Genomic DNA, 229,749 nt, shown 5'->3' with positions numbered 1-229,749 from the left:
CCTCCGATCTCCCTCCCCCTCAGCCTCCGATCTCCCTTCCCCCTCAGCCTCCGATCTCCCTTCCCCCTCAGCCTCCGATCTCCCTCCCCCTCAGCCTCCGATCTCCCTCCCCCTCAGCCTCCGATCTCTCTCCCCCTCAGCCTCCGATCTCTACCGCCCCCAGCCTCCAATCACCCTCAACAGCCTCTGATCCTCACTAACCTGAGGGGCCGCTGCGACGCTTTCAATGGCCTGATCGTCGATCACTCTTCGTCGGTGGGCTCTTCGCACCACGCCGGCCTCATGAAAAAGAATCAGACCTGAGGCCCAATATTGAGTGTAGCTCGGGCCTCACCGTTCAGGGAAAGTATCCCCGCGCCCCCAAAAATAGGCACACGCGAATTTCTGCCCCCAAATGTCCAATGGGAAGACACTTCCTTTCAACAAGATGCCAGTGCAGATGAGTTTGAACCTGAAGGGATTGTTAATAATCGATGGCTGTTCAGTTTAACCTTTGCAGACTTTGACGAAAATGGCCAGAGTTGTGTCAGGACAATGAGGAGAACGCTCGTCACTGCCAGTTTCAGTTTGTGAACTGTGCGGTGCCTCCTCACTGCCTCTATCACAAGGATACCCTCAGCCACACAAACATCCTCAGTAAAAACTGAGCCCAGCACAACACTAAAGACTGGCAAATACCTGTGGCCATATTAAGAGGCAAATGCTTAATGTGTTCATATTACATTCCTCTTGTGATGAAATATGTCATTCATCAGACTCTGTATTTAACTACATATATTGTATTGCCTGCTCCTGTGTTTGTATTGCCTGCTCCTGTGTTTTTACCTTGTATTGTATATAGTGCACCGCCCCCTTTCTCCCCATTGGGTGTGTCGGCTCCGTCCATCCCTGGCCCTACTTAAGACAAGCCCAGGCTTGTCTTGCAGCAGAACAGCAGAATGCTAGGTGAAGACACAGGCATCTTTCTTTGCTAATAAAAGCCTTGTTTTATCCAGTTAACTTTGAGCCTTGAAGTTATTGAGGCGCATCACCTCTGCTGTCTTAATGGAGGAGTTAATCCATTTAAAATGGTGGGCAGAGGGACTTTAGAGAAATGTGTTCAGCGTAGGGTGGCCAACTCTGGTTGGACATATTCCTGGAGTTTTCATCTCCTGACCTCCAACTGCCCCGCCCAGTCAAAAACAGCCTTTCTTCCCCCATCTCCAATATTGTTATAACTAAAAAGTGTTCAAAGAAATAGTAAAAAGAACAGACAATTTTCATTAATGCCACCCCCGCCCCTGTAACATTTGCATATCGAATTGTCATTGGCCCGCAAGCATCTGTAAGGAATGCCTATTATATTCACGTGATCACATGCTGAGTTGTCATTGGCCTGCAGGCATCTGTAAGGACTGCTATTGTTTTGGAGGACCCAGGGGCCCTGACTCCATCTTGTCCACACGGTGCTGTACTGCTGTGAGTCAGATTAGACCTGATGCTTCATTAAAATAGTTTAAACTGTAATACTCCATTGTCCTGCAATTTATTATTTTTGTTCAAAGTGTGCAAAACAAGACATGGTCTCAGAAGTGGGATTTGAAATGGACATCGTTGGAGTTCCCTTGCCTCGAATGAATTGGGAATCTTTGAACTTACCTAGAGAATGGTGCAAGTTCAAGCAACACGTGGAGTTGATGTTCTCGGGTCCACTGAAAAGCAAAGGGGAGGAAGAAAGATGCAGCTACCTACTCCTGTGGATCGAAGAAAAAGGAAGAGACATTTTTAATACATGGTCTCTCACCGCGGATGAAGCAAAGGTACTGAAAAGTTATTTTGACCGTTTTGAAGCATATGTGATGCCCAAGACAAATACGATATTCGCTAGGTACAAGTTTCAGGAGAAAGTACAAGGAGCTAGTGAGTCGTTTGAACAGTTTGTGACTGAGTTAAAACTACTGGTAAAAGACTGTGAATATGCCGATAAAGATGAGATGGTCAGAGACCGCATCGTGTTTGGAATACATTCAGCTAAAGTGAGAGAGAAACTTTTAAATGTTGGGTCCAGGCTAACGCTGGACAAAGCTATAGACATAGCTAGATCGCACGAGATAGCCCAAGCACAGTTGAAAACCATAACCGGCGCCACGAGCAGCTCGAGTGAACAGGTAGTGCACGCACCAAAGAACACTGCCCAGAGAGCGTGTTTCAGAACAAAAAGAACAGCGAGAGTTCTAAAAATGGGCGACACAGACATAAAATGCTTCAAAAACTGTGGATATTGTGGAAACAACTGGCGTGGAGAAAAGGAGTACTGCCCTGCCAAAGGAAGGCAATGTACTAAATGTGGTAAATGGAACCACTTTGCTAAAGTTTGCAGGACTGTTTTCGGAAAAACAGTACACACAGTGAGTGACAGCCAAATGCCAGATAGAGAGCCAAATGTAGAGGAACTGTTTATTGATCCTGTGTCACAGAAAAAACAGATTTCAGAGACTGAGCAAGCTTTTGCCGATATTGAGATAGGAAAACAGGGCAAAGAGCTTAAGTTTAAACTAGACACTGGATCTCAGGTTAATGTAATTCCTCTGAGTGAGTATCACAGCTTGAAGGATGAGTGTGAGCTACAGCTCACCTCATGCAGACTGACCGGCTATGGGGGTGAGCAGCTCATTGTAAAAGGCACATGTGTGATGAAATGCAAGTACAAAGAAAGCGACATGATGTCGGACTTTTACATAATTGACACTCAAGCACCTCCAGTGCTAGGTCTAAAGGCATGTTTAGACATGGACCTCGTCAATCATTGACATCACCAGTTGATAAGCAGACAGTCATGGAAGAGTTTGCTGACGTTTTCAAAGGAATCGGACTATTCCCAGGTGAATGCACTATTCACCTTGACCCAGCAGCAACCCCTGTGGTTTGCCCACCAAGAAGGATACCCCTTGCTCTACGTAGTCGCCTGAAGGAGGAGCTGCAGAGCATGGAGAATACAGAAATCATCGTCCGGGAAACAGAACTGACAGAGTGGGTCAACGCGTTAGTAGTGGTTGAGAAACCACGTACAGGCAAGCTCAGAGTCTGTCTCGACCCCAGAGATTTGAACAAGGCTATCAAACACCCTCATTACCCTCTACGAACGCTAGATGACATCACACCCAAGCTAGTGGGAGCACGTTACTTCAGTGTAATGGACGCACGATCAGGATACTGGACTATCAAGCTCACGGAAGAGTCATCTAAGCTAACAACGTTCAACACACCATTTGGACGCTACCGATTTCTGCGTTTACCATTTGGTCTTATCTCAGCTCAGGATGAATTCCAGCGGAAGATCGACGAAACCTATGAAGGCCTCGACGGAGTAGTCGCAATCGTAGACAACATCCTCATCTATGGCAGGAATAGAGAGGAACATGACATGAACCTCCGTACGATGCTGCAAAGATCACGGGAGAAAGGTATCTGGCTCAACCCTGAGAAAAGCATAATCAGATCCACCGAGATCAGTTATTTCGGGCATCGCCTCTCAACTGATGGCATTAAGCCGGATCCAGAGAAAATCTCCGCCATCAAGAAGATGGAGCCGCCGAAGAACCGCGCAGAGCTAGAGACAGTACTAGGCAGATTTTTTGAATTGGACAAGCTTTACAGCACCACATCTGCAGCTGTGATCCACAAGCTAAAGGCAGCCTTTGCCAGGCATTGCATGGTAGAGACTTTAGTCTCAGACAATGGCCCCCAATACAAATCAAAAGAGTTCAAGTCGTTTGCCAAGGCATGGGATTTCACACATGTCACATCAAGCCCACATTACCCTCAAAGTAATGGCCTTGCTGAAAAAACTGTCCAGATTGCAAAAACACTCATGGACAAAGCCAAAGCGGACAAAAGAGACCCCAAACATCAGTCTCCTTGAGTACCGCAACACTCCGGTTGACAACTTCAAGTCACCAGCACAGCTGTTGATGAGCCGCAGACTTCGCTCAATCCTTCCAAGCACCAACCAGCAGCTGCAGCCAGAGGTCGTCAGCTGCAAGCAAGTGCATGCAAAACATGTACAGAGACAGCAACACCAAAAGAGATACTGTGACAGGTCAGCTAGACTACTGCCGCCGCTGCACAATGGAGAATCCGTCAGAATCCAGGAGCATGACTACTGGAAGCCAGCAGTCGTCATCCAGCCAGCTGACACTGAGCGATCGTATCACGTCCGCACCCCAGAAGGACAGGTGCACCGCCGCAATCGCAGGCACCTCCTGAACACCAAGGAACAACACCGTCATTCTGATGAGAGGATCAGTTCAACAGAGTGTGATGAACAGAGCAATACACAAAACACATCATACTTACCTGAACCTAAACCTGAACCTGATTTGTTGACCGATTCAGGAGCATGCTCAATTCCATACCACACAAGGTCGGGATGAGAGGTCAAGCCTAGAGTTATCCTTGACTTGTGAACTGTCAAAGGGTGTAGGCGGATCGCTGCCCTAAAAAAAATAACTGTACATCGTTATTGAAACGTTGAGATGTTTTCAGTGCTAGTTAAATGTTGAGTTTACTTATGTTGATGCTACTGAGAACATTATGTAGAAGGTTCAAAAGTAATGCATAACATTTTTCTTTTAAAAGAAAGGGGATGTAACATTTGCATATCGAATTGTCATTGGCCCGCAGGCATCTGTAAGGAATACCTATTATATTCACAGCTGAGTTGTCATTGGCCTGCAGGCAGCTGTAAGGATTGCTATTGTTTTGGAGGACCCAGGGGCCCTGACTCCATCTTGTCCACACGGTGCTGTACTGCTGTGAGTCAGATCAGACCTGATGCTTCATTAAAAGAGTTTAAACTGTAATACTCCGTTGTCCTGCAATTTATTATTTTTGTATAAAGTGTGCAAAACAAGACAGCCCCCCCACGAATTTTCTCCCAGGGTTGCTCATAGCCATGTCCAGGAGATTTGTTTGTCATCTGTGACTCAGTGGGCAGCACCCTTGCCTCTTGTATCATGAAGGTTGTGGGTTCAAGGTCCCACTCCAAAGTCGTGAGCACATAATTAAAGCTGACACTCCCCAGTGCAGCGCTGAGGGAGTGCTGCACTGTCGGAGGTGCCGTCTTTGGGATGGGACGTTAAACCGAAGCCCCGTCTGCTCTCTCAGGTGAATGTAAAAGATCCCACGGCACTATATCGAAGAAAAGCAGGGGAGTTATCCCCGGTGTCCTGAGCCAATATTTATTCCTCAACTGACACATAAAAAGAGATTATCTGGTCATTATCACGTTGCTGTTTGTGGGAGCTTGCTGTGCGCAAGTTGGCTGCTGCGTTTCCTACATTACAACAATGACTGCACTTCAAAAGTACTTCATTGGCTGTAAAGTACTTTGGGACGTCCTGAGGTCGGGGAAGGCGCTATAGAAATGCAAGTTCTTTCTTTATGAAAACTTTAATTACTGGAGATTCCAGGATAATCGTGAAGGTTGGCAACCTTCCTTCAGCATTCAGCCACTGATAACACTGACAATAATTCCGAGTCTCCCCGCCTTTCTCGGGTACGAGGGAGAAATCTGGCCGGATCAGCCCTCTGAGGCACTGGGTGATTGTACTGGAACAACAGTGTGAGGCCTGTGGAAAAAAAAAAGTTAATACAGCCGGTATCATTAATGATAATGGATTTATTTAAAAGTAATTTTAAATAATATTCAGTCTTTTTATCGAGACATTCCCATCATTGCTGTTCCCAGTTACATAGCATATGGATAGACAATTTAAAAAAACTTGACAAATAGTAGAAAACGGTTAAAAGGAAAATACTATTTTTTTTGGTGTGTTTTTTTTTAATAAAGGCAGGTGTGTTTATGGAGGTAGCTTTCAGCAGAGGTTCAGAGGTGAAAGGTTAAAAGGTTCTTAGTTCTTTTTGTGCTTCTAGAATTTCATAGTTCTGTCGTGAGGATATAAGTCTCTGCATGTGCTTACGTAGAAGGATACTGAGGTATAAAGCATGCAGCAAGGTTATATAGTCTCTTCTTCATCCATTTTTTAAATGTATCTCTCTCTCTCTCATCTCGTTGTCAAACAAGGAGTCCTAAAGTGGCGGTGGTGCTGCGCAGGCTCCTCTCGCTCTTGTAGGCCCCAAATGGTGACCTTTGCTCCTTTCTGATGTTTACGCGCCACGTCCAAAGATCACCTTAAACGAAGATCAGCGACTGCGGGGAACAGCGGCAGTTTCTGCGCAGAGATTCGCGTACCCATGATCCTTGGCAGCCCGGGATGGAGGCAGCTGTCCAGAACGTTCTAGAGAGGAGAGGGAAGAAGGAAAAAAAAAACACACACACAGGAACAACTTTAGGAAACCAGGGACGCAAACCTGAAGTTATTTTTTTTAAGGGTTTCATTATTTTTTCTTAACTCATTCTCCGGATGTGGGCAAGGCTGGCATTCATTGCCCTAAAATAGGACACTTCAGAGGGCAGTTAAAGAGTCAACCTCATTGGTTTTGTGACTGAAGTCACATATAAGTCAGACCAGGTGAGGACAGCAGGTTCTTGTGTCAAAGGACATGAGTGATCCGGTTGAGCTTTTACGACAATGCGACTTTTACAAATATATATTAAAAAACTGAATTCAAATTCGCAAACTGCCATGGTGGGATTTGAGCTCACGGTCTCTGCATTATTAATCCAGACCTCTGGATTGCCTGTCCAGTAACATAGCCAGTACACTACCATACCTGCGCAGGTTACAAAGCAACTGCAGCACTGATGTGCAACAGTTTAGCTTTAGTGTAAATGCAGCCTAAATCTACAATCAGGACCCAACCTGGGACTGGGACTCAATGCTCGGTCTCTGGAGCAATCCTTTCTTTGCTGCTGTCTCTCCCTCTGCTAGCGGTTTCAGTGAAATATCCCAGACCCCTATGCTCACTGACCTACATCGGCTCCCGGTTAAGCAACGCATCGATTTTAAAATTCTCATCCTTGTTTTCAAATCCCTCCGTGGCCTTGCTCCCTTCTTATCTCTGTAATCTCCTCCAGCCCTATAATCCCCCTAGACCTCTGCACTCCGCCTATTCTGGCCTTCTAAACATCCCCGATTTTAACCGTTCCACCACTGGTGGCCGTGCCTTCAGCTGCCTGGGTCCTAAGCTCTGGAATTCCCTCCCTAAACCTCTCCACTTCTCTTTCCTCCTTTAAGACGCTCCTTCAAAACCTGCCTCTTTGACCAAGCTTTTGGTCACCTGCCCTAACATCTCCTTATGTGGCTCGGTGTCAAATTTTGTTTTGTTTTGATAAACGCTCCTGTGAAGCACCTTGGGACGTTTTATTGCATTAAAGGCGCTATATAAATATATAAGGTGCTGTTGTTGTATTGTGTCCTGTAGACCGCTGTTTACCTTATATTCCCACTGTTTAACCCCCTTCTTCCATCTCCTGACTTTGCATTTATCGCTGTCAAGTGACGTCTGTCACTCATCAACCCAACTTCCATCTATATTTGACCCACTCGTTCCATGTTATTTGCGACCTGTCTAGCTCGGTATCATCAGTCACACTGAACCAAACATACATCTATCAGCTAAGGTAGTAATCATTGAACGCGGAAACAAAGAGCGGGATAAAATTACCTGGCAACCACCTTCCGAATCCTTGATATGGATCACTAATCAACGGCACCCATTCTATACTGAGCACGTTGTGCCCCAAGTGGAATTACTGATTGTGACTGAATAGGAATTGTTATCTGTACCCGAGGCAGACATGGCCAGACGGCAGCAGGGCTTGATCAGTGGCTGCAGTCCCTACTGCCCCTTTCTTTGATCAACCTTATGTTTTGCTCCCCCGGTAACTTGACAACTGAGTAAATAATATAGTTGATGGTGGAAAAGAGCCCTTGTTTAAACCACGAGGAAGCAGGAGAGAGCCCCTTCACCACTCATGGCCATTAGAATCAGAGAATGAAACAGCACAGGAGGAGGCCATTCGGCCCAACTGGTCCATGCCGATGTTGATGTCCCACTCCAGCCTCTTCCCATCTTACTTCACCTAACCCTATCAACATAATCTTCATCGAATCATAGAATGATAAAGCACAGAATGAGGCCATTCAGCCCATCATGCCTGTGCTGGCTCATTGGTAGAGCTCTCCAATTAGTCTCACTCCCCCTGCCCTTTCCCCATTGCCCTGCAAACTTTTTTCCCTTCAAGTATTTATCCAATTCAATTTTGAAAGTTACTGTTGAATCTGCTTCCACCGCCCTTTCAGGCAGCGGATTCCAGATCACAACAACTTGCTGTGTTTTTTTCCCTCCTGTCACCTCTGGCTCTTTTGCCAATTACCTTAAATTTGTGTCCTCTGGTTATCGATCCTTCCGCCACAGGAAACAGTTTCTCTTTATTCACTCTATCAAAACCCTTCCTGATTTTAAACCCCTCTATCAAATCTCCCCTTAAGCCTTCTCTGCTCCAAGGAGAACAACGCCGGTTTCTCTAGTCTCTCCACCTAACCGAAGTCTTTAACCCCTGGTGCTATTGTGACAGGCGGGTTGTGAATATGGGCTGTGTTGAGTTACACATTTTTTTTAATCCCCTGGCTATGCAACCAGGGATTGGTTTGTCATCGATTGCGATGTATTCACTTTGCTTTTTGCACAGAGAATGAGTTCAGAAAGGCACCTTTCTTCTCTTCCATTGTTGGGAATTATTTCACACACCCTTCCCAAAGACCTCATTTAAATTTGCTCTTATTCACAATTATGTCAAGTGGCAAAAACAAGGGTCTCAGTGAAGCCTCCGCAATCCTATACGTTTATGGAATGGTTTCGCTGCCGCTGAGCGGTCTGGGTGAGGTCTGCCTCCATTAGAGTGAGACTGACTCAACCTTTAAGAACGTAAGAAATGGGAGCAGGAGTCGGCCATTCGGCCCCTCGAGCCTGCCCCGCCATTCAATAAGATCATGGCTGACCTGATCTTGGCCTCAACTCCACTTCCCTGCCCGCTCCCCATAACCCTCGACTCCCCTGTAGCTCAAATATCTGTCAATCTCCGCCTTGAATATATTCAATGACTCCGCCTCCACAGCTCTCTGGGGAAGAGAACTCCAAAGATTCACGACCCTCTGAGAGAAGAAATTCCTCCTCATCTCCGTCTTAAATGGGTGACCCCTTATTCTGAAACTATGGCCCCTAGTTCTAGATTCCCCCACGAGGGGAAACATCCTCTCAGCATCCACCCTGTTAAGCCCCCTCAGAATCTTCTATGTTTCAATAAGATCACCTCTCATTCTTCTAAACTCCAATGAGTATAGGCCCAACCTGCTCAACCTTTCCTCATACGTCAACCACTTCAACTCAGGAATTTAATGGTAGCATGGTGGAGATAGATATAATTACTGGTCCCGATTTTAACTCCGGGTGGATTCCCCGCTCAGGCCTGAGTTAAAATTACAGTCGGGTCTCGATGTCATCGGGCTGCAACATGTATAAGTAAAGAAGGACCCCGTTGGCTCCGGGTGGGTGTCCTTGCCGCCCACTCAGGAGAGCAGGTTAAAATTGCAGATGTTGCGATCGTGGCGGCTTTCGGACAGGCGCGAGCCGGTGTGATTTTAACTGCCCCGCCCACCAGGTTTCTGCTGAGCGAGAAGGGTGGAAGTGGCTGGGGATGGCAGACAACAAAAACAGCACAGTTGAATCCCCTTGACAGTGGGGACAATCCAAAATCAGAATGGTCCTTGGCATATTTGGGCTAGTGACAGAAATGTGTTTTCCTGCACGCAGCATTCAGTAGACAGGCTATATTATTTTGGATTCATACCCCAATGGTAGAAGGGTTCATTATTCATTGCCTGTGGCAATGCTCTCCCAGATATTTTGTGAAGAAGGCCACGCTTCAGATGATAGAAAGTTGTCTATGAAAGCTGAATTTTGCATTACGCACAAATGGAAATTATTGGGAAGAAGTCCAATTTGTAACAGGCTTTCTGTGGTGCAAAACAAAGAAGGCTGAGGGGTGACCTAATAGAGGTCTTTAAAATTATGAAAGGTTTTGATAGAGTGGATACAGAGAGAATGTTTCCACTCGTGGGGAAGAGCATAACTAGAGACCATCAATATAAGAGAGTCAGCAAGAAATCCAATAGGGAATTCAGAAGAAACTTCTATACCCAGAGAGTGGTGAGAATGTGGAACTCACTGCCACAGGGAGTGGTTGAAGCAAATAGTATAGATGTATTTAAGAGGAGGTTGGATAAGCATATGAGGGAGAAGGAAATAGAGGGTGATGCTGATAGATTTAGATGAGGAAAGACGGGGGGAGGCTCGAGTGGAGTATAAACGCCGGCATGGACTGGTTGGGCCGATTGGCCTGTTTCTGTGCTGTATATCCGGTGTAATGTATGATATGCTGTTACAGCCGTGATTGAAACTAGGCTTCAGCCTGGGCCGGGCTGGGAGCTAACATATTCAGGAGAGACAGAGGAGGATAGAAACGGAGGAGGGGTGCCTTTGTTAATGAATGATTACAGCTGTCGGAAGCAGTTTGTAGCAATGGCGCTGCACAGGCAGAGTCTGTCTGGGTTGAGTTAAGAAACAATAAAAGATAAAAGATAGACAACCATATAATTGGGACGAAATTGAGGACGAGATTTGTAAGAGATTGGGGCAGAGGTTTGCAGTCGTAATCGAGTCCTAATAATGGGACTTAAACGATCTTAAGGTGGACCGGGAAAAGACAACCGTCTCAGACTGCATCCAGGACTCTTTCCGCAATCAGTGCCTGATCCTCTCCTAGGGAACAAAGCTGGATGAGTAAGTGACCTAAAGGTAAGAGAACATGTGGAAAGTTCTGACCACAATCTAACTGTTTCGCAATATATTTTTTTAAATGAAAGGAAGAATCCAAGATAAAGGTGTTAGACAGGAAAGGAGCTCCTGTCTGTGGAATGAAATGAGATCCAGTCCCGATTAACTGGTTGGAAAATCGGCAAACAGTGGGCAGTGGGAGATACTTAAATATGAGATAGATAGGTACAGATTAAAAACATCCCGATTAAGGGTAAATGTGGTTGGGTTACCATGGTTAAATACAGAATTTAGAGCAAAAACTAAGGTTTTAAGACGAGGCCTATGTTAAATATGGGAGACAATATAGAAGAAAACTATGAGAAATATAAACAGGTTATAGAGGGAAGCAAAAAGGGAGATTAGGAATATTAAGTGGGAGTACAAAAATGACTGGCAATCAAAGAAAAATAGCAAGGCCTTTTATAAGCATATAGAAGTATAAGGATAGTGAAAGAAGGGGTCAGACTGCTGAGAGATAAAGGGGCAACTTGTAATGGAGAGCGAAGGAATGACAGGGATACTTAATAAATACTACACCTCAGTATTGACAGAGCAAAATGGGATTGCAGGAGTCCCTGAGGATAATGTGGAAGAGCTAATACGGAAGGCAAAAGGCCAAAAATGCACTGTTAAAATACTGATAAAATAAAGGCAACAATATCAGAAATTGCCGAATGACGTGTGCAATCATCAGTTTGATGAAAAATCCTCAATTAAAACCCGTACGTTGTTAGTTTATAGGAAGCCAGTGCAGACTGCCCTCTCGTTAATGATGAACATCAGACAGGTTTCCTACCTGGTTCCTTCCATTCCATCGCCTTCGCACCGATCTCTGCTCCCCATGGCTTCTCCTTGGCACTCAATGCACACGTATTTCTCCCTGAACAGGTGACCGGTCCAGAGCCCAAGGCGGCAGGAAACACTCACCTCCTTCATTCGGAAATAAGCACAGTAACTGTCGGGGAAGAGGGGGCGGGGGAAGAAAAGAAAGGGAATGGGTGTGTGTTAGTGCAGGATCTTTCACCAGAAGTGCAGCAATCATTCAGGGGGCCAGGGGAGGGGGATAAATAAGAAAACAGGGTGGGCTGAGAGTGCACAGAGGTCCATCAGCATATGAGATAGAAGACAGGCTAAGTTCAGGGTAGGGACCCTGCATCTGTTCTGACAAATCACTAGGCTAGCTTTTCTCTTTTCTGATACAACGGAGGAGGGAGATGGACTGAACGTGTGCTTCTCTGATCCCCGGAGGACCTGGCCAAATATACTGTCCCCGCAAGACTTTGCTTGGCTTGGAAAGAATTTAACAAACTGCGTGGCAGAGTGGAAAGCACCAATGTGACCTTCTTCCTACTGCGGCCCCCTAGCCCGAAACGCAGAGGCTCCTGACTGGAACGTTATGAAAATTCCAGTGTAGTTGGAGAGTGGGCATCTTCGCCTGATGGCGTTTCAAACTGGCCAGGTGCCATCAGAGCCCTAGCCATTTAGGCTGACTACGAGACGAGGCACAGATTGAGGAGAGAAGGGCACAGGCAGCAATAGGCCTTTGTCACCACAGGGGACCCCGGAGGCTAAGGTAGAGCAGCTCTTTGCTCCAGGTTGGCTTCTTAGGTAGGTTGTACTGAATGAGTCAGTTACAGTTTCTGTACAGAGGGACAAGAAGCTAATAAAACCCGAAGAGATAATTGGTGCGTTGGGGTAGACATGTCTCAGTTAGTGCTGTTTAAGTAGATCATACACATCTGCCAGCTTCATCAAAACAAGTGCGGAAGACAGCTTTTTGTCTCAGCTACCAGCAGGTGACTGTCAGTGGTGGCTCGGTGGCTGGCACACTTGCCTGTGAGTCAGAAGGTTGTGGGTTCAAGTCTCCCACTAGAGACTTGAGCACAAAATCTAGGCTGACACTCCAGTGCAGCACCGAGGGAGTGCTGCACTATCAGAGGTGCTGTCTTTTGGATGAGATGTTAAACTGTCTGCCCTCTCAGGTGGACGTAAAAGATCCCCCGCCACTATCTCCTCGGTGCCCTGGGCCAATATTTATCTCTCAATCAACATCACTAAAAACAGATTATCTTTTCATTTTCACATTGCTGTTTGTGGGAGCTTGCTGTGCGCAAATTGGCAGCCGCGTTTCCTACATTACAACAGTGACTACACTTCAAAAGTACTTCATTGGCTGTAAAGCGCTTCGGGACGTCCGGAGGTGGTGAAAGGCGTGATATCAAGACAAACCTTTCTTTTGTTTTTACTATTCCTGGGCTACGGCAGGGGCGCAGGGTTTGAGATTTTACTCAGCTGAGAATGAAAAGGTGCTGTAACGCTTTCTGATGTAGCCGAGGGGCTGGTGGCAAAACAGTGGCACTGCAGAGAGGGCTGGAAGCACAGGGGTCGTGGCAGGGTCAGCAGAAGGGAGGTTGGAGAAGGCCAGATGTGACACTGGACTGGTGGTCGGCAAGGGTGAGCCTGTGGATGTGGCAATGGGATTCCCTCCTAATCCTGTTATACACGGACACGTATCAAAACTGCATGGCTTTGGGTAGCGGCCAGATAAATACCTGGGAAGTTATAAAGACTTCCATCTGTTGATAGTTTAGCCAAACACCGTAATGACATACAGAACCGTAACCGCAATACGAGTCACGCCCTCCAGGATCGGAGGAATAAGGACAGAAACCTGGATGGAAAGTTGGAGGGCTGGAAAAAAAACCTCAGTCACGGCTGAAGGTTTTGCTAATACACACACACACCTCCAGGGGGGCAGAGCTTGTGAAACTGGGAGCAATGGAGGGTGACTCATGGAATTCCTTATTACATTCAAAGATATGAGGCGAAGAAATGGTGGTTAAAAAAAAAGCACCAGCGTTGGAAATGTGAATAAAAAAATAAACACAGAAAGCGCTGAAATAACAGCACAGGTCAGTCAGTTTCTGAAAGAGGAAAGATAGGTTAACATTTCCAATGGGATCGTTTGTCAGAACTCACAGGGGGGTCATTTTAGCTTTGGGCGATACTGTAAAACGGGCGCTATCACGGATTGGCCATGCGTTATACACCCCGCCCGATTTACCTTTCAATTGAAATCAGTGGAAGGAAATGCTGGGCGTGATGTATAAGGAGCGGCCAATTCAATACCATCGGCCAGAATTAGAATTACCCCCAATGGCCCCGATTTTAACTCCGGGTGGATTCCCCGCAGAGTTAAAATTGCAGTCGGGTCTCAATGATGTCATCAGGCCGCCACATGCATATGTGAAGAAGGACCCCGTTGGCTCCGGGCGCCTGTCCTCACCGCCTGCTCAGGAAGAGCAGGTTAAAATTGCAGACGTTGTGATCGTGGCGGCTTTCGGACAGGTGAGAGCCGGGGGGGGGGGGGGGGGGAGGCGATTTTAACTGCCCCGCCCGCCAGGTTTCTGCTGAGCGAGTCGGGCTTAAAATGGCCTTGGTTTCTGGTGAAAGGTCACAACTGGCCAGAGAGCACGGTGGCATAGTGGTTAGCACTGTTTGCCTCACAGCGCCAGGGACCCGGGTTCGAATCCGGCCTTGGGTGACTGTCTGTGTGGAGTTTGCACATTCTCCCCGTGTTTGCGTGGGTTTCCTCCGGGTGCTCCGGTTTCCTCCCACAGTCCAAAGATGTGCGGGTTAGGATGATTGGCTATGATAAATTGACCCTTAGTGTTAGGGGGGATTAAATACGTGGGGTTACAGGGATCGGGTGGGATATGTGTCGGTGCAGGCTCGATGGGCCGAAATGGCCTCTATCTGCACTGTGGGGTTTCTGTGATTTCTGTGATACAGCGATGGAAATCAAATCCCAAATGAAGAAGCGCACTGAACATTACACCACACGTGAAGCTGCTTAAAACAGAGACGTACCCATGAGTAGGCTGGTAGTTATGTGGTATCTTGCAGATTTTTTCCACACATGTGTTGCAATAGCCAAACCTTTCTAACACTTGAGGAATTAAAAAAACAAATCATCCAGAACATCACAGCGGGGAAAAGACACCTTCAGACAAGAACAACAACAACTTACATTTATATAGCGCCTTTAATGTAGTGAAATGCTGGTGATTGAAGCAGGTCAACATTTAAGAATAGGTTAGAATTCATAGAAGTTAACGGCGCAGAAGGAGGCCATTCGGCCCATCGTGTCTGTGCCGGCTGAAAAAGAGCCCTCCAGCCCAATCCCACTTTCCAGCTCGGTAGGTGATTGAAGGAAAGGGTATAAAAGGATATGGCCACAGGGCGGGTAAGTGTGATTAAGACTTGGAGGGGAATGCCACCAGCTCCAAGTTCCCTTCCAAGTCACACACCATCCTGACTTAGAAGTATATCGGCCGATCCTTCATCGTCGCTGGGTCAAAATCCTGGAACTCCCTCCCTAACAGCACTGTGGGAGTACCTTCACCACACATAGAAACATAGATAGAAGATAGGAGCAGGAGTAGGCCATTCGGCCCCTCTAGCCTGCTCCGCCATTCAATGCGATCATGGCTGATCATCCAAATTCAGTACCCGGTCCCTGCTTTCTCCCCATACCCCTTGATCCCTTTAGCCTTAAGAAATATATCCAACTACTTCTTGAATATATTTAATGAATTGGCCTCTACTGCCTTCTGTGGTAGAAAATTCCACAGATTCACCACTCTCTGGGTGAAGAAATTCCTCCTCATTTCTGTCCTAAAAGGCCTACCCCTTATCCTTAGACTGTGACCCCTGGTTCTGGATTCCCCGACCATCGGGAACATCCTCCCTGCATCTAGTCTGTCCAGTCCTGCCAGAATTTTATAAGTTTCAATGAGATCCCCTCTCATTCTTCTAAACTTCAGCGAGTGCAAGCCCAATTGACCCAATCTCTCCTCATACGTCATTCCTGCCATCCTAGGTATCAGCCTGGTGAATCTTCGCTGAACTCCTTCCATGGCAAGAATATCCTTCCTCAGATAAGGTGACCAAAACTGCACACAATACTCAAGATGTGGTCTCACCAAGGCCCTGTACAACTGCAGCAAGACATCCTTGTTCTTGTACTCAAACCCTCTCGCTATGAAGGCCAACATACCATTTGCCTTCTTAACCACCTGCTGCACCTGCAATTCAATTCAATTCAATTCAATTCAATTTTATTTGTCATATATGCAGCAGACGTGTGTACTGCACAATGAAATGTTGATTTTTACGAGTCTCCCAACATTGGAATAAATATGGCATAACAATGATAAAAATACTAATAGAAATACAGTAATAATAAATAAAACAACAGTAATAAATAATAATAAATTATACGTTCATGAGTCTTATGGCCTGGGGGTAGAAGCTGTTTCGAAACCTGCTGGTACGAGACCGTATGCTTCGGTATCTCTTACCGGACGGGAGCAGGGCGAAGAGGTTGTGGCTGGGGTGGCTCGCGTCTTTAATGATTCTCAGGGCCTTCCCCCGGCACCTCTCGGGGTAGATATCCTGCACAGCAGGTAGTTTAATTCCTATAGTATGTTGTGCAGCTTTCACCACCATCTGTAGAGCCTTGCAGTCTGTGGCGGTGCAGTTGCCATACCAGGTAGTGATGCAGCCGGACAGGATACTCTCGATGGTGCACCGGTAGAAGTTGGTGAGAATCTGGGGGGCCATTCCAAATTTCTTCAGTCTCCTGAGGAAGAACAGGCGTTGGCATGCCTTCTTCGTTACGATGTCAATGTGATGTGACCACGTTAAGTCCTCCGTAATGAATACACCCAGGAATTTGAAGCTGCTGACCCTCTCCACCTCAGCCCCTTCGATGTAGATTGGGGTGTGTCCCTCCCCCTGCCGCTTCCTGTAGTCCACGATCATCTCCTTTGTTTTGCTGATGTTGAGGGAGAGGTTGTTGTACTTGCACCATTCTGCTAGAGCTCTTACCTCCTCCCTGTAGCCTGTTTCATCGCCATCTGTGATCAGGCCTACAACGGTAGTGTCATCAGCAAACTTGATGATGGAGTTGGATTTGTGCGTGGCCACGCAATCGTGAGTAAACAGGGAGTACAGAAGGGGGTTGAGCATGCTTACCTTCAGCAACTGCAAGCACACGGACTGCGGCGGTTCAAGAAGGCGGTTCACCACCACCTTCTCGAGGGCAATTAGGGATGGGCAATAAATGCCGGGCCTTGCCAGCGACGCCCACATCCTATAAATGAATTTTTTTTAAATGGTGCTAGTGTGGACGGTAAATACCAACACGGGCCGATGGGCCGAATGGCCTGTTTCCCTGTTCTATGTATAAGCTGCTGTGTTTAAGGTTGGTTCAGAAACCGTACCACCAACATCAAAGGGTGAGTTTGGATCTGAGGATTATCCTTTCAGAGCACAGACCAGGGTACGTTAGCAATGCTTAAACCTGTGATTCTGCAAACTCCCCCTGTGCACTAGGAGAGGCTGCACTCAGCATGTTCCTCCACTGCATTGTTTAGAAACTGCTCCCAGCCCGAATCCCCAGCAATGAACTCGATAGCACTGGGAGCAAGCACATCATTCATTCTGTTATCAGGGTGGGTCATCTGATTTCCTGTTTACAATTTATTCCAGTTTTATGACGAAAAATAACGTGAAACCTGGACGTTCTGATCCCAAAATATGTGAGGGGACTGGGCAGGGTTACGGTAAGGTTACATTTCCCAAAACACAAACAGAATGGAGTTACGTGCAGTGTATGTGACCTTGGTCACAGAGCCAGGCAACACCTAGTGTGTCCCAACATTCCCTAGAGCAGCCATCACTGTCTGGAGCGATTCTCTCGGAATAGGGCTGTGACAATATGGGAGTGGGGGCTGCATTACACCCCTGTTACATTGTTATAGTATCACATCGTTAAATGGAACTACTTTGGTATGGAACTACTTTGGTATGGTGTAGTTATATTGCTATGTGGCACACTGTGCACAGGCAGTGCACAGTGCAGCGTCGGACATCTTGTATCACTCCGCACCATGCGGCAGCACTGTAACAAAAGCAAGAATACAGCTAAGTAAAAGCACTAACTAAAATGAACTAAAAGTGTCTGTAATATATATATAGTATAAGAACACAAGAAGTACAGTACATCCACCGGTTCCCCTTTATCCACAGCACATGTTACTTCCTCAAAGAACTCCAATAAATTGGTTAAACATGATTTCCCTTGCACAAAACCATGTTGACTCTGCCTGATTACTTTGAACTTTTCTAAGTGCCCTGCTATAACATCTTTAATAATAGCTTCTAACATCTTCCCTACGACAGATGTTAAGCTAACTGGCCTGTAGTTTCCTGCTTTCTGTCTCCCTCCCTTTTTGAATAAAGGAGTTACATTTGCTATTTTCCAATCTAATGGAACCTTCCCTGAATCTAGGGAATTTTGGAAAATTAAAACCAACGCATCAACTATCTCACTAGCCACTTCTTTTAAGACTCTAGGATGAAGTCCATCAGGACCCGGGGACTTGTCAGCCCGCAGCTCCAACAATTTGCTCAGTACCACTTCCCTGGTGATAGTAATTTTCTTGAGTTCCTCCCGCCCTTCCATTTCCTGATTTACAGCTATTTCTGGGATGTTACTTGTATCCTCCATAGTGAAGACCGATGCAAAATACCTGTTCAATTCAACTGCCATCTCCTTATTTTCCATTATTAATTCCCCAGACTCACTTTTTATAGGACCAACGCTCACTTTAACTCTTTCCTTTTTTAAATACCTATAGAAACTCTTACTATCTGTTTTTATATTTCTAGCTAGCTTTCTCTCGTACTCTAATTTTTCTCTCCTTATTAATCTTTTAGTCAGTCTTTGCTGTTTTTTATATTTTGTCCAATCTTCTGACCTGCCACCCATCTTTGCGCAATGATATGCTTTTTCTTTAAGTTTAATACTATCTTTAACTTTATTGGTTAACCACGGATGGTGGATCCTTCCCTTGGAATGTTTCTTTCTCGTTGGAATGTATATATTCTGTGTATTTTCAAATATCCCCTTAAATGTCTGCCACTGCAACTCTATTGACCTATCCCTTAACCTAATTTGCCAGTTCACTTTAGCTAGCTCTGCTTTCATGCCCTTATAATTGCCCTTATTTAAGTTTAAAATACTAGTCTTGGACCCAAACTCAATGTAAAATTCAATCATATTATGATCGCTGCTGCCTAGGGGCACCTTCATTATGAGGTCATTAATTAATCCTATCTCATTGCACAATACCAGGTCCAGTATGGCCTGCTCTCTGGTTGGCTCCAGAACGTGCTGTTGAAGAAATTATCCCGAAAACATTCCATGAACTCCTCATCTAGGCTACCTTTGCCCATCTGATTTTTCTAGTCTATATGCAGATTAAAATCCCCCATGATTATTGCTGTACCCTTCTGACAAGCTCCCATTATTTTTTCCTTTATACTCCATCCTACCATGTGGTTACTGTTAGGGGGCCTGTACACCACTCCCACAAGTAACTTCTTGCCTTTATTATTTCTCATCTCTACCCAAACCGCTTCTACATCCTGGTTTCCTGAACTTAGGTCATCCCTCTCTATTGTGCTAATACCATCATTAATTAACAGAGCCACCCCTCCACCTTTTCCCACCTTCCTGTCCTTCCTAAATGTCATGTACCTTTCAATATTCAGGTCCCAATCTATGTCATCCTGTAGCCATGTTTCTGTAATGGCTATCAGATCATATTTATTTATTTCTATTTGCGCTATCAGTTCATCTGTTTTGTTTCGAATGCTATTTGCATTCAGATGCAGAGCCTTTAGTTTTGTCCTTTTATTATTTTTGTAACCTCTAGCCTTATCTGTTGATTTACTCTTAGATTTGTACTCTCTATCCCTTCCTGTCACGGTCTGTTTATCATTTCCCATATTAATACCTTTCTCCATTGCCTTGTCTCTAATCTTTGAATTACCACATCTTCCCAAATTTGATCCCATGCCCCCAATATTTAGTTTAAAGCCCTCTCTACCACCCTAGTTATACGACTTGCCAGAACACTGGTCCCAGCACGGTTCAGGTGAAGACCGTCCCAACGATACAGATCCCACTATTCTGAGACTATGACCCCTGGTTCTAGACTCTCCAGCCAGGAGAGACAGCCTCTCAGCCTCTACCCTGTCAATCACCCCTCAGAATCTTATATGTCACATGATATGACGACAATGGAGTTGTTGACCAATCACAGCGATCAATCTCTATCAATGAGTCTACAACAGACCCAGACACTAGGTGAGGAAAACCCCCAGTGGTGGAGAGCTTTGGGAACCAGAGGTCCAAAGTCGCCTGTTCCCCCGAGCTCGCTACACTCCCCACACGTCACGTCTCACATTACTCATAGACTGGATCCCAAACTGTGATTGCCTGAAAAAAATTAATCTAATTTGCATTTGCTGGGGAGCTTGTTCCATAGATTGACCACTCGCTCACTGAAATAATCTTTCCGCGGATTAGTTTTGAATTTACCTTGCGTCCAGCGCAGGCCGTGTCCTCTGATTCTACTGTCTGGACAAGGTGGAACAGTTTGATATGGTCTACATTATCTGCAGCGGTTCAAAAAGAAGGCGGCTCACCACCACCTTCTCAAGGGCAACTAGGGATGGGCAATAAATGCCGGCCTCGCCAGCCACACCCACATCCCAAGCATGAATTAAGAAACATATAAGATTCTGAGGGGGCTAGACAGGGTAGATGCTGAGAGGTTGTTTCCCCTGGCTGGAGAGTCTAGAACTAGGGGGCACAGTCTCAGGATAAGGGGTCGGTCATTTAAGACTGAGATGAGGAGGAATTTCTTCACTCAGAGGGTTGTGAATCTTTGGAATTCTCTGCCCCAGAGGGCTGTGGATGCTGATTCTTTGAGTATATTCAAGGCTGAGATCGATAGATTTTTGGACTCTAGGGGAATCAAGGGATGTGGGGATCAGGCGGGAAGGTGGAAATCACAGAATCACAGAAACCCCACAGTGCAGATAGAGGCCATTTCGGCCCATCGAGCCTGCACCGACACATATCCCACCCGATCCCCGTAACCCCTACACCAACACATATCCCACCCTATCTCTCGACCAATGAGGTCAAAGATCAGCCATGATCTTATTGAATGGCGGAGCAGGCTCGAGGGGCCGAATGGCTGACTCCTGCTCCTATTTCTTATGTTCTTAAAAGTCCCTTTACAATCCTAAAAACAGCAATCATTGCATCGAGCAATTCATGACATGAAATTAATTTTGTGCGTAAAGCTCAACTCTGAACTAAAGCTTCATTAAACACACCGCTGTTTCTTATCTATAATATATTACATTTCCGATCTACGCTGCACACTTCTTATTTGTGGATCACCGTGCCACTAGGTGGCGGCTTGATAGGACTTCTTTCCCATTATAAAGTTGCCTGGCTCGGTCACGTCTGGAGCTGCACACCTCCACCACTAGATGGAGCATCACAAGCTCCAGAAGCTGCAGGTCCCCAGACCTATACCTACAGCATCAAGAACGCTCTGTCTTGGCTCCCGGTGGGCAAAGTCAGGGGAGATCTGCTGGTTCTACATAATACGTTCAATAATTCACTTTAAACTTCTCTGTTCAAGTGTGAGCCGTGACTCAAGGGGGTAGCACTCTCACCTCTGAGTCAGAAGGTTGTGGGTTTAAAGAAGGATATACTTGCCATAGAGGGAGTGCAACGAAAGTTCACCGGACTGGTTCCTGGGATGGGCGGGGATTGTCCTATGAGGAGAGATTGAGTAGACAAGGCCTATATTCTTCAGAGTTTAGAAGAATGAGAGGTGATCTCATTGAAACATACAAAATTCTTACAGGGCTTGACAGGGTAGAGGCTGAGAGGCTGTCTCTCCTGGCTGAGGAGTCTAGAACTAGGGGTCACGGTCTCAGAATAAGGGGACGGCCATTTAGGACTGAGATGAGGAGGAATTTCTTCACTCAGAGGGTGGTGAATCTTTGGAATTCTCTACCCCAGAGGGCTGTGGAGGATCAGTCGTTGAGTATATTCAAGACAGAGATCGATAGATTTTTGGATATTAAGGGATTCAAGGGATATGGGGATAGTGCAGGAAAGTGGAGATGAGGTAGAAGATCAGCCATGACCTTATTGAATGGCGGAGCAGGCTCGAGGGGCCGAATGGCCGACTCCTGCTCCTATTTCTTATGTTCTTATTATGGTTCAAGTCCCATTCCAGAGACTTGAGCACAAAAATCTAAGCTGACACTCTAGTGCAGTGCCGAGGCAGTGCTGTGCTGTCGGAGGTACCGTCTTTCAGATGAGACATTAAACCAAGGCCCCGTCTGCTCCCTCAGGTGGACGTATAAGATCCAATGGCACTATTTTGAAGAAGAGCAGGGGAGTTCTCCCCGGTGTCCTTGCCAATATTTATCCCTTAATCAACATCTCTAAAGAAAACAGATTATCTGGTTATCACATTGCTGTTTGTGGGAGCTTGTTGTGTGCAAATTGGCTGCCGCGTTTCATATGTTACAACAGTGACTACACTTCATTGGCTGTAAAGCACTTTGGGATGTCCTGAGGGTGTGAAACATGCTATATAAAAGCAAGGCTTTCCTTTCTTCCAATTATACAGGGGGTCCCTTACCACAATAAAGATGGTGTGATATGAAAGTTATAAAGGGGATTGTGGGACAACATTACCTGTGGATATCACTGTTTCAACGGTTAATGCGTTTGTTTGAAATTCCTTTGTCTGTTATTTTAACACAGCATTAACCTGGTTATGGTTCACCAACACACTGGGCTGGATTTTCATTGAGGAGGCGTGTAGGAGGCGGGACTACAACTTTCGGGGTTGTAGTCCCGCCTCCATCGAGTTGTGGCCAACCCACGCGATTTTCATTTGATTGACCTTGTTGAGCCCGCCCAGTGGGCTCAGCAGGCCAATTATGGGCCACCCGGCAACAGATGACGTCACAGATTGACATTTCATCTGTCAAGAGCTTTTGACAGATGAAATATCAGCGTTTGACAGCTGTTTGAAGTGTCAAACACTGACAATCTGTACCCCCCAATTTTGAGATTTTAACCCCCCACACGCTTCCAATCCCGCCTCCACGGCCCAATGGAAATCCTGCCCACTGAGTCTGCACAGGAGCATAGGAACAGGCTGATTTAGAGATCTCTCCGGAACAGAAAGCTGAATGCTGCAACTTTTGACAGCTCGCGGCCATTCTGCTTTCTGTGCCGGTGAGATGAGGGACTCCCGAGACCTGAAGGAAGGAAGGCTGTAAAGGTAAGTAAATATAAGTAAAACTTCTTTAAACACTTTACACACACCAAACACACTTACCTCTGCACTCATGCACCCATCACTCACCTGAACACGACATCTCGAACCCTCCAAGCCCTTCAGCCCGACGGCCCGCTTCACTAACTTGGCGTGGTTTGGAGCCGTCGGGAATCCCACACTTCAGCAATAAAAATAGGGATTAGGCTAAAAACTGCCTGTTAACTACCTGTTAACAGGCAGTTAATTGGCACTAATCCCCTTCCCGCCTCGGGGAGGCGGGTCCCAGCACGGGTCGGGTATCCGCCTCCTTTGAAACTGGCATGGAGGTGGGTTGGGGGCGGGATGGGTTTGTGCCCCCCGATTTCGAGATTTTAACCCCCCACATGCCTCCAATCCTGCCTCCATGGCCCAATGAAAATCCTGCCCACTGAGTCTGCACAGGAGCATAGGAACAGGAGGAGGCCATTCAGCCCCTTGAGGCTGTCCCACCATTCAATTATATCATGGCTGATCTGTATCTTAACTCCATCCACCTGCCTTGGTTCCGTTACCCTTAATATTCTGGCCTAACAAAAATCTACCAATCTCAGTTTTGGAATTTTCAATTGACCCTCAACCTCAACAGCTTTTTGGGGGAGTGAGTTCCAGATTTCCACCACCCTTTCTGTGAAGAAGTGAATCCTGACATCACCCCTGAACGGCCTGGCTCTAATTTTAAGGTTCTGCCGCCTTGTTCTGGACTCCCACCACCAGAGGAAATAGTTTCACTCTATCTACCCTATCGCATCCTTTAACCATCTTAAACACCTCAATTAGGCCAATGTTTGCACCGATTAATTTCACAGCCGTGACGCGGGTGGATATGTACAAGGCCGGGAGGAGCAGAGAGCGGCGGTCCAGTGAGTACTTAAACTCACTTTCGCGGGCTTTTTTACAGAGGCTTACCAATCTCACAGACCGGCGGCGGCATTCCGGAGCCACGTCACGATTCAAAAAGTGATGTGGGCAAGAGGAAGCAGCTGATTGGGTGATTACGGCCAGGTGAGTATTTATACTACTCTATAGTTTGACAGTTAAGATTAATAGTTTATAAAAGTTAGAAGGTCTTAATTTTTGTGGTTATAGTTTCTAAGGTCTCTGCTGTGTATCAGGGAGTGCTAGTAACAAGGGCCCTTGAGTATATCATTTAATTGTAGTGTAATTAGTGGTATTGATTTGATTTAATTTAATTTAAATTAATTAAAGGGTAAGTCATGGCAGGACAGCTCGGCCCCGTGGCATGCTCCTCCTGCGCTATGTGGGAAATCAGGGACACTTCCTGTGTCCCTGACGACCATGTGTGCGGGAAGTGTATCCAGCTGCAGCTACTGACAGACCGCATTGTGGTGCTGGAACTGCGAATGGATACATACTGGAGCATTCGCGATGCAGAGGACATAGTGGATAGCACGTTTAGGGAGTTGGTCACACCGCAGGTAAAGGCTGCACAGGCAGGAAGGGAATGGGTGACCACCAGGCAGAGTAGTAGGTGCAGGCAGGTAGTGCAGGGGTCCCCTGTGGCCACCCCCCTCTCATACAGATATACCACTTTGGATATTGTTGAGGGAGGTGGCTTATCGGGGGAAGGCAGCAGCAGCCAACTTCCTGGAACCATGGGTGGTTCTGCTGCACAGGGCGGGAGGAAAAAGTGTGGGAGAGCTATAGTGATAGGGGATTCTACTGTAAGGGGAATAGATAGGCGTTTCTACGGCCGCAAACGAGACTCCAGGATGGTGTGTTGCCTCCCTGCTACAAGGGTCAAGGATGTCTTGGGGCGGCTGCAGGGCATTCTGGAGGGGAAGGGTGAACAACCAGTTGTCGTGGTGCATATAGGTACCAACAATGTAGGTAAAAACTGGGATGAGGTCCTAAAAGATGAATATAGGGAGTTAGGAGGTAAATTAAAAAATAGGACCTCAAAGGTAGTAATCTCAGGATTGCTACCAGAGCCACATGCTAGTCAGAGTAGAAATAGGAGGATATTTCAGATGAATATGTGGCTAGAGGAATGGTGCAAGGGGGAGGGATTCAAATTCCTGGGACATTGGAACCGGTTCTGGGGGAGGTGGGACCAGTACAAACTGGACGGTTTGTACCTGGGTGGGACCGGGACCGGGACCGATGTCCGAGGAGGAGTGTTTGCTAGTGCTGTTGGGGAGAATTTAAACTAAAATGGCAGGGGGTTGGGAACCTGTGCAGGGAGACAGAGGAAAGGGAAGCAATGATAGAAACAAAAGACAGGAAGGAGAAAAGCAAAAGTGGAATGCAGAGAAATCAAGGGTGTAAATCAAACAGGGCTACAGTATATAATAATTCTAAAAGGACTAAGAGTGTTAAAGAAACAAGCCTGAAGGCTTTGTGTCTTAATGCGAGGAGCATTCGTAATAAGGTGGATGAATTAGCTGCGCAAATAGATGTAAACGGATATGAAGTAATTGGAATTACAGAGACATGGCTCCAGGGTGACCAAGGCTGGGAATTCAACATCCAGGGGTATTCAATATTCAGGAAGGACAGGCAAAAAGGAAAAGGAGGTGGGGCAGTATTGCTGGTTAAAGAGGAGATTAACACAATAGTAAGGAAGGATATTAGCTCTGATGATGTGGAATCTGTATGGGTAGAGCTGAGAAATACCAAGGGGCAGAAAACGTTAGTGGGAGTTGTATACAGACCCCCAAACAGTAATGCTGAAGTTGGGGATGGCATTAAATGGGAAATTAGAGACACATGCAATAAGGGCACAGCAGTTATCATGGGTGACTTTAATCTACATATAGATTGGGCTAACCAAATTAGTAACAATACTGTAGAGGAGGAATTCTTAGAGTGTATACGGGATGGTTTCCTGGACCAATATGTCAAGGAACCAACTAGAGATCGGGCCATCTTAGACTGGATATTGTGTAATGAGAAAGGATTAATTAGCAATGTTGTTGTGCAAGGTCCCTTGGGGAGGAGCGATCATAATATGGTAGAATTCTTCATTAAGATGGAGAGTGAAGTAGTTGACTAAGAGAGTGGGGTCCAGAATTTAAATAAAGGAAACTACGATGGTATGAGGCGCGAGTTGGCTAGGATGGATTGGGGAATGTTACTTAAAGGGTTGACGGTGGATAGGCAATGGCAAACATTTAAAGATCGCATGGGTGAACTACAGAATTTGTTCATCCTTGTTTGGCATAAAAATAAAACAAAAAAGGTGACTCAACCGTGGCTAACAAGGGAAATTAGGGATAGCATAAGATCCAAGGAGAAGACATATAAATTGGCCAGAAAAAGCAGCAAACCTGAGGATTGGGAGCAGTTTAGGAGTCAGCAAAGGAGGACAAAGGGATTAATTAAGAGGGGGAAAATAGAATATGAGAGTAAGCTTGGAGGGAACATAAAAACTGACTGTAAAAGCTTCTATAGATATGTGAAGAGAAAAAGATTGGTGAAGTCAAGTGTAGATCCCTTGCAGTCAGAATCAGGGGAATTTATGATGGGGAACAAAGAAATGGCAGACCAATTAAATAGATACTTTGGTTCTGTCTTCACAAAGGAGGACACAAATAAACTCCCAGAGATGTCGGGGAACATAGGGTCTAATGAGAGGGAGGAATTGAATGAAATCAGTATTTGTAGGGAAATGGTGTTAGGGAAATTGAAGGGATTGAAGGCCAATAAATCCCCAGGGCCTAATAATCTACATCCTAGGGTACTTAAGGAAGTGACCCTAGAAATAGTAGATGCATTGCTGGTCATCTTCCAAAATTCTATAGACTCTGGAATAGTTCCCATGGATTGGAGGGTAACGAATGTAATCCCACTATTTAAAAAAGGTGGTAGAGAGAAAACGGGGAATTATAGACCGGTAAGCCTGACATTGGTAGTGGGGAAAATGCTAGAGTCCATTATAAAAGATGTAATAGCAGAGCACTTGGAAAACAGTGACAGGATTGGACAAAGTCAACATGGATTTACAAAAGGTAAATCATGCTTGACTAATCTACTGGAATTTTTTGAGGATGTAACTGGTAGAATAGATAAGGGAGAACCAGTGGATGTGGTGTATTTGGACTTTCAGAAGGCTTTTGATAAGGTCCCGCATAAGAGATTGGCGTTCAAAGTTAAAGCACATGGGATTGGGGGTAAGGTACTGACTTGGATAGAGAACTGGTTGGCAGACAGGAAGCAAAGAGTTGGAATAAACGGGTCTTTTTCCGAGTGGCAGGGAGTGACTAGTGGGGTACCGCAGGGATCAGTGCTACGACCCCAGCTATTCACAATATATATTAATGATCTAGATGAGGGAACTAGATGTAATGTCTCCAAGTTTGCAGACGACACAAAGCTGGGTGGGCGTGTGTGCTGTGAGGAGAAACTCCAGTATGATTTGGACAGGTTGGGTGATTGGGCAGATGCATGGCAGATGCAATATAATGTGGATAAATGCAAGGCTATCCACTTTGGTGGCAAAAACAGGAAGACAGATTATTATCTGAATGGCAATAGATTGGGAAAAGGGGAAGTGCAACGAGACCTGGGTGTCCTTGTGCACCAGTCACTGAAGGTAAGCATGCAGGTGCAGCAGGAGGTTAAGAAGGCAAATGCTATGCTGGCCTTCGTAGCGAGAGGATTCGAGTACAGGAACAAGGATGTCTTGCTGCAGTTGTACAGGGCCTTGGTGAGACCACACCTTGAGTATTGTGTGCAGTTTTGGTCGCCTTATCTGAGGAAGGATGTTCTTGCCATGGAGGGAGTGCAGCGAAGTTTCACTAGACTGATACCTGGGATGGCAGGAATGACATATGAAGAGAAATTGGGTCGATTGGGCTTATATTCACTAGAGTTTAGAAGAATGAGAGGGGATTGTCATAAATCTCATCATCGAGAATCTACCTATGAAATAACACTGGACGGCCAGCCAGTGGCGCTGTCCAAGGAGTATAAATACTCGGGCGTTGGCCCCAGCTTGCCAGGGGCATTTTGTAAAGACAAGGGGCTAGTGAAGTACAACTAGACCTCCATGTTCTGAAATAAGTTGATTAAAGCCTTGCTTTATACTCAAACCAAGTGCGTAGTGAGTTTTATTATGTCAGAGATCTCATTGAAACTTATAAAATTCTAACCGGACTAGACAGACTGGATGCAGGAAGGATGTTCCCGATGGCGGGGGAGTCCAGAACCAGGGGTCACAGTCTAAAGATAAGGGGTAAGCCATTTAGGACAGAGATGAGGAGGAATTTCTTCACCCAGAGAGTGGTGAACCTGTGGAATTCTCTACCACAGAAGGCAGTTGAGGCCAATTCATTAAATATATTCAAGAAGGAGTTAGATATATTTCTTAAGGCTAAAGGGATCAAGGGATATGGGGAGAAAGCAGGGACCGGGTACTGAGTTTGGATGATCAGCCATGATCTAACTGAATGGCGGAGCAGGCTCGAGGGGCCGAATGGCCTACTCCTGCTCCTATTCTTTTATGTTTCTATGTTTCTAAGGCATCGGCAATGACTGATGGCTGCAGCAAGTGAATCACATTGTATATAGGCGGCCCTGGGTCACTGTACCGGTCTGCGCTCCTGCCAACAGAGTGCCCACATTTTGCCATCCATCCAGACCGCTGAGGGCCAGCCCTATAATCAGCACTTTTCCACACAATCTTCCAACTGCGATAAGCTGGGGGGGGGGGGGGTGGGTGGCGGGGGGGAAGCTGTGCCCACCAGCCCCGCGTATCGGGGGAACCCCAGGCACTGCGCACTCAGCAAATCTGTAATGTGCGCTCATGGATAATGGGACTCAGGACCAGATGTTGGGCACATGTGGAAAAGTACAGCAATTTATCAGAGCAGCAAATCACTGGGATTTAACTAAACTATTGCACCTTCAAAAGAATAGATTAATTTCCTGCCCCCTCCCCGGCTCTGTATTTGCTTAAACGCTGTTCATCACTAACATTTCTATCCCAAAAAGCTAAGTCAATTGAAAATTTTAAAACTGAGATTGATAGATGCCCTGGCCTTGTACTTGCTTAAACACTGTTAAATCTCTAACTTCTTCGAGCTCTGATGAAAAGTCATTGACCTGAAACATTGGGCTGGATTTTACCGACATTGGTGGGTCCGTGGCGGGCGACGTCGGTGGCGGGTCCTGGCCCCACGGCCGGCTCCAGCCCGCTGTGTAGAATGAATTTACTGTGACTGAGCTTGTTAAGCCCGCCCAGCGAGTTTCCCGGCCAATTGAAGGAAGCAGGTCTGATGACGTCACTTAAAGGGACCCTGGCCAACTTTATTTTGACAGTTGTGCTGTCAGTGTTCTACAGCATTGAGGTGCTGCAAACATTGACAAGCACTGCACAGAGGTGCATGGCTGTACCCAGGCTCTCCCATGGGTACAGCCATGCCCAGGGAGGTTCTCTTCCCTTCCCATGGGTGGGAGAGACCTCTCTAGGATATCAACACAGCCTGGTTGCACAGGAGGGCACAAGCAGGGATGTGTTCAGGAGGACCTGGGTGCAGTGCCGCAAACTCAGTAGATCACGAAAACGTTAGTACAAAGCCACACTCAACCTCATCCTGCTGTGCCTCTCATCACATCCCCATCACACTGCCTTCCCTACCCTACTCCTGCACATTCTTACTCACACCAATTTACCTTGCACCTCCACCCATCCCTCTCTATCTACATTATCATTTCCCCATCTCACTAACCACCCCTCACACTCGCCCTCATCCTAATGCAATTATACCAACTAACAACACACAAGGGTAGGCACTTGTGTGTTTTAACCAATGTTCATGTAAAGTTTCAGCTAATGTGCTGTCAAACATTGAAACCTTGGACAGATTTGTGTGCACCTTTGGAAGTGGCTTAGTGAGTTGCAGTGAATGGTGAGACATAACAGTACCCCCCGCAATGGTGATGAGTGTGAAAGGAATGGCTTGGGCATTGTAGGGATGCTTTATTCTGTTGGTGTGGGGTGGTGCCAACCTGGCGCATCATGCGGCAGCCTTGGTGTACAGCATCAAGTGAAGTAAATCTGGCTATGGTGAGGCCATCCCTGGCCTCCCGAGCAGCAATGTGGTCCGGTGCTGATGCCCTCTGTCCTGTGCAGCATCAATTGATTGCGGAGAAGGTTGGTGTTGTTGTTGGTGCTGCTGGTGTGCCTGGTGATGCTGGTGTTGTGGCTGATTATGGTGGGATTCTGAGGACCAAAGTGAGAGAGTATAAAGTGCACCAATGTGTTGTGTCGGTACCTTTCTACCTAGACACAATTAGAACTCAGAACCCAGAGATTCAAACATGAAGTGCTTTATTCAGGAAGGAAAGTTTTGGAGAGTTCCAAACAAAGAGAGCTAAACTTAACCAAGAGAACACCCAACCATGTATCTGCTGTGACAGCGCCACCACAGGTGGGAGGAGAACACACAACACATAACATATTCCTCCCCTCTTAAATGAAAGGTCCACATTATTCCTCAACAGGTAAGTTACTTTCAATGCACTCAACTAACCAAGGGTAGAGGTAGACTGCCTCAAACCCTGACTTTACCCTGGGGTTTATTCTGCCCCAGTCTTGTGGGTAAGTCACTAAGCCTACAGATCCAAGCGTCTTGGAGGCCGCCGCTATCTGACAGGATACCGGCGGTCATCGCTGGCTTCCACAGCAGTAGGCATTGACACAGGCCTAGATAGAGAAGGTGCCTGTGTCAGTCGAAAGTCAGGAGTTTGCACAGGTGGAACAGTCTCTATGACTTCCTGTGTTGGAGAAGAGCACTGTGGCAAAGGATGCTGGTTTGCGGTATCACCCGGAAACAGTTCAGGCCAACCAGCCGTTGGAGCCTCTGTGGCTGTCTCTGCTCCTAGCAACAGTTGATCTGTGTTCTCCAGACGACGTCCTCAGCAGTCTCAACCGTGTAAGACACAGGGCCCGTCTGCGCGATCACCGTAGCAGGAACCCATTTCGGTCCATTGTTGTAGTTTCGAGCTAGGACGTGCTCTCCCGGGTGAAACGGTCTCTCCTTGGCTCTTTTCTCTCTCTTTTCAACTTGAGCTTGTTGTTGACAATGGACAACCTGTTCTGCCCTTGGAGGTTTGAGTAAGTCAAAACGTGTCCACAACTGCCTCTCCATCATGAGCGATGCGGGGGAAGTTTTGGTTGTGGCATGCGGCTCGTTCCTGTAGGACAACAGGAAGCTGCTCAGACGTTGGTGGATTGAGCCCTGACCTTGCGATGCCTTCAAGGCGTGCTTCAAAGTTTGCATGAACCTTTCTGCCAGGCCATTAGTAGAGGGATGATAGGGCGCAGACCTGATGTGTTGGACACCATTCACATGCAGGAAGGTTGCAAACTCCTGTGATACAAATTGTGGACCGTTGTCACTTACGAGTTGTTCCGGTGAGCCATAATGGCTGAACATCTCACCAAGTTTCTCAATTGTTTTCTCTGCCGTGGTAGACCTCATCACAGCGACCACCGGCCACTTGCTACGAGCCTCCACAACCACCATAAACATCTTCTCTTCGAAAGGACCGGCGAAGTCCACATGTACTCGCTGCCACACTTCTGCAGGCCAATCCCAGGGGTGTAGGGTTGCCAGCTGTGGAACATTCCGGACCCTTTGACATGGGGAACATGTTTTGGCTTTCTCCTCAATATTTCCATCGAGACCTGGCCACCAGAAGTAGCTTCTTGCCATTTCCTTCATCTGAACCATCCCACTGTGGCCTGTATGAAGTTGTTGCAGTATAGGTTCCCTCAGAGGTGGCGGAATGATGACACGGCGTTCCCAAAGAAGACAACCTGCCTGGATGGAGAGCTCATTTCTTTTTGAAACGTAAGGTTTCAAACTAGGAGAATCTCCTATAGCTCTCCCTCGAATGACATCGTCCATTACCTCAGACAGGACTGGATCGTTGCGGGTGTACCTTCGCACCTGAGCTGCCGTGACAGGTGCTCCCTCCACTTGTCTAAAGTAGAAGATGTCTATCTGACGAGGCTCTGGGGGAGTAACAGGCAAGGTTGGCCTCGAGAGACCGTCTGCGTTGCCATGCAAGTCTGATTTGCGATATTTGATGTCGTATGTGTGTCCTGACAACAGTAAAGCCCACCTTTGCATCCCGCTTGCAGCAAGAGACGGAATTCCGGTGTGGGGCCCGAAGATTGAAGTCAATGGACGGTGGTCCGTTAGGAGATGAACCTTCTCCCAAACAGGTACTGATGAAATTTTCGAATTCCAAAAACGATTCCCAAGGCCTCGCGCTCAATCTGTGCATAGTTACTCTCGGCCTTGTTCAAGGTGCGTGATGCAAAGGCGATAGGTTTCTCTTCACCAGAAGGCATGATGTGGGATATGACTGCTCCCACATCATATGATGACGCATCACATGCTAGCTGCATGGGTAGCTTTAGGTCGAAGTGTGTTAGGACCTCCGATTTCAGCAATGCTTTCTTTGCTTGGGCGAAAGCTTCGTTGCACAGTTCAGTCCATTTCCATGTTTTGCCTTGACATAGCAACTGATGTAACGGCTTCAGCAATGTTGCTAAGTCTTGAATAAACTTCCCATAGTAGTTAAGTAGCCCCAGAAATGAACGTAACTGGCTCACATTCTGGGGTGCTGGGGCCTCCACGATCGCCTTGACCTTTGACGGCGCCTTATGCAGGCCAATAGCGTCAATCACATGCCCCAGGTACTCAACTGAAGACTGAAAGAATTCACATTTGTCCTTACGAACTCTGAGTCCGTACTCTTTCAGTCATTGTAGTGTCGCATCCAAGTTCAGAAGATGATCCTCCTCATTTGTCCCAGTGACAAGGATGTCATCCAGGTAGCACTGGACTCCTGGCAGTCCACTCAAAATCTGATCCATTGCCCTTTGGAATAGAGCAGGGGCCGACGTAATTCCAAACGGAAGGCGGCAGTACCTGTATAGCCCCTTGTGTGTCACAATTGTCAGCAGCTACTTTGATTTGTCATTGACATGCATTTGTAGATAAGCCTGGCATAAGTCTATTTTGCTGAACTTTTGCCCTCCGGCCAGGCCCGTAAAAAGATCATCAATGAGGGGAAGAGGGTACTGTTCCGCAGACAGCACCGGGTTAATAGTCACTTTAAAATCCCCGCAGATTCGAACAGATCCATCCTTTTTCAGGACAGGAACAATGGGTGTGGCCCATTTGCTCACGCTCACAGGCTCCAGGACTCCATTCTCGACTAAGGCCTCCAAGTTAGCCTCAACTTTTGACCTAATTGCATAGGGTACAGGTCGGGCTTTGTGAAACTTCGGCTTGCTGTCAGGTTTAATGTCCAGTCTCACGCTGATCTTTTTCATGCTCCCAAGTTCCCCATTGAAGAGTTCTGCATGTTTGTTTAACACTGCAGTCAGACCTGACTCCCCTTTTGACATCATGCGGACTGCAGGCCAGTCCAGCGTGATTTTCTCTAGCCACGCACGTCCCAGTAGCGATGGGTAATTTCCCTTTACCACATATAGTGGCAGTTTTGCAGTCTGTCCGTTCAATTTAACTGTCACCTCAATGGCGCCTCTCATGGCCACAGGTTCGCCGGTATACGTCTTTAGCACAATGTTTGTTGGCTGAAGGGTAAGATGCTTTAGCATTTTGTTGTAGACAGTGTCTGAAACAAGGGACACAGCCGCGCCTGTGTCCACCTCCATCCGCACTGATTGTCCCTCCACCAGTGGTAACACCCAGTAGCCATTTGAACCACCTGCAACCGTCAGTATGTGCACCTCTTCCTCCTCAGAGGTGTCGCTCCCCTCTGTTTTGCTTGTTCCATCATACTGCACTGAATGAACACTCTTTTTCCTCTCTTGTCCAAATACAGACATTTTGCTTTCATGCTTCCCAGCTCGCTCTGTTCTTTCTTTACCTCTACAGGCGCGTTCAATGTGACCCTTTTTGCCACAATTTCGGCATTCCAGCTCCGTACACCAGCAGTCATTAGCGTGATGGCCCGTTTTCCCACAACGGTAACATGTGCCGTTCTGCACACCTTTAGGCTCAGACGACACCTTGTGAACTCTCCCTGTTGAGCTCAACTGGTGAGCCTCCTTTTCCGCCATCTCCATGGAGACACTAACCTCAATGGCCTTTTCAAGAGTAAGGTTGTCCTCAGTAAGAAGGCGCTTCTGTGTGGCTGCACTTAGCAGACCACACACAAGTCTGTCTCTAATGGTATCATTCAGCACCTCCTTGAACTCGCAGTGTTCTGACAACCTTTTTAAAGCAGCAATAAACATCGTCACTGATTCCCCCTCCTCTTGATTCCGTTTGTGAAATCTAAATCTCTCAGCAATAACCAGAGGTTTTGGTGAAAAATGTGCTCCAAGAATTTCAACTAGTTGCTTATATGTTTTAGTTCCTGGCTTATCTGGCTGCACAAGGCTGTGAAGTAAATTGAATGTCTTCGGCCCCATTACACTCAAAAAGGCAGGCATGACCTTTTCGTTTGCCACCGCATTCGCCAATACAAAATAGTCAAAACGTTCCGTATAAGCGCTCCATTGCTCCACATTTTCATCAAAATCACCGATGTTTCCTAATATAGTAGCTATCTCACGTTTCAAATTAAAATTTCTGTTTCCTCACTGCACCCGTAACGTTAATGTGATGCTGCAATCTCTGTTCCGAGTGTTTTGTAGTCGAAAAAAAGAAAGTTCCCACAACGCAGATTCATCCGATCCTCGTCGCCACTTTGTTGTGTCGGTACCTTTCTACCTAGACACAATTAGAACTCAGAACCCAGAGATTCAAACATGAAGTGCTTTATTCAGGAAGGAAAGGAAAGTTCTGGAGAGTTCCGAACAAAGAGAGCTAAACTCAACCAAGAGAACACCCAACCATGTATCTGCTGTGACAGCGCCACCACAGGTGGGAGGAGAACACACAATACATAACACAATGCTGATGGTATAGATGACAGGTGAAGTAGAGATGACAGAAGCGATCTGTCAATGGTGGGAGAGGTAATGAGGTCAGATTGGATGGAGACTAGTGATTAAGGGAACATTTCTCAATCAGCTGGGAGCTTTGACTTGACATTTGACATTTGAAGCTGTCAACTCATCAGCTGATTCAATGGCCAATGACCTCCATCCTCAGCTTCACAGAGGAGGTCTAGGCACAGTGGGAAACCGGTGGGCGACCTGTCAAATCCAAAACGCTGGGGAAAAAAGCATTGTTAAGTGGCTGTAAGCAAGCCACTAATGATTTTAATTGCCTCCCCTGTCGTTGCGTGTCGGGTCTGCTCAGCGCTGACAGACCCGACAGTTGGTATAGTCATGTGGCGGCGGGTTGACAGTGGGGTCCCGACTCGCTGGGGAAAAACAAACACTTTCCCACCCGATTGAGCCCGCTGACCGCCCCCCACCCCCGCAGAATTCCCCCCGTTAACTCTGTTTCTCTCTCCACAGAGGCTGAGTATTTCCAGCATTTTCTTTTTTATTTCAGACTTCCAGCATCCGCAGTATTTTTGCTATTGACAGAGTTTTGTTAGGCAAGAGTATTAAAGGTTGCGGAACCAAGGAGTTAAGATGCAGATCAGGCATGATCTCGCTGAAGGGTGGAACAGGCTCGAGGGGCTGAATGGCCTCCTCCTGTTCCTAATGCTCCTATCTTCAAGTTCTGATGTCGGATCACCGACCTGAAACGTTAACTCTTGATTCTCCCTCCACAGACGCTGCCTGACCTGCGGAGTCTTTCTCCGGCATTTTTTTATTGCAGACTTTCAGCGTCCGCGGTGTTTCGCCTTTTGATTAATTTGGATAGTTTCAGGGTGGGGGGGGGGGAACCTGCTGTTGAAGTGACAGGGGCCAAAGTTGTCGCCCTTTGCTGGGACTGCTTGGGAACAGGTGTACCGACAGAGTCAATAGAACTTGTTTTCTTTCAACAACCAAAAAAGGCTCTCGCTGTCACGGAGCTAGCAGGGAATGCCTCAGCAGGATGGATGTAACATAATAGGATAAACTCTTTGGCATATGCCGTGAAACATGTTGTACATTTCCGGCGCTCAACAAACCTCGGGGAAAGTTAAGCTTTCATCTGTTTCGCACTGTTTCCTTTTCCCCCTCAATCTCAGGAGCCCAGTAAGAGGGCGAAGCTTTTAATGCAGATTGACTGACAAACTTGGCTACGATTACAGGTTTTGATGACTTTGAAGGATCTGCTCACAGTGAGTGGCTCAGCAGCTCAGCCCGGCCCTTGTATTTTCCAGAGTCAAGGACCAGAAACATTACAGAGTCGATGTTATCGAAATCTGAGCTTCCGCTGAGGATCTTTATCCACTGGGAAAGCAGATTGGGAATTCGAGGCGCTGGGATCAACTGGTCCCCAAAGGATATTTCTATACTTTTAAAAATTCATTCCCGGGATGTGGGCGTCGCTGGCAAGGCCAGTATTTATTGCCCATCCCTAATTGCCCTCGAGAAGGTGCTGGTGAGCTGCCTTCTTGAACCGCTGCAGTCCGTGTGGTGAAGGTACTCCCACAGTGCTGTTAGGGAGGAAGTTCCAGGATTTTGACCCAGCGACGATGAAGGAACGGCCGATATATTTCCAAGTCAGGATGGTGTGTGACTTGGAGGGGAATTTGGAGGTGATGGTGTTCCCATGCGCCTGCTGCCCTTGTCCTTCTAGGTGGAAGAGGTCGCGGGTTGCTGCGGTGCATCTTGTAGATGGTACTTTAATGAACGGAAAATCCTACAAGGCTCATTGACCTTTGCACCCAAATTCCCGATACACAACACTCGACAGATAAAGATTCCCACCGGAAGCATGAATTCATGCAATCTGCCCTTGCGCATACTTTATATTGTCTACCATGTGATAAAGAAAGCACGGTTTGCTGGCACACTCCATCTACAGGCCAGGAGGTGCCAGGGTTGGATCCTCAGTCAGTTAATCCTAGCTAGGGGCTGTAGTTGAGGACGCTAAAATTGGTCTCAGCACCCCTGCACTAGGAAAGGGGGGTGGGGGTGGGTGAGGAAATCAGCCAAGATTCCTGCTATCCAGTGACCCGTGCTGGAAAGTGCGAATGTGTAGATTTTGGGCCTTTGTTGCGATGCCCACACAATTGAATAGTCTGCCAGCACTCAATGAGTTAGAAGGTTGTGGGTTCGAGTCCCACTCCAGAGACTTGAGCACAAAAATCTAGGCTGACACTCCAGTGCAGTGCTGAGGGAGTGCTGCACTGTCGGAGGTGACGTTTTTCAGATGAGATGTTAAACCGAGGCCCCATCTGCTCTCAGGTGGATGTAAAATATCCCATGGCACTATTTCGAAGAAGAGCAGGGGAGTTATCTCCGGTGTTCTGGGGCCAATATTTATTCCTCAATCAACACCTAAAACAGATTATCTGGTCATTATCACATTGCTGTTTGAGGGAGCTTCCAATCTGAATGTTTACATGGGAAGTTTCAGTGTAAAATTTTGACATAAAAGCGTGATCAAAAGTCATGATCAGAAAGAAAGACTTGCATTTCTATAGCACCTTTCACAACCACCGGACGTCCCAAAGCGCTTTACAGCCAATGAAGTACTTTTGAAGTGTAGTCACTGTTGTAATGTAGGAAACGTGGCAGCCAACTGCGCACAGCAAGCTCCCACAAACAGCAATGTGATAATGACCAGATAATCTGTTTTAGTGATGTTGATTGAGGGATAAATATTGGCCAGGACTCAGGGATATCTCCCCTGTTCTTCTTCAAAATAGTGCTGTGGAATCTTTTACATCTACCTGAGAGAGCAGACGGGGCCTCAGTTTAATCGGAAAGACGGCACCTCCGACAGTGCAGCACTCCCTCACCACTGCACTGGAGTGTCAGCCTAGATTATGTGCTCAAGTCTCTGGAGTGGGCCTTAAACCTTCTGACTCAGAGGCAAAGGGTGCTACCCACTGAGCCACGGCTAATAGTAATTTGGACAGGAAGTGTGCACTTTAATAAGATTTTTAATTTTTTTTGTATATACTTATTATATAAAGAGTGAGAAAGAAATATATGGAGAGAGAGACAAATAGAGAGTGAGAGGAAAAGAGAGAGGGAGAGATATAGAGAGAGAAATCAGCTGCTCGTTACTCTTAAGAAGAGTTTGATTGTGGTCTACCAGAAATAGAGTAACATGCCTTTGACGTAGCTTTGAAGACATATCAACAATGGGTAGATGAGCAACTACTCTCCTCTGAACACAGCCTTCTGTCCAGTTGTGCAAAGGACCAGAACGAACAGCAGCACAATTGGGACAACGTAATCAGCAAAGCCTCCTGGACTGACGACGTTAGTTTATCACCACACTGCAGGACAAGGCAACTCCTACAAACCAAGGCCCCTGATGACACCATCGTCTGAACGGTAATATTATTCTTTTTTTCTTTAAAAACAAAACGAAAGCTAAAGAGTTTTTTCCCCCCCCCCCAACAATTTAACAGACAAATGTGAAGGTGCAATTGCTGCCGGTAGTCAGGAAAGACCCCAGTTAGTTGTCTCTTCAACAGCCAGAGCAGAACAGCAAAATATTAAAAGCTTTATTACCTTGGCTTCTGCTTCTTTGCCATCATATGAGGCCTCTTCCACGGATCTTTGAAGTTCCTTTTGTACGAGTCCGGCAAAATCTTAGCCACCTCTGTAAAGAGATTTAAGTTCAGAATGTGCCAGGTGTTTGTTGCACCTCACTTTAAACCTGTTATAGGAAACTTTCGATTTACCAGCACCTAAATAACCGGAAATCTCAGTTAACCGGCAAAATTCAGGAGTAGGTTCAGGTAAGTTTTATTACTTGCCTTCCTCGATCTGTTGCTGTGCAAGGGTGTGGCTGCAGCTGTTGCTAAGCTACAGAGACACTTGGAACTTGTGGCCATTGTTCTGAACCTGTTGCTAAGCAACAGGGTTTGTTGCTTTATACGGAGCTCTCAGCTCCGTATCTTTTACTATAGCTTTCGGTTATCCAGAATTTTTGATGAACCGGCACCACGTCGGTCCCGTCGGTGCCGGATAAAAAAAAGTTTCCTGTAGTCACCTTCAATGATTCTAAAGAACAGAACTTCTCTATCACTCTGAAAACCAAGGTACGCAAACCTTGCCATGGAGGGAGTGCAGCGAAGATTCACCAGACTGATACCTGGGATGGCAGGAATGACGTATGAGGAGGGATTGGGTCGATTGGGCTTATATTCGCTAGAGTTTAGAAGAATGAGAGGGGATCTCATTGAAACTTATAACATTCTAACAGGGCTAGACAGACTAGATGCAGGAAGGATGTTCCCGATGGCGGGGGAGTCCAGAACCAGGGGTCACAGTCTAAAGATAAGGGGTAAGCCATTTAGGACTGAGATGAGGAGGAATTTCTTCACCCAGAGAGTGGTGAACCGGTGGAATTCTCTACCACAGAAGGCAGTTGAGGCCAATTCATTAAATATATTCAAGAAGGAGTTAGATATATTTCTTAAGGCTAAAGGGATCAAGGGATATGGGGAGAAAGCAGGGACAGGGTACTGAATTTGGATGATCAGCCATGATATTAAATGGCGGAGCAGGCTCGAGGGGCCGAATGGCCTACTCCTGCACCTGTCTTCTATGTTTCTATGTTTCAGAAACCTCAGGACATCCCAAAGCGCTTCACAGCCCATGAATTACTTTTTGAAGCGGAGTCACTGTTGTGAGGTAGGAAACGCGGCAGACAATTTGCGCACAGCAAGCTCCCACAAACAGCAACGAGATGAATGGCCAAGTAATCTGTGTTGGTTGAGGAATAAATATCGGCCAGGACACTGGGGAGAAATCCCCAGCTCTTCTTCGAAATAGTGTCGTGGGATCTTTTACATCCACGCACTGCTATTCACATGGGTTTTGTCGTTAATGTGCGTAGGACAAACCCCCCGCCTTCTATTCACTTCTGGAACGATTAGTAGGGTGAGATTATGAGGACAGGTTACATAGACTAGGTTCGTAATCCCTCGAGTATAGAAGATTAAGGGGTGATCTAATCGAGGTGTTGAAGATGATTAAAGGAGTTGATAGGGTAGACAGAGAAAAACAATTTCCTCTGGTGGGGGGATGTCCAGAACAAGGGGGCAGAACCTTAAAATTAGAGCCAGGCCGTTCAGGGGTGATGTCAGGAAACACGTCTTCACACAAAGGGTGGTGGAAATCTGGAACTCTCTCCCCCAAAAAGCTGTTGAGGTTGGGGGTCAATTGATAGATTGTTGTTGGGTAAGGGTATTAAGGGTTAGGGAACCAAGGCGGGGAGATGAAGTTAAGCTACAGATCAGCCGTGATCTCATTGAATGGCGGTACAGGCTCGAGGGGCTGAATGGCCTCCTCCTGTTCCTCTGTTCTTATGTTTCCAACTGTGGCTCAGAGGAGGATCTGCTCCCAGGCCTCCTTCAGTGCCACCCTGAACCAGCCACTAGAGTTTAGTAGCTACTCCAGGACCCGGAGAGCTTTCTTTGGGGTTAAAGAATGTCTGCTTATTCGGGACACTGGAGCGGGGGCAGTAGAACTCCTTCATCAGTGAGTCAGCAGCCTGGAATTCCCTAATCTAACACCACTGTGGGAGCAGCATTCCCCACAGGGCCTGCAGCGGTTCAGGGAGAAGGCCCACCACTACCATCTTCTGAGGGGCAACTAGGGATGGGCAATAAATGCTGGACCTTTCCAGCTGCTCCCATTTGCCAAAAACAGGCAGCGGTGATAGTATCAAGCAGTTCTAGGTCAATGATACTGGGTGGCCTGCTAGTGGTGGTGTCCAGGGAGAGTAGAAATACTCGGGCACGGGCCCAGCTTGTGCAGGTCATTCTTTAACAGGAACTAGTGAAGGACACAACTAGATCTCCATGTTGAAAAACAGTTGATTAAAGCCTTGTTTAATACTCCGGCCAAGTGCCTAGTAGTTTTCTTACGTCAAGGGTAGTCCTCCTAACAGGCGAGGGGCCTCGCTCCCTGCCAGCGGGCATTGGAGAAGCCGAGAGCTCATCCATTGATCTCCCGACGTGTGCTTGCGGCTGTGAGGTACCTCTCTGCGTGCAAGGACACAGACTCAGTGCCTCCTCTGGGAGTGTTTTGTGGCGGGGGGGTTCACGTCAGTAGGGGGTCTGGCTGGAATTGTCCAAACGAATTTCACTTTCTTTCATCAGCCCTGGCTGCATCTGTAGACAGGTCCAGAAACCCAAGTCCCTCCCAGACCCCAATGTATGGGGTTAATAGGGCGGTCTCCATGAGGTGAATAAGCTGGTCTCTATGGGGTTAACATGTTCTCTTTATGCGGGCAGACTTTAGACAGGATCGCTGGGGTACATTTCTAATCTCGTGTACATCTGTTAATCGGTATCACAAACTCTGCCAGTGAGCTGAAAGCAGTGCTCACTACATTAAAGGTCTAGTACGATAGCAAAATACTGCGGATGCTGGAAATCCGAAATAACAACAGAAGACGCTGGAAAAACTCAGCAGGCCAGGCAACATCCGTGGAGAGAGAAACAGAGTTAACGTTTCAGGTCGAAACAATCTGAAGAAGGGTTTCAACCCGAAACGTTGACTCTATTTCTCTCTCCACGGATGTTGCCTGGCCTGCTGAGTTTTTCCAGCGCCTTCTGTTGTTATTAAAGGTCTAACGTTGGGCAGAATACAGTACTGTACCTTTAACCGAGTGACATCGGTCAGGGTGGTGTCCATAGCAACCCCGTCGTTGCTTCAAATCGGGACACGGTGTTCCTCCATTTCTGGGTGGGATGGTGACGACCCGGCCCCTGTCTCGGCTCCCTATGCCACACCGTGAGCTGCATTCAGTCCAGTGGCCCCAGGGACCCACTGTGCAGTCGATAGCTAGGGTAGGTAAAAAGAAAGACCAGCATTTATATAGCGCCTTTCATGACCACCGGACGTCCCAACGCGCTTTACAGCCAATGAAGTACTTTTTTTTGAAGTGGAGTCCCTGTCATAATGTGGGGAAACACGACAGCCAATTTGCGCACAGCAAGCTCCCACAAACAGCAATGTGATAATGAGCATATAATCTGTTTTTAGTTATGTTGGTTGAGGGATAAATATTGACCAGGTAGGTAGGAAAAAGGCAGCGATCAGGTCATTGGTCTTACAGTAAACAGTCTTCATTTTTTTGACGGTACTTTCTCCCCTTCCTTGTGTCTCCCACACTCCGCTCCCCCCCAGTTACGAGAGCAGGTGGGAAGGGGCAATCCGTCCACAGGCTGCAACGCACAGGAGACTGGGCCACCCTCCCTCCTCATTCTCCTCCACTTCCCCTTCTCGCTGCGCTGGGCACCTTTCCATAACTGTACGGCTGGATTCAATAACCTAACATATCAGTCATCTCAAGTGGAGCTCCCCATGTGCGGCCGTTGACTGTTGCTGGTCAGTCAACAACAACATCTTGCATTTATATAGCGCCTTTAACGTAGTAAAACGTCCCAAGGCGCTTCACAGGGGCATTATCGGCCAACATTTTGACATCAATCCCCACATAAAGATGTGCGGGTTAGGTTGATTGGCCATGATAAAAATTGACCCTTAGTGTTAGGGGGGATTAAATACGTGGGGTTACGGGGTTACGGGGATAGGGCTTGGGTGGGATGGCTGTCGGTGTAGGGACCGGGTGCTAGGGTTTGGATGATCAGCCATGATCTCGTTGAATGGCGGAGCAGGCTCGAAGGGCTGAATGGCCTACTCCTGCTCCTATCTTCTATGTTTCTATAAGGAGATATTAGGACAGGTGACCAAAAGCTTGGTCAGAGAGGTCGGTTTTAAGGAGCGTGTTAAAGGAGGAACGAGAGGCAGAGATGCGGACAGGTTAAGGCAGGGCCGAGACAGCTGAAGGCACGGCCACCAATGGTGAAGCGATGATAATCGGGGATGCACTAGAGCCCAGAATTGGAGGAGCGCAGAGATCTTGGAGAGTTGTAGGGCTGGAGGAGGTTACAGAGATAGGGAGGGGCGAGGCCATGGAGCGAATTGAAAAGAAGGATGTGACTTTTAAAATCGAGGTGTTGCTGGACCGGGAGCCAATGTAGCTCTAAGAGGAGAGGGGGATGATGGGTTTGGAAATTTGTAACACTCTCCCCCAAAAGGCTATGGATGCTGGGAGACAATTGGAGCTTTCAAGACTGAGATGGATAGATTTTTGTTGGGGAAGGGTATCAAGGGATATGGAGCAAAGGCGGGCAAATGGAGTCGAGGTACAGATCAGCCATGATCTAATTGAATTGTGGAGCAGGTTCAAGGGGCTGAATGGCCTCCTCCTGTTCCTAATGTTGCTGTGAATGAGCTGAACTCAGTTGGGTCGATGGTTGGAGTGGTACAACTGGCCTCAACGCTCCTGAGCTAATGCAGGGGTTGGGGGCAGGGGGGTTCTGGGAAAAAAAAAACAAATCCACCAGGGCCTCTGCTCCCGACTGCTGTCCCAGTGAGTCCTGTGTGTGCAGATATCCGGCGAGCAAGGCATTCCACGGTTGAATAGCCCGCTGACACCAGGCTAGCACAGGAAGAATGGTCTCTTGGGCGGGGTGTTGGAGGGCCAGGGCAACGCCTGTAGAACTGCACCCAGGTATCAGCCAGCGACTGCAAGGGACAAGGGCAGGGAACAGGAGGAGGCAAAAAAAAATCAGAAAGAACCCAGAGACAACATTTTTTTAAACACTGATTTGTTGTGATCTGGAATGCACGGCCTGAAAGAATGATGGAAGCAGATTCAATCACAGCATTCAAAAGGGAATCGGATAACTACTTGAAGGGAAAAATTAACAGGTCTATGGGGAACGAGCAGGGGAGTGGGACTACAGGAAACTCTTTTTTACCCGGCACCGACGGGACCGGCGTGGTGCCGGTTTATCAAAAAGTCCGGATTACAGAGAGGTATAGTAAAAGGTACGAGAGCCCCGTACACGGCCACAGATCCAGGCGTCCCTGTTGCATAGCAACAGTTGCAGGAACCCCAGCCACAGACCAAGCATCCCTGTTGCATAGCAACAGGTGCAGGAACCCCGGTTACACGGCCAGAGATCCAGGAACGGCCACTAATATGAAGTAAAACTTATCTGAACCTACTCCTGAATTTTGCCGGTTAACAGAGATTTCTGGTTATTTAGGTGCCGGTAAATCGAGTTTCCTGTAATTGGATAGCTCTACCAATGAGCCGGCACAGGCATGATGGGCCGAATGGAGTTTAGAAGAATGAGAGGCGATTTCATTGAAACATACAAGATTCTGAGGGGGATTGACAGGGTAGATGCTGAGAGGTTGTTTCCCCCTGGCTGGAGAGTCTAGAATCAGGGGTCACAGTCTCAGGATAAGGGGTCGGCCATTTAGGACTGAGATGAGGAAGAATTTCTTCACTCAGAGGGTTGTGAATCTTTGGAATTCTCTGCCCCAGAGGGCTGTGGATGATGAATCGTTGAGTATATTCAAGGCTGAGATCGATAGACTTTTGGACTCTAGGGGAATCAAAGGATATGGAGATCAGGCAGGAAAGTGGAGTTGACGTCGATGATCAGCCGTGATCTCATTGAATGGCGGAGCAGGCTCGAGGGGCCGTATGGCCAACTCCTGCTCTTACTTCTTATGTTCTTATGTATCATTCTGTGATTCTAAAAGAAAAGGAGAGAGGAGCAATAAACCAAAGGGTTTATAATAAACCTTAGTTGCTCAAGCCAATGGCTGGGCAGAGGGCAGCGTTGGTGGAGGCTTGGAAACAAGCTTATTCTATTGGTCAGGGGGTGGAGTGCAGCTCAGGAAATGGTGCTGTGCAGTGCAGCCGCCCACTGGGGGAGAAATTGGGCGGAGCCGCAAACGGGGCGCCAAGCTCGCCTGGGCGCCGGATTTAGCGCTGCGATCGGAGCAGTAGCGACCACCGGAAATTCAGCTTGAGCGCCCCAAGAGGGACACTGGGCGAGGCTTGAGGCGCTCCACGTCCCTCTTAGGGCGCTGAAACTGAATATTGCAGCGCAACGTGCCGCAGCGCCACACGCTGCGGCACGGCGCGCTGCGGTACGGCAGGCCTTCCTCCCATTCTTAAGGGGGAGGGGCCTGCACCAGCGCGATGAGCGATCGCGAGTGCCGGCAAAAGAGCCCGGCACCAAGGAGAAGTGCCGGGCTCTCGGAAAACAGCCGGCAATGCCGCGGGGGGAGAACAGGAGGCCGGGGACGGAGGTGCTGGCAGGCGGCCGCCGAAAAAAACGACCGCCCCGCACCTCCACCTTAATTTGCGCCACTGCGCCACAGGTAGGCCCCGTGAACCGGGCGCGATTAGCGAGCGGCGCTACAGAGGCGGTCGCTGCCAAATATTGCGATCGGGCCAGTAGCGGGGCGCTGCGCACACCGATGACGTCATCGGTGGCGGCGCAGCGCAGCGCAACAGGCTAACGCTGCCATTAGCGCCCCAGCTAAATATCGCGGGAGGCGTGGCCAGTGGCGCTAAAGCCACTGAGTGCCCTCTTTAGGCGCTAACTGGTGGCGCAGCCCACCGAATTTCTCCCCCACTGACACTAACAGCCAACACGCAGTTAGAACAAAACAACTTTCATTCCCACTTTGTGGCCTGCGGAATGAAGCCAAAGCGTCCCGCACTTGGCTCCAATCCCGCGGGAACTGGGCGGCGAACCCGTTAATCTCCAGGAAAAAAAAACCCAGCAAAACCTGGTGGTTGGGAAAAAGCGTAAAATAATGACGGTTACATCCCTAACAGGCATCCCCTTGTGACATTCCATTCCCAGGGTCGAGGAGCTTGTAACAGTATCCCACCCTCTCAGTAAGGACCCAGCTGTGGATCAGTGTTAACTGTGGGACAGTGCTCAAAGCCTCCAAGGCACGAAATAATCGTTCAATAGTTTCAGCTTGCTGGGGGATCTCTTCATTAACTTCAGCAACGCTCATACCGTGGTTACAGTAGTAAAAAGCTAGTTAGGAAACTCTCGATTTACCGGCACCTAAATAACCGGAAATCTCTATTAACCGGCAAAATTCAGGAGTAGGTTCAGGTAAGTTTTACTTCATATTAGTGGCCGTTCCTGGCTCTGTGGCCGTGTAACCAGGGTTCCTGCACCTGTTGCTATGCAACAGGGACGCCTGGATCTGTGGCCGTGTACGGGGCTCTTGTACCTTTTACTATACCTCTCTGTAATCCGGACTTTTTGATAAACCGGCACCACGCCGGTCCCGGATAAAAAAGAGTTTCCTGTAGTTTTAAAGCAGACTAACTTGAGCTAGTGACTGATCGATGTTTTGGTACAGCGATGAGAACCACGTTTTTTTAAATTTTAGACAACGATTGCCTCACTTCAGGACTATCACTGTGACTATACCGAGACCTGGTTATATTTATATTGTGCCTTTCACGTTTATAACTAAGCAAAAAAAAATAAAGACTTGCATTTCTATAGCGCCTTTCACGACCTCCGTACGTCTCAAAGTGCTTTACTGCCAATGAAGTACTTTTTGAAGTGTAGTCACTGTTGTAATAGAAACATATCAATAGGAGCAGGAGTAGGCCATTCGGCCCCTCGAGCCTGCTCTGTCATTTAATGAGATCATGGCTGATCATTCAAATTCAGTACCCTATCCCTGCCTTCTCCCCATATCCCTTGATCCCTTTAGCCTTAAGAAATATATCTATCTCCTTCTTGAATATATTTAATGACTTGGCCTCAACTGCCTTGTGTGGTAGAGAATTCCACAGGTTCACCACTCTCTGGGTGAAGAAATTCCTCCTCATCTCAGTCCTAAATGGCTTGCCCCTTATCCTTAGACTGTGACCCCTGGTTTTGGACTCTCCGCCATCAGGAACATCCTTCCTGCATCTAGTCTGTCTAGTCCTGTTAGAATTTTATAAGTTTCAATGAGATCCCCTCTCATTCTTCTAAACTCCAGCGAGTATAAGCCCAATCGACCCAATCTCTCCTCATACGTCATTCCTGCCATCCCAGGTATCAGTCTGGTGAATCTTCGCTGCACTCACTCCATGGCAAAAACTCCTTCCTCAGATAAGGCGACCAAAACTGCACATAATAATCAAGGTGTTGTCTCACCAAGGCCCTGTACAACTGCAGCAAGACACCCTTGTTCCTGTACTCAAACCCTCTCGCTACGAAGGCCAACATACCATTTGCCTTCTTAACCACCTGCTGCACCTGCATGCTTACCTTCAGCAACTGGTGCACAAGGACACCCAGGTCTCGTTGCACTTCCCCTTCTCCCAATCTATTGCCGTTCAGTATCTGCCTTCCTGTTTTTGCCACCAAAGTGGATAACCTCGCATTTATCCACATTATACTGCATCTGCCATGCATCTACCCAATCACCCAACCTGTCCAAATCATACTGGATGCACCATGAACCCACCCAACTCCCTCAATCCCCCATAGAATTACCCGGTATGTACAGCACAGAAAAGGCCATTTGACCCAACTGGTCCATGCCGGCCCACTTTTCGCAGATGGGACGTGTTTCAGGCCTTCGCTTGCACTGTTTCTGCAGCCAATGCTGTTCCGGGGTGGGGTTGAATTGCCTCATAACATCACATGCGGCCTCTTCTGCACATGCACCATTTGTGCACGGCGTTTAAAGGAAACCTCTCCACCTCAGTCTTTTTTCCTTTAAGACGCTCCTTAAAACTTACCTCTTTGACCAAGCTTTTTGGTCGCCTGTGCTAACGTCTCCTTCTGTGGCTCGGTGTCTGTTTTTGTCTGATAATCGCTCTTGTGAAACGTCTTCGGATGTTTTACTACATTAAAGGTTTTTTTAAATTCGCTTATGGGATGTGGGCGTCGCTGGCAAAGCCAGCATTTATTGCCCATCCCTAGTTGCCCTCGAGAAGGTGGTGGTGAGCCGCCTTCTTGAACCGCTGCAGTCCGTGTAGTGAAGGTGTTCCCACAGTGCTGTTAGGGAGGGAGTTCCAGGATTTTGACCCAGCGACGATGAAGGATCGGCGATATACTTCTAAGTCAGGATGGTGTGTGACTTGGAGGGGAATTTGGAGGTGGTGGTGTTCCCATGCACCTGCTGCCCTTGTCCTTCTAGGTGGAAGAGGTCGTGGGTTTGGGAGGTGCTGCCGAAGAATCCTTGGTGAGTTGCTGCAGTACATCTTGTAGATGGTACACACTGCAGCCACGGTGCGCCAGTGGTGGAGGGAGTGAATGTTTGAGGTGGTGGAAGAGGTGCCAATCAAGTGGGCTGCTTTGCCCTGGATGGTGTCGAGCTTCTTGAGTGTTGTTGGAGCTGCACTCATCCAGGCAAGTGGAGTGTATTCCATCACACTCCTTACTTGTGCCTTATAGATGGTGGAAAGGCTTTGGGGAGTTAGTAGGTGAGACACTCGCCGCAGAATACCCAGCCTCTGACCTGCTTTTGTTGCCACAGTATTTATGTGGCTGGTCCAGTTAAGTTTCTGGTCAATGGTGACCCCCAGGATGTTGATGGTGGGGGATTCGGCGATGGTAATGCCGTTGAATGTCAAGGGGAGGTGGTTAGACGCTCGCTTGTTGGAGATAGCCATTGCCTGGCACTTCTGTGGTGCGAATGTTACCTGCCACTTATCAGCCCAAGCCTGAACGTCGTCCAGGTCTTGTTGCATGTGGGCATGGACTGCTTCATTATCTGAGGAGTTGTGAATGGCACTAAACACTGTGCAGTCATCAGCGAACATCCCCATTCCTGACCTTATGTTGGAGGGAAGGTCATTGATGAAGCAGCTGAAGTTGGGCCTAGGACACTGCCCTGAGGAACGCCTGCAGGTGCTGTATAAATGCCGGTTCTTGTTGAAATCAGCACTTGAAGCATCAATTCTACACAGAGACGAGCGAGATAGAACTGCGGCGGGTACTTGGGCTGAGAAGGGTGCGGGTTACGTACTGACTAGCACGGCTATCTTGTGGGTATTGTTACAGGTCAAGGTGCAAAACGTTTTCATTGGTACATGGCAAATCCTTTAATAAGGGAAGTAATAAAAAGCTTTGCAAAAAATCATTGCTGTAGAGTATCCAAAGGGAGCAGACTATTTCAAAGATCGTCTTAAAGGCTTTAGTGAAAAATAAAGCTGTTACAGATTCTGAAGAAATCAATAGCTCAGAAAGAATGAATGGTAAAGGAAGTGGAGGCTTTCTATAATCTTGGGAAGTCCAGAGATATGAAACAACGTTACTATCAGGAGAATAATGATCCAATAAGCTTATGGTGATGACAACTCGAATCCTTCTTAATTCAGGACATACAGCGTGTATCTTTATCTAACTGTAAACTTCAGCTCCTCCAAAGCTCTGCTGCCCGTGTCCTAACTCGCACCGAGTCCCGTGCACCCATCACCCCCTGTGCTCGCTGACCTACATTGGCTCCCCGGTCCAGCAACACCTCAAATTTAAAAAATGTCATTCTTGTTTTCAAATCCCTGCATGGCCTCGCCCCTCCCTCTCTCTGTAACCTCCTCCAGCCCTACAGCCCTCCGAGATCTCTGCGCTCCTCTAATTCTGGCCTCTTGATTATCCCCGATTTTAATCGCTCCACCATTGTGGCCGTGCCTTCAGCCGCCTGGGCCCGAAGTTCTGGATTTCCCTCCCTAAACTTCTTCGCCTCTCAACGTCTCGCTCCTCCTTTAAGATGCTCCTTAAAACATAGAAACATAGAAGATAGGAGCAGGAGTAGGCCATTCGGCCCCTCAAGCCTGCTCCGCCATTCAATGAGATCATGGCTGATCATCCAAATTCAGTACCCTGTCCCTGCCTTCTCTCCATATCCCTTTAGCCTCAAGAAATATATCTAACTCCTTCTTGAATATATTTAATGAATTGGCCTCTACTGCCTTCTGTGGTAGAGAATTCCACAGGTTCACCACTCTCTGGGTGAAGAAATTCCTCCTCATCTCTGTCCTAAATGGCTTACCCCTTATCCTTAGACTGTGACCCCTGGTTCTGGACTCCCCCGCCATCGGGAACATCCTTCCTGCATCTAGTCTGTCTAGTCCTGTTAGAATTTTATAAGTTTCAATGAGATCCCCTCTCATTCTTCTAAACTCTAGTGAGTATAAGCCCAATCGACCCAATCTCTCCTCATACGTCATTCCTGCCATCCCAGGTATCAGCCTGGTGAATCTTCGCTGCACCTACCTCTTTGACCTGTCCTAATATCTCCTTATGTGGCTCGGTGTCAAATTTTGTTTGATAATTTGAGACATTTTACTACGTTAAAGGCGCTATATAAATACAAGTTGTTGTTGTATATGCTTCTAAGTTTGAGAGGCTAAAAGGTAGCAAATACATGTGCTCAACAGATATTCGGTTCTTATTTAAATGTGTTATTTAAGAGTGTTACGGAAGGGCCAAATCACATTTTTTGGGAGGGATGGATGTGAAGGGAAGAAATAGAACCGACAGCGACATAGTGAACGAGAGATTACACTGTGTGGTTTTCAAATGGGGGGTCCAGCATGAAAGCTCTTGCAGACGTGGGTTAGAACATAAGAACATAAGAACATAAGAAATAGGAGCAGGAGTAGGCCAATCGGCCCCTCGAGCCTGCTCCGCCATTCAATAAGATCATGGCTGATCTGATCCTAACCGCCAATCTACTATCACAGAACCATCTCCTGAATCTAACAGAATTAGACACATGAAATAGGAGCAGGATCAGGCTACACGGCCCCTGGGCCCGCTCCGCTACCCACAGGGCCATGTCCGATCCGAACCTAGACTCATGTCCAAATTCCTGCCCGCTCCCTGTAACCCTTAATTCCCTTTACTTCTAGGAAACTGTCTATTTCTGTTTTAAATTTGTGTAATGATGTAGCTTCTACAGCTTTTTGGGGCAGCATATTCCATGGACCTACCGCCCTCTGAGTGAAGTAGTTCCTCCTCATCTCAGTTTTGAAAGAGCAGCCCCTTATTCTAAGACTATGCCCCCTAGTTCTAGTTTCACCCATCATCGGGAACATCCTCCCCGCATCCACCCGATCCAACCCCTTCACAATCTTATATGTTTCAATAAGATCGCCTCTCATTCTTCTGAACTCCAATGAGTAGAGTCCCAATCTACTCAACCTCTCCTCATATGTCCGGACTGACCCCCAACACAGGATCTCTCTGCCAATAGGAGGGCTGGGATTGAGCAGAGGACCAACTTTCGCGAACCCGAACGCTCAGTGCGATCAGTCACTGGGGTCAGCACGGCCTTCGCAGAAGCCCCCCAGCGTGTCAGTGTGACCGTGGATCTGTAAATGCTGATTTATGAATGATGGGAACACCACTGATAATCTTCCACCAGATTCTGAAAGAGCTTGTGTAGTCAATTTCTCTGAATCTTCGCTGAGCCACAAGTAGGATGCTGGTTTCATGGCTGGCAGCTGCCCTCCGCTACCTCGCTCCATTGACCATTCTTCGGGTGTGAGCCAAGTCGATGCGCAGCGGGCTATTCAACCATGGGGTCAATGTTACAGCCGAGCCCGATCCAGGTTTCGCCCAATTTGCAAACACTCGTGAACCAGAGGTACAACCATGTATAGAGACTGAGGGTGGGGAAAGGGGAAAGGAAGGGGGGATCACATCAGAGGTAGCGTAGTGGTAATGTGATCCAGAGACGTGAGCTCAAATCCCACCACAGCAGCTGGGGAATTTAAATTCAGTTAATTAAATAAATCTGGAATTTAAAAAAAAAGTTAGTATCAGTAATGGTGACCATGAAACTATCGGATTGTTGTAAAAACCCATCTGGTTCACGAATGTCCTTTGGGGAAGGAAATCTGCCGCCCTTACCCGACCTGGCCTATATGTGACTCCAGACCCACAGCAATGTGGTTGACTCTTAACTGCCCTCTGAAATGGCCCAGCGAGTCACTCAGTTGTCTCACCACCACCTTCTCTGGAGGCAGCATTGGTGGTACCTCTCCAGTGCTTTGAGGTGCCTGCTGTACATGGTCCATGTCTCTGAGGCATACAGCAGGGCAGGTATCGCAGCTGCCCTGTAGGCCATGCGCTTAGTGCCGTGTTTGAGGTCCTGGTCTTCAAACACTCTCTTCCTCAGGCGACCGAAGGCTGCACTGGCACACTGAAGGTGGTGTTGGACTTCGTCGTCGACGTCTGCCCTTGTTGACAGTAGGCTCCAGAGGTATGGAAAGTGGTCCACGTTGTCCAAGGCCTTGTCGTGGATTTTGATAATCGGGGGGCAGCACTGTGTGGCGGGGGCAGGTTGGTAGAGGACCTTTGTCTTACGACACCTGGGAATCCCTGGCCCAAGACCGCACAAAGTGGAGGAGAAGCATCCGGGAGGCGCCGAACACCTCGAGTCTCTTCGCGGGAGCAAGCGGAAGCCAAGCGCAGGCAGCGCAAGGAGCGCACGTCAACCCAAGCACCCCACCCACCCGCCCCTTCAACCACCGTCTGCCCCACCTGTGACAGAGACTGTAGGTCCCGCATTGGATTCATCAGTCACCTGAGAACTCATTTTTAATGTGGAAGCAAGTCATCCTCGGTTCCGAGGGACTGCCTAAGAAGGAGAAGGAGAAGACCTTCTCCAGGGCAATTAAGGATAGGCAATAAATGCTGGCCTTGCCAGCGAAGCCCATAAATGAATAATATTTTTTTTTAATTGTGGAGGACAAGAGGACGTAAGACATGCCGGAAGAATTTGGAGGGGGGCGTGCAGCCCTTGATCACCCCCTCCCCTCAAGTGGTTGTGCCCAGTACGTTCACTGTTCAGGACGGGTCAGTGGATGGCAATCGGGAGTGAGATTCCCGGCCAGTTTTATTTCCCTCTCAGAGGGCCCCTCAACTGCCCCCTTGCCTGAGAACCGCTGACTCAGCACAAACCAGGGGAGCGAGCTGCCTGTACGGGTTCCAACTCTGGGCACCGCACAGAGGTCACCGGAACAGCAACAACAGCAACAACCTGCATTTAGACAGCGCCTTTAACGTAATAAAACGTCCCAAGGTGCTTCACAGGAGCGATTATCAAACAACATTACCGAGCCATGTAAGGAGATATTAGGACAGGTGACCAAAAGCTTGGCCAAAGAGATCGGTTTTAAGGAGCCTCTTAAAGGGGGAAAGAGAGGTGCAGAGGTTTAGGGAGGCAATTCCAGAGCTTAGGGCCTAGCCAGCTGAAGGCACGGCCGCCAATGGTGGAGCGATTAAAATTGGGGATGTGCAAGAGGCCAGAATTGGAGGAGCGCAGAGACCTCGAAGCTTTGTCGGACTGGAGGAGTCTACAGAGATAGGGAGGGGCGAGGCCATGGAGGGGAATTAACATGCGGCCCTGTCCTGCCCGTTCAGAGTACGTCGCCATGCACCGCCACATGGTGGGGTGGAAATTTCCGACAGCCCTGCTTACTCTAGCCTCTGGTGTATGATCACTTTGAGAATTGGGTCAACAGTTTTGCCATTTGCCTCCCGGGTGTTGCTGGCTGCAGGGTCCTGGAGGTCAGTCTTTTATTCCTGGAGACTCCAGGGCAATCCTGGAGGGTTGGCGACCCCGAGTGTAGGTTGGTCCGCTCGATGGTTCCAGCGAGGGGCCCGGACCATTCTCGTGGTCGCACTTCAGCCGTGTAATTAGGGCGAGCTACTAGGGGGCAGAGCATCCAGCGGCTCCAACATGGAAGTGAGCTGTAAAAGGAGAGGAGGTGCATTTAGATAGCGCCGTTCACGACCTCAGTCCCAAAGCGCTTTACAGCCAACGAAGCACTTTTGAAGTGCAGTCGCTGTTGTAATGTAGGAAACCCGGCAAGGCTTACCCCTCAACCAACATTGCCCACAGGTCAATCATCGACGCGTACAAAACGAGTCCAACACAGGAGATCTCCCCAATCGTGTACCCGTGGTTGTCCTAGCAGAGAGTGTCAGCTCAGTGGGTAGCACTCTCCCCTCTGAGTCAGAAGGTCGTGGGTTCAAGTCCCACTCCAGGCACTTGAGCGCATAATCTAGGCTGACACTCCCAGTGCGGTACTGAGGGAGTGCTGCACTGTCGAGAGTGCTGTCTTTTGGATGAGACATTAAACTGAAGCCCCGTCTGCTCTCTCAGGTGGATGTAAAAGATTCTGCGGCCACTATTTCGAAGAAGAGCAGGGGAGTTCTCCCTGGTGTCCTGGGGCCAATATTTATCCCTCAATCAACATCACTAAAAAACAGATTATCTGGTCATTAACGCACTGCTGTTTGTGAGATCTTGCTGTGCGCAAATTGACTGCTGCGTTTCCTACATTACAACAGTGACTACACTTCAAAAGTAATTTGTTAGCTGTAAAACGCTTTGAGACGTCGCGAGATAGCGAAAGGCACTATAGAAATGCAAGTCTTTCTTTTCCTGAATAAACCTATCCGTGGAACTATACGACTGAAGATTGTTGAAGAGGCTGTTTGTTACAGGGAAACAACTAACATTCCCTGCCTAAAACAGTTAGTAGCTTTATCTTAAGGTTAGGACAGTGGTTGCCGCTGAAATGATCACATCTTGTGTGCTTAGAAAAAAAGGGGGGGAAACGACACAGTTAAGCTCTTTGTTTAATATTTCCTTCTCAAGCGGTGTTTGGTTTTCTCTCCCATGGGACCAGACAGCTGCACTTCCAACACAATATTAAGGACCACCTTGACACACGGGCACTTCCATTATTCAGCAGGGAGTGACACCAAACGGAGAGGGCGGGGGGGGTGTGGGGGAAGGGGATAGGATGTAGCGTGTTGGGCGGTTATGTTTCCCCTGCTGTTTTTCTCCCGACACATGCAGTGTTATTTTGTTATTCCTGACCCTTTGGCCCCGTGAAGATCAGATCAATGTCAAAGCTTTGACCAGGTTGAGCAAATGTTATGTTTCACAGGATACGGAATGGGCTATCTCGGGAGAGGAACAATCCTGGTGCTGCCTTTGGCATTTTGGCCACTTTAAAAAAAAAATCAGTTCAGAGTTTTTAAGACTGTATATTTCGTCTTCCCTGGTCTTGACCTGGTCTTACTGTCACGGGAAGGGAGGGGGGGGGGAGCCCTCCCCTCTAAGTCTGCCCTTAGAAGATGTGTGAAAGAAAGGAAGACTTGCATTTCTATAGCGCCTTTCACGACCGCTGGACGTCCCAAAGCACTTTATAGCCAATGAAGTACTTTTTGAAGTGGAGTCACGGTTGTTATGTAGGAAACGCAGCAGCCAATTTGCGCACAGCAAGCTCCCACAAACAGCAATGGGATAATGACCAGATCATCTGTTTTTTTAGTGATGTTGATTGAGGGATAAATATTGGCCGGGACACTGGGGAGAACTCCCCTGCTCTTCTTCGAAATAGTGCCTGTGGGATCTTTTACATCCACCTGAGAGAGCAGACGGGGCCTCGGTTAAACACCTCATCTGAAATACAGCACCTCTGACAATGCAGCACTCCCTTAGTGCTCTGGAGTGTTAGCCTAGATTTTTGTGCTCAAGTCTCTGGAGTGGGGATTTGAACCCACAGCCTTCTGACCCAGAGGCGAGGGTGCTACCCACTGAGCCACAGCTGACACCCCAAAAAAAGGTTGTCCATGGATGACTCTCCACCCTCCCGACTCATGGGGAAGTGCCTGGATTCTGCTTGGTGTTCACCTGTGCTGTGTAGTGGGCGCTAATCCATATCCCACTTTTCCATGACCAGGCTTTGGTACGCCAATGTGTCGCACTATCCCATTGGCTCACTGCACTGCCCTGGGGCGAGCACACGGAAATGATGGGCCGGAAAAGACCAGTTGGTTTACCAGCACAGAAGGAGGCCATTCGGCCCATCGAGCCCGTGCCAGCTCTTTGCGAGAGCACTTCAGCTAGTCCCACTCCCCCTGCCTTTCCCCCCGTAGCCCTGCAAAAAATATTCCTGGAATAGTTTGAAATAAGTAGCGTGAAAGCTCTGGAACCAGAGTCGTGATTTATGCTACAGGGTGGTCTCTCATGTTATAGCCATTTGCTTGACGAAAACAAACAGCACAAGGGTGTGAGGAATCTTGCCATGCTGTCAATGCGTGAATACTCGCTGGCCTCTTCAACACATTTCTCCGAAATAGTTTAGCAATCCGAGGTTCAAAAAAAAATCATCTATTTTTTTCAGTCTGTCAATCCACATATGTTAACATTTCGAATAGCCCCGAACAACTTTTTGACTTAAATTAGTTCCTGATCATCGGCAAAGTGACCATATTCAGAACAGATGTTTCCCATTGAATATGTTGTCACGGTCTGATTGTGTAGCTGGTTAACACTGTCCCAGAGACACAGCTCCCTGAAGCCAATTCTTTAAAAAAAAATCTGATTTACCCTACCTTCTTCTCGCTGTTCCCTTTGGGAGACAGTATGAATTAGTGGAAGGATTCACAGGCTGACTGGCCACGTTAACACTCCTTCCACCGCACAAGATAAGAGTGCACGGGTATGGGGGTAATATTTTGTCATGGATAGGGGATTGGCTAACGAACAGAAAACGGAGAGTCGGGATAAATGGGTCATTTTCCAGCTGGCAATCAGTAACTAGTGGGGTGCCACAGGGATCGGTGCTGGGGCCTCAACTATTTACAATCTACATTAATGACTTGGATGAAGGGGCCAAGTGTAATGTAGCCAAGTTTGCTGATGATACAAAGATAAGTGGGTTAGCAAGTTGTGAAGAGGATACGAAGAGTCTGCAAAGGGATATAGATAGGTGAAGTGAGTGGGCAAAAATTTGGCAGATGGAGTACAATGTGGGAAAATGTGAGGTTATCCACTTTGGAAGGAAGAATGAAAAAGCAAATTATTATTTACATGGAGTGAGACTACAGAATGCTGCGGTACAGAGGGATCTGGGGGTCCTGGTTCATGAAACACAAGAAGTTAACATGCAGGTACAGCAAGTAATTAGGAAGGCTAATGGAATGCTGGCTTTTATTGCAAGGGGTATGGAGTATAAAAGTAGGGAAGTTTTGATGCAACTGTACAGGGCGCTGGTGAGACCACACCCGGAGTACTGCGTACAGTTTTGGTCTCCATATTTAAGGAAGGATATACTTGCATTGGAGGCAGTGCAGAGAAGGTTCACTAGGTTGATTCCTGGGATGAAGGGGTTGACGTATGTTGAAAGGTTGGAGCAGGCTGGGCCGATACTCATTGGAGTTTAGAAGAATGAGAAGTGATCTTATTGAAACATATAAGATTCGGAGGAGGATTGACAGGGTGGATGCTGAGAGGATGTTTCCCCTCGTGGGGGATTCTAGAACTAGGGGTCACAGTTTCAGAATAAGGGGTCACCCATTTAAGACGGAGATGAGGAGGAATTTCTTCTCTGAGGGTCGTGAATCTTTGGAATCCTCTACCCGGGAGAGCTGTGGAGGCGGAGTCACTGAATATATTCAAGGCAGAGATCGACAGACATTTGAACTACAGGGGAGTCGAGGGGTATGGGGAGAGAGCGGGAAAGTGGTGTTGAGGCCAAGATTGGATCAGCCATGATCTTATTGAATGGCGGAGCAGGCTCGAGGGGCTGATTGACCTACTCCTGCTCCTGTTTCTTATGTTCTTATGGCCGTAACCAGCCGATAGGGTGGTTAGTCCTATACAGCAAGAGGGTTTTATGGGCTCCCACAACCCATTCGATGAGTGGGGGCCACCCACACCCACACCCACCGGACACGACTATCCCGCTGGATGTCAACCCAGGATCCAAAGCCAGGGCTCCGAGTCGGCTTGCTGGGACTGTCTGGAGTGGGGTTTATGAACTGCTGCATCTTTTAGGACCAGAGGCAGGAATACTGTCGTTGCGCCGAAGGCTCACTACCTGATAGCATGTTAAAAAATGTGAAATAAAATTTGGCAAAACGTCCCTGTTTTGTCCCAGTGAGAATTGGCAATTTCCCAACCATTTGGAAGTGCAAAGGTATTTTATTTAAAATCAAAATTTATAATTTTATCTACTATACGAGGGGAAAAATAAGTGATAAACCTGGATCCAAATCTGGTCTTCCACAGCCTTCAGTAGAGTGTCGTGCACAAAAGTCTTTCATCAACTTCATTTCTCACTTGCCATTTCCTTGCTAATTCTGTTTACTTTACATCGGGCCTGAAGTATGAGAAACTGTCAGCTATTACTCCCGAACACATATTTCCATTGTTGCGATTGGGCATTACAGTACGTTTAAGGAAATCTTTAATACCAGTGAGACGTTGCTGTAATGGGCCACAGCTGTGGCTCCTCAGACTGACTCTCCCAGTTTGGTGGACCTCCGCAAAATGTCACAGTCCAGCAAACGTTCCAAATACGCTCGTGTCTTGTCCCAGGAGGTATGGTGGTGCCCCAGTAATCCTTCATCCTTTCTACAAGCTGTTCAAATGAGGATATTTGTCAAGCTTTTCCCCCTAGTGTCTGACATTCCTTAAAAATCGTCCGTCTAAGCTTACTTGTGTACGTTGTTTTATGCTTTACAAATGAGCGTTCTGGGAAACTCCGAACCCTGAGGGGCTTCCCGCCGTCGTTCTTAGACGGGTACGGTGTCTAGAATTGATGGCAAACCGCCCGGGATTGGTGGAGGCTGACTTCAGCGTAGAGCTGACTGAGAACAACATTTGCAAGGGGCTTCAGTAGGTGCTGGGCTCAACACTGAACTCGCTGAGGGCAACTTTCACTGCCCCTTGCCTGGAGTTAACGGGGTGTTAACGTAGGGTGACCATAGTTTCTAAACCGAATCCCCAGGACACACAGGATGGGAGCACAGCAAAGTAGCCAGGACGGAAAATGAAGGTTACGCAGCGTAGTCAGGCAAACATTTTTAGCAGCCTATATTTTAACAGTTGCACATATACACTACAAATGCAAAAACAAATGTGCGTATAATTACCGCGGATGTGACGTCACACCATTGAAGCGCATTCAGACACCGTTTGTTAATAATACAATAACACTCTTCAGGAACGTCAGTTTTTCCTCCCCACTGTCTGTACGGCCTGTTCACAAATCCTCTTTCTTCACATCACTGCCCAAGTCATTTATTTTTCACACATTTATTAATGATTGCTGTGCTCGCTCCACGTTTCAAGAAAACCGATATGACGACTTTGTTGCTACTTTTGAAGCTGGTTGTCAAAGCAGCAATCGCGCTTTTTTGACATCGCCATTTTCACTTTACACCGAATCTTGGCCTGGAGGAGTCCGTGTTTCACGTATATATGGAGTGTGAGAGGTTGCAGCCCCTCTTTCATTACTTGAAGGGGCTGCTCCTCGATTTTTGGTTGCACTTCAGTCCCACGCTCCTGATCTACGGTCACCCAGTGCGGAGGGGAGCGGGCAGGTTGGAGGACCTCCTTGCAGGCCTGCTCCTGGGCCTGGCTAAAAAAGCCATCAATGGGTCCAGGCAGCGGGCGGTCGAGGGGGTCGTTCAGCCAGATTGCCTGCCTCTCTTCCGCGGCCATGTTCGCGCCTGGGTGGCCCTGGAGATGGAGCACGCGGTGTCCGCCGGCACGCTTGAGTACTTCCGCGACCGGTGGGCGCGGCGGGGACTGGAGTGCATCATCAACCCGGACAATACAATTTTAATTTGATTTGTTTAAGTTTCATTTGAAGTTTGTTTAATTTACAGTCAAATTTGTTAATGTACCCACCAGAAGAGTACACCGAATCTTGAACCTTGCGTGTGTTCGACTCCACACGCCATTTAGTCAGTGCGTAGCTATGGCAACCGCAGTAGCGCTGTACCATTTACGATGTAGCCAATCTGTGTGTGGCCAGGAACATGTAGCGGCTCCGGGGAGGAAGGGAAGGAGGGAGGATTGTTGCTGATTTTTGTCATTTGGATGCAAACTGAATCTGCACGAAGCAGCGCCGGAACTTTACCGCCTGAATAACGCGGCCACTGTTCGCGGCATCGGCCGGCTGCAATCGCCGGCTCCTCCCCCTCCCCACGGCCCGACGCTCGGCCACACCATCCGAGGCCACCGAGCGCCCTCTGACCCGGCTCCTGGGACATCCACACCGCCCGGCTCCAGCCGCTGCTCATTATCCCGGTTACCAGCGCCCCCCCACCCCGTTACTCGGACATTTTGGCTCCGGGGCCAATCGAATTTCACAGGAAAACTGCATGCAATCCGGGGACTATCTGTGGATTCAGTGGGGGTGGGGGTTGGGGTGGGAGGGGGGGGTGCGGAGCATACGCACTGTGGCCACAGAGCGCGATCTCCGCATAAATGAAAGTCCCTCGGTGAATCCACCCCTTCTACTGGTTGAAAACAGGAGATTGGCATCCCTCCCACCAATCGGAACCCGCCCCGTCGCACAGCCCCGCCCACTTTATTGACCAGCCGCAGGGGAGCTCGGGGTCACGCGGCTCCTGATCTGAACCCGCGCGTATTCGGGGACGAGTTTCCTGAACCAGGGACGTTGTTTGTCCGGGGACACAGTACCTCATCCGGGGACTGTCCCTGGAAAACAGGTCACCTTACGTTAACGGCCTCAAAATGGGTAGGTGGTTAGACTCTGTTGTTGGAGATGGCCATTGCCTGGCACTTGTGTGGCGCGAATGTTACTTGCCACTTATCAGCCCAAGCCTGGATGTGGTCCAGGTCTTGCTGCATTCGGGCATGGACTGCTTCAATATCTTCATGGAGCACCCTTAGAGATGACAATCAAAGAAGACATTCGCCATATCAGGATTGAAACCCAGGTCCCAAAGGTGTGATTACCAACGCACTATCCAGTCCCAATACATGATTTACATCATGGGCTCACATTAAAACATGAATAAGTATTTAAGGTGATCAAAGGTGTTGATAGGGTAGAGAGAGAGAAACTATTTCCTCTGGTGGGGGGAGTCCAGAACAAGGGGGCGTGACCTTAAAATTAGAGCCAGGCCATTCAGGGATGATGTCAGGAAGCACTTCTTCACACAAAGGGTGGTGGAAATCTGGAACTCTCTCCCCCGAAAAGCTGTTGAGGCTGGGGGTCAACTGAAAATGTCAAAACTGAGATTGATCGGTTTTTGTTAGGCCAGAGTATTAAGAGTTAGGGAACCAAGGCGGCTAGATGGAGTTACAATGGTGACTACACTTCAAATTGGAATTCGCTGCCACACAGGGCAGTTGAGGCCAATTCATTAAATATATTCAAGAAGGAGTTGCATATATTTCTTGAGGCTAAAGGAATCAAGGGATATGGGGAGAAAGCAGGGACAGGGTACTGAATTTGGATGATCAGCCATGATCTCATTAAATGGCAGAGCAGGCTCGAGGGGCCGAATGGCCTACTCCTGCTCCTATCGTCTATGTTTCTATGTAAAAGTACTTCATTGGCTGTAAAGCACTTTCGACGTCCTAAGGTTGTGAAAGGCGCTATATAAATGCAAGTCTTTCTTTTTAAGGTACAGATCAACCATGATCTGATTGGATGGCAGAACAGGCTCGAGGGGCTGAATGGCCTCCTCCTGCTGCCTAATGTTCCTATATATGGTCGGGGCATGAGTAGGAACATTTACCAAGTCTCACAGCACTGGGACCATGTCATCTTGAAAATGTTTCTCTTCTGCAGTTTGTTTAAAGTTAACCTCTTTAATCGGCAGTTTAAATATTTATGTAAGTGCCCAATTGAGCACCTGTTACTCTGGCTACAAGGGAGCCTCAAAGTCCCTGGCTTCATTAACAGCTACCCACGCTGACCATAAGCAGATCAATAACCCTGGGGGTCTGGGGCAGCTCCTGGACTTTGCCACGGAATTAAACTTTCGTAAAGACATGAAGAAACGGATCAGCACCTTCCTTAATGGCGCTCCGTGAGGTTCTTTTTGTATTAGTCACGGTTCTTTTTAGACAATTTACACAAGGCATTTTTGACATGAAGCAGCAGAGTACAGTAGCATAGTGGTTATGTTACTGGACTAGTAATCCAGAGGCTTGAGTTCAAATCCCAGCATCGCAGCTGGGGGGAATTTAAATTCAGTTAATTAAATAAGTTTAGAATTAAGAAGCTAGTATCAGTAATGGTGACTCCATGATACTACTGAGATTGTTAGAAAAACCCATCTGGTTCACTAATGCCCTTTAGAGAAGGAAATCTGCTGCCCTTACCCGGTCTGGCCTATATGTGACTCCAGACCCACAGCAATGTGGTTGACTCTTAACTGCCCTCTGAACATGACCTAACGAGTCACTCAGTTGTAACTAAACCTCTACAACAAAGTCAGCACTGTTCACCACAAGGACTGCAGCGGTTCAAGAAGGTGGCGCACCACCACCTTCTCGAGGGCAATGAGGGATGGGCAATAAATGCTGGCCTTTGCCAGAGACGCTCACATCCCAGGAACGAATAAAAAAAAGAGAATGTTTTAGGCGAGTAGAATCGAGAGGTCTGCATTAGACTTAACCGCTCAGAGAAACCAGTTGACAAATCTCCCAGCTCCTGGCCCCCACACCTCTTGAACTCCTCGGCTTCTCTCACCCCCTCTGCCAGCTACTTTCTTTTCTTGCTCCCAACTGACTTTCTTTCAGTGCGGCCAGTTCTCCATCACTATAATTTTATTTTGCACGTTTCACCTGCAACTGGTGCAGCAGCATATTGTTCTTGGCCCCGCGCACCCTGCCCCTACCAGTCTGAGAATCATAGAATCAGAGCATTTTACGGCACAGAAGGAGGCCATTCGGCCCATCGTGTCTGCGCCGGCTGACAAAGAGCTCTCCAGCCTAATCCCACTTTCCAGCTCTTGGTCCGTAGCCCTGTAGGTTACGGCACTTCAAGTGCATATCCAAGTACTTTTTAAATGCGATGAGGGTTTCTGCCTCTACCACCCTTTCAGGCAGTGAGTTCCAGACCCCCACCACCCTCTGGGTGAAATACGTTCTCCTCAACTCCCCTCTAATCCTTCTACCAATTACTTTAAATCTATGCCCCCTGGTTATTGACCTCTCTGCTAAGGGAAATAGGTCCTTCCTATCCACTCTATCTAGACCCCCCCCCAGCAGTCCGCAGCACAGCACAGACCAAATCCCCTCTAACAGGCAGCAAAGGGCATCCACATTCATACATTCGATTTACTCCATTTGGGGAGTGGCCTAAAAATGAATTGGCCACAGCTGAGTTGCAAAGGTAGCTGATGAATCCATCTCAGTTCCTGCTTTGAAACTGAAGGGGGCGGAGGCAGAGGAGAGAATGAGAGAGAAAGAGGAAGAGGGGAGAGAGGAAGAAAAGGATGGAGAGGGGACAGAGAGATAGAGGGACTGAGAGAGGGAGAGAGAACAAGCGATGGGGAGGGGGGAATGGAGAGAAAGACATAGAGAGGAAATGAAGGCGAGGGCAGAGAGATAGAGGGACTGAGAGAGGGAGAGAGAAAAGGAGGCGGGAGTGAAGGAAGGAAAGAGAGAAGGGGAGATATAGAGACAGAAAAAGAAAGTAAATGGAGAGGGGACAGAGAGGTAGAGGGACTGCGAGGGAGAGGGAAAGAAGGAGGGAGAAAAGGGGAGAGAGAGAAAGAAAAATAAATTAAATGGAGAGGGGGCAGAAAGTTGGGGGAACTAGAGAGGGTCAGAGAGTGGGAGAGAGAGAGCAAGAGAATGATCTGAAATAAAAACACAAAATGCTGGAAATTCGCAAAGAGCCACACAGCATCTGGGGCAGAAAGACAGGGCGAGGGTTCAGGTGAGAGCCAAGGAGACAGTGCTGATGAAAAGTTAAACCCAAAACAGGGACCTGTTTTTGCCTCTTTCAGATGCTGTCAGACCTGATGTGCGTTCCCGGCATTGCCTGGTTTTTTATTACAGAGGACTGTTTTTATTCCGGGGACGAGCAGGATTTTTCACAAACACATTGATTCTCTGTTGTGTATTTTTATGTATTAATAACTCCAAACCAACACCCAGTAAACTGGTCAGGTGAGACTTGCAGCTCCTCTGACCTTCCAATCGTCGAGGGGGGGTAGAAGGTGGTAGAGGTGTGGGTGTACGACCGGAGTTAGCTCAACATTACCATCGGGAGTTTCCCACATTACAACAGTGACTACACTTCAAAAGTACTTCATTGGCTGTAAAGCGCTTCGAGACATCCGGTGGTCGTGAAAGGCGCTATATTAATGCAAGTCTTTCTTTTTTCTTTAACAGAGAAGGGAGCAAGAGTACAATCATCTGATCTGCTGCACGCATTTAATAATGGAGGCAATCATACCCATGCGCCTCAGCATTGAAGAAATGCCTCGATCTGATATGAGGTCCTGGGCTTTATAAATAGAGGCATCTAGAGTACAAAACCAAGGAAGTTATGCTGAACCTTTATAAATCACTGGTTAGGCCTCAGCTAGACTATGAGGAAGGATGTCAAGTCCTTGGAGAGGGTACAGGGGAGATTTACCAGAATGGTACCAAGGATGAGGGATTAGAGTTACGTGGTATGACTAGAAACATAGAAGATAGGAGCAGGAGTAGGCCATTCAGCCCCTCGAGCCCGCTCCGTCATTTAATGCGATCATGGCTGATCATCCAAATTCAGTACCCTGTCCCTGCTTTCTCCCCATATCCCTTGATCCCTTTAGCCTCAATAAATATATCTAACTCCTTCTTGAATATATTTAATGAATTGGCCTCAACTGCCCTGTGTGGTAGAGAATTCCACAGGTTCACCACTCTCTGGGTGAAGAAATTCCTCCTCATCTCAGTCCTAAATGGCTTACCCTTATCCTTAGGCTGTGACCCCTGGTTCTGGACTCCCCCGCCATCGGGATCATCCTTCCTGCAGCTAGTCTGTCTAGTCCTGTTAGAATTTTATAAGTTTCAATGAGATCCCCTCTCATTCTTCTAAACTCTAGCGAATATAAGCCCAATCGACCCAATCTTTCCTCATACATCATTCCTGCCATCCCGGGTATCAGTCTGGTGAATCTTCGCTGCACTCCCTCCATGGCAAGAACATCCTTCCTCAGATAAGGCGACCAAAATTGCACACAATACGCAAGAGAAGCTGGGATTGTTCTCCTGAGAGCAGAGAAAGTTAAGGGGAGATTTAATGAACTGAGAATCATGCTGGGAGGGCACTATACATCCCAGTGTAGCTGAATATTCCTCCAAATTGGTAGCCTCACTCAGAGAGGGCAAAGGTTAGTTGGGGTGGGAAATTTAAACTGGTGCAGGGGGACGGGGGTGGGGGGTGGAATTGGAACGCACCACTGTGAGCTCGAGGGGAGAGGGGTGCTGAGGCATCTTGTTGGGGCAGAGCAGAGGGAGTTTCAATCTGCATCCAACCTTTGGATTCAATCGACCATCTCAGCTTCCTTCGTGGCCTGACCTGGGAAGTGCTTGGTGCTGCACTGAGGGCCTGAAATGGAAAGTTGTCTGTTCCCAAGCCTTAACGTCCCTTTTCTGGGGAGCACAGAAAGGAAATTAAAAGGAAAAGCTGGATAAGTCTGTTCTGGATGCCGTTAGAGAAAGCTTGAGAGAAAAAACAAGTGACTTAAGAGGACGAATCTCCAAAGCTTCCTACTTTAAGCATTAATTAAGAATATATATATCTATATATATATATATGTGCGTGTGTTTTGTTTAAACGTAGAATCTCAACTATAACTCGTGCTTGTAATTCTATTGAAAGAGAAATTAAGCATGACCCCTTAAAATAAACAGGTCTTTTATATGTAAACAATAGGAGAGATCTGGTCGCTGGCCAGGCAGCTGTGAGCGCAGAATTAAAGTTGATCACCTCTTCGCTAGAGGCTGTCGGGTTATTTTTACTGCTTTTTGGGCCCACAGGATGATATCATTACATTTTGGAGCCGTTTTTTTTTTTAACCCTGCATCACCAAGCAAAGCAGTGTGGTTTTTCTGTTCAACTTATTAAAAAATGCACCAGAGTTTCTTGACCCACTCACGCCTGGAGCTACACTTTGATTTCTCTGATATAGAAGAAAGACTGGTGCTTTTTACAACCTCAGGATGTCTCAAAGCGCTTTACAGCCAATGAAGTACTTATTTGAGGTGTAGTCACTGTTGTAATGTAGGAAACGCAGCAGCCAATTTGCACACAGCAAGCTCCCACAAACAGCAATGTGATAATGACCAGATAATCTGTTTTGAGTGATAAATATTGGCCAGGATACCAGGGATAACTCGCCTGCTCTTCTTCGAAATAGTTCCGTGGAATCTTTAACATCCACCTGAGAGAGCAAACGGGGCCTCGGTTTAATGTCTCATCTGAAAGGCAGCACCTCTGACAGTGCAGCGCTCCCTCAGCACTGCACTGGAGTGTCAGCCTAGCTTTATGTGCTCAAGTCTCTGGAGTGGGACTTGAATCCACAACCTTCTGACTCAGAGGTGAGGGTGCTGCCCACTGAGCCATGGCTGACACCGTCAGCAACTCTAACTCTATTGGGGTGCTCCTGCCGAACGTTGGTAATTCTGGGATGTAACTAGGGTTACCAACATCTCCAGGATTGGCCTGGAGTCTCCAGGAATTAAAGATTAATCTCCAGAAGACTGTAGCGATCAAACGTGGGAAAATAATCGTAGGAGCAACAGTGATTTTTTAAATTTTCTTTGAACAATTTAATTTATTAATTATAAAAATATCGGAGACGGGGGAGAAAGGCTGTTTGTCTGACAGTCAGGAATCAACCAATCAGGTAACGAAGGGTCTGTTCACTTTCCGATTGGCCGCGAGAAGGCAGGGCGCCGCGAGGACGGACGTATCGGGCGACCAATGGCGGGAGAGTGGGGGGGCGGGATGGTTGGAGGCGGGAGGTCATGTGATGACACCTCCAGGAATACGTCCCACCCGAGTGAGCGACCCGGAGACGCAACTGGTTAAAAAGAAAAAAGTGAGCCAAAGTATGATGGCTTGTGGTCCGGATACTGCGTGTTGACCACGTGAGGTAATCTCTTATGGTTCCTGACATCTGCTGATTGTGTTACTGCTTTTAGAACTTGCTCATGGCTGTTTGTTATTAGTGGTGTGAATGGAAATTTGATAACACAGGACTTGGCGAAGATGAATCCAGACCAGATGCTGCAATTGCAGAGCGCAACTCAAGATGGCGGCTGATCTTCTTCCAGCTCCTTGGATTCTTCCACATGTCAAAGTGGTCCATCAGAGAATCCTACTGCACAGAAGGAGGCGCTGCCTCCCGCTGGTTAGGGTTTATCTTAATTCTGTGTCCTCTGGTTACCCATCCTCCTGCCAGTGGGAACAGTTTCTCCTTAATTACTCTGTCAAAACCCTTCATGATTTTTGCACACCGCTATTAAATCTCCCAGGACCTTCTCTGCTCTAAGTAGAGCAATCCCAGCTTCTCTAGTCTCTCCATATAACTGAACTTTAATGGAATATCATGAATGAACAAGCCGCCTGACAATTTAGAGGCAGTGGAGGTGTCGAGAGAGGTGGTGGTGGTGAGGTGGAGCTGGGTGTCATCAACATACATGTGGAGTCTAACGTCGTGTTTTCAGATGGTGCTGTTGAGGTGGTAGCATGCAGATGAGAAACAGGAGGGGGGCCAGGGAGAGATGCTTGTGGGGGGGGGGACAGGACTCCAGAGGTAATGGTGGGGGGAGCGGGAAGAGGAGTCATTGCAGGAGAGTCTGTGGCTCGGACTGGATAGGTAAGGTTCACCAGACTGATACCTGGGATGGCAGGAATGACGTATGAGGAGAGATTGGGTCGATTGGGCTTATATTTGCTGGAGTTTAGAAGAATGAGAGGGGATCCCATTGAAACTTATAAAATTCTAACAGGACTAGACAGACTAGATGCAGGAAGGATGTTCCCGATGGCGGGGGAATCCAGAACCAGGGGTCACAGTCTAAGGATAAGGGGTAAGCCATTTAGGACAGAGATGAGGAGGAATTTCTTCACCCAGAGAGTGGTGAACCTGTGGAATTCTCTACCACACAAGGCAGTTGAGGCCAATTCATTAAATATATTCAAGAAGGAGTTAGATATATTTCTTAAGGCTAAAGGGATCAAGGGATATGGGGAAAAAGCAGGGACAGGGTACTGAATTTGGATGATCATTAAATGGCAGAGCTGGCTCGAGGGGCCGAATGGCCTACTCCTGCTCCTATCTTCTATGTTTCTATGTTTCTTTGTAAGAGTTGAACCAGGTGGGAAACATGCCAGTTGAGTGCTGAATGTGTGGCACAACTGTTGTGCTTTGCGCCCACATCCACTCGGAGCCGAACGGTGACTGCCCAGACTCAGGCCCCTTACAGCCAGCAAAGTGAGGAGACGCCCAGAGCGTTGAGGTGTGAAAGCTGATTGTATATCTCACTGCACCTCCCAGTCCGTGTGACATTGTTCCAAAGTTTACCCATGTTTATTATTGGATTGACTTCATGTAAGAAAGGAAGAATAAACTTGCGTTTATATCGTAACTTTCATGTCCTTGCGACGGTCCCAAGCACTTCACAATCAATGATTTACTTTTTTTTGAAGTGTAGCCTCTGTTATGTCGGTAAATGTGGCAACTAATTTGTGCATAGCAAGATCCCACCAGGAACATACAAGATAAATGACCAGTTATTTACCCTGTTGCTAATGATGTCATTGTAGTCTGATCGTAAGATAATGCTGCAGTGAAGGCTCCTTCTCTGAGCCTCGGGGCTGTAATACTTGGGGAAGTAAATAAACTGGAGTTAAATTATCTGTTTTTTGGTCGTATTGGTTGAGGGATAAATGCTGGCCAGGACACAGGGAGAACTCCCCTGCTCTTCTTCGAATAGTGCAGTGAGATCTTTTATATCCATCTGACCGGGCAGACAGGGCCTGGGTTCTCAACTGAAAGACGGCACCTCTGACAGGGCAGCACTCCCTCAGCACTACACTGCAGTGCCAGCCTAGATCTTGTGCTCAAGTCTCTGGAGTGGGACTTGAACCCACAACCTTCTGACTGTGGTACGTTGATACCAAAGGGACACACTCCCCTATGATTTTTGAATGTGGTGCAGAGACGGACAGGAGTCTCAATGGGTTAAACGTAAAGTAATTCATTCAATTAATGTAAAAACAAGCTGGACGGGCCCCACACCGCACGGACCCTGATGCTAATGATGTCATTGTAGCCTGATCGTAAGATAATGCTGCAGTAAAGGCTCCTTCTCTCAGTATAGGGGCTGTAATACTTGGGGAAGTAACTAAACTGGAGTTAAAGTGGTGTTTTGATGGTCTTCAAAGTAAAGATTCTATTAAGATTATGCGCATCTATACACAGACATACACACACACATACACACAGACATACACAAACAGACAAACACGCAGACATACACTGACACACACACAAACACGCACACACACACACAGACAGACACACAAACACGCACACACACACAGACACAGACACGCACACACAGACACACACAGACACACACATACACACAGACACACACAGACATACACAGACACACACATATACAAACACACACACACAGTATGCCTCATCTATTTTCACTGCGTGCGGCTCTGCTGTACATATTTCCACTGAGACAGCAGGCATGGCTTCTCCTTAGATTGCTTGTACACATTCACCTTGACAGAGAACATCACTGTAAGCAAAAGGGCACAGTGACATCCTATTCTTTGCCCACTGATGACTTAAGAGCCTCAACTCGGGGCAAACTCTGTTGAAGAATGTAAGAAAAGTCAAGGATGATAAACGGTCGTTCAGCCCACTGAAGCCTACACCTCCCCTGCATTGTCTGACTCACTGCTACTTCGAATTGTATTTTGAATAACCCCAATGTTTTTACCTCTATTTCCTTATTTGGTAAATTATCCCGGCCATTTATCACTCTGTGTAGAAAGGACTGTGCCCAGCACTTCATATTAATCAGATTGTGGTCAATTGAACCGTGTGTCACTGTTGGCTTTGGTACAACTTCGGCAGATGTAAGATTTGGCACCGAGCTGGTTTCTCGACTTGTTTGTTTCACTAAACTTCAGGGACGAGAAAATTCAGATCTGCCTCTACAGGGTGAACTCTTTCACATCTCAGAAAACACAACCATCTCACCATGTGTGTGGTAGAACCTCCATTATCAGCCATGTAGTGATGCATCTTGGGTCACCAAGTCAGGTTGGACCTATTCCTGGACTTTCTGCCTCTAGCTGCCCCGCCCCCACCCCGCTCCGCCATTGGTCGCTTGACATGTGCATCCACGTGGAGCGCCGCTTTCCTACGCCAATCGGAAAGTGAAAAGAAAGACTTGTATTTCTATAGCGCCTTCCATAACCACCGGCCGTCCCAAACTGCTTTATAGCCAATGAAGTACTTTTTGAAGTGTAGTCACTGTTGAAATGTGTAATCATTGTAGGAAATGCAGCAGCCAATTCGCACACAGCAAGCTCCCACAAACAGCATTGTGATAATGACCAGATAATCTGTTTTATTGATGTCGATATATTGGCCCCAGGGATAACGTCCCTGCTCTTCTTAGAAATAGTGCCACCTGAGGGCAGACGGGGCCTCAGTTTAGCATCTCATTCGAAAGATGCCACCTCCGACAGTGCAGCACTCCCGCAGTACTGCCTTGGAGTGGGACTTGAACCCACAACCGTCTGACTCAGAGGCAAGGGTGCTACCCACTGAGCCATGGCTGGCACTTAAGTGAGTAGACTCTTTATTACCCTTCCTTCCCTGGTGGATAAGGGAAATTGGCAGCTAATTGAGACTCCCCAAAATTCGGACTTAAATGTCTGAGAACATATGAAAGGAAGGGTGAGAAATGGCCATTGAGCAGACTGCTGCTCGCCCTACCCATTAGACAGTGTAACCTCACCCACCAGACTCCACAGTCACTAGTAATCATAGAATCGTACAGCACAGGAGGCCATTCAGCCCATCGAGTCTGCGCTGGCTCTTTCGAAGAGCAATCCAGTTAGTCCCACTCCCCCGCTCTCCCCATATCCCAGCAATTTTTTCTCCTTTGAGTATTTATCCAATTCCCTTTTGAGGGCTACGATTGGTTCCTCCGTCAGTGATGAAGCTGCACGCAGTCATGGGTTACAACAAGATCTTTGTTCAAATTGGTTCCGTTGACTTGACTTACGAAAGGAAGTGGCCATTAACTGTCAGTGAGATGAGCAGGCTTTATCATTTATAGTTTCACATTGCATGGGACAAATTAGGATGATGAACGAGCCTCTTTTATGTTGTAATTGCCACTGTCGCACTCCGGGGGCTGCAACACATGATATTAAGTCAACGTTGTGCCCTGGAGGCAACGGAGGTGATGAGAATTGCTGCTGGCAACAACAGGCCAAGCTGATTTTATCTCCCCTTGCCTTAATTTGAGTACAGGAGTAAATAAATCTTACTCCAAATGTACAGAGCCCTGGTGAGACCACACTTTTGGTCTCCTTACCTAAGGAAGGATATACTTGCCATAGAGGGAGTGCAACGAAGGTTCACCAGACTGATTCCTGGGATGGGGGGACTGTCCTATGAGAAGAGATTGAGTAAACTAGGCCTGTATTCTCTTGAATTCAGAGGAATGAGAGGGGATCTCATTGAAGCATTCAAAATTATTACAGGGCTTGATAGGATGGATGCTGGGAGAATGTTTCCCTTGGCTGGGGAGTCTAGAACCAGGGGCCACAGCCTCAGGATAAAGGGTCAGCCATTCAGGGCTGAGATGAGGAGAAATTTCTTCACACAGAGGGTGGTGAATCTTTGGAATTCTCTACCCCAGGTTGTGGAGGCTCAGTCATTGGGTAAATTCAAAACAGAAGTCGATAGATTTCTGACTAGTAAAGGCATCAAGGGATATGGCGATAGGGCCGGTGAATGGAGTTGAGGCAGAAGATCAGCCATGATCTCATTGAATGGCGGAGCAGGCTACTATTGAATCTGTATCCACCGCCCTATCAGGCAGTGTTTTCCAAATCCCAACCACTCGTTGCGTAAAAAGGTTTTTCCTCATGTCGCCTCTGGTTCCTTTGCCAATCACCTTGAATCTGTGCCCTCCGGTTAGTAATGCTAAATTTATGGAAGATGAGGGGCACAAAAAAACATAAAACCTGTGACCAATTTCAGGAAAACTGCTGGAATATTCCTCCCTGGCCTACTAAGGAAACCAGGCAAGCTGCAGGAGACCATGTTGACCCATGATGCATCGAGGGTGGCCAACACTCCAGGATTGCCCTGGAGTCTCCAGGAATAAGAGGCTAACCTCCAGGACACTTACTGCGAGTAACACCCCGGAGAAAAATCATAGCGGCAATAAAAAAAATTTTTTTTTTTTAATTTTCTTTGAACACTTTTGTTTATCAGTTATAAAAGTATCAGACACGGGGAAAAGGGCAGTTGACTGAGAGTGAAGAATCATCCAATCAGATAATGAAGAGTCTATTCGCTTTCCGATTGGCCTAGGAAGGTGGTGCTCCATGAGGGTGGGCACGTTGGGCAGCCAATGGCGAGAGTGTGGCGGGGGAGGGGGCGGGACGGTTAGGGGTGGGAGGTCATGTGATGAAACCTCCAGGAACATGTCCAATCAGAATTGGGAACCCTAGATGCATCACTCTACAGTTAATTACCCGTCCCCTCGCTCCCCGCCCTGCCCCCAATGTGTGCCAAAGCCCGCAAGAACATAGGACCTCACAGGTCCATAAAAGGTCATTTTAATTCATCGCCTAGCAAAGGCTCGGCCATGAGAATGAAAGGGGGAAGAGAAAATGTAGTCTTATTCATCGTTAAAAGAAGCTGTACACTAAAGCCATGTCTCACAAATAATTTCAACGTGCCTGGTGGATAATAGAAGTGCGGGCAATGGAGGTTTGACACAAAATCGTGTGAGCCAAACCACAAAGTAACAGGAGTTGAGGTCCCAACACACATCCACATTTAAGAACATAAGAACATAAGAAATAGGAGCAGGAGTCGGTTATTTGGCCCCTCGAGCCTGCTCCGCCATTCAATAAGATCATGGCTGATCTTCTAACTCATCTCCACTTTCCTGCACTAACCCCGTATCCCTTGAATCCCTTAATATCCAAAAATCTATCGATCTCTGTCTTGATTATACTCAACGACTGAGCCTCCACAGCCCTCTGGGGTAGAGAATTCCAAAGATTCACCACCCTCTGAGTGAAGAAATTTCTCCTCGTCTCAGTCCTAAATGGCCGACCCCTTATTCTGAGACTGTGACCCCTGGTTCTAGACTCCCCAGCCAGGGGAAACATCCTCCCGGCATCTACCCTGTCAGGCCCTGTAAGAATTTTGTATGTTTCAATGAGATCACCTCTCATTCTTCTAAACTCTAGAGAATATAGGCCTAGTCTACTCAATCTCTCCTCATAGGACAATCCCCCCATCCCAGGAATCAGTCTGGTGAACCTTTGTTGCACTCCCTCTATGGCAAGTATATCCTTCCTTAGGTAAGGAGCCCAAAACTGTACACAATACTCCAGGTGTGGTCGCTCCAGGGCCCTATACAATTGCAGTAAGACGTCTTTACTCTTATACTCCAATCCTCTTGTAATAAAGGCCAACATACCATTTGCTTTCCTAATTGCTTGCCGTACCTCATGTACAAGGACACCCAGGTCCCTCTGAACACCAACATTTCCCAATCTCTCACCGTTTAAAAAATACTCTGTTTTTCTATTTTTCCTACCAAAATGGATAACTTCACATTTTTCCACATTATATTCCATTTTCCATGTTCTTGCCCACTCACTTAGCCTGTCTATATCCCCTTGAAGCCTTTTTGCATCCTCCTCACAGCTAACATTCCCACCCAGCTTTGTATCATCAGCAAACTTGGATATATTACATTTGGTCCCCTCATCCAAATCATTGATGTGGATTGTGATTGGCTGAGGCCCAAGCACTGATCCTTGCGGTACCTCACTAGATACAGCCTGCCAACCCGAAAATGACCCGTTTATTCCTACTCTCTGTTTTATGTCCGTTAACCAATCCTGAATCCATGCTAGTATATTACCCCCATGAGCCCTAATTTTGTTTAATAACCTCTTGTGTGGCACCTTATCGAGTGTCTTCTGAAAATCCAAATACACCACATCCACTGGTTCCCCCTTATCTATTCTGCTAGTTACAACCTCAAAAAACTCTACAGATTTGTCAAACACGATTTCCCTTTCATAAATCCGTGATGACTCTGCCCAATCCTATTATTATTTTCTAAGTGCTCTGTTACCACCTCCTTAATAATAGATTCGAGCATTTCCCCCTACTACTGATGTGTGTCCAGCCTGTTGTTAACTTCCAGGGATTCCAAGTTTTTGCCTTTACCAGATGCTTCATTCAAGCAGATGTACTCACAAAGTAATTAATTTGCCGGGAGGTTTTTTAAAAATTCTGTGTAAAGGCACGTCCCGAACAGATGTTCTGTGGTAACTCTGCGTCGAGCCATCATTTCAGCACAGGGTCGTCTGCGGTTTTATAAGGTGGATGTTTCCATAGCAGCTCTCCCCGCTGACCCGATAGTAAATGTGCTGCCCAATGTAGTACAGAGCAACGCAGACCAGGGAACGAAAGGACTTGCATTTATATAGCGCCTTTCCCCACCTCCAGACGTCCCGAAGCCCATCCCATGTAATGAAGTACTTTTTTTTGAAGTCGTCACTGTTGTATTGCAGGGAAATGCAGCAGCCGATTTGTGGGCCGTGTCAGCCGTGGCTCAGTGGGTAGCACCCTCGCCTCTAAGTCTAGCAGGATTGTGGGTTCACAGTCCCACTCCAGAGACTTGAATAGTACAAAAAATCCAGGCTGACACCCTGAGGGAGTGCTGCACTGTCAGAGGTGCCGTCTTTCGGATGAGATATTAAACCGAGGCCCCGTCTGCTCTCTCAGGTCGACGTAAAAGATCCCATGGCACTATTTTGAAGAAGAGCAGGGGAGTTATCCCCAGTGTCCTGGGGCCAATATTTATCCCTCAATCAACATCATTGAAACAGATGTTCTGGTCATTATCACATTGCAGTTTGTGGGAGCTTGCTGTGCGCAACTTGGCTGCCGCGTTTCCCACATTACAACAGTGACTACACTTCATTGGTTGTAAAGTGCTTTGGAATGTCCGGTGGTCGTGAAAGACGCTATAGAAATGCAAGTCTTTCTTTAAGATTTATTATAACTGGAAAGTCACAATTTGAAATGTTACTGTACAAATGACATAACTTTGAATCACCTGGGGAGTTGACATAGAAACATAGAAGATAGGAGCAGGAGTAGGCCATTCGGCCCCTCGAGCCTTTTCCGCCATTCAATGCAATCATGGCTGATCATCCAATTTCAGTACCCGGTCCCTGCCTTCTCCCCATACCCCTTGATCCCTTTAGCCTTAAGAAATATATCCAACTCCTTCTTGAATATATTTAATGAATTGGCCTCTACTGCCTTCTGTGGTAGAGAATTCCACAGGTTCACCACTCTCTGGGTGAAGAAATCCTCCTCATTTCTGTCCTAAATGGCCTACCCCATACCCTTGACCGTCTCTTTGTTCAAATGTATCAGTCATTTTCTTCCCTAACCGCACTGATTTCTCGACAAGGTTTGTTTGCATAAAAAATAAACTGATTTGTAAGGTCACAGTGTGCGCCTTCCCGACAGTCTGAAGGATTCATGAACTAATCACTTCCCGTTTTCGCCGGCAATGCTGTCACTAGGCCCTCTCCATGTCATTTTTAAGCAAACTATCCCTGCCAAGAAATTGGTGCACGATAAATCCAGTCCTAAATCTCTCACAGCTCGGTGTTAGCAGTGACTCAGTGACTCATTGTGGTAGCACTTCCCATCTCTGAGTCAGAAGGACGTGGGTTCAAACTGGACTCCAGAGACTTCAGTGCGTTATCTAAGTTGGCACCGAGGAAGGGCTGCACTGTCGGAGTATGCCTCCTCTCTGATGAGAAATTAACTCTGAGGCCCTTTCAGGTGGATGATCCAACAGCACCCATTGCTGCTTGTGGGACCTTGCGGTGTGCAACCTAACCGCAAACCATTTATATCGCACCTTTCATGACCTCTGGATGTCCCAAATGATGAAATACTTTGAAGTGCAATCACTGTTGTAATGTAGGCAACGCGGCAGCCAATCTGTGCACAGCAAGCTCCCACAAACAGCAATGTGATAATGACCTGATAATCTGTTTTTTAAGTGATGTTGATTGAGGGATAAATATTGGCCAGGACAACGGGGAGAACTCCCCTGCTCTTCTTCAGAATAGTGGCCGTGGGATCTTTCACGTCCACCTGAGCGAGCAGACGGGGCCTTGGTTTAACGTCTCATCCGAAAGACGGCACCTCCAACAGCGCAGCACTCCCTCAGCACTGCAGTGGGAGTGTCAGCCTAGATTTTGTGCTTCAGTCCCTTGGAGTGACTCAGAGGCGAGGGTGCTACCACTGAGCCATGGCTGACACCCAAAGTAAAGTTATACCCAGGACAAACTTACCACTGAAAGGGTGCGTATAACTGGAACTGGTGCAGTAGTGATGGAAGGTATTGCAGGGCTGGTGTAATTATCAGGTCCAAAACAAACACTAAGCCCCTTGTTTGGATGCCTGGGCTTTGGAAGATATCTGAATTTGCTAAGGATGCCCAGCTTGCAGCATGCAGACTCCGCCAGGCTGGAATTCGAGCCACAATCAGATACTAAACAACCTTCCAGCAGCTCTGTCACTTCATAAATCAGTGGAATTTCAGAACGGCTATTAAAATTATCTACACCGTTTCAATCCACCTCTCCATTTTATCTGTCTCCTTTGTTGTTGTTATCAGGGATGAAGAGGCATCACAAGGAATGGATTACTAGTTAAGATTGTGGGGTTGTCTCCTCTGCTTACTTTCGTCAGTTCTGAAGAAGAAGATGAGAATTGGAAATAAAAAGCCCACCTCGTCATTAAGGTCCACAGTTAGGACGTTGCTCAGGCAGAACTTGCTGCTTAAAAAAAACTCCAATTTAAAAAAATATATAAGGTTAGAAATTAGTTAGAAATCCAATAGGGAATTCAGGAGAAACTTCTTTACCCAGAGTGTGCTGGGAATGTGGAACTCGCTGCCACAGGGAGTGGTTCAGGCGAATAGCACAGATGCATTTAAGGGGAAAGCTGGATAAACACACGAGGGAGAAAGGAATCGAAGGATATGTCGATGGGGCGAGATGAAGTGGGGTGGGAGGAGGCTCGTGTGGAGCATAAACACCGGCACGGACCAGTAGTGTTGAACGGCCTGTTTCTGTGCTGTAAATACTGTGTAATACTTTGTAGAAATTGTTCTTGGAGATACAGGAAACTTCGCGATATCCGGCACCAACGGGACCGGTGTGATGCCGATCTATGAAAACTTCCGGACAGACCAGCGCTAATGTTGAAGGATACGGAGGTTTTCATCTCCGTATCTGACAACAAACACTGTTGCTTAGCAACAGCTTGTAAACAGTCGGCCCGTACCTTGGAAGCATCTCTGTAGCTTAGCAACAGCTTCAGAGAGACTTTCCAGAGACTGACTTTTTTTCTTCTCCTAGCATTTTTTTAAACAAAGAAAAAAAAAATAACAAAACGGCTGCTGATTTCTGCCGTTAGATCGAGGTTTCCGGACATACAACCTCCGGATAAACCAAAGTTTCCTGTATCTAGCAGGTGAACATTAAACGCATTCGTGATAGTCCTCTGTCTGCTGTTTTTATTTTAAATGGGTTAAAAGCCTCCATTCAATAGCAGAGGGAACGCATGTCATCTTATTAAGCATTCCTCCACTATTATCACCAACACTCATTTCTAACCGGAAGACAAAATAAATGTTACAATATTGTTTGTACTGCCACAGATTTAATCGAAATCACAAATAACATCCTCTGTGACTGTGACCATGGTGCACTATCCTTCTCAACCTCTCTGTAGCCTTTGACACGGTCGACCACAATATCCCCCCCCCGAACGCCTCTCCTCCATTGTCCAGCTCAGTGGGGCTGCCACTCGCTTGGTTCCACCCTTACCTATCCAATCATAGCCAGAGCATCTCCAGCAATAGCTTCTCTTTCTGCACCGTTACTTCTGGAGCCCCCGCAAGGATCTATCCTTCGGTCCCCACCTCTTCCTCATTAACATTCTGCTTAACAACACCTTCTAAACATAAGAACATAAGAAATAGGAGCAGGAATAGGCCACTTGGCCTCTCGAGATTCAGTAAGATCATGGCTGATCTCGGGCTCAAAGCCACTTCCCTGCCCACTCCCCATAACCCTTCACTCCCTTATCTTGCAAAAATCTGTCTATCGCCACCTTAAATGTATTTAATGACCCAGCCTCCACAGCTCTCTGGGGCAGAGAATTCCACAGATTTACGACCCTCTGAGAGAAGAAATTCCTCCTCATCTCAGTTCTAAAAGGGCGACCCTTTATTCTGAAACTATGCCCCCGAGTTCTAGATTTCCCCACGAGGGGAAACATCCTCTCTGCATCTACCTTGTCGAGCCCCCTCAGTATCTTATATGTTTCAATAAGATCACCTCTCATTCTTCTAAATTCCAATGAGTATAGGCCCAACCTGCTCAACCTTTCTTCATAAGTCAACCCCCTCATCTCTGGAATTATTCTAAAGACATTGAGGCAGCTTCCATATGTACGCCGACGACATCAGCTCTACCTCTCCACCACATTTCTCGACCCCTACACTGGCTCTGTGTTGTCATATGGCTTGACTGACATCCTGGATGAGCCTTAATTTCCTCCAGTTAAACATTGAGAAGATTGAAAACGTTGTTTTCGGTCCCTGCCACAAACTCGCCACCGATTCCATCTCCCTCCCTGGCCACTGTCTCAGGCTGAAACAGACTGTTCGCAACCTCGGTGTCCTATTTGACGCTGAGCTGAGCTTCCGATCCCATATCCTCTCCATTACCAAGACCGCCTACTACCACCTCCGTAATATTGCCCGTCTCCGCCCCTGCCTCAGCTGCTGCTGAAACCCTCATCCATGCTTTTGTTACCTCCAGAATCAACTATTCCAAAGCTCTCCTGGACGGCCTCCCACCCTCCATAAACTTCATCCAAAGCCCGTATCCTAACCCACACCAAGTCCTGTCCGCCCATCTCTCCTGTGCTCACTGACCTACATAGTCTTCCTGTCTCCCAATGCCTCAAATTTAAAATTCTCATGTTTAAGTCCCTCGATGGCCTCGCCCCTCCTTATCTCTGTAACCTCTTCCAGCTCTACAACCACCCGAGAACCATCCTCGAACTTTGACCTATGCTCTGGAGTTCCCTCCCTAAACCTCTCCCCGTCTCCACCTCCCTTCCCTTCTTTAAGACCCTCATTAAAACCCAATCCTTCGACCAAGCTTTTAGTCACCCCTCCTAATAACTCCGTCTTTGGCTGGGCGTTGATTTTTGTCTGAGTCCACCTGTGTGAAGTGCCTTGGGGCATTTTTCTACATTAAAGGCGTAATATAAATGCAAGTTGTTGTCGTTAAGCAAATCATGTTCGGGTATTGTTCTGATTTTGATTTTTAAAGGTGCTATTGTTAAGACCATGAGTTGCCACGCTGGTTATTTGAGACAGTGATGCACCTCCATGTAGAACAGCCACACAACCCCTGCCAGGTCGTCGTCGTCGTACGTGTCTTCACACTGTTCCCTTTGGGGAACTGTATGAAGTGGTGGAAGGATTTCTGGCCGCGATTAACGCTCCTTCCATGACCGTAACCATCTTCGTACCAGCCATTAGGGTGGTTAGTCCTATGGCGGGAGGGTTTTACGGGCTCCCACAACCCATACGAGGGGGAGGGGCCACCCACACCCACGGACGCAAGTATCCCGCTGGGTGTCAACCCAGAATTTAGAGCCGGAGCTCCGACTCCACTTGCCGGGACTGTCTGGAGCGGGGTTCGAAACCCTACGCCTTCTGGCCCAGCGGCGGGGATGCTACCGCTACGCCAAAGGCCCACTCCCCCTGCCAGGTGACGGGTAAGCTTTGTTGCTCCATGTAGCATTCATGACTGCTCTGTCCTCAGACCTGAAGCACCTGATTTACACACAGGTGGGCACTTTACGTTTGTGAATGAAAAGCTCCAGGATAACACTCAGCCAATAAAAAGCCACTTGTGTCATCCCAGTGGTCATCTGGGTCATTGGACATGACCTCTATAGCAGCATTAGCTGTTGTCTGCACTTCAAAAGTACTTCATTGGCTGTAAAGCGCTTTGGGACATCCTGAAGTCATGTAAGGCGCTATAGAAATGCAAGTCTTTCTTTCTTTCTAGAATACAACAGTGACTACATTTCAAAAAAGTACTTAATTGGCAGTAAAGCGCTTGGGACATCCGGTGGTCGTGACACTATATAAATGCAAATCATCTTCTCTTTCTTTTTTCTCTCTCTTTTCCTCTCTTTCTTTCTTTCTCTCTCTGTCTTTCTCTTTCGTTCTCTCTTTCTTTTACTTTCTCTTTCCCGCTCACTCTCTCTCTTTTTCTCTTGCTGTCTTTCTTTCTTTCTGCCTTTCTGTCTGCTTTCTTCAACAGACATTTTCACACAAAGGGTAATGTTCCACACAAAGAACAGTAGATATCTGGAACTCTCTCCCAACAAAATGCTGCGGATGCTGGGGGACAACTGGAGCTTTCAAGACTGAGATTGATAAGGTTTTTGTTAGATTATCGAGGGATATGGAGCACAGGCGGGTAAATAGATTTGAGGGATGGATCAGCCATGATCTCACTGAATGGTGAACAGGCCCGAGGGGCTGAATGGCCTCCTCCTGTTCCTAATGTGCCTAAATTATATACTTGGGTATCAGTCAGACATGCGGACATTGTCCTCTCCACAAAATCCACCACACACGACGACAGAGAAGGAAATACCTCAAATGTTGGCTACTCAGAATTCTCAATCATGTACACAATCTTGTTTTACGTCACGCGTGGCTTATTTTTTTCCCCAATGCTATGCTTAAATGAGGCGACCCGTCTGCCGCCTAGAAATCCTCCAGATAAATGAAAAGGACCCAATCCACCAACTTCAAGCTCTGTCGGACAGGATTAGGGAAACCTTGAACCCAGTTTTGAAACGTTAAAATCTGCTCTCAATAATTTTCCCGCGATGGCATATATCCTCAGAACGGGAGCCAAACAAAGCTGAACTTCAATAAAGCTACACAAGTACTTCACGGAGGGGATCCCTCTAGTGTGAAAGTTAGCAGTGACTGCGATCCACAAAGTTCCATTCAGAAACTCCTGAAGACAGCTTCGTCCTCCGTTTCCATAGCGATCCAGGATTCAGCATTTGTGACAAAACTAATGCAATGACTTCCTTTTTTCAAGCCGTCTTTCTTCAGGTTACAATGAATTATCTCGGCCATTTACGACTGAGGTGAGGAGAAATTTCCTCACTCAGGTTGATGTGAATCTTTGGAATTCTCTGCTCCAGAGGCTGTGGATGCTGAGTCTTTGAGTATATTCAAGACAGAGCAGCAGTGATACCTGCCCTGCTGTATGCCTCAGAGACATGGACCATGTACAGCAGGCACCTCAAAGCACTGGAGAGTTACCACCAACGCTGCCTCCACAAGATCCTGCAAATCCATTGGCAGGATAGGCGCACCAACGTCAGTGTTCTCGCTCAGGCCAACATCCCCAGCATCAAAGCTTTGACCATGCTCGATCAGCTCCGATGGACGGGTCACATTGTCCGCATGCCCGATACGAGACTCCCAAAACAAGCGCTCTACTCGGAACTCCGGCACGGCAAGAGAGCCCCAGGTGGGCAGAGGAAACGCTTCAAGGACACCCTCAAAGCCACCTTGAAAAAGTGTAACATCCCCGCCGACACCTGGGAATCCCTGGCCCAAGACCGCACAAAGTGGAGGAGAAGCATCCGGGGAAGGCGCCAAACACCTTGAGTCTTTTCGCCAGGAGCAAGCGGAAGCCAAGCGCAGGCAGCGCAAGGAGTGCACGTCAACCCAAGCACCCCACCCACCCGCCCCTTCAACCACCATCTGCCCCACCTGTGACAGAGACTGTAGGTCCCACATTGGACTCATCAGTCACCTGAGAACTCATTTTTAATGTGGAAGCAAGTCATCCTCGGTTCCGAGGGACTGCCTAAGAAGAAGAGAAGAAGATATTCAAGACAGAGATCGATAGATTTTTGAATATTAAGGGAATCAAGGGATATGGGGATAGTGCAGGAAAGTGGAGATGAGGTCGAAGATCAGCCATGATCTTACTGAATGGCGGAGCAGGCTCGAGGGGCCGTGTGGCCGACTCCTGCTCCTAATTCTTATGTTCTTACAGCAAATACTCAGAGTACAGTTGCACCAAAGTTGACTCCCTTACCTTAAAAAAGCAACCTATGCATCTTTGAGCGGGTGCAGAGGAGATTTACCAGAGTGGTACCAGCTTTGGGGGACATCAGTGATGTGAAGCTGGGATTGTTCTCCTTAGAGCAGAGAAGGTTAAGGGCAGATTTAATAGAGGAGTTCAAAATGATATGGGATTTTGATCGGGAGAAACGGTTTCCAGTGGCAGGAGGGTCGGTAACCGGAGGACACAGATTGAAAATAATTGGCAAAAGAACCCAAGGGGAAGATGAAGAGAAATTTTTTCAACGTAGCGAGTTGTTGTGATCTGGAACGCACTGACTGAAAGGGCGGTGGAAGCAGATTCAATAGTAACTTTCAAACGGGAATTGGATAAATACTTGAAAAGGAAACATTTGCAGGGCTATGGGAAAAGAGCAGGGAGGAGTGGGACTAATTGGAGAGCTCTTTCAAAGAGCTGGCACAGGCACGATGGGCCGAATGGCCTCATTCTGTGCTGTATGATGACTCTATCCTTCTTCATTTCAGTTAGATATTTTCAAAGAGCAAGAACCTTTTGTTTACAATATAATAATGATAATTGTTATCATTGCGCAACGTCTAAGGGCGAATTTTCTGACATTGCACTCCCAGCAGGGAATCTTGCCTGCCGAGAGCGCACATTGGGAATATGGATCTGCATTGCCGAAAATATTCCAACTATTTGTTGAGGGTTCAGGTCCCACTCCAGAGACTTGAACACCAAAACCTAGACTGACACTCCAGTGCAGTGCTGAGGGAGTGCTGCACTGTCGGAGGGGCAGTTTTTCAGATGAGGCGTTAAACCGAGGCCCCGTCTGCTCCCTCAGGTAAAAGATCCCATGGCACTATTTCGAAGAGGAGCAAGGGAGTTCTCCCCAGTGTCCCTCAGCCAACACCACTAAAATAGATTGTCTAGTCATTATCACGTTGCTGTTTGTGGGATCTTGCTGTGCGCAACAGCAGCTACATTTCAAAAAAAGTTCTTTGTTGGCTGTTAAAGGGCTTTGGGACATCCTGAGGTCATGAAAGGTGCCTGAAAGAGACAACAACAGACAGAGAGTGGAATGTTTGTGTGCCAAAAAAGAAGAGCTGCCAAATCCAGTGGAACACCTGAGCTTGCAGCCCAAGAGCTGGGCAAACTGTTGGATCGTCTGGAAGGCCATTAACAGGTCTGTCACAGTGCAAGTGCCATAGCTGAAGGTGACTAAAGGAAGCATCACCAGGTTGCTCGCCTGTGTACAAGATGGATGATTTCAAGCCTATTGGGCATCTGAGCTCATTGTGAGGGCCTTTGGTGCAATCTTGCCCTTAGTGTTACCACTGACCAATGCAGAGAAGATTGAGTAGTGAATTAATTTTCTAAGGCTGATATGATTTTGAATAGCCTCTCACAAATATTTCATGCATTACAGCAAGAACATTTTTGTTAGTTATACAGCATGAGGTCTTGTTGCAAAATAAGAGTGCTTGTAAATCATATTCTCTCCTCTCCTATTTTTTGTTCCCTCTCTGTCTCCCGCTCACCCTATCTGCCTCGTCTGTTTATGATATAGTCGGTCTATATAATTAGCCCAGGGTTCCCTAATCCCGAGATCTGGTCCATCCACAGACAAGAGAATGGGTGACCTCCAACGCGATTACTCACTTTACTCCATTCACCTCTGCTTTGAAGCATCAGTGCCCTTTGACTTCAAAACCCTGGCCCTGTAAATCTCTCCTGACCCGTCGAAACAGAGATTAAACTCAAGATTGATGAAGCGCTCGGCAGTCAGTTACATTACGAAGTTCACAGAGGGATCTGTTTGATTTGCAAATTTTCAAGCACTCAGTTTGGAACATAGGTGTAATTTTCCTACGGTTGCGCGGCCAAATTCCGTGTAAGTGCCCCGGACGAGTGAGGTTCCTCCACCAGCAGTGGAAAGTGGGAAAGTTCCCTCTTATATGTCTGTATTACGAAGCTGAATCTCACAATTATATTATAGCATTATTTATTACAGGCATGTCCTCTGGTTGTAAAAATACAATTGCACTCACAATTGTGGCTGCTTTAGAAAAATGTATTTAGTTAATATTATGTCCATATGACGTAGTAAAAATTTGCCTTTAATGAACAAGAAAAGTCTGTTCTGATGAAGGGTTACAACAACTTGTATTTACATAGCGCTTTTAACGCAGTAACACATCCCAAGGCGCTTCACAGGAGTATTATAAGACAAACATTGACACTGAGCCACATAAGGATAAATTAGGGCAGGTGACCATTTGTTTGGTCAAAGAGGTAGGTTTTAAGGAGCGTCTTAAAGGAAGAAAGAGAGGTAGCGAGACAGAGAGGTTTAGGGAGGGAATTCCAGAGCTTGGGGCCTTGGCAACAGAAGGCACGACCACCAATGGTGGAGTGATTAAAATCGGCGATGCTCAAATGACCAGAATTTGAGGAGCGCGGAGATCTCGGGGGGGTTTTAGGGACGGAGGAGGCGGTTACAAAGATAGGGAGGGGCGAGGCCATGGCGTGATTTGAACACAAGAATGAGAATTTCATGAACTTGTCCTCCCATTTTTAAAAAAAGGTTTGTGTATCTGACTTTACTCCGTGGGGTAGCTGCTGAGGTGATGAAGGGGTGCACCTCCCATCCTCGGCTAATTATCGCATGATTGGCAGCCCTGAGTAAAACACAACGGAACTGACTGAAGTCGTTCCCACTGCACGTTTAGTAGGTTAGCAGCACCGACGTACAGTTACACTTAAAAATATTGGAAAACACTGAGAAAGTCAACAACAACCGTGGAAAGGAGAAGCGAGTGGTCATGATTTATAACTGACTAATTTAACTGTGAAACTATAACTCACTATGACTCCTATGATGCCTGTGTGTTAGGAGGGTCGCCAACCCGCTAGGATTGGCCTGGAGTCTCCAGGAACGGAAGATTAATCTCCGGGACATCGCTGCGGGAACCCCGGGAGAGAAACCCAAGGGGCAATAAAAACGATTGTATGTTGTTTTCATTTTCTTTCAGCACTTTCACTTATTAGTTGGGGAAAATATTGGAGATGGGAAAATTGGCTGTTTGACAAGAATCTTTGTCAAGAATGATCTAATCAAATAATGAGTCGGTTCACTTTACACTTGGCAGGGGGCGTTTGGGGCATCGCAATGAAAGAGAAACACTTTTGCATTTATATAGCAGCTTTCACGACCTCAGGACATCCCATGAAGTGGAGTCGCTGTTGTAATGTGGGAAACGCAGCAGCCAATTTACACACAGCAAGCGCCCACAAACAGCAATGTGAGAATAACCAGATAATCTGTTTTAGTGATGTCAGTTCAGGGATCAATAGTGGCCCCAGGAATAATTCCCCTGCTCTTCTTTGAAATAGTGCCCTGGGATCTTTTACATCCTCTTGAGAGCAGACGATGCCTCGGTTTAACGCCTCATCCGAAAGATGGCACCTCCAAGTCCCATGGAGTGGGACTGTGAACCCACAACCTTCGGACTCAGAGGTGAGAGTGCTGCCCACTGAGCCACGGCTGACACTGACGGATGTGTCAGGCAACCAATAGTAAGAGCATGTTAACAGGCAGTTAATTGGCACTAATCCCCTTCCCGCCTCGGGGAGGTGGGTCCCAGTGCGGGGCGGGTACCCACCTCCTTTGAAACTGGCATGGAAGCGGGTTGGGGGCGGGATGGGTTCATGCTCCCCCCGATTTCGGGATTTTAACACCTCCAATCCCGCCTCCACGGCCCAATGAAAATCCTGCCCCATGTGATTAAACCTCCAGGAATATGTCCCATCAGAATTGGCAACCTCACTGTGGCTGACCTCCCATTCCATACTGGTAACCGAGTTTGGTGGGTGAACCATCCTATTAAACATCAACCCCCAAGTACTAAACTAGATCTTTAACTCTTGTAACTTTACAATAGCGCTTGAATGAGATGAGAAAATGGGTTTGGATTTAACCTCAGCCTCTGGGTTAAGTTGTTGTGGAGCCAGACGATTTGTTCATAGAATCATAGGAATTTACGGCACAGAAGGAGGCCATTCGGCCCATCGTGTCTGTGCCAGTGGCAGTGTCGAATTCTGCGACGGGTTTGAAATTCAAGTCTTATTCAACTGTACCAGTTTGGACTCTCCAAACCTGAAGTTCAGATTACTCCATATTCAAGAGTCGGGCTGCGAGGTTCTGATTGGGAATTAAGGGTCGGACTGTTTGAGCTGCCGAGGCGCCCGGGTTAAACCATGTCAAAGGTCACGCTCTGCAGATACGCGTCATACCTTTGAATCAAGACGTTTCCTCCTGTGATTGGGTAATGGTGGGTTGAAAGGTTCATAGCACATTAATGTTTCGGTGTCAGCAGAATCACAGAGGAACTAACATTCCCCGTTTTCTTGCACAACTGGCGCAATAGCTAATTTAAAAAAGCTGCTTGGGAATTCCACTTGAAGGCTTTTTTTTTTGGCTGGGAGGGAATGATGCCGGGGGCGTCAAATCCAAGAGATAAAGAGGAGGCAACAAAAATGGGAAGGATTGATATCAGTTTAAAAAAACACAGCTGGGAAATCTGGCAATTGCTCAACCTGGTATTGTTCATGAGCTCATGCTTCAATCAATTGGGGAATGGAGCTTCTAACACACCTTGTGAAGTAGGCTTTGCTGTGGCAAGTCAAATCTTTGATAAAATCCTGACCAAAAAGACCTCTCCCCTACCCCCCGCCCCTCCTCCACCCTGGTGTCTACGAGTTTCCAAATTGGCACCCCATCCACCACCTTAAACATTCACTCCCCCCACCACCGGCGCACCGTGGCTGCAGTGTGTGCCATCTACAAGGTGCACTGCAGCGACTCGCCAAGGCTTCTTCGGCGGCACCTCCCAAACCCGCGACCTCTTCCACCTAGAAGGACAAGGGCAGCAGGTGCATGGGAACACCACCACCTCCAAGTTCCCCTCCAAGTCACACACCATCCTGACCTGGAAGTATATCGGCCGTTCCTTCATCGTTGCTGGGTCAAAATCCTGGAACACCCTCCCGACCAGCACTGTGGGAGTACCTTCACCACACGGACTGCAGCGGTTCAAGGCGGCGGCTCACCACCACCTTCTCAAGGGGCAATTAGGGATGGGCAATAAATGCTGGCCTTGCCAGCGACGCCCACATCCCAGGAATGAATTTTAAAAATCCCAGTGAGATTCACAGAAAAAAAAAATCACAGAAACCCCACAGTGCAGATAGAGGCCATTTCGGCCCATCGAGCCTGCACCAACACATATCCCACCCGATCCCCGTAACCCCTACACCAACACATATCCCACCCTATCCCCGTAACCCCACGTATTTAATCCCCCTAACACTAAGGGTCAATTTATCATAGCCAATCAACCTAACCCGCACATCTTTGGACTGTGGGAGGAAACCGGAGTACCCGGAGGAAACCCACGCAAACACGGGGAGAATGTGCAAACTCCACACAGTGATTCTCACCTCATAATTTACATTTCTCATTAATTATTATTATTATTACATTGTAAAGGTGTTTACTTCATCTGAAGGCAATGGTCTATGCCGGAAACTCACCACTGAGTAGCTCTTGCAGTTTTGTCCGTTCATTAACCACAACCAGTGCTTTTTCTCTCTGCGCACAAACCATCCATCTTATTCAGGCACTGGAAACATCTCTGTATAAACACCAAACCCTCTACATAACACACTGGAATTCTCCAATCAGCAGAAGCCCAACTTAGATGAGCCCATATTTAGCTTCTTGGCTTTTCAGGCTTCACTCTCAAGTGTCTGCGTAACCATGTAGGCCCTCAACCTAATGCTCAACCTGGGGCCTCATTGAGCCCTTTTGATGTTGCCTCACTTGAACAGAACCCTCATTCAGAAGTCTGTATGCGATAAAAGCACAGACCCTCAATTATTGGGAGAACCACAAAGGAGGAAATTAGAGAAGAAATGTTTTCACAGTAGGTCTTTCTAATAAGGAATGCTTTACCACAAGTGGCAATTGAGGCAGCACCAGTAACATGACAGGAAGGAAGGAAGGAAGATACAGCGCCCTGCCCTACCACCGGACGTCTCAATGCCCTTCACAGCTAATGAAGTACTTTGTCAAGTACAATCACTGTTGCAATGTAGGAAACGCGGCAGCCAGTTTGCGCACAGCAAGCTCCCACTAAAGGCAATGTGATAATCACCAGATAATCTGTTTTTAGTGAAGTTGGTTGAGGGATAAATATTGGCCCCAGGACACCGGGGAGAACTCCCCTGCTCTTCCTCGAAATAGTGGCCACGGGATCTTTTATGTCCACCTGAGAGAGCAGACGGGGCCTCGGTTTAACGTCTCATCAAAAAGACTTCAAAGGGAATTGGATAAGTATTTTAAAAATAAGAATATAAAAGGGTAGGGAAATGGATTGGAGTTGATAGCTTTATTTGAGGGGTTCACAGGCACGATGGCCAAATGGTCTTCCATGCTGTAATTTGTGGGATTCAACATTGCATCCCTTGTCTGTACAGTAGGCGATACAAAGGCCTTGAAGGACAATCAATAAACCCCCGTAAGACTTTACAACATCCCACAACCGTTCATCGGACAATCTCAGAGTCTTACAATGGCTTTATTAAGGAACTTGGAACTTGCAAAGACTTGGAATTTTAGGCCTGTAATTCTCAAAATCAATCAATACAATGAATTGACCCTTGACTCTGGATAAATCCTGTCGGATCCATGCAGAATCTGAATCCACGTGTGGCGTGCAATGAGTCAAGCACTTCCCATTCATTCCCAGTGTGTTGGGTCTTGCACCCAGGCACACCATTTACTGTACATTCAAAATCCTGCCGCTGAAACATTCCCCCAAATTATTCAATGTCCAGGCCATCTCAGCCACACTTTTAAAGACATTTGCAGTTTTTGTTGTTCTTCTTTAGATTACATTTCTGACTGAATGATTAAGTAGGCAGAATGCAGAAAGACACATTAACATAGCGCCTTAACATGTCTCTCAACTGTCTCAAACTGCTTCAAATACAGTGAATTACTTTGCAGTCACTGCTATTATGGGGACAAATGCAGTCGCCACTTTTTCCAGCAAGCTTACATCGGATTACATCGGATATACAGCACAGAAACAGGCCATTCGGCCCAACCAGTCCATGCCGGCGTTTATGCTCCACTCGAGCCTCCTCCCGTCTTTCCTCATCTCACTCTATCAGCGTAACCCTCTATTCCCTTCTCCCTCATATGTTTGTCTAGCCTCCCCTTAAATACATCTATAATATTCGCCTCAACCACTCCCTGTGGTAGCGAGTTCCACATTCTCACCACTCTCTGGGTAAAGAAGTTTCTTCTGAATTCCCTATTGGATTTCTTGTTGGCTATCTTATATTGATGGCCTCTAGTTTTGCTCTTCCCCACAAGTGGAAACATTCTCTCTGTATCCACTCTATCAAAACCTTTCATAATTTTAAAGACCTCTATTAGGTCACCCCTCAGCCTTCTTTTTTCAAGAGGAAAGAGACCCAAATGGTCTGGACATTGAATAATTTAGGGGAATGTTCATCCTTTCCTGATATGTATACCCTCGCATTTCTGGTATCATCCTTGTAAATCATCTCTGCACCCTCTCCAGTGCCTCTATATCACAGAAACATAGAAACATAGAAGATAGGAGCAGGAGTAGGCCGTTCAGCCCCTCGAGCCTGCTCCGCCATTCAATGAGATCATGGCTGATCATCCAAACTCAATACCCTGTCCCTGCCTTCTCCCCATATCCCTTGATCCCTTTAGCCTTAAGAAATATATTTAACTCCTTCTTGAATATATTTAATGAATTGGCCTCAACTGCCTTCTGTGGTAGAGAATTCCACAGGTTCACCACTCTCTGGGTGAAGAAATTCCTCCTCATCTCTGTCCTAAATGGCTTACCCCTTATCTTTAGACTGTGACCCCTGGTTCTGGACTCCCCCGCCATCGGGAACATCCTTCCTGCATCTAGTCTGTCTAATCCTGTTAGAATGTTATAAGTTTCAATGAGATCCCCTCTCATTCTTCTAAACTCCAGCGAGTATAAGCCCAATTGACCCAATCTCTCCTCATACTTCATTCCTGACATCCCAGGTATCAGTCTGGTGAATCTTCACTGCACTCCCTCCATGGCAAGAACATCCTTCCTCAGATAAGGCGACCAAAACTGCACACAATACTCAAGGTGTGGTCTCACCAAGGCCCTGTACAACTGCAGCAAGACATCCTTGTTCCTGTACTCGAATCCTCTCGCTATGAAGGCCAACATACCATTTGCCTTCTTAACCGCCTGCTGCACTTGCATGCTTACCTTCAGCGACTGGTGCACAAGGACACCCAGGTCTCGTTGCACTTCCCCTTCTCCCAATCTATTGCCATTCAGATAATAATCTGCCTTCCTGTTTTTGCCACCAAAGTGGATAACCTCGCATTTATCCACATTATACTGCATCTGCCATGCATCTACCCAATCACCCAACCTGTCCAAATCATACTGGAGTTTCTCTGCATCCTCCTCACAGCACACATGCCCACCCAGCTTTGTGTCGTCTGCAAACTTGGAGATATTACAACTAGTTCCCTCATCTAGATCATTAATATATATTGTGAATAGCTGGGGTCCTAGCACCAATCCTCGCGGTACCCCACTAATCACTGCCTGCCACTCAGAAAAAGACCCGTTTATTCCAACTCTTTGCTTCCTGTCTGCCAACCAGTTCTCTAACCATCAGTACCTTGCCCCCAATCCCTTGTGCTTTAACTTTACACGCTAATCTCTTTTGCGGGTCCTTATCGAAAGAACATTTTCTATGGTGGGATTTGAACTCATGTCTCTGGATCATTAGTCCAGGCCTCTGGATTATGAGTCCAGTAACATGACCACTGTGCTACCGTACTGCTTTTTATAATATGGCGACCAGAACTGTACACAGTACTCTAAGTGTGGTCTAACCAAGGTTCGATACAGGTTTAGCATAACTTCCCTACTTTTCAATTCTATCCCTCTAGAAATAAACCCTAGTGTTTGGTTTGCTTTTTTTATGGTCTTGTTAACCTGCGTCACAACTTTTAGTGATTTGTGTATTTGTACTCCGAGATCCCTTTGCTCCTCTATCCCACCCAGACTCTCACCCTCCAAGTAATAAGTGACCTCCTTATTCTTCCTGCCAAAATGTAATACCTCAAATTTATCTGTGTTGAAATTCATTTGCCAATTATATGCCCATTCTGCAAGTTTATTAATGTCCTCCTGTAATTTGTTGCAGTCCTCCTCAAGCTCCCTTAAACAGCAACATGATGAATGAGAATGATTTATCGCTCCTTTGCCACTGTCCATTTCGGTCAGGCTGAACCAGGTCAGGCTGAACCTTGGCGTCTGGCTCGACCCAGAGCTCAGCTTCAAGCTCCATGTCCTGTCGATCGTCGAGACTGCTTACTTCCACCTCTGAGGATCGGTCGCTCATTATAGAAAACCGCCCGATTTTCATTCCCACAGCCAATGACGTACACCGATGGAGTGCGGTCACTGGCATGTAGCGAAATGCAACAGGTCACTCTTGTAATGTAGCGGAACGCAGCAACCAACCTGCGCACTGCAAGATCCCACAAACCGCAATGAAATAATTGACGAGATTATCTGTTGTCTGGTGGTGTTGGTTGGGGGATAAATGTTGGCCCAGGAGACCCAGAGAAATCCCCTGTTTGAATATTGACGTGGGACCTTTCACGTCCACCAGAAAGAGCAGACGGGGCCTCGGTTTAATGTCTCATCCGAAAAACAGCACCTCTGACAGTGCAGCACTCCCTCAGCACTGCACTGGAGTGTCAGCCTGGATTATGTGCTCAAATCTCTGGAGTGGGACTTGAACGACAAACTATTTCTTGTATCCCATCCAGGATTCTTACATTGTTAAATAATTACATTTCAGGATGGTAGAATTTATCGGCAGTCACTTTCTCCCGACACTATACAACAATGTACGTTTTCTGACGGTGTGCAGGATTCGGCAGAACACAATTAGCACTTCAAGAAAGGGAAATAAAATTCAGAGCCATTTTTTCACTCCGTTGTCTCTCCCTGATTAATTTTAAACAAGAACACTCTAGGAATATGTTTATAGCCCAAATGCTTTTTTTTACCGCAACTAATCTTTCGCAAGTTATTTTTAACTTGGCAGCACACCAGAAAAACTATTTCCAGGACCGATGAGCCTGCTTTCAATTGTCATCTCCTTGCCTATCTGTGGTAATAAAAGGAAGCAAAGAGATATTTTTTGAACAAAACATTTCCTCATCATCTCCGAGTTCAAGCTGCACGCCCCCACAACGAGTGACGGGGTGGGGGGGGGGGGCAGCGGCGGTTAAAGGGACACTGCAAGTTATGTTATCTGTGTTTGAGAGAAGAGGCAGTGGAACAAGTGACAAGAATCAACGAGACCCACCATCCACCTTAGCTTAACGTCCGCTGATGGCGCCAAGTCGTTTCTAGGGCAGGAAGCACGTGGCATATGAAGTTGTTGAAGCGCACTCTATATTCAGAGGGAACAGGCTCAGTCAAAGAGCCGAACAAACGGTCTCAATGTAGCTGCTTCACACCAGTGTTGGTGCAATAAGGTATTAAGTAGGTTCACGGACTCCCGGGCCGCCTGCCTTTTCTGCGGCCCGTGTTCCACGTTTATACGGAGTGTGAGAGGTTGCAGCCCCTCTTCCATTATTTGAAGGGGGCTGCTCCTCGATTTTTGGCTGCACTTCAGTCCCCACGCTCCTGATCTTTGGTCACCCGGTGCGGAGGGGAGCGGGCAGGTCGAGGGGGATCTCCTCGTGGGACTGCTCCTGGGCCTGGCCAAAGTGGCCATCAACTGGTCCAGGCAGCGGGTGGTCGAGAGGGGTCGTTCGGCCCGACTGCCTGCCTCTCTTCTGCGGCCATGTTCGCGCCCGGGTGGCCCTGGAGATGGAGCACGCGGTGTCCGCTGGCATGTTCGAGGCCTTCCGCGACCGGTGGGCGCCGCAGGGACTGGAGTGCATCATCACCACCAGCAGCCAAATTTTAATTTAATTTATTAAGTTTCGTTTAATGTTTTAAGTTACAGTTTATTTGTTTACAGCTTCACCAGAAGAGTACACTAGTGTTGGAGATGTCAGTTGGTAGCACTCTTGCCTCTGAGTCAGATGGTTGTGGGTTCAAGTCCTGAGCACAAAAATCTAGGCCGACACTCCAGTGCAGTGCTGAGGGGTTGCTGCACCGTCGGAGGTGCCGTCTTTCGGATGAGACGTTAAACCGAGGCCCCGTCTGCTCTCTCAAAAAGATCCCATTCGAAGAAGAGCAGGGGAGTTCTCCTCGGTGTCCTGGGGCCAATATTCATCCCTCAATCAACATCATTAAAACGGATTATTTGGTCATTATTGCATTGCTGTTTGTGGGAGCTTGCTGTGCGCAAATTGGCTGCTGCGTTTCCTACATTACAACAGTGACTACACTTCAAAAAGTACTTTACTTTGCAAAGTGCTTTGGGACATCCTGAGGTTGTGAAAGGCGCTATAGAAATACAAGTTCTACATGGCTTATTCACACAGAAAAAATGTATGCACAACTTAGCACAAACTTACACAAAATAGAAGTAAATGAGCCTCCCTCCAAGGCCACATCCTAATCACCAGCAAGCTACAAATACCATTACTACATCAGCAGCCAAGCAGCTGCTAAAATCACTGCTAATAGTGACTGTCTTAATCATTCCGTGAGTTCAAATCCCACACCGGCAGCTGGGGAATTTAAATTCAGTTAACTAAATAAATCTGGAATAAAAAGCTAGTGTCAGTAATGGTGACCATGAAACTATCGGATTGTCGTAAACATCCATCTGGTTCACTGATGTCCTTTGGTACAACTGACTGGCTTGCTGTGATCATTTCAGAGGGCAGTTAAGAGTCAACTGCATTGCTGTGTCACTAATGGTGGGGGAGTCCAGAACCAGGGGTCACAGTCTAAGGATAAAGGGGTAAGCCATTTAGGACAGAGATGAGGAGGAATTTCATCACCCAGAGAGTGGTGAACCTGTGGAATTCTCTACCACAGAAGGCAGTAGAGGCCAATTCATTAAATATATTCAAGAAGGAGTTGGATATATTTCTTAAGGCTAAAGGGATCAAGGGGTATGGGGAGAAAGCAGGGACAGGGTACTGAATTTGGATGATCAGCCATGATCGCATTGAATGACGGAGCAGGCTCGAGGGGCCGAATGGCCTACTCCTGCTCCTATCTTCTATGTTTCTATGCTTTTATTTAGGGAAGGAAATCTACCATCCTTACCCGGTCTGGCCTATATATGTGACTCCAGACCCATAGCAATGAGGTTGACTCTTAACTGCCCTCTGAAATGATCACAGCAAGCCACTCAATTGTACCAAATCGCTACAAAGAAATATCACCACAGCGGTTCAAGAAGGCGGCTCATCACCACCTTTTCAAGGTCAATTAGGGATGGGCAATAAATGCCGGCCTTGCCAGCGACGCCCACATCCCATGAATGAATAAGATAAAAATGAATTTTTTTTAAATTCCAGACGACGGCTATGTGCTTCTGTTAATCATGCAAAAGTGCTATATATATCAGGCGAAAAGCCCACTGGCTGCATGTTCACTGCTTGTTGAAGGATTATGGGATCATTAAATGACCTGGGAGATCCCAGCCTCCCATCCCAGGACACTATTTCAAAGAAGAACAGGGGAGTTATCCCCGGTGTCCAGGGGCCAATATTCATCCCTCAATCAACATCACTAAAAACAGGTGATCTGGTCATTGTCACATTGCTGTTTGTGGGAGCTTGCTGTGCACCAATTGGTTGCCGTGTTTCCTACATTACAACAGTGACTGCCCTTCAGAAAGTACTTCACTGGCTGTGAAGCGCTTTAGAAATGCAAATCTTTCTTTTTACCTCAAGAGACAACATGCTGCCCAAATCCCCCCACACAACCGTTGTGCAATGAGGCTACATAACTGCCAATTATTCTTTTATCATACACCGTGACGGAGACAAAGAGACAACCCTTGCTAGGTAATGTTACCGAACTGTGTGGAGTGATGTTAGACTAGAGTTCTGGATTGTATATGTGTCTGTAAGTGCCATGTAATGCAATCTGTAAGGCGATTGAACCTAAGAAAGCCTATAAACCTCCTGAATTCAATAACACCCTTTAAAAACAAAAAACTTCTATCGTATCACAGAATCTACAGTGCAGATAGAGGCCATTTCGGCCCATCGAGCCTGCACCGACACATATCCCACCCTATCCCTGTAACCCCACCTATTTAATCCCCTAACACTAAGGGTCAATTTTATCATAGCCAAATCAACCTAACCTGCACATCTTTGGACTGTGGGAGGAAACCACAGCACCTGGAGGAAACCCATGCAGACACAGGGAGAATGTGCAAACTCCACACAGACAGTCGCCCGAGACCAGATTTGAACCCGGGTCCCTGGCGCTGTGAGGCAACAGTGCTAACCACTATGCCACCGTGCCCCCACTAATGCCATATTTATTCCGCTCGTGATAAAGGCTCCTAGAATCCACTTTTGACCTTCATTATTCATGACATATGAGATCTTCTTGACTCAGGGAACAGTTTGAAATACACCAGATCGCATGTACCCTCCATCACTTTGTCTGACAAATATCCATCTGATTGAATGTGCCAACCCCATCCACCCACATCGCTTCCCTGAGCAGCTGTTCAATAATATTCACCATCCTCTGAAAAGAAAGAAAGACTTGCATTTATATAGCGGCTTTCACGACCACCGGACATCTCAAAGCGCTTTACAGCCAATGAAGTACTTTTTGAAGTGTAGTCACTGTTGTAAATTAGAAAACGCAGCAGCCAATTTGCGCACAGCAAGCTCCCACAAACAGCAATGTGATACTGACCAGATAATCTGTTGTTAGGTGTTGGTTGAAGGATAAATATTGGCCCAGGACACCGGGGAGAACACCCTTGCTCTTCACCAAATAGTGCCGTGGGATCTTTGACAGGTAGTGATTGAATTATATTTTTTACTGCTGATGCTCCAGAGGCAGCAATCTCAGAAGAAAGGCCTATCTTATAACTGGCCGGCAGAACTGGGCTCTTCAGTTCCCTGCTTCATGTTGCCTATTTCACATAAGGCAGCCAAGAGAGAGTCATCAATCATGTGTTATTATATCAGAGGAGCATAGGACCAGGAGTAGGCCATTCAGCCCCTTGAGCCTGTTCCGCCATTCAATTAGATCATCATTCCTGAACGGCCTAGCTCTAATTTTAAGCTAATGCCCCATCGCTCAGTTAAAAGCTGCGGCAAAGAACTGCTAAAATGTTGAACACTTGATTGTTTTGGAACGGTTTAAGTATTGTGTAAGTATTGAACTGCTATTACTTGCTGCTTTTTCCTATTTCAGAATAATAATTTTATTCCGATCTAATACATCTAACTATTAATCTAAAATTAATCTAACTATTAAATTTTTAATTGAAGCATAATGGTCTGACAGTGTAATATTTACTGACTTTCGGAGTGAAGAGGAGAGTGTAGTGGCAATTCCACGTGGTCGCCAATGCATAATCCCTGTTCCTGGGACTAGGGACAGGGTCACTGGCAAGGCTTAGAAGCTAAGCAGAGCTAGGCCTGGTTAGTACCTGGAGGGGTGACCATCAGGGAAGACCAGGTGCAGAAGGTCACGGAAGGAGCCCCGAGGAGGGGCGGTTGGTGAGAAAGTCACGGGAGGGGCGGCTGGTGAGCAGGCCCGGGCATTGGGCTGAAGATTGTTGGACAGGAGGAATGGTGGAAATGGAATGGCGGCGCGCACAGACGCAGCGGCTTAGCTTCTCCCAGGACGGTGCTATTGACGTTTAATGTTAATGTTATTTGTACTGGACTCATGGGAGCTTGCAAGATCACATTTCGTTGTACAATGACAATAAAGTTGAATTATTATTAAAAGAGGTCATTGGTAGTCATGTGGCATGGTAATCCATTCATGGCATGTGTTAAGCTGTAGGTTTCACTGAACCGGAGACTATAGGGGTCATTCTTTTATTATTTATTCATTTATGGGATGTGGGCGTCGCTGGCAAGGCCAGCATTTCTTGCCCATCCCCAGTTGCCCTCGAGAAGGTGGTGGTGAGCTGCCTTCTTGAACCGCTGCAGTCCGTGTGGTGAAGGTGCTCCCACGGTGCTGTTAGGGAGGGAGTTCCAGGATTTTGACCCAGCGATGATGAAGGATCGGCGATATATTTCTAAGTCAGGATGGTGTGTGACTTAGAGGGGAATTTGGAGGTGGTGGTGTTCCCATGCGCCTGCTGCCCTTGTTCTTCTAGGTGGCGGGTTTGGGAGGTGCTGCTGAAGAAGCCTTGGCAAGTTGCTGTGGTGCATCTTGTAGATGGTACACACTGCAGCCACAGTGCGCCGGTGGTGGAGGGAGTGAGTGTTTAAGGTGGTGGATGGGGTGTCAATCAAGCGGGCTGCTTTGTCCGAGATGGTGTCGAGCTTCTTGACTGTTGTTGGAGCTGCACTCATCCAGGCAAGTGGAGAGTATTCCATCACACTCCTGACTTGTGCCTTGTAGATGGTGCAAAGGCTTTGGGGAGTCAGGAGGTGAGACACTCGCTGCAGAATACCCAGCCTCTGACCTGCTCTTGTTGCCACAGTATTTATGTGGCTGGTCCAGTTAAGTTTCTGGTCAATGGTGACCCCCAGGATGTTGATGTTGGGGGATTCGGCGATGGTAATGCCGTTGAATGTCAAGGGGAGGTGGTTAGACTGTCGCTTGTTGGGGATAGTCATTGCCTGGCATCTGTGTGGCGCAAATGTTACCTGCCACTTATCAGCCCAGGCCTGAACATCGTCCAGGTCTTGCTGCATGCGGGCATGGACTGCTTCATTATCTGAGGATATGAAGCAGTCATTATTTTGGCTTTGGCCGACAGTGTAAAACGGGCCACACTGATTCAGCTGCCCGTTATACATCGCTCCCGATTTTCATTGCCACTGAAGTTCATAGAGACGAAAATCGGGAGAGACGTATAACGGGCGGCTGACTCGATGGGGCCCGGTTTCCGCTAACGCCCAACGTCAAAATTACACCCTGTGATGAAATATTCCATTCATCACTCATCAGTATTTCTCTGCCTGTGACTGTGGTTGGTTTCAGTTTCATTTCCATTGTATTGTACTGTGTGTAGGGCTCCGCCCATACCTGGCTCCTATGTAAGCTGGCCCAGCCTGCAGCACATCCAGTACGGCAGACCTCTGGATGGAAGATACATTCTCCTCTGCGTGTTACCTTCTAAGTCAATAAAAGCCTTGTTTTGTTTCGCTAACATCGAGTCTCAGATTTATTGAGGCACATCAATTTTATTGACTTAATTTTCAACACAATGGATCAACTCTTGAAACCCGAACGTTTGGATTTGGACCAGCATGCTTCGGACGCGTCGGCACGCTTCGGACACTGGTTTATGTGTATGGAATTCTTCCTGGACAACTCCGCAGCCGTCAAAGATGCTACGGACGCTGCGAGTATGAAACTCGGAATTCTGCGGAATTGGGTAAGCCACCGGGTTTACCCCCTCATCCAAGACGCCGACACGTACCCGGCCGCCTGCGACATCTTAAAGGCGCATTACCAGCAGCCTACGAATGAGGTGTATGCTAGGCATCTGCTCGCTACTCGCGCACAGCGACCTGGGGAATCGGTGGAGGAGTTCCTAGGCACCCTGAAAACGCTTGGCAAAGACTGCAAGTGCCAAGGTGTAAAAGCCGCAGTGTACACTGACGAGCTTGTTCGCGATGCCTTTATCACAGGCCTCAGCTCCACTTACATCCGGCAGAGACTGCTGGAAAAAACGGGATTGGACCTGAAACAGGCTGCGGACACAGCACGATCCCTGGATGTGGCCCAGAGAAACTCGGACGCCTACTCTTCAGCCCGCGCCGTCCACGCCGCCACGTGTGCACCAAGGGCGCCGCCATCTTGGAAGGCATCTTCCCCGCCCGGCAGCCCGACACCGTCGGGGCCCCGCTCTCCCCCCAGAAGCCCTACGACAGCCGCGACGCGTCGGGGACCCAACTGCTACTTCTGCGGGCAGCCGAAGCACACCAGAAACCTGTGCCCGGCGAAAGGCACCACCTGCTTTAAGTGCGGTAAGAAGGGGCACTTCGGGAAGGTGTGCAGAGGGAACCCCGCCGGAAAACCCGCCACCGCCGCGTGTGCGCCGTGGGAGCGGCCATCTTGGACGCCATCTTGCCCGACCTCGTGGGGTCCGCCATCTTGTGAGCAGACAGCGTGGACGCCATCTTGTCTCGATCAGGGCCCTACAGTGGCATCGGTCACAGTGGACCAGACCAGGCCGCACCCGCTATCCAAATCAATGGTGGACATCGAGGTAAACGGGTGCAGGGTTAAATGTTTAATTGACAGTGGAAGCATGGAGAGTTTTATCCACCCTGAACTGGTACAACAACTCTCCCTAAAGGTGGTCCCTACTCGGGGTACCATCTCTATGGCTGATAAAACCCAGACATCGACCATTATGGGTTACTGCACGGTACAATTGTCCGTTAACGGAACTGTATACGATAATTTTAAAGTATTAATCATGAAGAATCTATGTGCGAGCGTGATCTTGGGCCTGGATTTCCAGTGCTACCACCAAAGCATCACGCTAAATTACGGTGGGTCCCAGCCGCCCCTCACAGTGTGCGGTCTGGCTACCCTGAAGGTAAAGCCGCCTTCGCTATTCACGAACCTTACCCCTAACTGCCGGCCAATAGCGACCAAAAGCAGGAGGTACAGCTGGGAGGACAGGCGGTTTATCGCGACCGAGGTAGACAGGCTCCTGAAAGAGCGCATTATTGAACGCAGCAATAGCCCGTGGCGCGCCCAAGTGGTGGTGGTAAGGGGTAGCGAGAAGAAACGGATGGTGATCGACTATAGCCAAATGATCAACAGGTACACCCAACTAGACGCCTACCCGCTACCCCGCATATCAGAAATGGTGAACCAAATCGCCCAATACCGGGTGTTCTCCACCATCGACCTCAAGTCAGCGTACCACCAGCTCCCTATCAGGCCAGAGGACCGCCCGTACACCGTCTTCGAGGCGAACGGACGCCTCTACCAATTCCTCAGAGTCCACTTTGGGGTGACGAATGGGGTCTCGGTCTTCCAGAGGGAGATGGACCGCATGGTCGATGACCACCACTTGCAGGCAACCTTCCCCTACCTCGACAACGTCACCATCTGCGGTCACAACCAGCAGGATCACGACTCGAACCTCGAGAGGTTCCTGAAAACCGCACGAAAACTCAACCTCACCTACAACGAGGACAAGTGCGTTTACAACACCACGCGCCTCTGCATACTAGGCAGCGTGGTGGAGAATGGGGAAATCGGACCAGACCCCGACCGATTGCGCCCCCTACGGGAGCTGCCCCTGCCCAACACTCCCAAAGCCCTGAAAAGGTGCCTGGGGTTATTTTCTTATTATTCCCAATGGGTCCCCAACTACTCCGACAAAGCCCGCCCCCTCTTGAAATCATCCTCTTTTCCGCTCTCTGCTGAGGCCCATGCCGCCTTCAAAAGCATTAAGCAGGATATTGAGCGGGCCACGCTACAGGCAGTGGACGAGAACACTCCCTTTCAAGTGGAAAGTGATGCGTCTGACTTTGCCTTGGCGGCCACCCTCAACCAGGCGGGGCGGCCCGTAGCTTTCTTCTCGAGGACCCTCCAAGGGCCCGAGATCAGACACTCCTCCGTAGAAAAGGAGGCCCAAGCCATCGTGGAGGCAGTGCACCACTGGCGCCACTACCTAGCCGGCAAACGCTTCACCCTACTTACCGACCAGCGGTCGGTAGCGTTTATGTTCAATAATAAACAGAGGGGGAAGATTAAAAATGATAAGATTCTTAGGTGGCGGATCGAGCTCTCCACCTTCGATTATGACATCATTTACCGGCCAGGGGCCCTTAACGAATCCCCCGACGCCCTCTCACGAGGGATGTGTGCCAGCGCCACCGGGGATCGGCTACAGACCCTCCACAATGACCTCTGCCACCCAGGGGTCACGCGGCTGTTCCACTTCATAAAGTCCCGCAACTTACCCTACTCGATTGAGGAAGTTCGGTCCCTGACCAGGAACTGTCGCACTTGCGCTGAGTGCAAGCCTCGGTTCTACCGCCCAGATAGAGCCCACTTAATCAAAGCTACACGGCCCTTTGAGCGGCTCAGCTTAGATTTCAAGGGCCCCCTCCCGTCCGTCGACCGCAATGTTTACTTCCTGAACATTGTGGACGAATACTCTCGTTTCCCATTCGCCTTCCCCTGCCCAGACATGACCAGTGCCACGGTCATTAAATGCCTCAACAGCCTGTTCTGCCTGTTCGGTATGCCGAGCTACATCCATACGGATAGGGGGGCGTCCTTCATGAGTGAAGAGCTACGCCAGTACATGCTGTCCAGGGGGATCGCCACGAGCCGTACCACCAGCTACAACCCCCGGGGTAACGGTCAAGTGGAGCGAGAGAACGGGACAGTATGGAAAGCAGTCACTCTAGCTCTAAGGACCAAAGGCCTCCCTATCTCCCGCTGGCAGGAAGTCCTCCCAGATGTGCTCCATTCGATACGGTCGCTATTGTGTACTGCCACTAATGCCACGCCTCACGAGCGAATGTTTGTCTTTCCCCGGAAATCCACCTCAGGCGTATCCATGCCGTCATGGCTCTCCACCCCAGGTCCGGTATTCGTGCGAAGGCATGTGAGGGGCCACAAGACGGACCCTCTCGTGGAGTCAGTGCACCTACTCCACGCCAACCCCCAATACGCGTATGTCCGGCACGCCGACGGAAGGGAGGACACCGTGTCCATAAAAGACGTCGCCCCAGCCGGTAACGACAACAACCACGACAACAGCAGCAACAACGACCACAGCAACTTTTACCCACCCACTACTCTTTCATCACCCCCGGAAGAACATCGACCAACGGTACCCCCACCAACTACCCCTTCAACAACCCTGGCGGCACCCCCGGCAGAGACCCAGGAGGCCACCGGGGACACCCAGCCGACACCCGCGGCACCACAACAGCCATGTCGGTCGCAGAGGACTATCAAACCCCCGAACAGACTAAATCTATAGAAGGGGTGAATGTGATGAAATATTCCATTCATCACTCATCAGTATTTCTCTGCCTGTGACTGTGGTTGGTTTCAGTTTAATTTCCATTGTATTGTACTGTGTGTAGGGCTCCGCCCATACCTGGCTCCTATGTAAGCTGGCCCAGCCTGCAGCACATCCAGTACGGCAGACCTCTGGATGGAAGATACATTCTCCTCTGTGTGTTACCTTCTAAGTCAATAAAAGCCTTGTTTTGTTTCGCTAACATCGAGTCTCGGATTTATTGAGGCACATCACACCTCCCCCCCGCCACCAGTTCTGCTAATAGAAATGGCCTTTTTGTTGTGAGGACAACTTAACCAAGCGTTGGGAAGAAAGCCCAATTTATAACAAGCGGCATTTATTACATGGTGCCGTCCTTGGGCCGCACACTTTGTACGAAAGCAACTCACTCCCCTGCTAAAAATGCTACCCATCCCCTCGAGAAACCCAGGCAACTGGCCAAGGCCCTGGGAGCAAGGCAGCTCGAACATGGCAAAGAGAAGAAAAGACGAGGCAAGTCGAGGGGCAATGGCAGAGCGAAGGTTTGGAAACCCAGCAGATTACAGGAAGAAGGGAATGATTTACCTCTCCGATTTCGCTGTGCAGCTGTCAACCATTTGAACTGCAGCAGGATTATTCGGAGATCAAGTTCAGGAAGTCCCACTGCTCAGCAAGAACTCAGGCATCAGCTGCACAAGGCAACTTTCAGATCTGCTTTGCAAGTATCCCAGTAACTGTTCTGTACACTTGTAAACAGTCACCTGAATCCCTTTACAAAGCCCGGCCGTGGGGCGCAGTCACTGCGACTTCACCTCAGTTTTATATTTAAAAGATTTGTTTTTTAAGTGGAGCTGGCTTGCAGAGTTTTGGTCGATGTTCTGTGAAACAACAGCTAGTTTGCTGGTCGCTTCGTTTGGTTTCTTCTGCATGTTGAATTCACCGTTTTTTTTGTGCAAATTTCACACAAAACCTTCTTGAAGTCTTTGATGAATACAATGCAATGCGTATTGTAAGCAACATTGGTGGGAGGGGGTGGGGGGGAGGCGATTATTTACGATGAAGGATTTGGCGGTGGCAACATTTTTCACTCCAAGTATCAGCCTGCACCATTCATAGACCAAGGCAAGGACAATGGGCCATCATTTTCTGTAACAGGGCATCCAACGTTCGTTCCACTTGCCCTTGCACCTTTAGGTTTTTAAAAAAATTCCGTGGCAAGTTGCTGAAAGTGCGAGCTGCTAATGGCACAGCGCGGGGAAACCGGGCATCCGGGACCCTGAGTGAACAGGGAAAGCAACAGGGTAACTGCACAACCAATCAGATTGAAGGATTGTGAAATTAACAGTGCAAGGACTGAGAAGGAAGCAGGGTGAATTCAATGTGAAATCAGGTAGGAGAGAGAAATAAAGGATGGGAAAGAAAGATTGGATTGAGAGAGAGAGAGAGAAAAAAGAGACAGAAAAGGCATCATAAGAACATAAGAAATAGGAGCAGGAGTCGGCCATTCGGCCCTTCGAGCCTGCTCCGCCATTCAATGAGATCATGGCTGATCTTCTGCCTCAACTCCATTCACCGGCCCTATCGCCATATCCCTTGATGCCCTTACTAATCAGAAATCTATTGACTTCTGTTTTGAATATCCCAATGACTGAGCCTCCACAGCCCTCTGGGGTAGAGAATTCCAAAGATTCACCACCCTCTGTGTGAAGAAATTTCTTCTCATCTCAGTCCTGAATGGCCTACCCTTTATCCTGAGGCTGTGGCCCCTGGTTCTAGACTCCCCAGCCAAGGGAAACATTCTCCCAGCATCCACCCTATCAAGCCCTGTAATCATTTTGTATGCTTCAATGAGATCCCCTCTCATTCTTCTGAATTCAAGAGAATACAGGCCTAGTTTACTCAATCTCTTCTCATACGACAGTCCCGCCATCCCAGGAATCAATCTCGTGAATCTTCGTTGCACTCCCTCTATGGCAAGTCTATCCTTCCTTAGGTAAGGAGACCAAAATTGTACACAGTACTCCAGGTATGGTCTCACCAAGGCCCTATATAATTGGAGTAAGACTTCTTTACTCCTGTACTCAAATCCTCTTGTAATGAAGGCCAGCATACCATTTGCCTTCCTAGTGGCTTGCTGCACCTGCACATTCACTTTCAGTGAATCATGTACAAGGACACCCAGGTCCCTTTGAGCATCTGCATTCCCCAATCTTTCACCATTTAGGAAATACTCTGCCTTTCTGTTTTTTCTACCAAAGTGGATAACTTCACATTTATCTACATTGAGGGGTATGGGGCGAGAGTGGGTATATGGTATTGAGATAGAGGATCAGCCATGATCATATTGAATGGCAGATCAGGCTTGAAGGGCCTACTCCTGCTCCTATTTTTCTATGTTTCTATGAAAAGAAAAGTAAAAAATATACTGCCAGGACAGAGGTTCAGGGTTTGCTAAACCCTTTAAGACTTTGCTGAGAGGCTCCCAGTGGTGAAACTGGATAAACACCTGAAGGGAAGAATATTGCATGGTTTCCTCGTCCTTACATGCAGGGGTTAAGAGCAGAGGAGTGGGACTAATTGGATAGCACTTTCAAAGAGCCGGCACAGGCACGATGGGCCGAATGGCCTCCTTCTTTGCTGTAAGATTCTATGATGACGCAATAGTCTGACTCAATCTCAACTAGAGATGGTCCTTTGAGTCTATCCAGGTTTGGGATGCTGGCATGCTATCTGGTGCTATGGTTGTGAGCTCAGCGCTCCTGATGGTGACACTTCTCCTCTTCCTCGCTGCTCATTGCCCCAGTGGCAGTCAGTTGGAAATAGACTGATTTTAGTTGACTAGCTCAGTCGTGGTATTGTGTATATTAACCATGCCTGGGCTTTGTCAATATCCAGTACAAGTACTGGAATATTTTCAAGTATAGCTCTGTAAACTTAAGGTCATCCCCTCCCTATCTCTGTAATCTCCTCCAGCCCCACAACGCCCCCCCCCACCGAGATTTCTGAGCTCCTCCAATTCTGCCCTCTTGAGCATCCCTAATTTTCATCGCTCCACCATTGGTGGCCGTGCCTTCAGCTGCCTGGGCCCCAAGCTCTGGAATTCCCTCCCTAAACCTCTCCGCCTCTCTACCTCTCTCCTCCTCCTTTAAGATGCCTCTTAAAACCGACCTCTTTGACCAAGCTTTTGGTCATCTGTCCTAATATCTCCTTATGTGGCTCAGTGTCAAATTTTGTCTGATAACAGTCCTGTGAAGCGCCTTGGGATGTTTTACTATGTTAAAGGTGCTATTGTGGCGGAGCCACCAAGGGTCTAAGAACAATTGGTAATAATCCCTTTAACTACAGTGTAGTGCAACCGCGGACTGCACCTTTAAACTGCCTGTTAACTGTACTGTATTGTGTTTTCCTGCACTCCACGTGATGACGTCATGACGCTGCTCACGTGACCACCAGTGGCGCGAAGAACGCGATGACGTCATGACGTCAGCTTCCAGAATCTTCCAGTAGTCGTCGAGTGCCCAGCAAGCTGTATAGACCTGTATACCGTTTCTCCTGTAGTTTCCCTGTTAACTTCGTTGTTCATTAAAACCTGTTGATTTGATTCATCAAGTCGAATGCTTTATTCAGCTAGGAACCTCCGTTCCTACATTGGTGACCCCGATCTCGTCGGACAACTTTCGTCGAGGATGAACACGAACGCCGTCGCCCTTAAACTGCCGCAGTTCTGGGAACAGCAGCCAGCAGCATGGTTTTTCCAGGCAGAAGCACAGTTCGCTCTCCGGGAGGTCACAGCGGATGCGACCCGTTATTATTACGTGGTTGCCGCTCTCGACAGTGCCACGGCCTCGCGGGTCGTCAGCATCCTTGGAAGCCCACCAGAGGAAGGCAAGTACGAAGCGCTTAAAGCCCGTTTGCTACAGGTATTTGATCTTAATAAGTCGGAGCAGGCACGCAAGCTTACTTCCATGCCCGGCCTCGGAGACTCAAAACCGTCAGAGCTGATGAGTCAAATGCTCACGCTGTTGGGCGCGGAACCCCAATGCTTTTTATTCCGTGAGCTTTTCCTCTGCCAGCTACCCGAACCGGTTCAGGCGGCATTGGCCAACACAGCCATCACAGACGGTGCTGAACTCGCGCAGAGGCAGACAAGATATTTACTGTTACTCAGCAATGTTGTGCAGCCGCGAGGCGCTTTTCCCCCACGCGAGAGAAACCCAGCCCGCCCCCAGCAGGATGGTGCGCGTACCACGCCCGTTTTGGCGCCAAAGCTCGATGCTGCCGGCCTCCTTGCAGTTTCCCTCAAGAAAACAAACAAAAAAAAAACTCCAACAAGCCCGCGTTCCCCCGGACGGACGACAAGGTTTAAAAAGCACAGCAAGTTAGCGATGGCGGCGGGCTCAGCGGGCAAACTCATTTATGTTACGGATTCCGTTACAGGCCGACGATTCCTGTGCGACACTGGTTCACAGTGCAGCATCCTCCTGGCTTCAAAGCTGGACCTACTATCCGGCGGCCAGGGGCCTTCCCTCATGGCAGTAAATGGCGCTGCCATGCGTACATTCGGGAAACGGACGGTAAACTTAACCTTCGCCGGTCAACGTTTTGTCTGCGACTTTATTACAGCCAAGGTCTCACAGGCCATTTTTTCTGCGCCAACGGTCTGCTGGTCGACGTCCAACACTGCCGACTCATTAATGCGTCCACTTTCCACGCAATGCCCTGCCGCCGCAGCACCGCCATGTCCTGGTCGGTGGCCTGCGCGGTTCCGTCGCAAGACGGGTTTACGCGCCTGCTCGGCGAATTCCCGGAGCTCACCAGGCCCACTTTTTCGGCTACAAGCACACGGCACGGGGTGAAGCACCATATCTCCACGACCGGAGCACCCGTTTACGCTCGGGCGCAGCGATTAGAAGCCGGCAAGCTGGCAGCCGCAAAGGCTGAGTTCCAGACCATGGAGCGCCTCGGGATCATCCGGCGTTCGGACAGCCCTTGGTCCTCCCCACTGCATATAGTACCCAAACCAGGCGGTGGATGGCGACCTTGCGGGGATTACAGACGCTTAAACGACGCCACGACACCGGACAGGTACCCTATTCCCCACATCCAAGATTTTTCGGCTCATCTGGCTGGAAACGCTATATTTTCTAAAGTGGATCTCGTTCATGGATATCACCAAGTTCCGGTGCACCCTCCAGACGTCCCCAAAACGGCAGTCATCACTCCGTTCGGCCTTTTTGAGCTTCTCCACATGCCATTCGGTCTGAAAAACGCAGCTCAAGCATTCCAGTAGTTGATGTACTCTGTATTACGGGACCTACCCTTCATTTTTGTTTATTTGGACGACATCCTAATAGCCAGCAAGGATTCGACAGCTCACATGGCCCATTTACGTACACTTTTCGCCCGACTCAGCCAACATGGCCTTATTGTCAATCCGGCCAAATGCACATTCGGAGTATCCTGCATTGATTTCCTGGGACACAGGATTACCCCAGAAGGTGCCGTCCCACTATCCACCAAGGTAGAGGCAGTTACCGCATTCCCGCAGACTCGCACGGTCAAACCCCTGCAAGAGTTCTTGGGGATGGTAAATTTTTATCATCGTTTCGTCCCCAAGGCGGCCCGGTTGATGCAACCTCTGTACGAAGCACTAAAGGGAAAGTCGGGCAAGGATGTTCTCACTTGGACACTGCAAATGGACCAGGCGTTCCGTGATACCAAGGCGGCGTTGGCGGATGCAACTATGCTGGCACACCCACTTCCGGGCGCGACGGTTGCCCTCACTACGGATGCCTCCGACTACGCCATCGGAGCAGTTCAAGAGCAATGGGTCGACGGGGGTTGGCAGCCGTTAGCCTTTTTCAGCCGCCAACTGCGCAAGAACGAGCGAAAGTATAGCACTTTTGACAGAGAGCTGCTAGCCCTGTTTTTGGCCATCAGGCATTTCCGTTTCCTCCTAGAAGGCCGCCCGTTCACTGCCTTCGTGGACCACAAGCCGCTCACCTTCGCCATGGCCAAAGCGGCGGAGCCTTGGTCAGCTCGGCAGCAGCGCCACCTCACGTTTATATCCGAATTCACGACGGATTTGCGGCACGTGTCAGGCAAGGATAATCTCGTGGCAGATTGCCTTTCCCGGGTTCCAGTCCAGGCAGTCCACCTGGGCATCGATTTCGTCGGACTGGCAGGGGATCAACTGGCAGACCCAGAGGTACAAGCGTTTAGGACCACGCCTTCCAGTTGGCAGGTTGCAGACGTACCGTTTCAAGAGGCAGGAACCACGCTCTTGTACGACACATCCATGGGAGTGCCCGGCCCATTGTGCCGGTCGAATGGCGCAAGAAGGTATTCCAGGCAATCCACGGGTTATCTCACCCGGGGATGCGGGCTTCTCAACGGCTACTGTCCCGCAAATTCGTTTGGAAAGGCATGCATTTGGACATCCGGGACTGGACAAACAATTGCGTCGATTGTCAAAGATCCAAAGTTCACCGTCACGTCAAGGCCCCGCTGGCAAACTTCCCGGTGCCTGAGCGCCGTTTCGACCACGTTCACGTGGATTTAGTAGGCCCCCTTCCCGGGTCACGTGGATTCACACACCTCCTGACGGTCGTAGACCGGACCGCCAGGTGGCCAGAGGCGATTCCCTTGGCCGCTACCACCGCAGCAGACATAGCCAGGGCGTTTCTTTCGTCGTGGGTGGCTTGTTTCGGGGTGCCATCGGACATCTCCTCGGACCGCGGTCCGCAATTCACCTCAGAGCTGTGGAACGCAGTGGCACAAGGCCTGGTTACCAAGCTGCACCGTACCACCGCGTACCATCCGCAGGCGAATGGCCTGTGCGAAAGGTTTCATCGGTCTCTCAAAGCGTCCCTCCGTGCCAGCTTGAGGGGACCCAACTGGGTGGACAGGCTCCCATGGGTGATGCTAGGCCTCCGGACAGCACCAAAGGAGGATCTCCAGTCTTCATCGGCTGAGCTGGTTTATGGCCAGACACTCAGAGTGCCAGGTGACTTCCTCCCTCCACACACCGAACCATGGTCTGCAGCTCAACAGCTCCTACTTCATCAGGAGGCGGCTAGGAATTTCCGGCCCATCCCAACCTCGCAGCATGACCTGCAGAGGCCTCACGTCCCGACAGAGCTCATGAGTTCAGACTATGGCCTAGAAATTCAGTTTGGGCCCGCCAGCTGGCTTGCGCCCAAAAGTTAGCGCTGCACGCGGAGCCAGATGCGCCCGTGAGATATTCAGTTTATGCGCCCCAAGTCGGAACCAGGCACTGTTCCTGGGTGTGCCCGCCCCCGCTTGGGGCGCTGAAACTGAATTTCAGCGCTCTAGGTGCCGCTGCGCCACCCGATGCGGTGCGGCAGGCTGCGGTACTGCAGGCCTCCTCCTTCTCTTAAGGTGGAGGTGCCTGCAACGGGGAGATCGCCGCTGGATTGTGCCGGCAAATGAGCCCGGCACCACGGAGAAGTGCCGGGCTCGCTGAAAGCAGCCGGCAATGCCGCGGGGAGGGGGTGGTGGAGGAGGCCAGGGAAGGAGGTGTGGGCAGGCGGCCGCCGAAAAAGCGGCCGGCCGCACCTCCACCTTTATGCGCCCCACTAAGGCTGCAGTAAGGCCCTGGTCTCCGGATGTTAGTAGCGGCCGCCACGGAGGAGGCGGCGGCAACTGAATATGGGGGTCGGGCTGGCATCGGGGCGGAAACGGGGCACTGCGCACACCGATGACGTCATTGGTGCCGGCGCAGCGCTACCGGCTACCGCCGCCATTACCGCCGAGCTCAATATCAGCGCAACCTCCTCTACTGGCGCAGAGGCCCTCTTTGGGCCTTAACTGGGCGCAAAGCCCACTGAATTTCTAGGACTATGTCTTTATTCGACAAGACGGTCACAGAGACCCACTCAAGCCGCCGTATACCGGACCTTTCGGTGTCATCTCATCAGGGGAAATGTTCTTCACAGTCGAAGTCGGTGGAAAGTCTGATACCGTTTCTGTCGACCGGCTCAAACCAGCCCACCTGGATCGGAGTGAGCCTGTCGTGGCTGCCCAACCGCCTCGCCGCGGCTGACCGCCGTTAGCCACCAGACCAGCCGTGCATCAACCCACCGTCGAACAGCCCGATTCGGCCTCTGACGCGCCTGCACCTCTGACTACCGTTTCTGCCTCGCCCAAGACGCCGCCTCTGCCGCAATCCGGCACTGGTTCTTCTAATAACGCCCTGTTTCCGCTGCCTGAGTTTCGTCGCCGTTCGGCCAGGATCATTAAGCCTCCTACTCGGTTGACAATGTCCGTTAAAGTGGATTCTCGGGGGGCGCCTGTGGCGGAGCCACCAAGGGTCTCAGAACAATTGGTAATAATCCCTTTAACTACAGTGTAGTGCAACCGCGGACTGCACCTTTAAACTGCCTGTTAACTGTACTGTATTGTGTTTTCCTGCACTCCACGTGATGACGTCATGACGCTGCTCACGTGACCACCAGTGGCGTGAAGAACGCGATGACGTCATGACGTCAGCTTCCAGAATCTTCCAGTAGTCGTCGAGTGCCCAGCAAGCTGTATAGACCTGTGTACCGTTTCTCCTGTAGTTTCCCTGTTAACTTCGTTGTTCATTAAAACCTGTTGATTTGATTCATCGAGTCGAATACTTTATTCAGCTAGGAACCTCCGTTCCTACACTATATAAATACAAGTTATCGTTGTAGAGCTGCAGCTTCTAATCTCATTCTCTACTACACCAATGTGGCAATTCCATCTCCTACAGCAGCCATCCTTGGAGCCAATTAGTGTCAGTTTCCTGACACAACAACAACGTGTATTTATATAGCGCCTTTAACATAGTAAAATGTCTCAAGGCGCTGCACAGGAGCGTTATCAGACACCGAGCCACGTAAGGAGATATTAGGACAGGTGACCAAACAACTTGGTCATAGAGGTCGGTTTTAAGGAGCTTCTTAAATTGACTCATGTTCACTGGGAACTGGGTTGAGATTGCCCAAACATACTTCACGTAGGAACAATGTTCCCTGTAATTTTTCTTCTGGCCCGCGCGGCAGATTCAAAAGTCCATGCATGCGCGTTTTTTCAACTTGAAAGCTGGCTGACCAGCTGCGCGGAACCCTTGGAGTGCTGTGCGGCCGGGTTCAAAGCAACATTGCTTAGGACCCTGGTAGTTACCAGAACTTTCACTGTGTCAGTTTGGCCTGAATTTGAACCTGTGCACCAGAGTTGAAACGATAGTGTTCTGTCTTTGTATTCTACTCAGTATCCCTATTTATTTATAATTTATACTAGCTGGGGGGGCCCCGCATTGCCAGGGCTGCTTTGGGCCGGGCGGTTTAAATTGAGTCCCAGGCTTTCGGGCCTGTCTCTGTGTCCCTCTGTGAATCTGCTGCTGGGCAACATTTTAAATCGAGTCACTGGCTTTCGGGCCTGTCTCTGTGTCCCTCTGTGAATCTGCTGCCGGGCAACATTTCTACCTTTTAATACCTTCAAAGATGAAAGTGAAAGTACTTATAAAACGTTTTTGGTAAATCTTATGTTATTTTTAAAAGAGATACTAACTTTTTCGAAGCTGGATTAGCAGATTTTGAGCTGGAAGCAGTGAAGCAATGGCTGCCCGATGCCTCAGTTGAAAATCATTAGTCCCGCCCACAGACGCAGCGATTGGCCAACCATCAGGTGACTGAACTGTAGGATTGGTCAATCATGACGGCACAGGATTGGTCGAACCTTGACGTCAGTCAATCAATGCTAATTAGCAGATAATGAGCGTAATTTTGAAGGTTTTTTGCATAACGCGCGAACAATTTTCATCCGAGCGAAAAGTAAATATGCTTATGACGGTTCGGGAATTGTAAGCTTTCTTTCGATGTAACACACGTGTAGGTACGCTCCATAACTTTCGAGTTTATTCAATACAGACAGACGGAATGACAGACAGAAGAACCGCTTTATATATATATATATAGATAGATAGATAATTCAGGAGGCCAAAATCCATGGCGGCTGAAGTTGGGCTAGTTAGGAGTCGTGGGGGCTGAATGGTCTTTCCTCATCCTGTGCCACCATCTTCTTTGTTACAATACACGCTGGTCCCTTAAGAAAAACCACTGCATCTGCTTGGAAAATTAAAGTGTCTTTGTTGTCTACAGGTAGCAGGACAGTCTACAGGAATAATGCTGGAGGAGGCATATAGGCTTTGAAACACCTTGACACAGAAGTCATGGTGGAGTGATCAGGGTGAGTGATACAGTGACAGTGTTGGGCCACTGATCACTGTGTTGACACAGACCCGCCCTGCTACCTGTTCAGTGCTAAAGAAAGCATCAATTTCTTAAGAAGAAGAAAAAATGGAAGCTGATTGCATCTAGGTGTTTTCACTTGTGGGGGAGACCAGAACTAGAGGCCATCAATATAAGACAGTCACTAATACATCCAATAGGGAATTCAGGAAAAAGTTCTTTACCCAGAGAGTGGTGAGAATGTGGAACTCGCTACCACAGGGAGTGGTTGAAACGAGTAGCATAGATGCATTTAAGGGGAAGCTAGATAAACACATGAGGGAGAAAGGAATAGAAGGATATGTTGATGGGATTAGATGAAGAGGGATGGGAGGAGGTCCGTGTGGAGCATAAACACCAGCATAGACCTGTTGGGCCGAATGGCCAGTTTCTGTGCTGTACATTTGATGTAACTCGATTTAAGTTTGGCTTTGATAATTTTGCACTTCAAGACGCTTAGGCCTAACCTTGTGACTACAGCCACACTCGCTGAACCTTGTCGGCTGGCAAAGCCTGTCGCTAATTTAGCCTCGAATTTCTCCAAGTAATACTGCTAAAAGATTTCTTTTTTGAGGCTGTCAGCCATGAGATGGACAGACCACACACAAGTACACCCTTGATCCGTGGCAATAAGCAGTTTCAAGGCTGTGTTTCATCACGGAACTATTCACGTCAACTTGAGATATAACCCAAACATTAGTGAGCATTGTTAGACCCGCCACAGGTCAAGCGAACTAATCAGGTACATTGTGCTATCTCTGGGAATGTCTCCCACGGCCAACACCCCATGTTGACGTGCAACCTCTGACCCCTCACATCCTGTTGCACTGCCTCTCACAGTTTGAACACAAGATAACTTCTGAGGAAACAAAAATCGAGCGTACGATTCAGCAACGACACAAACATTCCATGATCATACACCTACAAGCAAAAGAGTATTAGGCACCAAGGAGCTGGAGCGTGAGATGCTCCAGGGTTTAAAGACTCAGGCCTTCAATAGGATTTTATTTTAATGGCAATACTACTTATTTTCATTGAGAAACCTAGGAATAGGGTCAAGGGGCATAAGGTCACTATCAAGGTCGAACAGAGCAGGAGAGATGAGGTAACAACAGAAAATGCTGGAAAAACTCAGCAGACCAGGCAACATCCGTGGAGAGAGAAATAGAGTCAACGTTTCAGGTCGAAACCCTTCGTCAAGACTGAAAAAGCACAGGAAATGAAACAGATTAAGAACAAGGTTGAAGAGCCAAACGGAGATCCCGTCAAAGAGAAGAGCAGAACTTCTTCAAGGTAGAGAGATGAGGTATTCAGGTGGTACGGGTCAACTGACACCAAGTTAGGGATTAAAACCCAATATTATCCCATTTGTGCCCAATATGAAACCACATCCACTTCAAACTTGACAGAAGCTAGACTGTTCGATCCCTCTTCACGTTATCACACATACATCGTAAGCACCTACACACTCCCTTTGTACAGCACAAATATTTTCCCAAAACCCTGGTTAGACCGCACCTGGAGCACTGTGAGCATTTCTGGGCACCACACCTTAGGAAGGATATATTGGCCTTGGAGGGAGTGCAGCGTAGGTTTACCAAAATGATACCCGGACTTTAAGGGTTAAGTTATGAGGAGAGATTACACAAATTAGTGTTGTATTCCCTAGAATTTAGAATGTTAAGGGGTGATCTGATCAAAGTTTTCAAGATATTAAGGGGAACTGATAGGGTGAGAGAAACTATTTCCGCTGGTTGGGGATTCTAGGACTAGGGGGAATAGTCTAAAAATTAGAGCCAGGCCTTTCGGGAGTGAAATTAGGAAACACTTCTACACACAAAGGGTGGTAGAAGTTTGGAACTCTCTTCAGCAAATGGCAGCCCATCTGCGCACAGCCAGTTCTCACAGACAGTGGGAACGGTAGCACAGTGGTTATGTTACAGGACTAGTAATTGAGAGACGTGGGCTAAAGAGCTGGAGACGTGAGTTCATAATCCCTTCCATGACAGCTGGGGAATTTCAATTTAGCTAATTAAATAAATCTGGAATACAAAGCTAATATCAGTAATGGTAACCATGAAACGACTGGATTGTTGCAAAACCCCATCTGGCTCACTAATACCCTACAGGGAAAGAAATCTACTGTCCTTACCCGGTCTGGCCTATATGTGGCTCCAGACCCACAGCAACGTTGTCGATTTATAACTGCCTTCTGTGGTTCAAGAAGGTGGCTCACCACTGCCTTGGGATGGGCAATAACTGCAGAGATGCCCACATCTCAATGAATAAAAAAAAGCAATGAGATAAATGAGGGATAAATATTGGTCAGGACACCGTGGAAAACTCACCTGTTCTTTGAAATGATGCCATGGGATCTATTACATCCACCACAGAGGGGGTTAATGGTTCATCTAAAAGACGGCACCTCCGACAGTGCGGGAGTGCCAGCCTAAATTTCATGCTCGAGTCTCTGGAGTGGGACTTTAACACAAGACCTTCTGACTCAGCTACAGCTTACACACCCAATAGCAGAGTATGTGGCGTATACTCTCGGTGCTATTAACATTAGGCTGTGTGCTCTCAGACGCAGGTTGAACTTCTCTTACCCTCCTTCATTGCAGGAGATGCCTCAGTTTAAAAGAAAGACTTGCATTTCTATAGCGCCTTTCATGGCCACAGGACATCCCGAAGCACTTTACAGCCAATGACGTACTTTTCTGAAGTGTAGTTGCTGTTATAAATGTAGGAAACGCGGCAGCCAATTTGCGCACAACAAGCTCCCGCAAACAGCGATGGGATAATGAGCAGATAATCTGTCTTAGTGATACTGGTTGAGGGATTGATATTGGCCACTAAAAGTGTAAGGAAACATAAAAAAATTATTAACACCAACATTCTCAGCAAGAAGCCAGTAGTCTGCTTCTATTTTCATGTCAAGTGGCGGAGATATGCAGCATTAAATAGAAGGAATTCTGTCCCAGGGTGAAGTGCGATTCCAAGAACTGTGTCAATCACTTCCACGAGATTTGGGGATTGATGCTCAGCACCAGGAATCACGAATCCTGGAAGAAAAGGCCCTGGATCTATGTGTATGTGTTTTAAACTGATTCAAACAACTGGATCCCTCCTTCTTCTTCTTAGGCAGTCCCTCGGAACCGAGGATGACTTGCTTCCACATTAAAAAATGAGTTCTCAGGTGACTGATGAGTCCAATGCGGGACCTACAGTCTCTGTCACAGGTGGGCAGACGGTGGTTGAAGGGGCGGGTGGGTGGGGTGCTTGGGTTGACGTGTGCTCCTTGCGCTGCCTGCACTTGGCTTCCGCTTGCTCCCGGCGAAGAGACTCAAGGTGTTCGGCGCCTTCCCGGATGCTTCTCCTCCACTTTGTGTGGTCTTGGGCCAGGGATTCCCAAGTGTCGGTGGGGATGTTGCACTTTTTCAAGGAGGCTTTGAGGGTGTCCTTGAAGCATTTCCTCTGCCCACCTGGGGCTCTCTTGCCGTGTCGGAGCTCCGAGTAGAGCACTTGTTTTGGGAGTCTCTTATCGGGCATGCGGATGATGTGATCCGTCCATCGGCGCTGATCGAGCGTGGTCAAAGCTTCGATGCGGGGGATGTTGGCCTGAGCAAGAGAACACTGACGTTGGTGCGCCTATTCTGCCAATGCTTTGAGGTGCCTGCTGTACATGGTCCATGTCTCTCAGGCATACAGGAGAGCGGGTATCACTGCTGCTCTGTAGACCATGAGCTTGGTGCCGGGTTTGAGGTAATGGTCTTCAAACACTCTCTTCCTCAGGCGACCGAAGGCTGCACTGGCACACTGAAGGCGGTGTTGGGACTTCGTCATCGACGTCTGCCCTTGTTGACAGTAGGCTCCCGAGGTATGGAAAGTGGTCCACATTGTCCAAGGCCTTGTCATGGATTTTGATAATCGGGGGGCAGTACTGTGTGGTGGGGGCAGGTTGGAAGAGGACCTTTGTCTTACGGATGTTTACTGTAAGGCCCATGCTCTCGTACGCTTCGGAGAAGGTGCTAACGATGGTTTGGAGTTCGACCTCTGAGTGAGCGCAGACGCAAGTGTCGTCTGCACACTGTAATTCTGTAATACTGTAAAAAACTGATTCAAACAACTGGATCCCTCCACTAGATCATCAGCCACATTCATCTGCTTTTACACTTCCCACCATCTCCTCTTCCGGTTGCTGTTGACATGCTGGTGCAGTTGAAGCCCTGCCCTCAACAATTCCTGCTCTCGAGTTTGTGTTTCCTTCCAAAGTGTGTCTGCCCTCAGTCTAAACCTCCATTACAATGTTACTGCTATGTGCAAGGTGCCTGGGCCCTAAGCTCTGGAATTCCCCTCCCTAAACCTCTCCGCCTCTCTCTCTTCCTTTAAGACGCTCCTTAAAACCTACCTCTTTGACCAACCTATTGATCACCTGTCCTAATATCACCACCTTATGTATGGGTACGGTAGCAGAGTGGTTATGTTACTGGACTAGTAATCCAAAGGCCTGTGAGCGATATCTGAAATGATGACTTCAAATCAGCAGTTGGGGAATTTAAATTCACTTAAATAAATCTGGAATAAAAAGCTAGCATCAGTAATGTTGAAACTACTGGATTGTTGTAAAAACCTATCTGGTTCACTAATGCCCTTTAGGGAAGGAAATCTGCCACCTTTACCTGGTCTGGCCGGTATGTGACTCCAGACCCACAGCAATGTAGTTGACTCTTAACTGCCCTCTGAAATGACCCAGCAAGACACTCAGTTGTACTCAGGAAGGCGGCTCACCACCACCTTCTCGAGGGAAATTAGGGATGGGCAATAAATGCTGGCCTTGCCAGCGATGCCCACATCCTATGAATGAATAATAAAAAAAAGTGATGTGGCGTCAAACGTTGTCTGATTACACAACTGTGAAAAGTTGTTTATTATTTGGGGGCAATTTTTCTTGCAGCCTCACTAAATGGAAGCAAAGGCTACAGAATCGGCCCGATAGTGCTCTGGTGTTAACTCGAACCCATGCTCCAATTGAGCAAGGCTCCACGCCAACAATTTGCATTCATATAGCGTCTTTAATGTAGAAGAACAATCCAAGAAAACGTTTCACAAGAGGCACGAGCAAACTGGACGTAGGGCCAAGGGAGGAGAGATTAGGAGGGGTGACCAATAGACCAAAGAAGTAGGTTTAAAGGAGCAGGTCTTCTCAAAATTACCTCTCTGGTGCAAAGAGAGTGGTCCATGGCCCACTGCCAAACCTTCGGACATGGTCTCCTTTGCTAGGTGATTAGAGGCATGCCCAAAACCCTGCTGCCCGTATCCTAACCCGTGCCCGCATGGCCGCACCTCCCTCCCCGGACTCCTGCACCACCCCCCCGTGGCATTGCTGTCTGACTCCCGCGAGCCCGGCACTTCTCCGTGGTGCCGGGCTCATTTGCCGGGGGAATCCAGCGGCGATCTCACGGCTGCAGGCAGCTCCTCCTTAAGAGAAGGAGGAGGCCTGCAGTACCCCAGCCTGCCGCACCGCATTGGGTGGCGCAGCGGCAGCTGGACGCCTGAAATAGACTTTCATTGCCCCAAGCGAGGCGGCCAAACCCTGCAATAGCGCCCGCCTCCGTCTTGGCCCGTCGCAACTGAATTTCAGGCGGGCGCTACGGGAATCCGGGCGAGCGCTAAATTTCGGGCGCTAAAGACCTGGCGGGGCCTTACTGAATTTCTAGGCCATTCTGTTTTAGTGATGTTGATTGAGGGATAAATATTGGCCAGGACACCGAGGAGAACTCCCCCTGCTCTTCTTCGAAATAGTGCTCTGGAATCTTTAACGTCCACCTGAGAGAGCTGACGGGACCTCGGTTAACGTCTCATCAAGGGATATGGGGAGAAAGCAGCGACAGGGCACTGAATTTGGATGATCATAGAAACATAGAAACATAGAAGATAGTAGCAGGAGTAGGCCATTCGGCCCCTTGAGCCTGCTCCACCATTTAATGAGATCATGGCTGATCATCCAATTTCAGTACCCGGTCCCTGCCTTCTCCCCATATCCCTTGATCCCTTTAGCCCTAAGAAATATATCCAACTCCTTCTTGAATATATTTAATGAATTGGCCTCAACTGCCTTGTGTGGTAGAGAATTCCACAGGTTCACCACTCTCTGGGTGAAGAAATTCCTCCTCATCTCAGTCCATAATGGCTTATCCCTTATCCTTAGACTGTGACCCCTGGTTCTGGACTCCCCCACCATCGGGAACATCCTTCCTGCATCTAGTCTGTCTAGTCCTGTTAGAATTTTATAAGTTTCAATGAGATCCCCTCATTCTTCTAAACTCTAGCGAATATAAGCCTAATCGACCCAATCTCTCCTCATACGTCATTCCTGCCATCCCAGGTATCAGTCTGGTGTATCTTCGCTGCACTCCCCCCATGGCAAGAACATCCTTCCTCAGATAAGGCGACCAAAACTGCACACAATACTCAAGGTGTGGTCTCACCAAGGCCCTGTACAACTGCAGCAAGACATCCTTGCTCCTGTACTCGAATCCGCTCGCTATGAAGGCCAACATACCATTTGCCTTCTTAACTGCCTGCTGCACCTGCATGATCTCATTAAATGGCGGAGCAGGCTCAAGGGGCCGAATGGCCTACTCCTGCTCCTATCTTCTATGTTTCTATTGCCGCTATGATTTTTCTCCTGGTTGTTGCCCGCAGTGAGTGTCCTGGAGGTCAGCCTTTTATTCCTGGAGACTCCACGGAAATCCTGGGGGATTGGCGACCCTGGTTGATGATGGTGGACGAACGCTTCAGTGTGACACCCGCTTTTCGACAGAGGCTCTCGTCCACAAAAAGACAACCGGGTCAATGCACCCATTAAAATGGCCAACCAAAGAATGAGCAGGTTAAGCTCCGGGCTGCTAATGTGGCAAACAGTCCTTTCTAGACTCGTGTAAATCAGAAGCAGACACAGGAAACCACAAAAGGATGGTAAAGTTAATAATAATTTATTGTGATGGAGCGACGCCAACTTTAAACTGCTTACCTGGTGTACACAGTCTGCTGACTTTGGAGTTTCAGTTTAAAGTCTTGGCACTAAGTTCCCCTCTCAGACAGCCAACCGAGAAAGACGAGAATTTCTAAACTTAAAATCTAATTCGAATATAAATAATTTGCTCTCCGGTATGTATAGACAGGCTGCCATTTAGCAAAGGCGTAGAACTCAAAAACAAAACCCACCGGTCGGCACTGTGGAAAGAGCACAGTGTGCCTGTTAAATCTCTGAAAGCTGGGTTTAAAGCCAGTTCCACAACAACTTGCATTTATATAGCGCCGCTAAGGTAATAAAAAGTCCCACGGCTCTTCACAGGAGCCGTATCTGCCCTCCTCCAATTCTGCCCTCTTGAACATCCCTGATTATAATCGCTCAACCATTGGCAGCCGTGCCTTCTGTTGCCTAGGCCCTAAGCTCTGGAATTCCCTGCCTAAACCTCTCCGCTTCTCTTTCCTCCTTTAAGACGCTCCTTAAAACCTACCTCTTTGACCAAAGAGGTCACCTGCCCTAATTTCTCCTCATGTGGCTCGGTGTCAAATTTTTTATCTTATAATGTTCATGTGAAGCGCCTTGGGACATTTTACTACGTTAAAGGCGCTATATAAATACAAGTTGTAGTCGGGATTGGCGGTTAGGAGGAATTCTACCCCAAGAAGGTGCAGCATGAGTTACTGGCCAACATCTTGTACATTTGATCTCAATGGTTTCAATTGCGATAACATTCTAATAATTCCGACCCTCTGCTGCCCCTATCCTAACTCGCACCAAGTCCTGTTCACTCATCACGCGCTTTTGCAGATATTTATAAATGATGTCCCAGAATGTCAATGGACATCCAAAAAAAAGAGTTTTTTATAAACATTAGCATCTCCGCAATGTCAGCTCGTATAACTGCAAGTTTCGCTTTTACAGTACTGAGGTTTCACCGGGGTCGCCACCTCTCCAGGATTGCCCTGGAGTCTCCAGGAATTAAAGATGAATCTCCTGGAGCAACCCGGGCAAAAAAATCATGGAGGAAATTAAACAAATTGTGGTTTTTTTTTTCCATTTTCTTTGCGCACTTCTGTTTATTTGTTTTGAAAAAAATATTAGGAGATCGGGGTGGGGGGGGGGGGGGAAGAAAAGACATTCGGAGGCAGGAGATCGTGTGAGGAAATCTCCGGGAATACGGCCAACCAGAGTTGGCGACCCAAACCGAGGTGTCTGCAGTGCGAGCCATGTCCCAGCCCTTGTCTCAGAAGCTCCGACATCCTTGACTCTCACAGTGACTCTGGCGAGGCTGAAGCACTTCAGCTGCGCTTATACAATGTCTAGATGTCGGGCTATTCTCGGGACTGCTGTTCTCAGTATCACTGATACCACGCAGCGAGCCCCCCTCCCACACACAAACAGGCGTCATCCCAACAAGGCTCCCATTGTACACAATGACGCATTGGAAAACCTTTAAATAAACCAGGCTGATGGGAGAATTGGCAAAAAGAACATGAAGAGACACCAACGCATATAAAAGACAAGAGTGAAAGATCTGTTAAGTTAGAAAATCAGTATTGGCTACAAAGATTGCCGAAGCAGAAACAGCAAATGTATCTTAAGTGTCTTTGGAAAAAAAATTTGCCCGATTCTTTCATGTCCATTTCATTGCTATTCCCTCCATTTTATAGCCATGTCAGACTCACCCCTTTAATCTTGCCCAGCGGCTGAACTGTTCTCCACCAACGGGGTACCCAGCGCCGGTAGAGCCGAACGTGTGGGAGAGAGACGGAGCCGAGCAAGGGGAGAGGGACTGCGTGAGAGCCAGTCCAGCGGCTGAACTGTTCTCCGCCAACGGGGTACCCAGCGCCAGTAGAGCCGAACGTGTGGGAGAGAGAGACAGAGCCGAGCAAGGGGAGAGAGACGGCGCGAGAGCCAGTCCAGCGGCTGAACTGTTATCCGTGAACGGGGTGTACCCAGCGCCGGTAGAGCCGTGCGAGCGGGAGAGAGAGACAGAGCCGAGCAAGGGGAGAGAGACTGCGCGAGAGCCAGTCCAGCGGCTGAACTGTTATCCGTGAACGGGGTGTACCCAGCGCCGGTAGAGCCGTGCGAGCGGGAGAGAAAGACAGAGCCGAGTAAGGGGAGCTGTGCGGAAGCCAGCCAGTGGCTGAACCTGTCCACTGTGGGGAAAGCGTACCCCTTCCACCAGGGAAGAAACGCGGGAAGCCGCCATTAGGCGGAGAAGACGACAGAAGCGGGAAACCGCCATTGAAGTGGGCGGGGAGAGAAGGAAAGAGCAGGAAACCGTCATTTTCGCGGGAAAAACCGCCATCTTAGAAATAAACAAATAAATAAGAATACTTAAAGAAATACTTGTGCTGCTTCCAAGGAAAGAAAGATGCCTAAGCGAGGGAATATTAACGATTTTAATTCTGAGATAGAAGACTGGGCCACGTACGTGGAAGGCATAGAGATTTATTGTGAAGCCAACAAAATAGAGGAAGACGACAAGGCGATAACATTGCTAAACTCGATGGGGGCAAAAACATACGGGCTCTTGAAGCATCTAATAGCACCAGATAAACCGGCGGATCAGACTTTCGAAGAGATTGTGGCTGTGCTGAAGGACCACTTGAACCCCACACCGTTGATGCTGGCTGAACGTTTCAAATTCTATGCAAGAACGCAGAGGAAAGACGAAAGTAACGCGGAATACTTGGTCGAACTGCGTAGGCTGGCGAAATACTGCCAGTTCGGAGGGAATCTGACAGAGGCACTGCGAGACAAGTTCGTATGTGGATTGTCCAAAGAAGGGACGCAAAAGCGACTACTGGAAGAGAACGACCTCACACTAGACAGGGCTGTTCTTATAGCTGCATCGCACGAAGCCGCAGCGAAAGGAACGGCAGAAATGCAGCTGAAGGCGGCGGCACTCGGGGTGGACCAAATTACCTCGAATACAACAAAATGCTATCGTTGTGGGAAGACAACGCACGACCAGAATCAATGCTGGTTTAAGAACCAAGGATGTAGGAAATGTGGCAAACTGGGTCACATCGCAAAGGTATGCCGGTCAGTGAAGAAGACCAACAACCAAAGGAAGCCACCACAAGAAAAGTACAGCAAGGTACACAAGGTGGCTGAGAAGAGTTCAGACGAACAGAATTCAGACTCAGACCCAAACAACCAGGAGCTGGGTAGTCTGAGAATTCACAATGTGGGGAGGGAAGCTGATCTACAAACTATCTGGGTCATGCTAAGAATAGCTGGAGTCCAAGTAAGAATGGAGTTGGACACTGGATCAGCTCTATCAGTCATCAATCGAAGGGACTACCACCGGCTATTCTCTCACATACCCTTAAGGAATACCAAGTTCGTATTACAGACATACACGGGGCATAAAGTATACCCCATGGGGAAGATAAGAGTCAAGGTGAGAGAGAGGGGTAAAGAACACCCAAGAATGAACTTGTACGTATTACCTGAGGGAGGACCACCACTTCTAGGACGGGAGTGGATTAAGAAAATAGACATGGAATGGCACTATCTAAAAGCCATCACGAGTGAGGACTCGGTACGAGCAATCAGCTCAGATTCTGGAACGGATGACGATAAGACTAACTCAAATATGGAAGACAAGGCTGAAATGGACTTGCCGACTATGGTGGAGAAAACGAAGACAGGCATAAAGGCTTATGCTACCGAGAAGGATAAAGCTTCAGAGCAGAACTCCAGGTTGACAGAGAATTCTGAGCCTGTCCAAGTTAAGGACTTATCCACGATGGAAGAACACAGAGCCCGGACTCAAACGTATCGCAAAATACAACAACAATTAGAACAGTTGAGTTACCGTCTCGTACAAGAGATGAAAACAATGGAACAATTCTGGGACACCGAATGGGAGAACCTGGAAAGACAACAGAGGCAGCTAGCTAAAGCTGAGAGCGACCATAGGGCCATCATGGCTAAGTATCGATCACATCTCCCTGATGCTGTTCAAGAGTTAGAATATTTGCAGAACGAAACAAATGAAGAGGAATCTTCAGGCAGCCAGGATTTTATCCCAGTTCCTCTCTACGACTCCTTACAAGCAGAGTGTAAGAAGTTGAAAGAACAGTATGAACAGGCCCAGGCTACAATTCTGGAGGGGGTTAACTCGGCAACCTCCGAAAAGCTAGTTTTAGTGAAAGCATATGAGCAACTAAAGGTTGAACATGAGCAAGAAGTCCAAAGGATGCAGGAAATGTTTGAGGAGCTCCAGGCCAAGACAGACTCATTGGTAGAGATTCCATCCATCGATGAAAAATTGGAGGTGGAAGGCATGGCAGAACATGGAATCCAAGAGGTTCAAGAACTCATAAAAGTACTGAAGGAAACCCAAGACAAATATGAGGCGGAAATGACCAGGGTTCAACAACTTGAAGAACATAGTCAACTGGGAATCCGGGCAGTGGAAGGAAAGGCAACTGGAAGAGAAACAGAGACTGGAAGAATGGCCCCTGAACTGGAGCTAGAGAGCATCAAGGCGCAACTTCTTCGAGCGCTTAAAACCCAAGCACCAGAGGGAAAGGTGGATGAAATAGAGAAGAAGCTGATCCACAGTGTCCCCGGGGAAGAGTTAACGGCCAGCCAACTCCTTCACAGGCGGAGTGACAAGACTCCACAAGGGGAACACGAGCTTCAGGCTTCAAAGGGAAGGAATTCGGAGCTTCCAAAAGGGATGGAGATAGCTGAGGTGGCAGCACAGCTTTTACAAGGATGCCAAAAGGACACTGAATTACGTCAAATTGAACAGAAGAATGGGGAAACAGCTACTCCAGTAGAAGGAGTAAATAGCCGGATAACGCAATCCCCGATGGAAGGGAAGGTATTGAACTCACAAATGAGGACAGTAGTGAAGGAATGGCAGACAACCCAGGAAGAGCGTGATGAATATGAATGTATGAGGAAGTCTTTTCAAGAAAGATGTCTAGGGAAGGAACCACAGTCGGCTAACGTCCAGATGGGTAAGGAGGAAGTAGAAGGCCCTCTCGCTGGCCTAACTCAGGACGACCCCGAATATTACCATGACCTGTTGAGTGACACTGAATATTACGAGGATCTGGTCTGCCCAGTTTGTGAGGAAAACTCCCAAAGTGCTGAAATCAGGATGAAACACTTAAGGTCTAAGGAACATAGAGAGTTGGTGGCGCTACAGCTGGCAGCCGAGAAAGGAGCCCCGAGAGTCTCAAAAAGGCAGAAAAGAAAAAGAAGAGGCAGAAGACAATAACTATCTAAAATATTATCACTTCTACCAGCTCAGGAGGGGACCTATGAAAGGAGCTAAATTAGTTGAAAAGTGGGAAATTATCAAGACAGCCAGTTGGTTATAAAAGTCGGCACTGCCGGTTCAACAGGACGAAAGTTCAAGCTGTTACGTCAAGGAAAAGGCTATGGAGGAGTCACACTAGCCATGTGAACCGGCTACACCAAAGAGATGTTGTTCGGACCAAGTCAAGATCGGAGACTGAATCTGTGAACTGTTCCCGCAGAGACTGACTTTGTGAACTGTTTCCCACCGAGATTATATCTGTAAAGTGTTTTATATGAAGTTGAAGATATGTATGTTAATGGGACTCTGTAAGTAATAAGCTAAAAAGGGAGGATTGTAGTGTATGTACCCGTCTACCTTTAAGGAAACTATTGTATGTAACCGTTCACCTTTAAGAGAACTACTTTAGGTGTGGCACTACTTGTTTGGCTTCTGTATACTGTAATACCGACAGTGACCACACCAGTATATAAGTGTTGTGGCAGGATTGCTGGGGCAGATTCGCCCTGACCTTCGAATAGTAAAGACCTGTTTGTTTGTTACTCCTGAAGTCTGTGTCGTTATTAACAGTACAACCCACAGACTTTACAAGTGGGTCTTCACGCTGGTCCACACCAGTTCCGCTGCAAGATCTGTACCCAAAACTCTAACTTATCTTTCTCTTTCTGATGCCAACCCATTTAACTTTGCATTTCCCGTTTTCACTTTCGCGTGACAAGTGATATTGTGTAAACAGCCTGACTTGTGTCCAATTAGGGAGCGCGGAATAGCTTGGAAGGCTTTTATGACCCAATTTCAGTTCCTGCAGGCAAAATGTTTATCTGTCTCCTCCATGTGAAAAAAAAGGCACGTGTGTCATTATTTAGTTCTGGAAGATGTCAAATAAATCGAGTATGTTTGGAATAAAGATAAGGATATCAATCAGGAGCACGGTCCAAGTCCTGTAAAACAACTTGGCATCCCTTCTGAAGAAAGCATCTCATTCAGGCTCCATTTGGTAATTGTCAGTAAGAAATATTGGCAGAAAATTCGAGGAAATGCATAAAATCGTATGACAACGTTAAATTGTTCTTTAACTCCTTTCTCCTCCCTCCCTTTATTTTTTGGATCAGATTGAGCATAGTTCTAAATTTGTATCATAGGGAGTTTTTTTTTTAAAGTGAAGAGACCGTCGCATAACTGGGAATGTGGTTCTATAGGGCAAGATGGTCACTAGGGGAGCAGGTTCAGAAACTTTCAGATGTTTAAAGGATTTAGATGCTCGAAATGTTTAGACATGAAAATCCTCAATGTATTGGAAATTACTGACAAGATGGATAAGGGCAATCATTGGGGTCTTACCATGTGTATCAAGTGAATGTTGTCATTCCAATTCCTCGTGACACAGCCAAAGATCGGAATTGTCGATCGTTATGGGCGAATGGTTAGCACAGCAGTGCCACCCAAGTGCCAATCACCGCTAAAGGAAAATGGAGAGACACAATAGCAGTGGGGATTCTGTACCTGGCTTCAGTGACCCTGGTTAATGCGGATAGTGCAGGAAGGTGGAGTTGATGTAGAAGTTCAGCCATGATCTCATTGAATGGCGGAGCAGGCTCGAGGGGCCATATGGCCGACTCCTGCTCCTATTTCTTGTATTCTTAATCAGAAGATTCATCCAACATTCGCACTTTTCATTGCTATCCAGTGACTCCGGCTTCAGAGTGCATCAGAGCTTCCCCGACAGCACCTCCCAAACCCGCGACCTCCACCACCTAGAAGGACAAGGGCAGCAGGTGCATGGGAACACCAGCACCTCCAAGTTCCCCTCCAAGTCACACGCCATCCCGACCTGGACATATATCACCATTCCTTCATTGTCCCTGGGTCAAAAATACTGGAACTCCCTCACAAACTTGCATTTACATAGCGCCTTTCAAAATCTCAGGATGTCCCAAAGCGTTTTACTGCCAATGAAGTACCTTTTGAAGTGTAGTCACTGTTGTAAAGTGGGAAACGAAGCAGCCAATTTATGCACAGCAAGCTCCCACAAACAGCAATGTGATAATGACCGGATAATCTGTTTTTAGTGATGTTGATTGAGGTGTAAATATCGGCCAGGACACCGGGGAGAACTCCCCTGCTCTTCTTCGAAATAGTGTCATTGGATCTTTTACGTCCACCTGAGAGAGCAGACGGGACCTCGGTTTAACGTCTCATCCGAAAGACGGTACCTCCGACAGTGCAGCGCTCCCTCAGTACTGCACTGGCGTGTCAGCCAATAAGTGAACATTTACAAAAGTCTTGCATATAGAACGCACTGTCACATGTTGTGTTATACTTCCTGTAATGCCAGGGTGTCACTCTGAATTAGAGGGAAATTTATTCCATCCTCGGCAAATTTACGAAGTAACTTTATTCTACCACACCGGATTGGGTCATTCTTCCCAACTGATTGACTCCCAGCCCTGACTCCCAGCCCTGACTCCCACATTCTCAACGGCCCCTGTTTAAAAGTCTCATCCAAAAGACGGCACCTCCGACAGTGCTGCACCGAGGTGTGAGCCTGGATGATGTGATCAAGTTTCTGGGGTGGGACTTGAACCCACAACCTTTTGCCTCAGAGGTGAACATACTGCATAACCGAGCAACTGCTAGCACAACTGTGCCAACCGAAGCTGTCCAGCTGAACAAGTTGAGGTTTTTACAAACCCATCACAATAAGGTGCCTGTATGTGTTGCTCACTGAACACACGGCTTTGAGAAGCAGTGGCTTGGCGGAGGCTGTTATCTCAACCCTGGATTCTCAAGAGACTGAGCTCAGCGCGGTAGGAGTGCAGCTGCTCAAGGTTGCCGTGGAAGTCTTTCCAAATGGATGGGACAGAAGCCAGCAGTTTGTAATTTCTTCTTGCATGACCTTCAACCTCGCTGCTGAAGTCAACTATTGACAAGAACAACTGTGGCAAAAGCTCTGGGCTTTCTCACTTTGTGAAAAAAATTAAACATTTGTGAAAACTCCATCCATTCAGTTGAGGCTTTCACTAGACAGAAAGACCTGCATTTCTATAGCACCTTTCATGACCACCGGACGTCCCAAAGCGCTTTACAGCCAATGAAGTGTAGTCACCGTTATGTCGGAAATGCGGCAGCCAATTTGCGCACAGCAAGCTCCCACAAACAGCAATGTGATAATGACCAGATAATCTGTTTTTGTTATGTTGGTTGAGGGATAAATATTGGCCAGGACACCGGGGATAACTCCCCTGGTCTTCTTCGAATTAGTGCCATGGGGTCTTTTACGTCCACCTGAGAGAGCAGACGGGGCCTCGGTTTAACATCTCATCCGAAAGATGGCACCTCTGACAGTGCAGCACTCCCTCAGCACTGCACTGGAGGGTCAGCCCTTCTGACTCAGGCGAGAGGGCTGCCCACTGAGCCACAGCCGACACTACAACAGAAATGTCAATGTGGGAAACTGCATTACACCACTGGTGTCTTATAACGGTGTCTTTTGATTGATGTGCCTTCGGTTAGCCAGATGAAAATACAATTGATTATTTTCCAGCATTTGCTTCAGGAACCTTAGCTTCTTTGAAACAATTTGTTTTAGAACAAGGCCTTAGCTCTACTGCTGACACTCCCAGTGCAGTGCTGAGGGAGCGCTGCACTGTCGGAGGTGCCGTCTTTCGGATGAGATGTTAAACCAAGGCCCCATCTGCTCTCTCAGGTGGACGTAAATGATCCCATGGCACTATTTCGAAGAAGAGCAGGGGAGTTCTCCCCGGTGTCTTGGCCAATATTTATCCCTCAACCAATATCATTAAAACAGATTATCTGGTATTATCACTGTTTGTGGGAGCTTGCTGTGTGCAAATTGGTTGCCGCGTTTCCTACAGTGACTGCACTTCAAAAGTGCTTCATTGGCTGTAAAGCACTTTGGGATGTCCTAAATTCGTGAAAGGCGCTATATAAATGCAAGTCTTTCTTTTTTTTGTATGTGATGTGAATCTCAAATTAATCTTCCATTAGTGCCGTGTAAATGCAGATTAGACAAACACCAGAGTACCCTTTGAAACAGGTGATGCATTTTGAGCGAACAGGGATGCTAGGCCAGCGATAGGATAGGATGCTGCCCAGAGACTTGGCAACTTCCCTGGCCTACTTACCGTGCCCCTGTGTGACTTCACCTCGCTGACATCTTCACTCTGCCCCATGTGATGTCACCACCTTACCGTGCCCCAGTGTGACTTCACCGCGCTGGCGTCTTCACCGTATGATGTCACCACCTTACCGTGCCCCAGTGTGACTTCACCTCGCTGACGTCTTCACCGTATGATGTCACCACCTTACCGTGCCCCAGTGTGACTTCACCTTGCTGTCATCTTCACCGTATGATGTCACCACCTTACCGTGCCCCAGTGTGACTTCACCTCACTGACATCTTCATCGTATGATGTCACCACCTTACCGTGCCCCAGTGTGACTTCACCTCGCTGACGGCTTCACCGTATGATGTCACCACCTCACCGTGCCCTAGTGTGACTTCACCGCGCTGACGTCTTCACCGTATGATGTCACCACCTTACCGTGCCCTAGTGTGACTTCACCTCACTGACGTCTTCACCGTATGATGTCACCACCTTACCGTGCCCCAGTGTGACTTCACCTCGCTGACGTCTTCACCGTATGATGTCACCACCTCACCGTGCCCTAGTGTGACTTCACCGCGCTGACGTCTTCACCGTGTGATGTCACCACCTTACCGTGCCCCAGTGTGATATCATTGGCCTGCGAATACTTGCGATGCACCTATCCTGTACCTATATTAACTGCACATCGCTGTTCTTTCTACATATTTGTGGATGATAAAGGTACTTTTACGTTCAGTTGCCTTCAACTAAGAAGCTTAAGAAGTTTGCACGTCAGCCTTTTCTTGGTCCTTGTTCCTCCTTCTGACTCTCAGCCTGATTGAAATCCTCTTTCTCTCTACCTCATCTTCTCTCTCATTAAAAACCGAACATACTGGTAAAATGCACCCATTAGCCTGTAAACCAGCCAGTTCCGTGACAGCCGTGGCTCAGTTGACAGCACTCTCGCCTTGGAGCCTGAAGGGTTGTGGGTTCAAATTCCTCTCCAGAGACTTGAGTACCAAAATCTAGGCTGACACTCCAAGGCGAGAGCTGCACTGTCGGAGGTGCTGTGTTTCGGATGAGACGTTAAACCGAGGCCCCGTCTGCTCTCTCAGGTGGACGTAAAAGATCCCACGGCACTATTCAAAGAAGAGCAGGGGAGTTATCCCCGGTGTTCTGGCCCAATATTTATCCCTCAATCAACATCACAAAAACAGATTATCTGGTCATGATCACATTGCTGTTTGCGGGAGCTTGCTGTGCGCAATTTGGCTGTTGCATTTCCCACATTACAACAGTGACTACACTTCAAAAAGTACTTAATTGGCTGCAAAGCATTTTGGAACATCCGGTGGCTGTGAAAGGCGCTATAGAAATGCACATCTTTCTTTTTCTTTAAGACCCAACAGATGAGGCCCAGAAGACATTAGTGTCCACTAACCTGGCCTGATAGGATCTCATGTGAAATGTTAGCAATTTAACTTGTCCTTGACACTTACAACATATGGCAGTGCTCACCAGATCTAAGCACTACAGCATGGTGGAAATGTCTGTCTGCCTAACAATTTGTAGGATGTTCTTCCACCATCTTCTCATTACACATCTGTGGGAGTCGGGCCAAAAAGCACAGGCATTATCCTGTTTGTGGATGATAAAGGTAGTTAGGGAATTAGAGTAATCTGTGGGTCCACTTGGAACAGCCGAGGCAGTTATAACCACATCCTCAGAACATCCCATGTTGTGCACATACTCAACAGCGTGGGGCTCACAGCTGAGGAACCCTTCCAGTTCTACAGAGACGTGAAACAGCATTGACGCTCACTAATCAGGGCTGGAGGGGGGTTACAGAGATAGGGAGGGGCGAGGCCATGAAGGGATTTGAAAACAAGGATGAGGATTTTAAAATTGAGGCGTTGCTGGACTGGGAGCTGATGTAGCTCAGCGAGCACAGGGGTGATGATTGGCACACAGCATATCAAGATTGTTTCATATCTATAAGAGCGCCAAGTACAAGAGACAGAAAGTGCAAAATACCTTAAGTGTTAAGGTGTTCAGTTGTTTATAGTTTGTTTGTGGTCCATTCTAGCTGTTGAGAATGTGGGAGTCAGGGCTGGGAGTCAATCAGTTGGGAAGAATGACCCAATCCGGTGTGGTAGAATAAAGTTACTTCGTAAATTTGCCTAGGATGGAATAAATTTCCCTCTAATTCAGAATGAAAACCTGGCATTACAGGAAGTATAACACAACATGTGACAGTGCGTTCTATATGCAAGACTTTTGTAAATGTTCACTTATTGGCTGACACTCCAGTGTAGTGCTGAGGGAGCGCTGCTCTGTCGGAGGTGCCGTCTTTCGGATGAGACGTTAAACCGAGGCCCCGTCTGCTCTCTCAGGTGGATGTAAAAGATCCAATGACACAATTTCGAAGAAGAGCAGGCGGAGTTCTCCCTGGTGTCATGGCCAATATTTATCCCTCAACCAACATCACTGAAACAGATTATCTGGTCATTGTCACGTTGCTGTTTGTGGAAGCTTGCTGTGCGTAAATTGGCTGCCGTGTTTCCTACATTACAAGAGTGACTACACTCCAAAAGTACTTCATTGGCTGTAAATCGCTTTGGGACGTCCGGTGATCGTGAAAGGAGCTGTAGAAATGCAAGTCTTTCTTTCTTTTTACTATTGAACAAAGATAGATTTCCTTTTGCTTTTTCTCACTAATTTTCACCCCTTCTTTCCTCTTCTGAAAGTATTGACTCATTGCTGGAGTACAGCTCCACAGGTCCTGGATGCTCCCAAGTGCCTCACCCAACTGGCCATTGTTCATGTGCGAGCCTCGACAAGGAGTTTCAGAGGGCATTTAGAACAGTAAGGGCATTACTGCCAAGCTAGATCCTGTCCACACACGCACACTTGCATTTGGATGTCAATCGGCAGTGTAAACCCCGGATGAATTTTCCCTCCCTAACCAGAGGCAAAGATGCCCATAGCTCAGCTAACACCCCAAAGACCAGGGAGCGAATCTGGGACTTTCCTGCTCCATGTAGTTCAGCCACCTACCGGATAACATTCTGGAGTCATCAGAACAACCCCGACAAAGGTAAATTTATCAATAATTAGCATCCTCTGAACCCTCCTTGTCAGAGGTCCCGGTCAGGATCTCTCCGTCTCTCACACATCTCTCTAATCGGCAGTGAATATCACATTCCTGCTTTGGACTCACACGCATACACACACACAACAACAACTTGTATTTATATAGCGCCTTTAAAGTAGTGAAATGTCCCAAGGTGCTTCACAGGAGCGTTAACAAACAAAGTTTGACACCGAGCCACATAAGGAGATATTAGGGCAGATGACCAAAAGCCTGGTCAAAGAGGTAGGTTTTAAGGAGCGTCTTAAAGGAGGAGAGAGAGGTAGACAGGCAGAGAGGTTTAGGGAGGGAATTCCAGAGCTCAGGGCCCAGGGCAGCTGAAGGCACGGCCACCAATGGTTGAGCGATTATAATCAGGGATGCTGAAGAGGGCAAAATTGGAGGAGCGCAGATATCTCGGGGGGTTGTGGGGCTGGAGGAGATTACAGAGATAGGGAGGGGCGAGGCCATGGAGGGATTTGAAAACAAGGATGAGAATTTTAAAATTGTGGCTTTGCTTAGCCGGGAGCCAATGTAGGTCAGCGAGCACAGGGGTGATGGGTGAACGGGACTTGGTGCGAGTTAGGACACGGGGCAGCCGAGTTTTGGATGACCTCAAGCTTACATAGGGTGGAAGATGGGAGGTCGGCCAGGGGTGTGTTGGAATAGTCGAGTCTGGAGGTCACAAAGGCAGGGATGAGGGTTTCAGCAGCAGATGAGCTGAGGCAGGGGCGGAGACGGGCGATGTTACGGAGGTGGAAATAGGCGGTCTTAGTTATGGCGCGGATATATGGGCGGAAGCTCATTTCAGGGTCAAATATGATACCAAGATTGCGGACAGTGTGGTTCAGCCTCAGACAGATGTTAGGGAGCGGGATGGAGTCAGTGGCTGAGGAACGGAGTTTGTGGCGGGGACCAAAGACCAAACAGGCACACACGCATACACACGCACACACAAACATACACATGCACACACAAACATACACACACACACACAAACATACACGCGCACACACAAACATACACATGCACACACAAACATACACACACACAAACATTAACACACACACACAAACATACACACGCATACACAAACATACACACGCACACACAAACATACACATGCACACACAAACATACACACACACACAAACATACACGCGCACACACAAACATACACATGCACACACAAACATACACACGCACACACAAACATACACACACACACACAAACATACACGCGCACACACAAACATACACATGCACACACAAACATACACACACACAAACATTAACACACACACACAAACACACACGCACACATACACACAAACATACACACGCACACACAAACATACACACGGACACACAAACATACACACGCACACAACCATACACACGCACACAACCATACACAAGCACACACAAACATACACACGCACACACAAACATACACATGCACACACAAACATACACACGCACACAAATAAACATGCGCACACAAATATACACACGCACACACAAACATGCACACACATAGAAACATACACACACACACAAACATACACACGCACACAAACTTACACACACGCACACAAACATACACACACACAAACATACACACACAAACATACACACACACAAACATACACAAGCACACAAACATACACACGCACACAAACATACACACGCACACAAACATACACACGCACACACAAATATACACACGCACACACAAACATACACACACACACAAACATGCACACGCACACACAAACACACACGCCCAGAGACACAAACATGTGCACACACACGCTAGTGAATCTCCAAGGTGCTGCTCACATGAATTATTCTCGGTTTCACAAGGGAGATTAGTGCAAAGGAACGAAACATGAGACAAAAGGTGAACATTGACGTGAAAGGTTTGACTCGATCTCTCTGCTTAACAACACTGTGGAGTTCACTGGAAAGTTTCAAGTGGAAAATTTGATGGCGTGAATACCACTGGCACAAGGCCCGTGTGCGGTGTAATGGGATCGTGCCAAACAGAAGGGCTTGTTTTTTCCCTCTGAAACTGGCGGCTGTGATGTTAGGCAGGTTTATTCCAGGCTGGCTCGGGGCACTCTTGATCCAGATGGGGAGGGAGCCGAAACCAAATCCAACTCTCCCAGCTTCCCACTTATCAAAGAGGTTGTGCATAGAAAAATCCCGAGAAAAATCTGTGTGTCGTAATTCACCTCAAAAACCGAAACAGTGAGTTATTTTCATTCAATGTTAAAATAAATTTACCCCAGCAAATGAGAATAGGGAACTCTCTTTGCATCTTTCAGATGAGACGTTAAACCGAGTGTTCTCTCAGGTGGACGTAAAAGATCCCGTGGCACTATTTTGAAGAAGAGCACGGGAGTTCTCCCTGGTATCCTGGCCAATATTTATCCCTCAATCAACATCACTAACGCAGATTAACTGATCATTATCACATTGCTGTTTGTGGGAGCTTGCTGTGCGCAAATTGGCTGCTGCGTTTCATGCATTTCAACAGTGACTACACTTCCAAAAGTACTTCATCAGCTGTAAAGCACTTTGGGACATCCGGTGGTCGTGAAAGGCGCTACAGAAATGCAAGTCTTTCTTTCTTTTTTCTTTCATCTTTGGGTCCTAAATCCAGCCAAGGCTGTTCCAATAAATATTTCCATCCTGCCAGCTGTGAGGGCCCTCAGTAAAATGCATTTGGACAGTAACAACTGAGATGATAGTGGGCACGGGTCCATGCATAACACTGCCCACGATTCAACATTAACTTGGCAACCTCCCTCAAAGAAACTATAAAGATAGCGAGTGTGGGAAATGGAAAAATTACTGTGCTGCAGTAAGAACTCCTTTTAATTTGGAGTTAAGGAGTATTGGGTTATATTTTGCTTCTTCTCAAGAATTCAGATACATGCTTTTCATTGTTATAGAATCGCACAGCACAGAAGGAGGCCATTCGGCCCATCGGGCCTGTGCCAGCTCTTTGAAAGAGCTCTCCAATTAGTCCCACCTTCACCACTCCGCCTCATCCCACTCCTGCCCCAACCCCCGCCACCCCGGCTCGTTCCCCCATGCTCCTGCTCGTCATAGCCTGCTAGCGAAACAGCAGCAGCACAAACTGGGGTTGATTGTTGCTCCTGGGCGGGAATGGGCCAAAGCGAGTGGCGGTCGGCAGTCTCGGGCCTCATTCACATGCCACTTGCCAACTTTTTTTTTTTTTCGTTCCTGAGATGTGGGCATCGCTGGTGAGGCCAGCTATTATTGCCCATCCCTAATTGCCCTTGAGAAGGTGGTGGTGAGCCGCCTTCTTGAACCGCTGCAGTCCGTGTGGTGAAGGTGCTCCCACAGTGCTGTTAGGGAGGGAGTTCCAGGATTTTGACCCAGCGACAATGAAGGATCGGCCGATATATTTCCAAGTCAGGATGGTGTGTGACTTGGAGGGGAACTTGGAGGTGGTGGTGTTCCCATGCGCCTGCTGCCCTTGTCCTTTTAGGTGGTAGAGGTTGCGGGTTTGGGAGGTGCTGCCGAAGGAGCCTTGGTGAGTTGCATCAGTGCATCTTGTAGATGGTACACACTGCAGCCACGGTACGCCGGTGGTGGGGGGAGTGAATGTTTAAGGTGGTGGATGGGGTGCCAATCAAGTGGGCTGCTTTGTCCTGGACGGTTTTGAGCTTCTTGAGTGTTGTTGGAGCTGCACTCATCCAGGCAAGTGGAGAGTATTCCATCACACTCCTGACTTGTGCCTTGTAGATGGTGGAAAGGCTTTGGGGAATCAGGAGGTGAGACACTCACCGCAGAGTACCCAGCCTCTGACCTGCTCTCGTTGCCACAGTATTTATGTGGCTGGTCCAGTTAAGTTTCTCAACGAAAATGGCCAAGGTGTGTGCTCCGGGAGGGGATTCCCAGTCGGGAGGGGGGCAGGGGAGACCCAAGGTATCATTCTCTAATTTTACAGTAATTGTACAAAACCTCTTTTCCCAAATTAGACAAATGAATTACTTTAAGGTGACAACTTGAAACAGCTCCATTTGAGCATGGAATCGAGACTGGCGCTCCCAATGCTGCATTGATGAGACCTTAAACCGAGGCCCCACCTGCCCTCTCAGGTAGACGTAAAAGATCCCATGGCCACTATTTCGAAGAAGAGCAGGGTGCTCTCGCAGTGACTTGACCAACATTCATTCCTCAGCCAACACCATCAAAAATAGATTAGCTGATGTTTCATATGTGGGAGCTTGATGTGTGCAAATTAGCGGCTGTGTTTGTTTACATTACGATAGAGGTTGCTCTTCAGAATAGTAACTCATTAGTTTTGAAGCACTTTGGGACATCCTGAGGACATGATACACTGCTATATAAATGCAAGTTCATTTTCCCCTTTCGAATGAGACGTTAAACCGAGGCCCCCGTCTGCTCTCTCGGGTGGATGTAAAAGATCCCACGGCACTATTTCGAAGAAGAGCAGGGGGGAGTTCTCCCCGGTGTCCCGGCCAATATTTATCCCTCAACCAACATCACTAAAAACAGATTATTTGGTCATTATCCCATGGCTGTCTGTGGGATCTTGCTGTGCACAAATTGGCTGCCTTGTTTCCTACATTACAACAGTGACTCCACTGCAAAGGTTTTGGCTGTAAAGTGCTTTGCGACGTCCGGTGGCCGTAACAGGTGATATATAAATGTAAGTCTTTTTTTTCTTACAACCAACTCTAGTTCTCTGATTAAACTGGCACTGCTGTCCAATGTAAGCAAATCATTTATCCATTAAATTCCATTGCTTTGGTATGGGATTTAAGGTTTCATCCTCTATTGACAAACTAGTGATTGTCCACTACATTCAAGTCAAGTACTACATTCAAGTGGTGTTGACTCGACATGGAAAAAATATTGCCCTCACACTGAAAGAGGTTAAAGTAGTACGAGTGATAATAAGAGGGCTATGTGGATTGTATCATGCATGCCATGATGACACTGTAGAACGCCCAAATCACCCAGTCTCAAAGCCACACTGCTCTTCAGTTTGAAGGCCAAGCTTTCACTAGCCACCAGGATAGGCGGTGCACTCCACCAGCAGAAACCTCGCACTGAGTAGGAGCAGAGAATAGTGGGGCTTCTTCCCCAGGGAGCATCTAGAAGGCCTTTGGACTACAAATGTTGAAAGGCTGTCATCGGCATTGGAAATCCCATAGACAAGGCACGCCTGAGGAATTCCTGACCCGTGCTCATTTATCGATTGGAAAGGTCGTGAATATGCGAACTCTCCACAGGGTCGCAAACATCGGAAAGATAGCATTTGATGTCCCACCACATGAGAAGTCCATGGTGTGATACCACAGTGTTTACTTGCATTTTAAAATTCATAAGAACACAAGAAATAGGAGCAGGAGTAGGCCATTCGGCCCTTCTAGCCCATTCAATAAGATCATGGCTGATCTTCTACCTCAGCTCAACCTTCCTGCACTATCCCCATATCCCTTGATTCCCTTAATATTCAAAAAATCTATTGATCTCTGTCTTGATCGTGCTCAACGACTGAGCCTCCACAGCCCTCTGGGGTAGAGAATTCCAAAGATTCACCACCCTCTGAGTGAAGAAATTTCTCCTCATCTCAGTCCTAAACGGCCGACCCCTTATTCTGAGACTGTGACCCCTGGTTCTAGACTCCCCAGCCAAGGGAAACAACCTCCCTGCATCTACCCTGTCAAGTCCTGTAAGAATTTTATAAATTTCAATGAGATCACCTCTAAATCTTCTCAACTCTAGGAATATAGGCCTCGTCTACTCAATCTCTCCTCATAGGACAATCCCCCCATCCTTAGGTGGAGCAAAGATTCTCATAGTTACTTGTTTATAACTTGCTGTGTTCTTAAAACATTCCCCATAGCTATGTTAGTGCAACATAAATAGTCTTCACAATGCTTGCCAAAGGGTTGCCACGTAGCCAAGCCATTTTATTCATCCTATCAGGCAAGAGGAAAGGGTCATAGTTCAAACTACTAAATAGTTAAATAGTCGGAGTATTTTTAATTTCCCTTCAACTTCATCTTAATTCCATGCTGGCTGTAAAACCGTAACGTGAATGTTGTCATTTGTAGTTGATGTTTAAAATGATCCTCTTTATTCCTAAAACACGGACCAGAAGGAAACAAACATCCTTAGATGAGTATTGCAAAGGACAGTTTGTTTACACTGAGAGTCTCGGCGACGGACCATGACTCGAATTGTAGGACGTTGCACCAAGGTTGAAAAGAGCATGGGAAACTCCAGCTCATCCGCAACTCCACGGCCTGCATCCTATTCCACACTAACCTCCGCCTCCCCTATCCTCCCCCCCCACCTCCCACCCTTGTCCTTGCCAACCTTCACAGTTCCTCAATTCAAAATCCTCATCTAAAAGAAATAAATAACCCATTCCCAGCTTTGCCCATCCTACTTCTGCAACCTGCTCCAGCTCGACATACCAAACCCTGCAGCTCCAATTCTTCCGACTCTGGCCGCCTTCCTTCCACCTTTAGCAGCGGAGCCCACTATGTGTCAGCACATACCTTTGTGTTCTGGATGATGTTAAAGCTCAAAGACTTGCTCGTTAACGAATGTAAACATTAACCAAGGGCACGTTACTTGGTTGAATGAATATTGTTTATTCAGTCCTGGGCAAGTCCTTCGGCACTCACTCACAGCCAGAGTGCGAGGGATCGGAGACCATTCATGCTTATAGAAGAATAGGGGTCCTCACTAGACCCATATACAAAATTATGAGGGGTCCAGATAGAGTGGATAGGAAGGACCGGTTTCCCTTAGCAGAGAGGTCAATAACCAGGGGGCATAGATTTAAAGTAATTGATAGAAGGATTAGAGGGGAGTTGAGGAGAACTTTTTTCACCCAGAGGGTGGTGGGGGTCTGGAACTCACTGCCTGAAAGGGTGGTAGATGCAGAAACCCTCATCACATTTAAAAAGTACTTGGATATGGACTTGAAGTGCCGTAACCTACAGGGCTACGGACCAAGAGCTGGAAAGTGGGATTAGGGTGGCGAGCTCCTTGTCGGCTGGCACGGACACGATGGGCCGAATGGCCTCCTTCTGTGCCGTAAACTTCTACAATCCTATGATGTACAATACATAACTCCAGAGTTCTTCCTGACTTCAGGAAAAACACACATTTCCCCACCCCCCCCCACCTTGCCAGTTTTTTTCACGCCTTCTCCTCGCCTCTCCTGAAGGAGGACGGCTCCACGGGCACATGGCATCATTTGGTATTTTATTCAGTTGGCCTCGTGTCACCTGAACAGTGAGCTTCGATAGGCTACTGATCCAGATGGGGTACCACAGCTGGACCAGACCCTGCCCTCACCTGATAATCACACCGACGCAAACTCTTGCCAAGATTCCTGAGGCTAATGCTCATGCCTTGGTTGAGTTCAACCAACTCAGCAGAGACCAATGATTGAACGGGGGGGGGAAATCCCTGATTGACATAACTCAGCTAAAAAGGCAGGCTTGCATTTCTATAGCGCCTTTCACGACCTCAGGACGTCCCAAACCTCTTAGCAGGCAATGACGTACTTTACAACATTACAACAATGACTGCACTTCAAAAAAAAAGTACTTCATTGGCTGTAAAGCGCTTTGGGACATCCGGTGGTCGTGAAAGGCGCTATAGAAATGCAAGTCTTTTTAATGTAGAAAACGCAGCAGCCAATTTGCGCAAAGCAAGCTGCCACAAACAGCAATGTGATAATGACCAGATAATTTGATTTTAGTGACGCTGGTCGAGGGGTAAATATTGGCCAGGACACCGGGGAGAACTCCCCTGCTCTTCTTCGAAATAGTGCCACGGGATCTTTTACATCCACCTGAGGGGCCTCGGTTTAAATACTCAATGGATAATACTCAGTGAGCCAGTGGGAAGCTGTAATGTATTTTTTTATTTTGCTTTATTAAACACATCCACGATTTGTGAATAACGTCTCTTTAGTCACTACCGGTTCAGCCACTCATTATTTGTCAAGGTTGAGTTTAATCCATTATATCGCAGGCTTTATCTCCGTTTCATATTATCCAATTAAGGAGTGCTGTAGAATGGAGTAAATTTCCACTTGGAAAAAAAAATCAATGTCAACCTCAATCAACCGCATCAGGGACAGCCATGTCCAGAGGAGAGTGAAGCTCCCTCTACTGTACACCTACAACATGCCTTAACCCCCCAAACTCAGAAGAGGACTGCAAGCTACACATGGTGACATTTCAATTTGCCACACTTGTCAGCCTTGCTGCCTCTCCGAGTGAGACTGAGAAGGTTTGTGCTGTGCACCCATGCCCATTACACAAACTAGGGTTGTCGTCCCTGGAATTTAGAAGGTTAAGGGGTGGCTTGATTGAAGTTTTCAGGATATTAAGTAGAACTGATAAGGTAGATAGAGAAACTATTTCCGCTGGTTGGGGATTCTTGGACTAGGGGCATCGTCTAAAAATTAGAGCCAGACCTTTCAGGAGTGAAATTAGGAAACACTTCAACACACAAAGGGTGGTAGAAGTTGGGAACTCCCTCCCGCAAACAGCAATTGATGCTGGGTCAATTGTTAATTTTAAATCTGAGATTGATAGATTTTTGTTAACCAAAGTTATTAAGGGATATATGGGCCAAAGGCGGGTATATGGAGTTAGATCGCAGATCAGCCCTGATCTCATTGAATGGTGGAACAGGCTTGAGGGGCTGAATGGCCTCCTCCTGTTCCTGTGTCCCGTTGGGTCAGAACTGGGTCGAGACTGGCTAAACTATGTAAGACTTGGAGTACAGTGAACACTTCTGGTCTCTATAGTATAAAAAGGATATAGAGGCACTGGTGAAGGTGCAAAAAAGATTTGCTAGAATGATACCAGAACTAAGATTTATACCCATCAGGAAAGATTGAAGAGGCTGGGGCTCTTTACTCTAGAAAAGAGAAGGCTGAGGGGTGACCCGATAGAGATCGTCAAGATTATGAAAGGGTTTGATAGGGTAGACGTAGAGAAGGTGTTTCCACTTGCGGGGGGAGACCAAAACTAGGGGCCATAAACAACGCTCCCGTTAAGCTGCGCTGCTGTCTGGAGGTCCCGTCAATGTTCCCCGTAAGCCGTGCGGTCACGCAGTGCTCCAGGGAACCCGCGCAGCCGGCTTTTCAATATCCAAACCATGCAGGGCCCAAGATAATTAGAGGGAACACTGGGTCCCGGGCAGGCTGCTCGGTAGCTTTTAAATGGGGAAAAAACCGCGCCTGCGCGGAAATTTAAATGGTCCGCGCAGCCCCTTAAAGGGGCGGCACACCCAAAAAAAATATAGCGGGAATCTTGGCCATAAAAATAAGATGGTCACTAATAAATCCAATAGGGAATTCAGGAGAGATTTCTTTATTCAGAGAGTGGTGAGAATGTGGAACTCGCTACCACAGGGAGTGGTTGAGGCGAATAGTATAGATGCATTTAAGGGGAAGCTGGATAAACACACGAGGGTGGAAGGAATAGAAACATAGAAACATAGAAGATAGGAGCAGGAGTAGGCCATTCGGCCCCTCGAGCCTGCTCCGCCACCCAACGAGATCATGGCTGATCATCCAAACCCTAGCACCCGGTCCCATACACCGAATAGAGGGATAGGCTGATGGGGTTCGATGAAGTAAGGTGGGAGGAGGCTCGTGTGGAGCATAAACACCAGCAGGGACAGGTTGGGCCGAATGGCCGGCTTCTGTGCTGTAAATACTTTGCAAAACTCTCAAAACCACCAGTCAGCAGAGACTTATATCCTGGTAGGCTGGATTCCAAGCATGTCCCCGAAGTGAAAGGCTGGTCTGCTGATCCAGAGCCCCATCAATTTTATTTTTAAAAGTGGCCAGATGTTATTGTGCTAATGTATTGATCGCTATTTCTGTTAATCACCCCAAACATGTGAACATTGCCTGTCAGTCACTTTGATTAATTAAAACTGATCTGAAATTAACAAGGTCCCAATGAGAGAGGAGACGACAACTGCATGGACAGCGCACACGCCAATACACGAGTCGATATTATCTGGCATAAATCAGGCAAAAATAACATCACAAAAAGAAAGTGCTGTCCATTAAGCATCATAAACTGCACTGAGAGGGAAGAATCAGAATTGAGAAAATGGTCAATTAAGCTGGCCAGCTTTATCATATATTCATTGCTATCGGAGGATACCAATTTAAAGAAAGACTTTCATTTCTACAGCGCCTTTCAGGACCACCGGATGTCCCAAAGCGCTTTACAGCCAATGAAGTACTTTTGAACTGTAGGCACTGTTGTAATGTTGGAAACGCGGCAGTCAATTTGTGCACAGCAAGCTCTCACAAACAGCAATGTGATAATGACCAGATAATCTGCTTTTTAGTGATGTTGGTTGAGGGATAAATATTGGCCAGGACACCGGGGAGAACTCCCCTGCTCTTCTTCGGAATAGTGCCGTGGGATCTTTTACATCCACCTGGGAGAGTGGACGGGACCTCGGTTTAACGTCTCATCCGAAAGACAACACCTCCGACAGTGCTCAGCACGGCACTGGAGTGTCAGTGGAGCCTAGATGTTTGTGCTGAAGTCTCTGGGACTGTGAACCCACAACCTTCTAGACTCCGAGGCGAGGGTGCTACCCACTGAGCCACACAGCTGAAAGTGTGTCCAAGACCCCCAGGTTTTGCGAGCTGGGGTTTATTCAGTCTGAAGCTACGTGACAGTTCGCTCTGTGTCCAACCTTCTTGTTCACCCAAATGAAACTGGTAGTCTTCCGGGCTGTGTAAACAGTTGCCCACTGACCAGGCTTCCCTGCTAAATCTTAACACACTTGGTGACATGTATCAGTCATTCATGAAAGAAAGACTTATGAAATAATACTGAGCGGCCTGCGGGTGGTGCTGTCCAGGGAGAGTATAAATACTCGGGCACGGGCCCAGCTTGCGCAGGACATTCTTAACAGGAACTAGTGAAGGACACAACTAGACCGCCATGTTGTAAAACAGTTGATTAAAGCTTTGTTTAATGCTTAGACCAAGTGCCTAGTAGTTTTCTTACGTCACTTGGTATAGTTTCAAAAGATAGCGTCTGTAAAATTAGAGTCAGTTCCCAGATATAGCTGCACCCCATATGAGGGAAACCGGATGAAATGGCGGGAACATTGCCCTGTCTCCCATGGCAGTCATAAAGTTTGAGAAAGTATTAAAACGATATTCTGGGTCCTGTTTTGATTGCGAGGTAGGATCTCGTTTTACTTATGGATAAAGGACTCTTTCCTCTGGGCCTGTTATGACATCATTTAACCAGAGGCTTGGATGACAGGAAGACACAGATGTACTAATGATCTTGTTACAGGAATAGCTTATATCTTGAATGTGGCTTCCAAGCAGTTTGGTCAAAAGACAGGTTGTAATTCTATAGAGAATTATGGGGCGAGTGGACAATTACTCTTTTGTTTTTTTCCCACATACAGTTGCGCTGAGGATAAATGAGAGAGTTTTTTTAAATCTTATCCAGTCAACCTCCCCCTCCCTCTGAGTCAGAAGGTCGTGGGTTTAAGTTCCACTCCAGAGGCTGGAGCACAAAAATGCGGGCCAACACACCCAGTGCTGCACTGTCGGAGCTGCCGTCTTTCGGATGAGGCGTTAAACTGAGGTCCCGTCTGCTCTCTCAGGTGGGCGGAAAAGATCCCATTGTGAAGAAGAAGCAAGGGGGGAGTTCTCCCCGCTGTCCTGGCCAATATTTATCCCTCAACCAACATCACTAAAACCAGATTATCTGCTCATTATCGCATTGCTGTTTGTGGGAGCTTGCTGTGCGCAAATTGGCTGCTGCGTTTCCTACATTACAACAGTGACTACACTTCAAAAAGTATTTGCTGGCTGTAAAACGCTTTGGGACATCCTGAGGTTGTGAAAGGTGCGATAGAAATGCTTCTCTATCTTTAATTGGACTAGGGCACCAGAAATAATTCAGTCACCATTTTAAAGTCATACATTCCGTCCGTATTTTTATATTCCCGTTATAAATTCCAAGGCCCTCGGATATACTGGATGGAGCCTGCCTATCTGAACTCGTCACACCGCACTTGCACCCTCCCACGAGTGGAGGTGCTGATAAGCTTACAGAGACAGTTGCCGTTATAAATGCGGACACAGGAACTGATAATGGAAAAAGTTGACAGGAATTACGGGCAGGCGTTAGATTTTTTATTACATCGCTCACTAGTCCGTCTCCCGTGGGATTGAACCGAGGAATTACGAGCAGCGTGTGTCGTGTTCAGGTGAAGTGGGGTCAGAGGGTGGAGGTTACATCTACTGCACTACCTTGATCAACCTTCTCTGTTACCTCACCAAAGAATTCAATCAAGTTAATCAGACACAATTTGCCTCTAATCCATGCTGGCTGTCCTTGAGTTGGACGGTACTTGAAGATGAGGAATTTGCAGGGTTACAGACAAGATGTGGGGGTGTAGGACTAAGCACGACTGCTCATTCAAAGAGCCGGCACAGGCACGACGGGCCGAATGGCCTCCTCCTGTGCTGTAATTTTCTATGATTCTATGATACTTGGACCGGAATGCCCAGGCGCAATTCAGCCGCCATTTTAAAGCCGTCCATTCTCTCCTGAGGTTCCGATGAAGGATTACCCACCCATAAAATCAGTTAGCCTGCCTTTCCTCCTCCTGACTGACCCGCTGGGTACTTGCGGTGTTTCATGCTTTTATTTTAAAATACACCGGGGTGGATCTTTTGACATTGTGCGACAGTGTAAAAACGGGTGAGGGCAAATCGGCCGCCCGTTTTACATCTCTCCCCGTTTTTTGGGGATCTCCCCCCAGCAAATGGGCTGCCGATTTAATATCACCCGCTTCGCACCATCGCACAATGTCAAAGTCTACCCCGCAGCAACCTTCCCTGTAAACATAGAAACATAGAAGATAGGAGCAGGAGTAGGCCATTCGGCCACTCGAGCCTGCTCCGCCATTCAATGCGATCATGGCTGATCATCCAAACTCAGTACCCTGTCCCTGCTTTCTCCTCATATCCCTTGATCCCTTTAGCCTCAAGAAATATATCCAACTCCTTCTTGAATATATTTAATGAATTGGCCTCAACTGCCTTCTGTGGTAGAGAATTCCACAGGTTCACCACTCTCTGGGTGAAGAAATTCCTCCTCATCTCTGTACTAAATGGCTTACCCCTTATCCTTAGACTGTGACCCCTGGATCTGGACTCCCCCACCATCGGGAACAGCCTTCCTGCATCTAGTCTGTCTGGTCCTGCTAGAATTTTAGAATTTTATAAGCAGCGTGGCCGTGCGCTGCCAGCTCTTCAATGGGAAAGACCGCGCACGCCTGGCATTTTGAAAGGGCCGTGCATCCAAAAACTAATTAAAGGGAACGTTGCCCCATAGACTGTGACACTGGATCTAGAGTCCTTCACTACCACGTTATACCCTCTTTACTCCCTAGGTATTGTTTCTACAGGAACAATGCCACAAGGCACATCGTACATATTGCTGCCACCGTGCTACTGGCAGATAACACTGCGGCGAATGCACTTTAAAGCTGTCAGGTCAAACAAACATTTTTATGATGTTAACAACGGGATGAGGGATATAAAATCGTATGGGGAAATACGTCATTTTATAATGCCATGCCTAGCTGGCCAATCCTTGAAGAGGAAAAGAGGTGGGTTACCGAAAATTAACCAACCATCTCCAAACTCAAGATTGCATTTGGAATAATGGGCCCTAATGCCCCATAGCAGGGCGTCGAATGGTGTCTGTCGTTTGTTAGACTTGCCCTTGCGCCTTTAGGTTTCAAAACATTTTTTTTTGCGTGGCGAGTTGCCGAAAGTACGAGCTGACAACGGCGCAGCGAGGGGAAAAGCAGGGCATCTGGGACCCTGAGTGAACAGGGGCAAGCCAACAGGGTAACTGCGCAACCAATCAGTGCCAGAGAGGCTGACTGGCAGTAATTAACACTTACCAGGTCATCAAAAGGTACTCGCGCTTGTAATGACAAGACTTAACTACCTGCGGCGAGTTTCGCTCGTACCTACTGTTATAAATCGCCATCATCAAGAAACAACTCGTGAAATAATGCTGGACGGCCAGCTGGTGGCGCCGTCCAAGGAGTATAAATACTCGGGTGTGGGCCCCAGCTTGTCCAGGGACATTTTGTAAGACAAGGAACTAGTGAAGTACAACTAGACCTCCATGTTCTGAAACAAGTTGATTAAAGCCTTGCTTTATACTCAAACCAAGTGCGTAGTGAGTTTTATTACGTCACCTACCACGCAAATGCAGCAGCTTCACGCCGTTCGATGCCTGTCGGTGGCGAGGCCGACAGCGAGGTGCCGTTTTCGCGAAGTTCATTGCGGAGCGGCGCATCTCGGATGGCAGATTTTGGATCTCCACACTTAACCGCGCGCCCCGTCCCACGCCTGAAGTTGCTGTGCCATTTATGCTTAAATAACGGCGAGCACCATGAGCCTCGCTGTTATTTTGACAGCAGATTTTGGGCCATCGGGCTCACTTTTGGCCGCCGACCAACGGAAGGACGCGGCTGCATCAGACAGAGTTGAGCAATCAGAACAATCCCTTTGACTGAAGTGCTTATGGGGAATCGGCTGATTGAAATGGGTACACGCTCTCATGAGAGAAAAGAAAATGATCAGGAAACATGATCCAGATGTTTAAATGCACCGAAAAAGGTTTAAAAAAAAATCTGTGATGGCTGGTTTACAAGTGCAAAAATTGGCAACATACAAGCAATCCTTAGAGCAGCAGGGCCCAGCTTTTGTCTTCATGCGCAGCGTAGGTGTTCCCCATGGAACCTCGCAGACCAAATATGAACATGAGAACATAAGAAATAGGAGCAGGAATAGGCCACTTGGCCCCTCGAGCCTGCTCCGCCATTCAATAAGATCATGGCTGATCTGATCTTGGGCTCAAAGCCACTTCCCTGCCCGCTCCCCATAACCCTTCATTCCCTTATCTTGCAAGAATCTGTCTATCTCCACCTTAAATGTATTTAATGACCCAGCCTCCACGGCTCTCTGGGGCAAAGAATTCCACAGATTTACGACCCTCTGAGAGAAGAAATTCCTCCTCATCTCAGTTCTAAAAGGGCGACCCTTTATTCTGAAACTGTGCCCCCGAGTTCTAGATTTCCCCACGAGGAAGAATATCCTTCCTTAATTAAGGAGACCAAAACTGTACGCAGTACTCAAGGTTAAATCCGTGTTCCCATTATTCTCAAGCTGCTGATATTAACAGATCTTAATGCCAAAGAGCTAACAATGCTAAAACAGCTATTTCCAAAACTTCAGACTCATTTAATTCAAACAGGACAAATGAGCAAATTACGAAATATAAATGGAAATAGGGCTGTGCTGTCTGGACGCTGAGGACAGATGTTGGGGGGTGGCACGTAGCACGTGGGATCAAGCTCCACTCCAGAGACTTGAGCATGCAGTCTAGGCTGACACTCCCAGTGCAGTGCCGAGGGAGTGCTGCACTGTCGGAGGTGCCATCTTTCAGATGAGACGTTAGGTGGATGTAAAAAAACGGCCTCTATTCAAAGAAGAGCAGGGGAGTTCTCCACGGTGTCCTGGGCCAATATTTACCCCTCAACCAATATCACTAAAACAGATTCCCTGGCCATTATCACATTGCTGTTTGTAGGAACTTGCTGTGTGCAAATTGGCTGCCGCGTTTCCTACATTATAACAGTGACTACACTTCAAAAAGTATTTTATTGGCTGTAAAGCGCTTTGGGACGTCCTGAGGTCATGAAAGGCACTATATAAATGCAAGTCTTTCTTTAAGACAATTAAGATCTAGAAATTAGGAGGTAGAACATTCCAATTAATGTATTTCATGTATTGATGTTTAATAGGCCTGAACTTTTACATAAACGGGTTAATGCTTGCACAAAAATAGAACATATCAGAATGTGGTATAAGCACTCAGAGGGTTGTGAATCTTAGGAATTCTCTACCCCAAAGGGCTGTGGATGCTGAGTCGTTGAGTATATTCAAGGCTGAGATCGATAAGATTTTTGGACTCTCGAGGAAATCAGGGGATATGGGGATTGGGCGGGAAAGTGGAGCTGAGGTCAAAGATCAGCCATGATCTTATTGAATGGCGGAGTAGGCTCGAGGGGCCGAATGGCCTACTTCTTATGCTCTTATATTCGAAGTTCTCTTTGCTGATCGGACGTTCCATCCTCTGATTTTATTTGCCTCTTGTAGTGTGTAGATCTGCGCAATAATATTTTTGTCAGTAACCCCTAGATTCCCCAGATGAGGGCAAGATAGGATTCGGTCCCTAGGGTTAAATACCCTACTGTCCAGGCTCTCTCATGAAGGGTGGAAAGTGTCTGCACATCCGTACCCCAACATGGGTCAAGGCCCTTAGGAGGCGGGTCAAGGGAGGCGAGAGTGGGGGGGGGGGGGTGGTGGAGAAGGAAAGCTTGTTCCGACAGATGCTGACAGGTGTTGCTCACATCATCAGTTACTGGGAGTTGCAGATTTTGTGACACGTTTTGAAGGGGTCAGTTACATGTTAGCTCATAACTTTCCTTGAAACTTCCTCTCCTGTGCGCACAGCACATTGTGAAACCATTCAGTTAAGACAGGATTTCTTGTATACTTTAACAGCCAGCATTTCTAAGAATCGATAGGAGCTTTTAAAAAGAGCAGCTCCATCTCAAATTAACTTCCTGAGATTGGAATGACTGAACTAAAGTGAAGTGGAAGTTACTTGGTACAATGCAATGGCTGATCATCTCCTCCAGGCGAGCTTCCTATGTGAGGGTACAGCTGGGGAGTGTAACAATTGAAGAGAGACTCGTCACTGTGCTGCCCTCATTCACACCACAGCAGCCAGTGAAACTGGTACAGGATAGGGAGCAGGCTGCTGGGCCAACGGAGAGGTTTGCCTCCTCCAATCAGTTGGCAATCAATGTAACATTTCGAAGAAGAGCAGGGGAGTTCTCCCCGGTGTCCTGGCCAATAGATATCCCTCAACCAACATAACAAAAACAGAATAACTGGCCAGTATCACATTGCTGTTTGTGGGAGCTTGCTGTGCGCAAATTGGCTGCCGCGTTTCCCACATTACAACAGTGACTCCACTTCAAAAAGTACTTTATTGGCTGTAAAGCGCTTTGAGACGTCCGGTGGTCGTGAAAAGCGCTATAGAAATGCAAGTCTTTCTTTTTTTAACATGGGGTACGGTAGCATAGTGGTTATGTTTCTGGACTAGTAATCCAGAGTTTAAATCCCACCACGGCAGCTGGGGAATTTAACTTCAATTAATTAAATTAAATGTGGAATTAAAAGGCTAGTATCAGTAATGGTGACCATGAAACTACCGGATTGTCATAAAAACCCATCTGATGTCCTTTAGGGAAGGAAATCTACTGCCCTTACCCGGTCTGGCCTATATGTGACTCCAGACCCACAGCAATGTGGTTGACTCCTAACTGCCCTCTGAAATGGCCCAGCAAGCCACTCAGTTGTATTCAAGAAGGCGGCTTCTCGAGGGCAATTAGGGATGGGCAATAAATGCTGGCCTTGCTGGTGACATGAATGAATAAAAAGAAAGGTTCCCTATAGGCTGCTCTATGTCCTGCGCGGCCTGTGTCTTTCATTCAGGACATCTAGGACTGAGATGAGGAGAAATGTCTTCACTCACGGGGGTGGTGAACCTGTGGAATTCTCTACCCCAGACAGCTGTGGAGGCCAAGTCACTGAATATATTTAAGAAGGAGATAGATAGATTTCTAGACACAAAAGGCATCAAGGGGTATGGGGAGAGAGCGGGAATATGGTATTGAGATAGAGGATCAGCCATGATCATATTGAATGGCGGAGCAGGCTCGAAGGGCCGAATGGCCTACTCCTGCTCCTATTTTTCTATGTTTCAATGCGTGGTCCCTTTAAATTTCAGGCACCAGGCACACACAAAAAATTCACTTAAGAGGAATTTGTAGCTAAGGTTACTAGGTTAATGGGAGCGACCGCCACAGGTGTACAAATAATATTGGTTTGGGGAATTTCAAATTGCTATTCACTTCTGTTCACATAAGTGAAACAGTGCGGGCTGTAACATTCTAATTGGACCCGTTCCACACTTTGAAGCTGTGGCCACTAATGTCTCAATATACAGCAGTGAGCCATGCAGTCTTTAAACAGCACCATGAGCGGGCAGCTGCTGTTGCACTGATTCTGAGAGGATTGACGGGGTAGATGCTGAGAGGCTGTTTCCCCTGGCTAGAGAGTCTAGAATTAGGGGGCACAGTCCTTAGCATAAGGGATTGGCCATTTAGGACTGAGATGAGGAGGAATTTCTTCACTCGGAGGGTGGTGAATCTTTGGAATTCTCTGCCCCAGAGGGCTGTGGGTGCTGAATCATTGAGTGTATTCAAGGCTGAGATAAATAGATTTTTGGACTTGAGGAGAATCGAGGGATATGGAGATCGAGCAGGGAAAGTGGAGTTGAGGTCGAAGATCAGCCATGATCTTATTGAATGGTGGAGCAGCTCGAGGGGCTGTACGGCCGACTCCTGCTCCTATTTCTTACTTTCTTTTTGTACACGACCTGCTCATACTGCTGTGGAGAAAGGGCGGGAAGTTGGGCGGTGGCAGGGGGTGGGGGGGCGGGTCAGGCAGAGGGAGCGGCCCGCACCATTGTTGACAACCAGTGACTTATTTTCACCCTCCAGATTGCCTGGAGTCTCCGGGAATTAAAGATTAATCTGCTGAACATTGCAGCGAACAAACCCGGGAGAAAAATCACAGAGGGGCATTGAAAATAATTTGGAGATGCTGGAGGTGGGGGAAAGGTTGTTTGACTGACAGTCAAGAGAGCCATCCAATCGGGTAATGAAGAGTCTATTCACATTCCGATTGGTGCAGAAGGCTTGTCTTTCTTTATTTAAAGCTTTAAGATACTGTTGCCATTTTTTTTTAATTATCCCCCCCCAACAACTCACTGAAAGGAGGGAAACAGATGTAATGGTGTTTTCTTTTTAATTTGTTCATGGGATGTGGGAGTCGCTGGCAAGGCCAGCATTTATTGCCCATCCCTAATTGCCCTCGAGAAGGTGGTGGTGAGCCCCCTTCTTGAATACAGCTGAGTGACTTGCTAAGCCATTTAAGAGGACACAAGTCAGGAGTGTGATGGAATACTCTCCACTTGCCTGGATGAGTGCAGCTCCAACAATGCTCAAGAAGCTCGACACCATCCAGGACAAAGCAGCCCGCTTGAATGGCACCCCATCCACCACCTTAAACATCCACTCCCTCCACCACCGGCGCACCGTGGCTGCAGTGTGTACCATCTACAAGATGCACTGCAGCAACTCGCCAAGGCTTCTTCGGCAGCACCTCCCAAACCCGCGACCTCTTCCACCTAGAAGGACAAGGGCAGCAGGCGCATGGGAACACCACCACCTCCAAGTTCACCTCCAAGTCACACACCATCCTGACTTGGAAATATATCGCCGATCCTTCATCGTCGCTGGGTCAAAATCCTGGAACTGCCTCCCGAACAGCACTGTGGGGGCACCTTCACCACACGGACTGCAGCAGTTCAAGAAGGCGGCTCACCACCACCTTCTCGAGGGCAATTAGGGATGGGCAATAAATGCCGGCCTTGCCAGCGATGCCCAGATCCCATAAACGAATAAAAAAAAAAGTTAAGAGTCAACCACATTGCTGTGGGCCTAGAGTCACATATAGGCCAGACCAGGTAAGGATGGCAGATTTCCTTCCCTAAAGGACATTAGTGAACCAGGTTTTTACAACAATCCGATAGCTTCATGGTAGCTTTTTATTCCAGATTTATTTAAATTCCCCAGCTGCCATGGTGGGATTTAAACTCACAATCTCTGGATCATTAGTCCAGGCCTCTGGATTATCATGATAGCAGATAGCAAAATACTGCAGATGCTGGAAATCCGAAATAACAACAGAAAATGCCGGAAAAACTCAGCAGGCCAGGCAACATCCGTGGAGAGAAATTAGAGTCAACGTTTCGGGTCAAAACCCTTTATCAAGACACTGGATATGTTACTGGACTGATAATAATTGGATTATCAGTCCAGTAACATAACCTCTTTCTCTTAGGCAGTCCCTCGGAACCGAGGATGACTTGCTTCCACATTAAAAATGAGTTCTCGGGTGATTGATGAGTCCAATGCGGGACCTACAGTCTCTGTCACAGGTGGGGCAGACGGTGGTTGAAGGGGCGGGTGGGTGAGATGCTTGGGTTGACGTGCGCTCCTTGCGCTTGGCTTCCACTTGCTCCCAGCGAAGAGACTCGAGGTGTTCGGCGCCTTCCCGGATGCTTCTCCTCCACTTTGTGCGGTCTTGGGCCAGGGATTCCCAGGTGTCGGTGGGGATGTTACATTTTTTCCATAACCACTGGGCTACCGTTCCCTGTCAAGTGGGTCGGAGACAGAGCTGCTGCAGTAACTTCTCTCTCTCTCTCTCTCACACACACACATCTGTACATTCTACCAGCTCACTCTACCGTGCACCACTCTCAACACGTGTGAATAGTTAGTCTGGCTCTCGGACCGTGAAACAACAAGATCACACCCCGCCACTGGGCTACGCACAGGCTAATGTGGACTTTAACTGCCCTTTAACGACGGCGCTCCGCTACTTGTTGATGGATCTGATTCACACTCTGAGAGCCCTTTGGAGAGAGAAGGGGACAGACAGAGGCAACCGCAAAGCGGACAAGACAGGTAACTCAGACACCGACAGAAGGAAACGCCACTGGTTCATTCCACTCTATTTTGTTTTTAAAGTTCGACAATAAGGAGCCGGAGCGTTTATCATTTAGAGAGACCTCGATACCCGGGACATCCTCCACACGCTCAAAGACCCAATGGATCTCCAGACAATCACTGACATAGGGCGGGGGCAGAGAGTGCACACGGGCAGTTAGTTGGAGGCAAAATTCCTCTGTTAAATCTTACATTTAGGAGGCAATTTTAATGCAAATTAAATGCATCATTTTTCCACTGATTTGTGCGGTTAATTTTTAGTTTCAGAGATGCAGTGAAATGTACAATGCAAAACGTTCCCTGAATTCCGTGCAGTGTTTTTGCCTTTAAAGGGGGGGGGGCATTTCCTACATGCTGATGAACCTGAAGGATGGGTTGGAGTTGGGTGGAGAGTGCCCTGGGGGGAAAGGGGAGGCACTGGGCTGTCCCATATGGTTTGGGGTGATATGTGGATGGCCAGGAATCAGGCAAAATAAGCGCCTCCCAATCGATAGCAACCGATCGATTGTTCAGACGTCTATCCTCGGGAAAACTGTCCGAGCCTCTCACTAACAAAACAGTCCCCTTTCTGTCCCTCCAGTCGGCCCAGTTTTGGACAGTTTCACTCGGTGTTGCCCCGAGTACAGGGAGGCGAGTTTTCAAAATTCCAGCTACCGATTTCTCTCTTTTTAAAAAAAATACAAGATACACAACAAACAAAAAAATCTTCACACAACAAACCTGAGAGAAAATTGCTGCAGCGAATTTTCGGCGCTCTAAGCCTTTAATGTTGAAGTTAACACATTAATACTGAGCAGAACCTAATCATTCCCATTGACAGACTATTGACGAGCAGGTATGGGGTTATAAAGCAAATGATTAGTGTTCTGCAGGGTCGGATTGGCCTCAAATGTCGAGCCTTGACTGCTTTTTCCTTCACGCTTATCTCCAGCGAGCTTTATTGTGGCTGCGGGCAGGTGTGATTTTAAAACAATTTGAATTTACGACTCGCCTTTAACGGAGGAGAAAAGCGCTTCCGAGAGGGATGGAAGAGCTAAAGAAAGTGACCGAGGTCGGTTTTAAGGAGGAGAGGGCGAGGTGACCGAGGGGATTGAGAGATGGACAAGGTGGACGGCCGAATGACTGAAAGCGCAGGAGAGGCGAGAGAGAGAGGCGAAGAGAGGGGAGAGGCAACTGTTAATCACAATCAGTTCTTAGTTTGAACCGGTGCTTGCCGAACATTCAATGGTCCCTCGCAAGCCAAGCTTGCTTTATTCTATTGCAACCCCTCGCAATGGTGGGGCCCACCGCCCGCTGTGTAGAGGCGCCTTTTACACTTGGAGCCGAGAAGCTCAGGGACACTGATGGACACCATCCTCCCCACTTTGCTCTACAGATGTTGCATAGATTCATAGAATGATACAGCACAGGAGGCCATTCCACCCTTCCCGCCTGTGCCCACTCTTTGAAAGAGCTCTCTAATTAACCCTATTCCCCCAACTCTTCCCCCATAGCCCTGCATATTTTTTCCTTTTCAAGTATTTATCCAGTTCCTCTTTTTGAAAGTTACTATTGAATCTGCTTCCTTTCAGGCAGCGCGTTCCAGATCGCAACAACTCGCTGCGTAAATAAAACGTCCCCTGGTGTAAAGATCCCAAGTTATCCCCAGACCCCCCGAACACCAGCACTTGGCATCACTGCCCCCCCCCCCCAAGTCTGCCCATCGCAGGCCGCAATAAACGCAACTCAGGTCCCAGTGGGCCAAGTTAAAGGCTGGGGGAGGCGGGAATCTACCATTCCCCCAATTAGTTAAACTTCCTGGGGTTTTCAGTGGTTCAAACATTAACTAAAGCATTGTGTGCCCCGTGGATGGCGATAACAAGGACTGTGCAAAGTAGACTCAGGTCGGGTTTAGGCAGCGAGTTGTGCCAGTGTGAATCGACTCTCCATTTGGGAGCGATTCACTCCGAACCCTGTGTGGGTGCACCATGGGCATGTGCTGCCTGAAAGGGTGGAGGAAGCAGATTCAATAGTAACTTTCAAAAGGGAATTGGATAAATACTTGAAAAGGAAAAGTTTGCAGGGCTGTGGGGAAAGAGCGAGGGGGAGTGGGACCAATTGGAGAGAATCTTTCAAAGAGCTGGCACAGGCGCAATGGGCCGAGTGGGCTCCTTCTGTGCTGTATGATTCTATGATGACATGTGACTGTACCAAATCTCCTGCCAGGTATGTGTGGACACCTCCTGTAACCCAAACTGTGAACTATGGAAAAGTGTCTTAAAATTCAATTTAAGAAAAACACAAATGTCTCATTTGTAAAATAAATTTCATTTCAGATTTTTGTGTCTATTTTACATCATTATTGAAAGCGGGTGTTAGCGTTAACTGAACAAAAAATGCAGGTACACGCAGTTCCATATCTGTGAATATAATTTCGCGGCCAGTTCGTTATTTACGGAGAGACACGCTCATTTATGTTGAGCGATTTTACTGTACGCCCAGCTAATAGCCAACACGCACACACACACCCAATACTACATTTTAACCACTTTACACCAAACAAAATACACTCCAATTAATTTTTTTTAAACTTTTAAGTAAACGTTTTCTCAGAAATATGAGCATTATTGCTAACAGTGCAATTTCCCTGCAGCGAACGGTCATTATTTTTAAGATATGCAAAAATAAAATAGAAAACGCAATCAGCCCCTATTTTAATTCTCTCCGACTTTCAGCCTCAAATGCAGATCGAAAGGCGCCCCGTCTAACCCCAGCTCCAGTCAGTGTGTGCTGGAGTCTGTGTGTTCATTGCACACGTGTGGTCACTCACCTGAAATCTGACACACCGCATCGTAATCCTCGCAGCAGTCTGCCGTTTTCTGACAGTAGGCATCGCAATAGCACGCCGTCCGTCTCCTGGAGAAAGCCCAGCAGTCGTTATTCCTGGCCCCGCAGCATTTGGGATTCTCCCTGTCGAAGCAGCCGGCGGCGGCTCCTCGCAGACAGGCGGCCAGCGTCAGCGCCCCGCAGCACAGGGCGAAATAACCTCTGGCTATTGCAAGATTTCCCATCGCCGTTCTCCTTTCGCCGTTTTTCCCCCTCCCTCCCTCCCCCCGTCACACACAAATCACACCAGGGTTTTTGTTTTACGCACGCATGTAGAAAATAAGAGTTGGTGAAAGTTATCCGTAGCTCGATTTTTTTTTAAAACCCAAATATTATATGATATAGGGATTGGCACAAAACTTTATGATGGGGCAGTTGTGTTGCACTGTGTAGCCTTCGGCAAACGGGAAGGGTCTCTTCCCCTCCACTAGCAATGAAATTTGGGCCACAAGGGGTCATTAACCGCGCTGAGAGTCTGTAAGCAGACACACCGCGGTCTGGATTCGCTGAATAGAGCCGTTTTAACCCGCCCTTCTTTTGACATGAGGCTCCCCTCTGGTCCTAGCGCCCCCGGCGTTTACTTTACACCCGGACCACACTTTGATAGACAGACCTCAGGATGCCCCAAAGCGCCTCACAGCCCGCGAATTACTTTTAACGAATGTAGTAAGGTGGGAAACGCAGCAGCCAATTCGCGGACAGCAAGCTCCCCAGAAAACAGCAATGTGACAATGGCCAGATAATCTTCTACACACTGAAAGGGTGGTAGAAGTTTGGAACTCTCTTCCGCAAACAGCAATTGATGCTAGATCAATTGTTAATTTTAAATCTGAGATTGATAGATTTTTGTTAACCAAAGGTATTAAGGGATATGGGCCAAAGGCGGATATATGGAGTTAGGTCGCAGATAAGACATGATCTCATTGAATGGCGGAACAGGCTTGAGGGGCTGAATGGCCTCCTCCTGTTCCTATGTGCCTATGTTTTTTAGTGATGTTGGTTGAGGGATAAATATTGGCCAGGACACCGGGGAGAACTACCCTGCTCTTCTTCCAATAGTGCCGAGGGATCTTTTACGTCCACCTGAGAGAGCAGGCGGGGCCTGGGTTTAACGTCTCACCTGAAAGACGGCACCTCCGACAGTGCAGCTCTCCCTCAGCACTGCACTGGGGAGAGTCAGCCTGGATCATGTGCTCAAGTCTCTGGAGTGGGGCTTGAACCCACGACCTACAGACTCAGCCGATGAAGTACTTTTGAAGTGCAGTCACTGTTGTAATGTAGGGAAACGACTTGCTGCTATCGATTTGGCTCGACTTGCGTTTTCTGATCTTATCTTGCTATTTTAGTAAAATTATTTAAAAAAAATTATTAGTGTATTTCAAAATTGATCTCAAATGCGTTAGCTCTATTCATTTTGTGAGAAACTGTAATCATACAATCTTACAACATAAAAGGAGGCCATTCAACCCATTGTGTCTGTGCCAGCTCTTTCAATAGAAATCCTGCACTAGCAATATCCCACAATAAGTCATATGAATGACCCAGTTAATCTGTTTTTTTTCCATAACTAGTGCTGGTTGAGGGAGGAATGTTGACCAGGACACTGGGAGAACTCACTGCTCTTCTTCGAATAGTGCCGTGGGATCTCTAACATTGACCTGCACAGGCCGTTGTAACCTCGGTCCAACAAATCACCCAAAGGTTGGCGTGACTGACAATATCTCCCTCAGAACTGTTTAGATTTTTTTATTCGCTCCTGGGACACGGGCATCACTGGCAAGGCTAGCGTTTATTGCCCATCCCCAATTGCCCTTGAGAAGGTGGTGGTGAACCGCCTTCTTGAACCGCTGCAGTCCGTGTGGTGAAGGTACTCCCACAGTGCTGTTAGGTAGGGAGTTCCGGGATTTTGACCCAGTGACGATGAAGGATCGGCGATATAATTCCAAGTCAGGATGGTGTGTGACTTGGAGGGGAACTTGGAGGTGGTGGAGTTCCCATGCGCCTGCTGCCCTTGTCCTTCTAGGTGGTAGAGGTCGCGGGTTTGGGAGGTGCTGCCAAAGAAGCATTTGTCAAAGAAGATTATGAACTGATGCCTGGTCGAGTGAATCGTACAATCATACAGCACAGAAGGAGGCCATTCTGCCCATTGTGTCTGTGCCGGCTCTTAGAAAGAGGTAACCAATTAGTATGTTTGCGGGAACTTGCTGTGCACAAATTGGCTGCAGTGCTTTATACATTACAACAGTGACTACACTTCAATAAGTACTTCATTGGCTGTAAAGCACTTTGGGGTGTCCTGAGGTCATGAAAGTCGCTATATAAATGCAAGTCTTCCTTTGTTTTGTCAATTTGTAGCTGGGATAACTGTCCACACAGCATCTCAGTAACACTGTATCCTAATGATGATTCTTACACTGAAATATGTTTGAGATGACTAAATGTTTCCTATGCTGTTGCAAAGATCCCCCTTCACTATTCCTCTTTGTAACAGTTGCAACTTAGAACCATAGGGGGAAAAATTGAGTTGCTTTGTGCCTCCCGTTAGCACCCCCGGGGGACACTCATGGGGCGCAAAGCCCCCAGCGCCTGGGCGCGATGCCGCTAACACCTCCCGTGAAATTCAGTGGGAGGTTAGCGGCGGCGGTAGCCGGTAGCGCCCTGCGCCTCTGGCAATGGCGTCATTGCCCCGCTCGTGCCACAGCTGCAAACTTTGGTGGCGCCCCCTGACCTATCGCTGGACGCTATGTCTGACACGGTCAGGGTGGTGTTTTTGCGGCTGGGGCGGCACAAATTAAAGGGCAGGTGCCGGCCGGCCATTTTTTTCATGGGCTGCCTGCCAGCACCTGTCCCCTACCGCTTCTTCATGCGTGGTGCCGGCCGCGGTCGGTCAGCGCGGCACCTTTTGCTCTTTTGCCGATACCCCACTCCCCGGTAGTCCAGCAGGGCTCTGGTGTGCGCTGCGCTAGGCCCCTCCCCTTTAATCAGGTGCTACGTGCCGATGCATGTGGCGCTTGACGCAAGAAAACTACTAGGCACTTGGTCTAAGTGTTAAACAAAGTTTTAATCAACTGTTTTACAACATGGAGGTCTAGTTGTGTCCTTCACTAGTTCCTGTTAAGAATGTCCTGAGCAAGCTGGGCCCGTGCCCGAGTAGTTATACTCTCCCTGGACAGCGCCACCCGCTGGCCGCTCAATATTATTTCATAAGTCTTTCTTTCATGAATGACTGATTCATGCCAGCGCTGTTGCGCGTAGCACCGCGATATTGAATGGTAGCACCCCAGGATGGAGGGGGAGTGCTTCCAATAGCGCCCTGCCTCCTGTTTGAGGCGTTACCACTGAATTTACCGCACGGGGCGCTAACCTTTTGGGGCGCTAAAAGTAGCACCCGGGTGAAGTTAGCGCCCCAAAGGGGGAGCGACTGAATTATTCCCCCATAGGATCATAGAGCACAGAAGGAGGCCATTCAGCCCATCATTACTATATTAACATATATCAATAAGAACAGCGATCCTAATACTAACCCCTGGGGGACACCACTGTATATGTCATGAATCTTACCATTCATGTAGAAATGACTCATGAGGTAACACTGGGCGGCCAGCTGGTGGCGCTGTCCAAGGAAAGTATAAATACTCGGGCGTGTGCCCAGCTTGCTCAGGGCATTTTTGTAACCAGGAACTAATGATGTAACTAGAAACTCATGGTTGTGAAACAGTTGATTAAAGCCTTGTTTTACACTCAAACCAAGTGTTCAGTAGTTTTCTTACATCAGCATAATTGTCACCAATCTGAAAAAGCACAGTTCACCACAACTCTCTGCTTTCTGTCTCTTAGCCAATTTCATATCCTCACTGCCACTGCCCCTTTAATCCAATGGGTGAAACCTTGCATTTGTTTTAAATAGTCCCAGAGATCATTTTAATAACCAGATGGCATAAACTTGGCTGAATTTGCTGCCGTGTTTCTATGAGTTGTTCCTGAGCCAAGAAGGGAAGTGAATTGCCCCGGGGGGGGGGCTGACAAACCTGTACAAGCTGCCGGTGCATGTCATTCCTTAGCTAGTTAACTGTACTGGAAAGTGGTCACAGTTAGATCACCAAACTTTCAATAGATTCCAGTGTAAGAAAGAAGTGTTACCATGTTGTTCTGAGTCTGGCGATTTATATCCTCCATGGAGGTTGCCATCCTTTCCATGGCGGTACCTACATTTGCCAGTGCGTGCGCCACGGCTTTGCTCATGTTTGAGATGAACTCCTCCATTCTCTGCACACTCGCAGTTACTGTGGTTGTAAACCCTGTCAGAGCCTCCTGCACTTGTTCCTGAAGCTCCAGCACCGCTCTCTTTCTGGATCGCCCTAGAGGCACAGCGTCCACATGCAGCTGAGCAGAGCTAGGAGTGTCTCGCGCCCTCCGACGAGGACTCTCCTCTGCTGTCCCTGTCTCCATCATCTGATCTCGCTCACTCATGATTTCTGATAGAGTAGTGTTGTCACCTGCTGTATCTCGCACACGACCCACCGAGGTGTGCGTCACTGCGCTGGCGCTGGGTGCGCTCATTTCTGCTGACGCTGCTCCCTCGGAGGATGCAGCATCCTCTGAGGAGTCCCCCTGCTCTTCCTCCTGGACAGTAGGAGGGGGGCTGTTGGTGGTCCTGTGGGAGAGTAACGATATGAGTTAGACATGTGATATGTAGATTGCAGACACATCCCATTGTGCACATGATGAGCATTCAATTTCTAATGACATCAGATGCCATATGCAGCACGGTGGCATAGTGGTTAGCACTGTTGCCTCACAGTGTCAGGGACCCGGGTTCAAATCTGGCCTTGGGCGACTGTCTGTGTGGAGTTTGCACATTCTCCCCGTGTTTGCGTGGGTTTCCTCCGGGTGCTCCGGTTTCCTCCCACAGTCCAAAGATGTGCGGGTTAGGTTGATTGGCCATGATAAAAAAAATTGGCCCTTAGTGTTAGGGGGGATTAAATACGTGGGGTTTTGGGGTTACGGGGATAGGGCTTGTGTGGGATGGCTGTCGGTGTAGGGACCGGGTGCTAGGGTTTGGATGATCAACCATGATCTCGTTGAATGGCGGAACAGGCTCGAAGGGCCGAATGGCCTCCTCCTGCTCCTATCTTCTATGTTTCTATGTGTCACTCATGAATGCCAAATAAGATGGATGGAGAATTATTCTGTCACCAGGTTGTTCTAATGAGCCCTGCTCTCTGTCCCCCACTTCAGGCTGGTCAAGGGCTCCTGTTATGTCCAGAGTGGCCTCCTCAGTGTGGGTGAGCACTGAGAACGATGGTGGTCCTCCTCCTGTTCTCTCCCTCTTATTGTGGGCTCTCTTTTCCTGCAATGAGGGAATGAAGTGGAGTTTCAGTGAGAGTGATGGAATGAGTGTAAAGAATGGATAGGATAGGTGTTTAGAGGGAGACTGTGATGGAGTGGGTTCCATTACCAAGCTTCCTCCTTTTGAGTTGTTAGTTGTTGTCATTGCATAACCTTGAGGCTGAGTGTGAGGGGTACATAGTAAGATGGGGTTGTGACTCTGTACATAGGGAGAGAGGGATGGGTGATGGTGCAAGGGATGTTGGGGTGGGTTAGGATGTGCAGGAGTAGGGTTGGCAATGCAGAGTGATGGGGATGCGATGACAGGCACAGCAGAATTAAGGTAAGTTTGCTTTTATACTCACTTTTCCAGAACGCAGGAGATCATTGAACCTCTTCCTGCATTGGACCCAGGTGCGACTGAACACACACCTTGCCGTGACCTCCTCAGCTATTTGCAGCCAGGCTGCCTTGGTCTGCTGAGAAGGTTTCCTTCTTCTATTCCCTGGGAATAGAACCTCCCTGCATCCTCTGACCCCCTCCACTAGAGGGAGTCACCGTTGAGGCGTGGAGCAGCCTGTGGTCTCTCTGCAGACACCGTGGAGAACTCCAGCACTCAGGAGCAGCAAAAAACAAAGTGGGAGCCAATGGGGACACGGCCCCCCTTTAAATACACCGGCTGCAAACTCCTCATCAGAGCAGCTCAGCCGACCCGCACCTAGTGATCAGGACAGGTAACGCGCATGGTCAGCGGGTGTAACCAGCCCAATCAACCGAAAATTGTGTCAGCAGACCGGCTTGGGGGGGGGTGAGAGCGGGGACAGAACCCGCCCACTACCAGTCCCGCCGCCAACCCGCCTCCACTCGCAAAATCCGGCCCGTTAACTCGCTTTCTCTCTCCACAGACGCTGCCTGACCTGCTGAGTATTTCCAGCATTTGCTGGTTTTTATTTTAGATTTCCAACATCCGCAGAATTTTGCTTTGGTTTCAGTCGAGATTAAAAGAAGGAAAGACTTGCATTTCTACAGCACCTTTCACGACCTCAGGACGTCCCAAAGCGCTTTACAGCTAATGAAGTACTTTTGAAGTGTAGTCGCTGTTGTAATGTGGGAAACGCGGCAGCCAATTTGCGCACAGCAAGCTCCCACAAACAGCAATGTGGTAATGATCAGATCATCTGTTTTTTGTTATGCTGATTGAGGGATAAATATTGGCCGGGACACCGGGGATAACTCCCCTGCTCTTCTTCAAAATAGTGCCATGGGATCTTTTACGTCCACATGAGAGAGCAGACGGGTCCTCGGTTTAACGTCTCATCTGAAAGACGGCACCTCCGACAGTGCGGCACTCCCTCAGCACCGCACTGGGAGTGTCAGCCTAGATTCAGTGCGCAAGTCTCTGGAGTGGGATTTGAACCCACGACTTTCTGACTCAGAGGTGAGGGTGCTGCCCACTGAGAATGCTGGAAATCTTCCACCTGAAATGTGAATCTCATTTTTTTGCACTTGTAACAGTTTCTGATCTATTTCAACGCCGGTTATTGAACCCGAGAGTAAAACTGACGCGATGAAGCGCAGAAATGACGAGTTTAAGGGATATGGATATAAATTGTAGATAACCTTGTAACTTTGAGGGGTGGGGGGCTGGATACATTTTAATTGAGAACTGACCGACTGAATTCCCTCCCTCTTAACACTTAAAGACGAGACCTACTATGCGGCAGCAGCGTTGCCCACACATATCTATCTATCTATCTATATATATATATATAAAAGGATCCGTCCGTCTGCGTGTCTGTCTGTCTGTGTGTATGTCCGCTATACACTCAAAAGTTATAGAGCGTACCTACACATATGTTATATCAAAAGAAAGCTTATGATTAGGGGAGTGTCATAGGTGTATTTACTTTTTGGTCAGACAAAAATTGTTCGGACAGTATACAAAAAACGAAACCTGATGGTTGACCAATCCTACGGGGGAATCCGCTCATTAACATTGATTGACTTGATGGTTGACCAATCCTACGGGGTGGACGGGGCCTAATCCTTCAAACTGCCATTTTACAAAAAAGCCTTGGCAATGCCGGGCCCTCCAGCTAGTAAGGAATAAAGATAGTGGGAGGGTACGGGATTTGTATTGCAAGCGGCCTCCTACTCCCTGTTATGGTTTAGAGTTTATACTTGAGGTTGAACAGAAAGACTTGCAGTACCGTGGTCGCCTCTGGACCTTCTGCAGGTTCAGAATTCACAGTTGGGATCACTCGTGCTTCACTGTGAAATTGTTTCTGATCACACTTTTCCTGTGCATGCAAGGCAACAAGAAGCCCAGGGCGGCTTTAGGACCGCGCGGAATCGGCTCCGCTCCCACGTCACGTGCCTCTTCGCACATTTTACAACCTCATTGATAAATCGAGTGGAAACCTGGGATTCGGGATTAAACAAATGGGCAATGCATCAGATCAATGAGAACAAGGAAGAGTTTGCAAATGCCTGCTTGGCACTTGGAACATATGATGAACTGATTTCCAGATTCTATTTTCTAATATATATATATGAGAGAGAGAGAGAGAGAGAGAGACAGATAACATATAAATGATATTAATATATAAATTGTATTCCAATTTCTTGTGACAGCCTTGGCTGAGTGGGTAGCACTCTCACTTCTGAGTCAGAAAGTCGTGGGTTCAAGTCCCACTCCAGAGACTTAAGCACATAATCCAGGCTGACACTCCAGTGCGGTGGTGAGGGAGTGCTGCACTGTCGGAGGTGCCGTCTTTCGGATGAAACATTAAACCAAGGCCCCATCTGCTCTCTCAGGTGGATGTAAAAGATCACACGGCACTATTTTGAAGAATAGAGGGAGTGCAACGAAGGTTCACCAGACTGGTTCCTGGGATGGGGGGATTGTCCTATGAGGAGAGATTGAGTAGACTAGGCCTATATTCTCTAGAGTTTAGAAGAATGAGAGGTGATCTCATTGAAACATACAAAATTCTTACAGGGCTTGACAGGGTAGATGCAGGGAGGATGTTTCCCCTGGCTGGGGAGTCTGGAACCAGGGGTCACAGTCTCAGAATAAGGGGTCAGTTGTTTAGGACTGAGATGAGGAGAAATTTCTTCCCTCAGAGGGTGGTGAATCTTTGGAATTCTCTAACCTGGGCTGTGGAGACTCAGTCGTTGAGTATATTCAAGACAGAGATCAATAGATTTTTGAATATTAAGGAAATCAAGGGATATGGGGATAGTTCAGGAAAGTGGAGATGAGGTCGAAGATCAGCCATGATCTTACTGAATGGCGGAGCAGAATCGAGGGGCTGAATGGCCAACTCCTGCTCCTATTTCTTATGTTCTTATTAAGAGCAGGAGAGTTATCCCCAGTGTCCTGGGCAAATATTTATCCCTCAACCAACACCTAAAGACAGATGATCTGGTCATTATCTGATTACTGTTTGTGGGAGCTTGCTGTGCGCAAATTGGCTGCCGCGTTTCCTACATTCCAACAGTGACTACACTTCAAAAGTATTTCAATGGCTGTAAAGCGCTTTGGGACATCCTGAGGCAGTGAAAGGCGCTGTAGAAATGCAAGTCTTTCTTTTCACTAAACTGAATCTTAGAGTGAGATTGTGCTTCTTTCCGATCTGTTTTGAAGAATGACAGGGAGACTTGTTTGAAGCAATGACTAAACTTTCATCAGCTACTGTTCGTGTTTCGTAGTAATGCCGCCTGTCTAATTATGCCGCACACCCCCCGCCCCCCCCCCCGCCCTTCTGCCAACACCTGTCCCCAGCACAAGTCACTTCTTATCCATCACAATGGGAGTGAGTATACAGTGCCCTGTGTAAGGGCTGAGATGCTGCAGTGTTCCTATGTGACCTGCTGCAGTGAAGCAAATCATGCCCTTGAAAAAGTGTGTTAGAGGCTGGTGCAGGATAGGCACGGAGCCCGCTTCCCGAAAGATCAGGATAATTAACTGTTACAGTCAAGGGGAGGGAGGTTGCTACAGTTGCCTTGAGGGAGCTGAACTAAAGGCAGGCCATCGCATTTTCAGCAAAGCCTATCAGTCCTCTGTGAACAGAAGAACATAAGAAACAGGAGCAGGAGTCGGCCATTCGGCCCCTCGAGCCTGCTCCGCCATTCAATGAGATCATGGCTGATCTGATCTTGGGCTCAGCTCCATTTCCCTGCCCGCTCCCCATAATCCTTCACTCCCTTATTGTTCAAAAATCTGTCTATCTCCGCCTTAAATATATTCAATGACCCAGCCTCCACAGCTCCCTGGGGTAGAGAATTCCAAAGATTCACGACCCTCTGAGAGAAGAAATTCCTCCTCATCTCTGTTTTAAATGGGCGACCCCTTATCCTGAAACTATGGCCCCTAGTTCTAGATTCCCCCACGAGGGGAAACATCCTCTCAGCATCCACCCTGTTAAGCCCCCTCAGAATCTTATATGTTTCAATAAGATCACCTCTCATTCTTCTAAACTCCAATGAGTGGAGACCCAACCTGTGCTGCTAAGTGACGCAGTATTAATTGGTCACACTCCATCACTGCCCCTATACACACTTGAGGGTAAGGGTAAACCTGGGAGGGTTGTCCCCAACATCATACACAGCCCCACCAAGCCACCAATAGCGCTACTGATTGCAAATATTCAAAGTGCAGTGCTTCAGAGGGGACCCCCTTTGGCTTTCCAATTCAGTGGGCAAAGAAGACAGGCCCCTGAGCTAGCAGCACTGGCGAACATAACAGCAAGACGCCATCACAGACACCACTGTCCAGCAGCTCAGACCCAACGCCACCTCGCTGTACAGATTCAGTGATTTAGATCAATTCTGTCATTTCACTTTATATAATAATAATCTCCCTGAAGAGGCTGGTTGATCTGCCTGAATTTCTTATTTGTAAGCTGTAAGGGACACACACGTACAGTCAGTCAGGCAGACTCGTGGAGACAGGCTCAGACTACTACAACAACAACAACTTGCATATCTATAGCGCCTTTAACCGAGTAAACTGTCACAGCAGCGATTATCAAACACCGAGCCACATAAGGAGATATTAGGACAGGTGACCGAAAGCTTGGTCAGACAGGTAGGTCTTAGAGGAGAGGCAGAGAGTCAGAGAGGTTTAGGGAGGGAATTCCAGAGCTCGGGGCCCAGGCAGCTGAAGGCACGGCCGCCAATGGTGGAGCGACTAAAATCGGGGATGCGCAAGAGAGCAGCAAAAAATCAAACCCATGTAACACTTTATTTTTCTCAGCTGAGTGCCTATAACACACTGGGAAACCCATCACCTTGAAGAATTTGCAAATCAATCTACAAGAAACTTTGGTTTATCCGGAGGTTGTATGTCCGGAAACCTCGATCCACCGGCAGAAATCAGGAGCCGTTTTGTTAGGTTTTTTTTCTTCTCGTGGCTTTTTTTTTTTCAACAGCCAGGCTCTGGAAAGTCTCTCTGAAGCTGTGCTAAGCTACAGAGACGCTTCCAAGGTACGGGCCGACTGTTTAGAAGCAGTTGCTAAGCAACAGTGTTTGTTGTCAGATACGAAGATGAAAACCTCTGCATCCTTCAGAATTAGCGCTGGTTTGTCCGGCAGTTTTGATAGATTGGCAACAGCTCGGTCCCGTTGGTGCTGGATATCACAAAGTTTCCTGTACTTGGAAATCCCCATAAGGAGAGAGTCTGGTTTTCCGATATGAAACGCACACTCCCTCCCCATAGGAAAAGAAAAAGAAATAAATACAGAAAATGCTGGAAACACTCAGCGGGTCAGGCAGCATCCGTGGAGCGAGAAACAGAGTTAACGTTTCAGGTCGATGACCCTTCATCAGAACTGGAAAAAGTTGGAGATGGAACAGGTTTTTAAGCCAGTGCAGGGGCAGGGAAAGGGGGGAGGGGAGGAAAGAACAAAAGGGAAGGTCTGTGATTAGGGTGGAAGGCAGGAGAGATTAAGAGACAAAAGGGATGCTGGCGCCTTTCCGATCTCAGGATGTCTCAAAGCGCTTTTACAGTCAAATTTTTGTAGTCATGCTGTAAAGTAGGAAAAACGCGACAGCAATTTGCGCCCAGCACGGTCTCGAAAACAGCAATGAGATTAATGACCTCATAATCTGTTTTGCTGGTGTCGGTTGAGGGATAATATTGACCAGGACACCGGGGAGAACTCCTCAGCTCTTCAAGTAGTGCCGTGGGATCTTTTGTGCCCATCTGAGAGGGCAGACAGGACCTCTGTCTAATTATGTGCCCAAGTCTCTGGAGTGGGACTTGAACCCACAACCTTCAGATCCAGAGGCACGAGTGTGTGTGTGTGTGTGTGTGTGTGAGAGAGAGATAGCTGGTTTGTGCCTCTCTGTGTGAAGTTGTTCAAACTTGACCCATCTGAAATATATTAAAACAGAAGATTACTTTCTGATTCATGTTAATAGTCTTTCGCAACCTGAGATTTCACGTTTCAAAAGCAAACCTCTGCATCCCTCAACCCCACCAAAGATTCCATGATTAAAATCAGTTCATTGAGAGGAAGGATTGGTTGCTTGTCAAGGGCGAACGCCTGGTTTGAATCGGAGATTAGAGAATGCGATTCTCGTGCCAATGTGACACAATCTTCCTGAAGGATATAGGGGGTCAGCCCAAGGTCGCTTCTGCGGTACTGAGAAACTTTCAGATCTCACGGACAGTTCCGACGAGGAGATGAAATGCAAGCTTCTGCTCTGTGGGCCTGATGCTCAACAACTCCCGAATTAATGAAAAGGGGTCTTGTTTGGTGGGAAAAGAAAGGCGAGCCTGTCGGCAGCACCGATCACTCGTTGCGGAGCTGCTGTGCCAGCTGATGGCATCAGCCAGCGACAGAGTGATGCCCTTTCCTGTTCAGACACGGCATTTCAACACTGGCGCCAAAAACAGGTTTCTGTTGTTCTGCCTCTCAACTTTGAAACGTTCCTTCCTGAACAGGGGGCTCAAGCTCAAAGAGTCAGGGCTCGGATCGGAAAACCAGTCAGCGGTCCGAGAAAATGTCTGTGGGCATTGTACATGAGCAGTAGCTCCCTATCTGAATTTCTCCACCATTAAAGACCTCCTCAAGACCCATCTCTCTGACCGAGCTTTCAATCACCACTCCTAGTCTGGAACACTCGTAAAGCCGCATGTTGCTGGGTCTCTGATGCTGTCAATTTCCTGACTGGTCGTTTACAACAACAATTTGAATTTACGTAGCGCCTTTGATGTAAGAAAACATCCCAGCACTTCACAGATAGGTTTAAGGAAAATGGACACTGAACCGGAAGGGGGAGATTAGGAAAGGCGACCAAAGGCTTCGGTTTAATGTCTATCTGAAAGACGGCACCTCTGACAGTGCAGCACTCCCTCAGTACTGCACTGGAATGCCAGCCTGGATTATGGGCCCAAGTCTCTGGTGTGGGGCTCGAACCCACAACCACGTGATTGAGGTTAAACCGTTACAAGGTATGGATTGAGGGTCAGCTGTTACAAAGAAAGAAGAAAAGGCAGACATGCATTTATATAGCATCTTTCACAACCTCAGGACGTCCCAAAGCGCTTTACAGCCAATGAAGGACTTTTGAAGTGTAGTCACTGTAAGGAGTGTAGAAGAGCATGCCAGGAGCAGCACCAGGCGTATCTAAAAATGAGGTGTCCACTTGGGGAAGCTGCAACACAGGACTACATGCATGCTAAAAAGTGGAAGCAGCATGCTATAGACCGGGCTAAGCGATCTCACAATCAACAGATCAAATCAAAGCTCTGCAGTCCGGCCACATCCAGTCGTGAATGGCGGTAGACCATTAAACAACTAACGGGAGGAGGAGGCTCCATGAATATCCCCATCCTCAATGATGGTAGAGCCCAGCATGAGTGTCAAAGACAAGGCTGAAGCATTTGCAACCATCTTCAGCCAGAAGTGCCAAGTGGATGATCCATAGCCGCCTCCTCCTGAGGTCCCCACCCTCACAGAAGCCAGTCTTCAGCCAATTCGATTTACTCCACGTGATATCAAGAAACGGCTGAGCGCACTGGATACAGCAAAGGCTAAGGGCCCCGACAACATCCCGGCTATCGTGCTGAAGACTTGTGCTCCAGAACTAGCCGCGCCTCTAGCCAAGCTGTTCCAGTACAGCTACAACACTGGCATCTATCCGACAATGTGGAAAACTGCCCAGGTATGCCCTGTCCACAAAAAGCAGGACAAATCCAATCCGGCCAATTACCGCCCCATCAGCCTACTCTCAATCATCAGCAAAGTGATGGAAGGTGTCATCGACAGTGCTATCAAGCGGCACTTACTCACCAATAACCTGCTCACTGATGCCCAGTTTGGGTTCCGCCAAGACCACTCGGCTCCCGACCTCATTACAGCCTTGGTCCAAACATGCACAAAGGAGCTGAATTCCAGAGGTGAAGTGCAAAACTGGTCCCTAAATCAGCAGTCCGATCGGACCCAGGGTTGGCTATTGCAGGAAATCTTAAACATTCACACTTGTGTCCCTAAGAAAGAAAGAATTTGCATTCCAATCACGACTTTCATGTCCTCGGGACATCTCCAAGCACTTCACAGACAATGATTTACTTTTGAAGACAAAAGCAAAATACAGCGGATGCTGGAAATCTGAAATAAAAACAGAAAATGTTAGAAACACTCAGCAGGTCAGGCAGCATCTGTGGAGAGAGAAGCAGAATTAATGTTTCAGGTCAATGACCCTTCGTCAGAACTGGAGGATTACTTTTGAAGTGTAGGCACTGTTGTTAAGTAGCCAATTTGCATGCAGCAAGGTCCCAAAAAAATAGCAGTGAGATAAATGATCATATAATCTGTTTTTGGAGGTGTTGAAAGGGGGATAAATGTTGGCCAGGACACTTTTGATCTTCTTTGAATAAAGTCGTAGGACCTTTTACATCCACCTCAACAGGCCTCATGCAGGTCCTTGGTTTAGCGTCTCATCCGAAAGACGGCACCTCAGACAGTGCAGCACTCCCTCACTACTGCACTAGGAGTGTCAGCCTGGATTACTTACCACAAGTTCCTGGAGTGAGCCTTCTGACTCAGAAGCCAGAGTACCTGTTGCATGTACACTGCTCTCCAGCTGTGCTATACCGTCGCTGTACACTGTCTCCAGCTGTGCTATACCGTCGCTGTACACTGCTCTCCAGATGTGCTATACCATTGCTGTACACTGCTCTCCAGATGTGCTATACCATTGCTGTACACTGCTCTCCAGATGTGCTATACCGTCGCTGTACACTGCTCTCCAGATGTGCTATACCATTGCTGTACACTGCTCTCCAGATGTGCTATACCATTGCTGTACACTGCTCTCCAGATGTGCTATACCATTGCTGTACACTGTCTCCAGATGTGCTATACCATTGCTGTACACTGCTCTTCAGATGTGCTATACCGTCACTGTACTGTCCCCAGATGTGCTATACCATTGCTGTACTCTCTCCAGATGTGCTATACCATTGCTGTACACTGCTCTCCAGATGTGCTATACCGTCGCTGTACACTGCTCTCCAGATGTGCTATACCGTCGCTGTACACTGCTCTCCAGATGTGCTATACCATTGCTGTACACTGCTCTCTAGATGTGCTATACCATCGCTGTACACTGCTCTCCAGATGTGCTATACCATTGCTGTACACTGCTCTCCAGATGTGCTATACCGTCGCTGTACACTGCTCTCCAGCTGTTATCAGGCATGGGCCTGTTGGAGGGTGATGATTAAAATTCACAGAACTCTACAATCAGATGCACAGAACAAACACCGGGCCTTCAGTGATACAGCACAGAGGGGCTGCTCTCAAAAAGCCCGTCTCCAATGCTCCCAGACCTCCTTTATATTTAAATGTCCACAGCAATGTTTCCATCAGAGGCCTGCCCCCCTCCCGAGAACCCTGGTGTCTGGGTTAAAGTGACAGAATCACATGGCACAGAAGGAGGCCCTTCGGCCCATCGTGCCTGTGCCGGCTCTTTGAACAATCTCTCCAGTTAGTCACACTCTCCCCCGCTCTTCGCCCAGAGCCCTGCAGATTTCTCCTTTTCAAGTATTTATCCAATTCCCTTTTGAAAGTTACTATTGAATCTGCTCCCACTGCCCTTTCAGGCAGCGCATTCCAGATCACAACAACTCGCTGCGTAAAAAAAAAAAAAAAAATTCTCCCCTGCCCCCCCCTCCCACTTTTTCGCCAATTCTCTTAAATTTGTCTCCTCTGGTCACCGGCCTTCCCCAGTGGAAACAGTTTCTCCCTATCTACCCCTATCAAAACCCCTCGTCATTTTTGAACACTCAAATCCCCAAACTATCAGTGGAATGAAGAAGTTCAACCACGGATGAGACAGCAACTCCCCGAGTGTCACTCTGCGCAAGGAATCTGCGCGCGACAATCCCAGGACAGAAGCTCACGGCAGGGCTGCCTCCCTGCAGAGTCCAATGGCCGGCGTTACATTACTGCGGCCGGGGAGGTGCATACAGGATGACTGAAACAGGAGCAGGGTTATCTGTTCATTGATCTGGGCACATTAATTAACGTTTTTTCCCCCCCTAGATTGTGAGGCTAGCGGCGTTGATCGAGACACCAGAGCTGATAAAATATAAGAGTAAAGGAGGGCAGAAGAGACCAACATACATAATACCAAGTGTAAACGGCAGCTGATAGCGGAGTGTAGAACACACACCACAGCCAAATATAAATACACAACAGCCAAGTTTAAATGAAACTTCGCAGCTAAATAAGCACAGAATCCTAGTGGTTGATGCAGTTAATTTATTATTATTATTAATAACTCATATTGTAAACATTGCCCAGAGAGATGATAATATAATACAGTAATTACAATAATAAAAAGTCACTGCTTGAACAGACTACACAACATTGACAGGAGATGGGGGCGGGGTGGGGAGGGCAATGTCCCCTTTAAGCTGCGCGACCGCGTAGCGCTCTGGAGCTCCCGCGCAGCCAGTGAGCCGGCGTGTGAATGGGAACAGCGCGTGCCCCCTTAAAGGGGCTGCGCACCCAAAAAAAAATAAAGGGAACATTGGTGGTGGGGGAATAATTCCCGCCAGCTTGCGACACAGTTCTAAAGGAGTGCCGTCTTCACACACAAGCATTTTGGCAAGACAAATGTAAAAGCTCGGTTTGTTCAGTGTCTCAGTGGTAACATAGAAACATAGAAGATAGGAGCAGGAGTAGGCCATTCGGCCCCTCGAGCCTGTTCCGCCATTCAATGCGATCATGGCTGATCATCCAAATTCAGTACCCTGTCCCTGCTTTCTCCCCATACCCCTTGATCCCTTTAGCCTTAAGAAATATATCCAACTCCTTCTTGAATATATTTAATGTATTGGCCTCTACTGCCTTCTGTGGTAGAGAATTCCACAGGTAAAAGCCGAGAGTGCTGAGCAGATAGCAAGAGCACCCCCCCCCCCCCCTCCGGGGATTCCTCATCTCCCCCGCTCCCCGGCATTGAAGGCAGTCTGTCCCCCACCCCCTCCCCTCCCAAGGCAGATCAGACGCTGTACCGCTCGGTGCTTCTTTGGAACGCCCCCCCCCCCCGCCCCGGCAGGTCCCCGTGACTGCGCCACAGGCAGCCGGCGCGGCTTTGCATCACGGGTAACGGAAGCCAACGCCGGCCTGACTGCAGGCGGTTTTCCGAGGAGTTATCCTCCTATGGAATTGTGAAACCTCCGCTACACACATCACATCTGAAGAGCCACAAGGTTGGAATATTTCCCTCCCTTCTGTTAATGGTTAGGGTACACACTTTGGGTCGACAGTAGGCTTTAAGAGTAGGGGTGTCCAGACTTTGTGTGGGCCACTTAATTGTCCACCCTGGGGACTTCAGGACAACACTGCTAAAAATTAAAAACGAATTTACATTCACGGAAGGAGCCACTCCTTCAGACTAAGTTACAGACAAATTTACTGTTCAAATGAACAACAAAAAACACAGACAAACTTGGCTGAGTAAGATTAATAAGGTCAAGTGGACACTGCACTGTCACAGGATGGCGAGAGCCTGTGGGCCTGGATCAGGAACATGGGAACTCAAAGGAGGCCATTCAGCCCCTCCAGCCTGTTCCGTCAATTCAATGAGATCAGGGCTGGTCTGTATCTTAACTCCGTCTTAACTGTCTTGGCTTCCCCATCCCTTGGGACACCCAAGGATTCGACAACAATCACCAACAATCCGTGGCAGCTGACCTCCTGGTCACATGATCCACTCCCCCACCCCCACCCCGTCCCCGCCATTGAGGCCCTGGTCCTGGTAGGGGCCAGTCCATCCCGACAGTTTCTGCTTCACAGTCTGTAGGCACAGCGGCGACGCTTAAAACAATTAGCTATTTCTCTTCTAACTCCCTTCTCCTGATAATAAAAAAGGACATTCAAAAGACGACAGTCACTTTGGCACAAATAAAATAAAAAAAATTAAATTCACACACCATCTATTGGCACGGAATACATTACCAAGGCCACAGGTCACCTGGCTACATTAATAATTTAATTCTCTCTCGGTTACCTGGCGGTGATTCGCTCACAGACTAAATATTACATTGTTAGGCAACGCCAATTGAAGGCAACTACCGCCGATTCTGAACTCATATGTTGCTCCTCTTGTTGTCGAGATCCTCTCGTGGTTGCCTCCCTCCCTTCTCCACCCCACCCCCCCACCCCTCTGGTCGCCACGGCAACGGCCTCCCCCTCCCCCCAATGCCTTCAGTCGGTCTTCCAGACCTTGTTCAGTATCTTCACCACTTCCTCGTAGATGATGAACACTAAGGCGACATCCAGGCACACACGGCCGAGGCGCGGAACGGTTCCTTTGTAAAACCTGGGGTGGGGAAGACACAAGATATTTAATTAGAGTCGCCAATCCTCCCAGGATTGGCCCGGAGTCGCCAGGAATTAAAGACACTAATCTCCAGGACACCGCTGCAACCACAAACCCGGGAGTAAAATCGAGGCGTTTCAAAAAATTTTTTTTTTTTTTTTTTAAAAATAAAAATGTTTTCATTTTGTTTCACAAAGAAAGAAAGACTTGCATTTCTACAGCGCCTTTCACGACCACCGGCCGTCTTAAAGCGCTTTACAGCCAATGAAGTACTTTTTGAAGTCATTGTTGTAATGTGGGAAACGCGGCAGCCAATTTGCGCACAGCAAGCTCCCACAAACAGCAATGTGATAATGACCAGATCATCTGTTTTTAGTGATGTTGGTTGAGGGATAAATATTGGCCCCAGGACACCGGGGAGAACTCCCCCTGCTCTTCTTCAAAATAGTGGCGTGGGATCTTTTACGTCCACCTGAGAGAGCAGACGGGGCCTCGGTTTAATGTCTCGTCTGAAAGACGGCACCTCCGACAGTGCCGCACTCCCTCAGCACTGCACTGGGAGTGTCAGCCTGGACTTTTGTGCTCAAGTCTCTGGAGTGGGGACTTGAACCCACAACCTTCTGACTCAGAGGGGAAGGTGCTACCCACTGAGCCACAGCTGAGACTCAAGGCTTTCATTAGTTATAAAAATATTGGAGTTGGAAAAAAAAAAGGCTGTTTGACCGACTCTCAGAAAAGCATCCAATCGGGTATTGAAGAGTCTGTTCTCTTTCCGATTGGCTGCGGGACAGCGGAGCGCCACAAGGATGGACGTGTTCGGCGACCAATGGCGGGAGTGTGGGGGCGAGGCGCTTGGAGGCGAGAGGTCATGTGATGGCACTTCCTGCAATTTGTCCAATCAGAGTTGGCAAGCCCACACAGAACGATACAGCAGTGAAGGAGGCCATTCGGCCCATCCTGCCTGCGCCTGCTCTTTGGTCGAGCTCTCCAATTAGTCCCACTCCCCCCACTCTTTCCCCACAGCCTTGCAAATTTTTCTTTTTCTAGTATTTATCAGATTCCCTTTTGAAAGTTACTATTGAATCTGCTTCCACCGCCCTTTCAGGCAGCGCGTTCCAGATCACAACAACTCACTGCGTTACAAAAAAATTCTCCTCATCTCACCTCTGTTTCTTTTATAGGAACACAGGAACAGGAGGAGGCCATTCGGCCCCTCGAGCCTGTTCCGCCATTCAGTGAGACCATGGCTGATCTGTATCTTGACTCCATCCACCCGCCTTGGCGCCACAGCCTTTTATATCCTTGTCGAGCAAAAATCTATCCATCTCGGATTTAAAATGATTAGTTGAGCTTTGCACCTACTGCTCTTTGTGGGAGAGAGTTCCACACTTCTACCACCCTTTGTGTGAGGAAGTGTTTCCTAGTTTCTCACCTGAATGGCCTGGCTCTGATTTTAAAGGTTCTGTTCCCCCTTGTCCTAGACTCCCCCCACCAGCGGGAAAAGTTTCTCTCCGTCTACCCTTGACTACAAAATCCGAAGATCCTCAATCAGATCACCCCTCAACCTCCTGTATAAGGTCATATGGCAGCTTAAAACTGTTGTGTCTTAATGTCAATAAAAGCGATTGTCGAGTCCGAGTTGATTCTGACCTTTTGATTCCAGTAAAGAAAGAGATGAACCCTACACCATGTGCACAGCCAGGTAGAAACATAGAAGATAGGAGCGGGAGTAGGCCATTCGGCCCCTCGAGCCTGCTCCGTCATTCAATGCGATCATGGCTGATCATCCAAATTCAGTACCCTGTCCCTGCTTTCACCCCATATCACAGAAATCACAGAAATCACAGAAACCTCACAGTGCAGATAGAGGCCATTTCGGCCCATCAAGCCTGCACCGACACATATCCCACCCGATCCCCGTAACCCCACGTATTTAATCCCCTAACACGAAGGGTCAATTTATCATAGCCAATCAACCTAACCCGCACATCTTTGGACTGTGGGAGGAAACCGGAGCACCCGGAGAAAACCCACGCAAACACGGGGAGAATGTGCAAACTCCACACAGACAGTCACCCGAGGCCGGATTCGAACCCGGGTCCCTGGTGCTGTGAGGCAACAGTGCTAACCACTATGCCACCGTGCTGCCTTGATCCCTTTAGCCTTAAGAAATATATCCAACTCCTTCTTGAATATATTTAATGAATTGACCTCAACTGCCTTCTGTGGCAGAGAATTCCACAGGTTCACCACTCTCTGGGTGAAGAAATTCCTCATCTCTGTCCTAAATGGCTTCCCCCTTATCCTTAGACTGTGACCCCTGGTTCTGGACTCCCCCGCCATCGGGAACATCCTTCCTACATCTAGTCTGTCCAGTCCTGTTAGTATCTCACTGAAACTTATAAAATTCTATTAAAAACGCCCCCCATCCCTTTCAAGGGGGTCCCTGGGCTGCCTTGTGAACCAAACGAATGCTTCATGCTTGCGCCAAACGGAGGACAGGCATTACGTGCAGTGACGGTTCATGGCGGTCACTGAAATTGGGGCTGTTACATTCCGCCACCTGAACACTGTTCAGGTCGCCAACTCTAGTTGGATGTATTCCTGGCGGTTTCCTGACGTGACCTCTCACCTCCAACCGCCCCGCCCCCGCCATTGGTGGTGAGAAGGCGTTGCGCGACCAATCGGAAAGCGAGCAGACTCCTCGTTACTCAATTGGATGGTTAATTCCCCGCCATCAGTCAAGCAGTCTCTTCTCTCCCCACTCCCAACATTTTGCTAACTATTAAACTGTTGAAGAAATGTGTGTGGTGGGGGGGGGGGGGGGGGTTCTAATGCCCCCCCCCCTCCCCCGGTATGATTGCTGCTGCCAGCTCTCTGCACCTCCCGTGCAGCCGGCTCGCCAGATTTTCAATGGAGAAAGTTCTGAATGGGCCGCGCGGGCCCCCCCCCCCCCCCCACCGAACAGCAAAGTTTGACAACCCTCCGGCCGGCAAAGTCCTGTCCCGCACCGCGCCAGGTTGGCCTTGACTCTGCTTTTATCCACTCCGCCCTTTATTCAGTTTGAAGAAACCCCTGAACCGGTTCCCTCAAACCGCCTGCTGGGCTGCGGCCTGCACTGTGTCGCCATCAATCTATAGTCAACTTCGGCACCTTCACAGACTCCTGCCAGATGCGTCTGCTGGTTATAATAAAGACGCTGGGTTTGTGTGTGTTTTTTTTTGATGTGCCGGGTCAGTCTGAACTGATTTATCAAAAGGCGCCGACTTCATTCCCTCTCCCAGATCATCTTGTGGCCCTGGCTTTCGTCCCCCTGCCTCCGATCTCCGGGGGGGAAATTTAATGCCTTCCAACACACTGGCCCTTCTCCAGCCAGCGTTCCGTATATCCTGTGGGATTATCCCAGCCTTGGTTGCGGGGACAGGGACCCTCGACAGCAACATCTGGGACACAGCTACCCGAACACATCTGGCGCTGACATTTTAAAAACACATTAATTGGCGGGGGGGGGGGGGGGAGGGGAATATATGTAAATCTACATATAAACTCCGCTGCCTTGTGTCCAAACTCGCACCAAGTCCCGTTCACCCATCACCCTGTGCTCGCTGACCTACACTGGCTCCCGGTCCGGCAACACCTCGAATTTAAAATTCTCATCCTTGTTTTCAAATCCCTCCATGGCCTCGCCCCTCCCTATCTCTGTAACCTCCTCCAGCCCCACAACCCTCCGCCATCTCTGTGCTCCTCTAATTCTGGCCTCTTGCGCATCCCCAATTTTCATCGCTCCACCATCGGCGGCCGTGCCTTCAGCTGCCTGGGCCCTGAGCTCTGGAATTCCCTCCCTAAACCTCTCCGCCTCTCTCCTTTAGGACGTTCCTTAAAACCTGCCTCTTTGACCAAGAGTTTGAGTCACCTGTCCTAATATCTCCTTATGTGGCTCGCTGTCAAATTCTGTCTGATAAATCATCCCAAGGCCCTTCACAGGAGCGTTACTATGTTAAAGGCGTTCTATAAAGGCAAGTTGTTGTTGTATATGTATGAGCCCGCCTGTCAATCATTGGCTGAGGAACAAGATGGATGTTTGAGAAACTCGAATGGTGTGAATCACAGTTGCTGGAGCCCGACAGCGAGGGGGGAATGGCTTCTATGCCCGTGTGTCGAGGGGAATGGTTTGTTCCCCGTGTATCGAGGGGGAATAGTTTGTTCCCCGTGTGTCGAGGGGAATGGTTTGTTCCCCGTGTGTCGAGGGGGAATGGTTTGTAGGCCCGTGTGTCGAGGGGAATGGTTTGTTCCCCGTGTGTCGAGGGGGGAATGGTTTGTAGGCCCGTGTGTCGAGGGGGGAATGATTTGTAGGCCCGTGTGTCGAGGGGGAATGGTTTGTAGGCCTGTGTGTCGAGGGGGAATGGTTTGTAGGCCTGTGTGTCGAGGGGGAATGGTTTGTTCCCCGTGTGTCGAGGGGGAATGGTTTGTAGGCCCGTGTGTCGAGGGGGAATGATTTGTAGGCCCGTGTGTCGAGGGGGAATGGTTTGTAGGCCTGTGTGTCGAGGGGGAATGGTTTGTTCCCCGTGTGTCGAGGGGGAATGGTTTGTAGGCCCGTGTGTCGAGGGGGAATGGTTTGTAGGCCCGTATGTCAAGGGGGGAATGGTTTGTTCCCCGTGTGTCGAGGGGGAATGGTTTGTAGGCCTGTGTGTCGAGGGGGAATGGTTTGTAGGCCCGTGTGTCGAGGGGAATGGTTTGTAGGCCTGTGTGTCGAGGGGGGAATGATTTGTAGGCCCGTGTGTCGAGGGGGGAATGGTTTGTTCCCCGTGTGTCAAGGGGGGAATGGTTTGTAGGCCCGTGTGTCGAGGGGGAATGGTTTGTAGGCCCATGTCGAGGGGGAATGGTTTGTTCCCGTGTGTTGACGGGGAATGGTTTGTAGGCCCGTGTGTCAAGAGGAATGGGACTGGACTCTGCTGCGATGCACCCCATGGTCCAATAGCCCACCGACACGCGCTGCCAAGGCTCACCCGGGCCAAATAGTTGCTCAAGCGAGGGAGTCGGGGGGGAGATATTAAGGGGAACAGACAATGTAGATAGAGAAAAACTATTTCCGCGGGTTGCGGATTCTAGGACTAGAAGGCAAAGTCTAAAAATTAAAGTCAGACCTTTCAGAAATGAAATTAGGAAACACTTCTATGCACAAAGGGTGGTAGAAGTTTGGAAATCTCTTCCGTAAACGGCAATTGATGCTGGATCAATTGTTAATGTTAAATCGGAGATGGATAGCTTTTTGTTAACCAACGGTATTAAGGGATATAGGCCAAAGGCGGGTATGTGGAGTTAGATCGCAGATCAGCCATGATCTCACTGAATGGCAGAACAGGCTCGAGGCGCTGAATGGCCTCCTCCTGTTCTGATGCCGTCTGCGGAGTGATGACCCGGCGGCTTCAGAAGAGACGGGGAGGGGGGGAGGATTAACGGTTACAATCTGTAACAAGACTGCAGCGGGTGTCATGGTGCGAGAGGGAAGTGATCTGCCTCATTGGGCCACTCACGGACCACATTCTAGTGAGGTTAGTTAACACCGCACTGAACAGGAATCAAACAGGCCAATCCACACGGTTCAGCTCATCAGTGGAGCCACAGGGGAGCTGGGAGCAGGTGTGAAGATCCTTCACAGCAGCTCCTTCAGTAGATTCAAATCAAATCAACTTTTATTGTCATTGTTAGTGCACAAGTGCAGTACAACGAAATGTAGGCTTGCGGCTCCCGAGAGTGTACATTTAGATGTAGGAAACGCGGCAGCCAATTTGCACACAGCAAGCTCCCACAAACAGCAATGAGATAATGAGCAGATCATTTGTTTTAGTGATGCTGATTGAGGGATAAATATTGGCCCAGGACACCGGGGAGAACTCCCCCGCTCTTCTTCCAATAGTGGCCGTGGGATCTTTTACACCCACCCGAGAGAGCAGACGGGCCCTGGGTTTAATGTTTCATTTGAAAGACGGCACCTCCGGCAGTGCAGCACTCTCTCAGCACTGCACTGGAGTCTCAGCCTAGATTGTTGTGCACAAGTCCCTGGAGTGGGACCTGAACCCACAACCGTCTGACTCCGAGGCGAGAGTGCTGCCCACTGAGCCACGGCTGACACTTAATAAGAGCTTCAATCATTTTACTTACGCCAAGGGCCCTTCATACTTCATTATCTTGAAAGCACAGTCCCAGGTACTCTTGTATTTGTCAGCTTGGAGACCCTAAAACAATTAAGAAAAGTTTTATAGCACGGGGCTAAAGTCCTTAACCTTCCCATCTTACTCTCGCTCATGCAGTGAGGGCTTTGACACGACCAACATTCAGTGAGGGGCTATGTGGTGAGAGGCTCGGGCTCCGCAGGAAGCCCCCGTGTAAAAGCAGTGGGTCTCCTGCCCACCAGTCGCTGCAGCATCCTGAACCCCCCCCCCCCCCCCCCCGGAACCCCCACCCAGCACACATCTCCACTGCATCCGATTTCTGTCTTTGCCCCCCCTGCCCGCCCGCCCCCCCCAAACTCCCCACTGGTTATTCAACGGTGAGCGGCAACAGAGCCGAGCCCCGATCTTCCCCACCCACTGTCGTCAGCGATCGATCCCAGCCCGCAGTCAGGAGCGGAGAGGCCCAAGCTGATTTCCCTTCCCCCCCCCCCACCCCCCGGCTCAGGGGTGCCGAGGCCCACTTGTAGCTCCCCGGCTGATACCAGGGAGTGAGCCAGTGACGTTCAGGCCTGTGAAGACGCCAGTGAATTAACCCACTGAGCCGTACAATCACACAGCACAGAAGGAGGCCATTCGGCCCATCATGCCCGTGCCGGCTCTGACAGCTCTCCAATTAGTCCCACTCCCCCTGCTCTTTCCCCGTAGCCCTGCAAATTTTTTCCCTTCAAGTATTTATCCAATTCCCTTTTGAAAGTTACTATTGAATCTTCTTCCACCGCCCTTTCAGGCAGCGCGTCCCAGATCACAACAACTCGCTGCGTTAAAGAAATTCTCCTTTCCTCTCTGCCAATTATTCTAACACTGTGTCCTCTGGTTACCGACCCTCCTGCCACTGGAATCAGTGTTTACTCCATCAAAACCTCTTGCAATTTTGAGCACCTCTATTAAATCTCCCCTTAACCTTCCCCGCTCCATGGAGAACAATCGCAGCTTCCCCAGCCTCTCCTCCGTGCAAACCTTTCTTCCATTCTGCCACTCCCTCCTCTTCACTGTTGGGTAGTTCCATGGCCTGCAGTTCCTCCCGTTTAACACCCTTCCCTAGTCTCACCCAATTGCTTTTTCCCCGGATGATCCGGAGCGAAATGGCTCAGTTATCGCCGGGAGTTTCAGTCACTGTCGGGCAGGCTCGAGCCCTCGTACCTGCAACCTGGTCTTTATCACGTCGAGGGGCGTGTTGCCAAATACACTGGCCGCCCCGGCTATAGCTCCAAACAAGCCCGTGGTAAGAGGGTTCAGCTCCTTGGCTGCATTGTCCCCTAATTGAGAAAATAAAGTTATAATTATCCGGCAAATATACTGAAATCGTAATTTCACACACTCACAGAATGATACAGCACAGAAGGCCATTCAGCCCATCGAGCCTGTGCCGACTCTCTGAAAGAGCTCTCCAATTAGTCCCACTCCCCCTGCTCTTTCCCCATAGCCCTGCAATTATTTCCTCTTCAGATATTTATCCAATTCTCTTTTGAAAGTTGCCATTGAATCTGCTTCCACCGCCCTTTCAGGCAGCGCGTTCCAGATCGTAACAACCCTCTGTGTGAAAAAAATTCTCCTCATTTCCCCTCCAGTTCTTTCACCAATTATTTTAAGTCTATGACCTCTGCTTACCGACCCGCTTGGCAGAGGAGACAGTTTCTCTGTCAAAACCCCTCGTAATTTTGAACACCTCCATTAGGTCTCCCCTCTGCTCTAAGGAGAACAATCCCAGCTTCTCTACATGACTGAAGTCCCTCATCCCTGGTATCAGCCTCGGGAAACCCTCCTCTCCGCACCCTCTGCAAGGCCTTGACATCCTTCCTAAAGTGCGGAGCCCAGAACTGGGCAAACTCCTCCAGCTGAGGCCTAGCCAGTGATTTGTAAAAGGTTTAGCACGGCTCTCCTTACTTTTGTATTCAATGCCCCTCTTTATAAAGCCAAGTGTTCCGTGCGCTTTCTTAACCACCTTATCAACTTGACAAAACAAAATGCCTGTTCCCCCTCCTCCCCATCCAATGGAGAGCAGGTACAGCAGGTCGATGTGGATGGGGAGAGGAACAAGACGTCTGTGGGACAATGTCTCCCCCTGATGGTAGGCACTGGGCACTGCGATCCCTCTCGCCAGGTTACGCCCCAACAAGCAGGTTGCGTTGCCCGTTAGCGTCTCTTGCGAGAGACACGCCTCCGACTGGCGCAGCACCACCCTCAGCGACTGGGGCCGGGAGTGCCCGCCCGGATATCTGCGGTTCAGTACCCCCGCACCGGATGTGGGGCGGGGGGGACCTTGATCCCACCACCTTCTGACTCGAGAGAAAGGCGAGAGTGCGACCCGCCGAGCCACAACAGCTGCCGGTCAAACGGGAAAGATTTCTGCGGCAGGGCTGCCAAGGATGCGGCGCTGACTCGACGCCCCCATCCCCCCCTCCGCGAGCCCACTTGCAGATAACGGATAAGGGAACGGTTCTGACGCTCAACTCTACAGCAGAAACCGCCCCCCGCCCCCCACCGCGCAGGCGAGGATGTAACGCAGGCTCCCGGGTGGGCTGTCTCCACAGCAGAGTGGAAGCAGATGGTCTTGAGGACTTGGATCATTGCCCCAGGGTCACTGAGAGCTCCCCAGTGCCGCTAATCATGCACACATCACCGGTCGGCTTGCCAACCAACAACAACCTGCATTTATATAGCACCTTTAACATAGTAAAACGTCACAGGAGTGTTATAAAGCTAAATTTGACACCGAGCCACATGCGGAGATATTAGGACCAAAGCTCGGTCAAAGGGGTCGGTTTTAAGGAGCGTCTTAATGGAGGAGAGAGAGGCGGAGAGGTTTAGGGAGGGAATTCCAGAGCTTAGGGCCCAGGCAGCTGAAGGCGCGGCCACCAATGGTGGAGCGATTAAAATCGGGGATGTTAATAAGAGGCAGAATTGGAAGAGCGCAGATATCTCGGGGTGGTTGTGGGGCTGGAGGAGGTTACAGAGATAGGGAGGGGCGAGGCCATGGAGGGATTTGAAAACAAGGATGAGAATTTTGAAATCGAGGCGCTACTTAACCGGGAGCCAATGTAGGTCAGCGAGCACAGGGGCTGATGGGTGAACGGGATTGGCTGGGACTCTCCAGGAATTGACGATTAATCTCCAGAACTCTGCTGCCAGCAACACCTGGGAGAAAACTCATAGGGGAAGCATTAAAAAAAAAAGTTGTTTATTTTTTAATTTTCGTTCAAAGCATTTTCGTTCATGAGTTCTAAAGATATGGGAGATGGGAGGCAGCGAAACCGGCCGTTTGACCGATAGTCAAGAACCATCCAGTCGGAAGAGTCTTTATTTTCAGCCTACCAATCAGGCACGGGGAAGGCGTGTCAGGCAACCAATGGCGGGAGAGTGGGGGCGGGGCATTTGGTGGCGGGCGGTCACGTGATGGAACCTCCAGGAATATGGTCACCAGAGTTGGCAACCCTGTCCATCAAAGGGGCAAACCAAGACTTACAGGAATAACTAACCAGATTACAAAGTACCGTTAGTTCTCTTTGTTCTATTAATAGATTACACGCTGTTCTATTTACTGACCCTGAGTGTATCAGCTATAGTTGCCGGGTTGATCTAACATAGAAGTGGTTGGGGGAAATCTTAATCTCAATTCATTTAGTATTGGTCGGGGTCGAACCCACAGCGTTCCCTGCTCGCTGTCCGGTCCGTTAATCAGGCATGGCAGTGTGGGCGGAGCCTGCAGTACAATGCATTTTGGAGTGACAGCGTGTGGTCATGGAGTTCCCGGCGATTCTATTGGCCAGCACCACGCACAGAGTGACGAGAAGGAACCATCACATCGAGTCTACAGCACAGAAACAGGCCATTCGGCCCAACCGGTCACTGCTGGTGTTTACACGCCACACGAGCCTCCTCCCACCCCTCTTCATCTCACCCCATCAACTTATCCTTCTGTTCCTTTCTCCCTCGTCCAGCCTCCCCTTAAATACACCTATACAATTCGCCTCAACCACTCCCTGTGGTAGCGAGTTCCACATTCTCACCACTCTCTGGGTAAAGAAGTTTCTCCTGAATTCCCGATTGGATTTATTGGCCGTGTGAAGTAACCAGGGTTCGTTTTGATTGCCAGTATAAATAAATATTAATCATGTAACTCTGCCGTCGCTGTGTTCACACTCCCCGCGCTACAAGCCAAGCACTGGCCGACTGTACCTTTGTACCAGTTCCTCAACGAGGTCATGACAAAGAATCGGATGGCCTGGTTCGATCCCTGCTTCAGAACAGTTGCCGTCAATCCCTGATATGTTCCTTTCAGTCCTGCAGACAGCGGAGAGAGCACAAGGTGGCAGGGATTTACTCACACAGGTTACAGTCACCTCGTCCTCTCCTCCGGGCAACTGCAAGGGGAAAATTGAGAGTCCCGCTCGCCAATCTTCCCGTCTAGCCGCGCGGCCATCTGAAGCTCCCGCGCCGGGCCGCTTGCCGGTTTCTCAATGGAAAAAAAACCGTGCATACGGGGAGGTTTGAATGGGCTGCGCGCTGCCCCTCCCGAAAAAACAAATTACAGGGCACACTGCAGCTCGCGTGACCTGCCAATCCCCCACACCCGTGCCCCACCTGGCACAAGGCACTGATTCGTTAATGCACCGGGCCCCAAATGGAAGCCCGCAGGCTGGCCCCCGCTCACGTGCCCTGAGCTCCTGGGCTGAGCTGGGCATGCCAACAGTGGCGTGGATCGTCTGTGGATGGGCAGGACAGAGAGAGAGGGAGAGAGGGAGGGAGAGAGAGAGAGAGAGAGAGAGAGAGCGAGAAGCTGCTGTGCGCCCTCACCTACCTCCTGGTGCCCAATCACAAGGAGGCAGCGACCCGAGATCAGGTGGCAGCGAGCAGTGAGAGAGAATCCAGCGCCCGACTGGCGCTGGTATTAAATCAGACCGTTCGTTTCCTGGCTCTTATACATTTCTTCCCTCTGCCAAACTGCTCACTCTCACACAGGCTCCCGCGTTAAAGTGCCCGGGCGGCTGCAAAACCCGCTTCTGTCTCATTTCAAAAAAGCCCAGGTGGAACTAACCGCACGAGAGTAACCCGCTCGCCGAGTTAAACCTCTCGGCAACGTTCTGCGGGTGCTGCGCGAACGGCTCAACAAAGGGGCTGCGTGTCTCTGCGTGGCAGCCAAGGCCCGGCTGCACCACACGTCACATCCTATTCTGCGGCTTAAGTGAGTTAACGGGTTAAAACCGCAGAGCGGGCCTGAAGTGGGAATTTTACTCATCGATCACAAATGTTGGCCCAGAGGCTTCCCGCTGTAAAAAAAAAATAGAAAAATGAAATTTGGTAACTCATTCACAAATTTAAAAATACTCATCAAAAAAGGTAAGTTTATTTTAAAACTTTGTTTTTAAAATTACATTGCTGTTTAAAATATTTAATTAAGTGGCACGCCTCCGACCTGCCAAATGTCCACGAATTTACCTGGTGGCCCGGGTGGAATGGCGGCTCGCGCTCCTGGGCCTCTCCGGGTCCGCGCGGGCAGAGCCCCCACGTGTCCCAGGGGGCGCAGGCGATTGGTAGGCGCTCCTGGGATCACACAATCCGGCCCAACCAATGGGAGAAGGGAATCACCCATTCATACTTTTTGACAGGTCTGTACGTACAGAACCGTCAGGAGTATGAATGGGGATCTCTTAAAAAAATACATCAACACGTTAAATACATTTTTTTAAAAACATTACATATTTAAAGTGCCATTTAATTAAATATTTTAAACAAAAATGTAATTCTTTAAAAATGTTTTTAAGGGGCTAAAATTAATGTACCTTTTTCAAGAGTATTTTTAATTTATAAATGAGTTATCAAATTTCATTTTTCTATTTTTTTAAAAACTCTTAAGCTGGCAAAATCAGGCGTAAGAATTTGACAGGCATTCAGCGGGCAGGGTTTGGGCAAAAAGCACGACTCTCCACCCACAGAGGACCTTTTCTTGGGCATGCGGATGATCTGTGAACTCTCGACAGATCGCAAGTGCCGGGTTTCAGCGCGCGCGCCTCGTAGGCACCCGCGGGGGGTCGCAAACTCCGGCCCAATGTCGTCGTCTTGTGACACAAGCCAGGCAGAATGATCGTCATTATTCTATTCGCCACCGGAGGGAGCACCTCGCCCGCTGCCGAAACTCCCGATGGTGCAGCTCACTCACATTCCCGGGCACCAAGCAACTCCTGCATTTTGGGGGAAAAACCCCACTTAGTATGTGGGCTGCGACTTGCGGATCCGGATCAGTTCCCACTCGCAAGCGCTCCAACTCTACGCGTTGGCCAGGATTGTGTAAAATGAAAACATTGAGCCATGCGTTGACGAGGGAAGCTGATCGCTCCATTGACTGCTTGGACGAGGGGTGGGGCAGAGGGGGGTGAGGGGTCGGGGTGGAGAGGGGGGTGAGGGGTGGGGGGTGAGGGGTGGGGGCAGAGAGGGGGGTGTGGAGGGGGGGGTTGAGGGGTCGGGGTAGAGGGAGGGGGGTGAGGGCGGAGAGAGGGGGGTGAGGGGTCGGGGTGGCGAGGGGGGTGAGGGGTCGGGGTGGAGGGGGGGGTGAGGGGTGGGGGCGGAGGGGGGTGAGGGATGGGGCGGAGGGGGGGTGAGGGGTCGGGTGGAGGGGGGGTGAGGGGTCGGGTGGAGGGGGGTGAGGGGTGGGGGCGGAGGGGGGTGAGGGATGGGGCGGAGGGGGGGTGAGGGGTCGGGGTAGAGGGGGGGGTGAGGGGTCGGGGTGGGGGGGTGAGGGCGGAGGGGGGGTGAGGGGTCGGAGTAGAGGGAGGGGGTGAGGGGTCGGGGGGGTGAGGGGTCGGGGTAGGGGGGGTGAGGGCGGAGGGGGGTGAGGGGTCGGGTGGAGAGGGGGGGTGAGGGGTCGGGGTGGGCGGGGAGGGGGCGAGTCCTCGGAGGCACTCACCTTGCTCACGGACTATCTCTCGGACCCCATGGAAGAATCCCCGGTACCTTGGCTTCGCAGAGCACTGGTCGTGGATGAACTTCACCTGGAAGTAAAAAGGAAGGACACTTCCTGTTAGGAGGCTCCTCTGATGGAGTGGCCGCTCGGCCCAATCAATGACGATAAAAGTGCAGCAAAACCCAATGCAGTGTCAGTCGGGAATGGAAGGGATTGTTTCAGCCCCTTCGACAGCCTCCACGGAGTCTGTGTCTTGTCTATTTCTCTTCATATGTGCGGTGGGCTGCAGCAAGGTCCATGGGCCATGGTTCTGCCCACTGGTGTAGTTTCTCCCACTTATTCCCCTGCAGCTTCTCAGAGTCGACTGTTCCTCCTAGTTTGCTGTCGCCTGCAAATCTGACCAACTTGCATCGAGCTTCTGAATCCATGGAATTTACAGCCCAGAAACAGGCCATTCGGCCCAACTGGTCCGTGCCGGTGTTTCTGCTCCACACGAGCCTCCTCCCACCTTACTTCACCTCACCCTATCAGCATATCCTTCTATTCCTTTCTCTCTCATGTGTTTATCCAGGCTCCCCTTAAATACATCTAAACTATTCGCCTCAACCACTCCCTGTGGTAGCGAGTTCCACATTCTCACCACTCTCTGGGTAAAGAGGTTTCTCCTGAATTCCTGATTGGATTTATTAGTGACTATCATATATTTATGGTCCCTAGTTCAAGTTGTTGATGTAAGTTAGAAAGAGTGAGTAGGCCAACACCGAGGAGGTGGGGGGAGTCCCGAACAAGGGGGCATGACCTTAAAATTAGAGCCAGGCCGTTCAGGGGTGATGTCAGGAAGCGCTTCTTCACACAAAGGGTGGTGGAAATCTGGAACTCTTTCCCCCAATGAGCTGCTGAGGCTGGGGGTCAATTGAAAATGTCAAAACTGAGATTGATAAGATTTTTGTTAGATAAGGGTCTCTAACTTCTTCCAGTTCTGCGGTAAGTTCATCGGCCTGAAACGTTAACTCTGTTCCTCTTTCCACAGATGCTGCCTGACCTGCCGAGTGCTTCCAGCGTTGTCTGTTTGTAGTGAGAGGTATTAGGGTAACGGAACCAAGGCAGGGAGATGGGGTTAAGATACCGATCAGCCATGATATAACTGAATGGCGGAACAGGCTCAAGGGGCTGAATGGCCTCCTCCTGATTCTTTGTCAGAGGTCCTCGGTCTGGGCTGTTGGACGGTCACTGCAGCAGAAACAGCAACAACAACTTGCATTTATATAGCGCCTTTAGCGCAGTAAAACATCCCAAGATGCTTCACAGGAGCGATTATGAAACAAAATTTGACACCGAGCCACATAAGGAGATATTAGGACAGGCTTGGTCAAAGAGGTAGGCTTTAAGGAACATCCTAAAGGAGGAAAGAGGGTTAGAGAAATGGAGAGCTTTAGGAAGGGAATCCCAGAGCTTCGAGCAGAGGGAGCGGAAGGCACGGCCACTGTTGTGTATGTAACCTGTTCCACCTTAAGAGAGCTTAAGCCTGTTCCACCTTAAGAGATGTACTACTTTCTCAGGCTGCTGTAGATGTAATACCGGGGGTGAACACACCGGTATATAAGCACTGTGCAGTAATCTTGTATTCAGTATAGTCCCTACCTCCAACCAGTAAAGACCTGTTTTTATTGTTACTCATTAGTCTGTTTCTGTTGTCTTTCCAGATTCTCCAACTCTATATCAAAGAACTCTTTCGTTGCATTCAACTCTTGCTCAAAACGGCGAAGCATTTGTTCTAATTGCTGTTGTAGTTTGAAATGGAGTTGAGTTCGAGCCCGGTGTCCCTCAGAAATGGGCACATCAGTAGACTTGCCAGACTCAGAATCCACAGTTAAACTATGTTGTTGTTGCTCAGTGGAATTCTGTGCTGAAACTTTGTCTTTTGCACCTGAGTTGGGCTTACCATCATCCGTTCCAGAGTCTGGGCCGACTATCTTCGCCGAGTTCTCACTCGTTATTGTTTGTAGGAAATGCCAGTCCATATTCATTTTCCTAATCCACTCCCGTCCTAGTAGTGGAGGACCTCCTTCAGATATCACATATAAGTCCATTATTTGACTGTCTTCGCCCTTGTGGACCACTGCAACCTCTATTTTCCCGATGGGGTACACTCTTTGCCCCGTGTATGTTTCCAATATAATCCCCGTATCCTGTAGGGGAATATGTTGGAATAACTTTCCGTAATCTTTCTTATTTATGACCGTCAATGCCGATCCAGTGTCCAATTCCAGTTTTACTTGGACTCCTTCTATCTGAAGAGTGACCCAAATTGTCTGGAGGTCTGCACCCTTACCAGCGTTGAGTACTCTTAAGCTAGCCAGTTCATTACTGCTAGCGTCTGAATCGGACTCCTGTTCGGTCACCTTGTGTACCTTTGCGTATTTTCCTTGCGGTGACTTCTTGTTGCTGGTCTTCTTCGCTGACCTGCATACTCTAGCTATATGTCCAAGCCTACCACAAGTTCTACATTCTTGGTTTTTAAACCAACACTGGTTCTGATCATGTGTTGTCGTTACACAACGATAACATTTGCCAGAACTCACACCCAATTTGTGTGCACTGAGCTCCGGTGACCGTAGCTGCATTACTGCCGTGCCTCTCGCTGCGGCTTCGTGTGCTGCTGCCATAGTGACCGCCTTCTCAAGCGTCAGCTCATCCCATCCTCGTCGCCAGTGTTAAGTCTGTGAATTATTTAGTTAATTAAAACAGACTAATGAGTAACAATAAAAACAGGTCTTTACTGGTTGGAGGTAGGGACTATACTGAATACAAGATTACTGCACAGTGCTTATATACCGGTGTGTTCACCCCCGGTATTACATCTACAGCAGCCTGAGAAAGTAGTACATCTCTTAAGGTGGAACAGGCTTAAGCTCTCTTAAGGTGGAACAGGTTACATACACAACAGCCACCAATGGTGGAGCGATTAAAATCGGGGATGCGCAAGAGGCCAGTATTGGAGGAGCGCGGAGATCTCAGCGGGTTGTAGAGCTGGAGGAGGTTACAGAGATAGGGAGGGGGGCGAGACCACAACATTGGGTCAGGAGCTAATATGGGCCTCGGGGGGTGGGGGAGGGGGCGGGTCTGGGAGAGGGGAGGAGGGCAAAATCAGACAAGAGTTCCTTCCTGAGCGAGCTCTTGCTGGAATGTGTGTGTCCGTGGACTGCACTGTGTTCAGCTGTGAGGCCTGCTGCTGTCAAATAGACACCCTACGGCAGCGGTGGTTTAGTGGTCATGTTACTGGGACTAGTGATCCGGAGAACACGAGTGGCAGTTTGAGAATGTGAATTCAATTTAAAAATAACTCGGTCAACGGGGCCATGAAGCTGTCGGATTGTAGTTAATAATACAACCGGTTCACTGATGTCCTGGAGGGAAGGAGGCCCACCGTCCCGACCCGGTCTGGGCCTGTATATGTGACTCCAGTCTCACACACTGGCGTGGTTGACTGCTAACTGCCCTCTGAAGTGGCCTCACAAGCCCACTCGTTTGTCTCCAGGGCAACAAGGGACGGGCAATAAAACGCTCGGCCTCGCCAGGGACGCCCACGTCCCGAGAATGAATAAATTACTCACTGGCGAGCCTCGTGCTGATGCGGGACACTGGTGGTGGAGCTGTGAAGGAATCGGGAGGAGGGTTGTAGGAAAAGTAAATCAGAGAAGTTTACGGCACAGAAGGAGGCCATTCGGCCCATCGTGCCTGTGCCGGCCGACAAAGAGCTCTCCAGCCTAATCCCACTTTCCAGCTCTCGGTCCGTAGCCCTGTAGGTTATGGCACTTCAAGTGCGTATCCAAATACTTTTTAAATGTGATGAGGGTTTCTGCCTCTACCACCCTTTCAGGCAGTGAGTTCCAGACCCCCACCACCCTCTGGGTGAAATAAGTTCTCCTCAACTCCCCTCTAATCCTCCGACCAATTACTTTAAATCTATGCCCCCTGGTTATTGACCTCTCTGCTAAGGGAAATAGGTCCTTCCTATCCACTCTATCTAGGCCCCTCATAATTTTATAAACCTCAAATGAATCTCCCCTCAGCCTCCTCTGTTACAAAGAAAACAACCCCAGCCTCTCCAATCTTTCCTCATAGCTAAAATTCTCCAGTCCCGGCAACATCCTCATAAATCTCCCCTGTACCCTCTCTAGTGCAATCACATCTTTCCTGTAATGTGGTGACCAGAACTACACCCAGTACTCCAGCTGTGGCCTAACTAGTGTTTTATACAATTGAAGCATAACCCCCCTGCTCTTATATTCTATTCCTCGGCTAATAAAGGCAAGCATTCCGTATGCCTTCTTAACCACCTTATCTACCTGGCCTGCTACCTTCGGGGATCTGTGGACATGCACTCCAAGGTCCCTTTGTTCCTCTACACTACTCGGTGTCCTACCATTTAATGTGTATTCCCTTTCCTGGTTAGCCCTCCCCAAATGCATTGCCTCACACTTCTCCGGATTGAATTCCATTTGCCACTGTTCTGCCCACCTGACCAATTTATTGATATCTTCCTCCAGTCTACAGCTTCCTTCTTCAGTATCAACAACACAGCCAATTTTAGTATCAGCTGCAAACTTCTTAATCATGTCCCCTACATTGAAGTCCAAATCATTGATATATACCACAAAAACCAAGGGACCTAGTACTGAGCCCTGCGGAACCCCACTGGAAACAGCCTTCCAGTCACAAAAACACCCGCCAACCATTACCCTCTGCTTCCTGCCACGGAGTCATTTTTGGATCCAACTTGCCACTTTCCCTTGGATCCCATGGGCTTTTACTTTTCTGACCAGTCTGCCGTGTGAGAGCTTGTCAAAAGCCTCGCTAAAATCCATGTAGACTGCATCAAACGCGCCACCCTCATCCACCCTCTTTCGTTACCCCCCTGAAAAAATTCAATCAAGTTCGTCAGACACGACCTTCCCTTAATGAATGAGTGAAGTAAAACTGAATTACCTTAACGGTCTCCATTGGACACACGATTAAGACAGCCTCGAAAACACCGGCTCCCAGCCCGCACAAGAGGCCCTGCCGGCTGCTCAACTTTCCCTGCTCATCTCGGATTTGGTTACTGAGGAACTCAAAGGTCCCGAACCTGAGTGGGAGAACAGCCACAGTTCAACAACTGGCATTTATATAGCGCCTTTAACATAGTAAAATGTCCCAAGGCGCTTCACAGGAGCGATTACCAGACAAAATTTGACACCGAGCCACATAAGGAGATTTTAGGACAGGTGACCAAAAGCTTGGTCAGAGAGGTAGGTTTTAAGGAGGAGAGGGAGAGACGGAGAGGTTTAGGGAGGAGATTCCAGAGCTCGGGGCCCAGGCAGCTGAAGGCACGGCCGCCAATAGTGGGGCGATTAAAATCAGGGATGCTCAAGAGGCCGGAATTGGAGGAGCGCCGAGATCTGGGAGGGTTGTGGGGCCGGAGGAGGTTACAGCGATGGCAGGGACCACCGGTTACATCGCTCGGCCGGGCCTCTGAAGAAGCAGCCAAGGTGGCGCGGGAGGGAGGGGGGGGGGAAATTAATTTTCAGGTTACAGCAAAGAAAGAGAAAGAAAGAATCGGAAACAAGTTGTGGCGTCAGTGGAGCGCGCTCTCGCCTCTGCATCAGAAAGTTGTGGGTTTAAGCCCCACTCCAGGGACTTGAGCACCAAATCTAGACTATGCTGCTGAGGGAGTGCTGCACTGTCGGAGGTGCCTGTTAGATCCGTGGTTCAGTGGATAAATAATTACACGGATGCTGTACATAAACAAATAACAGGTCTTTACTGGAGGAGGGTAATTTCTAGACTGGGGTACAGAGGCATGCGCACAGCTTATATACCGGTGTGGTTACTGCCGGTACTACAGTATACAGGAGCTGTAAAAAGTAGTTCTGACTTAAAGCACATACACTACAATTCCTCCCTTTTTAGATTAATACCCCCCCCTTAATATTCAAATAACAATTACATTTTTACATGTACATTCAATAACAAAAGTCCATTTATAGATTCAGTCTTTGGGGCGGCTTCCTGACCCTTTCGGGATAGCACCTTTCCGGAGGTTCTTGTTCTTGGTGCAGAGGCGATTCTGACCCCTTTTCATCGGGTAGTTCATCGGGTTCCACTGCTACTGGGTCTGAAGTAGATGCTACCGGTATGTCGGGTTCATCCCCAGGTACTCGAGACATGGGGTTGACGCCTTCCTGTGACGCTAAGATCTGATCGACGTGGCGTCTCACAATGTTCTCCCCGACATCCACTGTGTACATTAATGGCCCCTGCCTTGTGCATATCGTTCCGGGTTGCCACTTCTCTGTTCGATAGTCACGGGCCAAGACTGGTTGCCCTACATTGAAGCTCCTTGTCGGCTTCTCGTTGATGTGCTGGAATTGTTTGTCCTCAACATTTCTTCGCACATTTGGTCTGAGCAAGTCCAGACGAGATCTCAACCTTCGGTTAAAGAACATCATGGCCAGGGTCTGGTTGGTAACTGCATGTGTCGCGTTTCGGTAGGCTAATAAGAAATTGTCTATCTTATGCTGTAGTGGAATTTCCTCGTCGCACATGGCCTTTATCGCCTTCTTAAAGGTTTGTACGAACCTCTCAGCCAATCCATTGGTGGCTGGATGATACGGGGCGGATGTGTAATGCCTTACCCCATTCCTTTTCATGAATTTTTGGAACTCGTCGGACACAAACTGTGGTCCATTATCAGAGCAGATCTGCTCTGGCAACCCATTTCTGGCAAATATGGTCCGTAGGACTGCAATCGTTTTCTCTGTAGTGGTTGAAGACATCTTTATCACCTCAAGCCACTTTGAGTGAGCATCCACTGCTATTAAGAACATTGAGTCCATGAATGGACCAGCGAAATCAATGTGCACCCGTTGCCATGGAGAGGAGGGCCACTCCCATGGGTGTAGAGGGGCATGTGGTAGTGCATTTTGGACCTTCTGGCATCCTAAGCAGCTCTTAGTTAGGTCTTCGATTTGTTGATCGATTCCCGGCCACCACACATAAGCCCTAGCAAGGCTTTTCATTTTCACTCCCCCCAGATGACCTTCATGTAGCTCCTTTAGCACGCTCTCCCTTAACTTGGGTGGAATCACCACTCTGGATCCACACATCACTGTCCCCTGGCATACTGACAGCTGTTCTCTTCTGGATGAGAACGCTGGCAACAGTGAGTTGCCATGTGTTGGCCATCCCCTCACCGTCAATTCATATACCCGTGACAGCATCGGATCATTGCGGGTCTCCTTCTCTATATCCGCGTTCGTTACTGGCAATCGTTCAATTATCGACGAATAAAATATCTCGATAGGGTCCACTGCTGGTGCTTCCTCCACCGTAGGCAGTGGCAGGCGCGATAGCCCATCAGCGTTCCCATGCTGTTTCGTGCCTTTATATTCTATTTCATATTGATTCGCCCCTAGAAACAGGGACCATCTTTGTAACCGCTGTGCAGTCATTACTGGCACGCCCTTCTTAGGATTAAAGATGGAGACAAGTGGTTAGTGGTCAGTCAGCAAGGTGAACTTCTGCCCATGCAGATAATGGTTGAATTTTTTTACTCCCCATACTAGGCTGAGGGCCTCCCTGTCAATCTGGGCGTAGTTGCGCTCGGCTGAGGTTAGTGACCGAGACGCAAAGGCTACTGGCCTCTCCAACCTGTCTGGGAATTTGTGCGACAGCACCGCTCCAATGCCGTAGGGTGATGCATCACATGCCAAACGAATTGGTAGTGCTGGGTTGAAATGGGCCAACACCTCTTTTGATGTGATCAATTCTTTACACTTCTGGAAAGCTCATCTACGTTCGTCATCCCACTTCCATGGTACCCCTGTTTGCAGTAGGGTGTTCAGCGGGTATAGTACCGTAGACAAATTTGGTAAGAACTTGTGGTAATAGTTTACCAGCCCGAGGAACGACCTCAGTTGTGACACATTTTCCGGTGCTGGAGCCTTGACTACTGCCTCAATCTTGTCAGGGGACTTATGTAACCCCTCTTCATCGATGACGTGGCCGCAATACGAGATCTGCTTCTGGAAAAACTCGCACTTGTGGTGATTAGCTCGTAGCCCATATTCCTTTAATCTGGCGAGCACCTTCTCCAAGTTAGCGAGGTGATCACCGTCATTTTCGCCCGTGACCAAGATGTCGTCCAAATAACACTGGGTCCCTGGAATCCCTTGCAGGACCTGATCCATCGCCCTTTGCCAGATAGCCGGAGCCGAGGCTACTCCAAACACCAGCCGTTGTATTGATAGAGACCTTTATGGGTGTTGATCGTAAGGTAATGTTTCGAAGCTTCTTCTACCTCCATTTGCAGGTACGCCTGGGCCAGATCAATTTTGGTGAAGCGTTTACCACCAGATAGCGAGGCGAAAATATCCTCAATCCGTGGAAGCGGATATTGCACCGTGTGAAGGACTGGGTTCACTGTCACCTTAAAATCCCCACAGATGCGGACCTTCTTTGGTTCCCCAGGCGTATTACTCAACGGCCTCTTCATTACAGGAACGATGGGTGTAGCCCACTCGCTCCAGTCCACTTTGGACAGTACTCCTGAACGTTCCAACCCTTCCAGCTCTGCTTCAACCGCTGGTCTGATCGCATAAGGCACTGGTCTGGCCTTCAGAAACTTTGGGCTTGCAGTATCCTCTATTTTAATTGTTGCTGTTATTCCTTTTAGTGTTCCTAGTCCCTCCTGGAACACTTCTTTTGCGTCAGTTAGCATTTTTGACAGTCGTCCAGGTGTGACGTCGTCATCCTTTTTGGCCTCCACCTTCAGTGCCTGTATGGAATGCCAATCTAAATGTATCTTCCGGATCCATTCACGTCCTAGCAGTGGTGGTCCTCCATTTGGCAATACATATATATCCATTTTAGGTATTTCCTGACCTTTATATGTCACTTTCACCCTTATTTTTCCTTTGGGGTAGACTTTTTGCCCCGTATACGTCTTCAAGACAATCTCTGTAGCTTTCAAGGGTATGTGTGAAAATAGCCGCTTGTAGTCTCTTTGATTTATGACTGTTAGAGGTGACCCTGTGTCCAATTCCATTTCCACTTGGACTCCGTCTATCTTGAGTGTAACCCAGATAGTCTGGTCATCCTCCATTTCGGTTATATTATGTAGTTTCAGACAACCCAGCTCCTTGCTTCCAGAGTCTGTGTCACTTTTCTGTTCGTCTGAACCACTGTCCATCACCTGGTGTACCTTTTTGTACTTCTCCTGTGGAGATTTCTTACTGTTGGTTTACTTCCCAGACCTGCAGACTCTTGCTATGTGTCCTGCTTTCCCACACTGTCTGCACACTTGGTCCTTGAACCAACAATCTTTCTGGTCATGTGTTGTTCTGCCGCAGCGATAGCACTTCCCTGTTCCATAGGTCATTTCGTTGGTGCCGTATTCTTGCGGTCTCCGTTGTATCTCTACAGCGCCCCTTGCGGCTGCTTCGTGTGATACTGCCATATTGAAAGCTTTGTCCAGCGTAAGGTCCTTTTCTGCTAGAAGCCGTTTCTGGGTTCCTTCACTTTGTAGCCCACACACAAACTTGTCCCTTAACGTGTCTGCTAGTCCCGCTCCAAACTGGCAGTATTTCGATAGCTTGCGCAGTTCCGTTAGGTACTCAGCATTGCTTTCGTCTTTGTGTTGGTTCCTTTTATGGAACTTAAATCGTTCTGCTATCAGCAGCGGTGTGGGGTTTAAGTGGTCCTGTAGGATTTCTACTATGCTTTCAAAATTCTTCTTTACCGGCTTCTCTGGGGTTATTAGATTTCGCAGTAACCCATAAGTTTTTGCACCCATGGAATTTAACAGAACCAGTGCTTTATTAGCATCTGGCACTTCATTCGCCCTGCAGTACACCTCAATGCGTTCCACATATGTCGCCCAATCTTCGACTTCATTGTCGAACGTAGAGATACTGCCACTCTTCGGCATCCTTGGTTGTGCGTTAACTATCCCCAATGGCGCCTCCCGCGCTTCCCCTTCTTCTCCGCTGGCACAAAATGGCGTCTCCCGCGCTTTCCTTCCTTCCCGCGCTCGCCGGTCTTCTCCGCTGCGGCTTCGCAAAATGGCATCTCCCGCGCTCTTCCTTCTTCTCCGCGGCTCAATGGCGCCTCCCGCGCTCTCCCTGCTTCTCCGCGGCTCAATGGCGCCTCCCGCGCTCTCCCTGCTTCTCCGCGGCTCAATGGCATCTCCCCTTGCTTCGCCCCGCGGACCCTGATCAGCCCGTGATCCCTGGCTGTGCTCTGCGTGTTCTTCTCTTGATATTTGTCGACGCCGCTCAGTCTAGAACCCGGCTGTTTCTTACCCTCTCTCTCTCCGGTTTGCAGTATTTTTCCTCGACGCCGCTCGGTGATCAACCCCCGGCTGCGCCCTGCTCTCTTCACCCTCTTTCTTACCCCGTCGACGCTGCCCGGCTCTCTCTCTCTGCCGTCGGTCGGCTCCAGCCGCCGCTGCTTGGGAAGGGTCTGCTTTGGACCGGTCGTCGATCTCTTACTGTTCGTTGTGGCTGGGGAACCAAGCCCGGCTCTCCACAGCCTCCCCAGCGAAGTTGGATCTCTGCCTGACTGCTGGGCGGTTGCTCGCGGTCGACGCCCGTGTTCCTGGCCTCGACTATTTTTTTTTTTTATGTTGCAGGTAGATTCGCATCAACACTCGTCGCCACTGTTAGATCCGTGGTTCAGTGGATAAATAATTACACGGATGTTGTGCATAAACAAATAACAGGTCTTTACTGGAGGAGGGTAATTTCTAGACTGGGGTACAGAGGCATGCGCACAGCTTATATACCGGTGTGGTTACTGCCGGTACTACAGTATACAGGAGCTGTAAAAAGTAGTTCTGACTTAAAGCACATACACTACAGTGCCGTCTTTCGGATGAGACATTAAACCGAGGCCCCGTCTGCTCTCTCAGGTGGACGTAAAAGATCCCACGGCCACTATTTCGAAGAAGAGCAGGGGGGAGTTCTCCCTGGTGTCCTGGGCCAATATTTATCCCTCAATCAACATCACTAAAAACAGATGATCTGGTCATTATCACATTGCTGTTTGTGGGAGCTTGCTGTGCGCTAATTGGCTGCCGCGTTTCCCACATTACAACAGTGACTACACTTCAAAAGTACTTCATTGGCTGTAAAGTGCTTGGGGACGCCCTGAGGTTGTGAAAGGTGCTTTGTAAATGCAGCTTTTCTTCCATGTCTTTTTAAAATAGACAATAATATCTGAAATAGATCAATAGACAGCAAACTGACCACAACTGGCATTTATGTGGCTGCTTTAACATTGATAAACGTCCCAAGGCCCTTCACAACCAATAAAAGGTGTAATCAGGTGACATTATGAGCAGAAAGCATTATTGCCAAATTGGGCGCAAGCTGCCCACAATTATGCATCCTCTTCGAATAGAGAGGCAGCCCCTGGGAACAGCTTTCTCCTCCTGGCTGTACAATTTCTGATCCGCCACCAGGGGTCAGCCAAGAGTTACAGTCTGTTCCACAGAAGCTCAGCGTAAACTCGAGGAACAGCACCTCATCTTCCGATTAGGCACTTTGCTGCTTTCCGGACTCAATATCGAGTTCAACAATTTCAGATCATAACCTCGGCCCCCATTACATTTTTACTTATATTTTTTATCCACACCTTTGTTTTGGCCCTTTCCCCCCCCCTTTTTTTCTCTCCCACATGGCAGCTGTCTCCCATTCTGCCAGAACATTTCACACCTAATCTAAAGCCGTCTTTTGTCTCTTCACTAGTCCTATCACCATCTCGTCTCGTTTTGAATACCTCTTAATGTCCCTTCACTTCTCTTTTGTTCTCTCCCAGCCTGGCCTTTTAATCTATTTCATTTCCTGTGCTTTTCCAGTCTTGACAAAAGGGTTTCGACCCGAAACGTCGACTCTAATTTCTCTCCACGGATGTTGCCTGGCCTGCCGAGTTTTTCCAGCATTTTCTGTTGTTACAGTCTGTGTGTGTGTAAATCCCCGTCAATGGCAGCAGGGGGCGCCGGATAGAAGAGCACCGATTGGTAGAGACAAGCAGGGTGCCAGCCAATCACCAGTCACGTGCGGCAGCCAGAGCTGATGAGACTGTAGCTTCTGTGCCAAACGCTCACCCGACCAATTAAAACATGCCGAGAATTTTGTGGCAGATTTGACAATATGATGATGTCATCGATGGTATCCAGTCCCGCCCCAGCGAGGTGACTCATTGTTGCTATGGGAACCCGCATGGGTCCTAGCTATGCCTGCCTTCTCGTGGGATATGTGGAACATTCTTTGTTCCAGTCCTACTCGGGTCCCCTCCCTCACCTCTTTTTCCGGTACATCGATGACTGTATCGGTGCCGTTTCCTGCTCTCGCCCTCAACTAGATAAGTTCATTCACTTTACTTCCAATTTCCACCCTTCCCTCACCTTCACATGGTCCATCTCCGACTCTTCCCTTCCCTTCCTTGACTTCTCCGTCTCCATCTCTGGAAATAGGCTATTGACAAACATTCACGACAAGCCCACTGACTCCCACAGCTACCTGGACTACACTTCCTCCCACCCCGCTTCCTGTAAGGACTCTATTCCATTCTCCCAGTTTCTCCGTCTCCGCCACATCTGCTCTGACGATGCCACCTTCCACACCAGTGCTTCCGACATGTCTTCCTTTTTCCTGAATCGAGGATTCCCCTCTACTGTGGTTGACACGGCCCTTGACCGTGTCCATTCTATTTCCTGCACTTCTGCCCTCACCATTTCCCTCCCTCCCAGAACCACGATAGGGTTCCCCTTGGCCTCACCTTTCACCCCACCAGCCTCCACATTCAACGGATCATCCTCCGCCATTTCCGCCACCTCCAACGTGATCCCACCACCAAACGCATCTTCCCCTCCTTCCTCCTTTCAGCATTCCGTAGGGACCGCTCCCTCCGCGACACCCTGGTTCACTCCTCTATCACCCCAACACCCCTTCCTCTTCGCCCGGCACCTTCCTGTGCAAGCGCAGGAGATGCAACACCTGCCCTTTCACCTCCTCCCTTCCCACTGTCCAGGGCCCCAAACACCCCTTCCAGGAGAAACAGCGATTTACTTGTACTTCTTGCAATTTAATGTACTGTATTCGCTGCTCACGATGCGGTCTCCTCTACATTGGGGAGACCAAACGCAGATTGGGCGACCGCTTTGCGGAACACCTCCGTTCAGTCCGTACGGGTGACCCTGAGCTTCCGGTCGCCTGTCACTTTAATTCACCGCTTCACTCCCACTCTGATCTCTCTGTCCTCGGCCTATTACATTGTTCCAATGAAGCTCAACGTAAGCTCGAGGAACAGCACCTCATCTTTCGATTGGGCACTTTGCAGCCTGCCGGACTCAACATAGAGTTCAACAATTTCAGATAATTATCCCTGCCCCCATTTTTCATGCAGTATGATTTTTGCCATTCCCATTTGCAACATTTTATCTTTCCTGCCTCTTTCAAAAGTACAGGATGTTCTTTCAATTCCTTCCTCCCCTCCTAAACCCCCCCCCCCCCCCTGTCTCTGCACCTGCTTAATATCTGTTACATCTCCAGCTTTTTCCAGTTCTGATGAAGGGTCCCAGACCTGAAACGTTAACTCTGTTTCTCTCTCCACGGATGCTGCCTGGCCTGCTGAGTATTTCCAGCATTTTCTGTTGTTATTTGAGGTGACTCGTTAACTGCCTTCTGAAGTGACCCAGCAAACCACTCAGTCATATTGTAATAGCAAAATACTGCGGATGCTGGAAATCTGAAATAACAGAAAATGCTGGAAATACTCAGCAGGCCAGGCAGCATCCGTGGAGAGAGAAACAGAGTTAACGTTTCAGGTCTGGGACCCTTCATCAGAACTGGAAAAAGCTGGAGATGTAACAGATATTAAGCAGGTGCAGAGACAGGGAGGGGGGGTTTAGGAGGGGAGGAAGAAATAGAAAGAACATCCTGTACTTGTGTAAGAGGCAGGAAAGATAAAATGTTGCAAATGGGAATGGCAAAAATCATACTGCATGAAAAATGGGGGCAGGGATAATTATCTGAAATTGTTGAACTCTATGTTGAGTCCGGCAGGCTGCAAAGTGCCCAATCGAAAGATGAGGTGCTGTTCCTCGAGCTTACGTTGAGCTTCATTGGAACAATGTAATAGGCCGAGGACAGAGAGATCAGAGTGGGAGTGAAGCGGTGAATTAAAGTGACAGGCGACCGGAAGCTCAGGGTCACCCGTACGGACTGAACGGAGGAGTTCCGCAAAGCGGTCGCCCAATCTGCGTTTGGTCTCCCCAATGTAGAGGAGACCGCATCGTGAGCAGCGAATACAGTATATTAAATTGCAAGAAGTACAAGTAAATCGCTGTTTCACCTGGAAGGAGTGATCGGGGCCCTGGACAGTGGGAAGGGAGGAGGTGAAAGGGCATGTGTTGCATCTCCTGCGCTTGCACGGGAAGGTGCCAGGTGAAGGAGCAGGGCTGTTGGGGGTGATTGAGGAGTGGACCAGGGTGTCGCGGAGGGAGCGGTCCCTTCGGAATGCTGAAAGGGGAGGTGAGGGGAAGATGTGTTTGGTGGTGGGATCACGTTGGAGATGGCGGAGGATGATCCGTTGAATGTGGAGGCTGGTGGGATGAAAGTTGAGGACAAGGGGAACCCTATCGTGGTTCTGGGAGGGAGGGGCAGGGGTGAGGGCAGAAGTGCGGGAAATAGAACGGACACGGTCAAGGGAGATGTCAACCACGGTAGAGGGGAATCCTCGGTTGAGAAAAAAGGAAGACATGTCGGAAGCACTGGTATGGAAGGTGGCATCGTCAGAACAGACGCGGCGGAGACGGAGAAACTGGGAGACTGGAATAGAGTCCTTACAGGAAGCGGGGTGGGAGGAAGTGTAGTCCAGGTAGCTGTGGGAGTCGGTGGGCTTGTAGTGGATGATTGTTGAAAGCCGATCGCCAGAAATGGAGACGGAGATTTCGTCCTTCGACTCATCCGACGCTTCAACAAAAAACTTTTTTTCTTCCTTTCTGATGTCAAGGATCGCAAGCTTCATCAACTCGTGGACACCAACGCCCCCTCCCAGAACCTTCTTCCCTGTTACATTTTTCTGATCCCATCCCTTCTTCCAATCTCACCCCCTGCCGTGTTTTCACTATCCCCTCTGACCTTCCCCTCTCTGACCCCGAACGATCAGTCCTCAGCAAAGGCCTGAGCTTCATCCCCTTACGCCCCCATCTTAATGAATTTTGAGCTCGGCACGATGCTGAACTCTTCTTCCGTCGCCTTCGTCTCCGTGCCCACTTCTCTGGCCAGGAGTCTTCCCCCCGCACTGCTGATCCTTTCTCCCGCTTTCTAAATTCTCGTTCTACTTGGACCCCTCCCCCTGGCCTCTTACCCTCTCTAGATCTTTTCATTGCCAACTGCCGGCGTGACATCGGCCGTCTCCATTTCTCTGCTCCCCTCACTCACTCCAAACTAACTCCCTCTGAACTTGCAGCACTCCGTTCTCTCCGATCCAACCCTAACATTATCATTAAACCTGCTGATAAGGGTGGTGCCGTTGTTGTTTGGCGAACCGACCTCTACCGTGTGGAAGTTGAACGCCAACTCTCCAACACCTCCTCCTACCTCCGCCTGGACCATGACCCCACTAGCAAACATCAAGCCATTGTTTCCAAGTGTGTCACTGACCTCATCTCCTCTGGAGATCTTCCCTCCATGGCCGCCAACCTCATAGGCCCTCAACCCCGCACAGCCCGCTTCTACCTCCTTCCCAAGATCCACAAACAGGACTGCCCTGGTAGACCCATCGTTTCAGCCTGTTCTTGCCCCACGGAACTTATCTCTTCCTATCTCGACTCTATTTTTTCTCCCCTTGTCCAGTCTCTTCCCACCTACATTTGCAACTCTTCCGACGCTCTCCATCACTAACAGTTTCCAGTTTCCTGGCCCCAACCGTCTCCTTTTCACCATGGACGTCCAATCCCTCTACACCTCCATCCCCCACCAGGACGGCCTTCGGGCGCTCCGTTTCTTCCTTGAACAGAGGCCCAACCAATCCCCATCCACCACCACCCTCCTCCTCCTGGCTGAACTTGTTCTCACATTCAACAACTTCTCCTTTGACTCCACTCACTTCCTCCAAATTAAAGGTGTTGCTATGGGAACCCGCATGGGCCCTAGCTATGCCTGCCTGTTCATGGGATATGTGGAACATTCTTTGTTCCAGTCCCACTCAGGTCCCCTCCCTCACCTCTTTTTCCGGTACATCGATGACTGTATTGGTGCCGTTTCCTGCTCTCGCCCTGAATTAAGTTCATTCACTTTACTTCCAATTTCCACCCTTCCCTCACCTTCACATAGTCCATCTCCGACTCTTCCCTTCCCTTCCTTGACTTCTCCGTCTCCATTTCTGGCGATCGGCTTTCAACAAACATCCACTACAAGCCCACCGACTCCCACAGCTACCTGGACTACACTTCCTCCCACCCCGCTTCCTGTAAGGACTCTATTCCATTCTCCCAGTTTCTCCGTCTCCGCCGCGTCTGTTCTGACGATGCCACCTTCCATACTAGTGCTTCTGACATGTCTTCCTTTTTCCTCAACCGAGGATTCCCCTCTACCGTGGTTGACACGGCCCTTGACCGTGTCCGTTCTATTTCCCGCACTTCTGCCCTCACCCCTGCCCCTCCCTCCCAGAACCACGATAGGGTTCCCCTTGTCCTCACCTTTCACCCCACCAGCCTCCACATTCAACGGATCATCCTCCGCCATTTCCGCCACCTCTAGTGTGATCCCACCACCAAACACATCTTCCCCTCACCTCCCCTTTCAGCATTCCGAAGGGACCGCTCCCTCCGCGACACCCTGGTCCACTCCTCAATCACCCCCAACAGCCCTGCTCCTTCACCTGGCACCTTCCCGTGCAAGCGTAGGAGATGCAACACATGCCCTTTTACCTCCTCCCTTCCCACTGTCCAGGGCCCCAAACACCCCTTCCAGGTGAAACAGCGATTTACTTGTACTTCTTGCAATCTAGTATACTGTATTCGCTGCTCACGATGCGGTCTCCTCTACATTGGGGAGACCAAACGCAGATTGGGCGACCGTTTTGCGGAACACCTCCGTTCAGTCCGTACGGGTGACCCTGAGCTTCCGGTCGCCTGTCACTTTAATTCACCGCTTCACTCCCACTCTGATCTCTCTGTCCTCGGCCTATTGCATTGTTCCAATGAAGCTCAACGTAAGCTCGAGGAACAGCACCTCATCTTTCGATTGGGCACTTTGCAGCCTGCCGGACTCAACATTGAGTTCAACAATTTCAGATAATTATCCCTGCCCCCATTTTTCATGCTGTATGATTTTTGCCATTCCCATTTGCAACATTTTATCTTTCCTGCCTCTTACAAAAGTACAGGGTGTTCTTTCTATTTCTTCCTCCCCTCCTCCCCCTGCCCCCCCACCCCCCCCCGTCTCTGCACCTGCTTAATATCTGTTACATCTCCAGCTTTTTCCAGTTCTGATGAAGGGTCCCAGACCTGAAACATTAACTCTGTTTCTCTCTCCACGGATGCTGCCTGGCCTGCTGAGTATTTCCAGCATTTTCTGTTGTCACTCAGTCATATTACACTGCTACCAGCAGCCTCTGTCCCTGTCTGGCCTTCACACTCTCTCCCTGTACCTGTCTCTCTCTCTCTCTCTCTCTCTCTCTCTCTCTCTGTCCCCGTCTCTCTCTCTCTGTCCCCATCAGTTGCTCTCTCTGTACCTGTCTCCGTGTCCCCGTCTGTCTTTCTCTCTCTCTCTCTCTCCCCCGTCTCTCTGTCCCCGTCTCTCTCTCTCTCTCTGTCCCCATCAGTTGCTCTCTCTGTACCTGTCTCCCTGTGTCCCCGTCTGTCTCTCTCTCTCTCTCTCTCTGGCTCACCACCACCTTCTCAGGGCAGCTGGGGATGGACAATAAATGCTGAGCTTTGCCAGCGACGCCCACAGCCCGAGAATGAATAAAAAGAAAACTTGGTTCAGTCGTTATTCTGGTAAACTTTCTTGCGACCTCTCCCCTCCGCCCACCCGCCTCTGCAGCAGACTGACAGACCCGGTTGTTTGTGGGACTGGGAGATTACAGCTGGGATAAGGAAGGGAGGTGGATTTCACGGTGTAAACACCGAGGAGGTACTGCAGGGGAGTCTGCCAGAATCCGGATCGAAGTGGCACCGATATGAAAGTAACTTTTCACTTTCTTTGTGCGCTTGGCTCCGCTCCCTCACAGTTCCTGCGAAAAATCGCAATCCCCGTGCCGAGGCCCTAAGCTCTGGAATCCCCTCCCCTACCTCTCTACCTCGCTCTCCTCCTTTAACTCGCACCAAGTCCCATTCGCCCATCACCCCTGTGCTCGCTGACCTACATTGGCTCCCGGTTAAGCAACGCCTCGATTTCAAAATTCTCATCCTTGTTTTCAAATTCCCTCCAGGGCCTCGCCCCCCTCCCTATCTCTGTAATCTCCTTCAGCTCCACAATCCCCCAAGATATCAGCGCTCCTCTAATTCTGCCCTCTTGTGCATCCCTGATTATAATCGCTCCACCATTGGCAGCCGTGCCTTCTGTTGCCTGGGCCCTAAGCTCTGGAGTTCCCTCCCTGAACCTCTCCGCCTCACTACCTCTCTCCCCCCTCCTTTAAGATGCTCCTTAAAACCGACCTCTTTGACCAAGCTTTTGGTCACCATCCCTAATATCTCCTTATGTGGCTCGGTGTCAAACTTTGTTTGATAACACTCCTGTGAAGCACCTTGGGATGTTTTACTATGTTAAAGGCGCTATATAAATGCAAGTTGTTGATCCTTTGTGTCAAACAGGCAGCTGACTTCAAAAATTTGGATTTGAAACAAATGGAAAAAAAAAAGACATTTAGCATTTTTTTTTGGAAAAGCGCTACTGTGTGTTCAAGGTTTAATGCGTAATTAGGAGACAGTTAAGCAGACTAAACAGGCTGCACGCAGTCCCAGTTCCTATTGCTAATCGTCACTCCACACTCACTGTGTGTGAAACAGTGCTGAGATTTCCAACACTGTGATAAGGTGCGATAGAAATAACAAATCGCTCTGGCTTCTGCCAAGAACCGTCTCGCTGACTTCACAGCGTCTTGACTCACGGCCGGTGGGGGGGGGGGGGGGGGGGGGTCTGAATGCAGATTTGTACACGAGGTGTTCGCCGAGGCTCAGCACGTTCTGTCAGTCTCCAGCAGACCGCTGGGGTCACAGTTGTCAACAGCAAGCAGCGGAAGGGAAGCCAGAGCAAGCAAGCACACACACCGGGCGCTGGCCACCCGCAGTGCCCACGGTTCACAGCTTCACCTCAAGCCACGTCTCAAACCCTCTGCCTCAGCTTGTCAAGCGGAACTGTCTGCCTGTGCTTTATACATAGGGATTTACAGCACGGAAATAGGCCATTCGACCCATCCAGTCCGTGCCGGTGTTTATGCTCCACACGAGCCTCCTCCCACCCCTCTTCATCTCACCCTATTAGCATAACCTTCTATTCCTTTCTCCCTCATGTGTTTATCCAGCTTCCCCTTAAATGTATCTATACTATTCGCCTCAACCACTCCCTGTGGTAGCGAGTTCCACATTCTCACCACTCTCTGGGTAAAGATGTTTCTCCTGAATTCCTGATTGGATTAATTAGTGACTGTCTTATATTCATGGCCCCTAGTTTTGGTCTCCCTCACAAGTAGAAACAGAGGGTGTTTTGTAACATTCAGTAAACTGGACAATTCCTCCAAGTCACACACCATCCCGACTTGGAAATATATCAACGTTCCTTCATCGTCGATGGATCAAAGTCCTGGCACTCCCTCCACACGGACTGCAGCGGTTCAAGAAGGAGGCTCACCACCACCTTCTCGAGGGGCCCCTGCTGCTCGTGCATTGGGATCGGACTTGGCTCTGATATCAACTCCCTCCCCTCCCCCACGGTCCGAAAACTGCCAAAAATTCACACCACACTGTCAATCTGACCCAGTTAGTAGAAAGAAAGAAAGAAAGAACGACTTGCATTTCTGTAGCGCTTTTCACAACCTCAGGATGTCCCAAAGCGCTTTACAGCCAATGAAGTACTTTTGAAGTGTAATCACTGTTGTAATGTGGGAAATGCGGCAGCCAATTTGTGCACAGCAAGCTCCCACAAACAGCAATGTGATAATGACCAGATAATCTGTTTTAGTGATGTTGATTGAGGGATAAATATTTGCCAGGACACCGGGGATAAATCCCCTGCTCCTCTTCGAAATAGTGGCCGTGGGATCTCTTACATCCATATAAAACGGGGCCTCGGTTTAACGTCTCACCCGAAAGACGGCACCTCCGACATTGCAGCGCTTCCTCAGCACGGCCCTGGGGTGTCAGCCTAGATTTCTGTGCTCAAGTCTCCTGGAGTGGGACTTGAACCCACAACCTTCGCACGCTCACAGATTTGTGTCAGAAAGCTGTGAGGCCGAGCCCCACTCCAGGTGTCTAATGCAGGCTGGCGCCTCAGTGAAGTAATGAGAGAGCGCAGTGTGTCAATACCAACACCACTAAAAATAGAACTGGTCGTCATTCAGCTCAGCGCTGTTTCTGGGTCCCTGCCGGGTGCAAATCGGCTGCTGTTTGTCTGAAATGCTTTAAGACGTTTCCCCGAGAGACATGACTAAGGCAACAGATAAAATGCAAGCCTTTTCTGTACTGGCACAGGGACAAAGGGCTTGTGGACAGGTTACTGGAAGGCAGCACAGACAGGCTCCATCCTGTGCTCACCCAACTCGCACACACTGAGAGCAAGAGGGGTCACCGGTCAATGATTAACTCCGGGCACATTTCCTCTGTCGAGCTCAAGGTGCTGAAGCCAATTATAGTCTCCTCCTCCGAGCACAGTGCTGGGTTTGAACTGAGGTCACTGATCATAGTAATAGTACGATGACACAGCAATGAAACATAGCAACATAGAAGATAGGAGCAGGAGTAGGCCATTCGGCCCCTCGAGCCTGCTCCGCCATTTAATGAGATCATGGCTGATCATCCAAGTTCAGTACCCTGTCCCTGCTTTCTCCCCATATCCCTTGATCCCTTTAGCCTTAAGAAATATATCTAACTCCTTCTTGAATATATTTAATGAATTGGCCTCAACTGCCTTCTGTGGTAGAGAATTCCACAGGTTCACCACTCTCTGGGTGAAGAAATTCCTCCTCATCTCTGTCCTAAATGGCCTACCCCTTATCCTTAGACTGTGACCCCTGGTTCTGGACTCCCCGGCCATCGGGAACATCCTTTCTGCATCTAGTCTGTCCAGTCCTGTTAGAATTTTATAAGTTTCAATGCGATCCCCTCTCATTCTTCTAAACTCTAGCGAATACAAGCCCAATCGACCCAATCTCTCTTCATACGTCATTCCTGCCATCCCAGGTATCAGTCTGGTGAATCTTCGTTGCACTCCCTCCATGGCAAGAACATCCTTCCTCCGATAAGGCGACCAAAACTGCACACCGAACTCAAGGTGTGGTCTCACCAAGGCCCTGTACAACTGCAGCAAGACATCCTTGCTCCTGTACTTGAATCCTCTCGCTATGAAGGCCAACATACCATTTGCCTTCTTAACCGCCTGCTGCACCTGCATGCTTACCTTCAGCGACTGGTGCACAAGGACACCCAGGTCTCGTTGCACTTCCCCTTTTCCCAATCTATTGCCGTTCAGATAATAATCTGCCTTCCTGTTTTTGCCACCAAAGTGGATAACCTCGCATTTATCCACATTATACTGCATTTGCCCAATCACTCAACCTGTCCAAATCATACTGGAGTTTCTCAAATCAAATCAAATCAAATCAACTTTATTGTCATTGTTAGTGTACAAGTGCAGTACAACGAAATGTAGGCTTGCGGCTCCCGAGAGTGTACATTTAAATTAAGACATTTAAACATTCAACATACATTTGGCTTGTAATACATTAACATAAACATAACCATAATAAAGTGCATTGGCAGATGTGCAGGCTTTAGAGTTTATTTGTGGAGTTCAGTAGGATGACAGCCCTGGGAAAGAAGCTGTTCCTAAATCTGGTCGTACGGGTGCAAATGCATCTGTAGCGTCTCCCAGATGGCAGGAGGGCGAACAGACTGTGGCTGGGGTGGGTAGGGTCTTTGATGATGGACCGTGACCTCCGTAAACAGCGTTTCTGGTATATGTGCTCTATGGTCGGTAGCCGGGTGCCGATAATGCGTTGGGCAGTTTTGACTACCCGCTGCAGGGCTTTCCGGTCATAGTAGCTACAGCTGCCATACCACACTGTGATACAGTTTGTCAGGATGCTCTCTATTGTGCAGCGGTAAAAGTTAGAGAGGATCAGGGGTGACAGGTTACATCCCTTCAGCCTCCTTAGGAAATATAGGCGCTGCTGGGCCTTCTTCACCAGAGAGGAGGTATTGAGGGACCAGGAGAGGTCTTCCATGATGTGGACTCTGAGGAACTTAAAGCTGTCCACCCTTTCCACCACAGCCCCATTGATGTGGATGGGGGTGTGACTTCCGCCTTTAAACTTCCTGAAGTCCACAATGATTTCTTTGGTTTTCTTGATGTTAAGGGCCAGGTTGTTATCGGCGCACCACTTCACGAGATGCTGGACCTCCTCCCTGTAGGCTGACTCATCGTTGTTGGTGATCTGGCCTACCACCGTGGTGTCATCCGCAAACTTGATGATGGTGTTGGAACCATGAACAGCCACACAGTCGTGGATGAAGAGAGAGTAGAGGAGGGGGCTCAGCACACATCCTTGTGGGGCCCCCGTGTTCAGGGTCGGGGGGGGGTGGGGGGGAGGTGTGGTTACCTAATTTGACAGACTGGGGTCTGTTTGTTAGGAAGTCCAGGGTTCAGTTGCAGAGGGAAGTGTTCAGGCCAAGAGTTTGGAGTTTGGTGGCCAGCTTGTTGGGGACGAGTGTTGAATGCTGAGCTGTAGTCTATGAACAGCATTCTCCTCACAGCACACATGCCCACCCAGCTTTGTGTCATCTGCAAACTTGGAGATATTACATCTAGTTCCCTCGTCTAGATCATTAATATATCATTGACCTGAAACGTTAACTCTGTTTCTCTCTCTTCACAGATGCTGCCTGACCTTCTGAGTATTTCCAGCATTTTCTGTTTTTATTCCAATATTGTTGTATCCTGCGCCTACCAGGATGGTAGAGGGCGAACTAGATGGGCCGTGGTATTTTTCGGCCAGCAATTCCTACAGCCCTATGTAACAGGCCAGTATAAAAGCAGCTACTGAATAGTCTTTCATTCCTCTTTCATTCAGGAATTCTTTGGAAGCAATGTACAAACCCACTGATGTGCATTCCATTGCAGGCTCCAGGCGCCCTTTAGTTAAATCACGAAACAGTCCTCTCATTATCCACGTCCTTGGAGCCAATTTATCCAGGCCGGATAAACCAGCTTTAAAGTGAATACATTCCTCTCCCTAGGATCGGCTGAGAGGTAATGATGAGGTTGCAAGAGTGACCCCGGGCTAAATTATATGTAAGGTCTTGCATTTCTATAGCGCCTTTCACAACCACAGGATGTCCCAAAGCGCTTCACAGCCAATGAAGTACTTTTGAAGTGTAGTCACTGTTGTAATGTAGGAAACGCGGCAGCCAAATTCGGCACAGCAAGCTCCCACAAACAGCAATGTGATATTGACCAAGTAATCTGTTTTTAGTGATGCTGATTGAGGGATAAATATTGGCTCCAGGACACCGGGGAGAACTCCCCTGCTCTTCTTCGAAATAGTGCTGTGGGATCTTTTATGTCCACCTGAGAGAGCAAACAGGGCTTCAGTTTAACGTCTCATCCAAAAAACGGCACCTCCGACAGTGCTGCACTCCATCAGCAGTGCACCGGGTGTGTCAGCCTAACTTTCATGCTCATGTCTCTGGGCTTAAACCCATGACCTTCTGACTCGGAGGCAAGAGTCATGGCTGAAATCTTAAGACCACAGTTGCTGTAATTTGAGACATGGTTCTACACTGTAGGAGGGAGGTTGAGACAATAGAGAGCGGGCAGCACAGATTCACTGGGAGGCTGGCTGATATAAGAAAATATAGATTAACCACTTGCTCACTGAAATTCAACAGAGATCACGAATTCAACAACAACTTGTATTTATATAGCGCCTTTAATGTAGTAAAACGTCCCAAGGCGCCGCACAAGAGCGATATAAAGCAAAATTTGACACCGAGCCACATAAAGAGATATTAGCACAGGTGACCAAAAGCTTGGTCAAAGAGGTAGGTTTTAAGGAGCGTCTTAAAGGAGGAGAGAGAGGTAGCGAGGCGGAGAGGTTTAGGCAGGGAGTTCCAGAGCTTAGGGCCCAGACGACAGAAGGCACGGCCACCAAAGGTGGAGCGATGTAAATCGTGGATGAGCAAGAGGCCAGAATTGGAGGAGCGCAGAGATCTCGGGGGATTGTAGGGCTGGAGGAGGTTACAGAGATAGGGAGGGGGCGCGACCATGGAAGGGTTTGAAAACAAGGATGAGAATTTTTTAATTGAGACGTTGTCGGACTGGGAGCCAATGTAGGTCAGCGAGCACAGGGGTGATGTGTGAACGGGACTTGGTGCGAATTAGGAGACGGGGCAGCGAGCACAGGGGTGATGTGTGAACGGGACTCGGTGCGAATTAGGACACGGGGCAGCGAGCACAGGGGCGATGTGTGAACGGGACTTGGTGCGAATTAGGACACGGGGCAGCGAGCACAGGGGTGATGTGTGAACGGGACTCGGTGCGAGTTAGGACACGGGGCAGCGAGCACAGGGGTGATGTGTGAACGGGACTCGGTGCGAGTTAGGACACGGGGCAGCGAGCACAGGGGTGATGTGTGAACGGGACTTGGTGCGAATTAGGACACGGGGCAGCGAGCACAGGGGTGATGTGTGAACGGGACTTGGTGCGAATTAGGACACGGGGGCAGCTGAGGTTTGGATGAGCTCAAGTTTATGGAGGGTGCAAGGTGGGAGGCCGGCCAGGAGTGCGTCGGAATAGTCAAGTCTAGAGGTAACAAAGGCATGGATGAGGGTTTCAGCAGCGGACGAGCTGAGGCAGGGGCGGCCTTGGGCATAGACACAGTATGGAACATGCGAGTTACCCGGTAACTGTCAAACAAAGAAATATTTTGTTCCTCTGATGAAGACGCCAGGTGCCTCGTACCCGCCTGATGTGTTCACCATATCCAAGGATCCCACCAACGAGATGAGAGTTGGGAGTCAGCATCTCGACCACTTATCAATGGGTCATTTACTCTCTTTAAAGGTGATGCCGAGCCCGTTGAGAGAAGCCAGCACGAACGCTCAGTGTACATTGAAAGCCCAAGCCCTCGGGTCTTTGGTGTTAGAAAGCTCTACCCTGCTCCTCTTTACTCCCCAACGAGCCCCCGGCACCAGGCACTCGCAGCCAGGTTCTGCTCTGGCTCTTAAAAACTGATGCTCAAATGAGGACAAAGAAGTGGCGACTAAAAGGCTGGCGTCAATTCTAAAGGCCACAGTTGAAAGCAGTTACTTTATTCTTCATTCAATGCTTTAGGCCGTACTACACCAGGCTGCCCTTCATTTAATGTCTCCATTTCAGCTCACATGTTAAAAATGTTACGTCTGTCTCTTCATTCCCCTCCTCGGGTGATCCCTTCAGCTTCATAACAATAGATCGGAAGATGGATACGGATAAGCAACAGCGTTCAACACATCTTAGCTCATCCATGCAGAGAAAACCTGCCGTCCCCTCCGCACAGCATCCAACTGCTTCTCACATCATTCCAGACCTTTCACCCCCGGCCCAACAGCCCAGTCCACCCGGCGACCACTCTGTGTGAAGAACTTCCCGACATCAGGCCCGCATTCATCTTTCACTGGTTTGGAAGGGGAGGTGAAGGGAGGGGAAAAAGGGAGGGGGGAACACGAGGGGAAGAGGGAGGGGGGAACACGAGGGGAAGGGGGAGGGGGGACACGAGGGGAAGAGGGAGGGGGAGCACGAGGGGAAGAGGGAGGGGGAACACGAGGGGAAGGGGAGGGGGGACACGAGGGGAAGGGGGAGGGGGAACACGAGGGGAAGGGGGAGGGGGAACACGAGGGGAAGAGGGAGGGGGAACACGAGGGGAAGGGGGAGGGGAACACGAGGGGAAGAGGGAGGGGGAGCACGAGGGGAAGAGGGAGGGGGAGCACGAGGGGAAGGGGGAGGGGGAACACGAGGGGAAGAGGGAGGGGGAACACGAGGGGAAGAGGGAGGGGGAACACGAGGGGAAGAGGGAGGGGGAACAGGAGGAACACGAGGGGAAGGGGGAGGGGGAACACGAGGGGAAGGGGGAGGGGGAACACGAGGGGAAGGGGAGGGGGAACACGAGGGGAAGAGGGAGGGGGAACAGGAGGAACACGAGGGGAAGGGGGAGGGGGAACACGAGGGGAAGGGGGAGGGGGAACACGAGGGGAAGGGGGAGGGGGAACACGAGGGGAAGGGGGAGGGGGAACACGAGGGGAAGGGGGAGGGGGAACACGAGGGGAAGGGGGGGGGGACACGAGGGGAAGGGGAGGGGGGACACGAGGGGAAGAGGGAGGGGGAACACGAGGGGAAGGGGAGGGGGACACGAGGGGAAGGGGGAGGGGTGACACGAGGGGAAGGGGGAGGGGGGACACGAGGGGAAGGGGGAGGGGGAACACGAGGGGAAGGGGGAGGGGGAACACGAGGGGAAGGGGGAGGGGGAACACGAGGGGAAGGGGGAGGGGGAACACGAGGGGAAGGGGGAGGGGGAACACGAGGGGAAGAGGGAGGGAGGACACGAGGGGAAGAGGGAGGGAGGACACGAGGGGAAGAGGGAGGGGGAACACGAGGGGAAGAGGGAGGGAGGACACGAGGGGAAGAGGGAGGGAGGACACGAGGGGAAGAGGGAGGGAGGACACGAGGGGAAGAGGGAGGGAGGACACGAGGGGAAGAGGGAGGGAGGACACGAGGGGAAGAGGGAGGGAGGACACGAGGGGAAGAGGGAGGGAGGACACGAGGGGAAGAGGGAGGGAGGACACGAGGGGAAGAGGGAGGGAGGACACGAGGGGAAGAGGGAGGGAGGACACGAGGGGAAGAGGGAGGGGGAACACGAGGGGAAGGGGGAGGGAGGACACGAGGGGAAGAGGGAGGGAGGACACGAGGGGAAGAGGGAGGGGGAACACGAGGGGAAGGGGGAGGGGGAACACGAGGGGAAGGGGGAGGGAGGACACGAGGGGAAGAGGGAGGGAGGACACGAGGGGAAGAGGGAGGGAGGACACGAGGGGAAGAGGGAGGGGGAACACGAGGGGAAGAGGGAGGGGGAACACGAGGGGAAGGGGGAGGGGGAACACGAGGGGAAGAGGGAGGGAGGACACGAGGGGAAGAGGGAGGGAGGACACGAGGGGAAGAGGGAGGGGGAACACGAGGGGAAGAGGGAGGGAGGACACGAGGGGAAGAGGGAGGGAGGACACGAGGGGAAGAGGGAGGGAGGACACGAGGGGAAGAGGGAGGGAGGACACGAGGGGAAGAGGGAGGGAGGACACGAGGGGAAGAGGGAGGGAGGACACGAGGGGAAGAGGGAGGGAGGACACGAGGGGAAGAGGGAGGGAGGACACGAGGGGAAGAGGGAGGGAGGACACGAGGGGAAGAGGGAGGGGGAACACGAGGGGAAGGGGGAGGGAGGACACGAGGGGAAGAGGGAGGGAGGACACGAGGGGAAGAGGGAGGGGGAACACGAGGGGAAGGGGGAGGGGGAACACGAGGGGAAGGGGGAGGGAGGACACGAGGGGAAGAGGGAGGGAGGACACGAGGGGAAGAGGGAGGGAGGACACGAGGGGAAGAGGGAGGGGGAACACGAGGGGAAGAGGGAGGGGGAACACGAGGGGAAGAGAGGGGGAACACGAGGGGAAGAGGGAGGGGGAACACGAGGGGAAGAGGGAGGGGGAGCACGAGGGGAAGAGGGAGGGAGAGGGAACACGAGGGGAAGAGGGGGGGAACACGAGGGGAAGAGGGAGGGGGAACAGGAGGGGAAGAGGGAGGGAGAACACGAGGGGAAGAGGGAGGGGCGACACGAGGGGAAGAGGGAGGGTGAACACGAGGGGAAGAGGGAGGGTGAACACGAGGGGAAGAGGGAGGGGAACACGAGGGGTAAAGGGGGGGGAGGGGAACAAGAGGGCAATGGGGTGAGGGAAACACGAGGAGGAAGGAAGGCGAGGAAAGGACAGGGAAGAGAGGGAAGGGAGGGGAAGGAAAATGTTTACGGTGTCTCTGCTCCTCCTCCCCCAACAAACAGTTCTCTCTTGCAGTGCATGCTGGGCTGTGCAGCTGAATCTATTCGCCCTTCACCCAATGCCAGATGCACTCTCTTGATCGAGAGCGATGATATAAGTTTTCCCACATGGCTACCCCGTCACCAGGTGACTTCATTCAGTTAACTCGGTGGAAGCTGGCAAAACCCATCTAATGTTGCCAGAGGGCAAGCGCATAGAAAGCACGTAAACATCTTTGGAGGTCATGGATAAAATCGAGACGTTTAGCTCCCATCCATCGGTGCGATCTGGACAAGCGGACGGTCCATTTAGCACGGCACTGGCTGGGCCACACAGGCCAGTAAGATCTCTGGTTCAACCCTGGTCTACGAGGAGCAAAAGGAGAAATTTGTTCGCTAGTAGTTTGGCCGCTTCAGTTTTTTGTTATTTATTCACAGGCTGTGGGCGTTGCTGGCAAGGCCAGCATTTATTGCCCATCCCTAATTGCCCTCGAGAAGGTGGTGGTGAGCCGCCTTCTTGAACCGCTGCAGTCCGTGTGGTGTGTCATAGCAGTTTGTACAACTGAGTGTCTCGCTGGGCCATTTCAGAGCGGCAATTAAGAGTCAACCACATTGGTTTGGGTCTGGAGTCACATATCGGCCAGACCGGGTAAGGACGGCAGATTTCCTTCCCTAAAAGGACATTAGTGAACCAGATGGGGTTTTACGACAATCCAGTCGTTTCATGATCACCATTACTGATACTAGCTTTTTAGTCCAGATTTAATTAACTGAATTTAAATTCCCCAGCTGCCATGGTGGGATTTGAACTCATAGTCCCCGCGGATCATTAGCCCAGACTTCTGGATTACTAGTCCAGCAACATAACCGCTATGCCACCGTTCTCTAAATTGACCTCGGTATCCCTGAGCTAGGAAGTGTGGGGGAGGGGGAATTCCTGCTGGGAAGAGTAGGAGCGCGCACCACACTGGGCAAGGATAGGAACAGGCTCGGCTGTGAGGTCTCCCAGTGTGGAATAGACAACCGGCAGTCATTGTCATTCATGAAGAGCAGGTACTTGGTGGGGGGGGGGGGGGGGGGGAGAGGGGTGGTGGCGTTGCTACCCGTGAAATCATCCCATAATATCAATTTAGCACCTTCAGAAAACAAGGGGCAAGAGGAGAAAACTCAAGTTGGGAAAACAAGGAAGGAAATGAATCTTTTCAAGTAAGTGGAGGAGAAAAAGCGCGCAACAGACCATTGGCCAACATGGCCGGTACTGGAGGAGCCAGGAGCCTACCTGACAGCTGCCTTGGGGATAGAACCGTACACCAGCGAGCTGAGGCCTCGGTAGAGCCCCTTCACCCCATGGCCCTCCACCGTCTGCTTGACACAGTCGCCTAGGAAAGAAAACACATGCACTGGCTACTCAACTGAAAAAAAAGTGCCTGCATCTATTTACCGCCTTTCACACAGCAGCGGGAGCAGGCCATTCAGCCCCCTCGTGCTTCTTTCGCCATGACACAACGGTGTCAGCCGTGGCTCGGTGGGCAGCACTCTGCGCCTCTGAGCCAGAAGGTTCACGGGTTCAAGCGCCCCACTTCAGAGACTTGAAGCCCCATAATCGACGACAGACGCCACCGGTGCCAGTACTGAGGGGGCGCTGCACTGTCGGAGGTGCCATCTTTCGGATGAGATGTTAAATGGAGGCCATGTCTGTTCTCTCAGGTGGATGTAAAAGATCCCACAGCCACTATTCGATAAAGATGTGTAAAGTTCTGATCACCACATTACAGGAAAGATGTGATCGCTCTAGAGAGGGTACAGAGAAGATTTACGAGGATGTTGCCAAGACTGGCAATTTTTAGCTGAGGAAAGATTGGACAGGCTGGGGTTGTTTTCTTTGGAACAGAGGAGGTTGAGGGGAGACTTAATTGAGGTGTATAAAATGATGAGGGGCCCAGATAGAGTGGATAGGAAGGACCTATTTCCTTTAGCAGAGAGGTCAATAACCAGGGGGCACAGATTTAAAGTAATTGGTAGAAGGATTAGAGGGGAGTTGAGGAGAAATGTTTTCACCCAGAGGGTGGTGGGGGTCTGGAACTCACTGCCTGAAAGGGTGGTAGAGGCAGAAACCCTCATCGCATTTAAAAAGTACTTGGATATGCACTTGAAGTGCCGTAACCTACAGGGCTACGGACCAAGAGCTGGAAAGTGGGATTGGGCTGGAGAGCTCTTTTTCGGCCGGCACAGACACGATGGGCCGAATGGCCTCCTTCTGTGCTGTAATCTCCCTGATTCTATAAGAGCGGGGGGGGAATTCTCCCTGGTGTCCCGGCCGGACTCCTTGAAGACCGGCTGATGGACGGAAGGCTCGACAGCCAATCGCCTGCTCGTGCTCTCACTCTGCGACAATGGACAGTTGCCGGGTGTGGATGGCAAAGTGCGGATTACGACTTTTTTTTAAAAAAGGAGCAGAAAAAACAAAATGAAAATTAAACTTAAAAGCTAAAAAGGAGAAACGTTTCTATCCAGCTAGAATACTTCCCTATTCAATCATTTGCCCAAGAAGAAAGCGGCAAGCAAGGTGGGCTGTCGAAGCCGTGGCCCCAGAATCCTTACCGATGCCCTTGTATCTCGGCGGGTTTGCCTTCTCATCCAGCTGCAGCTGTGTCTTCACATACTCGGTGGGGAAGGTGATGCAGATTTCAATGCCTCCCGCAATCCCACCTGCACAAGGAAAATGACCACAATTTAAACACCAGGTAATAAAACATGGCGATCCAGTAGCCTTGGAAAAGGTTCTGCAGGACAGCCATGAGGCTGAGTCCCAGCGTCAGGAACCTTAGTCACTCAGACGGACTTAAAGAGCTGGGGCTACTTACTTCAGAGCAGCGTAAAAGAAAAGACTTTTTTTTTTTAACGCAGCGAGGGGTGAGGACCTGGAACTCGCTGCCGACGGAAGTGGTGGAAGCGGAGACACTCGATGTTTTCAAGGGGAGACTGGATAGGCACTTGAGGGAAATAAACTTGCAGGGCTACGGGGATAGAGCGAGGGAGTGGGACTGACTGGATTGCTCTACAGAGAGCTGGCGCAGACTCGATGGGCCGAATAGCCTCCTTCTGTGCCGTTATGACTCTATGGGGGCGGTTTTGTGAATGGAGGCACGTTGGAGGCGGGACTCCCACTTGTCGGGTCGATGTCCCGCCTCCATCAAGTTGTGGCCAACCCAGGCTATTTTCCCTTGATTGACCTTGTTAAGCCTGCCCAGCAGGCTTAGCAGCCCAATTAAGGGAAAGCCGGTTACAGAGCACGTCAACGTATGACGTTACAGAGCACGTCAACGTATGACGTTACAGAGCACGTCAACGTATGACGTATCATCTGTCATCTGCGAGACTCTCCGTATAGGAACCGACTGAAGCCTACAGGAAGAAACAAATGTAAGTACACTTTTATAAAACACTTAGGACTTACCTCAGATACTCACCTCTACACTTGTGCAGCCATCACTTACCTTCACACAACACTTTTGCAGCCCGACCCCCGCAGACTCAGTACTCGCTGAGCTGGCGGGTTTTGGAGCCTTCGGAAACCCGCACTTGTGAGGGCAAAAAGGGGATAATCCTATTTTCTGCCTGTTAACTACCTGTTAACAAGCAGTTAATAGGCTTTAATCCCTTCCCGCCTCCAAGGAGACGGGACCCAGCGCAGGATGGCAACCCGCTTCCTGGGAAGATGGCATGGGGGCAGGTTGGGGGTGGGTGTTCTGCCATTTTCCTGGCAGTCCCGCCTCCCCAGGGCTGAGAAAATCGCCCCCCATGACTCCATGGCCTAGAAATTGGGTATAGCCCCGCTTGGGGCGTTAGAATTGGCGCAGCGCAAAGTTTATAGCCAGACGCAACTTATCGCCACCTGGCGCGATATTGGGTTGCATCGCCCCTAAAGGTGATTGAGGCGCGAATTCAGGCGTTACACGGGACTCCTAAGGCGCTAAACTTCCGGCGCAACCCAATATCGGAGCGGACAGGCGCAGCGCAGGTGCTCTCAATTACCGATGACCACGAGACTTCCACCCCTTTAAGAGCTGGCCGGCGCCTGGGTCAGTCAGCTTCAGCATCCACACTCTTCGCCTTGCAGGCCTCAGAATCGGCGCAGGCCCTTCTCTGGTGCTAAAAACTTGGACCAGATGGAGAAGGTGAGACAGAGAGCAGAGCGCTTCATCAATGAGGCTCTGGAGCAATTGGTGGCTGCAGTGGAGCGCCGGCGAGATGTTCTCTACCCAGACAATGGCAGGAGGCCGAATCATAAGGACTACCGACGAGCTTGGAGGGATGTATGCCAGAGGGTCAACTCCAGCAGCATGGTGACCAGGAGCCCTGTCCAATGCAGAAAGAAATTCAACGACCTCACTCGGGTCGTGAGGGTGGGTGTTGTTTCTGCAAACTTCAGCATCCCTTCATTTGCACCTGACTTTATGGCTACAGGGTGGGCTGTGCCCCATTGGCCATCTGCCAGCAAGCACCCATGGCCCTTTCTGGGCACACACATGCACATTTGACTCAAGGCGTCATGTAAGGGCTCTTGCACCATGGGGGGCATGAGATGATCACTCAGGGCATCATGTAAGGGCTCTTCCACCATGGGGAGCATGAGATGATCACTCAGGGCATCAGGTAACATAACTTCCCCTCCTTTCCCCTGCAGTCCAAGCTGGCGAGAATTGGCAAAGACCAGCTTCGCGCTGGTGGAGGACCTCCACAAGTGGTCACTCTCACGGATCTCGAGGAGAGAGTCCACCAGATTCTTGGAGGACGTCTGAGTGGTCCTGTAGCCACTGCAGCTGCCGACCCCATTGTCGACAGCGATGGTAAGGTTCTCACCTTTTACAACTGTCTCCTTCCACTTGTTCCCCCCGCCAGCATGCTTTCTCACTGTGGACCCATGTCATAGCCTTGCCGCAATCTGGCATCCCTTGCTGCCAAGCTGTCCTTTTGCTAAAGCCACTTTTCCACCTCCCTGCTTTCAGATGCTGCATCACCAGCTCGGGAGACGGGCCCTCAAGCTGCCAGTGCCAGTGCCTCCGAAGGCTCAATGAGAAAAGTACTGTCCAACAGAAGGTCAGCAACTCTCTCCAGCAACGATCAGAATGGCCAGCCCAAATGGCTGCAGCTTTTATACTAGTGCTGTCCCCTTTAAATAGCGCCCCCCGAGTCCGAGAAGGGCCTGGGAACGCTCCATCCAACTGTCACTAATAGCGCCAGGCGGAAAGGTTGCGGGCGCCACCGAATATCCGGTCCGGGGCGCCAAAAAGGCGTTGCACACTGAAATGACGTCATGATTTGCCTGCGCCCGCGGGCGCGCGCAAAGAGTTAGCGCCGGCGCTAAAAGGATACTCAATATGGGAGGTGGCGCTATATTCACTGCGCCCGCCCGAAAATTGGGTAACGCCCCAATTCTCGGGCTCTTTAGGCGCTAATCGCTGGCGCTACCAACCGAATTTCTAGGCCTATGACTTAATTTATATAGCGCCTTTCACGGACTCAGGGCGTCCCAAAGCGCTTCACAGCCAACGAAGTGCTTTTGAAGAGTAGTCACGTGGCAGCCAATTTGCACACAGCAAGCTCCCACAAACAGCCAACGTGACAACGACCAGATGATCCGTTTTAGTGATGTTGGTTGAGGGGTAAATACTGGCCGGGACACCAGGGAGAACTCCCCCCGTGCCCTTCTCCGAATAGCGGCGTGGACTCTTTTAACATCCACACGCACGGCACGCCAGCCCTTCACTGCGACTCTGCACGTTGCACATGGCTTGATCTCCTCATGGGGATTCTGCAAACCCATTCTAAAAACCTGCCACGCACTACACACAGGATAATAGGAAGCTGGCCGGGAAGCACAAGCCTAGCATTCATTTGAATGTGTTCCAACGACAACACCATCAAAGCAGGATCAAACCACAGTTTCAAAGTCAGCTATTTGTTATTCTAGATTATACAGGCAGGCAATGGGTTTCCTTACAGATTATATAAACGGCTGTTGCAAAATGTAGCACGCGGTGTGATGTCACCGAAGTCTCAGCCGTGGCTTCCGCCTCTGAGGTAGGAGGTCGCGGGTTCAAGCCCCACTCCGGAGATTTAACCACATAATTTCAGGCTACACTCCCAGTGCAGTGCTGAGGGAGTGCTGCACTGTCGGAGGTGCCGTCTTTCATTAAACAGAAGCCCCATCTGCTCCCTCAGGTGAATGTAAAAGATCCCACGGCACTATTTCGAAGAGGAGCAGGGGGGAGTTCTCCCCGGTGTCCCGATCAATATTTATTCCTCAATCAACACGACAAAAACAGATTATCTGGTCATTATCACACTGCTGTTTGTGGGAGCTTGCTGTGCGCAAATTGGCTGCCGCGTTTCCTACATTACAACGGTGACCGCACTTCAAAAAGTACTTCATTGGCTGTAAAGCGCTTTGGGACGTCCGGTGGTCGTGAAAGGCGCTATAGAAATGCAAGTCTTTCTTTCTTGTGATTTTGAGACAGCTAATCAGGAACAGGCAGGAAACCAGGCAGAGAAAGTGAATGGATTCTTCCTGTCCCACACTCGTTCCGCTCTGGGTCTAAGTGGTATTCAGGGGCTTTGAAAGAGAAATGGCTGCATCGACAGAGGGGATTCAACCCGCACCAGCCCCACCGAACACCAATCACTTCCCACAATCCATAATAAATTAGACCATGAAAAAAAGTGTGTTTCTTTACATTTTTAAAAATGTTTCTCCCCCACCCCTGCCCTCCCAGCTGGCTCTCTCCCTCACACACACACTGCATCTCACCCCCTAGGATCTTATAAGGATTGCAACAGCGCCTTGGAACAGAATTCACTCTCCTTCACGCTTGCATCAGCGTGCACTGGCCATTTAAAGAGCAGGTACAAAAGATTTGTTGAAATGCGTGAGTCAGCACAAAGCTGAAGGAAGTCGAACTTCGATTGGCTCCCGGGGCAACGCCCCTCCACACACCCCATTAAACACGTGGTGCCCAGAGCTCTCAAATTTCAATGACCACGTTCGCTGTTTGTCAGCTTAAAAACACCGGGACACCCATTACATTCTCATCAGAAATAATAAATCTTTTTACTGACCAGTCACTCGGTCCCTGTTAACAGAGGGCAGAGCAGAGTGTCGTGTCAGGTTCAGTTTCCAATCCTCTCTAAAATCAATCAATCTCAGGTCAGTTTCCTAATTATTTATTGATCATTAAAGCCGGGGTGTTGTTCCAGGCCAAGTTTCCGGGTAAAGGTTGAATCCTACGAATAGTGCATTATTCCCAGGGCTGTGGAAACCATTTCCTTGGATTTATAAGAATTATAAGGGAGACTCCAATGTCGATCAGTGACCTTTCAACCACCCCGGGTTGTGTCCTTTTCAAATCAAAATCAAATCAAATCAAATCAACTTTTACTGTCATTGTTAGTGTACAAGTGCAGTACAACGAAATGTAGGCTTGCGGCTCCCGAGAGTGTACATTTGGATTAAGACATTTAAACATTCAACATACATTTGGCTTGTAGTATATTAACATAAATATGACCATAATAAAGTGCATTGGCAGATGTGCAGGCTTTAGAGTTTATTTGTGGAGTTCAGTAGGATGACAGCCCTGGGAAAGAAGCTGTTCCTAAATCTGGTCGTACGGGTGCGAATGCATCTGTAGCGTCTCCCAGATGGTAGGAGGGCGAACAGACTGTGGCTGGGGTGGGTAGGGTCTTTGATGATGGACCGTGACCTCCGTAGACAGCGTTTCTGGTATATGTGCTCTATGGTCGGTAGCCGGGTGCCGGTAATGCGTTGGGCAGTTTTGACTACCCGCTGCAGGGCTTTCCGGTCATAGTAGCTACAGCTGCCATACCATACTGTGATACAGTTTGTCAGGATGCTCTCTATAGTGCAGCGGTAAAAGTTAGAGAGGATGACGGTAAAAGTTAGAGAGTACCACTTTGCCCCCTGAAGGAACTCTTACCGATTTAAGGGGCAAGTGGGGACAGGAGCTTGCAGGGTGCATGAAGATGTGGCTCCTCCTGCTTCATCCCTCAGGGTGTTGGGAGCGGAGGGTCGCACGTAGGCAAACTCCACTTTGATGCAAGACCGTCTCCGCCAATGACTATTGCCCCTCCGCCGCTGGGTGAAGTGCTGTGAACCCAACGACCCTGCTTTATATCAGTGACGTTTAATGCGGACTCCGGAATCCCGCTAGCCCGCTGTCTGATACCAGCGGCAGACTCTTAAGACACAAAGGAAAACTAGGATATGAGTGAGAGAGCAGCAGATTTCACAGTGTGTGGCTCAGTGGGTAGCACTCTCGCTTCTGAGTCAGAAGATCGTGGGTCCACAGTCCCCACTCCAGAGACTTGAGCACAAAAATTCAGGCTGACGCTCCAGTGCAGTACTGAGGGAGTGCTGCACTGTCGGAGGTGTTGTCTTTCGGATGAGACGTTAAACCGAGGCCCCGTCTGCTCTCTCAGGTGGATGTAAAAGATCCCATGGGCACTATTTCGAAGAAGAGCAGGGGAGTTCTCCCTGGTGTCCTGGCCAATATTTATCCCTCAACCAACATCACTGAAAACAGATTTTCTGGTCATTATCACATTGCTGTTTGTGGGAGCTTGCCGTGTGCAAATTGGCTGCTGTGTTTCCCACATTACAACAGTGACTACACTTCAGAAAGTGCTTCATTGGCTGTAAAGCGCTTTGGGATGTCCTGAGGTCGTGAAAGGCGCTATAGAAATGTTTTCTTTCTATAGAAGTCTTTCTTTCTAAATGCTGACAGCATCTCAGACACCGACTGGTCTCCCAGAATCTGAATTCAAATGGTGTCAAACTAAAAGCAGCTTTAGATTGAGAGATTAAATCTCTCTCTTCCCAAACCGTGTATCTGATTTTGCCAACTACCCCAATCTCCCCCTCCCCCTGCACCCACCCACCCGCCTCTCCGCCCCTCACCCCAGTCACCCACCCAGCTCCCGAAAGTGCTGGGCTTACAGGTACCACGAGTACTCTTGTGTGGACATCAGGTGAGAGCAAGACTGGGCTCATCTATGATGCCTGCTACAGTCGACCAGCCTGCCGACTCTCAGCCGCTGGCTTGCAATACCAGGAAGCTGTGGGCACACACACACACACACACACTCTCTCTCCCAAGCATGACTCAGCACTCTGCGAGGCGGAAAGTAATGAGATTAGGAGGAAACACCTCCAGGAACACAATATGATTATGACTCTTTATGACTCTATGATCAGGCGATATAAAGACACGTGTACATTGAAAACCTCAGCCAGCCCTGCTTTACAAAGCAGCAGGAACTTGTGCTTTTAAAACTCCGTTCTGCTTTTCGATCTCAGCTCGCTTGAATACCACAGTTTCAGGTTGGGGGGGGGGGGGGGCAGCGGGAAAGGTACAGATCAACAGTTTATCTGCACAGCCCACTCCCTTCATAATATTTACCGGCAACGCTGGTGGTTGCAGATTGTTCCAGTAAACATGTTTATCCAGGTTCACGACTTTGCATGAATCCTGCAGCTTGTACGTGGAACGAACAGCACAAAAACTCGTCAGCAAACACTCGCCGGCTTGCCGCTCAGCTGCAAGGACCTGTCGGAAGAGTCAGCTCTGTGTGTGTGTATATTTATAAACTCAGGGATATACCTGTTTATACACTGTATGAATGGAACCGCGTTTATGTGTTCAACCATAAATGTATGTTGATGCTTTGGCAACATAAGATGTACCTTATCATGCCAATAAAGCGATTTGTATTGTATTGTATTGTATTGTGTGTGGGGGGGGGGGGGAGGGAGGCAGCACAGACACTTGATTAATCGGTTCCACATTGGCCAGGCCACGTGATTTGGCTGTCAGCCCCTCCTGCCCCCCTGGCAATGTAGAAAGTTAGCCGCTCACTGCCAGTGAGAAGCTCAGTTTGTTCAGGGTCGTGCGTGAAGCCGTTTCATGAAGACACATCACAGTCACCGGTTAAAGACGCACCGTGACGATTATATAACTCTGCTGGGAGGTTAGGGGGCCCATTAGCAACTTGAAGCCAATCGTTATCAAGCAGGCTTTTGTTAGAAGGCCTTGAGAGTCACAAGCTGTAGCCAAGTTTGAAGTGAAATGTAACCTCCCCTCTCCCACTACGGTCTATCGGTGTCTCATAGTAACAGCATGCCGGTCGAACCAGCAGTTCTTGCGACTGTGTAACACTGACCCACAGCAATACCACTCGATGCTATGGAAGCTGTTACATCGGATATACGGCACAGAAACAGGCCATTCGGCCCAACCAGTCCATGCCGGCGTGTATGCTCCACTCGAGCCTCCTCCCGTCTTTCCTCATCTAAATCTATCAGCGTAACCCTCTATTCCCTTCTCCCTCATATGCTTGTCCAGCCTCCCCTTAAATGCATCTATACAATTCGCTTCAACCGCTCCCTGTGGTAGCGAGTTCCACATTCTCACCACTCTCTGGGTAAAGAAGTTTTCTGAATTCCCTATTGGATTTCTTGGTGACTATCTTATATTGATGGCCTCTAGTTTTGCTCTTCCCCACAAGTGGAAACATTCTCTCTGTATCCACTCTATCAAAACCTTTCATAATTTTAAAGACCTCTATTAGGTCGCCCTATTCTCTGTACCGCTCTTCTCTGCTGTGATGACTAGAGCCTGGAGTTTGCAAACTGTGTCAGCCATGGTCCAGTGGGCAGCACTCTCGCCCGAGTCAGAAGGTTCAAGCCCCCACTGGATGAGACTCCAGCACAAAATCTCAGCTGACACACACCCAGTGCAGTGCTGGGGGAGTGCTGCACTGTCGGAGGTGCCGTCTGTCGGATCAGGTGTTAAACTGAGGCCCTGCCTGCCCTCTCAGGTGAACGTAAATGATCCCATGGCACTATTTCGAAGAGCTGGGGAGTTCTCCCTGGCGTCCTGGCCAATAATTATCCCTCGAAAAATGTCACTAATAAAGCCGATGATCTGGAATATAAGAACATAAAAGATAGGAACAGGAGTCGGCCACTCGGCCCTCCGAGCCTGCTCCACCATTCAATAAGATCATGGCTGATCTTCTACCTCAGCTCCACTTTCCCGCCCGATCCCCATATCCCTTGATTCCCTCAGTATCCAAAAATCTATCGATCTCTGTCTTGAATATACTCAATAGTGACTGAGCCTCCACAGCCCTCTGGGGTAGAGAATCCCAAAGATTCACAGCAATTATCACATTGCTGTTTGCGGGAGCTTGCTGTGCGCAAATTGGCTGCCGGGTTTCCTACAACAATGACTAGACTTCAAATGTACTTCATTGGCTGTAAGAAGCGCTTTAGGATGTCCCGAGGGCAGGAAAGGCGCTACAGAAATGCAAGTCTTTCTTCGGTTTAACGGCACCTTGCCCCCGGTGCTCCGGCACACTTTGGGCAGATGCTCCAGTTAGACACGTCATAAAATTCCAATCATAAGATAACTGGCAAAAGAACCAGAGGGGCGAGGAGGATAATTTTTTTTTTACGCAGCGAGTTGTTGCGATCTGGAATGCGCTGCCTGAAAGGGCGGTGGAAGCAGATCATCGATCAGCTCCGATGGACGGGTCACATTGTCCGCATGCCCGATACGAGACTCCCAAAACAAGTGCTCTACTTGGAACTCCGACACGGCAAGAGAGCCCCAGGTGGGCAGAGGAAACGCTTCAAGGACACCCTCGAAGCCTCCTTGAAAAAGTGCAGCATCCCCACCGACACCTGGGAATCCCTGGCCCAAGACCACACAAAGTGGAGGAGAAGCATCCGGGAAGGCGCCGAACACCTCGAGTCTCTTCGCCGGGAGCAAGCGGAAGCCAAGCGCAGGCAGCGCAAGGAGCGCACGTCAACCCAAGCACCCCACCCACCCGCCCCTTCAACCACCGTCTGCTCCACCTGTGACAGAGACTGTAGGTCCCGCATTGGACTCATCAATCACCTGATAACTCATTTTTAATGTGGAAGCAAGTCATCCTCGGTTCCGAGGGACTGCCTAAGAGAGAGAGGAAGCCGATTCAATAGTAACTTTCAAAAGGGAATTGGATAAATACTTGAAAAGGAGAAATTTGCAGGGCTGTGGGGAACAGCAGGGGGAGCGGGACGAATTGGAGAGCTCCACCAAAGAGCCGGCACAGGCACAATGGGCCGAATGGCCTCCTTCTGTGCTGTAAGATTCTCTATTATATTTAAAAACAAATTTACAATCTATCTCACTCTTTGTGATTCTAAATCTCAGTCCCAACAATTCCCCAGTGCTGGCAACTCTCCTCGTCATTCACCTGCTCAATTATTTCACCAGCAGACGTTTCATGCTGGTTTGATCCGTGAATTCAACGGGCTTTGTTGTGAAAACCACTGAGCGAATCCCTGCTTTGGGAAGAAGATCCCCAGCGGCCTGTCTACACCGTTGATGGAAGCTCGCTCACCCAGCGCCCTGGGGCCGCCTCCAGACAGCGAGCGACAAGGCAGAGAGAATCCGCGCCGCAAGTCACAGGGACCGAAGCCCAAACAACACGGCAACACCGCCCCCACCCCACACACCACCTCCCCACCCCCCCCACCCACACACCCCCTCCCCACCCCCCCTCTACCCCCCCACCCCACACACCCCCTCCCCACCCCCCCTCCACCCCCCCCGCCCACACACCCCCTCCAACCCCCCGCCCACACACCCCCTCCACCGCCCCCGCCCCACACACCCCCTTCACCGCCCCCGCCCCACACACCCCCTCCCCACCCCCCCGCCCCACACACCCCCCCCACCCCCCCACCCCACACACCCCCTCCCCACACACCCCCTCCCCACCCGCCCACACACCCCCTCTACCCCCCCGCCCACACACCCCCTCCCCACCCCCCTGCCCACACACCCCCTCCCCACCCCCCCGCCCACACACCACCCCCTCCACCCCCCCGCCCACACACCACCCCCTCTGCCCACACACCACCCCCTCCACCCCCCCGCCCACACACCACCCCCTCTGCCCACACACCACCCCCTCCACCCACACACCACCCCCTCCACCCCCCCGCCCACACACCACCCCCTCCACCCCACCCCCCCGCCCACACACCACCCCCTCCACCCCACCCCCCCCGCCCACACACCCCCTCCACCCCACCCCCCCGCCCACACACCCCCTCCACCCCACCCCCCCGCCCACACACCCCCTCCACCACACCCCCCCGCCCACCCCACCCCCCGCCCACCCCACACACCCCCCGCCCACCCCGCCCACACACCCCCTCCACCCCACCCCCCCCTCCACCCCACCCACACACCACCTCCACCCCACCACCCACACCCCCTCCACTCCACCCCACCCACTCCACCCCACCCCCTCCACCCCCCACTCCACATTCCCCCTCCACCCCAGCCCCCCACCCACACGCCACCTCCACTCCCCCTCCACCCCACCCACACCCACTCCACTCCACCCCACCCCCCGCCCACACACCCCCGCCCACACACCCCCTCCACTCACCCTCCACCCCGCCCACAACCCCTCCACACCCCCACCACCCTCCACACCCCCCCCGCCACCGCCCACCACACCCCCTCCACCCCACCCCCCCGCCCACACACCCCCTCCACCCCACCCCCCCACCCACACATCCCCTCCACACTCCTCCACTCCCCCGCCCACACACCCCCTCCACCCCACCCCCCCTCCACTCCCCCCACACTCCTCCACTCCCCCCCACACTCCTCCACTCCCCCCCACACTCCCCCCCACACTCCTCCACTCCCCCCCACACTCCCCCCCACACTCCTCCACTCCCCCCCACACTCCTCCACTCCCCCCCACTCCCCCCCACACTCCTCCACTCCCCCACACCCCTCCACTCCCCCCCACACCCCTCCACACCCCCCCACACCCCTCCACTCCCCCCACACTCCTCCACTCCCCCCCCCACACTCCTCCACTCCCCCCCCACACTCCTCCACTCCCCCACCCACACCCCCTCCACCCCACCCCTCACACCCCCCTCCACCCCACCCCACCCCCCACACACCCCCTCCACACT

The 229,749-nt window shown here is 49.0% G+C and overlaps 2 protein-coding genes and 1 pseudogene across 2 annotated transcripts; 1 reads left to right on the top strand and 2 right to left on the bottom strand.

Annotated features, from left to right (window-relative positions):
* Positions 1–5,639: 5,639 nt before the first annotated feature.
* LOC147103562 (somatomedin-B and thrombospondin type-1 domain-containing protein) lies at positions 5,640–156,525 on the bottom strand. The gene is made up of 5 exons (XM_086011999.1): positions 156,007–156,525; positions 41,728–41,913; positions 38,626–38,716; positions 11,618–11,776; positions 5,640–6,278 (listed from the first exon to the last, which is right to left on the bottom strand). Exons 1-5 carry the CDS (start codon positions 156,245–156,247, stop codon positions 6,173–6,175), a joined length of 783 nt encoding a protein of 260 aa, XP_085868125.1. The 5' UTR covers positions 156,248–156,525; the 3' UTR covers positions 5,640–6,172.
* LOC147103563 (electron transfer flavoprotein regulatory factor 1 pseudogene) lies at positions 49,010–49,270 on the top strand (annotated as a pseudogene).
* A 15,628-nt stretch (positions 156,526–172,153) lies between the features above and the next one.
* On the bottom strand, positions 172,154–225,195 carry LOC147103561 (tricarboxylate transport protein B, mitochondrial-like). Its single transcript, XM_085962169.1, has 9 exons — positions 225,158–225,195; positions 218,280–218,461; positions 216,958–217,057; positions 192,354–192,492; positions 187,368–187,452; positions 184,643–184,747; positions 181,607–181,722; positions 180,396–180,469; positions 172,154–174,233 (listed from the first exon to the last, which is right to left on the bottom strand). The coding sequence occupies exons 1-9, from the start codon at positions 225,193–225,195 to the stop codon at positions 174,119–174,121; spliced, it is 954 nt and encodes a 317-aa protein (XP_085818295.1). The 3' UTR covers positions 172,154–174,118.
* Between the last annotated feature and the right edge of the window lie 4,554 nt (positions 225,196–229,749).

This window comes from Somniosus microcephalus, chromosome 19 (genome assembly GCF_052327205.1).
Source record: "Somniosus microcephalus isolate GS21.2 chromosome 19, FLI_Smic_1.0, whole genome shotgun sequence".
In the NCBI taxonomy this organism is placed as follows: domain Eukaryota; kingdom Metazoa; phylum Chordata; class Chondrichthyes; order Squaliformes; family Somniosidae; genus Somniosus; species Somniosus microcephalus.
Note: the sequence above shows the minus strand (reverse complement) of the source record. Positions and strands in the feature narration are given on the sequence as shown.

Bases quoted from the DNA above. Each gene is read 5' to 3' on its own strand.
- LOC147103562 (XM_086011999.1), bottom strand. From the start codon at position 156,247: ATGGGAAATCTTGCAATAGCCAGAGGTTATTTCGCCCTGTGCTGCGGG. The intron at 41,914-156,006 runs GTGAGTGACCAC...TACCTACCCTAG, and splicing joins TGCGGTGTGTCAGATTTCAG to CTATCGACTGCACAGTGGGT. The intron at 11,777-38,625 runs GTAATAAAGCTT...CTTCCCCGACAG, and splicing joins GCAAAGAAGCAGAAGCCAAG to TTACTGTGCTTATTTCCGAA.
- LOC147103561 (XM_085962169.1), bottom strand. From the start codon at position 225,195: ATGTTTACTGGAACAATCTGCAACCACCAGCGTTGCCG. The intron at 192,493-216,957 runs GTAGGCTCCTGG...TCTCCCACTCAG, and splicing joins ATCCCCAAGGCAGCTGTCAG to GTTCGGGACCTTTGAGTTCC. The intron at 174,234-180,395 runs GTAAGTAAAATG...TCCCCACCCCAG, and splicing joins AAGTATGAAGGGCCCTTGGC to GTTTTACAAAGGAACCGTTC.